Source organism: Lachnellula hyalina (genome assembly GCF_007821495.1).
Source record: "Lachnellula hyalina strain CBS 185.66 chromosome Unknown contig00039, whole genome shotgun sequence".
NCBI classification, from domain to species: domain Eukaryota; kingdom Fungi; phylum Ascomycota; class Leotiomycetes; order Helotiales; family Lachnaceae; genus Lachnellula; species Lachnellula hyalina.
The window spans coordinates 1-222,376 of NW_022157153.1; the positions used below are offsets into that span (position 1 = coordinate 1).

At 47.0% G+C, this 222,376-nt stretch overlaps 58 protein-coding genes and 1 non-coding gene across 59 annotated transcripts; 29 read left to right on the forward strand and 30 right to left on the reverse strand.

Annotated features, from left to right (window-relative positions):
• Window positions 1-350: 350 nt before the first annotated feature.
• On the reverse strand, window positions 351-2,134 carry cdk2 (Cyclin-dependent kinase; the record flags this gene model as incomplete). The annotated part of the gene is made up of 2 exons (XM_031148449.1): window positions 351-1,430; window positions 1,478-2,134. 2 exons carry the CDS (start codon window positions 2,132-2,134, stop codon window positions 351-353), a joined length of 1,737 nt encoding a protein of 578 aa, XP_031006749.1.
• A 609-nt stretch (window positions 2,135-2,743) lies between these two features.
• On the reverse strand, window positions 2,744-4,801 carry LHYA1_G003480 (uncharacterized protein; the record flags this gene model as incomplete). Its single annotated transcript, XM_031148450.1, has 7 exons — window positions 2,744-3,130; window positions 3,173-3,315; window positions 3,359-3,476; window positions 3,534-3,857; window positions 3,910-4,223; window positions 4,277-4,517; window positions 4,574-4,801. 7 exons carry the CDS (start codon window positions 4,799-4,801, stop codon window positions 2,744-2,746), a joined length of 1,755 nt encoding a protein of 584 aa, XP_031006775.1.
• A 1,330-nt stretch (window positions 4,802-6,131) lies between these two features.
• On the reverse strand, window positions 6,132-8,400 carry LHYA1_G003481 (uncharacterized protein; the record flags this gene model as incomplete). Its single annotated transcript, XM_031148451.1, has 3 exons — window positions 6,132-7,244; window positions 7,293-8,230; window positions 8,295-8,400. The coding sequence occupies 3 exons, from the start codon at window positions 8,398-8,400 to the stop codon at window positions 6,132-6,134; spliced, it is 2,157 nt and encodes a 718-aa protein (XP_031006774.1).
• An 863-nt stretch (window positions 8,401-9,263) lies between these two features.
• LHYA1_G003482 (uncharacterized protein) lies at window positions 9,264-10,918 on the reverse strand (the record flags this gene model as incomplete). The annotated part of the gene is made up of 2 exons (XM_031148452.1): window positions 9,264-10,844; window positions 10,895-10,918. The coding sequence occupies 2 exons, from the start codon at window positions 10,916-10,918 to the stop codon at window positions 9,264-9,266; spliced, it is 1,605 nt and encodes a 534-aa protein (XP_031006777.1).
• An 11,400-nt stretch (window positions 10,919-22,318) lies between these two features.
• Window positions 22,319-23,391, forward strand: sed5 (Integral membrane protein; the record flags this gene model as incomplete). Its single annotated transcript, XM_031148453.1, has 3 exons — window positions 22,319-22,568; window positions 22,621-23,317; window positions 23,367-23,391. 3 exons carry the CDS (start codon window positions 22,319-22,321, stop codon window positions 23,389-23,391), a joined length of 972 nt encoding a protein of 323 aa, XP_031006776.1.
• Window positions 23,392-24,394: 1,003 nt separating this feature from the next.
• Window positions 24,395-26,633, forward strand: abfA_1 (putative alpha-L-arabinofuranosidase A; the record flags this gene model as incomplete). The annotated part of the gene is made up of 7 exons (XM_031148454.1): window positions 24,395-24,520; window positions 24,573-24,588; window positions 24,637-25,219; window positions 25,269-25,345; window positions 25,396-25,428; window positions 25,479-26,017; window positions 26,103-26,633. 7 exons carry the CDS (start codon window positions 24,395-24,397, stop codon window positions 26,631-26,633), a joined length of 1,905 nt encoding a protein of 634 aa, XP_031006771.1.
• Window positions 26,634-30,185: 3,552 nt separating this feature from the next.
• LHYA1_G003485 (uncharacterized protein) lies at window positions 30,186-31,667 on the forward strand (the record flags this gene model as incomplete). The annotated part of the gene is made up of 1 exon (XM_031148455.1): window positions 30,186-31,667. The coding sequence occupies one exon, from the start codon at window positions 30,186-30,188 to the stop codon at window positions 31,665-31,667; it is 1,482 nt and encodes a 493-aa protein (XP_031006770.1).
• A 5,098-nt stretch (window positions 31,668-36,765) lies between these two features.
• rglC_4 (putative rhamnogalacturonate lyase C) lies at window positions 36,766-37,810 on the forward strand (the record flags this gene model as incomplete). The annotated part of the gene is made up of 2 exons (XM_031148456.1): window positions 36,766-37,304; window positions 37,375-37,810. The coding sequence occupies 2 exons, from the start codon at window positions 36,766-36,768 to the stop codon at window positions 37,808-37,810; spliced, it is 975 nt and encodes a 324-aa protein (XP_031006773.1).
• A 770-nt stretch (window positions 37,811-38,580) lies between these two features.
• On the reverse strand, window positions 38,581-38,952 carry LHYA1_G003487 (uncharacterized protein; the record flags this gene model as incomplete). The annotated part of the gene is made up of 1 exon (XM_031148457.1): window positions 38,581-38,952. The coding sequence occupies one exon, from the start codon at window positions 38,950-38,952 to the stop codon at window positions 38,581-38,583; it is 372 nt and encodes a 123-aa protein (XP_031006772.1).
• A 4,347-nt stretch (window positions 38,953-43,299) lies between these two features.
• Akr7a3 (Aflatoxin B1 aldehyde reductase member) lies at window positions 43,300-44,445 on the forward strand (the record flags this gene model as incomplete). The annotated part of the gene is made up of 3 exons (XM_031148458.1): window positions 43,300-43,363; window positions 43,415-44,142; window positions 44,212-44,445. 3 exons carry the CDS (start codon window positions 43,300-43,302, stop codon window positions 44,443-44,445), a joined length of 1,026 nt encoding a protein of 341 aa, XP_031006769.1.
• A 5,604-nt stretch (window positions 44,446-50,049) lies between these two features.
• Window positions 50,050-51,358, forward strand: FCR1_1 (Fluconazole resistance protein; the record flags this gene model as incomplete). Its single annotated transcript, XM_031148459.1, has 3 exons — window positions 50,050-50,247; window positions 50,300-50,397; window positions 50,455-51,358. 3 exons carry the CDS (start codon window positions 50,050-50,052, stop codon window positions 51,356-51,358), a joined length of 1,200 nt encoding a protein of 399 aa, XP_031006768.1.
• A 4,015-nt stretch (window positions 51,359-55,373) lies between these two features.
• Rnaseh1 (Ribonuclease H1) lies at window positions 55,374-56,418 on the forward strand (the record flags this gene model as incomplete). Its single annotated transcript, XM_031148460.1, has 2 exons — window positions 55,374-56,130; window positions 56,192-56,418. 2 exons carry the CDS (start codon window positions 55,374-55,376, stop codon window positions 56,416-56,418), a joined length of 984 nt encoding a protein of 327 aa, XP_031006746.1.
• Window positions 56,419-57,540: 1,122 nt separating this feature from the next.
• Window positions 57,541-60,287, forward strand: plr-1 (putative E3 ubiquitin-protein ligase; the record flags this gene model as incomplete). The annotated part of the gene is made up of 2 exons (XM_031148461.1): window positions 57,541-59,882; window positions 59,933-60,287. The coding sequence occupies 2 exons, from the start codon at window positions 57,541-57,543 to the stop codon at window positions 60,285-60,287; spliced, it is 2,697 nt and encodes an 898-aa protein (XP_031006747.1).
• Window positions 60,288-61,163: 876 nt separating this feature from the next.
• Window positions 61,164-62,045, forward strand: LHYA1_G003492 (uncharacterized protein; the record flags this gene model as incomplete). The annotated part of the gene is made up of 1 exon (XM_031148462.1): window positions 61,164-62,045. The coding sequence occupies one exon, from the start codon at window positions 61,164-61,166 to the stop codon at window positions 62,043-62,045; it is 882 nt and encodes a 293-aa protein (XP_031006744.1).
• A 560-nt stretch (window positions 62,046-62,605) lies between these two features.
• Window positions 62,606-64,643, forward strand: LIP4_0 (Lipase; the record flags this gene model as incomplete). Its single annotated transcript, XM_031148463.1, has 7 exons — window positions 62,606-62,616; window positions 62,701-63,035; window positions 63,094-63,249; window positions 63,308-63,715; window positions 63,802-64,202; window positions 64,259-64,316; window positions 64,369-64,643. The coding sequence occupies exons 2-7, from the start codon at window positions 62,714-62,716 to the stop codon at window positions 64,641-64,643; spliced, it is 1,620 nt and encodes a 539-aa protein (XP_031006745.1). The 5' UTR covers window positions 62,606-62,616; window positions 62,701-62,713.
• A 706-nt stretch (window positions 64,644-65,349) lies between these two features.
• VCX1_1 (Vacuolar calcium ion transporter) lies at window positions 65,350-66,928 on the forward strand (the record flags this gene model as incomplete). The annotated part of the gene is made up of 3 exons (XM_031148464.1): window positions 65,350-65,818; window positions 65,921-66,122; window positions 66,187-66,928. The coding sequence occupies 3 exons, from the start codon at window positions 65,350-65,352 to the stop codon at window positions 66,926-66,928; spliced, it is 1,413 nt and encodes a 470-aa protein (XP_031006742.1).
• A 3,917-nt stretch (window positions 66,929-70,845) lies between these two features.
• LHYA1_G003495 (uncharacterized protein) lies at window positions 70,846-72,103 on the reverse strand (the record flags this gene model as incomplete). Its single annotated transcript, XM_031148465.1, has 2 exons — window positions 70,846-71,792; window positions 71,977-72,103. The coding sequence occupies 2 exons, from the start codon at window positions 72,101-72,103 to the stop codon at window positions 70,846-70,848; spliced, it is 1,074 nt and encodes a 357-aa protein (XP_031006743.1).
• Window positions 72,104-72,380: 277 nt separating this feature from the next.
• Window positions 72,381-73,248, forward strand: LHYA1_G003496 (uncharacterized protein; the record flags this gene model as incomplete). Its single annotated transcript, XM_031148466.1, has 3 exons — window positions 72,381-72,518; window positions 72,572-72,869; window positions 72,917-73,248. 3 exons carry the CDS (start codon window positions 72,381-72,383, stop codon window positions 73,246-73,248), a joined length of 768 nt encoding a protein of 255 aa, XP_031006740.1.
• Window positions 73,249-73,555: 307 nt separating this feature from the next.
• Window positions 73,556-74,164, reverse strand: speG (Spermidine N(1)-acetyltransferase; the record flags this gene model as incomplete). Its single annotated transcript, XM_031148467.1, has 1 exon — window positions 73,556-74,164. The coding sequence occupies one exon, from the start codon at window positions 74,162-74,164 to the stop codon at window positions 73,556-73,558; it is 609 nt and encodes a 202-aa protein (XP_031006741.1).
• An 877-nt stretch (window positions 74,165-75,041) lies between these two features.
• LHYA1_G003498 (uncharacterized protein) lies at window positions 75,042-76,016 on the forward strand (the record flags this gene model as incomplete). The annotated part of the gene is made up of 1 exon (XM_031148468.1): window positions 75,042-76,016. The coding sequence occupies one exon, from the start codon at window positions 75,042-75,044 to the stop codon at window positions 76,014-76,016; it is 975 nt and encodes a 324-aa protein (XP_031006738.1).
• A 1,188-nt stretch (window positions 76,017-77,204) lies between these two features.
• YLL058W (putative cystathionine gamma-synthase) lies at window positions 77,205-78,887 on the forward strand (the record flags this gene model as incomplete). The annotated part of the gene is made up of 2 exons (XM_031148469.1): window positions 77,205-77,384; window positions 77,442-78,887. 2 exons carry the CDS (start codon window positions 77,205-77,207, stop codon window positions 78,885-78,887), a joined length of 1,626 nt encoding a protein of 541 aa, XP_031006739.1.
• Window positions 78,888-79,208: 321 nt separating this feature from the next.
• On the reverse strand, window positions 79,209-79,934 carry LHYA1_G003500 (uncharacterized protein; the record flags this gene model as incomplete). The annotated part of the gene is made up of 1 exon (XM_031148470.1): window positions 79,209-79,934. The coding sequence occupies one exon, from the start codon at window positions 79,932-79,934 to the stop codon at window positions 79,209-79,211; it is 726 nt and encodes a 241-aa protein (XP_031006735.1).
• A 1,707-nt stretch (window positions 79,935-81,641) lies between these two features.
• Window positions 81,642-82,503, reverse strand: litaf (Lipopolysaccharide-induced tumor necrosis factor-alpha factor-like protein; the record flags this gene model as incomplete). Its single annotated transcript, XM_031148471.1, has 4 exons — window positions 81,642-81,801; window positions 81,871-82,272; window positions 82,329-82,416; window positions 82,476-82,503. The coding sequence occupies 4 exons, from the start codon at window positions 82,501-82,503 to the stop codon at window positions 81,642-81,644; spliced, it is 678 nt and encodes a 225-aa protein (XP_031006736.1).
• Window positions 82,504-83,800: 1,297 nt separating this feature from the next.
• Window positions 83,801-83,874, reverse strand: LHYA1_G003502. Its single transcript has one exon. It is a non-coding gene; the product is annotated as a tRNA-Ile (tRNA).
• A 4,271-nt stretch (window positions 83,875-88,145) lies between these two features.
• Window positions 88,146-89,240, reverse strand: LHYA1_G003503 (uncharacterized protein; the record flags this gene model as incomplete). Its single annotated transcript, XM_031148472.1, has 1 exon — window positions 88,146-89,240. One exon carries the CDS (start codon window positions 89,238-89,240, stop codon window positions 88,146-88,148), a length of 1,095 nt encoding a protein of 364 aa, XP_031006737.1.
• Window positions 89,241-90,921: 1,681 nt separating this feature from the next.
• Window positions 90,922-92,711, reverse strand: Psmd12 (26S proteasome non-ATPase regulatory subunit; the record flags this gene model as incomplete). The annotated part of the gene is made up of 5 exons (XM_031148473.1): window positions 90,922-91,527; window positions 91,574-92,293; window positions 92,343-92,399; window positions 92,454-92,641; window positions 92,696-92,711. 5 exons carry the CDS (start codon window positions 92,709-92,711, stop codon window positions 90,922-90,924), a joined length of 1,587 nt encoding a protein of 528 aa, XP_031006731.1.
• An 847-nt stretch (window positions 92,712-93,558) lies between these two features.
• On the forward strand, window positions 93,559-94,527 carry LHYA1_G003505 (uncharacterized protein; the record flags this gene model as incomplete). Its single annotated transcript, XM_031148474.1, has 4 exons — window positions 93,559-93,746; window positions 93,798-94,064; window positions 94,194-94,395; window positions 94,447-94,527. 4 exons carry the CDS (start codon window positions 93,559-93,561, stop codon window positions 94,525-94,527), a joined length of 738 nt encoding a protein of 245 aa, XP_031006732.1.
• An 843-nt stretch (window positions 94,528-95,370) lies between these two features.
• LHYA1_G003506 (uncharacterized protein) lies at window positions 95,371-96,154 on the forward strand (the record flags this gene model as incomplete). Its single annotated transcript, XM_031148475.1, has 2 exons — window positions 95,371-95,456; window positions 95,503-96,154. The coding sequence occupies 2 exons, from the start codon at window positions 95,371-95,373 to the stop codon at window positions 96,152-96,154; spliced, it is 738 nt and encodes a 245-aa protein (XP_031006733.1).
• Window positions 96,155-100,411: 4,257 nt separating this feature from the next.
• LHYA1_G003507 (uncharacterized protein) lies at window positions 100,412-101,831 on the reverse strand (the record flags this gene model as incomplete). Its single annotated transcript, XM_031148476.1, has 2 exons — window positions 100,412-101,525; window positions 101,611-101,831. The coding sequence occupies 2 exons, from the start codon at window positions 101,829-101,831 to the stop codon at window positions 100,412-100,414; spliced, it is 1,335 nt and encodes a 444-aa protein (XP_031006734.1).
• Window positions 101,832-102,159: 328 nt separating this feature from the next.
• YDR306C (F-box protein) lies at window positions 102,160-103,527 on the forward strand (the record flags this gene model as incomplete). Its single annotated transcript, XM_031148477.1, has 2 exons — window positions 102,160-102,570; window positions 102,667-103,527. 2 exons carry the CDS (start codon window positions 102,160-102,162, stop codon window positions 103,525-103,527), a joined length of 1,272 nt encoding a protein of 423 aa, XP_031006729.1.
• A 4,960-nt stretch (window positions 103,528-108,487) lies between these two features.
• LHYA1_G003509 (uncharacterized protein) lies at window positions 108,488-110,683 on the forward strand (the record flags this gene model as incomplete). The annotated part of the gene is made up of 1 exon (XM_031148478.1): window positions 108,488-110,683. One exon carries the CDS (start codon window positions 108,488-108,490, stop codon window positions 110,681-110,683), a length of 2,196 nt encoding a protein of 731 aa, XP_031006730.1.
• Window positions 110,684-112,959: 2,276 nt separating this feature from the next.
• LHYA1_G003510 (uncharacterized protein) lies at window positions 112,960-114,181 on the reverse strand (the record flags this gene model as incomplete). Its single annotated transcript, XM_031148479.1, has 5 exons — window positions 112,960-113,175; window positions 113,330-113,540; window positions 113,604-113,760; window positions 113,823-113,972; window positions 114,151-114,181. 5 exons carry the CDS (start codon window positions 114,179-114,181, stop codon window positions 112,960-112,962), a joined length of 765 nt encoding a protein of 254 aa, XP_031006761.1.
• An 11,002-nt stretch (window positions 114,182-125,183) lies between these two features.
• On the forward strand, window positions 125,184-127,227 carry ytcJ (putative amidohydrolase; the record flags this gene model as incomplete). The annotated part of the gene is made up of 6 exons (XM_031148480.1): window positions 125,184-125,666; window positions 125,718-126,326; window positions 126,375-126,524; window positions 126,581-126,813; window positions 126,849-127,155; window positions 127,180-127,227. The coding sequence occupies 6 exons, from the start codon at window positions 125,184-125,186 to the stop codon at window positions 127,225-127,227; spliced, it is 1,830 nt and encodes a 609-aa protein (XP_031006760.1).
• Window positions 127,228-127,549: 322 nt separating this feature from the next.
• On the reverse strand, window positions 127,550-128,913 carry ustQ_1 (Tyrosinase; the record flags this gene model as incomplete). Its single annotated transcript, XM_031148481.1, has 5 exons — window positions 127,550-127,776; window positions 127,830-127,956; window positions 128,051-128,300; window positions 128,347-128,443; window positions 128,505-128,913. The coding sequence occupies 5 exons, from the start codon at window positions 128,911-128,913 to the stop codon at window positions 127,550-127,552; spliced, it is 1,110 nt and encodes a 369-aa protein (XP_031006759.1).
• A 578-nt stretch (window positions 128,914-129,491) lies between these two features.
• Window positions 129,492-131,029, forward strand: bik3_0 (O-methyltransferase; the record flags this gene model as incomplete). The annotated part of the gene is made up of 4 exons (XM_031148482.1): window positions 129,492-129,716; window positions 129,789-130,070; window positions 130,251-130,777; window positions 130,834-131,029. The coding sequence occupies 4 exons, from the start codon at window positions 129,492-129,494 to the stop codon at window positions 131,027-131,029; spliced, it is 1,230 nt and encodes a 409-aa protein (XP_031006758.1).
• A 1,445-nt stretch (window positions 131,030-132,474) lies between these two features.
• LHYA1_G003514 (uncharacterized protein) lies at window positions 132,475-133,517 on the reverse strand (the record flags this gene model as incomplete). Its single annotated transcript, XM_031148483.1, has 5 exons — window positions 132,475-132,683; window positions 132,787-132,871; window positions 132,920-133,044; window positions 133,095-133,211; window positions 133,262-133,517. 5 exons carry the CDS (start codon window positions 133,515-133,517, stop codon window positions 132,475-132,477), a joined length of 792 nt encoding a protein of 263 aa, XP_031006765.1.
• A 3,069-nt stretch (window positions 133,518-136,586) lies between these two features.
• On the forward strand, window positions 136,587-137,766 carry LHYA1_G003515 (uncharacterized protein; the record flags this gene model as incomplete). The annotated part of the gene is made up of 2 exons (XM_031148484.1): window positions 136,587-137,278; window positions 137,331-137,766. The coding sequence occupies 2 exons, from the start codon at window positions 136,587-136,589 to the stop codon at window positions 137,764-137,766; spliced, it is 1,128 nt and encodes a 375-aa protein (XP_031006764.1).
• A 459-nt stretch (window positions 137,767-138,225) lies between these two features.
• Window positions 138,226-139,716, forward strand: LHYA1_G003516 (uncharacterized protein; the record flags this gene model as incomplete). The annotated part of the gene is made up of 1 exon (XM_031148485.1): window positions 138,226-139,716. The coding sequence occupies one exon, from the start codon at window positions 138,226-138,228 to the stop codon at window positions 139,714-139,716; it is 1,491 nt and encodes a 496-aa protein (XP_031006763.1).
• Window positions 139,717-140,650: 934 nt separating this feature from the next.
• MET3 (Sulfate adenylyltransferase) lies at window positions 140,651-142,663 on the reverse strand (the record flags this gene model as incomplete). The annotated part of the gene is made up of 6 exons (XM_031148486.1): window positions 140,651-141,846; window positions 141,892-142,037; window positions 142,085-142,267; window positions 142,318-142,345; window positions 142,443-142,564; window positions 142,632-142,663. 6 exons carry the CDS (start codon window positions 142,661-142,663, stop codon window positions 140,651-140,653), a joined length of 1,707 nt encoding a protein of 568 aa, XP_031006762.1.
• Window positions 142,664-143,539: 876 nt separating this feature from the next.
• On the forward strand, window positions 143,540-144,297 carry LYRM4 (LYR motif-containing protein; the record flags this gene model as incomplete). The annotated part of the gene is made up of 5 exons (XM_031148487.1): window positions 143,540-143,593; window positions 143,701-143,865; window positions 144,052-144,114; window positions 144,176-144,225; window positions 144,288-144,297. 5 exons carry the CDS (start codon window positions 143,540-143,542, stop codon window positions 144,295-144,297), a joined length of 342 nt encoding a protein of 113 aa, XP_031006767.1.
• A 1,082-nt stretch (window positions 144,298-145,379) lies between these two features.
• Window positions 145,380-148,320, forward strand: LHYA1_G003519 (uncharacterized protein; the record flags this gene model as incomplete). The annotated part of the gene is made up of 3 exons (XM_031148488.1): window positions 145,380-145,891; window positions 145,966-146,314; window positions 146,359-148,320. The coding sequence occupies 3 exons, from the start codon at window positions 145,380-145,382 to the stop codon at window positions 148,318-148,320; spliced, it is 2,823 nt and encodes a 940-aa protein (XP_031006766.1).
• Window positions 148,321-148,867: 547 nt separating this feature from the next.
• SER2 (Phosphoserine phosphatase) lies at window positions 148,868-150,285 on the reverse strand (the record flags this gene model as incomplete). The annotated part of the gene is made up of 2 exons (XM_031148489.1): window positions 148,868-149,643; window positions 149,778-150,285. 2 exons carry the CDS (start codon window positions 150,283-150,285, stop codon window positions 148,868-148,870), a joined length of 1,284 nt encoding a protein of 427 aa, XP_031006725.1.
• A 2,101-nt stretch (window positions 150,286-152,386) lies between these two features.
• On the reverse strand, window positions 152,387-153,892 carry sA (Phosphoadenosine phosphosulfate reductase; the record flags this gene model as incomplete). Its single annotated transcript, XM_031148490.1, has 2 exons — window positions 152,387-153,355; window positions 153,686-153,892. The coding sequence occupies 2 exons, from the start codon at window positions 153,890-153,892 to the stop codon at window positions 152,387-152,389; spliced, it is 1,176 nt and encodes a 391-aa protein (XP_031006726.1).
• Window positions 153,893-163,150: 9,258 nt separating this feature from the next.
• Window positions 163,151-164,949, reverse strand: pfh1_0 (ATP-dependent DNA helicase; the record flags this gene model as incomplete). The annotated part of the gene is made up of 3 exons (XM_031148491.1): window positions 163,151-163,805; window positions 163,914-164,611; window positions 164,857-164,949. 3 exons carry the CDS (start codon window positions 164,947-164,949, stop codon window positions 163,151-163,153), a joined length of 1,446 nt encoding a protein of 481 aa, XP_031006778.1.
• Window positions 164,950-165,674: 725 nt separating this feature from the next.
• On the reverse strand, window positions 165,675-168,825 carry Klc (Kinesin light chain; the record flags this gene model as incomplete). The annotated part of the gene is made up of 2 exons (XM_031148492.1): window positions 165,675-167,623; window positions 167,823-168,825. 2 exons carry the CDS (start codon window positions 168,823-168,825, stop codon window positions 165,675-165,677), a joined length of 2,952 nt encoding a protein of 983 aa, XP_031006748.1.
• A 1,198-nt stretch (window positions 168,826-170,023) lies between these two features.
• Window positions 170,024-171,549, reverse strand: LHYA1_G003524 (uncharacterized protein; the record flags this gene model as incomplete). The annotated part of the gene is made up of 4 exons (XM_031148493.1): window positions 170,024-170,617; window positions 170,670-170,804; window positions 170,860-171,426; window positions 171,493-171,549. Coding segments are annotated over 4 exons (1,353 nt in total), but the record flags the coding sequence as incomplete, so codon positions are not given.
• A 1,363-nt stretch (window positions 171,550-172,912) lies between these two features.
• On the forward strand, window positions 172,913-173,857 carry LHYA1_G003525 (NAD(P)H-dependent FMN reductase; the record flags this gene model as incomplete). Its single annotated transcript, XM_031148494.1, has 2 exons — window positions 172,913-173,555; window positions 173,820-173,857. The coding sequence occupies 2 exons, from the start codon at window positions 172,913-172,915 to the stop codon at window positions 173,855-173,857; spliced, it is 681 nt and encodes a 226-aa protein (XP_031006724.1).
• Window positions 173,858-177,638: 3,781 nt separating this feature from the next.
• On the reverse strand, window positions 177,639-178,819 carry amdS_4 (Acetamidase; the record flags this gene model as incomplete). Its single annotated transcript, XM_031148495.1, has 3 exons — window positions 177,639-178,322; window positions 178,375-178,497; window positions 178,553-178,819. The coding sequence occupies 3 exons, from the start codon at window positions 178,817-178,819 to the stop codon at window positions 177,639-177,641; spliced, it is 1,074 nt and encodes a 357-aa protein (XP_031006721.1).
• Window positions 178,820-179,757: 938 nt separating this feature from the next.
• MAOA (Amine oxidase [flavin-containing]) lies at window positions 179,758-181,706 on the reverse strand (the record flags this gene model as incomplete). The annotated part of the gene is made up of 3 exons (XM_031148496.1): window positions 179,758-180,527; window positions 180,580-180,889; window positions 180,945-181,706. 3 exons carry the CDS (start codon window positions 181,704-181,706, stop codon window positions 179,758-179,760), a joined length of 1,842 nt encoding a protein of 613 aa, XP_031006722.1.
• A 3,310-nt stretch (window positions 181,707-185,016) lies between these two features.
• Window positions 185,017-186,564, forward strand: LHYA1_G003528 (putative transporter; the record flags this gene model as incomplete). Its single annotated transcript, XM_031148497.1, has 2 exons — window positions 185,017-185,516; window positions 185,565-186,564. 2 exons carry the CDS (start codon window positions 185,017-185,019, stop codon window positions 186,562-186,564), a joined length of 1,500 nt encoding a protein of 499 aa, XP_031006727.1.
• Window positions 186,565-187,413: 849 nt separating this feature from the next.
• On the reverse strand, window positions 187,414-189,242 carry LHYA1_G003529 (putative MFS-type transporter protein; the record flags this gene model as incomplete). The annotated part of the gene is made up of 5 exons (XM_031148498.1): window positions 187,414-187,662; window positions 187,709-188,105; window positions 188,152-188,559; window positions 188,607-188,964; window positions 189,011-189,242. The coding sequence occupies 5 exons, from the start codon at window positions 189,240-189,242 to the stop codon at window positions 187,414-187,416; spliced, it is 1,644 nt and encodes a 547-aa protein (XP_031006728.1).
• A 1,175-nt stretch (window positions 189,243-190,417) lies between these two features.
• Window positions 190,418-191,695, forward strand: hyuC_3 (N-carbamoyl-L-amino-acid hydrolase; the record flags this gene model as incomplete). The annotated part of the gene is made up of 2 exons (XM_031148499.1): window positions 190,418-191,462; window positions 191,511-191,695. Coding segments are annotated over 2 exons (1,230 nt in total), but the record flags the coding sequence as incomplete, so codon positions are not given.
• Window positions 191,696-196,303: 4,608 nt separating this feature from the next.
• Window positions 196,304-199,359, reverse strand: PMT1 (Dolichyl-phosphate-mannose--protein mannosyltransferase; the record flags this gene model as incomplete). The annotated part of the gene is made up of 5 exons (XM_031148500.1): window positions 196,304-196,879; window positions 196,934-198,400; window positions 198,448-198,731; window positions 198,778-199,067; window positions 199,124-199,359. The coding sequence occupies 5 exons, from the start codon at window positions 199,357-199,359 to the stop codon at window positions 196,304-196,306; spliced, it is 2,853 nt and encodes a 950-aa protein (XP_031006754.1).
• Window positions 199,360-200,682: 1,323 nt separating this feature from the next.
• On the reverse strand, window positions 200,683-201,399 carry LHYA1_G003532 (Uncharacterized protein; the record flags this gene model as incomplete). Its single annotated transcript, XM_031148501.1, has 4 exons — window positions 200,683-200,727; window positions 200,895-200,975; window positions 201,033-201,209; window positions 201,304-201,399. The coding sequence occupies 4 exons, from the start codon at window positions 201,397-201,399 to the stop codon at window positions 200,683-200,685; spliced, it is 399 nt and encodes a 132-aa protein (XP_031006757.1).
• Window positions 201,400-202,285: 886 nt separating this feature from the next.
• On the forward strand, window positions 202,286-204,335 carry ptr-2 (Palmitoyltransferase; the record flags this gene model as incomplete). The annotated part of the gene is made up of 2 exons (XM_031148502.1): window positions 202,286-203,491; window positions 203,538-204,335. The coding sequence occupies 2 exons, from the start codon at window positions 202,286-202,288 to the stop codon at window positions 204,333-204,335; spliced, it is 2,004 nt and encodes a 667-aa protein (XP_031006756.1).
• A 1,134-nt stretch (window positions 204,336-205,469) lies between these two features.
• AIM9_5 (Altered inheritance of mitochondria protein, mitochondrial) lies at window positions 205,470-207,383 on the forward strand (the record flags this gene model as incomplete). Its single annotated transcript, XM_031148503.1, has 5 exons — window positions 205,470-205,512; window positions 205,570-205,621; window positions 205,672-205,996; window positions 206,051-206,462; window positions 206,512-207,383. The coding sequence occupies 5 exons, from the start codon at window positions 205,470-205,472 to the stop codon at window positions 207,381-207,383; spliced, it is 1,704 nt and encodes a 567-aa protein (XP_031006751.1).
• Window positions 207,384-207,938: 555 nt separating this feature from the next.
• Window positions 207,939-209,381, reverse strand: CMT1_0 (Alpha-1,3-mannosyltransferase; the record flags this gene model as incomplete). The annotated part of the gene is made up of 2 exons (XM_031148504.1): window positions 207,939-209,158; window positions 209,213-209,381. The coding sequence occupies 2 exons, from the start codon at window positions 209,379-209,381 to the stop codon at window positions 207,939-207,941; spliced, it is 1,389 nt and encodes a 462-aa protein (XP_031006750.1).
• Window positions 209,382-210,853: 1,472 nt separating this feature from the next.
• Window positions 210,854-212,000, reverse strand: ayr1_1 (NADPH-dependent 1-acyldihydroxyacetone phosphate reductase; the record flags this gene model as incomplete). The annotated part of the gene is made up of 5 exons (XM_031148505.1): window positions 210,854-210,911; window positions 210,964-211,458; window positions 211,574-211,742; window positions 211,826-211,878; window positions 211,960-212,000. 5 exons carry the CDS (start codon window positions 211,998-212,000, stop codon window positions 210,854-210,856), a joined length of 816 nt encoding a protein of 271 aa, XP_031006753.1.
• Window positions 212,001-217,805: 5,805 nt separating this feature from the next.
• RRT8 (Outer spore wall protein) lies at window positions 217,806-219,233 on the reverse strand (the record flags this gene model as incomplete). The annotated part of the gene is made up of 7 exons (XM_031148506.1): window positions 217,806-217,881; window positions 217,948-217,972; window positions 218,022-218,092; window positions 218,349-218,422; window positions 218,475-218,978; window positions 219,039-219,114; window positions 219,187-219,233. 7 exons carry the CDS (start codon window positions 219,231-219,233, stop codon window positions 217,806-217,808), a joined length of 873 nt encoding a protein of 290 aa, XP_031006752.1.
• Window positions 219,234-222,376: the final 3,143 nt, after the last annotated feature.

Here is a 222,376-nt window from a genome sequence, read left to right on the forward strand (position 1 = left end):
ATATATATATATATATGCTGTCAAGCACTAGCGTCCATAAGGTCATAGTTGGATGCCAATTTTACAAAAGAGACAGCGATATATAATTTGCCAGATATTATATACTTTGAATGAAACTTGTTATAAAAGAGGATTGATGAAAAGCCACCATGCTTGTATTGGTGTGGAAAGCGTTTTATGGTAAATTCTTAGTACATTCAATTACTTTTAGCCTACAAAACTCCCTCCCATGTATCAAAAGAATGTTTTCAGTAAAAGATATACTTCAGCTAGCACAGGAAACAAAAAATCCCAAAGGCAGCCACAAATTCCTACATTCAGGCTATAGTCACGTTGATACCCAATGTTCCTCATCGCTCAGGAGCATCAACGGACGGTACATCGTATACATTTGGATGTTTCATGCCAGAAAACGCATCAATGACCAATTCATTGCTTCCCAAAAGGTAGTCAGCCTCGTGTTCGCCTCTATAGAGCATTTGCTTTATCTTCGTTACTAACAATTGAGCAGAAATGCGCCTAGAAGAATCAATTCTAAGCATAGACTGCTCAATCAGATTTAGGAACGAAAGAGACATTTCAGAACAACGTGGGTTTTGGCGCAGACGGCCAATCCATTTGAGTACCCCTTCTCGTACCTCAGCCTCTGGGGGAGCATTAGGCCGGTCTGTTGGCGTCTTCAGGGTGAAATAGATATCGTCGATTATCTTGTCCTCTGCCAGCAACATTCGAGCCGCATCGAAGTCCTTGAGCCCCCGAGAACCTTCAAGTAGCCAGGTAATAAACTCGAGAAAAATACAGCCTAAGCTCCATATGTCATATGCACGGGAAACAGGCTTGCCAAGTGCAATCTCAGGGGGTGAATATGTCGGCGATCCCGAAATTTTCTTTGGATCCTGCATTGAACGGGACTCGAACCGGTGGAACCTCCCAAGACCAAAGTCTGTTATTTGAAGCACGCCAGCATTATTAGAACCTTGGGGTCCCTCTGACCGCAGGATGTTTTCCGGCTTTAGATCTCCGTGACGGCCATACTTCTTTTCCCGATCTTCAACACTCAATCTAACATTCCGGTAACGACTAAATCTTTCCAGAGTTGTATTTCCAGTATCGTTGACTACGTCTGTGAAGCCACCCAGGTCGAAATTATGAATAGCATTTAGTGCGGCCACCAACCCACAGATTTGCGTGAGAAACCAGAAGGCCGTTTCCCTGTTCCAATAAGGTATGTCGACAGAATTCCAATACTCTCTCAGGTTCTCTTTCGCATAGGGAAAGACTAAGTGGTATGAACTCTTAAACTTATAGGTGGCCAGAAGTTTTATGAGATGTGGATCATTGCGTTGTGAGAGTTTCTCAAGGAACTCTGTTTCTTTATTGAATTGAAGCTTATCTCGGGAGATCAATCGTTTGATGGCTAGATAGGGACCCTATTCAAACTAAGCAACTGCTAGATCTTTTTGAATGAATGAAATACCTCTGGGTCAATTGTGTCAACGAGATTCTGATGAGCTCGATGAATCTGTACAGGCCAAACTTGGCTGTACCCTCCAGCTCGAAACCTTCCGGCATCTTGTTCATAGTCTTCCAAAAAAGGCATAACGACGCTCTCATGGAATTCAAAGTAGGGTGTTTCCCCTGGTGACTTTCGAAATTGGGGCGCTTGAAAACACCACTGATCCCGGTCGAAATCGTTCCTGCTCCGCTGGGGCCACTCTGACATTACAGGAATCCCACACTGCCGATGATCTCTAATTTGACAGTCTTTGTGTTTATTTTTGCAGAGTACAAATGAACTTTTGTTTCTAGGATCAGTGTATGCTCGACAAAGCGGCAGATCAGCGTCGGTGACCCCTTCGGCAACAAAACTTTCAATGGCTTCTCGAAAAGACTCCTCTCCAGATATCAAGATAGCAAAGAGTCGTTTGGACTCAGGATAGATGGATGACAAACATCGTTGTAGTGCTGCGTTATCTTCTTCCATGTGTCGATAAACATTTTTCAATGCGTCCTCGATCTTGGGTTGTATCACCAGGCTGTCCAGGTGATCGATGGGGATGAAATATCTGTTTGATCCAATTGGAGACTCTTTCTGAACTTGAAGTAGATCCTTTTTAAGGGTATAAGATGCCATTGAGTCCTTCCGAGGGTTGCGCTAGAAGTAGGTGTTCCCCCGAAAGATAGATATCTTAAGTCTAGCTAGGGCCTGACAAACCAACTAGAAGCAGGTAAGAACATAAATGTCGACGCTTTATCGTAGAGTACCTGGAGTTTTCAAGAATTGTGTATGAGCAGTTTGAAATGTCTCGAGGAGAGCGAAGTTGCTTGCAGTATATAAGGCTGGGGCCTCCTCTACTGCAAGAAATACCCTTTAATCTACTGACAGAGCCTCAAAAGACCTCCATAAGTTTGCACAATATATGCTGATGTCCTATTGGTTGAGTAATTTCAGAAGTCACAAGCTTCTGGAGAGTATGATAGGGCGTTGATAGAAAGCGGGCGAAGGCTAAGGGTGTGGACCGTGTGGCATCCATCAACAGCAAATGGTGTGCATGGTAAACCTACATGGGGCGCCTATCAGGAGACATGCTGACCACACATATCATTTGGCGAGGGAATTGTTAATTACAGTACGCCCGACGCTTCTCATTTCTAATCAGGATTACTGGTATTGCTGGGTTAGGCAGCAATAATCTATCAGCATGCAGCAAAAGGCCTCACCGATTCTGTGGCTCGCTTGTCGTTACCATTTCTGATCCAGCTGTTCCCTCGGTGAAGATATTGTGCCTATTGGTGTAGATTCCGGGTCAATATCGAAGGTGTTTCTGGTAGGCTCGTTCTCTAATATCCCGCCTCTCTGGTGGCGCTTCGAAGGAGACCGATGCCAAGAGCTCCAATTGGAAGTAATGCCGTGTTCAATTGAAGCCCGTTGGCTGTTGGCTTTACCCTCGCCGAATTGGAGTGATTTCTTACCCTCTTGCGCGTTCATTGTGTATGATAACCATAACTTCCATATTGCGAAAGTGGCAACTGTTAAAGGAATGGCGACTACCACAACCCACCACGACTGAGAAATTATCGATATTCGACCCTTGTCGTCGACTTGAATGAGTTGGGTTGAGAAGAAATTCTAGAATAATTAGCGCTACTACTAAGTCAACTTGTATGAGACCAAAGACCTACCATAACGACAGTCATTGGTAGATAAATAAGGGTGATGACCGTCAGTATCTTCACCGCTGTAGATTATCAGAGCGAGGCCATAGTGTCGGTAAACAATTTCTACGTACCAGTTGCATCTCGGGAACCCCTTTCCTGTGAAGTTTCAGTATGAACGTAGTTTGCTCAACTCAATCACCTACTGTGAGGATCCTCATCTGGATGTTCTCTTCTTTAGTTTCTTTAATTAGTCCATTAAGAGACATCTGATTAAGATGTGCAACTTGAGCATTCTCATAATCGAGCCAATCCGTGAGCTGCTCAATGTAAGCAGCCTGGTATTATATTGCTTTCTGGAATATGCGGTTACTTACCATATGTGCTGTTCCCTGAGCCTTTTTATGTAGAACTTCAACCTTCTTCAAGTTTACCTGTGTCTCATTCATCTGCTCCTCAAGTTCTTCCATGGTTCTAGAACACGTACATTCATTGCACCTTGACTCTATGCAGTGAATCTGGCACTGCTTCTGTAGTTTCGACTGTGTGTTATACAGGGATTCAAAAATGATCTTTAGATCTAAAATCTTATCTTCAGTCTGTTTGAGTCTCTGCCGATCAATGAATTTTATGGAAATGTCCGTCGAGGGTGTCCATCGTACGTCTTCGCTTCTGACTGGTGTTAATGTAACGTTTTCTGACTAGACAACTTTTAGTAGTGGCTCGCAAGCAGCAACACTGTTCATTACTTACTTGTGACATCAAGAGCCTTTCCAAACTTCGTACATACAGTCTCCAGTTCCCGTGTAATGTTGAGATAATAATGAGATGAAGATCAAAAGCATTCAGACTTCGTTTATACTCGAGGCACCGCTGTACGGCTAATCCTAACATTTTCTTAGTTTTCTTTGATGGTGAGATTAAAACAAATGTCATCCTATCCATGGAGCTATTATACTGCTGATAAACTGCAGTCTGCCGAACTGACCACGGATCGTAGTCCGGATTCTCCAGATTCGATCCTTGTCTGTGGTTCAGCTCAACATAGCGAAAGCCGTACGCACATTCTACATACACAATTTAGCATTTAAACGTTAAAACATACATAGAGTTCTAATACCAAAAGACCCCAGCTTCCCACTAGGCTTAAAAACCACCGGTTCTGATTGTCGAAACCGAAATGGAGCATGCCCAATGTCAGACTCCCGAGTCTTGAAACTGAACGGCAGCATGAAGTCCCATATCCGATCAAAGATTGAGTATTTGTCAATCAGTTGTTCAAAAAGTTCACGCGTAACATGTAATCTGGAATAGGAGTTCCTTTGACCTATACAGAAAATGTGACAGGGATCCCGAGATTTCTGGAATTGTCAGCTAGCCGATGTTAGGGGGTTAGATAAAGGGCAACATAACATACAGCAAATCGATCCACATCTAACACAGTTGACACTGACTCGGGGTCAATATCGACACTTAATTCTCCGTAATCGTCCTTGAGGCCAGCTTTATTTTCGTAGAATCTACAGACCTCCAATGCAGATCGTTTCTCAGAGGCATAGAACGTAGCTGCAAAATCTGTTTCAATATCGTTGATGACTGACGAGTTGACCCAGTCGAAATATGACGTGACATTTTCTTGGTCCATTTTGTTGCAACTGAAATGGGGACCACTTAAAACAAGAACATGACAACAAGCAGAACTATAACTAGCATCCAGTACGCTGCATATTTCAGTGTTAAATAGTAAGCACTCTCTGACTCGTTCCACGTCAGTGAACAGTTCGACGATTTGACTTATTATTCATTGATATCCTATAATATTGTATCAGATTGGGCAATAAAGAGCATGACTAGAGTTGGTGGGCTGTGAAATATTATGCAGTATGACTGATACAAATACTGCAAGGGAACCAGGCGATGCATATGCTCTTCAATAAATTTCCAATTCGCCTTCGGCACAACCACCCTGCACCCCGGCAGCATTCATGTCGTCCGATTGGGAAGCACCTGCACCGCACACCATCCGATATCCAAAAAATGCTGCAGAAGCCCAGGCTTTGCAAATGGCTTAAGGCGGTAAGATGTACCTACCTTTCTAGACCCATTTGGTTTGATGCAGACCTGCAGAGCATGAAAATCGTGGCGCTGTCTACCTGATAGATTTACACTTTACAGTACCGGTAGCATATGCAACACGTTGGCGAATGCTAGGTCTCATTTAATAGTGCGGGAATTGCAGGTTTGCTCACAGAGAACTCAACATAAACAACACTCGTCGAAGCTGGACCTTCTTCTCCTTCATCTTTTCCTCCTCGAAATCGTCGCCACTGCAATACACGAATAAAGCAGGTAATGAAGCACCGCCAGGTAATCGATGGCAGGTACATTGACCGAAAGAGGTTGCTGCATCTTTTGAGGACAACGTTTGGGGGCAGTGAAAATTATGCAGTCCGGGTGAGTGCCCCACCAAGGCTCTCAGGCCGACCACTAACAAAACGTATCAGTTGCACCTGAATTCTTGGATTTTGACCATCCCCAAGGCTCTCACCGAGGCACGTCTTTACTAGTATCTGCGGAGGGAGAGCCTTGCTGATACCATATAGGATCAGATCGAAAGCTGCTACTTCGTCGATTGAAGCCGTTAGCGCCGAGCCAGAGCATCGGATTTTACCAAATAGTCGTTGGGGTAATAGCAGACGGGGAATATCTCCAGGACCTGGAGCGGGATAATGATTGGGAATGTATACACATAAATACGCGCTAGCAGCAATAGCATTCATACATCACGCTGTCTTGTACATACCAAGGGGTATTCTCCAGAAATTTGAAAACGCCATGCGCCAAATACTCCCATTCCAAGACCTTGTGCCTAAAAGTCTGTCTTCTTCAAAAGCACAGTCCACTCCATCCTTCGCTAAGCTGAACTTTTTCCAGGCGTCTTAGTGACGTGGTTGCCTGTCTATGTACGATTTCCATCATAAGATAAAGGTCGTGGATCTCTTCAAGCCTGATAAAATTGGAGCAGGAGAGCTGCTATCATGAACAAATCTTCGTGTAGATGCCTTTCGAGGTTTCCTTTTATAGGGTTGCGCTTCCGTGAGATAGGTCGGTTCTTTCTCTCCCCTTTCCACCATTTTCATGAGTTCCATATTCAGAGGTCCACACGCGATGCGGGTTGAAGGATCAACAGCTAACATCTTGTCTTCAACGAGGTCCAAGAAATCGTGAATGAAAAGTGAACTTCGTGGCTGTCCATGAAGAACACGGATCCATTCTCTAACTCTTTCTCGGAGAATGCCGTGCGGAGTAAAGCGGCCCTGCGCATCTTGGATAATGGTATAGAAAGTATCGTCAGTGACGCCTGATGCTCCGGTCATGCCCCGGGCTTTAGGGAATGCACTGAGTTCTTCCCAGCCGAGAATCATCCAAGTTATAAATTCGAGGTACAGGCAACCCAAACTCCAGATGTCGTAAGCTCGAGAGATCTCTTTTTTCAATCCCATTTCCGGAGGCTCATATGTTTGAGATCCTCCGATCTTCTGGGGAAGTACTTTAGACCTCGTCAGTCTCCTGTGAAAATCCATGAGGCCAAAATCGGCAATGAGAAGATAGCCTCGCTCTAGAAAACATTTGCAGCGATCGATGTGGATCTCGTCTATCTCTATAGACCATAAAATATTTTCGGGCTTGATATCTCCATGGCGACCGAATGTTCGATCGGCATCTTCAACACCAGCGAAGCTACCATTCCCCGGAGGTACTTTTGCCCAGTATGCCAAACACTGGGTAGTCTGACGTGTATGAATTAGATGTAGACCTGACGCTATTGCTTTACACTGATGCAAAGACCAAAGTATCATGGATCCAGTAAAGTCCGGTATCGGTTTACTCTCCCAATATTTTCGAAGGTTCGATTTCGCAAAAGGGAAAAGCAGGTAGTATCTGTTTTTATATCGATACGTAGCTAGCAGTCTGACAAGGTGCGGATGACCGTGAGCAGTGAACGCTCTGAACATATCAACTTCCGAGAGGAATTCTTCCTCTTTAGGTGTGTGCAGTCGTTTCAAAGCCATTGAAGGTGGTGACTTCTAGGGAGAGTTAGCAATTGCAATCAACGGAAAATGTGACTTCTTCACCTCCGAATTGGTACTACAATGCAGCTTTTGGTGAGCGGGGTGTATAATGATCTCCCATACTGTACTAAAGCCTCCCTGTTTGACTTGATCGCCTTGCTCTTCGTCCTTTACAAAAGGCAGAATACAATTGTTGCCGATATCGTAGTGAGGGATTCGATCCTCTTCATTATTATCGAAGACGTGAGCTAGAACGTACCACTGCTCTCGATCGAAATTGATAATGTTAGACCGATTCCAACCAGCCATACATCTGATAGGCTCGTTTGGCCGTGATTTGCTGCACAGCTGCCACCTCCCAAGCATTTTGGTATCGTCTGTCCTGCCAAAAGGTAAATCCTCATCGTCAATTTCTTCATCGATAAATTGAGGAATAAGGTGTCCAAGTCCCAGACAAACAAGAATTGCGAATAACCTTGGAGCCTTGTTGGAGATATCTTGCGCTAAAATATGTAATTCCTGCGCAGCCATGGGTCCCAGTTGGGATCCGCCAAGCTCGTCCATTATTGAATCCACATCGAGTAGTCGTTCTAGCTCATCATTGGGGATGAAGTAGCTGTTCATGCGTGGAGGCCATTCATGGCGAGCTTTAAACAGTGCAGCATATAGTGCGGATCCAGAATTGCTACGCTGTGGTGGGTGTAAAGACTTGCTTGATTCGGCGTCTTCGCTTTTGAAGCTCCCTAGAGTAGAAGAAGAAGCAGTGCCCTGGGAGTGCTCCGTGTGTATATCCGTGGCGGCTTCCTGCAGGCCTCGACTGGAGCTTTCGTTTATTTGATCTTCGAGGAAGGTTGGGGTGCTGGGTAAGTAAAGTCTACCCTTGTAGAGATTGTCTTGGAAATGACGAAGTGAACTGGGAGGGCTTTTCGTCAAGAGGGGCTTTCGCTGTTCATCATTCCTCTCATTACGCGTCAGGCTAAGTTTCCGGCTTCCTGTTGCACCTGGAGTTGGATAAATCTAGACAGTTATCCCAGTCAGCCAGGCTCAGAGAATCGAGATACTTACGCACGAAAACGCCATCGCCCTTACGAACATCCCGAGAAGTAGGCTGATCTGCCCTCGAGTGGTTCCAGAAAAAGTCCCTCACTTGTTGCAGGCAATTGCGGGTCATCGTGGTGGCCGCGATTAAGCAATTTGGGGCGTATGCTGAAAATATATTTAAAACCAAACCGTTGTACAGCGAGATCCCAAGGGGGAAAAGGCTCTTATATTGGCAGTTTCTGCTTACTGGTGATGGGTTACCCCGGTGTTGCAGAACCACAATGTTGTTGAAGGGCAGATCTCAAGGCACCATTTCCATCTCCCTTTGAGCGCAAGGCTGAAAGAGTGACACCATATCGGGATATAACAAGAAAGCTTAGTACAGGGTTGTTAATGCTTGGTAGAACGGGATGGTTCAGTCGTTTCCCCATGTGGGGGCGGGGTGGTATTGGTGGAGGAGGTGCATGCAGATGATCATGTACTGGACTCCGCTCACCAAAAAGCTTGACAAGGAGCGGCCGTAACAAAATGTTCATTTTGTACAGCTAGAAATCAAGGCTATTGAGTATAAACATAAAGCAAACAAGCCAAGAATGAATAAAACTTATTTCCAAAACTGGCAAAGTTGCAAAAGTATCCCACACATGACATCACGGGATGTCACCTCGAACTACAAATATCTAGTGAGGTATGGTACCTGAACTCAATGTCGAACCAAAAGAGATGATAGCTTGGTTGGCTAGTCTTGCAGGGATATGGAAAACATTTTCCACGGAGGTGTGCTGCCTACATGTTGTTGCGGCGCAGTAAGCTGACAGGCATTTCTATCCCCTGTTCAGAGAAAAGATTGAAATGGGGGTGGCTTGCAGGTTGAGGGTGTAGTGAGGCTCTAGATGGTTCCTTGATTGAAATGGGTGCATTGCTCGATTATGAAATACGAAATCTCATCGCATATGTAAATAGTAAGCCAGATTTGAAATGCTCAACATATGGTCATCCAGCCAGAAAACGACCTGCGCCTGGATCAATCTCTTTCTTCGAGGCACCATCCTTTCCATCCTTCGCTGACCCGTCCCTACGCGTTTTCGCGCCCTCCTTCAGTTTCTCCCACCGCTCTCGATACCTCGTGACGACAGCTTTCAGTTTGTCGTTCTCCTTTCCTAATCTCTCAATCTCCTTTCCACCCAACGATACGTGCTCTTCCAACTCCAGAACTCTCCTCTTCAACGACTCATCTCCACCGGTTACGCTCTGGCCAGGAAGTTGATCTCTCGCAGGGCTTGGTGATCGATATAGTCGCATGCTCTCCTGTAGTGCCAGACTACTCTTCTGAGCCCCCATCTCAAATGCGTGAAGTCGTTTGCTTAGCCTATCAACGCAGTCCTTTAAGCTCTTGTTCTCCATATCAAGCTCTTCGACCTTGTTCTCCATGATTTTACTATTCATTCTCTTAATTCCCTTTCTAGGTAAGCCAGGTGAGAGCGGCATAGGTGTCTCTCTAGCATCGACGAAATCATCTTCCTCGGGATCTCCGAACATCTCGGGATTTTCGCCATGCATAGATGCTGCCATTCTTCGCCTCTCCTTTTGGTCAAAGGTTAGTATTTGGGCGTACGACACCGTATGCCCGGCTGTTGGGACCACGTAGAAAGAATCATTTGCAGAGTGACCATCACGAGCTGAAGCTCTCAAGGCTGCCCTTGAAATATACTTTGTGAGATCCGGCTCTATGGCTGCTCTTTCCTTGCTGTTCGATGTACGTCTCTTCACGGGCACAACAGGTTCCGGAATATTGCTGCTAGACTCTTCTTCAGAAACCAAAGGCAATCCCGCAAAAGCCAGAGGGGCAGATAGCTTTGAAATTATGTTCTCGAAAGTGTTGTAGAATCTTGAAAATCCTTCATCAGTGGGCGTAGAAGCTATAGCCGCTTGTTCTGCGACCGCAGACGTTCGGGAGGTTGCTGTCTGAGGCTCTGACTTCTTTGGACTGGCTTGTGTAGGTGGTAGCCAGCTTGGTTGTGGAGTCGAATATTCAGGAATGCTGTCATTAACCTTTGATCGTTTTCCATCTCTGCGAGGATGAGATTCTAGGTTACCAGGAGCTTGTTGAGCTGAAATGCTGGGTGAAAGAGGCTGTCGAGTATAATTTGCACGAATGCCTCTTGCTGAGGCAAGGTTGCTAGCTATTGAGGAGCTTAAGTCGCGAGGTGGGAGACGTCGGGGATGTTGTAGACTTGGCGGTCGTAAAGGAGAGGACGAGCGAGGCCCAATATCCGATTTCGAAGCGCGTAACTCAGCGACAGCTGCAGATGTAGATAACGGCTTCTCTGCCAACGTTTGTACCTCGGGTTCAGTAGATGTAGTCGAGGGTGGGTTCTCGGAGGGGTAACGAAGAAGCTCTGATAATCTTTGGTGGTGATGCTCTAGTAATCTCAACGTTCTCAGCGCCTCTGCGCTTCCTGTCCCAGTTGCAGCCTTAGAGAATTCCCCAGCTGCCAAAGCATGCTCATTGATTGCGACTGTTGTATCGGAGCTCTGAGTTGCGACGGAGGCAGCTCTGGCATGATCGTGAGCCTACACAAGTTTTTAGCTTTGCTAAGTTCATGTTTGGCGGTTATACAGACCAAAGTCAACGGAGAGGACTCCATGGTGAGGAATATGGTGTAGCTTTTGCGAAACAACGTTGGAATCTAAGGTAGATTGAAGCTCAGGTGGTTCATGATGGGCAGTCCATTTAAGGCTTAGTTCAAAGTCACGTGCCATACCCATTAAGTCATTGTTGTTGGACAATGCTAGTCACAGAGAGGACGATAATTGGGGTCACAGCTAGCATAGATGTGATAGGCATATAATAGTGTGTATTCAGAGAAGGACAGTCTAGCGTGATGAAGAGATTTATCCCACAGACGCTTATGTAAGCAGCTAAGTCCAACAATTGTCAACCTAAACTTTTATCTTTCTTCCGCTTTTCACTATCACAATCTGTTTACTGTAGAAGGTTCGTCAGATTATTCTTTGGAAACCCTTAATTCATGGGCAATTATTATTTCGCAAGGTCGAAGCTCGAGGAAAGCATGTTGACAGCAAACAAGGAAAACCGCTCCCGACCCAAAATTTTGCTTCTTTCATTTTAAAGTCTTTTGTTTCTTTGGTATTAGGAATGTCCCCTTGAAGATATGATAATTACCATTCACAGCTCTGGACTATCTAGAGCCTTCGAATGTCCTGGTTGTCGAGTCCGACGGCTCCAGCTTCACCTTAGCGTTTATGAACAACGAAGAAGCCACGAGTGGGTTGCTTGAGTTAGTTATATATATCTGGTAAGAGTTGAGAGTTTTGATATTATAAGACAAGACACACGTTATCATGCTCTACCATAACTTTCGTTTCCCTTCCTCATCCCTAGCGCCGCAGCACCGACATGCTGGTAAAGGTTATCCGGAACAAGGCGGGGTAGAAACTCATTTGTATGGACCAGATGTTAAGAATAGCTAAAGTAGGCTATTGTTCTAGGTGATGTCAATTTCCAATGAGTGTTGATCTCCGAGTGAATTTGCTTGTGGCAGGTTGCAAATCGTAGTCTCGGTGGAGAAACGGCAAGACCGGGCATTTGCTTTTACTCTATCCCTATTCTTCCAGGGCTGTGAGCTTTGCCTGGGCAATTTGGAGTAGAATATTTTTATTTTCCAAATTTCGTCTTCACTTGGTCATTTTCCATTGTATTGTTTATCTGGAAAGAAACTCAGGCATTTGCTACATCCTGTAAATACCCCTCTCGAAATCAAACAACACAACAAGCTTATCTTTAAAGCACGATTGAAGTGCGACATCACGAAAGCATATCCCAGGACATGATTCAAAACCCTATCGCTATAACCAAAGAACCCCAGCAGAGAAACGCTGAATTATTCAAACCAATATTCCAAAAGCTCGAGCATACCGATCAGATTTCGTATGGAAAGACTTTTTGCAGGAGTCTTTTGAAATGAACCAAAGTTAGAATCTCAAACTATCATCACTTACTTCTAGAATGCAAGAGCGTAGTTCAAGAACCCTCAAACCTCTTTCCCAGCTCTTAAACTCCAGCAACATGGCCCAACACTCGGGAATCTGAGACGGGCTGTACGTATATACGATATTTAGATGCTATCTAGGTGTGAACAGAGGTGGATTTTGAATTACATATATGAGATAATACGAAAGAAAGTACATCGTACGAGATTAGTTGAGAAGATGGAAAAATAGCAAGCAAGTGTATGTATTACTACTATATAATAAGCTATGAATGTACGAGCTAATACATTAGCAAAGCGTGAGCAAATAGGGTATATATATACTGAGCATAGAAACATAGAAAGAGAAGAAGAATAATACAACCAACCACCTAAATGAAGCCTGCTCATTCGTTCTCCTCCCCGTAATCCCTGACCAGATCTCCCAACTTCGAAACATTACGCACACATACTGTATACACATACATACAATTCTCCTAATCCCTCATCCCCTCAATCAAACATTCATTCACTCATACCAATTTAAATCATCAACCGCAACCCCCGAATACGGATTCCACTCTTGCCCCGGATAAGACGTAGCGCTCATGGTAGCACTCGGTTCCGCTCCCTCGCTCACACCGCCATCATAGAAGATCTTCTCTTCCCTAGCTACTCGATAGCGTTCCTGATCCGTATTATCCAGCTCCGCCGTATGTTCATTCTCTTTCCCTTCTGGCCTCCTACTCCTACTCCCACTCCCGTGCTCTTTCCCAATCTCGAGGTTACTAGGTCCAGCACCAGCTCCAGTCGGCGTCACAGGAGAAGGATTCGAGCGCACGGTTGGCGGGTTGACGAGCTTCGGAAGACGAGGTGAGGCATCGTAGATGTCATCGTGATCACTCACAGCCGGCGTCTCAAGCACAGTCTGGACAATCGTGCCAGCCTCACTACTCTGCGCTTCCCGACTCGTGCCCCTCTGATCGCGTCTTCCGCGCTCGAAATCTGGTGTTGGAGGACTGGGACTAGGACTCCCATCTAAGCCCCTTTGCTGGCTAATATTCGGTACAGTGAGCCCAGCGCTGTCGGGCGGCAAACTGGGACTCGACATAACGGACACGGCGCTGACAGCTGTACGTCGCGTATTAGATCTATCCAAGTCTAAGCTCAGATTTAGACTATCGTCCGCGGACAGCGTATGTGTATGTCCAGGCCTATACTGTGCGTCTAATAAGTTTCTTGGCGGCGATTTTGGTGGGGGCGGAGGTGGCATATCAACTGCTCCGGGGTTTACGGGTGAGAATGTTGAGTCCGGGATTGCGTAGCTAGCTGGGGAGCCGGGGTGCTGTATAATGGGCTGTTGCAGTCGCTTGATACTATTATGTTTTGGGGGGCTGGAGAGGGGTGTAATGATGATGGGATCATCTTTTGAGGTTGGGAGAGGCTTCTCGTCTTCGTCTGCGGAGGTATCGCCAGGAAGGGAAAGTTGGTAGGGCGGTTGCTGGCCTTCTTGGGCACGTGCTGGAGAGCGTGCGAGGTCGCGGCTGGGGCGGCGCTCGCTGGGTTGAATATCTGAATGGCTAGCTGGGGAGAAGGAGAGGTTGTGGCTCAGAATGGGGTTCATGGAGTGATCGAAGCTTTCGATGGCGAGCGTAGGTGCTGCGTGCCTAGGTTCTTGTCCGTTGTTTGGAGATTGGATGGTCTGCTGAGGAGAAGGTGTCTGATATTGATACCCATTGAAGTATTGTTGAGGCTGTCCCTGGGTTGGAGGAGATGGGTACTGGCTCGGAGCCCAGTTTTGTGGCTGCCCATATCGAGGATCTGGCTGTGGTGCCCGGTTGAAGCCTCTTGGGTCATACTCTGTGGGTACAGTCGTAGCACCCTGTCCACGAACTAAAGAATAGCCCCCAGGAATAGGAACACTGTCATATTGAGGCTCTCTACTGATCCGACGGCCGCGATCTCGATCCTGATGTGATGAGTCTTGCCGAGAGGCTGATCTTTGCTTCTGTGGCGCAATTTGAGGAATTGGCTGTTCTATGGACTGCTGACGCGGCTGCATTTCCTGTTCCCTCTCTTGCAAGTCGGTATAAGTTTGGGCACGAGGCAAAGCCTGACGTCCGCTTTGTGATTGGCTCAGTTGTGACTGACTTCCCTGAGAACGTGAATCCTCTTTGTCCCAATCCACTTGTTTTGTCTTTCGACCCATAAACTCATTAAGCAAACCAGCAGCAGAAGGTCGACGAGTCTGTTTCTTGTTCTCTTTGCGAGAGTCTGGTGAAGAGGACGCATTATTATTGTTTGCCAACACTGAAAATATATTTCGAGATTGACTCGGTGCTCTCGTAGCAGTTGCTGGGATGACACGCTTTGGTGACGGAGGCTGATAATGATCACTCGCCAATGGCTGGTAGTTGTTTGATCGAGTTGGATAGTTTGGGCTCGTCGGTGGTCGGTAGTTGCTGGGTGGATACGTTTGTGGCTGGACGTTCTTCTCTGGAGGAGACGGGGCCTTTCGAGGCTCGGACAGAGGCGCGTTCATTGGCTGTTCACCATGAGATACCTTTCTTATATTTTGAGGCTTCTGGCGGGCTTGCGTAGAAAGTGATGCTCTTGGCAAGTTTCCAGGCCGAGCAAAGAATCCAGTCAGGCCTGAGAATCGCTTCTTTTTGCCAGGCTCCGCACCCATGCCCAGTGAGGTTGCAGCTCTTTCGGGGTGCTTTGGTTCAACAGGACCATTATAAAAATACGGATGCGTTTGGCCCTTGGGAGAGAATGATTCTTGTTTTGAGGCCGTAAGATCAACGCGTGACCCTGAAGGATGAGTGACCATACTGTCCCGGGTTTCCGGGGTCTTTGGAGTCCCCAGCACACCCGTTGAGGTACGAGTAAGATGCCCCATGAAGCTTGAACGCTGCTTCCTATGTTTCTTCTCTTTCCCTTCTTCCGACGCAATACTAGGCTCGACATGCCCATTTTCAGGGGATTCAAAATTTCTTGTAGATGAAAAGCCATCCTCGCGAGATATGGAGTTTCGTCTTTCTCGAGACGTCCCACGCGATATCCTACCCCCAAGCTCTCTGAAAAAGCCAGAGTTACGTCTAGATGTCGCAGAAGTCGGTTCATCGACAGGCGGACCAACGCCTTCAATTTGATATTCGGCACCCTGCTGCCTCGGTAGAAAAGCGTCTTCGCGGGTTATTGGCTGTTGATATAAATGGGAAGGGAGGTCACTAGAACCTGCATGCACGACATCATCCCCATACATACTGAGGTCTGCTCGTAGGGGTTGCTCTGGTCGAAACAAATCTGGATATCGGCTCGCTGATGAGGGTGGTTGCTCAAAAGACTTTATCTGAGAAGAATATCCTGCTAGAGGGGGTCTCTCAATAAAACTGCCATTTGAACGTGGGAGATTTTGGCTTGAGCCTGACATGCCACGGTTCCCCTGTGGGCCCCATGTGGTTCGTGCAACTGTCGATTCGCTCCATTGTGTAGGAGGGGCTTTCGAGGATGCAGTGAGGCTTGGTCGAATTGATTCCTCAGAACTTCTAGGATTTTGGGATCCCATCGGAAGATGAGCTGCAGGCAATGCGGAGAACTGCTCATGAGATTGTTCGGGTTCACCATTCACTGTTATACTCTGATGATACTTCGACGGTTCTATCTGCAGAGGCTGTCGATATGAATCTTCTGTAGTCTCGTTGTGAAGGGGCATATTTAGTTGCGAGGCAGGTTGGGCGACTGGAATCTTATGTAAAATCCTTGGAGACTCTTCTTGAGGCCATGTCTCAGAGTCCGGTCTGGGTCTGCCCACATCACGTGCCGAAATGCCTCTGGCAGTAGTAGCTGTACCTATGGCAGCAACTTCAGACCCAAGAGCCTCAGAACCCGATTTGTCCATGCTAGATATTGATGTCTTATCCTCATCATCTGTGGCAAACCTTGGTTTCTTTTGCCGCGGACCGAAACCGACGCTAAGAGTGGAAGTCCGACGGATAAGGGGGAGGAAGGACGAGTCTCCTTGCTTTGGTGGTTCGGCTCCGGGGGCCGACTGAATAGCGGTCGGCGTCATTGCCGGGGGATATGTCTTAGTAGGATTTGTTGGTAGAGGTGGAGAGAGCTCTTCAATCGTACTTCCTCGAGGTCGGTTCAATATGCTTGGGGAAGGAACTTGTGAAGGCTCTGGTTCACTCTGAGCTAACGGATCCTCCGGCAACTGTTGTGGTAGCACATTAGTCAGTTCTTGTTCAGGAGATACCATGACCCAGTCATTGTTCTCTGCAGGCTCTAATGGTTCGGAGGTTCCCTCAGAGGCGTCGTAGAAACTGATTTCGTTACTACCGCGCTCACTCGCTGGTCCGGTGTGTTCTGGGGCAAATAGAAGCTCCTGCTGGTACGCGGGAATTGAAGGTACCGGAGGGGCTGAATGTTCTATTGAATTTGAGTGTTCACCCCAATGAAAAGCTTCCTCTTCAGCTACGGGTGTAGGATTAAGGAACCATGAAGGCTGGTCCCGACTTTCGTCCTGGGCTTTGATTTTGTCTTCATTTGTTTTCTCATGCGATGTAAAGAGCTCACTCTCTCGCGATGTATGAGGACCAACCGTATGTGGAGCTCCAGTCCGGTGTCTATCCATATTTCCAGAAGTGTCAATACGTGTAGGGAGAGAGAATTGTGGAGGCGCCGAGGTTCGTTGTGGCATGGTGTTCGCTCGTGATTCCTCCCCGAATTGCTTTGGAATATTTTGTTGCGAATCGCGACCGGAAGAGCCAGACATTCTGAGAGGAAGTCCCCAAGACATACGTTGTTCATTCTTAGGCTTGGTTTCTGGACTTGTCTGTGGGCATCAAGGCTTAGTAATTTTCTCAAATCAAAGGCGGAGCATGATGGGAAGGAGAAAACATGGACGAAGGCTGCATTTCCCCTAGTCGTACAACAGCCTGCTATGCAGGATTAACAAAAGGCATACATGGAAATAAAAACCACCCAAAATGCGCTCATTAGTCATAGAAATCAAGAAGAAACGCCCAGCCACCTCGTATTATCCGGCATTAAAGGAGATGTTATTCTACCTTGTCTCCGCCGCCAGCCGCCCGAAGTCTGCTCTTGCCTTTGGCAAGTAAACCTTTCCCTGCTTTGCCTGCCTTTCCACCAAAAATGCCCGCAGTGTGTAGAAACTCCTTTCCTTTCGCCTGAACCTGATGACTTGTTATCTTCCCGCCAACAGGGGAAAATCCTTGCTGAGAAGCGTTCGGGCCCATACTTGAGCCGGGCTTCGAGATTGGGGCGGATGGAGTATTTGGCGAAGTGGCATTCAAATACTGCTGGTAATAGGGTTGTTGTGTTGGCTGTGCTCCAGTACCGGTGACCTTTGCAAACTTAGATCTTACCGATCCACTAGGCATATTAGTCCTCGATCCACCCCAGGATCCAGTAACATCGGCATGCTCAGGTTCCTGCGCTTTGAGGGCCGTTATCCAATCGTTCAGACCAGTATCAATGGCTGCAATTCTATCTCTGGTCTGATCGAACGTTTGTATTCGTTGAGGTATTGAATTGATGGAGACAATATGAGAGAAACTCAATATTGGTTCATGGTGGGACAAGGGAGAATTAATAGGGGGGTGCTGATTAGCCGGCAACGGGGCATGGGTCTGAGAATATATTGCTGGGTGTTGTTCTTCTGGTGAGGTTTGCGAGATAGGGTATGAAGAAACCAGGAGGTCTTTCTCTTCCGCTAGAGAAAGCCGACGGCTCTTGGGCTCGAGTGAGCTACGGGCACCTGGCAACAATGCAGCATCTCTACCAGCATGATCTAAGGTAGGTTGGCTTTCAATTCCAACCGAGGGCTCAGCAGCTCCCAATGGCTCAGACATCAGTGTTGCTGGTTCAGCTGTAGCAGAGACGTTTGCGCTAGTGTCTCCAGATGGCCCAAGAGGAACGGTTTCCTTACTATTTTCCCAAGAGTATCGATGCTGCATGGCGGCTCTGTCCGGCTCAAAGCTCCTCTGGTCTACTTTTTGCGGACTCAAGGGTTGTATCGATTGATTGTCGAATTTTCTCTGTTCTAGCTCCGCAGTAGGCGCCTCACCAGGTGTTGAGGCACTTCTGATCGATATTGGTGCAATCGGAGGAATAGGCTCATGGTCCTCGTTTGAAGATGCCCAATAATTGTCATATTCTCTTGGCAAATAGGAGCTTTCCCTGCCTTGACCATATGATGCACTGTCATCGAATTGGTTGGACAGCCGATCAGCATCCGAAGGTCTCGGGCTCAAACTCCTGACAATATCATTCTCGAGTTTCTCATTTACATCATCATGAGAGTCGTCGTCTGTGCTTATGCGAGGTAAAATATGTGGTTGAGAAATTGACTGGGAATATCCCTCAGCAGCGACTTGATCAAAAGTTTTCGCAGGATGAGAAGGAAAGTAACCAGAGTTCTCGCGCGCGGAATCCAGCCGTGGTGTATCTTTTGCGGGAGGAAGTGGTGCATCTCTTGGCTCCGCTGATACTGGCCTGTTAACAACATCTGGCCGTAGTTGTGTCTCTTGCGGAGCTTTCTCGAGCGCCGGCAAAAGCCTGGAATCCAAAGTAGACGTGGAATAGACATTGCCACCTGGGGCCATTGCAGGATCCGGCGTGGGAAGATCATCGTTACCCAAATTAACCTTTGGGCTCTCGGAACGTGGAGTTCCTGATGGGCTCGCCCTGTCGTGCTTTCCACGAGCCCCGCCCCCCACAGTCGCACCGACAAGAGTAGCTTCAAGAGCTGACTGTGGTAACGAATGCTTAGTAGTGGTCGGAGTCATATCATAATCACCCTGGGTGTTGTTTCCACTGGCAGGAACCTCTCCTGAGGGGGTTGGGGTAATGCCATCGATAATCTGCTGGTCAGCTTGCGTGGGGGTGCTTGCGCTCTCCGTCGTAGCATAAGAAGTCCAACCACCTGGAAGCGATGGACGGAAAGTGGCTTCGCTTTCTAAAGTAGGACGTTGGGGGTGTAGAGGCTCATCATCAACCGTTGACGTAGGGCTTGGATCAGTAATGACTGCTTCCTGGCCGTGGGGTGGCGCATCGAGTCTTGCTACATCAGGGGTCCTTGCAGGGCTATTTCCGGGACTCGGCGTGCTAATGTCACGTCGATGTCCTGGCTTGAACCCTGAGATGGCAGGCTGCGGCTGGTGTATAGCTGGCTCGGGTGAGTAATGCTCGTTTAGGACTTCCGGAATCGAAGGAGTCGAGAAGTCTCGATTGCCATTGTCAGGAGCAGCCGAGCTTGTAACACGGCTCATGATTGGGCTTATACCAGTTGTTCCAGTACTCTCACTATCAGTCCTTCTTACTCCGCTATCACTTCTTGAAGCTGGAGTCGCTGGAACTGAAGAGTCGTCCGTCCGATCAAAGGCTTGATGCACGACCGACCTAAAGCCAACAGAAGGTTGATTACGAAGTGCGGGTTCGTCTTCTAGTGCCGATGTAGTAGGAACAGCTGTCGACGTTTGCGAAGTATTTTCGTTGCCTTTGAACACCGTAGCTACCGCTTCCTCCGACTTCGATCCGGAGAACATATCCATCCCAAACCCAGACAACCGATTCAAGTCGGGAAGCTTGGGGCTGACGGATTGCCTCCGCGCCTCTTCAACATCGAGCTTAGTAGCGTCGGATACTTCTGGTCCTTGTGACGCGTTGAACCCTTTTGCTTGTCCCTGTGGTCCTTGGTCGCTGACATTGAATCCATCAAACCCATATTCGCTTTTCCTTTCCCTAACTGGTTCAAGCATTGGCATTAGACGACGTCCGGCATCTGAGCTATCTTCCACCCCGGAGCTCGCTCTCCGTCGAGAACCGGTGCCCAGACTATCGGAACTTGACCTTTCTCTAAGCTTTCCTGTAGACTCTGAACTATCAGTGTTTCGGGTACCCAAAATCGAGTCCATACTAGGTCTGCTAGATTCCATTGACTGCCGCTCCTCTTCTGCGCGACGGTAAATATCCGCAGGTCGAATGAACGGGAGAGCTTTGGAAGGTGAGGTAGGCGACTGTGCTGCAGGGCCAGGCGATGGCGTTCTACCACCGGCCCATGGCTTAGGGTTAGAGACCTCTCGAGGCCGTTGCATAATCGTAGATACATCCGGACGGGGGACTTGGCTCAAACTGCTCTTTCTTGCAGGAAAATTCGTGCCAGCCGGGTCTAATCCCTGTGGTGCCGGTGAACCACGCGTTTCCAATGGAGGAGGAGCTGCGGAGGGAGAATAGTCTCGTCGGGCTTGGTAATCGCTTGGGGTTCGAGTGTCGGAGGTTGGGGTAGGAGAGTAGACAGAACTCGACGCAAGAGAAGGAGCCTCGCCAGTATTCTTCCTCTCGAGTCTCTGCAGCTCAGGTTGAGGGGATTCAGCGATAGGAGAAATGATCTTATTGATTGGCTTCCGGAGACCAGTCGCAAAAGACGGTTGCTGCGTTGATATGGAGAGCGGCGGAGGGCCACTGGGGTCGCGTGGGGTTTGTACACCAGTTATCTGGGAAAAGCTTCTGGCGGGACCAGATGAAGGAGCGGCTGCTATCGGAGGTGATGGCTGACGGGCAGTGGCATTTGAGAAATTCCTCTCCTCATCTGCATCGAATGAATTTGATCGTTCTCGTGGGGCGCTTGCGCTAGGTAGTGCTGGTAACCCGCCATATGCCTTCTTGCCATTGTCAACAGGTGGAGGGGAGTTGGTCAGCCCTTGGCCTTGCTGTCGAAATCCCGTAGGCTTGGAGACCGGGGGTGGCGGGAGGTCATATTCATCATCTTCGTCGCCCCAATCGTCTCCTCCATAATCTACAGGCTGTGCCTGTTGCCATTTCTTCGTCTTTTGTCGATTTACATTGGCTTTGTAGGATATTGACTGGGGGCTCCTATTGAAATCATTAGTATGTGTATTGCCTGTGCAATAGAAGATATCAATCTGGGCGCGATGATAGGAAGTATGAGATTGTGCGCGCGTACATGGCAGAGTCCTGGTCGAAGGTATTTGGAAACGGGCGCGACATTTAGGCTGTTGACTCCGAAGCCCTAACTCTCTCTCGGTCGAGCTATTGAAACCACATGGATGTTGATGGAGGTGGAAGTGGAAGGGAGGCGTCTCGAGCAGGATAGAATGGTAAAATAGAAGGCAAATGGTGCTGGTGGGATGCGGTATTGCGCGTGTTCACAAAGGATCGTCAGCTTTCATTAACGTGTTTGGATTGCTGTCGCCGTCACTACGGACTCTAAGAGAGGCAGAAAAAGCCGGTATTGTTGTTTGCGCCACGAAGGTGTGGGATGGAGGAAGGAAGAGGATTTGGTATTGGTATTGGTAAGAGGAGAGGCAAGATTTGGTATATGTACTGTAAGAGTATTTATGGCAATGGATTGATTCACTTTCTTATCATGGCCCCAAATGACTGAGTCCAGTCTTGGATTCACTCACTGTACTTTCTCTTTCTCTTTCTCTTTCTCCCCGCGGCTCAGCCACATCACATCCACATGATTATTATTCCCAATTTCCAGAGCACGAGCATCCAATCAGGATCACCTAAATTCTCCACTGCCACGTCTGAATCCGCCGCCGCCGCCAAATTTAGCTGACTGTCTGTACTGCACCTGCATTGGCCTTTCTTCCTGCCTCGTGGCCTTACGAAGTATTCTGAGATATCTACGAAGTAGGGTAGAGTAGGTATCCTTTGTTCGACACGCCAAAATCAGTCAACTCGGACCAACATCGAAACACCTGCGACTTTCCATTGAACTTCTCTTCCCCTTCCCCCCTGCCACGATACCTTGCGACACTTTAAATCCTATTAATTAGAGTTCCATCTCACACGCTCCTTCGCCTTCGCCATCGACCTCGACATCGACATCGACTGTACATAATATCACACATCCGACATCGTATATCCGAGTCTCCGAAACCCTGTTGAGCGCAAATACCTCCCCGCTATAATTGCGCCCTGAACGCGCCGAACGATTACAATAGCGTATCTACGAGCGCCTACTATTCTACTTTCTGAGTATTGCGCATCTCCCTCAAGATGGCAGTATCTTCGATTCAAGACCGAACAAACGAGTTCAGGTCGGTCCTCACCCAGTTTCAAAAGCGACAGGCATCATCCAAGGTTGGAGCGCAGAGACAATCACTCCTTACAGATTCGCAGAAGGCTGCTGCCAACGGCAGCGCGAATGGAGATGGAAAGCCAAGAAGATCCGAGTTCGCAAGGAGAGCCGCTGAGATAGGAAGGGGGATTGGAGGGACCATGAGCAAGTTAGAAAAACTGGCACAATGTAGGCCTTTGGACTTTGCTATTGTGAATTGTCTCTTATTAACAACATACAGTGGCCAAGCGGAAAACACTCTTCGATGATCGCCCGGTGGAAATCAACGAATTGACATTTATCATCAAACAAGACCTTTCATCCCTCAATCAGCAAATTTCCTCCCTACAGACCCTATCCCGCGCTCAACATCCTAAAGCCGACCAAGAAGGAGAGCACAACAAGAATGTAGTCTTCATGCTGCAAGGCAAACTCACAGATGTATCCGTGAATTTTAAAGATGTATTAGAAGTCCGAACACAGAATATACAGGCCTCGCGGTCACGAACAGAAAATTTCGTATCCTCAGTATCAGCAAACACCGCGCCGCAAATATCACAATCCGCCTCCCCATTATATAGCACACCAAACCGAGGCTCCCCTGGACCGGGTCAAGATCTATTATCGCTAAATCCGGTGGGTGATCAGCAACTTCTGATGATGGAAGAAGCACAGCCTCAAAATACGTATATCCACCAAAGAGGCGAGGCTATCGAGGCCATCGAACGAACAATCAGCGAACTCGGTGGGATTTTTGGGCAGTTAGCATCCATGGTCTCGGAGCAGAGTGAGATGATCCAGCGGATCGATGCTAATACCGAGGATGTGGTAGACAATGTACAAGGTGCTCAAAGAGAGCTGCTCAAGTACTGGTCGCGAGTATCTAGCAATCGCTGGCTGATTGCGAAGATGTTTGGTGTTCTCATGATCTTCTTTTTGTGAGTATTCGGTTTTACTATCTTGAGTACTTAGCTAATGAATCAATAGACTTTGGGTTTTAATAGCAGGTTAGATCGCATCTTAGCATGCATTATGTTGTTTGTAATATTATTGTAGAAAGTATACTTCGATTATACAAATTTTAATGCAGTAGTCCCTCCACCCTTTGTCAGTTGTGCCATTCTCGTTGTTCTGTTCCCCCGTGTTCCTTCCATCGGCTGGGTTGATCGGGCTATGATGAATCGTGCAAATGCAGTATCGCCATCAGATGAATATGCGAGTCAGATTCAGGTCCACGATCGCTTGCCCTGAATTCCCAGAATTTACTTCGTACGCGCTCCAATAGTATCGCGAACCTGTATGTACAAGCAAGGGGCGCTTCAAGGTCCGGCATTACCCCAGACTCCGCAAACTTTGTATCGAGTTCTCTCGCGGCCGGACCTCTCTCATGAATTTCTCCGTAGTGTGGAGCATCCGGAGAAAACCTCATCTCAGAAGCTCATGCTAGAAATCCTTCCTCGGGAGAAGTGTAAGTTTTTTCTACAAAGCATGTTATACAGGCAACACGAGCATTATAGTTTCTTGGTACTGTAGTAGGTAAGCATTACGAGTTAGCAAGCAGGCAGGCCCACTCACATCCTGAGAAAAGATTTCACCCGCCCCAATCCGTGGTCTAGCAAACATTGTATTTCCATTTTTTTTGCAAGGGCAACTAAGTTACATATCCACAGTTCTCCTCAATTGCCTTTTTGAAATCATCACAAGCACATTTAGTGGTCCCAACCTTCTAATACAGAGTTGTATGTCCGAGTATCATTTCAAACTTTACCTTTCTATTGCTGCGGATCAAAGGTGCCTTGTTCTTTATGGTGAAGATCTCTCGGGCTGTGGTCTATCTAGGAGGAAGAACTCTTTTCGAGCCTTGCAGTTCATCGCATCTTGTACAATGATCTGCCGTGCTACCCCTCGTAGGCTCGTACTGTTCCTTCAAGATGACTATAAGAACTGTGATATCCCCAACTTCATATTGATCAAGTTCACAAAGAAGACACTATTCTCTACTTAATCCTCTCAACATGCTCTCAACCGGCCCCCTTCTCCTCTTGGCCTCCCTCGTAACTTACGCCTACAGCGCAACTTTCAATATCTCAACCACAGGCGGCAATGCATCCAGTCCTTTGCTCTACGGTCTGATGTTCGAGGTACACACCCTACAACACGTTCCTTATTTGACACCTACTAACAAATTTCTAGGACATCAATAATTCTGGTCCTTGACCCAAATCCCTGTTTATGAAGTTTTATTGACACATACTAGGCGACGGCGGTATTCATGGCCAACTCCTTAAAAACAACGGATTCCAAGGCGACTCCCCAGGCCTAACAGGCTACGCATCCGTAGGCGGCACCAGCCTTTCCCAAGACACCACTGTCAACCTCACAACCGCCATACAATCCTCCCTAAAGGTATCCGTCCCATCTGGCACCACCGCTTCCGTCGGGTTCTCTAATTCAGGCTACGGTGGCGTACCCGTCAACGCTGGCACATACGCCAACTATTTTTACATCAAAGGAAACTATTCCGGCACCGTTACGCTAAAGCTCGTTGGCTCTACTTCTGGTACTGTGTTTGCTACTCATGATGTCACGGTTACGAGTAGTAGTGCTGCGTGGACGTATGTCGAGACTAGTTTCACGGCGAGCCAGAGCCCGGACGGGAGTAATGTGTGGCAGCTGCTTTTCGATGGGAGTAAAGTTGCGGGATCGGCGTTGTGGTTCGATCTCGTGCAGTTGTTTCCAGAAACTTACCATGGGAGGTTTAATGGGATACGTAATGATGTGGGAGAGTTTCTTGAGGCGATTGGGGGAAGTTTCTTGCGGTTTCCTGGTGGGAATAATTTGTAGGATCTTTTCTTTCTGGTCTTAGGGGAGTTTGCTAAGTGTGTGTAGGGAAGGCGGGTCACCTGGTGCTCGCTGGAAGTGGAATGAGACGATTGGACCGCTAGAAAATAGACCTGGTCGTCAAGGTATGTTCTCTATAAAGTTCTTGATAGCAACGCTGACTGACTGGAACAAGGCGATTGGAGTTATCCAAACACCGATGCTCTCGGTAAACTACCTAACCCCTTTCCCCAATATCAGCTAACCAACCATCTTCAGGTCTCATGGAATACCTTCAATGGTGCGACGATATGTCCCTAACCCCAGTCCTGGCAATTTGGTCTGGCCTCTCACTCGGCGGTGGCATAATATCCGGCACAGCTCTAGACCCCTACGTAGACGACGCGCTTAACGAGCTCGAATTCCTGCTCGGATCCACCTCAACCACCTACGGCGCTCTCCGCGCCTCCTATGGCCACGCAGCAGCATATGACATCCCCTACATTGAGATTGGCAACGAAGATAACCTCTCCTCGGGCTGCTCCACCTACGCGTCCCGCTTCACAGCTTTCTACGACGCCATCCACGCCGCCTATCCTTCTATCCAAATCATCGCTTCCACAAGCGAGGACTCGTGCTTACCAGATCCGTTACCGTCGGGTGTTTGGACCGATATCCATCATTATTTATCACCGTCTGGCTTTGTTTCAATGTTCGATGAGTTCGACAACTACCCCCGCACCACCGGGTACGGGATCTTCGTCGGCGAGTACGCAAACACCGAAACTGATTCCGGTACTCAACTATCCTGGTCAAACGTAAGTCGCCCTTTCCACCCAACCCATCCATCCTATCCCATCCCACCCCTTTTCCTCCGTCTAATGAAGGCATCCCCAAAAACAGGTCCAAGGCGCCGTCTCCGAAGCAGTCTACATGATCGGCCTAGAACGCAACTCCGACCTCGTAAAACTAGCCTCCTACGCCCCCCTCCTCGAACACTTCGGCCTAGCCGAATGGTCCCCCGACCTCGTCGGTCTCTCCTCCGCGCCCGACTCCCTCACTGGCTCTGTGTCCTACTACGTACAAAAACTCTTCTCCAACGCGCGAGGCGATACCATTAGAGCCGTAAGCGCCGACGTAGATTTCGGCCCGCTGTATTGGGTTGCTAGCTCTACCACTGGCGGGATATGGTATGTGAAGGTTGCGAATTACGGAACAGATAGTCAGAATGTGACGGTGAAGATTCCCACTGCGAGTGGGCTGAGCGGCACGGCCGCGCTGCAGTTACTGAGCGGGAGTGCGGGGACGAGTAATGGACCGGATGCTGTCAACGTTCAGCCGGCTAATAGTACGTTGACGGGGAGTGCGACGGCGGGGTGGACGTTCGATATTCCCGCGTATGGGGTTGCTGTGTTTACGGCGAGTCCTGCTTAAGTAAGTAGATACTTACTGTAAATTAGTGGGTTGACTTTGGGTGGTTGTTGGGATGAGGTTAGGTGGGGTGCGTCGTGGTGTGGTGTGGTATTGAGAATATAGGTTTAGATTACGAGTGGGCGGGTAATGAAAAGAGGGGTGGAGGATGTATTAAAGTATAAGTACATAATTCGAGATCGAACAATGAATTGCATACCTCAAATCCAAATATTCCTCTACCATCTACGTCTTTACTATCGGCTCGCTTATTGCCCCTACTCGGACGCGGTTTTAGTCAGACTAGTAAGAAATTATACTTTTCATAACTAGCCAACGATAGAATATTTAACTTTTAAATTCCATATACTATATTAAGAGTCTCAAGAGATTTATATTCTCAAATCTTTTCAGGTTTCTATTAATAAATACTTTATATATTATTAAATAAAGTTAAAACCTTTTTCTATAAATTATATTATTTTCTAAAGTCTATATAAATATTCTAGTTAACAGAATAGATATGCATCTAGGTAGAGTAGTAGAGCTTTTAGTTCTCAATAATCATTAAGTACCTAGGCTTTTACCTGCCAAGTGCTGCTATGGTTGCCATGTCTTGTCGTTGAATTAGACTTCCCGGGGCTCATAAGCTTTTGATCTTGACAGGGTATCGGGAATCCTTTCGGCCTCGGCTTGCGCACTCTATTTCCTTTCACACCCTAGGTAAAGTAGCTTATATGTTTACGGAATATACGGAGTGTAAAACCCGCACTGAGTCTCCTAATCTAATTGTAGGAAGGTAATTTTCAAGGGTATGCAAATATAGGTTGCTTGTTCGGATCGACCACGCGTGGCGATCAAGTGCGATGGCGAATCGATAGTTTGGTTCATGGACAGTTTCGCGGTAGCAAGTAGCCCAATGATAGTTAGTTTTGCCTACGTATGATATCGGGTATGTTTGGATTTAAAATGACATCAATGTGCTGAAGAGATCCATCGGCGTGCTTACCGGTGTATAGATAATATTCAGCCTTCACAAGAGCATAAATATGCAGAGTTTGGGTGATCTCTGTTTGACGTTCTTCTATTCCAATCTTCTCTCTCTTGTCTCTAGTGCTTAAGCGTGCATATGTATGGTACCACACCCCCTCTCCCAGAACTAACCTAGACTATCTCCATCACCGCACCGTTCCGCGCAAGAACTACTTACTCTCTGAAGAGGAATAGGGCACTGGGTGACATCAGCTAATAGTATCTTCCCTGATCTCGCCACTGCACAAAATATAAACATTGAATACCCCCACGCCGCAGCGAAAGACCCCGATCATCTCGCTCTTCGGCCCCGAACTACGGAGCAAGAAAGGATGCAAAATTCAGATTCGTGTACGTGAGCGGGAAAGCAAGCTGCAGATCGAGATCTCGAGGAATAGCACCAGCACCGCTGGTTCGACGACGCGAGATATATCAAGGAAGTACTATTTCCTTTCGGTTTTTTTTTTTTTTTTGCGCTACTGCTAACAATAAATGGAAAGGGGGTAATCGAAACCCAAACTGCTCGAACTCAAGTTACTTCTTTGCACGCAAGACGTTTCAAAAGCATACTTACCACGTCCCAGGACAACGGTATTTTCATGCCACAAGTCGGTGTAGCTACAGATGCCATTTGTTCAGATTTAAAGGTAAAGGAGATGGCGGCGACGATGGCTGAGGTTGCTGTCAAGGGTGGGTTTGATGAACATGATTTTGTATGAGGATTTGCAAGCGAAGGGTCGGCATTTGATAACTAGCGGCGATCAGGGTGAGACATGGACTCTGACATTCAGGGGTCAGAGGCTCGTGCGAATACGTGAAACATCAGAGCTCCAAGTAATAAGCTTAAAATTACAACAACACTTTGTTTGTACGGAGTATCGTTGCTTGCCATGATTGCTGTCGTCTGATATGGATTTTGATTTGAAAAGTATTCCGTTTAATTTCCTACTATGTTAAGCTGTGGAAGGAATAATGGTTGGTTTGATAGTACAGGGTATTGTCATGAAAACTGCAACTTTCTACAAGATATGCTTTTACAAGGCTTGTATGGAGTCCAGCTGCCAGAAACACCCCTTTTCTAGTAGAAAGTGGGGGATTGTAGCAGTTTGATCACCTCGGGTTTTCAGGCAATAGAAACCCTCTATTATCCTAGTTACATCCTGGTTTTAAGTGGAAAGTTGCAGTGTTTATGAGAACACCCTGTAGTATGCAATACAGGCATATAGCTTGCTTTGGTAGTGCTTAGTTAGGTCCAGTATTTCTACGGAGTATGGTCATCATAGGGGCTGAGGTCCGGATCATAATGGTATGATGAGGTCGATGAAAATTCAAGGGCCGCATGTCAATAGCCGGTGAGCACGTGACTAGGACTCCTGAGCAATATTTTCGGAATACGCAAGTATCAGCAAAATCGGCAGATAAGATACACCAGTTATAGCTTGATGCTAGCATAACATATATGGATACACCGTAGACATATCAAAGTGTTGAGCAGAGTACTTCGTACGGCGGGGAGGTAAGTGAAGCGAGAGTAAAGAGTGAGCTTATATGTAGCGCTGACATAAGCCACCAAGTCAGACTCAACAGGACTGGTGGACTACAGCGGGGCAAACGGAACGGGTCCTTCCGCCTTAGCGCTTGGCATTTTCAATTGAGTGAAACAAAAAAGCCCGAGTGAAATCACAAACTCCCTCATGAAGCCTCGTTTCAATAAATTTCAAAGACCCCTTTCCTCCTCACACGGGTCATGACACTAATCATGTTTCAAAAACTGTACAGGAAGTTACTGTACTGTGGCAGGATTACGCGCTGATATCCGTAAAAGACCCTGTGGTTGATAAGATTATTTGAGGGAAAGAAGGTGGAGGAGCACCTTTACATTTTATATACAGAATCTAAGACCCTGCTGCGTCTACTGTACTTTGTAAGGATGGAAAGAGCATACGCGTACAGTTTCACGCTTGGAAGCAATTCGTTACCACATTAGGCTACTCGGTCGTAAAAAGATGTTGTCGTATCTGCGTCCAACCAGCCAGTCGCTGACACTGAGCTAGGGCTTATTGATCTTCACGGCACATCTATGCTTGGTATTGCTTGCAGGCCTAAAAAGCTTGCACCGCGGTACCCTTGTCAAAGCCCGCGGCTGATGCCAACCCAACAGTTCAACGTCTGGGGTCTAGTTCCTTCTCACTATCGATTTCCTTGTTCCCGTCTTCAGACTTCAATCTTCTGTAGTACTTTAAGTCTGTACCTACTTTGTTCTTATTGTTATTATTGTCTCTGTATTGTTATTCTCTGTCTATCTTTCGAATTGCCCTGTAAACTGGCGTTTAGTGCTTATGAGTTGTCGACGCTGGCTGTCGAGATCCACTTGTTATTAATTCTCCCCAAATAGCCTATTTTGTATACTTCCTACGAGAACCACGAGCAGCGGAATCCACACCTTCCTTAGCCGGGATGTCCAACAGCGCTTCACTTAATACCGTACCACATTCACGTCTTCCCTTTTACGAAGTACAAGTTACTGGAGACCGATCCCACAAAATGGGCCACACCTATGATCCCCAGGCCCTCCTAGCTGCCGTCAAAGACGACATATCTAAACATCCTCATCACACAGTCTTTACCTCATCAGCCATGCGATTTCTACAAAAGTTAATGTTTGGGCTTCTGCCCAGCTTCATTCAACGGCGAATACGCCCGTTGGCCGCGAAACAACAAAGATTACATCCGACTTCATATTTAGATGGTTTGCGTGGAGTGGCATCATTCATAGTCTTTATGGGACATTACACCGAAGAGAACATTGGTTGGTTCGCAGAACCGTACGGATTATATGAAGACGGAGCACCATCTTCTCCGTTACAACTACCTGGAATTCGAGTTCTATACTCCGCCCGACCAATGGTACACATCTTCTTCATCATTTCTGGCTACGTTCTTGCCTACAAGCCCCTCAAGCAGATTCACACGCAACAATTTTCGGCAATGGCAGGCACACTCTCATCCTCAGTCTTCCGTCGTGCTCTTCGACTCTTCCTCCCATCCATTATTGTCTCATTTATCATGGCCCTCAACGTACATTTCGGTCTTTCGGACGACAGATACGCCTATCAATTTGTCCAGTTCTCCTCACAAATGAGAGATTGGCTGTCTATGTGCTGGGCTCTGCTCAGTGCTTCATGGGATATCAACTTTCTATCATCTCCTGAATTACTTTACAATCCAGCACTTTGGACTATACCTATCGAGTTTGCACAGTCGCTTCTTCTCTTTACAGTCCTTCTCGGTTTATCCCACTGCGTCTCACAAATTCGACTTATTCTCCTGGCAGGAATCATGGCATTCTGTTTCTACGGCGGACACCTCTACTCTGTCGAGTTTCTCGGCGGCATGTTCATTGCAGAAATAACACTCCTAAACGACGCAACATTATTCACACCAATATCCAGCCCCACGACCCTACCGAAGTATATCATTGAAGAGAAGCTGGGGAAACAGGAGAAAGCCGAGTGCAGCCCTACCATCAAAGAAAGACTATTACAAGCTTTCTGGATCGCCAACCTGCTGAGTGGCCTTTTCATTGGATCCTGGACGAACAGCCACCCCGAAGAAGTCTGGGGCATCGCCTTTTTAGACGCCCACACCCCGCAGCCCTACGAAGGCCAACGAGTCTGGTTCTGTCTCGGCGCCTTTCAGATTGTGCTAGCATGTACGCAACTGAAATTTCTGCAGCGGTTGTTCACTACGCCCGTGGCACTCTATCTAGGCACTATTTCCTACGCCTTGTATCTTACGCATAACTTGTGTTTGACAATACTCGAGCCTCGGATCGGACCTGCTATCAACATGCATATTGGGAGAGCTACGCTTTGGGAACGGCATTTGAGTTGGGCTGTGGGTTTGGCAGTTTATCTACCTATCATCATCTGCGTCGCGGATTTGTTCTGGCGGCTGGTCGATGCGCCGACAGTCAAATTTGCGAGATGGTTTGAAGGGAAATGTGTTGTGGAGAAAATGTCCTGATTACGGTGGATCTCACTTGAATTGGAGTTTACTTGGCGTTTCCCTGACGTTTCCCGGAGTTTTGGTATAGCAGGCAAGGCGTTCGCTTAGGTAGCCGGAATTATTGGAATAATCATCTACACAAATATCGAATTCAGATATTCGAATTCTAGTAGCCAATATTGGAATAAAAAGCATATTAGATTTGGACTGGGCACTTTGTAGATCGTATCTACTCCAACAGAGGCCGAACGAAGTGCTATAAAATGAATGATTAAGCCTGTTCCCAAATGAAACTCAATCTACTTGAAATACTCCATAGTGACTTAGATAGCCTCTAGCTTCTACAAGGCATATTTAGCCCCGCCCTCTCCCTAACTACGGTGAATCTTCCAACCCACTCTAAACTCCCTTAATAAAACCCTTAAAATTCTCGATTTTTAAGTGTTCTATTCAGTCATATTATTGGAGGAAATAAGTTTCCTAATAAGGCACTAAAACTCGCTTGCCTTATTAGGACACTTATTTACCCACGGAGAGCGCGCAGGGACCTTCCCCGTGTGTGCAAGGAGTGCCGGCGCATATTTCAGACCGGCAAAATACCCATGAAACGGAGACAAATCCGTAGCCCGTACATCACGCTCGCTTTCCACTAACAGGAATTTTCTCCAGCTTCTACTCTGTTTAAACCCGGAGTCTAATTTAAACCCATAGTCTAGTAATAATACCCTAGAGCTACCTAGTAACTGCGAGCTCTCCGTGGAAGAAAAAAGTGTCCTAATAAGGCAAGCGAGTTTTAATGCCTTAATTATTAGGAAACTTTTTTCCTCCACGGAGAGTGCGAGTACCTACCTACTCGGCCTAGCTCAGGGGTTTAGTACTACCGGTAACTAGATAGTTATTTTTCTGCTGATTCTACGTTCTCCAGATTTTGAATAATCGTATATTGCTCTATTTTAGGTATTAAGTTCTATAATTAATACTATGAAGCTTAATACGAGTTTAGCTTACAGAGCTCTCTAGTATTAGATTCCAGCCTGAGCTGTCACATTAAGAATTAGGGCGCTAGAGGCTTGCTCGATCAGTTGGTATATGCTTTTGAGGTTACTGCTAATTATTTGTGCTACGCAAAGCCAAAAATACTGGGCAGGCAGTCAGCCTTAAGTGGTGCGAAGTTGCACAGGAAGAATTCCTGACAACATCTGTACTTCTTCATGATTCGCTTGTCAGCACGTAGTACGGTACTTGCTATTCATCTGTCCCACCCTTCCATCTCCAATACAAGATAGTTCCTTACAGCTTCGTCACGCTCAATAGACATTGGGTATATATACTTAAACAACTATATTCACATCACATACGACCATAGACTGAGGAGCACTGGGCATCCCGTCCGCTCTGCCATACATAAGCCTCAGATCGGCAGATTAGTAGTTGGGTGGGTGACCACCAGCGAATACCTGCTGTTGTATGTTCTATTTTGCAATTTTTTGTTTAGCCACTATTCTACTTGTTGAAACAGCTCTTGCGATATAATTTTGAACAGGGAAACTTTCTGAAGTTCAGTCATAGCCAAAGCTCAAAGCAATTCTTCTTGATACTGGCCATAAGATCATTGTTGAGGCGAATCCAAGTGACCGAATCTGGGGTATCGGGTTCGACGCTGAGCACGCTGCTGGCAAAGAAAATGAATGGGGGAAGAATAAACTAGGAGAGGCATTAATGAGGATCCGAAAGAGGTTGAGTGAGTAATGATCATTGTTTTTAGGGGGCTTGGGGTTGAGTCCGGAAGAAGTGGCGTCGTCTTTATTCCTGTTTTTTGTACTTAGCCGAAGGTCTGTAATTTGTATTGCTCCATAAAAACATATATTGTATAGACTTCATATAAGCGTATGCAAATGAATACGCACATTTTGTTCACTAAGCAACGTTACAACGAGCTATGAAAAGGGAGATAAAGTTGATTTGTAATATAGACTGCAAAAAATTGGATCATGTTCTTTCCTACTTTAACATATGCCCCGTTCACTCCATGCCCTTATACACCTTTTGCCTTCACTCCAGCGATCGTTTCTAACCCCACTCATAAGTCATGAATAATCATAGCTCCTTTTTGCTCTCAGCTTTATCCTTTGGTGCCGCCTTCTTCACATTAGCAGCTGTATCCCAGAAATCTCCAAAAGAAGCACAAACCTTGTCAATATAATTCTTTCCTATAGCAATAGTCTCAGCCTGCCCCTGCTGGCGCTGCCAGAACCTCTCTTCAGGAGTCCCGTGATCTTTCAGTGTAGACATCCTCGCAGCGTCCTCAAGCGTACTTCTGCTGATCTTTTCTCCCCCAGCAATACCGCCCGATGCTGCATTATCGGCTGCTTCTTGTCCAATGGATTCTTGGAGATATTGTCTGAAAATCATTAGCAAGCTGTGTCATGGCAAAATTGAAGGGTCGCCTACTTCCTAACAGTCCACCGCTCCGCGCGCTCCTTTTGCAACCCAGGGCTATCAATTTTGCTAAGCGCTTTCCTAACACCTAGTTGGACGCCAAGGTAAATATGCTCCGAGAAGAACATAGTCAAGAGAAGACCGGCAGTATTGATGTTCCACGGTGTTCCATCGGGTCCGAGACCATCGCCACGGAATAGGTATACAAGTGCTGCGGTCGTCAGACTGCCCATCCAGGATAGGAAGCCAAGAGATTCGAGCCAAGGGCCAATGGAATCCGCTCTCCATGGAACGGGACGCTGCGTTTCGATTGCGATTTTCAAGGCGTCGCCGCGAAGCTCAATGAAGTTGTTGACCAGGAAGGATACTGCGGTCAATGGCCAAACGACTGAGAAGAGGGAAAGATATCCTGGAGAATATTAGCACGTGACAACCAAGTCTTTTTGAGAATACGTACCAAATTGTACGATCATCTCCCTGAAATCAGTTGTAACATCATAAACACTCAACTCAGCTTCATTTCTGACCCTAGTTAAGAATGCGGCTTCCTCGGGATGGTCATCTGCTGTTGGACTAGCTGTACCGCTCTTCTTCATTGCCCGATTGGTCTTAACTTCCTTGACCTTGCGGAAGAAATGGCGAGAAACATATGGAACGATGATCTCTAGGAGGAAGTTGACGATCTGCGCAGTAACGGTAAAGTAGATAACTTGCCCCTTCAATCTGTTAGGATTGATCTGAAATCCAGCTTTTGGAGCGGTCAGTTGCTTCTCATTTTCGGCGAACGGCCGCACAGTCAGACTAAAAATGTCCAGGTGAGGGACGATAATTTGGCCGAATGGTATGTAGACGAATGCGGTCAGGAAGATGGGAAGATATGATGTGATGAAGTTTAGAATAAAGATCTTGGACACCAGGGCAGCTTCATGTGCTGGGAGGGATTAGTAAGTATTAGGTATATGGATATCAAACTTACAATCGGTCGTTTCATAGTTCTCAAGGTTTGTTAATCTAGTGGCAAATCCAGTGAGAACTGACAAAAGGGCAGGCATGAAGACGGTTAGGATGACTGTTGGTAGGAAGACCTGAGAATGTTAGGAAAACTCAATCGGCTCAGACCAAGTTACTGACCAAATACGCCTTGAAAGGGCCTGGATAGACCTCTGATATGAAGACTTCGATACCGAAGCATACGGCAATCAAACTACCGAGTACAATGGCGGCGGTAAGAGCAAATGGGACTTGAAGAAGTTGCCTTGCCAATCTTTTGAACGGCGAGTATACTTTAATTTCCTCGCCCGTGACCGGGTCAGTCGCCGTACTTTCATGCTTGAATTGAGGTCGCTTGAGTTGAATTTTCGATACCCCTCGAACGCCCCATTGAACCGCCAAATCAGTCTCTTGCTTCTTCCAGTATTCAACAAAAACAACACACCAGAGCCCGTTGATAATTGCGTATATAGGGGAGAATTTGCCCAGAAGGACCCAAGAACAGAACCCAAAACCAGCCGGGAATGTCAAAAATAGGAAGTATGATTGCAAAAAAGCAAAGTAAAATGCAATCTTTTCGCCAAACCGGTCCTTGATTTCGGCCAAGTCTTCCGAGTTGAGGAAATATTTCGAGGTCAATTGCTTGATCCAAGCCTTGTTGAACTGGTGGTCGTGGAGCGCGAAAATAGATTCAACGCAAGTCCACTCTCCACTCTTGGGCGTGATACCAGCACCACCTTCATTCTTCGGCTTTGTTATTAACAGGTATACCAATCGCAGACGCTCTGCTTCCGTGATGGGTTCGTCCTTCAGGTTCTGTTGTATCTCCTTCTTGGGGGCTGCAGTTCGAACGCCATATAGCCAGTCTTGCACCCTGCTTCGATATACTTCCGCTTTGAGGTGTCGTTCGGATGCGACCTTGACGAAGATAAGGACTGCGCAATTGTCTCCATTTCGTACTTCGGTGGCTAGCCCCACGTTATTGAGGGCTTCTATGAGCTTTGTGAATTGCGTTCCTGCTGCTGTTTTGCCTGGTGGAGAATCAGTATCTGTAAAATAGGAGGGAGTGGTGGCAAGCTTACTAGTTGTTGCAAAGCGGTAATCGATCACGTAGTCGACGCTGTAGCTGATTAGGATATTCCTCGGCGTAGAAGAGACTGTCTGTCTGGCTTACTCGAAATTTGTATTCAACGCATTGCCTAGGTTCATGCTTGGCTCGTAGAGAGTCTTGAGAGAAGCCATATCTGCGTTTTGTTGTAGCAGACTGTATGAAAGAAGAAAGGCGGAGAGGTGGGAGGAGGGAAGAGGGAAAGTTGGCGCGCTGCCACAAACAAGATGGTGGCTGCTTGGTGTTGTTTTCCTTAACAGGGCAGTGGCAGTCTTCAGTACCTATGACGTTTGACGTTGGGTTGGTTACAAGGGAGCTTATCCCTGTAAGATTAGCGAAGTCCCCCGCCAAATGATCGCTCCAACCTTGTGACACTACATGAGAGCCTCGCCGTTGGTTGACACCGTGTCCATTAATGTCTTTGAACTCCCTCTGAGCTTCCATTGCTCTGCATAATAATAATCAATACCACGAGTCCAACTACGAATAGCAACGAATTCAAATGACTGGTCGCTATCGGTAGTCTTCCCAACGTAATTACTATCCACGGAAAATACTGAAGAGCAACACATCGAAGGGATGGCAGGAGGAGTCCGCGCAAGACGAAATGCACAATGGCCTTGGTCAAGGAGAAAGAACATGTTCGACCCTCCAACGCCTCTCGACATAATCCTCGTGTCCCCTCTGCGGGCATTGATCAATCTGATCTACCACATCTTACTCCTATTCCGAGGCGCGCCCTTTAAGCCACATCGAAACAAGCCCACAATTCGAGTCGTCTGCATATCAGATACACATACAAACACCCTTCCTGTACCTAATGGAGACCTTCTGATCCACGCTGGCGATTTGACGAATGCGGGGACGGTGGAGCAGATACAGGCCCAGCTGGACTGGCTAGCTTCGTTGCCCCACAGAGAGAAGATTGTCATTGCGGGGAACCACGACAGCTATTTCGATCCCAAATCGAGAAAGGCAGAAGACAAGGGAAAGAAGTTGAACTTCAGGTCTATCCATTATTTGGAGAACAAAGCCATCACATTGAAGTTTAAGGGCGGAAGGAAGCTTAATTTCTATGGAAGCCCCGATATTCCGCAATGTGGTGGATCCGATTTTGCGTAGGTTCTGCTTCCAAGACAGTCTAGCAGTTAGTAATTAATTTGTGACCTGAAGATTTCAATATCAAAGACACCTTCCACCATGGGAGAATCGAATTCCACAAAACACCGACGTACTAATCACCCATTGCCCTCCACGATACCATCTTGACCTCGACTTGGGATGCGCTGGTCTACTGGACGAAATATGGCAAGTGAAGCCCAAGCTTCATGTTTTCGGGCACATACATTCTGGACACGGTCGAGAGGCTGTATTCTGGGATGAGGGACAACTTGCTTATGAGAGGCTTCAGAGCCGGAAGAAGGGAGGCGTCGTATTGGACCTTCTTCCTAGTTATGCTTGGTTAGATGCAATAAAAGTGGTCTGGTATGGAATCAAGGGTATTTTGTGGCAGCGATTGATGGTGGGTCCCGCCGGCGCAAATGGTGCGCTGCTTGTCAACGCTGCGGTTGTGTATCAAAGCACGACGGACGTGGGCAATCCCGTTGAGATAGTCGAATTGTGAATACTGTGGCAGCCTCTGTGAGAGTTCCAGAAATACAAATTACGATCCTCGATACTACTGTTTCTGTTTCTGTTTAGGTACTCTTGCTCAAATAGGTGATGTACCTCGCCTATAAAAGGGGGAAGGGCCTCTTAGCGTAGACGCCTAACAAAAAGCCGAAACAAGTTAGGGATGTCAGATTTAATCCCAGGTCCTAGACTTAGAGTGCTATGTGTTGAAATGCTAGAGAATATATCGTACTAATCCACATGACAAACGTACCTAAGTAGACATGTCTATTTGTCTCTCCTGGCGAAAACCTTTAGAATCCATGCTTTCCACCAGTCATTCAGCTCCAAAGTATATATAGCTCTGGATAACACATAGATTAACCCTAGTTCGACGATTCCCGCAATATGAAGGGGACATAATAGTGTTAGTTCTGTGGAGGTCGCAATGCGTCAACACAACCGCGAGCACAGTACAGTGAAAGCCTCATTGAGAAAAACGTAATATACATTTTCGGTTTCTTCCCTTGGCGCCAAGCTCCTGCTTCGGATTCTGGGACGCAGGATTTTAGTGAGGTGAAAGGCGTCCTGCATCCCAACTTGCCACTACTGACGAGCGAGACAGCCAAGTTAGCATGATAGCTTTGCACCAAAATCCTTTTTGGTTGTTCGACATTTATAGACTCTTAACGCCTAAGACAAAGTCAGTCAAAATCGCTAAATACTTTCTTTTATGCGGAGATGAAATAACCAACCACCAGCCAACTCCCCATCCCATCTGACCTACAACTCCTTCTCCAACTCATCATCCAACTGCGGCTCATCCTCACACTCCACAAGCTCAACCCCTTCATCCGCCCTGATAGCCTCCAACAAACTCCCATCCACCGGTCTCCCAACATAAACCACCTTCTCCGTATACATGTCAAACACGTGGTGCACAAGCGGCTTCATATCCTTTCCTACGGCCTCAGAGTGCTGCTCGAGTGAGTGCCCTGGTGTCAAATATATAACGTAGGAGTTCGGCACTAGGGATTCGTAATCACAGTTATGGAGGGGTGCGCGGTATGTCCCTGAGGGGACTTGTGTTGCCGTGCTCATTTTAGAATTGGAGAGGATGGAAACGAGAATTAAGAGGAAGAGTTGACAGAGCATGGTGATTTTCGGATGTAGAAGAGTGTTGATGGGTTTTGAGAGACCGGAGGGGAGATGGGAGAAGGGGGGGGAGCTTTGGGTATACAACTTACCAAGGCGCTAAAGTCTCGCTACCAGACTTAAATAACTCCACCTCCACCTGCAAGTCTAACACGCCCTACCAGACAACGACTTCTTTTTATAGATAATACTTGTGGCTTTTAGCTTTAAATTTTGTTTTACACAAGGTATATTTCATCGATCCCTTGAATAATTCGACAATTCTATTCCGTTAATCCTAAAAAATAACGACTGCCCCCCTTGTTACCTAGGTACGGAATAAAGCATGAAATAAGCTCGAGGATAACCTCCGAAAAGGAAGGAATGCGGCTCAGCTTCCATCCTTCTCATCCTCGCAACATCATTTTAATCTCTTTTTCCCCACGTTTGCTTTGTCTTGGGACACGTCATCTCACTAGTATTTGTTTGAGGCATCCGCTCGCAGGAATCCATCCTATTCCTAAGCCCCGCCTTGAGAGATAAGCTTGATGGATCGATCATGGCTTGACTTGGTCAACGCAGCCTTGAAGGATCGTTACCAGGGGTATGGACAGGCAGGAACATACGACTACCCCACTAAAATCAGTGATATGTCTATCTCCACCGCTTTAAAAAAGGGTAATATTTCGGGAGGCATTCCATCGTACTTCGTACAGTACAGTACTGTATGTCAAATTGCGACGTGGAGAATGAATCAGAGGTTGCGGCATATGTATGGTCTTGACAATACAGGACATCGGCGGACTAAAAGCTATATTCCCTTCAAAGCGCTGCATAGTCTCTCTCGCTACTGTACAGCGTCTGCTTCTGGACTGTGGCAATCAGTGAAATGTCTAACAGTTTTATGACTTCAGCACCAGGGAGACTTTGAACCACGGAATATTACCAGGTTTTTGGAGCTAAAGGTACGCGCCACCAATGAGCAAGCACTCTTTCCGTTCAGCCGTCTTCCTTACCCCATAAAATTAATTCACCTTTAACTCGTCAATCAGGGGATACATGGGTGTGCCTGCGGTCACTAAAGTCTTTCGTGGCATGGTATCAAAACCTTTTGCTGCTGAAATCCCCAGCTTCCTGATTCCTGAAGGATGGAACGACGTGTGGAGCCTTGTCATTGGAAATTGGTGCGGTCATTGTTTCAAACTTATCGAGTTATTCTTACCGACATGCAGTGCCTCATGGCAAGTTCTTTGAAATAATTTAAGAGCATCTTATTTTCCCCAATTTTTCTTTGGATCTTGAACACTCAATAAGTTGAGCCTTATTTTCCAAGCCTTATTTGAAAGTTGTACGTCTAGGGAGAGACTTTAGAAAGTCGATTGCTGTCTAGCTCCTTTTCTTCAGTCACGAAACTTACCATTCCATTTCTTGTTTGTTGTTCAAAATGAAGCTTCTCGCTGCATTGCTGTTAGCCCGTGCCGTCGCCGGATTAGTGACACCGAGATCCCAAGATCCAGCACCATATATTCGTCCAGATGGTGATATAGTGGTTCGTATTCTCTGTGCTCTTCTCACCCTCAACCATCGTTCAATCCAATAACCCAACCCCTTTCCAAACCTGCAAGGAAAGCCGAGTTAATTCGTCAAATAGGAAGATGAATACATTGTGATCTTACATGAAGGCCATACAATCCAAGATCATTTCATCCGCATCGGGATGAACTTGGAAGAGAGCGCGAGCATGTTTTATCCCATTCATACTTTAGGTGGCTATCGTGCACGACTAAGTTCCCATACCATCCATGAACTCGTACGTTTCGATCCAGGCGTAAAAATCGTCGAACACGATACCTATGGCGAGCCCATTATTGAATACGAGTCCGGAGAATCATTTGAATCGACACCACCCGCCTCTGGTGCTCTTCAGCGAAGATGGGAGAAAACCGTCCACTCAGGTGCGAGCTGGTGGAGTGTAATGATATCTGCGGCAAACAAACTCAGCCTTCCCGTTCCATATCAAGGCGACTACGTAAGGATAATCCATCGCCCCCTGAGATGATGGCCAATCTGTTACTCACACAAAATTCTAGTGGAGTCTTGGTGACGCTGGAGAAGGTGTAAATATTTATATCCTTGATAGTGGCATAAGGCTCAGTCACATCAACTTTTGGAAATCTCAGGCTCTATCAGACCGCACGAGCCGAGCGTCTAATTTCCAGGGTATGACATTCTCTAAGTATGTCAACGACACAATGGTAAATCTCCGGTTCACATATAGACAGTCAGAAACTAACTTTCATAGGATGACTTGCACGGACACGGTACACATGTATGAAGACCTATTTGACATTCCGCGGCCAACACCTCTAACATATATTTTAGGTTGCAGGTATTGCCGGTGGAGAGTGGGGTGGTGCTGCACACAAGGCAAACTTGGTCAACGTGAAAGTGATTGCTCCAGATCCAGCGAAGAAGGGGCCCGGGAAGAGTGCAACCAATGGCGGTCTAGCACAGGGTTAGTCTGCAAATTTATCTGATCTGATAACATTGCTGACACGTTGGGTAGCTTTAAGTGATGTCACTCAAGAGCACATGTCAAACCGAAATTCCAAGGTAAGTGCTCTGGTACAAATTTCGAGATCTCACACTAACCTAACCCCAAGCCTAACGGATGGCGCGGTTCTGTGATAAACATGTCGCTCAAGACTCCTAAATCTGACAGGTTGAGGGATGCTTGTGTAGCTGCTTTCCAGGCCGGTATTCCGATAGCTGTATCAGCTGGAAACGCAAATATTCTGACAGACCAAGCCCCTTGCACGTAAGGAATTCTCGGGCTCATCTGCTTGTTGGCTGTTTGACTAACAAGCTAAAAAGTTACACTGGCTCTACAGTCTGCGTTGCTGCTTCTAACAAGAACTACGAAAAGGCTTGGTTTTCGAATTACGGGCCTAACGTTTTTATGATCGCGCCCGGTGAGAACATTACTGCAGCTTCAAACGAGAAAGACAACTATCTAGTAACAAAGTCAGGAACAAGCATGGCTTCTCCATTTGTAAGTATATTTTTCAGAAAAATACTCCTAGTTTGTGTCTTTGAGGAGTGTTTTAAAACTTGGACAATTCTTGATCTATTGTTGCACTGTATCGACTAATACTGACTCCGTTCATCAAATTTAGGTAGCTGGGGTGATGGCAAACTTCGTCAGCTACGAAGGAATCGACAGCGATGTACAAAAAGTCTGGAAACGCCTGCAATCGAACCAGCTCAACGGAATTATCACCGGCTTCCCCACAGGTTCCGGTAAACAGACTGTAAATGCATTCCTGAACAATGGAATTAGCAAAGCGACAAGCAAAGATCCCTACGCTGGCATTCCTCACGATGAGCTGAAGCTGAAGAAGCTTGAGGTTTCAGACGGAAGCGTAGATACAAATGTCACGGACACCAACGATACAGCGGCGAACGATAACATTATTGACACGGCGGGGTTGACCGCAACTCTAACAGGTAAGTACAGATCACGCTCCATGCTAGCAAGTAGAAGCGTACATACTCACCCGCGCCGCAGAAATCAACACAGCTGCGGCAACTACAGTACCGGACACAGCAGTGACCTCGGGAGCTGCTGGTTTCGAAGGAGATGATGAGTATGAAGATGAATTCACTACTACTTCCGCAACTCCTACGACAAGCTCAGCTCCTTCGTCTACGTCTGGGCCAGCACCATCACCTACAGCGTGCCACTGTAACGAGGATAGCTGCACTGCTGATCCTCCCGGATCGGATGCAGGCTGTTGCGCAAACGGAACATGCGGTCCAAATGTCACAAATGACTAGATTCCGTGATCTAAAATAGTGAACAGTTTCAGGAAAGACGGTGGGTATCTAGGAAGATTTGTCTCCAAATGGTGCGTTGAGGCGAAATGGGAAGGTTGAAATTATTTATATTTGTGGGTGGTATTGTTATATAAAATACAGGTGTTTGCAAGAACCTAGGTTTGGTTAGAATGGTTTTGTCGCCCTTTAGGAGTTGGCGTTTTGATCCAGGTGGGGTATTACTTACATTCATGTATCAAAAATTAGATATTCGCCGGAGAGGGGCATTATATATCCATGACAATAAGTGCTGCTATTCTATCCAGCTGCACCTGAATCAATTTTCTCAATTGCGTAAAACGGAGGCTAAATACGCAATATAAGATTCATAAATGGGGTTTAACTAATTGACCAGTCATTTGTGACCAGACCCTATTTACAATTAACGCCGCTAATGCCGTACACCACTAAGTCTATATATTTCATCTTTCTTCTTTAGATTCTCGATTTTCTCTCTACACCTGAAGTGGTTCAATAAAACTAATCCTCAATATGGCACAACCCCCTAAAACTTTAGTGGACATTGTGTTCGGAGCCATGACGGTTGGCAAACAAGGTATTTATCTTCCCTCTACCACCCCTTCTCCCAGTACTAAAGACCAGACAGGTGCCGAACAAGCTCGCGTACACAGCTTGGAAGAATGTGCATCCCTTCTCGACGTCTTTCAAAAATACGGACACTCCGAGATCGACACCGCCATTGTCTACGGCGGCGGAAGCTCAGAGCAGTATCTGGGCCAGCTACACTGGCAAGACCGTGGACTCGTAATGGACACTAAGTTCTCGCCCCGCGCTAACATAGGTCTTGGACCAGATGTCAAATCTACTCATTCTCCGGAACATCTGCGTCTTGCATTGAAGAAGTCCTTGGAGAGTCTGAAGACTGATAAGGTTGACATGTGGTACTTACATGCACCAGACCGGACCACGGCATACGAGACCACGCTCCGTGAAGTCAATGATCTTCACAAGGAAGGGTATTTTAGAAGATTCGGCATTAGTAATTACGCTTCCTGGGAAGTAGCTCAGATCTGTGAGATTTGCGAAAGGAATGGTTGGATTAAACCAGTCGTGTATCAGGGTGTGTATAACGCCCTTCATCGTGGGGTGGAGCCTGAATTGTTCCCGTGCTTGAGAAGGTACGGGGTCGCATTCTTTGCGTTTAACCCACTGGCTGGAGGCTATTTGACGTCGAGGTATACGAGGGATATGCTGGGTGCGGACGTGGAACTAGAAGAGGGGTCTAGATTCGATCCAAAGAGGAAGCAGGGTCAAAGTTACAGGAGTCGGTATTGGAATGAGGAGTATTTTGATGCTCTGGAGATCTTAAGACCGGTATGTGTATCGAAATACTTCCAGTCTGACATTCTGATTGAGTAGGTGGCAACTGACTTGCGCCTATAGGTAGCGAAGAAGCAGGGTCTCAGTGAAGCGGAGTGTGCACTTAGATGGATGGCCAACCATTCGCAACTCAAGAGGGAGTTTGGTGATGCGATTATCATTGGAGCTAGTAAAGCGGAACAGCTGGAGGAAAATCTTATAAACCTTGAAAAAGGTCCACTTCCTGAAGATGTGGTGAAAGCCTTGGATGAGGGGTGGGAGACTGTGAGGGGAATTTGTGCCCCGTATTTCCACTAAGTATTCATGAATTGAAAAATATGCGCCAGGTTCAATCTATGTCAGGAGTATAGCTTCTCATCTAGGAAAGAGAGTATACCAGGTTCCTGTATCACAACACCTAATTTATAGAACCTATTAATGTTTTCTTTTAGCCTGGAACACTTGAAATTCTAGGGTCGAGTATTTTTTTTCTGCACCTAGAAGTTCCATTCAAAATTCTCGGAGTCGAATTTTATTATCATCAAAAGATTGTTTTCGTTTCACAAGTGTCAAGTCACATTTCAGGACACCTTTAGGTCTCATCACATCTTTTCTACTCATCACACATCCACCATCTTTTCAAAAACAGCGGAGAAAGGCCAGGATAATTCTGAGATCTAAGAGAACGTCGCTTTTGCATATCACTCCTCCTCATAAGGTCGACTAAAGGTAATGTAAGAAAGAACATTTTCCATACACATGACATTATATATAATCTTTGTCATGCCTAATACACAAGCGTTATAGATCAAGGATGCTCTACCTTCTACATGAAAGAGTACAGTCTGATGAAAAGCTCAAGAGATTTGGATTTACCTGGCTGAGCATCTGATTAGCATTGCCATACTCCATGTTTGCAAAGAATCTTTGATTGGGGTTTGTCTAATCTATTGAAACTCTCTTCGCCTCTTCCAACCTTAACTAAAATGAGTTCGGGATTGAACTTCTCAGTGGGAAGCAGGATATGCAACTGGTGGGTCGAGAAGTCGAGGTAGTGAAGTTCTTGAACTGCTTGCAGATAAGTTCATGGATTGGCAAATCAACCCTTTGGCGTGAGACGGAACAACAGGTCAATGAATTGCAGGCACTGAGTTGCTTTAACAAGGTGTATTCTCTTACGGGCATGTTGCGGAATAGTGGATTGGAGATATCGCGGCAAATAAAGAAACCATATGTCAGGAAACCTTCTGTGGACATCAAACTCAACGAGATTACCTCGAAGGAGTGAGACTTGATAATTCGCCAAGCACGCGCTTATTGTTAAAGTTTAACGGAAAATTCCTTCCCCTCGAATTCAGTTTGACTCGACTTGGCGTGTGCCTCTCTAATGCCCTTTGAGTTTTGCCCAAGATTAGCGTGTCGTCCAAATATAGATCAACCAGCTCGAACCTGACAAGAACGACAAATGTACGGCACGCAAGGAAAGGCGGCACTAATACATAGTTATCATCATTTACAGACACTTATAGTAGCGTGGAAACTGCTGCAAGCATCGCCCCGTGCCAAGATTCGTGGTTCAATTCAATCAATACGTGCTACAAATTTGTTCAAAATTAGGTGACAGCAATGTGTATTTTTAGAATCGGAGATATACTGTACTAGTACAAGAAGCTTATAACCAACCCCAGTTCCATTTGAACTGTAACTTCTGGTTTTTATTTTGAGAGCTTTCTGCACTAGCGAGTTTGGGTATTTTTATTTGAGCATATAATTTCTGTTACTGCTCTCACAAGTGAAACATATATGAAACCAGGAAATCTGTACTAGCAAGTACTGTTATTCGAAAATTCAATGGTCACCTAGGGGCATCTTGAGATAGTGTCGAAGATCTGGTAGGAAGTGATCTGGTTAAGGTATCCTCTGGTTGAAAGCGGATCGAATTGGAGACTTCTCCAAGAAGCTTTGGACTCCGAGCATTCTCTTATTTTCAAACGTCCTAGACACAGCTTTCTGCAGACGAGTCTCTAATCCGGGGCCGTCGAAGGAACACGGGAAATGCCCATGAAACTCTTGAGAGACATGACGCGCGAATCAGGCACGGAAAGATCGAAGGATTTTCATATACTTTAGCATCGTACAGTAATGTGTAGAGTATTCGAAGCAGCTCAGTGATGTGAGACTGGTGTTGACCTCACTTAGTACAAATATAACGAGTAGTAAAAGAGTCTGAAGGTTTGCTACATGACGAGCTTTTGAATATTTTGGTACAAGTGATGGCCGACGAGTCCATTCAAGATCGAAGCAATAAGAGTTTTTGAAGCAATCATCTGCTGCATATTGCGAGACCAAATAGTTGGAAGTAACAGTTGGAAATAATAGTTGGTAGTGATAGTTAGAAGTGATAGTTGGAAAGAAGCAGCTTGTAGCAAGTGTAGATAATTGGCAGGAATAGGCTAACTAGTGCGTTTCCCCCAGCCTAGTACGAAGTAAGTTAGGGATTTGGAGAGCGACTAGCTCGCAATTGTAGTCGAATTACCAGTGCAGGCGCTTCTACCTAGGGTATCCTGAAACGACTCTGGCGCTTTTTGTCCTATTCTGCATATTAGGTTTCCTACATTTTCATATTAGATTTGCCAAGCTAGGCCTTGAACCTCTAAAGTCTCGTATGTTAGCTATGATGTATGCCAGAATTGTTTTGTTTTAAGGTTGGATTTCATTTTTTGTACCCGCCTATGTTGGAAGATCCTGCGCAGAGTTTCTTTGGTTGGATATGCAGTTTTCTTTGTGGACGGCGGACTGAACAGATATGGTCCGATCCTCGATTCTATGTTACCCACGAATTCGAAGGAGGGTTTTCCGGGTTGTGGATCAAGCCATCACTCGAGGCTTCGAACTCGTCAGGTCACAGGAGCTATGCCCGGCGGAGATCCCGTTGGCAGCCTTGTTAGAATAGAAAGTCGTGAAGCTTTCCACAGCCTTGTCGATGAAGTCGGTAGTTGAGTGAACTGCCGATGCGGAATGTGCACGAGAAGATCTTCACTAAGTCGAGAAGTTTTCTACTCACAAACAGAGTTCAAAACGCGAACACGGAGTATGGCATTCTCTAACATCAAATCATCCCATGGCTTTTTCAAACGGACATGTCTCCTGATACTCAAAAATTGAGATGGTTGAATATATCGAACTTTTATGCAAAACGTGCTTCCTCCCGTGTGCCGGGCGCCAGGGAGCATGCCGTCGCAGCGGGGCGGGTCCTCGGATTCGCTCGGAGACCTCAGAGCCCCGACACCGACTTTCGGTAGAAGAATTCACAATTCAGGGTGTTACGGCAGAAAATTCGTGCCGTTATATCCTTTTGGAGCCCTGTTCCAGCTGTTCCAGGACAGCTGATGCCTACAATGGGAACTGTGTGACGATGATCAAGGGCCACGAAATTATATGAGGCATTTGATAAGATATACAGACGGGAGATGCCGGGCTGTTATGATTATCGAGAAAGATGTTTTCTTTCGTCCAAGGTAATTTTTACTCAAGAGAGTACCTGGGTATCCAAGAACTCGTTCATCTCACAATGTGTAGGAGTGCAAATGTGCAGTATTCAGGAAGATTCAGCGCAAGGAAATCAAGCCAAGATTTGTTTACGCATTAACCCTGCATAAGTACGGCGGACCAGTGTTGATCATGCATCCGAAGTTACGGTACAATGCCATGGACATGGGAGAAAAAAACCGCCACGATCATGCGGTGGAGCCTGCATTGCTGTGCAAATACGGAGTAAGTAATAATACAGGCTGAGGCACAGATTACGATTCGCGTTCAGGCACATTGGTAGCCCTGTCAGGCTTGCATGCTATGCCGGTTAGGGTTGCTTCCATATGCAACCCACCCTAAGAAGCTTGGGGCACATCTTATCGTCCCGAATAGGTGATCTACAATACAGTACCGGTAGCGCCCGATGTAGTAGCTTTCTAGAAAGATCATAGAAGCGCGCGCGGGTAGGGATCACTTTCCGGGATAATGTCCCGCGAGTCGCGAGTCGTGAATCGCTCGAGAAACCGAAACAGTTCCGAGCAAGCTCTCTTCAGCAGCCTTCACAGTAATAAGTCTTGACTACTTGAGTAATGAGTAAGAGGTTTTCCCAGCGGGATGTTTGAGTTCCCAATGATAGGCATACACAACGAATCAGAGTCCCCGAAATGTCTCAGAGCCAACTACCTCTTCGACCTACCGCTGACAGTACCAGAACACGTGGGAGCTTGCGGGACAAACTTACTTCAAGAACCCTGGAGCCGTTGAAACTATACTAAAGTTTAAAGTTAAGACAGGTATTCTGTCAATGCCAAATTACATCATTGTACAGATGCGCCTTGCTGCTGGTGTCCTTTCTCTGGGACTGAAAGCTTGGAGTACGGAGAAGGTTTGACACCGTGAGTATAACCCGAATAGCCGGTCAACTTTCAGCCCAGGCAGCCGTCCCCGTAGCTACTTCTACAAAGGCCGGAGATGAATTAACTAGCTGCTGCAAGATCGTTGTTGTGGTGGACAGTGCATGGAAATCTTTGTTATGCAAGTCAGCCTCATCCTACGAGATCGAACTAATGTTTTGGATTCCTTATATTACTGTACTACCAAATGAATACCAGCAGCGCACTACTAATAATTTGATAGAAGATAAAATCTTCCGGCTAGTTTTGGTTCAATAGAATACCACGATACGGAAATGTAATACAGGTATGCGCTGTAATATCTATACATTAAGCAGAACCCGCTGCTTACTATCCGCATTTCAGCAGGTGCTATATAGCATCGATTTGTTTCTCGCTGATCGACAAACCCTCTTTCTTGCATATGAGTCTGGCATCAAAGATAGTAAGTAAAACTTTGCAAGGCCTAGGAAGAAAAGTCTGCAAATCACACCGTCGTAAGAAGGTTATAACAATTCAAGCTATTGAAAAGGTATTAGGCAAAATGCGACAACTTAACTTTTTTGATCGTTTGATATTTGAATAAGGCATAAACGATCGTATCTGAGGAGTTATTCAATGTAATTTGTTTTGCCCTTGAATCCAAGGAAAAGCATGTTCTATCTATAGTACAACCTCAAAATCCTCAAATCCATCAAGAGCCGAGCGGGATTTGTTTCCATGCAATCCTCATACGACGAAGCTTATAAGGGTTCACCATAGATAACACGCATAGACGGCACTGATTTTTATCATTACTGTACTCCGCTGCATCAAAAGCATAGGGCTAATTGACATTCTATTTTTTACTCCACACTTGTTAACCAAGCCGCTCCTAGCATGGTTTTCCTTTCTTCCTTTCGCGTAAAGCTTACACCTTTTCGATCCTAGTTCCACGCACTACCCAGCTAATCTTCTTAAATTTTTCAATTTATGAATTTTACGAAGTTTCTAGAGTTGCCGGCCCCCGTAAAGTCGGAGTAAGCTTCCAGTGCGGGTCCGAAGCTAATAAGGAACCAGCCCAGGGAGCTCCCATGGGCGATGGCCTTTTCAATACATGATAACGTCACGTCCCCCCCATGATTTCATGTGATGTAGATAGATATAAAGTTCCCTATCGTTTCACCGTTCGTCAAAACTATAATCGGTACAACGATTGCACCGGCACCTCATCAACCTACATCCTCCCAACCTAATTTCTATCTATTCGCATAAGCTTTTCGGGGATTATTCATTGTTAAAGTTTGAGAATCAAAAGTACTAAAGACGGCGCCCGATTACTTCCGTCACCATAAAGGCACTCGGACTTAAGTAATATCCCGGTTACCCCTGCCGTGACCGGCATAACATATAATCAGCGCACATCCAGTCCACGTCCAGCATTTTAATATATTATCTTTGACTCCCCTCGTGTATTTTGCGCTCCCCGCTATCTTCCAAATTTGGGCATTCAAACAACATGTCTGGTTTACCTACACCTCCCATGGAGGACCACAAATCCCAACCCATGAGAAGACAATCCTCCAAAGCGTCCAAGCAATCAAGTCGATCTTCAAAAAGAAGTAATACAGTTCATGAAAACAATCCTATGTCTATGGATGGTCGACACAAGCGAGTTTGGAAAGCATGTGAACGATGTAGGATGAAGAAGACGAAGGTATATATTGTATTACACACTTTTGTTTGGTCATTGCTGATCTAGTGTTAAGTGTGACGGGGAATCGCCTTGTAAGCGTTGCAAAGATGACGGCCTGGTATGCACAGCTGGGAGCAGGAAAAAGACTGAATTCAAACAATTACCTCGAGGGTATGTCTTGCCCGTCTCCCAACTGTGTGCTCGAGTTAGTACTAATGACTTTAACAGATACGCGGAAGTACTAGAGAACACACAGTATGCTCTCATTGCAACGGTTCAGAAGCTATACACTATGGTCCGCAATAATGAGTCGTGGGAACTGGGGGAGCCAGAATTGAATGACAGAGGGCAGCCAGTAATTCACGACATAGCTTCCAAGCTTGGCTGCATTCGACCGTCCCCCGATCTTCCATATGCATTCCCTGAAGGTGCAGAAGACTTCGCCGAACTGCAAGCTCAACTTCAAGCAGCTCGCTCGGAAATGGCGTTGGATGATACAGGGTGTCGGATGCCTTCAGAGGATTCTTCATATTCGCCAGCAGCACTGGAGCGGACAGATCGAGCGAGCAGTAGTGAGAGTGACCACTCAAATATTTCCAAGCACTACAACCAGATGATGTTGTCTCAACAAAGGCAAGCCGCAGAGCGAAATATTTCCGCCAGGGTGTCCACACCTGTTTCAAAGCCAAGTCCTCTCAATATCTCCCAAAGGCCTATACCTGAGCCAGAAGCTTCATACCGGCCGCGCACATCCATTGACACATCGCGCTCAATACCGTCCCCCATCTACACAGATTTCCAGACTGAATCACCCATGTTTCGCACCACTTCACCATTTTCACCTTGGTCAGCAGGCGACGATTCTCTTGGTCCCCCACATGCATTGGACCTCACCGCAAATTACATGAAGCAACAAACGCAGCATATGCACGGATCATCACCTTTGAACAACTCGATTGCTCTCGGGCTAGATGCGGATGTGCTCAAATCGATGCAACTAAATGACGGATTGAACTTTGCGGATGGAACGATCAGGCCCAACATGTTGGATTGTCATACTGGGTTCGATCTCTCTGACCAGATGGATGCTATGTATGCAGGTGATTATGAGAATCAAATGGGCTTGGCATAGTTCAGTACGACCAAAAGGTTTCAATCAATAAATCATGCGATGACGGCTTACAGGAAAAGGCTCTCTATTTGGGAGAACACCATGGAGTTTGGAGGTTGGGGCATTACGATTTTCTTTGGCATACAGGATTCCCATTCGCGTTGTTGAAAATGATGTCTTCATGTATATAGCGACATATCAAGGATTGGGAATCTGGATCATGGCGTTTGGTGCCTGGCGAACCGCCTAAGAGTGGCAAGGAATGAATAGGGGTAAATCTCTCACTACATTATTCTACCACTACGGTATCATTTGCATTGCTCGATACATAGCGAATTTAGAAGAATTTAAGATGTACAGTATCCACTTTCTGTCACCTGTTCAACCGTTCCCATAAGTCAAAACTTTAATCCTGCATCATCACTACTAATAGAACCCCTAGTCGGTCGGACTTTATTCTCACCCCGACTTGTACTAACAGTACAGTAACCAACTAAAGTCTAGAACATTCCCACAAATGATGCTCAATAAGCTCAATAATCGGCAGCATAATTCCTCTTCAGAGGCTGGTCATTGATTACAACGCCTAAAAAGATGATTACACACTAGTGCTCCACTTTCGGTTTGAGCTGCGTCTTGTCAAATTTGGTGTCTCAGTCTCGGTAACCTTTCACCGGTCCAGCTTTGATTTCCAATGCGTAGGTAGAATTCCAAACGTGGCGCCCATGTCAACTAAACTTCGTTCACAGCCCAGACTTGCAGCCTATGCCCTGCATCCTGTACAGAACGTGGAAGCCACAATTGGTGATTTACGGCTCCCGCAGCGACTGCGAATGCTCTACGAGGTACTGTACAAACCCCGCCATCTAATCTCGATACCGTACCGTACCTACCCATGCCTGACAGCTCGGGATACATCCACCTCGGGGTTCCGTGTTGGTTCTTATGCTCCGGACCCTTCTATGAAGCCGCCTACAGTCTCTACCCCTCTGAAGCATCAGATCAGAAGAAATTGCATATCTGACTTTCAGCTGAAAGCTGCATTCGCATTCACAGTCGCACCCCTTTCGCTAAGCGATAGACAAGGACGACCAAGGACCGCGACTCTTTGATATTCAGCCACGACGCCGAGAGATTATGGCGCATCCCTCCACTGCAGAGTCAGCCAGACACAGAAGTGTTTTAACGCAAACCCCGCGACCGCGGACTTGGCATCATCTTAGGTTCTCAGGCAGATACCATAAGCTTCCGTTCCGTGCGTAACGCACGCTGAGCACGGTAGGTAGTACCATACAATACTTACTGTACCTGGCTTACTCATTTGCCGGGGCTCGCTCGGACAAAAGAGCTACTCGGCGCGAGGACGGTCCTCGATGGCCGAATATTTATGCATGCATTGCATTACTATAATATAGGACTGAGGCACCCCATAATACGGTGACCAGGTGTTACCCGCCGTATTATACAAATCAATGTCTCCTTTAGGCAATTGTTCCTGCTAGTGCTTTTACGATAAACATCAGATTATATAAATCAGCGTTGCGCCTTGAGAGGCGTTGTTCACGGTGGTGGTCATGCATGTGCAACACGACGAGTGGTGCTGTGAAAATGAGGTGAAAGTCCACATTGATCCCTACGGGCGTAGGCTTGCAGTGACTGACTCAGCAAGTGAAGGTCTGCGAAGGCGAGAACCTGAGTTCGAGTTCTCAAATGCTGACTACGCTGGTAGAAACTTCCCGGCGGCGCTCGGTGCTCATGCCGTGCCATGCTGCTGGCGTCGCGATACTCCCTCCATACAGTACGGTAGAGACAAGCGTGGCTTTAAGCTTAAATATTTAGGTCCGGAGGTATCGAGGAGCTTTCTCTGATTGGACCCGACGTCGATCCATCTATGTCTGGAAAGATTCCCGGCTTTGGTGGTTCTACATTGTGCACTAGCTAGTGTAGTCATAGATGTGTTATACCCTCAGAAGTTCTCATAAGAAGTTTGAGAGATGTTTAAAGGATATTTAACAGAGCCTATCCACGGCGACGGGCTCTTCAGACATCCGAGTGGGTGGCAAGTTTCCACGGCAGATATTGCAGGGAACGACAGCCACCCGCGGCCCAAGGTCTAGCCTCGAGTCTCTACTCCTCTCCCTAGTTAAAAGGTTAATTCCTGTGTGGCCACTCACGCAAACGATTACCCTTTAAATCGTGCGGGGGGTGAGAGGGGGTGGGGGAAGTCCATGCTCGAAGTGGCAAAGTTATAGTAATACAGCTAGCCATGTGGCCTAAAGTACGGAGTACACCCATTCGTCCTTATATCATAAAGGTGAAACTGGAAGTCTCAAGTCGATCAACCATCTAATCCTCGTATTCATGCCCGAGTCATTCGGCTCTTTCTTTAAATAGACTGGGAATGAAAAGAAGGTAAGTGACGTTTCCAAGCCTAAGACGTTCCCCGCATCATTCTGTCTCTTTAGTATCATGTTTTCTATAGGAGCAGCCTAGTAATCATACTCGAGCCCTAACTTTGATTGCCTTGGACCTTATTTATCAAGGGTTGCAGGTCCGGGTAGCAGATGCTGACAATGGACGACAATAGACCGAGGGGAGATCTAGAGCTAAGAAGGAAGACCGACTGACTTTTCCTCTATGAAACCTCCAGCGAGAGCGCTGCTTTGCTTGCTTAAACTTTAGAATCAAAGCTAACGCTGCAAGACTAACAAAATGCCAGGAAATATCATTTGGAAATTCATGAATCATAGTATCTCTTCAGTAGGATATTATGTAGGGATAGCCTCGCTTAGGATCGACAATCTGACGAAATGAATCTGTGACTCTTGTCCACCCCGCTCTACCTAACCTCATATCCACTTAGGTAATATCTTTAATGATCTCGAGATCTATGAGGAGCGATGTAGAGCTCTTGTCTGTATTATTTACTATGGTTTGAATATTTGTTATTAGTGATTTTTCACAAGCAGGAATCAAGCTCACATGCCGGAGCAAACTTTATGTTTCTTCTTAACTTTGTAAATCCTTATTCCGAGTTGTATTCTAATGCTTAGGAAAAGGACTTTTATACTCCTAAAATACAAGACCTACTTTATATTACAATGCGTGTTATATGTTGAACTAACTATTGATATACTCATATACAGCTAAATAGAGCAAATCCCAGCTTTTCAATTGTTCATACACGTCGGAATGAATAGGAACTACTTGTGAATAACTATACACCCGTTGAAGTTTATAACAGATTTTTACTTCTACATATTAATATCAATTTCAAGACCTTTCCCGTAATAAGCCCCTTGTAGTCTTGTAGGCAAAAGTCTGTGAATCCGTTTAGTCTTACTAATTGTCCCAAGCAAGTTGTTAGTTAGCTCATCGTCTGAACTTTGATTGCTCTATTTATATCTCTTGCTTCAAAGTAAGATGTGGAACTTTCCCTGTTTCCTACTATGTCTATTTTTAAAAGTGTTGTAATTTTCAAGAGTATTTTCAAGTCTTGTCTCATAATATGGGTATGCTGGTCGTCTCTAAATGGCCTATGACTCCGCATTCTTAGGTAGTGCAAGTATAACCCAAAATACCTAGCTAGGGGAGCTGCACTACTATATCCGCACATCTAAGTCTCAATGCTAGGATACCTTTGTATATGTTTATTGAATTAAGAATATCATTCAATAAGGACTATGTAAAGGCCGAACTGATCTAGGAGAAAGAAGGGTGTTGGGGTTACAGTGGATCCGTAATATTCGCCTATAATAAACGCCGCACTCCTATCTTCATATCCCTTTGCTATACTTACTAAGTTCTTTCTTATTTCTTTCGGTTGAATTCACACCCGTCGTTTACACATTTCCAGCAGTTGGTTACTTTCGAGACATCCTATTACGTGGCGCACCACGTGACATGCCAAGAAAGTGTGGATACTAGCTGGTGCTAGTACCTTCTTGATAGCTGCTACATCCATTTCTATTCATGCTTTAATCTGCACGGTCATTGAAACTTGGATTCAGTAAGCCTACCCACTTGTAAAGACATAATGTCTCTCCCGCAATCCCCAAAGGAGGTGATCACCTACTTGCCAAACGGCAAGACGGTCTGCTTCGATCATCATCTTAGAGTATGCGGCATCTGTTGTCTCGATTTCACGGGTTGCGGATCTGACGAAGAATCTGAAGAAGAATCCGAAGAAGAAGAGGATGATGATGAAGGTTGTGTATTCGTGCTGGCGGGGAGCATGGCGAGATTCATCCCGCAATGGGACGAACAAATTCTCGGCCCAGCAAATACATCTAGAATTGAGAAGGACTACGAGAACCCCCCAAAGCCATTACCGCTTTCAAGCATCTCGACATACCACTGTCCAACTTGCCAGCTTACGTGGCTGGTTGGAAAGAGAGGAAGAATAGCAGTCAGATGTCATCCATCCCATCACACCTACTCTCACACCTACCCACTACATCACGCGTACTCTTCCGTTTATGAGGGTACAGATCGATCGCTTCTTGTCTTTACCGACGGTGCTTGCTCTGGTAACGGCGCTCCAGATGCCCGGGGTGGTTTAGGTGTTTTCTTCGGTCCCGGCTCCAAGTTCAACTTCTCAGAGCGCCTTTCGGAATCCGGAGCCCATACAAGCCAGAAAGCGGAATTAGCTGCCGTAGCTCGTGCTTTGCAGACAATTCGGTTCCAGGTCCTGCAGGCCCGTCATATTATGGTCACAAACGCGGAAGGCGGTCACGACCTTCGCGCCGTGTCGGATGTCCTGCGGCTAAGACTTATAGTTGTGACTGATTCGAGTATGTACTTTCCAACTCTAATCATTCCTAGGCTATCTGATCCTGATTTCTTGACACCCAGGTTACATTGTTGAAGGCATGTGCTCCCACTTCCCAGAATGGAAAGAGAATAAGGAAGGCGTTCTTGTCAACAAGGCTGGAAAAGCCGTGGTGAATTCTAAGGGATTCTTGCGATTGGAGGACGAAGTCCAGAGGCTGAGCATGGTCGGGGTGCAGGTCGTTTATTACCTCGTATCCAGGGAGGAGAACAAGGAGGCAGACATACTTGCAAAGGCAAGCACTGTATAAATGCCGGGAAGTAATGGGGATTTGCGACATAGAAGAATGACGAAAGAAATGTTTTAGGGGGTTTCTTTAGGCTGAACGTGAGCGTTCATTGCTTTAAGACCGCAACCGGTCACAGCCCTAGCTGTTGATATGTCAAGCGAGGCAAAAAACAGACGTTCGTCAATATGAGAAAACAAATCAAGCGGAGGTTGAAGCAAATAATCTCAAAGGTGAGATAGTTAGATGACCTTAAATCCAGAATCATGATATGAAAGACTATGAGCGAGAAAAAAACACCACAGGACTAGGCATTGTTCTAATCCTGCCGATTTTCAGCGCTGAGGATTAGCTCGCAACTAGAGGAAGTACAAAAAGTGGTGACGCGCTTGAGCAAGCAAAAACCTCCGAATTTATAGGTCTGTTGGGTAGACTACTAATTAATCAGAACAGAACTTTACACCTGATGTTTCTTTTAGTAAAGCATAAATAGGTAGGTCACTTCCCGTCTGGAATTTAACAAAAAGAGTAAATGCAACTAAGAAAGAACTCCGTATTATGACGAGGTAACGCACCCTAATATAGAAGCAGTCACATCACGTGAGTAAAACAAGCTTTTTAGCGCGAAACCAGAGCGGGTGCGGGTGGTGGGCGGCACTCAGCATGATTCACGGATAACGATACGCTCGAGACGATTATATATCTACACTTCTACACTTGAGACTTCTGGTCTGTCTGCTGCTGCTGCTCCTGGCTCTGGTCTTGGTTTTGGAAAAGAATAAAATGACCTGATAGCCCTGCAGTCACACCCCACGCAAACGCAAAATCAAGCTGGATTGGATGTGGATGCGCTGTCACAGCCACATTGAAGAATCCACCACCACCACGACCCCCTGCTGATCACTCGACATTTGTCCCGCTTCAGAACCACGCCGCAATATCCCAGCCCAGCTTCGCAACGACCTGATCTCTCAACTTCTCGACCTCTCCCTATCGAACAATCATCGCCTGCCCACCGTCGTGCACGCCTCGTAATTCCAGAAGGCGTCTATATCTCGACAGCGGATGCGAGTCCTTCTTCCTCTTCGCAGCTGCAGAGCTGGTTAGGTGCCTGGCGCGGCAATTTCAAGTCTGAACATCTACATCATGCGACCTCCAAGAGTCATCATAGGAGCCGCCTTTATCGCGACAGCGGTATTCCTAACATTCCTCTCTCTACGGTCCTCTCATCAGCCGCAGACCGTGAATTCCTCTACAGTGACGCCAAAAGCCGGTATACGGACACTATTTTCCTTCCGAGCACCATTTTCTCTCTTTCCTCCCAATGCAATCATAACCTTGACACACGAGAATTCTACAGCCTTTCTAGCGCGGCCTGCAACATTTGGACCTTCGCTGCCTACGGCTGGCCTGAAAGGGCAGGTTTGGATAGGCAGTGGGTTTGGAGACGATAGTATAAGACAGGGCCCTGTTGCAGCTGGTGCAGAAGGAGAGCTAGGATGCAGCGATGTTCCAGGTTGGGCGGAGAGCTTTAAAAAGTCTGGTGCTGCGACGCCCGATGGTGGAAAGTCGACAGCCGGCGAGTCTGTGACAGTCACCACCAAATCGAAAGCCCAGAGGCGGGGAAAGGAAGAGAATAGAGATAGCCGGACTGCAGATTCGGAAGGCTCAGTTCAAATTGGAAAGAGCCGGAACAAACCTCCAGTGAACGACGGAACAGACGACTACCTCCACCATCCTCTCCAAGGCTCGACCGTAACGAAAACGACCGATAAACAGCATATTGACTCAAACGGGCATCATGCAGACATACAATCAATACAAGAAGGGGCGGAGATCACAGGAAAGGTTGTGCTCTTGAGCCGTGGTGGCTGCGGATTCTTGGAAAAGGTCAAGTGGGCACAACGACGAGGAGCTATTGCCCTTATCGTCGGTGACGATAGGAAAGGAGGGCCTTTAATACAGATGTATGCAAGAGGTGACACCTCGAACGTTACGATTCCCTCCATCTTCACGTCCCGGACGACCGCACATCTCCTATCTTCCCTGATTGGACCTGGGAGCTTCCTCGAGGATTCGATAGACGAGAATGGAAAACCTACGTTGAAGGTACAACACACGGATCGAGTCAAGAAGCCAGGGAAGAAGACAGAATCAGGCCCAACTTTTACTGCAACGACAGACTCGGTCAAACCGACAGGCTTGACAGCTCGGGGTTCCTCCAAGAATACAAATAAGAAGCCGGCAGCAAAAACGGAAGAGAAAGTGGCAGTCAAGGCTTCCGAGAGTAGAGGATGGTTCAAGTCTTTATTTTTTGGGACTCGCAAAAGCAGTTCGGAATCAGAGAGCAGTCGCCCCCCAAGTAGTGGTCAGTTGGATTGGGTCCTTGTTGATGATTGGAAGGATGACGATTCTGCGGGGTCAAAGAAGATCTCAACCAAACCACAGAAAGTCGATGTAGAAAAGAAGCCAAGTCAGAAGACTAAACCTGGCTCTAAGTTATCTTCTGGGGACGACTTTGTCATTGGAGTGCAAGACTGGCGAGATCCAGACTTGGTCGGATCCTCGAGTTCTAAAGACGCGGAGAACGGAGTAAAAGCCCCTCCCGCCAAGGCTGGTGGGAAATTAGATGCAACCAAACCCAAGAATGAAACTCCTCAGCCAACTAAGCAGAGTGGCAAAACCCAGATCGGGGGGCCTCTTAGAGGAGGCAGCATCACTCCTGGAAGTGGTGAGTACGACACCAAGAAATCTCCCGAGGAGAAACCCAAGGAGAAAGTGGCACCTGAAGAACCTGGAAGCAAGCCTAAGGGTCTTTTGACAACCATATTTGGCGACGACGAAGAAGATGTTGAATTCTCAATGCCGGGCTCGCACAGTTCGACAAACGCCGTAGGAGATGATATATCTGATGGAGACGAGGATGGAGACGATGGCATTGAGGGGTTATGGGTTACCTTGACTCCGACGAGTGGGGCCAGTCCTTTCCTTGACACATTACTAGTCTTGGTTGTCAGTCCTCTGGTGACTTTGACTGTTGTCTACGCTCTTCTCCTTGTGAGATCTAGGATACGCCGTCGGCGCTGGCGAGCACCAAAATCTGTGGTCGAGAGGTTGCCGGTAAGGACATATCAGACCATTGCCACGCCTAGTCCCCAGACTCCTAGACAGCCTTCACCGACCAGTTCGTCAGCAACTACCCCGCTCCTTCAACCTTCGCCTCCAACAAGAGCACGACCTCGATCAAGAACTACAACAGGGATACCAGAGCCGGGGGACTTAATTCGAGTCAATTCAAACCCATTGCAGGTGCCTATAGTCGGGCCACGAACCCCAGAACACGAAAAGCCCTACGGTGGTGAATCGAGTGAGTGGAGGAAGTATATGGGGAAGCAAGTGGAGTGTGTAGTGTGTCTTGAGGAATATGTTGATGGGGTCAGTCGCGTGATGAGTCTACCTTGTGGCCATGAATTCCACGTGGATTGCATGTAAGTATAGTCCTTTAATATCTGATGGGCTTATCTAACCCGAGTTCTAGAACACCATGGTTAACGACTCGACGGCGAACATGTCCAATATGCAAAGGCGATGTCGTTCGATCTCTCGCTCGAGGCTCGCCATCGAACCCTCGATATGCACCATACCACGACGATAGTGACGATGATACCATCCAGGTCGAAGCCGCAGAAACAATCAACACTTCATCATCATCCGCTTTACCAATCGGCGCCACTCTAACAGACAACGAGGACTTGGAGCAAGGCATCGTCTCCCCAACACCAACACGGCCGCGGAGAACAGGCCGAACCGCAAGCTGGCGGAGCATATTATCCACCAGCTTCGGCTCCACATCCCGAAGTCCTCGGCCTCCACAAGAAGACCGCAACCGTTAATGTCCTTTGTTTTTAGCTTCTCGTGACTGGGTATATTTCCCCACCTTTTGTATGGTGTATGGGGTATGGAAGGATTACAGGATTGGAATGGAATATTTGGGGGGAGCACAGCGATGGCGCACACTCGTTAGGAGACATTTCTCTCCACTTTCTTTTTATGTGTCTGCCGTTGCATGCGGGATAGGAACCCTGTTTTTTCTTTGTCCTCTACCCGCTGATGTTATGTGGGATGTAGTATACTGAGGTCCCATGACTGTTTCATAGAGAAGCTAATACATGACGGTAACTTCTGGATCTAATAATCCATCTTGCCTCCGAAACCTCGATGTGGAACCCCCTCTCGTTGCTTTGTCTCTGGGAACGCAACTATCTCCTACAAACATGATTAGCACACGCAGATAATTAGGGACATTAACGTCAAACTTTCCCCTAGCGAGGTCATGATCTCAGCTAGGATGTTGGGTGGCAGCATTGGCTATGTGATTGACACGTGGTAATTTTTTTTTTTTCGAGAGATGGTAGACATGGAAGTCCTAAGGGCTGTTGTCTTGGAATAGGAGATTAGTCATCAATGTGGTCAGACCTGGACTTATTATGAGCCAGTTACGTCAGCACTATTCAGTACTTCAATAATCACTCTTCAAGATGAAAAGTTTTTTTCTTATAAGCTATGGCTAAGCTATAGCCCAATCTGATTATCGTCCGCGCCCACTCGCGTGCCTCACATCGACGACGATAAATGACCCCTCGCCAGCATACTAAACGCTAGTTCTACCCCCTTTTATCAGCGTTCGCCAGGCTCACAACTCTCAACAATCCCCCTTGAATCGACAGGGGACCAAAGTGAATGCGAATTAATAAATTATGCCACGAAATATGGATACGGAGCAAGAGGGACAGACCAGTCGAAGGGTTCAACGTGGTGTTGCGTCAGAGCGGCAAACCCAGCACGGTTCGATGGCGAACGAGGACCAGCAAAATGATGTCCTACCACTGGCGATAGACCAACCTTCCATGACACTGCAAGAAAAGACCTGGTGGGGTATGGGATTCGAAGAACTATACCGGGAGGCAAGGAGAAAAAACTTTGGGAAGAATGGAAAGGAGAGTAGAAAGTCAGGCCGCGTTCGCATTATCAGATGGCTATGCGAGAAAGATGGCATCACACCTTTCATTGCAGCCACATCCGACGCGCCTGTCACCGCTCCCACGTCTCGTCATACCACAAAAGCTGGAGCTATATCCCACCCTGAGGCTATCCTTCGCACATCCGACCCTGAACTCCAACGCTTGATCAGCGAAGCAGAACAGACATACCTGCAATGGCCCTCCGCTGATTTACTCAACCTCTCCATGCAGCGATCATACCAGCTTCTCAAAGACAGCGACAACAAGCTCCCATCAAAATCGATCAAAGCCATGGCGACCTGGAACGCCGGCTGGGACGTTCTCAAGAGCCCCAGGGAGAAGAAGTGGTGGCTGGGCGACGGGATTGATCTTGTGAACAAGGCCAAGGCGTTGGGATATGAGGGCCCTTCGAAGAAGCATGATGTTATTGTATGGCTCCGTTCTATTCCGGAAGGCGCTGAGGATAATGTCCTCGAGGAGGTTGCGGAGCCTACTTCTAATAAGCGCAAGGCGCAAGAGGAGCCCCCCGAGTTGGCCTCGAAGCGCCCGGCGAAGGGATCAAAGAGGCGTCATGGATTGCATACTGGTTTGGTGGATATTCGGAGGAAGGACCCAACGGTTACCCGATGATTGGTGTATTTGCGCGTATTGTTTATCCCCGCGAGCGCATGTCAAGCTAGTTTAGGGTTAAGATGAGATGGGAAACATGCTTAGAAATAATACTTAAAGATTGAGACTATTGATTTTGGTTTCGTGAGCGGGCGGATGTGTTTCGAATTCTTGATGCTCAAGTGTTGTTAAAGTATTGGGTAGTGCTATAGTACAATTTTCATTGATCTATGGTGGTATGTGGCAAGTTGTTCTTGTGTTGTTGATAGACCACTGATAAAATAGGCACCACGCCTTTCCTGGAATCCTCGCCTCTTAAGTCCAGCTGCATTCAAGTAGAATTGCGGTGGTAGATATAATTTTTCCCCATGCTCTATTCTGAGAGTGATACCCCACCCCACCACCTGCTAAAGGCTGATCTCACTGCGGGTGCGGGGTGCGGGGTGTTATCGTCCCCACTTTCTCTAATGTACAAGTACAGCCATAATTGTTCCGGGCCTGGTACTTGTACCTACCTAGGTAGGGAAGCATACATCTTATTTTCCGTCCATAGAGTGCCGAAGTCTTTATATTGAGACAAAATGACTTCATAGTAAGTGATATTCCCTTCAGCTACTTTGAATGTTTGCAATTCTCAACTCGCGCAATTGCAACCAGCACGTAGTGATAAAACCAGACGGGGAGGCGAGATGAAGTTCTCTCTAGCCGCTGTTCTGCGCTCCCTTGTCTTATTCATTCATCTTGTGCAAGGCGTCATTACCTTTAACTCAACTGCTCCCTCTGCCACGGTGAAGAATGGTACGTATATTGGAAAGTACGCGCCAGAATGGCAGCAAGATCAATTCCTCGGCATCCCTTTTGCCATCCCGCCATTAGGACCCCTGCGGTTTGCATGGCCAATGTCTTTGAATTCTTCGTTCGCGGGCGGGAGAAATGCTACACAGTATGGATATAGCTGCATGCAGTATGGCTCGAACTTCTCGCTTTCGGAGGATTGCCTCACTCTTAATGGTAAAGAACCCTTGGCAGGCTTTTCATCGAGAAGTGCATATACTGATCAAGTCAATAGTGATTCGCCCTTCTGGGACGGCCTCTGACGACAAGCTTCCGGTTCTTGTGTGGATCTACGGTGGTGGTTTATATGCGGGCTCAAGTGCAGACCCTCAGTATAACGTCTCGGGAATGACTCATGTTGGGCAAGAGATCGGGAAGCCCGTCATTGTCGGTATGCGTCCCCCCCCCTCTCTAATTGTAATATAAAAAGCTAATTGACTATTCTCAAGTTAGCATAAATTACAGGCTAGGGGTATGGGGCTTCCTCCAATCCCCCCAGATCCTAGCAGAAGGCAGTTCCAACGCCGGGCTCCTCGATCAGCGCCTCGCGCTACGCTGGATCAAAGAGAACATTGCAGCTTTTGGGGGCGATGCGGACCGAATCACCATCTGGGGAGAATCAGCTGGTGCGCAAAGTATTGCTCTGCAGCTGCATTCTTATGGTGGGAGGGATGATGGGCTGTTTCATGCTGCGATCATGGAGTCTGGGAGCCAGGTTGGGGCGGCGCTGGAATCCCTGGCGTATTATACGAGTCCGGTCGAAAATCTTACGAGGACGACGGGGTGTTGGACGGCGGGTAACCGGTTGGCATGCTTGAGGGGGTTGTCGCAGGATGAGCTATTCAAGGCTCAAGTTAGTCAGGTGTGGAATCCCATTGTAGGAAAGTAAATTCCTGGTTCATATGGGACTTGGCCCAGGAGAGAACTGGCTAACTTCAACCAGATGGCGATTTCCTGACAGCATATCCAAGCACTCTCTCAGTTGAGGGGAAGTTCATTCATGTACCGCTTCTCATTGGTGCCAACAGTGACGAAGGGACATCTTTTGGAGTCAGTGGCCTTGACAACGAGACTGCAATCTTCAACAATCTTCTCATCTATCGAAGCTACGCTATTTCACCCCCGACAGCAAGGAAACTACTGGAGCTTTACCCGAATGATCCAGCTAACCAGCCACCATACTACATCACCAACGCGACGATCTTCCCGAGTAAAGGGCTGCAATGGAGACGTGACGCTGCGATTTCTGGTGACATTGTGATGATTAGTGGGAGGAGGAAGGTGTGCGAGGAGTATACGAAGGGCGGAATGAACGTATTCAGTTATAGATTCGATACGCCGTTGGTAAGTGGCAGGTATCTCGAGACAGAAGTCCAGCGATACTGATTTCCTGTAATAAGTGGAACGCAGCAGTCACAGCGGGCGCTCAACACTTTACCAATGTGGTATTTAGCTTCCGTAAGCCCTGCTCTACCCCCTCTTCTCATGTCCTCCATGTCTAATATGGTAGAAGAGAACATCTCAGGTGCTCTTGGTCCCCTGCCAAAATATCAGAACTACACAAACTTGTCCCGTAATATCGGGAAAGCTTACATCTCGTTCGTCAACGATCAGAATCCGAACACTAGTCGTGGCAATAGCACTTTGCCATACTGGCCGAAGTATGACTTGGGCGCGCCGAAGAATATGGTGCTTAATAGTAATGTGACTTATGTAGAGGATGATACATTCAGGAAAGAGGGGATTGACTTTATCAATTCGATTGATAGGGAGTTGTTGGCTTGATGACGGCGCATGCCTGCCCGTGTCAGCTGTAGTGAGATTGAATTAGAAATGTGGCGATCAATAAAAGAATCAATTCAGGATCTTATATACAGCATTGATCAATCTAATACCGGACGATATTATAGAATAAGATCTTGCATAGTTCTGGACATTTATGAGAGAAGGTTGGTGCAAATTCTTGAGAGCAGGGGCGAAGCCTTGATATGCGCTAAGCCTAGTGAGAAATAAAGACGCGGTTGATTGTAAATCCAGTTCAACCTCATGATACACTCACCACACTGCCCATACAGTACTGTATTGAGGTCAACCACAAGCCCTCAATGAAAACGGTAAGCTGAAGCCAAAGTAATTAGGCCTCTTACAGGTAGGTCTTCACTACTACGCTCTTGGTAAATATTGATTCGCCAGCGCATGGCTTTTGCTTATGGCGCTGCCAAGTCGCTTGATGATGTTAAACGCTCTTGGCATGTTTGGTATCAAGATTTCCAAGATTTCTTTCGCAACTCTCTTTTTCTTTTGGGAGATCTGCTCCTCTGTGTGTCACTCTAGATTCAAGATCGATCAGCAGGAGGGAGATGGTGTGAATCTATTTGTCCTACAGTCATAATTCTAGATCTTTCAACCTATTCAACCCAACGAGTAACGAAACCAACCATCGTCGAGCAACAACGATATCCCCCTTTGACACACATCGGCCGCCGCCATCATGGCGAACCTCTTCCACCGAAACCACCAGCCTACGAGTTTCCCGTCTGCAGACCCAGCCATCGAACTGAAGAATTCCGCACATCCAGAAATACCCCCGCAAGCCCACACGACGACGACGGCTAAGAAACACGATTTCCTCCCCAGACACCAAGTAAACCACAATGGCCATAAGATCACCAAGCACATTGCACCCGAGGGCGAGAGTGGCAGGAAAGGCATACACCCACTACACTTCTTCAAAATCTGCTGGTCGTCGACGAGTGATGCTTCTCGCGCAGTCAATCTGCTCTGGCCTTTCGTACCTGCGGCTTTGGCTGTGCGGTATTCGCGCAGAGATCTTGGTGTGACCATTTTTGCGCTCTGTTATATTGCTATGGTTCCTTGTGCCAATTTGATTGGGTTTGCTGGGCAAGAGCTGGCCAGGAAAATGCCTAGAGTATTTGGTATTCTGGTTGAAACAACTTTAGGTAAGGACACTCATCAGGAAACCTTGTTTCTGGGGTTGGGATTTCTCTATTACTCCTGACTGTTCTGGGAGAAGTAATACTAACACTCGGACTTTACTCTAGGATCTATTGTTGAGATTGTTCTCTTTATGGTTCTTCTCTCAGAGGATAAGTTTTCAGTCATTCAAGCAGCAATCCTTGGCTCCATTCTGGCTACCCTTCTCCTGTGTCTTGGGATGTGTTTCTTCGTTGGTGGATTGAAGCGGGCAGAGCAAAAGTTTGATGACACTATCAGTGAAGTGGGCAGCGGTCTGCTGCTAACAGCGTAAGTTATAACTATAACCGTAGTCATCCTCAAGCCCAACCAGTAAACTAACGAAAGTCAACAGAGGACTCGGCCTTACCGTACCTACCGCATTCTTCGCAGCTCTTCAAGCAAGCGACAGCAACGAAACCACTGAAGACCTAGAAAGTAGAGCCAAGCATGTCTCGCGTATCGCCTCCATATTCCTCATTGTGGCATATGCTATCTACATCTGGTTCCAAGTACGCACACACCACAGCATCTACGACGCCATCCTGCTCTTGGACGAAGAAAACGACGACGACCGACATAAAGATCTGCGCAAACCCAAGCTGACCTTCACCGAGTGTGTCGTGGCCCTCGCCGTCTCCATTGCCCTGGTAACACTCCTCGCAATCGGTCTGGTCGAACACATCCCCAATATCGTCGAGAAAGGTGTTTCGGATGCCTTTGTGGGTCTTATCCTAGTCCCGCTCGTCGAGAAGGCAGCAGAGCATTTGACGGCTGTAGATGAAGCGTGGGACAACCAGATGAATTTCGCCCTATCACACGTCCTTGGCGCCACGATTCAAACTGCCTTATTCAACGCCCCTCTCGTGGTCATCGTCGGCTGGGGCCTGGACAAAGACATGGATTTGAATTTTGAGGTCTTCATGATCGTCGTACTCATCCTTGCCATCCTCGTCGTGGGCAATTTCTTGAGAGATCAGAAATCGAATTATTTAGAGGGCGCGATGTGTTTGATTATTTACTGCATTATTGCCGTAGCGGCTTACTACTATCCTAATCCTGCCGAGACTGTATCGGCTGGGGAGGGCGGAGAGTAATTAGAGTTTGGCTGGCGTACATAGCCAGGTGTAGGTAAAGTGCTTTGAATTGAAATATGGGGGCCGCAGTCGGTCGGTTGGAAGAGCGAGCATGGCGTTGTTTATTACGGAAGGGAACTACATTCCATCATCGTTTAAGTCGGAATCAGATGAACATTGCATATTGTTTCAGCGATCTGCGCATGGTCTTTAGTTGGTTCGGCATATCAATCATAGCGTGGTGCTTTTGGTATCTGTTGGTAACACAGGTGTTGCATCACTTCGTGATCACGTACTAGCTCGTCGTCTAGTCTATATGGTCATCTTTGGGTTGCTCCGTCTTGTATTCTAGTGGTGTTGTGGACACGAAGAGGTTATGCCTCTTCGCTTACTAAGCTACACTAAGTCACGTGGTACACGTGACATATATATCCCAACAGTATCTGAATATTAGGAAAAATATCCTACTTTCTTTCTTGTTCCCTTTTCACGAACGGCTTCTCATTTCCATATCCAAATAAACATACCACTAGCTTGCTGACTCCTTTGCTTCGCTACCTGTTGCATAATATTTCGACACCCCAACTCAGTCACCTCTTTTTTTTAAAAGTACGAGTCTAACATGTGCAAACTGTGAATATTCCTCGTATCCCAAGCCACTTTACTCGAACAGGGGTAGATTTATGTATAAGAGTAGCAACTATACAGTGTGTAATTCCGGCGAATCTTTCCCTATAACTAAAACGGCGGATACTACATGTATCTGCAAAGCATCTCGCCAAGGTTGCGAGTAGGTAGTTTTTTGTATTCTTAGTAGCTGGTTTGAGCGCTGGGTTGGTCGAGGGCGGGGTAGCATATCATTTGGGATGCTTGTTTTCATAGTGGAGGATTTGGGGTCTATGAGATGCGGGACGGAAGCTCTGGCGTTAGTAGAGGGACGGAGGACGGGTTTCCTGTTCAAGATGAATAGTGAGGACGGACGGACGGATGGTATAGGGTGGAGTGAGGGTGGGTAGTGCTGTGGCGGTACTTGTACTTACTGTTAGGATTGTTATTTCGCTTTTGGTGGTGGTGCTGGTAGGGATCTAGAGGTGTAGAGCTGGCTGGCTTCCTTCGTACAGGTGGGGTTGGTAAAAGCAATACTCGAGTTGAAGTGAAGTAGTATGTAGTTCAAAGCTGTTGATTTGGATGAGGTTTCTACACTTGCCGAGAAGTTCGTGGATTATTTCCTACAAGTTTAAATGCTCGGTGGGCAAAAGGAGAAACGTCGATGCAAGTACTGATGGTGGAACCACGTGATTTTATCTCGCTTCCTGAACGGGGCTGCGCTAGGCTTATAAAGGGGGGAACCGTTCTATGGATCAGTTCTCCAGAGATATAGATCTTCATGAAGATATCTGATACATGGTAGTTCCTGCATCTTCAAGAAACCTTCATGCAAGGAGCGCAGTTGATGCATCAATCAATCTCGCATAATACATGCGCCAAGATTATGAACATGATATATCGATTTCTGAGAACCAGGTGAGTGTAACAAAGAATTTTCATGTCTTGCATAAGATGTCAGATCGAAAAGCCACAAGTTGGGAGATGAGATAAAGCATTGATTTGTGTGTATTCATCGTATATTTTGCTATTATTAAACCAACCTATGCCATGCATTACATAGCGTATAAATACTGTTACACTCTGCTGAAGCCTTTAAAGATAATAAAAATAGTAACACCACTTGTCTCTGGTGCTGAAACACCAAGACAAAAGAAACAATAACCCCGCAGATCAAAGTCAAGGAGTGAATAAATCCTAGTCTGCCCATTCAATAAAGAGTTCCTTCGATCTTGATCTGGTCCAAATACACGGTATTGATGTGCGTTGAATTCGTCCCAACGCAAGCGGCATAAACGTAGATATCCGCGGTCTGCTGGTTAGTGCTAGTCCTGAACCTCTTGGTAACTGTAATGAAATCTTGAGTATTGACCTCCTCCGATTCGCTGCAGACGCCGCTCACGTTGTCGCAGATCAAGATCGAGCAGATGGGCACTTGAACCTGCTTGCTGTGATCGGCAGCAGGATCGATGGCTACTTGACCGGAGACAGACAATGTGTATCGGGTTCTGGGACAGACGGTGACATTTTGGTGTATTAAGGTGATTCCGCTATCGTAGAGAAATGTTTCGCTAGAATAGACTTAGCAAGTTATTTGATGTGGGGTGAAGTAACTCACAGGTAACGCTCTCCATAAGTAGAAATTCCTGTATCGCGGCTATCTCCGACGACTAGTGGTTTTACGGAATCGTCAACTCCGGGTACTTGTGCCCAAGGACTGACAACACCATCTTCAAACCCGCCGTTTCTAAGAACAGGCGGCGTGCCTACATGCATTAGTTGCAGTCATTGAAAAGGGAAAATGAGTACAAACATGTTGCAGATGCAGAACTCGAGCTCGTGGTGCTAGTCATGAAGGTGGAAGAATTTGGATAGATGCCAACGCTCGTGCTTGATGGTTTGAACACGCTGTAGCTCGGAGAGCTTGCTTCGGCAGTACTGGAGGAAAGTGCAGTCGAGCTCGTATTTGACACAATGGAGCTTGAAAAGACCCCGCTCGAGCTCGCACTGGAAGATGTTGTGGCGTTACTGAATGGAGGCACTCCGCTGCTCGGAATTGACGTAGTAGCGTTAATAATTGAGAGACTGGAGACTGGAGTGGGATAGGTGAAAATGCTACTCGTCAAGGCGAATGTAGAGGTTGTGAAATTGCTCACTCTGCTGGTCGATGGGGCTACCGAGGAGTGGTTGTATGGTCCGGTAGGCGAGCTTGGGGAGCACTCTGTACCTCTGAGAGTAACATATGACGTGAAGGTAGCTATGGTAACCGGCCTGGTAATGGTAGTAGTAACGACAGTCGTTGTCTGGGCATTGGCAGCACCGACGGAGAAAGCACCGATCAACAAGACCTTAATTAGAGAAAGTCCGCCCATTGTGGAAAGCCCGAGGCAGAAGGAACGAAACCTAGGAAGTAAAGGACGATGAGAAGTCAAGCAGAAAGAGAGATGCTTGAAGAGACGGTTGAATAGAAAGTACATCGATATCATGGGGAATAAATATATATAGAGGGAAAAGGTTAGGGGTCATGGTGGCGTGTTGGCCATGTTACTGGTGAAGGTATTCGAATAAAGGGAGACAATGTAACAGTCCGGTCCCCTTCAGACGGCAAGAAGAAATTTCTGAGCATGTCTTGATTGTGTCCCCGCTCCACATGGGTACTGGAGGTGCTCTGTAGATTCTGTTGAGGGTGGTGGCCGAAGGACATACCCCCCTTACCGAGGAGATAGGCCAAAATCATAAGATTCGCTCTACTATCTCCCGGTCTAATGATCTCCTGCGAGGGGTGATTCAAGACCAGAAGTATTGATTCAATCCCTTGCGTGTTTTGTAAAAGAAAAGAAAAAAGGCTTTACGAGGCTTTGAACTTGCAACATTTAAGAAGAAAATTCAATGCCGTCACTGGGCAAAGTAGAATGACAAGAACCAGTAGGAAGTGGAAGAGTTTTGCATATCCGAAGTTCGTCAACTGAGACAAATCGTAAGTTCGGGCCATACTCTGTGGCGTCAATTCAATCACAAAGCCCCACATTGAAACAATGCCTATTCATTCATGCATTACAGGTTCCAGACAGCTGGTAGGGCTCCATATAAGTGACTACTCGTGCACATTGATTCAGGATAATTTCCTAGTGACTTAGTTCTTAGCGAGTCGGTTTCTTTTCCGCAAGAGCCGAGTGCTTGATACAACGAGGTATTCCGGGGTAGATGAGGCTGGGCCTCATAAGAGGAGTCCACCAGTCCTGTAGATCCCATGGCCCAAGGCAAGGATTTACTAATTAGGTATTTGCTCAAGGGATACATACAGTATTGTGTCTTGAGGAAAGTGGGGGTCTTCATTGATATCGACTCAATTTGACCAAAAGCTCTACGAGATCTGGTGATGCGTCTGGCGATACGGAAATTGCCTCTAGGGACTGATAAAGTGCTCCATCTGATCCAGCGACTTTTTTTGTCAGGGTAGCCAGATAGTCCAAAGTTGTTTGTGTAACCTCTGTGATGCTCATATTTCCCAATAATTCAATGAAGATGTCGATTAAGTTGAGATGCATCAAGATGTCTTGCTTGTCCACCATGTCCACCATGGCGAAGAACAACAGACCATGATCTCCGTCCTGTAAGCCATATTGCGCTTCCATCTCACGGAACTGCGTGTGGGTTACGGTATGGAAATCAAGTGCCGCTAGTCTTGGGAGAATCCTCAGCAGCCGACCCTGTGCCAATGACTTTTGCCTTTCATCCAGCTGGTCTTCCTCTGTACCGACTGTCTTGAAGCTGCAGAGCGAGAAGATCAAGCCATAGATGTCTCGATCCTGGAAGATTCGTCTCCACAGCAATCCTTGGCCAGGTGGGGTACCTGCTAATTGTATTCCGCTCATTCTTGTATCGATCCCAGCAGAAGATCTCTTATCGCAATCCACCTCCAGCAAATCACCAAGTGCTTTAGTCGCCTTCTCGCCCACTTCAACATGTGGTGTGCTAAGCCATATCCGTACAAAGCTTTGTACCACGCCTTTCATAATGGACAATATCGCTGTATCACCAGGGGATCTAGATGCCTTTTCGAGTACGGCGATTCCAAGAATGTTGGCAGAGGGTGCGTGGGATCGCAAAGCTTGAATAAGAGCATCTTCAGATGCCAGAGTGAGAGCTTGGGTGAATTGGACGGGCCGTAGAAGTTTTATGGAGAGACTTGCAAGAATTGCAGGATCCTTGTCGTAGGTGAGCAGAATTTGAGTGACGTTCGGGAGAAGGCGGGGTATCAAAGGGGGTATGTTGCTGTCTAGAAACTGTTAGCAGTATTCTTCATTTGCATTATAACGGCAGCGACGCTATATGTTGAGTGAAGTTTTCGTTGCCACTAGAGATGGGAGGGACGGAGCCACAAGTTCTGATGACCTGCCCAGTAGAGAGGATATAGCTCTTGATTAAAATACGAGCGGAGCCTTGAGAGAGCGTGTACATACCAGTAAGTTGCAACTCTACCTCATCAAACAAATCGGCGTTGAGAGGCGTATCTGGCTCATCAATAATGTGCTTCAAATGGCTCTCAAGCTCCTCGAGACCCGTAATGGGTATCTGTGTTTCCTCCATGTTGGTGAAACTATTGTAGTTGTTGTAGCTGTCGTAGCTGTGTTGGGGCACAACAACACAAGACAAGGCTCCAGAAGTTTACTCCGCCCAAAAAGATAGCCCGGAGCCGCAGCAACCCTCACTCCGGCGCTAAATATACCGGCATCTAGGTACGAGTATGCCTGTGCCTGTACTGTACCCCGCCATAACTTTGCGCCCATCAAAAATTTACTCACAGCCTTCTAAAGCTTCGAAGATCGCAAGATACGCACGATACCACACCACCACTGCAACACAAATGTCCTTCCGTGGGGGCCGCGGAGGATTCGGTGGTAGAGGAGGGTTAAAGGGTGCCACATGGGAGCAGGATGAAGGCCTCGAAGCTGAGGCGCGCAAGATACGACAGAACAAAGGCGTCAAGATTGGCTTGTTCCCAGTGCGCATCCCGCCCCCTCCTTCACTAGACTCGTAATTCTAATGATTATGTAGGAGCATCCTACCGGCGCCAATGTCAAGAAGCCCAAACCCCTTACCGCGAGAGAGAAATGCCAGATACGGCATCTGAAGACTCTCCAAGAGCAAATCCATCGCGGACCTCTCTACAGCCAACCTACCAAACGAAATGTCGATAATCCAATCAAGATCTTTGGCGAAGATCAATTCAATGCGCAGTATGGGAGCGACAAGAAGGCGACTATGGATCCTTTCACTGAAGGTGTAGAGACGTATTCCGATAGATATGCGCCTCCGAAGAATCTGGTCCCAAAGCTTTCCGGCCGTCCTTTCAGTAAGCGTCACCGACTCCCCTCATGAGCCACCTCTAACAGCTATTAGACAACCGACTCTTTCCAGAAGAACTCTGGTCTACACTCAATGGCGAAGAAGAAAACGTCAAACGGCAGAAAACACTTACCCTAAACGGCGCAAGAAGTCGCCAGAAGCTTAAGGACCCTGCCTCGAAAAAGACCGACATTCTAGCACGAATTGATGCTATGACTGCTGGCGAGGAGGACCTGGAGGAATTGGACGAAGATGAGCAGGAAGAGGAACCTGTAGACGATGACTTCGACGACGACGAGTTGGGCGATGACTATAATGCCGAGCAGTACTTTGACAACGGGGACGACGGCGATGATGGTGACGCTGGTGGGGAAGAAGATTATTGAGTGAGGGATGTATTTGTTGGATATTTGTGTTTGACTCTTAGCACGGCGTTGGGGTCAGGATACCAAATCTATTATTATAGGGTGAAATGTATGCAATTTTCCCTAACCCCAGTGGACGGGTACGTCGATGAAAGAACTCTCGATGTCTAGGCTCCATACGTTTCTTTGGATCAAGATATCCTAGTGGATGATAATTGTGTAATACTGTAGCAATCTTTTCCGAATCGCAACCTATCTATACTTTCAATCTAGTTTGCTCCTTTGATTACTTATTAATTTGCGTCTGTCGCAAGGAGAATAGCAATCTTCAAGACTTTTCCTCTTGAACTATCTTACGCCATTCATTCTCCAGCATCGACAAAATAAGCTCATCACGCCACGCGCCATCATACCAAAAAGACTCCCTCTTCGCACCCTCGTACTCAAAACCTAAGCTTTCATATAATCGTCGCGCACCAGGATTATGGGAAGCGCAGCTGATTCCCACACGGTGCAAGCCCCCATATTTAAAAGCCCAACCGAGTATCCATTTGATAGCTTCACCCCCGTATCCCTTACGCTGGTAGTCGGCCGCAATCTTGACGCCTATATCAGCGTTGCGGTGCTGCTCCCGGCCTTGTTCAAACCCGGGATGCAAGTTGATCAATCCGATTGGTTTTGTCGCTGGTATTGAGACTTCTGCTCCCTCCTTCGCGGATGTAACCTGGAGGCATATCAAGACACTAATAAGATTTTTATCGCGGTAGTGTGCGGCAGCCTTTGCACTCGAAGCTTTGTTTACTGGCTTGAATATCATAGTCTCACTGTTTGCGCGAAGAGCAGAGTCAAGACGAAGTGAGTGGATGAAGGACGTGTCTTCCTCGTTTTCTTCAATGGCACGGTAAGTGAGCCTTGCTGAGTGGAAGGCGTCTGCCATTTTGTGTTGGATAATGTAAAATAACGGTCCCAAAATTATTCAATGTCTGAAAAGTGTGCGCTCCAAGTGCCTTAAAAGCCTTTGAGATTCTATCAAAATGCTGACACTGAGTCATATACTCTACATACTTATACGCCTTACTACACTAGTAGACGGAGATGCTTATGCCCGATTGATGCTCTAGTCAGCGAAGGGGCATAACCTCTTCGCATACGCAACACCACAACGAATGCTAAGCATCTACACTAATAGCAATGTGAAAGCTACTAATTCTCTATCAGTTATCCTTCACATTCAGGATCAAAACCCGTAAAGACGGCAAAGGAGGGACCGGGTTCCGATATTACTGTGTACTTTGCCGAAGCCGATTCGCAAACGAACTCCGAACTTTCATTGTAAGTACACTCTACGTTTGACCCTGTTAGGGATAGGGCTTATCTAGTTCGTATAGGCTTATCGACCTGTTGCGGCGCTCAACAATGAAAAGGTCTATGCTAGCTTACAGCTAGAGACCACCGAGAAAAAGCATGAGTGATTACGACTAAAAGAATGAAAGAGAGGAGGTCGAGGTCATTGGGAAAAGGGGCACAGTCACGTGTGAGGGGTATTCAGCTTAGGTAAGCCACAGCTCACTCCACCAGCTCTCACTTCACCGTCGTAAGCTTCAGGAAGTTTTTCCTACTCATATCTGCTCCTCGCCTTGCAACCCAATGTAATACATTTGCGAATGTATCTGTATACGCGGTTGGAACGACCTCCTTGAAACCTGTCACGGAGAGGCCTGTGTGTAGTTGCCCGCCAGCTCTCCGGTATCATGCCGTCCAGCTGCCTCCAGATTCCTCTTGACACGGAGAAGATGCGCAATTTTCTTTTCGAAATGCCGGTCCCATTCTCTATGCGCGCAGATGTGTTCGAAAGATACTGGCCTATGGTCGATAATATATGGTCAAGATATGATGAGATCAACGTTGTCGGCAAGGACAAAATCCCGTACAACTCCATACGATTTGCCTGTCGGTTCGCGCGGAAGCTTGAAAACGAACCCTCCCGAGGCGTTAATCCTGTCAGCAAGAGGCAGCGCCGGGAAGGAGGAACTTGTACATGTAGGGTGAAGGCGAAGTTCTTCCACGGACTTCCAGACATACCTGACCATTACCGCTTTGAACACTCAAGTCAAAAGGAGTGCGATTGGCTTCACTCGCACACGATCGATGAATCCGATGGCATCAAAATCAACTCTTTCTTGAAAGCAGCAGCTGCCGTAGAGGCGGCCAAGGGCCACATGCCGGCGGACATATACAGGAATATGCGAAGCGTCCAGCTGTTTGGTCATGATGCGCTTTTCGTAGGCGACGCTCTCGATGCTGCAGGTGGGAGATTCATGACCCGCATGCACGCCAATAATGCTAAGCAATCCGCTATGTCATCTGCTGGCGGCAAATTCTCGACTAGGCAGCATGTAACTGACGTCCGATATTCATTGAAGCAGCCGCACCCTGAGGAGAGAGTTGCACACTTGGCGGAGATTATATCTATTGATCCGAGGACAATTTGGCCTGAAAATCTTGGCAAGAAGGTAGATGATCAGGAAGAGCATGCAAAAATCATCAAGAACGATATTCGCTCACTGGTTGAATCTATTGCAATTGGTGGACGCACGACTGTCCCTCGGGATGTCTTGATTCCCCTCATGAACTCGGTAGCCGCTTACATGGACAAGTCGAGTGAAGACGTGGATGGGAAACCTCTCTTGGAAGCAATCCTTCGAGTTGAGGAACAATGCGGTATGGTTTCCCACCTGCGACAAGATTCACCTAGCGGTGCTTTCGGCAACAGTAACACTTTTGGGTGAGGACTATTCTGACTCAACTACACCATTAATCAATACAAGCTACCGCGCCTCCAAATATTCGCCAATAAAATTGCAATATGCCCTTCTTGTTGCCTCGCTGCACCAGGAGGCATATCTTGGATAATTGTAAAAGCTCATGTAGCTTTGTCAAATTATCTGGCTTGAAGATTCTAAGCTGCGTCAACGTCTGTCGATGTGTCAGATGGATGTTTCGTATCCTATCGCCGTTCTATGCGGGCAAGGTCAATTCACCTCAATTTATTTATATCAGGTCTGTATCTGGGCAATGATCAAAGGCTGTAACATTGTTGGCTTTACTTTGACGGGCTGGGTCAGGCCTGCGTTCTTGGAAAGGTAGCGCAAGCAAGGCTGCTGGCAAAGACGCCAAGACTGAAAACATAAAGCTTGCTAACATTTGGATTTTGAACGAACCGTTGCATAGCAGTATACTGTGAATGTTTGCATTATTACCCAAGCGGGTCCTCCAATCAACCGTTGTCTCTAGGCCTATTTCTCCATTAAACGTCATGTAGACAATGAGCCTTTTCATTCCTTTACTTATTTTCTTTCAAGTGATAAACGCTAGGTGCCAGCAAGACACATCTTCTTCGATTTTCAAAATTGACTTGTCAAAAGAGTTTTATTAACTCGGCTTTTTTCCAGATGTACGTACTACTCTGGTAGGTATTACTCTCACTGCCCGAATCTGCCGTCTTACTCAGCGGATCACAGCCCCGGTGTGGTAGACATCCTATAAAAATCAATTGCATCTCTCGCTTGGGTCAAGCAAGCTAAGGATGATCATTACAAGTAGGTATAGGACGTCATGTGATTCATCATGTGGCACGCCTCTATCTATCATGGTTGAGTGAAGCACTATACGCAAGGAGTCTCAATAATGCTTCCCATTTTCTAGTGAAATTTACAAACAGTTTGATATAGAATAATGTTCCAGCTACAGCTACAGCTACAGCTACAGCTACGGTCGCGCATGTCAGAAGTACTGAGAAATCCAACCTATCAGTTGTACGATACGAGTTTAGGGCTTACAAGCTAGTACTCGTAGCGGCCGCATCATCCCGTAGGATTCAATTCACCATCGGCGTTACATTTCATCCTCTTCCACAATATTAAATCAACGTCAACATCAAATCGAATTGATCGTCAGCCGGATCCTTGAGCAGCAAAATGTCTGCCAAAATTGAAACTGAGTTTGGGCGTGCCATTCCTCCGGCTCCTCGGCATGCAATCACCTTTCATCTTCCTCTGTGGAGCAATCTGCTCCGTTTCGTAGCTCGAGATCAAGAGCTCTTGGGGCAGTTGAAAAGTGTATATCCACGGATGATGATGAATAAAGACGTGAAGAATGTATGTATGTCATATCCTCCAAATTTCACTGATTCAGCTGATGTAGGAAACCACCAGCTCGCCGCAGCAATCTTGAAGCACATGGAAGCTGCAGAAAATCAAATCCTCTTCATTTTCGCTTCTTCAAGTTCTGCTGCAGAATGCGTAGAGTTTGCAATCAATCCTAAACGCGGCGAGAACGTCGTACCGCCAGAAGAGATTTCGATCCGGGTCTTTGACATTCACGTGCGACTACACACAGTCTTATTTCCTGCCGCCAGATATCCAACACTCAATAGTTTCTGGCAGAATGCTGGAACTGGTATTTCAAGCCGATTAGCGGAAGAATGCCTCGATAGGATCAACTTGCTTCATCAGGTCATCGGTGATTCTACGCCACCACCAAAAGTGGAACAGTCCCCAGCCCACGGTCAGATTCAAGAACGTATTGCCGGTCTTCTCGAACGTGCTCCTGTTGGCCCATCACGGGAGGCAAAGGTCTCCCCAGAAGATGTCTATCTGTTCAAGACCGGGATGGCAGCCATCTATGGCCTCCACCGATATCTGTTGAAGAAGCAAAACGGCGGCAGTGTATTGTTTGGATATGCGTTCCATTCGACACTTCACGTCTTCGATGATTTTGGTCCGAATTTCAGGCTCTTTGCGCTTGGCAATGAGCAACTCAATGAACTTGAAAATTATCTGACATCTGAGATCGAAGAGGGCAGGAAGGTCCAAGCCATATGGACCGAGTTTCCAGCAAATCCCTTACTCGTCACGCCGAATCTGGGTCGGTTGCGGAAGCTGGCGAACAAGTACGGATCATTGCTAATCGTTGACGATACCATTGGAAGCTTTTGCAACGTAGACGTTCTTGGGGTTGCTGATGTCGTTATAACATCCTTGACAAAATCGTTCAGCGGCTATGCCGATGTCATGGCCGCGAGTGCAGTCCTGAATCCTTCCGGATCAAGATATACTGAACTTAAATCCATGTACCAAGAATTTTACCGCAATGACCTGGCCAACCCCGACGCCGTAGCCCTTGAACACAACAGTAGAGACTATCTAGCCCGTTCCAAGATCCTCAACAGCAACACCCTCCGCCTTGTAGAATACCTCCAAACGAAAGCAGCCGACCCAACGAGCACCGTTTCCAAAGTATACTACACCACAACCTCTCCGTCTCTCCCATACTACAAGGAGCGAATGCGCCCCGCAACAGCAGATTTCACTCCAGGCTATGGTTGTCTATTCAGTTTCGAATTCGATACTTTGGATGCAATGGCAGCCTTCTATGATAACGCAAACGTACATTTTAGCCCGCATCTCGGGGCCCATTGGACGCTAGCTTTGTCGTACGTGAAGGGTATCTATGGTCAGGATTTGGCGGCCGTGAAGCCGTATGGTTTGAAGGAGACGCAAATGCGGATCGCTCCTGGGTTGGAGGATATTGAGTTGTTAATAAAAGACTTTGAGAAAGGGCTGGTGGCTGCGGATGCTACGAGAGTGAAGGAGACTTGAAAGACGTTGAATTGGTGTTAGTAGGTGTTCTTGGGATCGATCGTATCCCGGTTTATATGATCAAAATGAGGACGTTATTGAATGTACTTCATGCAAGTAGACGTCTTTCAGGACACAATCATCCTTTTGGCTGTGCTGCCTCCAATGATTCAGTATCACTCTTTCATATTGACATGACAATGAAATTTTGGTTTTCGCAAGCTGCCTTCCTTGATGAAGTTGGACTTTCAGTTTGATACTATACAAGACTTTACCATAGCGCACCTAAGCTGCTAAGTCTCAGACTCCAAAGCCTAATGTCGCTCACATCCTAACGCCTAATTATGACCCCAATTTACCCTTGTCATCATGCCCCGGCCGTGAGAAAACAGCACCAAACAAGGACAGAACACTATTACAACGCAGCAGCATACAACAATACAAAGTGAATCCCGTGACAACAATCTCATCTCTCGCAGCATCGCTCATAGCTTTCTCTCCCAAAAACTCAATATTCCCTATCTTCTTCACCGCCCATACACTTGCCGAGAACTTTGCCACGGGCAACTGGTTCTGGTCTAGGCAGATAAAATTCCAGGTCGTGAAGCCGCTGCTGCTGGTCCAGTGCATGGGGACCGGCGCATCTGTGTCGGAGAATGAGTGTGAGAGATGCGTGTATTGGGTTTTGAACCGCTTCTGCGCGGTTAGTTCGATGGGTGACCCGTGCAGTTCGCAGGAGGCGTTGATGGATATCGGGCGCAGAGTCCCCGTACCGATTGTTGAATCGTCGGCGGCGGATTTGACGACTAGAGAAGGTGCTGTTTTGAAGGGGAAATCGATTATGTAGACTGGTTTTGATGCAGGGTCGTCTTTTTCTGAAATCAGGGCTTTCCATTTCTTCCATGTGAAGTCGACTTGGAGGGTTCGACTCTGGCTTATGCTTTCTGGTTGCTGAGGGATTTCTGGGTGGTTTTCCATCTTGTTTCGATGTGGCTGTTGCGAGTAATGACCTTTCTTTTGGCAATTGTGTGCTGTGCCGGCTTTTGGGCTTATAATGCTCATAACCATGTCATGTGAAATATTTATCTATAGCACAGCCTTTCCAATCCTAGTCTTTTCGGGTTGTGATATTCAGCGCTCTGTGAGTTGGCTACATAGCCTCAAAACAAGGTGGGGTCTGCAAGAAGTTTCACGCCGATCAAGACATCGTCACTTCTATACTTAGTAGCACCGCCACAGTTTTATATGACGATTCCACAATACATTGGGTTCGGTGTGTTACTTAAACGTCGATCATTTAATCTCGGCAAAGAGTGGGTTGAGATTTGGGTTTAGGGAACACATTACTGAATTAGGGATTATGTGAGTCCACATCGAAAATTAGACATAGAAGACTTGAATCTAAATAGTTTCTGATGATCTATATGAAAATAGACTGGATCTATCATCAGTAACAAAAAGGCAGATAAACTCGCCAAGGAAGGTTCTGCATATAGATATACCTATTAAGTGCTAGTTGTGATAACTGTAGTACGTAGGCTGTTTAGGCTCTTCATTATGCTTCTTCGAGTGGGGCCTTCTTGTGGAGAGAGCAGTAAAAACCGCAGGGTAAACTTCTTGAGTGTGACTTGCATTTGATTAACTTGAGCGCTGTTAAAACTGGTTAGCGAGAGAGACGTCTTGGAAGTGAAGTTTTGCGACTCTAGATTCATAGTAAGTGATGTGGCCTGGCAGAATATCGCTGATACCAAGGGTGCCTTTCGGGTGTGCTTACACCGAAACAAGAGAAAAATGTTGACCTACCAACTACTATACATCTGCGTTGTCCAAGGCGTACCCCAAGGCTTTCAACGCAAGCTTAAAGCAGCCTGCCCATCAACCTTTTGTCGCGACCTCGTCCTTCTTTTCGAAATTTCCAAGGTGGCCTTCTCCTTTTACTATCATTTTCCCCTAAAGTAGACCTTTAGATATACTCACGTCCCCTGAACGGATGCTCGGACTATTAGGCCAAGCATGACTGTCCAAGAAACGACAAGTCTGGGAGTGTCGATACCACTTCCAGCCTTATCACCATTGAGAAAACAATTTCTGAAAGCGCCGGAAGGCTTAGAAGAAGAACCATCAAACCGGTATGCCCCAAAGATATTGAAGGCCCGTGAAGTATTTCTTCAACGAGTCGAGAAACCGCTTCTACGGGCAGCGCTTCGAGATGTAATAAGCAACAACATCGCCCGCCGTACGCTAAAGATTACCATCGTGTTTGGAGTCCTCACGATGATATATTATCTTACTAGCTTGGTGCCGGCATTTCAAACAGCTGGTGCGGCGGTGCAGACATTGGAGCTGCAGAGTAAAAGTGGTGATGGCTCGAGTCAGGGATTGGCGTTTGGTTTCTTGCAGGAGTGTGCGAATCGAAAAGTAAGCACTCTCCCTAGATATCTACCTAGCTATCTATTTCTCTAGGAAATCAAAGGTGGAATTTCCACTGGTACAGGCTCGAGCTCTCGGCAATGACCAGGCGCCCAGTTCATGGGTCTGAAAAGAATGATATTGAACTATAAGTGATATCAGAAGATTAGATTAGAAATATGAAATTGATATACGAGTTAGTCATTGCGATTGAAGATAGGTTTTAAAAGAAGCAATTATGAAGCTTGGTATTGTTCCGAGTAAAAGGTATGGACGCCATTATTTAAATACAAAGAACAAAAACCAAATGAAACCCAGACCAAATAAGAGCTAGCATAAAAGACACACAACAAGCAAATAGACCCCTTAAGCATGTTGATGCACATCGACACTCCCGCTCTTATGCCACGTAGCAAGCATAACGCCGCAATTTCCACAATGGTGATCCACGTTCTTCATGCCATCAATCAGATACGGCACGAAGCAGAAGAACCACGTAAACACGCACAACCCCGCTGCCCAAGCACTGTTCGTTTGATCAGCAAAATCTGTTCCACTCATACAGTACAACTATATGCAGAACAAGGATACTTACTGCGTATACCCTCCCGCTACATATGTGATTCTGGTCATAGCCCGTTGTCCACATGTTGGGCAATCGACGGGTGCTGGGGTGCGGCCTAGTGAAGGCAAAGGCGTCGCATTTTGGTATGTACGGCCCGGAGCCTGACCTTGGGCTTGGGGATGTTGAGGTTGCTGAGGATGCACTTGCTGAGGATGCATTTGCTGGGTCTGGGGTTGCTGGAAGCCTTTAGGATCGAAATATTGTTGTTGTGGGACCCCTGCTTGCTGCTGTTGTGGGGAGAATCCTGGTGGGGGTGGTGATTGAGGAGGGAAACCGGGCCCGGGCGTTGGTGGGGATTGCACGTAAAGTACTTGGGGTTGAGCTTGGCCAGGTTGCTGGGGGGGTTGTGGTTGGTAGTATTGTTGCTGGCCGCTGGAGGTTTGTTAGAGGGCATATGAGGGGAATGGGGGACCAAAGCAAAGACCCACGGAGGAGGGGATTGAGGGTGGGCGATGAACTGTTGGGGTTGTTGTGGCATTGGCTGCTGCATTTCTTGGGCGCTGTATTCAGGCAAGACTGTGCAATGTCAGTATTTGTGGATGTGTTGAAGTAGAGCTGAAGATGGAAGAACGCACTTTTTGTTTCTTGGTATTGGGTTGCCATTTTGAGTGGATGTACTTGAATTAAAGGGGGAAGTTTAGATGTGCTGGATACTTATCAAAGAACTTCAGAGAATCGCGAGCCTCGGTGGGGAAGGGGGGCTTTATGAGCGTTGACTTAAACGCCAGCGAAGCACGACTGTGTGGGGCGTCTCCAAGGAATGCATAGTAGAAAATGGATGTGGCGTACTAAGATCCATCAGTCATAAAAGGGCTTACCCATTATAAGGCTAAGTCTGCTTTGTGTACATTGCGCCTTTAATACTACGGCGGTATCCCTGTGGAGGCTGAAGCATGCTGCATTCGAGACCCGGTGATAAACTAATAAATAGTACACTTGTAGCGAATGAGATGCTGCGAAGGTGTGGGATGGAAATCCAGCCGCCGATGGCAGCCCTGTCTGGTACCCCCACCATTTAAATTTAGACTTCGTACTCCGTAAGGCACACTGATGCGGCTTATAAAGTGCGCCTCTTACTCCAACTCTAATCAGTTCTTGAGGCAACCTGCGTCCAAAACTATTCGGCGCAACACTATATCTTATATGTAAGAAGCATTGAAAACCCGCATACAACAATTCATCTATTCGCTTTATTATAATAGCTTCGAAATCCATAATCTTTCAGTTATGGTACCACCTTTTAGCGTCCGGTGACTGCACGGCCCCGTCTTGAAGTCCAGACCAGAAAGCAATATGAGGAATTAAGAAGCGAAAAACGGTACTGAGAGGCTTGGCAAGCCGACAACTTGCAGATGTGGCAAGAGTCTTAGCCTCTTCGGGACATCAGCTGAAAGGCTGAATATCGCGATTGGCTAAGATTGGAAAAGTGTAAAGACGGACAATGGATGGGCTGAGGATGTGATGTGAGTATGAGTAGCCTAGGCATACTTTGTGCCATAGGAAAATACTCTGTACGTGTAGCTGTCTAATTCGAATGCGCTTTTCTCCACGGCGAAACATATTCTACGATACCTCCCTCCGTTGGTAGATACCTATACAGTTTGATAGTCACTGGGCTGAGATTCCCAAAGAAAGAATGCTTGCTTGAGTAATAAAAATTATCTTAGTACAACAAAAGGTCCTAGCTGCTCATCTTATCCTAGTCATTGCACGAATGCAAAATATTGGCTTTGATGAAGATGGCGTTGAGCCATGCGACAGAAACGGAAGAAAGATAAGGCGAGGGCGAGGATACAAATTCAAGCCAGTGTGTGTAGTAAATCTCGATGTTAAGCGAATGCTATGACAAAAGAGGTAAGCTTCAAAAATTCGAGAGGGGTAAAAAAGCAAAAATTTATTTTGATCACTACGAGGGTCGAACTCGCGACCTTGGCGTTATTAGCACCACGCTCTAACCAACTGAGCTAAGCGACCGATGGGTGTTGGTAATTTGTTGAAAACTATTTCTTATATTATAATATGTACTCGTTAGATTTGTTTTAAAGAACGGGCCAGTTTTCTCCTCACCTAGCACATTATAAACTAGTGCCGCAACCCTTGCGGCGTAAGGCTTCTTCTTTCTATGCAAATGGCCGTAAAATACTATAGGAGATGAGATGTGTCGACTTTACAAAGAGGGAGAATCTGAAGGCATTTGCTATTAGAGTTGCGAAGTTCTAGATTGTGGCGTCAGGGAAGAGGGGGGTGGGGGTCGTTTGTGGTTTCACATGTACAGCTTGTACGACATCAGTAATGTTTCGACATTTCTAATTCTGGTTTCCATTCGACGGTGATTTTACTTCAGAGTTTAGTGTTAGAATTTGCTTCTGTCGCATAGCGAAGAAGTACCACCGCTCTCAGTCTTTTGGGAACCTGATTGACGCCCGCTATATTATACAGTACTTCCCCTTCCTGAGTCGCTTTCCGTTTTCACTTAAAGCCACTAATTTTATATTAGTTATCTAGAATAATACAAAAGCCTATTCCCAGCTTGTTATTTTACACACTTTTAACATATTTCCCAAAAGCAAGAATGAGGCATTCCTGACAGCAAGCATTTCAGTCATCACGGCCCGAGTTCGTCTTCTCCATCTTCGTTCGATCGCCACCCTTAACCCATACCAGAAACTCCTTCCTGCTTGGATATTCCAGCATGGCATCTTTGAAAACCATGACAAACTCATCCTTAATGTCCTGCCATTCGTCCTCGCTATCCGTCTTCTGAACTACTATGGCGGCCCCTTCTCCCCATTCCCTGTATCGGAAAGTTACCGACTCGTATGCCTTCTCGGTCCTGTTTGAAACAGTTGCAAATAGTTCGGAAAGATTCATGTCGAGCAGTGTTTTCCCAGGCATGATGTTCTTTCGATCGGGTCTCCCGTTGGGGTTCTGGAACATGAATTGCAGCATCGGCTTCTCTGGGATCTTGTTGATCAGCTCGGTATCGGCGCAAAATATGGAGTCTTCATTGCAGGTGTCTTGGCTATCAAACGCCTGTATCGTCGTTTTTATTTCCTGAAGTTGGCTAGCTGCGGTGGTAATGGTAAGACCCGATTCTCTTTTCGTCGCCAGAACCCTATCAGGATCCGTGGGTACGGTACCTGTGCAGTCTATGTTCTCTCCGACCGGGGGAAACTCCAAGTCGCTATAGAAAGGAGTTCGAAATCTCGTTTCTAGCGAGTTACGACGAGGTTCCTGGCTTGTGCGGGTGAGAGACATCGAAGCACCTCCAGGCTCGATAGGTGTCCAGCAGCCCGAGTTTGATATTTCCCTCGTTTTGTCGATTGAAATAACGCAACCGTCTCCCGTTGCAAGACTCTGCTGTTCATCATGGCATATCATATCGGTGCCTTTCGTCATCGTTAGTGATGGAACGCGCAGTTTAACTACTAACGAACGCCTAACGGAGGATTTCAGTTGCTCTTCTTCCATAGCCGAGTCAACAATGACTGTATCTTCTGAAGCAAACATCTGTGCCTGGAGTCGAGTCGAGATAGGTATTCTCGTAATGGGCGCCGGGGAAGCGAGCCTCTGAAAATACTGTTAGTTATAAATCAGCAACACTCAAGCTGAATGTGAATACGAGATCAGATGCCAGCTGGATGTTAAGAAAGACAAGTCCATACCGGAGTTTGTTGATATTCGTGAACGTCAAACTTTCTTTGCAGAGCGCCAGTGATTATCACCGGGCTTGAGAACTCATAGTCCTCAATTCTCTGTCGTTTTTCAGGAGGTGTCGATGCCCGACTGGCTGGTGACTCGGAAAAATAATCCCCAAGTCTCGATTTATCTGTATCTTCTTCAACTGGCATGTAAGAATAGTATCTCTGAGCTGGAAAAGTGTATTTTGGTTCCTCAACTATCCGTACCGCCGGGTTTTTCAGACAAGACCTAGAGGGATGATAGGTGTCTAGGTCTTTCTCAACGAGCCTCGGATTTCGAATGTAAAGAGTCGATTCATCACTATTAGCTTTGAGGGTGTATTTGGAGGCATTGGTCGACTGGAACTGCTTTTTATTATTATCCAGTCAAAAAATTGTCACATCCGACAAGACAATGGAATATTACCTCTTCCAACTGCTCCTGATGAAGATGCCTGCTGGTCTTCACTCTGTTGTTTCTCCGAAAAATATATTCCTGTTGACACATAAGCCTTGTCAAGGCGCCGACTATTCTGTACAAGGAGTCAGGCGTGTATCAAAGGAAAAGGCTGCTATACGAGGACTTTCATACTTGTTCTGATCTTGAGGATATATCGGAAACCCAGAAGAAACAGCTTCTTCAGAGTATTTGAAGAGGCCTGGGTTCGCTTCTAGAAAGGTACGAGCACACGCACGAGCTTCATAGGCGTTCTCATCGATTGGGAACTGATGATTGAGACCTTGCGTCTTTGCTATAAAATCGAAACGGTGGCGTTTCGTAGCAACACTGAGAGTTCTTTCGGATCGAGTGCCCTGGTTATCTGTATAGCCCAAATAAGCGCACATGGGGCCGATTTTCCCATTCTTGGGGTTAAACGTCATTGTAGCTAACAGAATGATCGAAGGCGAAACTCATCACAGTAAAAATGATCATGAGGAAAGAGGGGTAGAAACTTGTATTTGGATAGGATTCTCAGAGGTATATAGCCCAAGAGAGCTCTGGAAAAAGGCGGCAAGTATGCAAGCTATATAATCAAACGTAGATAATGTTGCATTTCGGATGCAAACATGCACTCCCGAGAACAAACCTTACGCGCAGATCAGGGTAAGTAATTTATCAACCGATATTAGGTCAAATGGGCCGTGTTGGTTTTTGGCGGTTGGTTAGGGCTGTTGGTGTCGGGTATGTCTGCGCATCCGGGCAGCCGCTTTCGGTGTTCAGCCGGATGGCAGTCTGCTCGGATTCAGGTTAAGCTTACTATAAAGTGTAACGGTCCCAAAGTATTGCTTTTGTGGGGAGTCGGCCAACATGTGCTAATTCCTAAGCATCCATATCTTTTTTGCTGCTCAATTGTTTTGAAAAAAGAGTGCTATTCATGAAGGAGCTTCAAGAGTCGGTGCCACAGAAGCTACCGTCAGAAACAGCATCAGTCGCAAAGACAACTTACAGTGTTCAATTCACGTAAAATAATGAGGGATATTTTTCAGGATAATAACCTCAGCGAGTGCATATGCAAGATGCCGGCAGTGAGTAGTACAACATGAGAACCAATTGCCTTACTCCGAATGAGCAGCCTATCACTATTCGATCTTGCCATTAATAATTCTGGACTGAAACGTCAATCTAAAGTCCCCTGTCAACTTTTTTCTTTTTCTCTGCCGTCTTCTGATCCAAATCGCACACCCAAAGGTAATGCGTTGGCAGGGTAGTATTTTCAGGGGGGTTGAAGACGTGTTGAGTGATTTTATGACCTGGGCAAGGCAGGGAATGCACCTCTCTTACTAGGTACTCTCTCTCTACTGGTAGACGGTAGACCTTAATCCTTAAACATAATTAATTAGGCAGTTTTTATTACCACCCTACAGCCAAGAAAATACGTTGTATTGATTACTAGAAGAATAACCCATTGCAAGGTTGAGGTATCCGTCTTTATTGAAACATAAAAGCAGATGGTAGTACTAGATCAAAGCCGCGAGCGTTTGCTTATGAATAGGGTATAATTAGGGATTTTATGGATTGCTATGGGGGTAACTATTTGAAAAGAATTATCTAGCTATAGAAGAGCTATCGGAATTAGCAAGGTGCTACCCGTTCAGGTGGTGGAATACTTGACTTTTGCTTGAAATTTGCTCTGGCTCAAATTTTTTCTCTGCTGCTCTTCGAACAAGGCTGTGCGGAAGAGTAGGAGGCACCACTAAAGAATTCAGCCAAGAATATAACATCTTGAATAATTTGCTGACATCGGCCCTTAAGCCACCACCAAATAACTATTCATTCAGAGAAGAAACAACCCAAACGTTATCTCGCAAATCAGCTGAGGAGTGGGGTTTTAAGGTTTTTGAACATGCTCTTTTGATTGGAGATTTATTGTTCAAAAATGAGAAGTGATAATATGCAATCCGGGAAAACCGAATGACTTGTTTGAAACGGGAAACAGAAACAGGAAACATGAGAAGATTCATACAACAAACCAAAGAAACTTGCGCCCTATAGCAAATTTCAGCCAAGAAAGCTTCACGACAGTCATCGCTAAAACTTCCGTCAACAAAACTCCTGCATACACATCAAGCGCCTTCATCAGGCATCCACGTCTTCCACCCGCTCATATCCTCCAACACCCTCTGCACCTCCCAAGCCCCCTTCCTATACTCTCCTACCCTGCATCCCGCCCTCCTAATACTCTTCCAGCTCACTTTCGGTACCTCCCTTCCCTCCCCTTTCCACAGCCTCCCGAACCACTCTCCCAAATTCTCCACACAAGTCTTCGTCAGCTCCGACTGCCCAAACGTCCTAAAGATATACTTAAATTCCGGATCCTTCAATTGAATTTCATGTTTGCGGTAATAAAACTTGTCTTCGAGGGCGTGCTTCTGATCATCAGGCACGATATATATTTCCTTGATGGGACGGTTGCATAGTGAATAAAGCGACGACCGTAAATAATCCCAGCGGCCATAAAGCCATAATTTACGGTCGAGCGCAAGATACTGCAAGCCAGGTAATTCTTGATAGGAGCCCGTGGTGGCGAGGAAGTCCTTGAGGCGTTCGTAGTTGAAGTCCGGACCGAGATAGATTGTGTCTCGGGAGTAGTCGATGTAAATCTTTTGCGGTGAGTAAGGCATTGTGGGATCAAGAGGGAGACTGCCGTCTGCGGGTAGGCGGGTGACGATGTCTCGCACTGTGTATTTGCGATCTGAAGATGGGTTTGCAGGGTGGTACGTCCAGGGGATATAAGTGGTTAAAGAATCGTAATCTAGCCATGTTGAAACTCCGACCTCGATGAGACGATAGTTGCGGAGGGCTTCGCGCCGGGATTCTTGATTCACGTGGAGGATTGCTGGCGGTCGGTGGGGAGCTACGCTATATTTGATGGGTGCGTATCTTCGTATGGCCGGGTTTCCCCAAGATCGTATCTCTATAACTCGATCGTTTGGAATGGCATATTGCCAGATCATAAGTCGAAGCTCAAGTGGAAGCCTAGAGAAGGGGTGGAGGGATGGCTTTCGGGGAGATGGCCCAGCTGTTTCTTTTGACAAGGTAACTTTCGTGGCCGGTGTTGAAATCCACCAGACGAGAGCGTGAGGATGAGAACGAGGAGCGTGGTATATATTTGTAGAGGCAGCAGCAGGTGGAAGAAGATGAAAAGTCTGGTTGGCCATACTGTACTTAGGTAGTAAGAAACACCAGGCGAAAAACCTCAGACTTGAAAGTTCCGGTTCGAAGATAGAGACAAAAACATCTGTCGAAATTGAAAATATAACAAAGAAGCAGGCAACTCTTTCAGAGTGCACCCACCTCTATATTCCCTCACTACGCCGCAACGCCCGTTCATGCGCACTGCACCTCAGACCCAAAGGCTCTCTCACAACTACGCCCCGGTCTAGCATCCCAACGTCGTTTTGCTGTTGTCACCATGCCGTGCCATGACACGACGTTGATTAGTGCAAGGCTGACGAAGAATCCCGGCTAGCCGAGTCACATCACCTCACCCCTCCAGAATCTTCACTTCAACAATGCCCAATAATAACACCATAGCCTCACCTTGTCGACTAGTCCAGAGCCTCATTTTGCGAAACACACGCCCCAACTGCTACAAACAACAAATTGCTCCTTTCGTCACCGTTAGCAAGATGCCGGAAAAAGAAAATGGTGTGCCGGTACCGAGGAAGTTGAAGGTATTAATGCTTCATGGTCCGTTACCCCTCCACCCCCTCCTCCTCGTGCCTCTTCACCACTTTATTACTCACATTTCGTCCAGGATACACACAGTCTGGATCCCTCTTCCACGGCAAAACCCGCTCCCTCGAGAAGATCCTCATTAAAGCCTTCCCTCCCCCTCCACCACCACCACATAACAAAAAGCTGCCTTCTTCCGCGTTCTCCGGTACCCCACCCCTCTTTCTCTATCTCCCTCTCTGAAATCCCTTTCCCTCACTCCATCCTCTCAGCTCTTAACCACCACGCAAAGAAAACAAAAACGAAAAAACTCACACCACCCCAGGAATAACACTCATCTACCCCACCGCCCCCATCCTCCTCCACCCCGCCGACATCCCCGGCTTCGACCCCTCCAGCTCCGACGAAGCGCGCGACGCATACGGGTGGTGGATCAAAAACCACAGCACAGGCGAGTACACGGGCCTAGAAAAAGGTCTCACGACGATCCGCGACGCGATCCAGAATGCCAATGGCATAGACGGCGTGATCGGGTTCTCCCAAGGCGGCGCAGCCGCGGCGCTCGTCGCCTCTCTCCTGGAGCCCAACCGCCCTACGGCCTTCGCAGCCCATTCAGCCTCCCATCCCGATGCAAACGCGCTGGCTTATCCACCGGGCTGGGCGGAGTCGCAGAAGGAGTTTGGGCCGTTGAAGTTCGCGGTGTCGTATTCGGGGTTTTATGCACCCGGGGATAGGTATGCGGCGTTTTATGAGCCAAAGATTAGCACTAAGGTGTTGAGTGTTATTGGGAGTTTGGATAGTGTGGTTGGGGAAGATATGAGTAGGGGGTTGGTTGAGAGGTGTGTTGGGGGGTGAGGAGAGTGTTGTTATGCATCCGGGGGGGCATTTTGTGCCGGTTGGGAAGGAGATGGCAGGGGTGGTGGTCGGGTTTATCAGGGGTTGTTTGGAAGGGGAGAAGAAAGAGGAGGAAAGTGCGGAGGATATGGATGTTCCGTTTTGAAGGGGCAGGAGAAGATATACATAGCGGGTAGACGGGATTTTCTTGCATAGCGAGGAGTTTGGGATAGATTCATCAGAGGCCCATAGCATTTTAGATACCTAGAGTTCTAGACTAATGTACAAGCGGTATCGTGAATAGAAAGAAATTACTAGAACACACATTATCTAATGCACCTTTGCACTTTTGGATCCCGTCGTCGGTTGGATTCTGGCCATCATTTCTTCCTTGGTAATCAAATGGTCGATTCTCTCCAAAAGCCCCAACAGACTCTTCATGTTGCCACTCCATTCATTGAGGACATCATCGGCATCTCTAGGCTTGGCGAAGTTAACGATCCGGGCTGGTCGGTCAATCTTGGCGTAGACGGTCTTTGCCGTGACCAACTCGCTGATGTACTTCTCCGTCTCGTCTTCCGTCAGGTCGAGGAGCTGGGTTAGGCGGGGCATCTGGATGCGGGTGTAGTATTTCGCAATGACACGGACATTGTGCTCAATGACACGCTTGCGGAGATCTTCCCATCGTTGGTTTGCCTTCTTGTCTGCTGATTGACCAGGAGCCGCATCAAAGACATCGGTGCTGCAGAGGTGGGGACCAAACAACTTGGAAACTTCGGGCCATCTCATGAGTTCGTGGACGGTGAAAAGCTTCAGGAGTTGGGCATCAAGGGGAACTTGGGAGTTTCGGGAATCTTTGTGAACTCGGTGGAGAAGGTCAGATTGTTCGTTGTCGTAGGGGGCGAGGATGACATAGTAGATGATTCTTTGCAGTACCTGAGAATGTTAGCAGATGTAAAATTCTTCGAGTTAGAATACTTACGGAATGAAGCTTCGCGGGATCTTCCTCCACAGCCTCGGTGTCAAGAACTTGTCTATAGTCCTTGCAAGCAGCAAGATACTTGTCGTCGTGTCTGGCCAGGGTGATTTGTTGCTCATAATATCGTAGCTTTAAGTCCGTTACATCATCCTCCACTGGCTCTGGAATATCTTCTCCCTTCTCCCGCTTCTTCTCGCGATCCTTCTTCTCCTTCTCCAGTTGCTCCGGTGATTTCTTTGGTTTTCTTGACAGGTACTTCGTACTGATCTTCCGGCTTAGAATTCCGGCTTGTGTCCAGTCATCATTCTCTATGCATAACGCAACTTGTGCCAAAATGAACTCCGTTTTCTCCCTTCGCTCCATAGAACCAAAAGTCTCCACCTGCAGCTCACATAGAATATCCGCAGCCGCCTTGAGCTCACCCTGCTCCTTCTTGATGTCCGAGAGGATCTTTGTAACACGAGCGCGCTCGACTTCGACAAAAATCTTGCCTTCGGTGACGGTTCGTAGTGTTTCAATGACAGTCAACTTTGTCTCCAGGTCCGGTGTCTCATCTAGGAATCCCATCACCACCTGCACCATCTTCGTCGTAGCTTGCTTAAGTTGGCCATGCTTCTTGGAAAGTAGCAGAACCTGCTCATTCAGCAGACTCCAGTCCCCCGACTCCTTGCTAATTGTGACTATTGCGACGAGGATTCGAGATGTTGATGCAAGATCCGATGCCTTTTGTTGATGTTAGCTGGGGATGTTTATTGAAGGGGAAGAGCCTCACCTGTCTAGTTTGCTTCTCCAACGCCGTGAGCTTTTCGATAGCTGCCTGCACATTTGTCTAGGAAGGTAAGTTAGGGCCCAGCCGATTGTGGAAGATCCATTAACGGCGTACCTTTGCAAGCTTCTCTGCTTCGGGAAGCTGTTTGTCAACCTCTTTGGAGAAGTCCTTGTCGGGCTTCATGATTTGTCCGTCGGACATGATGATCGTTGAGATCTTGAAGTATGGGTTGAGAAAAAGTCGCGGGGTAAGAGAGGAAGTAGAGACAAAATGCGGCGATGGACGTGGTATGGGTTGAAAAGCTACGGAAGCTGCTTAGGTTGACAGCTTGACGCGGCGATGTAAGAACCGCGCACTTAGCCGCTTTAGCATGATGAAGCACCACGTGATAACGCTTTGGCCTTGTAACTTCGACGCGTTTGCTTTATCATCTCTCTCTTAAAATATCACTGCTCTTGTTACTTCAGCTGATTTGAGCTTAAGTAAGGGACCAATAAATTAATAGCAGTAGCTCTGCCATTTTCTACAATTTTTGTGCTTGCGGCGACTTCTGAAAGCTGGAAGGCACGCGTTCTCTTTGGCATCTCCTTGGGAACGTGAAGTCTCCGCAAGAGCCTCCGTTACCTCCTGTTAAAGCTGGTCCTTGAATACTTGCTTGGAACGGTTCTGTCCTACTTTTATTGCTGCAATCTTTATTGATATAGGGTCTTATTGTGGACAGAAAAGCCTGCTGATGATGTAAGAGGCGAAATGGGACTTGAAAAGTCGATCATAATGAGTGCCGCCTTTTATGTCCAGCAGTGCTGGACGAACACGAGTCAGGGAGCGAGAAAATTCAGTGTGCTGTTGAGTTAGGAGGAATGGTCCTGGCGATTTGGGGCGTTGTTCTATTATAGTTTACTTACCCTCTTTGAATCTGGCGAATTTACTACAGTGGGCGGGCTATAACCTCCCATCAGATATAGGTTACCCTGAGTATACAGTGTCAAGGAAGTTGCAATGCTACATTCAATTTGGCCAGATCAGTTCTTCTTGAGTCTGCGTTAACTTATATATGCACCATTTCATAATGAATTGGTGGTGGTTGAAATTCACAACTTCGCTGTAAGAACTGCCTTCTCTCACCGTATACTTTTAGCAGATGAGCTTTCAGGGAACCTGCACAACACCGAGACTTGTTATATGATCTTCTCATTCAACTAATGCGTTTCCCGTCACAATGCGTCGTTTCGTGCAATATTTCCCGTCGCGATTCCCAGCACCAATTGCCCCTCCTCATCTCGAGCCTTCGCAAGCGGAGACTGCCATGAACTCAAGTCAAGGTGCTGACGCGTCCCAGAGCGCGTCCGCTCTCGTAATCGCCAAGAAAATCACCAGGAGGACCAGGAAGAAACGACCAAACTTCCGGTGCGTAATATATCAAGCTCTTGAAGCTCCATGCTAATCATATCATGCCAGAGATTATCACGCCATGGTCACAATCAACATCACCCACGCTGGCCAAAAAGAACCAAGAAAGTTCATCGTGCACCGGGATTTCATCTGCCACTACTCGCCATACTTCGATGCCGCATTTAATGGAGACTTCATCGAAGCTCATACACAAACTCTTGACCTTGACGAGTTCTGGCCGCGCGTCTTCGAACTGTTCATCAACTGGATTTATACGCAAACCCTCTGCGACAATCGAGGAAAGACTCTCGACATCTGTTGGATGGTGCCTTTGTGATTAGCAGCGGAGAATTTCCTCGTCCCAGAGCTGCAGAATCAGACACTTGAGTTGATGAATCAGGAACGATTCAGGCTCCAACAAAATCCAGCGCCTGATGTAATCCAATAACTCTACGACAACAGCACGGAGGAATGTGCATTGCGGCACTATGTTATCGCCACATGTGGTGCTAGCCTTCCGGAACTCGAGAAAGACACCGAGTATCCCAAGGACTTCCTTATTGACCTTTTCAATTACGCGAGAACTTCGAGAAGCATCACTTCGAGTCCGTGGGTTCCACTTGAACCCCATATCATGAAAGGGTTTCTGGTGGAGAGTGATCCGGTATGAGATTCTTCCATGGTGGCTTATATGAAGCTAACATGCGGCATGTAGGGCAGTGCGTCTGTTTTTCGTGCGGTTGGCTCTCATGGGTCGTATGAACTAGAATCTACAGGTTCAGCAGCAGTGGCCTAGATTTGGAGGATAAATTATGTTGGATTATATATTGCTTTTATAGGACTCAACTGTCGGATTCCGCCGACTTGATCATATGTTTTCCAGGGGGCGTGGACGATAAAGGCTTTTTAGCGTTGGTGTTGTCTCTGGTTTTACGGAACGTTCTAGAGGATGTGGTCTTCGCAACCTCGTCACTTGTAGATTTACAAAATTAACATAAGTTCAATTAGTTACTCATACTATTATGGTTTACGAATTAAGAAGCCTTGAAATTAGACCCTCGAATTTGCACAATCGATCTCGCTCACCTGGCTGGCTGGGGTAGGTTTGGCATGCAATGGTTGCTAGCTAGAATTATTCTGCCCTTAGCTACGACTTGTGATAAGAAAAAAGGCTTTTTTCAAACCAATATTTCGTCTGACAGGTCTATCTTCCCTGTAGAAATAGGTTTTGACTGAAAAGGTTCAAACGTAAGATCCGGGGATAAAAGCCTAAAGACGAGGGCGAGGCTGCACAGCCTTGCGAAATTACCGAGATCCCGTTCGTTCACTCGACAACGCGTCTCCCCATACATTCTCCCGCCGCAACAGTCAGCCAGCCAATTGGTATACTATAACAAAAGCTATATTCTTCTATTACTATATAACCAATTTCAAGATTGCCGACTAATATCGACGGATTTACATACCATATGCCCCTATGCGCCACTGAGAAGTGCCCCAAGCCTTTGCCAGATACACCAACCGCCTTGGACTCAAAAAGCATTGATCCGCAAATATTGAGAATATAGTCCAAGGCCAAGGCTTTTCAATTGATACCAAACCTTCGATATAGCTCTACAAGAATTCTCCGAATTGCGAAATGTTGTATCAACCATCCGCCGCAAAGGGTCCCGAAGCAATGCTTGTAGAGCAGATAAGGAAACCTACAAAAGCCCCGAACTTATCGTAAGTTCAGACCTAAAACAATGAGACCTTGTGCTAATCAGGCCAGTGACCATCATCCTCTAATTGCCGTCCACATCCGCCCGCCTCAAGGGGAGTTGAACACGTTCCAAATACCCCGAAGCTTCCTCTGCTATTACTCCGGCTATTTCGAAGCGGCCCTCAATGCCGGTTCTAGAGAAATCGAGACACAAGAAATGGTGCTAGAAGGCGTAAGCACTGAAGTGTTTAGCTTATTTGCCAACTGGCTATACACACAAGTTCTTGTCAGCGACACAAGTTGCTGGCCAAGCCACTCCACTCTTATAGATTTGTGGTTATTTGCAGATAGAATACGGGCTCCCAAGCTTCACAACCTGGCTTTTATCTATCTAGATCGGGCACGCAAGCAACTACCCGAGAAACGGAATATCCTCGAAAATGGTTCTCCCCTTCGATATGTTCTGGACACACGGAATTCCAAGAACAACACGAAAATCCCAGAGAGGAATTCGCACCAATCTCTCTTCGGTCTTGCTGGGACGAGATTGACAGACATGCATCGAAGCTCCGAGATGTCGGCTGATATCAACATGGGCGGGACCTGTATCGGGCATTCAAATAAGAGGAAGATGATGGATGATAGGGATACCACAGCCGACGAGCAATGGAGCTCACCAGGTCGACTTGTGAAGAGAATGAGGGCTCAAGCCTCCTGCTGAGAACGGCTAGATTACAGATGGATAATCCTATCTTTATTTGATTTGGCACTGAGGTGGGTCAAGTGCTTGAAACGGTGACAGCTCTCACCATGATGCAAGAGCCGGCTTGGGGTCAGCTCAACTCACCCTGCAGAGCACACTGCTCCTGGACTGGAAGGTCCCAGAAACAGAGATTGTGAAATTATAGTGTATTTGTACTGTATTAATTGTATATTTTATTACTCAATTATTGATGTTCCGTTTAAAAGATAATAATCAAGATGGTCAAAATTATAGATCGTCTATCATACTCCACCATTAAAGTCACACCACACCTGATACCATGATGATAATAGTAGTATCTGTCGCCTCTGCTAGTGCCTAGTCACCTATTCTCCTGGTTTGTTGCGATTTAAAAAATAGCTCTATTACACACGTGACTCTTAAATCTGGCGCGTGTTCGACGCGTCCAGCCGTCTCGCAACATTCTTCATTCAACCTTTCTCACTCCAAGCCCGAATCGAAAATGAAGCCTTGAACGCTATCCGCCAGTTCAATTATTACATCACGTATTATATATAACCCTATTGGGCTTCTAATCGGCAAAGTGACCCAAGACGCGTTGTAAAGGATAAAAGCATGTGAAGCTACGCCGAACCAGACTCTGACACGACATTGATTGACCCCAGAGCAAGTATGAGCATACCTCCAAACTTTCTGTAGGTAGGAATGAATTATTTCTCTATCGACCTAGCTAATGAATATCAGGGACCCACAATCTCTGGTCCCCGTGTTCGTACGGCTCTGACCTCGCGATACTGGAAAAATGTAGGTAGTTTACAACCATTTCTTGGAATACTACTCGCCATACTTCCGCGACCGATTATCCAAATCAGACCCTAGGCTAGGGAGGCTGGTTATCTAGGCACAACCCGATATCTTTGGCAGTGTCGTTCAGTGGCTTTATATGAATAATATTGTTGGCAGAGATGGGAAACGCCCAGCTTGTTGGTACCTTTTCGATTTCTGGATCCACGCGGCGCAGTTCCAAATACCGGTCCTGAAGAACTCTACGCTGCGAAAATTAGACGTTACACGTCTCGAGGAAGGAGGATTCCCATCCCACGAGGTCCAACATGTTTACCAGCACACCAAAAAGTCCAGTCTGTTACGCCGCTACATAATCGATACATGGCACAATCGGCCCCTTGGTGCATAAGACAACTACCCAAGAGAGTTACTATTCGAACTCGTCAGCACAATCAAAGTGAGGCGTCGAACGAATAGGAAGCTGTTGTCTGAAGAGCAGCTGGAGAAGTACTTTGGCAGCGAAGATTGTGAAGACAGTGTATTTGGATCTGGAGAATCTAGGGATGGTTTTATGGCAGGTTCTGGAGAGTCCGAGGATGACTTATCGGAGGAGAAGCCCACCAAGTCCACACATGGAAATTCTACTCTTTCACCAAACAACGCACGCGAAATTCCCGAGACAGATTTGAACTTAGCTAACGAGAAAGTGGAACGTGATATTGAGAGTTTGATAAAGAAAAGAAAGGCGCTTTATTCGGAAGAGCCCCCCTCGACAAATCCATTGGCCCAAGTAGTGAATGGGCCTCTTTTCAAAGCTCTAAAACCCAACCTCGGTGGCCATCGGGAGTGTCTGTTTAGTCATCTGTTTCATTCGAATAAGAAACCGAGAGTGGGACAATGACACCTTGGGGTAGATTCTATCAGGAACCTTGAATTTGTGATCTTTGTAAGAGTTTTTGCACTTGTGCCAGATACCCTTGAGCAGCAGAAAGCTTGATGTACGCTATGTTAAAGTTGAATCTGATGAGTTCCTTCGTTTCATTCCAAAACCCCCTTTAAAGTAGCAAGTAAAGGAGGATATGTATTCATGTTTCGTGCTCTATTCTGGTGGGGATTTAGATTCAATTGCGGGTATAGGTGTTGCTATATCGAACAAATCAAGCTCGGTGCAAACGACGCGGCTACAGTACAACATCTGCAAGTTTCTGACGCGTTTCTCCAACTCCACGTCTCCACGCCTCCCCCAAAACAACCACAAATAAAATCTCGAATATTCACCTACTGATTCTCTTCCACCAACCTCCCAGACGGGCCCATCAGACACCATGACGCTAAACTGATTCCTTTGAATACCAACCTCCGGACGGCCAACACCAGCGCCAACCAGAAAAAAAGGCCTCCCAAGATCAATACCTCGAGATTTCTTTCTGCATAACGTCCTCATCCACCAGTCCGAGCAATTAGAATCTATGGCGGCCTCTCACCAGACCCAAGTTGAGTACAAGAAGCTCCCGACCTTGAGGTGAGTACATGAAGACAGCTTCAGCGATAGCTTCTTCAATCTAAAAGTAACATGTCAATAGAGAACCACAAGACACGGTCACTATATACGTGCGCGAAAGAGAAAACCTGTCCTTCCAAAAGTACATCATACACAAAAACTTCATATGCTACTACTCTGGCTACTTCGACGCGGCCTTGTATTCGAATGTCAAATCAGGAGAAAGCCAGGAAATATACTTGGAGGATACAAAAGAATCGGATGCTTTGGCGTATTCGTTAAGCGGATGTATACACAGACACTTATCCTCAGCGAGGGAAACCCACGCTTCATGTTTTGGTCATATGTTGCTCTATGGACCTTGCAGAGATGCGAATCATCCCAATGCTCCAAAACCAGGCCTTGAGAGAGCTAGATTCGTTCCGAGCTGAATACTACGGTTTCCGCTAGTATTTTCCCTGGGCGTACGGATTCGCCTACGAAAACACTGCAAAAGGCAGTCCGCTGCGCCAATATCTCGTGGATACCTGGGACAACAGAAAGATCAACGATATAGATGATTACCCTCAAGAGCTACTCCTCGACATTGTAAACTCGATCGGGTCGAGAGACCTCAAACAAGGAGGTAGTCTTTCCGAGGCAGAGCTGACAAAGTATTTCGTTGATGAGGAGCCTGTGCGGAGAATGAGGACCAAGTCAGCTATGGACATCACGAACTCTCCAGTGAACAAAATCACCCCTCCCAATGTTAGTACTAGCAGCAAGAGGAGGCGCGATGAACGCACCGCGGAGGGCTCCGAGTCAAAGTCCAACACTATCAATAGTAATTCGACTATCTGAGTTGAACCACTTGACGGCAGGACTCGAATGAACAGGATTGGCGCAGAATGCGCAACAATTTTCTCAGTCAAGCTAGGGAGTGTCTTGAGATAGCGGGATCCAGCAGTTGCAAGGATAGTATCATGTTATGCTTCTTTGCCTCCACACCAAATTGCAGTGGAGGTTTGCACCGCTCTGGCTCTGTGATGGATGTATGATAAACCTGCGATCTTTAGATGTAATACAAGAGTCCTTGAGAAAATTATCCTTGTCAAAAACTTCAATTTAAATTATAATATTTTCTTTTACGTTATCAAGTCAATAACACGCCAGAGGTAAGCGGGGTATAAGGTTCAATGTTATGGATCTCAAATTATTTCATACGCTGGACCGCACTAATCAGACTCACTAGTCTGTCGGTAGGTGTAGGTAGTGCAACCGAGTAAAAGGGGGTCTTCCACATGGATTCCAAGAGGAACACTTGAAATTTTCAAGAAGGGGCCCAATAGGGGACTTTTACACTGGCAAGAAGGTCAAGCAGGCTGTTTTTCTCCTTCAGCACAGTTAGTAAAACCGTAGTACAAGGATATGAATTAAAGAATGTAGGTACTGACGAGACATTCACAGTCTACCATCTCCATATATGTGCAGAATCAATAGCCCACAGATGAGTAGAGTCAGTAGCTAATCCATCTCATTTCCACCTAATGGGATGCCGAAAACCTGTCCAAATTTCTATATCATTCCTTGATGCGAGACAAAAATTCTTGGTGGTTTGATCCGGTGCATCTAGAAACGACGCTATTGTATCGCCTAGAGTGACCAGTGTCGCATCTCGAGCGAACCAATAGGTGAGGACCATACATAAGGCTTTTACAATATTACAAACAATAATAGGTGTGCTGAACCTCAATTTGCATTCCTCGTGCCTGGTCTCGCTGTAACAAGCGCTTACATTGTACATTGCACCGCTGGCACAACCAGGGGCCCCGAAAAACCGTCGGTCAGAAAACACTTATTCTCTAGAGATCATACATATATCTTGAACACGAGCATCTGAATCACCCACTGAGGCCTTGGGTATCATTTCATATTAACACGGTCTCCTATCTGGATCTTACATGCATATCGATTAGTTCCACAAGTTCCTACATAATTTGGTCCCACGCTCCCCTGAATTCGAGAAGATCCCTCTGTCCGTAGGCTTCGCCAGCCACCGTAATAATCATATCGACGGTGGCTCTTGTGTTCCATTTTGATTTGCCAGCAGAGGCTCCTTCCGATTTCTCAGTCGAGCTTTCCTCCGCGGTCTTTAAGTTTCCCAACAATCGTGCTTTTGCAGCAGCCAATTCCTCGCTGAAATCGGAAGCCTCCTCAGGTTGAGACGTTTTTTTAAGGCTTGGAGTGTCGAGAGAAGTCTCCAGGTTGACAGTTTGAGTCGATGATATTAAGGATTGAGGTGCGGATGAATCATCCGCGCTGTAGGCATCCCCATCAATTGCATTCGGCATGACAGGAATTGACGGGTTGGTGGCTCCTTCACCACACAATGTATCCAAATCCTTGCCAACATCCAAGTCAACTTCTGCATCATCCGCACTATCCAAAACCTCACCATCATCCACATCATCGTTAGCCTGAGGATCTACGGCATTCAGCCCTTCATCCAGGTCTGCATCTTCTTTCAACCCCATCCCCACCAATACAGCTTTCTTCCCCAACTCCCTCACTATTCCGATTTCTTCACTCGTCAGTTCTCCCCGCTCCGGCAGCCTTGCCAAAAGACTCCAAGCCCATCGACTAACACCAACGTTCACCTCACTGCCTCTTTGCAACAGGGTCCCGCCCGTCAACAAACCAAGCAGCCTCAAGATTGTGCTTTTGTCCATACTCGCAATCTGTGCCGGAAGCGGATCCACTTGTCGCATTTTCCACCTCCACCATCTTGCGACAGCTGTATTTAACGGCCCAACATGTGTCGGGTGGTCAGCGTCAAGCTTCTCGACAGCTGAAGACGGTGGTGTGGAGTTCTGTAATCGGTCGCGAAGTGCTTCGAATTTCGTCATGATGGAGTCGAAGTATGCTATATTCCTATCGTTCGCAGCCTGTTCTTCGCTCACTTCTGAGTTCGAGTCCGCAGCATAGTATGCGCCATCTCCGTACGATCCGCGATAATCTCCCACACCATTCTCATAGATCGCTCGATCGTTCGTTTCTTCCTTAGGTGCAACCAGTAGGTTTGGTATGCCGATAGCTTCCTCTCTACCATCACACTGGAGTCAGCATTTCTCTGACAAGGGAATATATCTCAGCGGAGTCTCTTATTCGGAACATAGGGCGGGCTTACCTGACAGCTCGCAAATAGCTTAATGCATCCATGTCCTCGCTGTTGTCTAGCTCATTGTTGTCTCCATTGTTTCTCGAAGAATCATCCAGGCCAGGCAGTGCACTTCGCTGGCCATATGTTGGATCGACGCGGGCTTCGACAGTTGGGCGAGAGCGGGATGATTTAAAGTTATACACTTCACTTGGAGAGTCACCACTATGTTTTCGTTTCGTACCCGACATAGCTTGGGCTGTTGTAAGTATGGTGGACTTTGTATGATTTATCTTGAGGTTGAGATTCACCATAATTTGGACTAAATATAAACTTTGATGGTTCTCTCAGCCTCGTGCTTAGTCAGGCCTTTTTGACATCACCTCGGACTTTTTCCAACTTCAATTGTTAGCCTCGTCCTTAATTCCACCACAATCCACAACTCAGATTTATTTTCACAAGTCTCTTGATATAGAAGGTTTCTATTGCAAGTATGAATTCAGTACCTTGAAGAGGAATCGGCTTTCGAGCCTCCCAATATAATACAACACCAATCGCATCAACCCCACCCTCGCCACCATGGCGCTCGACGCCCAAAGCAACTGGGAAGTAGAGATGTCGCAACCTCTCAAGATACCAATACGTCTTCAAAATGAGCAAGCCAGAGATTATAGTGCTTCTACGCCCCGGTCACTTCCCACGATTCAAGCGGTCCGATACAAACCCTCCGACGAGGTCCTCCTCCCCACCGAAATACTCTCCCAGATCCTTTCCTACATTCCCATGAATGCCTCGACACAGTCTACATTCTGGGCTTGCACGCTCGTATCTCGCTCTTGGTACTCCGCCAGCATAACCTCTCTCTATTCTCATCCCCATCTGCATGGCGGGAATTTCCACACCTTCGTCCAGACGGTCTGTCCGTCCAAGAACGCCCATATCCGACAATCTGCTCTTGCGCCTTTGGTCAGAAGGCTGGATATGGGAGAGGTATGTCGCTTTCCATAAAATTGCAAGCTCTTACCAAGTTTCAAGAATATTTTTTTCGCAAAGCATGTCAAAAGATCATACTTACTCATTGCGCAGTTAGTACACAATGCCAGCAAAAGCCTCACAGCGCGACTACTGGGGCGACTGAAAGGCAACATTGAACAATTCATTGCTCCGCAAGCCAGTTTCGGAATTAACTCCTTCGCAGCCCTCAGCAAATGCTCCCAGCTCCGGCACCTAGACCTATCTCTAATCTCAGCCTCAATATCCAACAAACTGCTCTTCCAAACGCTCAAAAACCTGCAACAACTAGAAACGCTCTTCTTCCCGCGATCTTCCAGCCGTGACCTGCGCGGAGACTCAGGACGAGACGAAGTGCCGTATGAATGGCCGCCTAAGCTAAAAGCACTGCACTTGGCTGGCGGAATAGACGATCATTTCCTGGCAACGCATCTAGTGACTATTGGAAAGAGTCTGGAACATTTAAGCATACAACACTGTTCGCAAATCCACCTCGATGCTCTCCTCTGCACCCTCATCGTCCTAGGCCCCCAACTCCTGCACCTCACTATCCGCCACCCCATGTCCCAACTGCACATCGGCGCCCTCAACCCCCTCCTCGAATGCTGCCCGCACCTCATCGCCTTGCGCATATCCGCCGACTACATCACCTCCTCGCTATTCCTGCACCCAGCGCCCAAGCTACAAATCCTGGACCTGGATTGCTCGCCCACTGCGTCTCCAGATGTGGGCGTCGAGCCTGCGGCTGTGTATGAAGCTGTTGAGGAGGGCCGCATGCCGGATCTGAGGAGTGTGAGGGTTAGTGCGCGGTTGGCGTGGAACGCGACGGAGGAGCTGAGGGCTGATGTCAGGGATTTGGAGGAGGTGCTTGGGGATCGGGAGATGGAGGATCCGAAGGGGTTGAAGACGGGGGTTTGGAGTGTTGTTGGGGATTGATTGAGAGACGTACGTGTAATGGGAGTGTGGATGCAAGCAAGTATTTATGTAGGTAGGTTATCCCATGCGCAAGGCCTTGGATACTATCTATTGATTTGCTGTATTCGTCACTTTAGTGGGTGCTTATCTTCTCTTTGGCTCTCTCCTCTAGCTAAATGTGGGGAGGTTTGACGAGAAGAACATCTCCCGACTCTTGAAGCCTTCTGGAAGAAATGAAGCTGATTTTCCACTTTTTACAGCCCCAGTATGATACGGCGCTGTGCCTTGTCTGCAGGTCATGGAAAAAGGTGACCGAAGATGGAGAATTGAATGGCATACGGGCAATGCTTGCATCTAAATATCAATCACCCCGGCACCATTCTTTACTAAAACAAACCACGACGCAGCATCTGGAAGATCAGTGAAGCGTTTTCTATTTTACCGTTCTCTGAGCAACCGAAGCCAGCCTGACCTTCTTTTCGTATAAATCCAGTAATCTTGCCATGACATCTCATTCCAAATGCCTTTCCTCTGCCTGTACAGTCTTCTGTTCCTTTGCCCCATCTCTGTACTCGTCGTTATAAGCCATATCATCTTACAAAAGCAATGTCATATCTCCCTTCCGCGCCTCCCTTCATCTCCGACTTAGCCAGTATGTAGTTCCGTATGGTTTCAAGGGTTCATCGGCCCTGGTATTCAATACCCAATCAGCTGCTTCTTCGCCGCCTTCAGGATACGAATGCTATCATCCCAGACGCTGTCCGTTTCAAGTTGTCCAGGCTCAAACAGTCCATCCGACATTTTCTCTATTTAATGAATTAGTATGATGTCTTTTGGGTTTTCTAGGAGAAGAAAGCTGGAGCTCGTGGGATGTGTCAAGAGCTCATATACATAAGCGAGATGACTTACCGAGCTCGATCTCAAACATCCGCTGCTGATATGCATCGTTGATCCTAGAGTATGTAAGCGTTATCGTTGCTGGTAGCATGTGAAGCAATGGGAGCATACTCTGTGCTTAGGGCACCTACGATCAATTAGTACAATGTTTTATATTGAACGGTATAAACAACTACTTAGAGGCACTACACCACACAACCAAAGAAACGAAACGGAATGGGATCGCTTACCTTTACCAACACCAAGTACGAAACAAGGATCCTCGACCTTGGGCTCAGCTTGTGAAGACAATGTGATTGGCTTGATAGACTGGGGGTCGGAGGTAGAAGGGCGTTGTTGGCTGGCGGTGGCATCTGATTGATTCGCTGGGGGTGCGACCTTGCGGTTGGTGACGTCTCCAATGGCATTGTTAGGACCGTTGCTTGATGGCTTGACAGAGTTGGTGGAATTACCATTCGCTATTTGTCCAAGTGGTTGTCGAGCTGTAGCGTTGTCGGACTTCGCGTTGACACCGTCGAGGAGCATATATTTGGAGACTGCCGGCTTTGGGGGTAGTTTGAAATTAAAAGGATCGGCTAGGGGTGGTCTTTGGTTTCTTGTCTTTCAATTCGAGGCTTGATGGTGATAGCGTTACTACCTGTTATGCGAATTGGTAGTTGGGCCCGAGCTTCTGGCTGCCGACGTGGAGGTGATCGATAGCGTTGTGGGCTGGGCGTTCGATATCGGACTGGGGACCGCTCATATCTCCGGAGCCCTGGCATTAGGGAATCGAGTCGTCGATGCGGAGAACGCGGGGAGTATGATCGTCTTCGAAGCGGTGAACGAAATCTCTCTCTCTCTCACGTGGTTGGAAGTCTCGAGCTGGAGATCGTGAACGTCTTCTTGCTAGAGGCTGTTCGAATGGCCTTACTCTCGGATCCTCCTCTCGTTCGAAGTGCGCCTCATAGCCACGATATATGCATATGCCATTGACCCAAATCGCGCTTCCAGGAGCAACCTTGAGCGCATTGAGGATCTTCGCTTTCAATGGCGGGTCCGCATGCTTTTGAGTAAGTTAGTATTGCCTTAGAGGATGACAGAACGAGACAAAGCAAGATAATTTCAAGACATGGCTAGAGCACGTAGTTTCCATTGCTTGCGAAGTAATAGATAGAAATTAACTCACCAATCCATGCATATCACACCAATCACGAGTTCCTGGTGGAGGTTCTCCTGGAGTCTACATATCCGCGGAGTCAGCAAATTCCGAGAGAGAGAAGGTTGATGGAGCTCGGCAGTAAGTAGCACAACTCTCGGGGGAAATTTCGCACGCATTTGATTTGGCGCCTTTGGGGGCAGTCTGTGTGGACGGGAGGTCAGTTTTCGTCTTTTTCGGGATATAGGAATGAATGTCTCAGAAGCCCTGAGTAGTCATGGAGCAATGCTCTTCGTTGTATCTCAGATCTCGTAAAACGTATTTCATCGAGTGCAAAACCGCGCACAGAATGTTTACACAGAAGAATTGTATGTGCTCTATTGAGTAAGAGTGTCGTAGTGCAGTTGGAATAAGATAGATGCACAGGTAGATACCTACTTCGGATGGTGGTTGGGTGAAATTAGGTTGACTTGGATCATGGAAAGGGGCAAAGCTCACGTGCCTTCCTAGATGGGAACTGCCACCACTCCCCGCCAGACAAGACGTCAACAACCTTTCCTCAGATGGATTCCTTTCTTCTTCTTCCTTAACAACACACAACACATCATCATCATCATCATCTTCTTGCTACAGTGAACAAAGCAAATCAGCGTGGAGGTGTCTTCGGAGACATCTTCGTTGCGTCAGCCTTCTGACTTCCATCACTGTCTTTAGCTCTTCACGAATGCACCAGAGATTTGGCGGTAGCTTGTACTAACAGCGCAGTCACCAACAGAATTAAAGCTGAGGACTCTCTGCGGCTTCATCTTGCGCTCATTGAGTTACCATCAGCCCAAACTTTGAACTTCCTCACGACCGTTAAGTCGGCGTCGACGGGTCGAAACCGTAAAGGTTACCGCAAAGGTGAGGATGCACCACGTAAAAACCGCAACAGACAAACACGACGCGAGAGAACAGAACTAATCCTGATGCCTTCAGATGCCTATCGCATGCACCAATTGCTTGCGGTTTCATTTTGGGGAATGTTGGGAGGGAGAGAAGCAATGCCACCGTTCCTTGCCCTCCCCTGCTCTCTTGATCAAGTATCACTGACTTGTTACAGGCTGCGAACAATGGAACCACATTGAGAGATGCAAGTTCCCAAGTCCCATTCAATCCCTCTTCGGCGATAGTTAAAGAAGCCCAAGGAAAGTTCATAGGAGCTAAGTCTGAAAGCACTCACTTTCCACTTCAATCAAACTCACTTCGCGGACGAATCCGCCAACGAACATATGCATTACAACTACATAGTAGCAGCGCTTTGTTGGACACATATCGAAGGAGGCCATGATGTGTACTGAAATCGTTTCACTGGTTCGTACATATCCTACTTTGGCTATTCGAGTACTTATGAAACCCCAAACCTTTCCTCACCTATTATTTCCCTGATCCTTCATGCAATGTAGTGTTCAAGACAATCTTTCTTCCGCGCAACATGTCCATCCTTTAAGCTCTTTCAAGGGCTTCCAAGACAACTTCCCGGGGACCTGGTCAGTGTACGGGGCAAACTCTCTTGTGTAGTCCATATGCGTCCAATTCTCCGGACTAAACCTTTCAACCTTGTTTCTGGCAATTTTTGCCGGCCTTTTGCTGTTTTCGATCATTCCAGCAATGGGATCTTCCACATCAGGCTGAATTTGCTCGTGAGGTTCTGATTCTGTTGATTTTGTGACAAGTTTATTCTCCCTGGGTTTCATATAGCCCGAGCCACACAAGACAGATTTGATGTCGTTGACGTAGTCCTGGAGTTCAGGGTCGTCTTTCCCAGCTAAGTCCAACGCCTCCTGCACAACGTGTAACCGCGGAGTTTCTGTTACCCCGATATCATTGGTCCAGGAGATAAATTTAGATGAGGTTTGTCACAAACCAAAGTAGACCAAACCCAGGCAATTGCCAAATCCTGATTTACTGAAGCTTGATAGAGGCGAACGAAAATAAGAGGCGGAATTGACTTATGCATAGTAGCTCTGTCCTAAACCAAGCTCTAAACCAAAAGCAATCTGAGTGAAGTTCAGCCTGGACAAACTTTATTAATAGTGGATCTTGATGTTATACATATTAGATGATTTTCAATGTCACAAACAATAGAACGTGGGCAGCAAACGAAGATAGATGAACTATTAGCCATTGAACTTAGGACTACTGCATTAATTGAGGAGAATGTCAGACCCTCACCATCAGGAAAACTAGACTGGTCGGGAATGATTTCCATCTCTAGACTTGTGCAGCTATAATCAACTCACCAGATGAAGCAGACGTATAACTTGAGCGACATGCACTTACTTCAAAAGCTACTGCAGTTTACAACTAATCAAGCTTAAGGTGCAAAAGATAACTTTTAGAGCTGATTACAAGTCTTTCAAATCCTCTATCAAAAAATTGAAAACTACCTAGTACCCAACCGATAAAAATAAAGCAAAAAACATACAACAGCAGGTATTCGCTGGTGGTCACCCACCCAACTACTAATCTGCCGATCTGAGGCTTGTGTATGGCAGAGCGGACGGGATGCCCAATTCTCCTCAGTCTATGGTCGTATGTGATTGTAATTATGTTATTTGAAATATTATTCGTATAAAATTAAAGTTAAAGAGGTTTCCCGGGCGCTAAGCTAGATTCGGCGGCATTCAAGCTTCAGTTGGGAGCAATGTGAATATCCCAATTCGGTCTAGCGTAATTGGACTCCTACACCACTTACCAAGTTACCGCAGCCACTACTGCATGCAGTATCACCCTGTGATACCAACAGTTGGGCATCCAGAGCAAGTGCGCAGAAAGTGGCATGTGAACTTTAGGCAACCTTTTCCGGTGCTCCTCGTCTACTTACAAGTCTTATCTCCTTTCCACGCTTCTGTGAACTCATCACACAGGCCCCTTAGCTATCATCGAGACCAGAGCAAAAAGCCCGAAATGTCAACACCGCCTGTTCAAGTCCAATGGAGCCTTAATGACACCTCGCAATCGGTATTTTCCGTCTTGAGAGGCGTCATGGCTGCGGCGACAAGTGAAAACGTCCAAGTCCTCGCTCTGCTTTCTTGTGAGCGATTTGGTAACACCATCGCTATGAGTAACGAAACAAATTCCAAGGTCGTATACACCCTCGTTCCAACACCGGATCCAGCTCCAGTTAGATTCTTGAAAGGACTCGTAGGCTTTTCCACGGGCGATTGCGCAACGCAACTTAGCAATAGTTTGGCAGGAATCCGCTTTCTAGGATTAACGGCTGCTATTGTTACAACGGTCGGCTCCTTCAACAGCGCAAAGGCTCTCGATATCATGCTGAGAAGTTCGGCAACTGACTTGACATTATTGCCGACAGTAAGGCAGTTGAACGATCTGCTAGGGAGCCTCGAGACCAGATGTTACCGTTGTGGCTTTACTGACTCCGTCGTGGGTTGGCAAATCATACTCCAAAGGGAGATTTTGCCTTCCATTTCTTCAGAAGCAGTTCGAAAAAATCTGACGGAAAATGCCCTGTTAGTGCCTTCTCCAGAGACAATAGCTGACCTCGTTGGCGCTTTTCGTCAAGTTGCACGAATGGGATCCTCGACGGTAATTGGGGCGACGATAAAAGTCCGTGAATCCGCACCCTGGATCTTGGCCTTTGCACAGTGGTGTCTAGATGTTCCCCCATCCGTGTACATGGATGGAATAGCAGGTGCGGTCCTTGAACAACCACAGTCTCGGATTAGGTTTATTGTCTCGAATGATTTAAGCAAGCCACTCGAACTTGTCGTCCATCACCAACTTGAGGATATAACCAAACTCCTCGGACCGGCTTCTCGGCACCCAATGAGCGGAATGGTTACCGTTGATACATACTACCCGTGGCTATTCCAACAACTTGGTTTCACGGGAGATACAATGTTCAGACTGCTTCGCCAGACCCTTGAGCACGCCATTCCTCAAGTCCTGTCAGCAATGAGGTGTGGGAGGTTCACACGTCTTGGCCAAACTACGACTTCCGAACATCTGCTCGGCTCCATCGACAACTCTGTGAACACCTGCTACCTTAGTCCACTTCCAAATATGAACATTATAGCCCAAGTATATGCAAAAGCTTTAGCTTTGGATGGACCAGTACACTTCATCACCCTGCAACAGGGCATGCTTATCGCCGACCTGCCACTGGTTTCTCGTCATCTTGAGTCATTGATGGAGAAGTGTTATTGTGAAGAATGTTGCGAGTCTACACAAAGATACGCTGAACCAGTGTCAAACAAGGGCTTTTGTTACAAAAAAAGCTTCTTTCGGTCGATAGGATTTATAATCGCGGAAATATTTGTCCTATCGCTTTTCGAGTCTTCGACACCGGTACTAGTCAGACTCTCACTGGACAGACAGCAAGGCCTTCCTGCGCTGGACAACAACTTTGCTCAAGTCATCAAGTCTGGCAATTCCCAAAAATTTGACGATATGGACCTTATCGATTGGGCTAGAAGTATGGTTGGACATGTGTTTGACGACGAGGCTCCGGGCTTGCTACTGACCTCAGGGAAGGGTCAGGTGATATACCCTGTCGTACTCGACACATTCTACGTTGAAAAACAGGGGTACTTGAAGCTTTACTGTTTGCCAGGATTACTGAGATATCAAAACGAAATCTACAGCGTCGTGTCATCAGTTGATGGTGAAAATGCTGAATATCCTCACTCCAATCTACCCGCTTACCCGAAAGTTTTCCGACCATTGAATCTCTTTAAAGAGTTCATGTTGTCTTGGAAGATAAGTATTAAAGAAAATAAGGAGCTTTGCATCAAGCTAATGATGTGTTCCAGCTCTGATACCTCTTTTAGAGTTGAAACTGACCCGTTGTTAATACTACTGTATTTGAGGGATACGCTTTTGCTTGAAAGATGTCCTCACAATCTTCAAGCTCAACTTACAGATGCGGATCGATTTTCTTCGTATACTTCTCCTTGGTATCAAGACGAAGAAGCTTCGGATGCAGCCTCCCAAGTCAGCGTTGTTCCTGTAGATGGCGCCGATGATCTTCGGTGCTTTGCAATTGCTTGCCAAGGTTCATCAGTCATGCGTAGAAATTCTTGTCTACAGTGTAGTCTTAATCTATGCAGGAATGCCGATGTCCACTCTCTTATTCTCTAAATAAGGATAGGAAATAGTTGTCATTGGTTTGTACCCAGGATCTACTATCATAGCAAGGGGATCCGTTTACTTGTATTTAACGAATCAGTAGCGTAAATCCAAAGTCTTCTAAATAAAATTATAGTATTCGAAATATGAAATAGGGGATTTCTTTTTATATAGGGGCTTCGTATCACCGGCCGCTACATGTATACCTTGCCGCCGCTTCCTAAGACTGGTTAGGACCGTCACCAGTAGAGGTCCAGGTGCTCATCCACCAATAAGCAAAAATTGTACATTCCTAGCAAATTCACTTTGTTCTAGATCTTATGATTTTTGATATTTTTAAAGAATCCCCTGCTAGTCGCCAGTTATATTTCGAATCCGAACTTTGGCTTTTGGATAAAAAATAGAAATTTGAAACCAGATTCCGAATTTGGTATTGAGGAAACTGGATTTGGCATGTCGATCTGAGGCAAATGTACGCCTAGACCGAGGAGATAGCCCAATTCTCTTAATTATATAATACCCAAAACAGGAAACAGGAACCCGGAATAACAACGACTTCTAAATTCCCGGCTTTCCTAATTCTATTCCTCCACTCTATTTTATTATTTGTAACCTTTTTAGACGTCGAGCTCGGAATGAACTCTTCCAAACTACTAACCCATCAAGATTCAAGGAATTCAAAGCAAATTCACATTCGTAGAGGGCATGTTTATGTTAGCCATTTTTCTAGTTGACACTTCTGCTTTTGCTTCTCTAGGGACATTGCCGTAACTGGTTGTCTATTTTAAGGCATAGTCTTATGGTGTTGACGATATGTTACATTTACCCTATGGAATGACTACTAGTATGCTTCTTGTCATCTCTGGCGCACAAATGTAGTGTCATTGCGACATTTCTGTGTAGCAGAAAACTTCAAGTTCTCATAATACTTGGACCGGTAACTACCTATAGAATTAATATTGCCCCGATTTCCGATTCCCTAGCTCTAAATTAGAAAAAGCAATATCAGCCTTCTCGGGTCGTCAAGTCACTTAAAGGAGAGAAGCCGGTAGACAAAAAAATTGCAGAACTTGGTTAGAGTACTGTAACTGACTTTAGGGGCGCGCGCCTGTACCTAAATACCAGTTCCCGCCAGTTTTATTTTCTAAGCCTTAATAATATCCCTAATTTCCCTTTCTTACTTCCTGCTAGAAGTAGAAATGTATTTTGCTTTCTAGATTAATTAATATTCTAGCAAATACTATTTACTTTTTTAAAAATACTATTAAATGAGAGTTAAATAAGGATCGAAATACATAAAATATGCCTGAGGCTAGTAACCTTATTTCGAATCCGGTGTATATAATCCTAAGAACAACTCCGAGCCAAGGCTTATGCTAGAGTAGAACGTCGAGATAGCCCAATTCTACTCAGTCTATGGTCGTATGTGGCAAAATTATTTTTATTTAGGAATATATACCACGTTTTAATATAGATTATTTAGCGGCTTGGGAGCAAAGGATCTAGGATCCATAGACTTATATGGAGAAGCGGCGAGGTTGAAGGATTCTACCCAATCGCCAGGCCGTTGAATTCACGATACTGGAATAAGAGGGGTAGTAATATGGCAACCGGCATAGCATACTGTGTGAATGGGCGGGGCAAAATGTAGCACCACATCATGGCGAGTCACTTATCCCGCTAGTATGATGCATCTAGTCATGCCAGCTTTCTTGTATATATACTGTCCACTATCAAACTTCTAATTACAAGCTCACTGCAAGCCCCAATCCACTCATTTAATCCTCATCGCTACCAACACCCCGCCTCTGGGAGTGCCACGTATGTCAACGCTCTTCAAATGTAATTGAGCCGAGGGAGCAATATTGGCGAGAGGGTCAAATCCTACGCTGCTGTGGCTTGTTTTGCGCAGATCACGGAGAAAACGGCTAAAATCATATTCGATGTCCAGACTGCAAGAACCTTAATGACGATGAAAGAGGGACTACCTTGAAATATTGTGACACCACTTTGGTACCAGCGTTGAGGGGGGTTTGTGACTGCCCTAACCTCCCTCCTAGAAAGTCCATCATCGACTATGGCAAGAGTTATCCTAGTGCGCAGGCTATGCTAAGTAGAAAGAGGAATCCTTATTAGAGTGATTCATGAACAAGACGGATTAGAACGAGACAAAGAATGTATAGTAACGATAATGCGATACGACTTTAGATAAGAATATCTCAAGGTGTGGAAAGGTTAGGTCTTGACACTTTGTGCCCACCCCGCCCATGATTTGATGTTGTCCTATTTTAACTCCCTTCGGCAAAGGTCTCAGCTAGGACTCTGATGGACAAGACCATGATCAGCAGCCCAATTGTGACCACTATTGAGAAGAATACGCCAACCCAGCCCAGTGCCATAGCCGCTGGGCCAACATGTCCCCTCACTGTTCCGTACGATAGACTTCGGATCATACTGGCGGCGGCCGATGTTGCAATGTGTTGGAATATGGGTTGAATTCCGACCTTTACAGTCATGTGACATCATGTGATCTAGCTTAGTCAGCAGAAGAGGCATAACCTCTTCGCGTTTGCAATACTATTATGAATGCTAAGCATTAATAACCAAATATAGAATCAAGTCTATACTACGTAGTAGAGAAGTGATCACGTATCAAACCTGCGATACCAACACAATGTGTTGCCATAATGATGACACAAACGCAAACAGTGAAGCCAAGGTAATTAGTCCCAACGCAAGCTGTGATACTGGCCGCGATGGGAAGGGTTTGGCTTCTCGCTCGCTGCCCTCAGCATCCCCTTCTTCGTGCCAACCGGGGAAAGTTGCTAGGAGAAGTATTGTTATGAATACCAGAGGAACGGCAGTAAATCTAGGTTTTAGATCAGTGCCTGGAGTAGGACACACGCCATAAGATGACCCGGATCCGACTTACACCAAACCGTCAAAAACTATCTCCTCCTTGAACTTCCCAGCGATCCAAATTAAATTTAAGGGATCCCCAACACTACCTTCAAACAGACTAGCACCCACAGTTTGAGACTTCAATAGATTCGCCAGGGTAGTCGCGCTGCTAGAGCAGAGCCATATTCCTGTATTTTGCACAATCCCATATATCCAGCTCTAACTTCTAGGGAAGTATTGTTTCGCATACCGGCACCGGTAAGACCGGAAAATGTGTTTGAAATATTCGAATTGACTTGCGCAGGGTCGGCGGTCAAGGTAGTCGTATTTAGGTAGGAGACGGAGAGTAGGTACACATTAGTGAGACTGTTGGAGGAAGTGCAGCCGGCAAGCAATATGGCTATGACAAGTTAACTGGTGGTTCCTTCCCTCGTGCCACATTGTATTGCTTACACAAAACAATAATTGTTATAGCAAGAAATATCATAAGAACATGATGGTATCCAATAAATGGTATTAATCCTGCGCAAAACAGCTAGGTTAGCATCGTACCGCAAAATCGGAGGAAAGACGCTTACTCATCCAGCCTACTTGAAAGTGGGCCGCCATGATTGACGCGTCGCAGAATTGTGACTACCTTTACACTTCTAGCATAAATATTCACTGCTCATCAAGAAAGCAAGGCAACACTCATGGACAGAAAAACACTCAAGCGATTGAGAATGTTGGAAGGATTGAAGTCGAGTCTGCGGCTGAGGACACAACGCCGTCCGTCCCCCGCTCAGTGGGGCGACGCCTGTACAAACCCTGCACATTATCACAGCGCGGCTCTGGTGGCTCATTCGTTGGTTGAGCACTGTCAACATGTCCCCACAAGATCTTCAGCTTTCTAATTCTATTTACGCGATCCAGGAGATTGGATTGGACTCAAAATTAAGTAGCACAATGCTAAGAAGTACAACCTACGATACCAGAATACCGCAGGCCTCTACCGCATACATGGGAGCGTTCAACACCAAATCTGTCTTTCAAAAGCGCTGAGGCATTTACTTTGTGGCTCAGGAATTGGTACGTACTTGACTCTTTGACTTCTGACATGAAGATATCGGTAGCTAAGGATAACAATGCCAGGGGAAGTGAGCTTTGGCCACGTAATTCAAGATGCAAAGTTCGAGCGCAGAGCGTCATGAGATGTCTGGGGCTTTGCCAGACCATAGCACCCTTTCTCAATCAGGCCAAAGACCGGATGGCCAGCCATCTAATGACCGTGTCCGACAAGAGGAAAGTGGAATCGGGCCAGAGGAAGATGAATTTCGGGCTCCAGCTCCGCAAAGACGACAATCCTTCTTTGTCATCTCCAACCGTAGGCGGGATGCTGATGCTGACGCTGACGCTGGCGGCAATGCTGCCCCTCCCGAAACAATCTCTATCAAGCCTGCCCAAAGGACCAGCACGTTTGAGATTGGCAAAGGGAAGAAACGCCGCAAAAAACGCCCGAGAGAATCCTCGCTCGATGCAATACTACGGCATGCGGTCAACGGGCCTCTTGCTGGTGGGCAGGAGGCTCAAATTCCGCTTCCGGAATCGAGACCGGAATCTCCGTCTAGTATTCGTGTTGAGCCAACACCACAGATTTCTGTTGGTGCCAAGGCCAAGTCATCCCTTGAAATCATTACCGAAAAAGGCATTCCTCCTATACCCTCAGAGGCCTTGCCTTCCTCTATCGCACTTCCCGAATCAAGACCTCAATCGTTAGAAAAGACCAGAGATACGCAGCGACAGGAACCACTGAAGGAGCAACACCAACCTCGGCAACAACAAGTTACGCATGCACTACCTCCGAAGCCACCTTTGCCTTTATATGAATATGAGCATATGGTTACGAGGGCTTCTAGTTTCCTAAAGCATTTAAAAGACGGACACATCAATGCGATTTCTCGTCACGACACTCTGAATATCAGCTACCTGGATTATTGGCGGACACCCGGATCACCAGTCATTGTCAACCGCCCGGACACGCAGGACGAAAACCACGTTCTGAGAATTCTTGGCAACATTCCAGATAATGTTAGACAACGCCTAATTGTTGTGGAAAATCTCTCTCCACGCACCATCAGCTGCTTAGGAAGGCGGTTTGGAGTTAGTCCCGAGTTCTTTGAAGAGCACTTGATTAACTCCGGGTACGAGGGCCTACATTACAACGATCAGCCTGCTCATGCATGGACCACCTTCGGCTTGAAGAAGTCTTATGTTTCGATGCGATGGCACCGGCCCGTATTCCGGCTTCCCATTGTTCCATTTCGGAGAATGATTTAAGAGAGCTTTTAGATCCATCTATTAGCCGTTTGGAGTATACTTCGGATACGTCGAGACACATGAGCATTTACCAAACGGAGACTAACATATTTCGGTCCGAGTGGGAATTCTGGACGGACTCGAGGATAACGCCGCGTATGAAGAGGGTCTGCGGGTGGGAAGAAAGGGCATCTATCTGGAGTCAAAAGCTCCCGGATAGAGACTGTCGAATTGGTATGTTCAACAACTTCCCAGTTGTCATTTTTACTCACCTATGCAGTGGTCCTAGTTCTAGATCCTTTGCCAACACTAGGTCAAGGAATCGAGCGGGACGTTGTAGCAGCAAGACGTCTTCCTTCCGAAAGCAGTGGGAGCCGCAGCTTGTCGGATGATTGGGATGCCGGCAGCTATGCCAACAGGCAGCGTCTACATAATATGGCTGATGTGGAAGCACTGGATAGGTTAGCTGATCATATGCAGAAGCATGAGCTCATACGTAAGCCACAAGTTACCTGGGTACAACGCATATTTCAGCTCATTACAGGCAGGGAAGAACCCGAAGAAGACGCCTCCGAAGATGAGTTAGCGGGGAGGTACGAATATACCCGGACCACAGAATTCAAAGCAATCAGGTCACGAACAATATTCGAGCAGACTGCCCATAGAGCCCACGTGAGTGTCGATTATGACGATGCTTTTCGCTCTCCGGACGGCATGGATATTCTAAGACAACAATTATCTGACACAAGATCCACTACGGTGGACTTTTGGCAACGGCTTACCTATACGGGAAATCCAAACGACGGTATTGGATTTTCAGGCGTTGTGAGCCCACTGTTCCAAATAGTTCAGCGAGATTCAACCAATCTCCTAAAGCTATTACACAATGCCCTCGACGGAATCAACGTTGAGATTTTGGACGACATAAAGATAGAAGACAGGCTCGCTATATGGCGCCAATTGATAACCCGAGCGCAACTTGAACTACCTGAACTCAAACGATCTGTTACTCAATTCCTCTCTTTTCTTCAAATTCTAGATCCTCCAGATCCCAATCCGATAGCAGATAATCCTAAAACAGTCTTGGAGCATACCGAAGGGAATACAATCCCGATGGAACTGGAAAACCTCTGCGAACAAATTGATAATATGATGCGAAGGCTCCAAACAGCTTCATCATCATTGACCTCAAATATGGCCTTGCTTGATAGTCGGCGATCTATCGCCGAAGCCCAAGCCGTAACAAAGCTAACTGAACTTGCATTCTTCTTCATCCCACTAAGTTTTGCCGCTACATTATTTGGCATGCAGATCGAGCAGTTCGAAAACCGTGCGCCTCTCTGGATATTCGTTGTTATTGGTCTCGGATTCGTTGCAGCAGCCTACCTCGTTAGACTCGTCATCCGGAGCACGTGGCTACGTAACCTGATACAAGCCTACCAAGCGAGTATTAGAGTCTACGCTGACAGCAAACGACGACCGGTACAAAGAGGCAACGTTCCTGCCTCCGTATTCCTCGGTTGGGCAAGCTATGAAGTCAACAGTGCAGCCCGAGTAGGCATCAGTCATGCTTGGGCATGGCTCACGAAGACTATCCCAAAGATGCTAGCAGAATTTTGGGACTCGACGGAGTTTGTCATCAACATGCTACTCATCATATCTGTTCTTGCCGGTGCTCCAATTGCGGTGCTTTGGACGCGAAAAATAGACCACGGAATCAAGATAATGATTACGATTGTCGTTCTCTCGTTTGTGTCATTGGTTTATTTGTAGTCCCGTATTGGAGGCATGCGGACCCCGAGTCCCGTAGTGCACTTCCGAGGCTATTTAAGAAGAGGTTCAAGCACTTCCATCTCTCGAAGCTCGCTGTCCTTTTCGTAATTCTTTGCGCTCTCGCTATTGCCGTGGTGCCACTTGCTATAATTTGGACTAGGCCTGTTGCCCCTGGCATTCGAGCTGCAATCACGATTGTCATCGTTTTGCTGGTTGTCCTGATTATAGTCTTTCAAGCAATATACAGGCTCGTCTCGGCAGCGAGGGCCGGCGGGGGAAGTAGTTCGGGTTCGGACAGTTTCAGTCTCTCGTTAGCCGACGATTAAGACTAGAATGGCAAATATCCCCTTGATTTTCGTAGTTTCATTATGTAATGTAGCTGAGCACACCAGCCCATCAATGTCACTCAGCCACCCTTTGCTTCAGACTCGCCGACCTTTGCATGGCAAATGAAAAGAGTTGCAAGTACAAACAGAGATTAGAACGAAAATGTAAGATTATAAAATAACACAGCTATTTGGTTGCACATGCCAGCTCAAATTTCGTCCAATGCGAACCCCTAATGCCATGCATGGGTGAACTCAGCCTCATTGCTTCCTCACCTGACACCTGAACCTCACCTTCCATCACCAACATTGCTGAACTGCAAACCATACCAACCGCCACAGACAATTCATTCACATACCCAACAATGTCTCAAGACCCGAAGACCAACATATTCATCGGAAACAAGCCTGGTTCTCCCTAGTTGATCGTGCCCTAAAGAGGGGCGCACTCTTCTAAGTTCTGCGACAAATTCCTGAGCGTCTTTCCGCGCTACAAACAGCTCAGTCCCGATGAGTGGGACTTTCTTAGTTACAATGACCCCGCTACGTTTGCTGAACACCATCACGGAATCTTTGATCTGGAGGCGTCAGCCGCCGCTAATTTGTGTCATCTTCCGCCTTCACAGCAAAGATGTTGTTCACGTTGCCAGTTGATGTGCAAGCATTTCCGACCACCCGTCAAAATTGACCCAATGCATGCAAGTATGTTCCACGATATCTCTGGCTTTGAGGTCTTACTGACCATCAACCCAGTCCCTAACGCTTCTTCTCTTTCGTCCATCTTTCGCTACTGGCAATTATGGGGTACTGGTGTGCCATTGTACAAAAATGGAATTGGATGGTCGTCAGGGACGTCCAATTCCTCGGCCAATATTTCATCTTCATGCCTGTACATTTCCCATTGTACATCATCTGGGGTCTGTGTTTCTCGCTGCGGCGAATCATGCACAAAGATTCCGTCAATCTCTCTTTTCAGTATTGGCCCATACTTCTGGACGTGTTCCCAGAAGCCATCCCTAGTATATCGACACCAAGGTTCGTGCCAAATAGACTCGGGGAACTTCAAGCGACGAGCAGAACGAGTCTCGTCAGAAAATCTCTTGCAACCGATGCAGGCACGACAAAAGTATCCGCCTACAAACTCTTGTAGCTCACGGTCAAAATACGGCGCCCGAAGGAAGGCTATGTACCGATTGTTCATGGGCTTCTGAAACCAATTGCCCAAATAATTGGCGGCGACGGCTGACTCCGGTGCCCGCCGTCTCACACGCTCTGGCTCTGGGTCTGGATCAGCGAGGTTTTGGCATTCCTCTTGCATTGCATTCATTGCATTCATTCTGTCTAACTCAGCAACGGCGGCTCGTCTATCAAAAATGCGTCCAGGAGTGTTTATAGTAGCGTAAGAACCTGGGCCCATCTCCCCATACTTGCCGAGCACTGCAGCAATATGCGGGATGCGTTTGAGGATATCAGTTGTTATCTCGAACTGCGTGTCCTTTCTTGAAGTTTTCGGTATGAAATCCCGGTAGCGCCTCCAGCAAGGCCAGCATATTCGGTCGGCGGTGATGAGATACAAGAGCTCGCCAAAGTGCTTTTCACATCTGCTACATCTTGTGTCGTATAGACTTGCGGCAAGTTGTCTCAGTGAAAAAAACCGGCACTTCATATTAATGACCGCGCTCATGGCCTTGGGGAAGGAGACGACGAAATTAAATTCCTGTAACGATGATACAACGGCAGTCGCCCGCTGGTTGACGTTCCGAAGGTTGAGCACGCTCAAAACATCAAGGTGTAATATTATGTCGGATAGTATCTCAACTGGAAGCAGTGTTAGGCGGCCTAGAGGAAACAACCGGGGCGGCGGCGGCGGAATGTCCCCCACCTGGCTCAACGCATAGTGCCTAACAATTGGATTTATGGTTTCTTCTGGCGATTCTCCCCCCTTATGTACGCAATCTCCCAGGAAAAACCCGGGGCGAGGTGCGCGGATAGCAATTTCATCAAAGTTGGTGACCGTAATGGCAGCCATTTCGAAACTAGAGAGGTTGTAGCTCCGCTTACAAACATACAATAGTAGTAAGATGGAGAAGGGATTTTGCGGATATAGGCTTTTATTTATCAAATATAAGGGAGGAGCCCGCACGCACCCACCTAACTTGAAACCAACTAACGTAAGCCGAAAACTGCCACGAAACTCCAACTGTTGGGATACCTGTCACGTGCGACACGTGACCTTAGTCCTGATGACTAAGCAGCGATGAGGCCTTTCACCTCATCGCCGCAACCTTAGCTAGAACGTCTTCCACAGCTAGAAATGCAACCACAAAACGACATCTAGGCCAGCACTAGTGCACACACCTTGTGATACCAACACCAACTCCTCCAACTCGCCACGAAACCCAACCTAGCTGACATTCAAAAGCAAAAAACCCGAAACAATAATATATGACCCAGATACGCAAACCAAAAAAAAAAAAAAAAAGGATAAACATGCGAAGCAAACAGCAAGCCCACATCTACTTCTCCCCCATATCGATCAAATCGTTTTCTGCCTCCAAGGGTGCTTTATTAAAATTAGCAGGCTTTCCGATAGTAGGCATGCCCTGCTTCCACTACACGTTCGCGAAGTTAGCATTGCCTAAACAAGAAGAGATTTTGAGATTTTGAGAGGGTTCGGAAGCATTCTAGATGTCGTTAATTCTAGTGACTCGGAACTCCCAAGACACTATAATATACTCCCAAATCTACCAAAAATAGGGAATTAAATGCTCGGGGAACATGCATACCATCTGACTAGGCGCTTCGTCAAAGTTGGCCGAGTTATATCTCCAGATGGACTGGACATTTGAACCGGGCTTTGTAAGCTCGTAAGCTTCAAAATCCGTCCAGAATCTATTATCGGGAGTATCTGCAGCGTCCTTTGGCATCAAAATGCGGGCATTACCACCGCGGACAGCTGCGAGTCGCGCAGAACCGTAAGATGCAACCATATCATACCAAAGGGGTTTTCCGGCAGGTACCGGGCCTACTTGGGTGGGCAAGTCTGATGGGTTCATTACCTGACCCATCTGCTGGATATTATCGGTAGGTTGAACAGGAGCGTCCCCATCTTGGCGAAATTTTCCCGCTTTGAAACCGTCTTGGAACTTGAGCACGAGCTCAGCGCCGCCTGGTTCAGTGGCATCTGAGTCCAGCTTAGTGTAAAAGATCCACGGCGTTTCTGTTTGTGTAGCTTTGAGGATGTTAAACCAATTTGCGAAGCGATCAAATGCCTCTCGTTGTGGGGTGCCTTGTTTCAAGCCCGCTGCAACTAGTTCATCTTCTGTTCCCAGAGTTGCTACTTTCGGAGCCGGTGCCGCGGGAGGGGCAGCTTCTGGTGCAGGATTACTGCCGAAGCGTGGTGGTGGATCGGCCGAACCTGCCGGGTTACTTTCGGGTGGTGCCGAGCCTGGAGCTCCCTTTGTAGGACCCGTCACGGGCTCAGGTTCGGGACGTATAATTGGAGGAGCTCGGCGAATTAGGTCTTCCAATGCTTTTGGCGCTGCTGTCAAGTCTTTTCTGAGTGGAAAGCCACATGACAGATGTTGCGTGACGAGAATGGCTGCAACAAGCAGAGTGCTTTTACCAGAGAGAAACTTCATTTCAGAAAACAGAAAGAGAGTTCAAGGTGGAGTGATGGTTGATATGATAGTTTATGAAATGGCGAGATAAAATAGATAGGGCGTTTGAAGAGCAGAATGGAAATTCTTGTTGTGGTAATGATCTGGATATCTTCTACGAAAAGAACCATTTGAGGTTTTATATATTTTTCTTTCCAAAGACCTACTACTTTTAGGTAATTTATCTGATGGTTAAAATAGCTTTGATATCATTTCTCATGACATACATGAATCCTTCTGGTTCTATTATCGGGCTGTCCTGTAGGCTGTATCGACGGGTTGACACTTTGCCGTTCTATCTTGGAACTATTAACACACGCTAGGTGGTTGAATCCTTTCTAGTCTGACCAAGACCGTACGCATCTGACAATTCCAAGCGGTTAGATGTGGCGTTTCAGACAGTAGTTGCGGCCAGATCCTACTTTCTATCCTGTGTGACAGCGTGAATAGATGCGGAGGTATTTAGGTAGTGACAACTAACACCAAACTTCGTCAATATCCCTCGAATTCAACCCCCTGTAACCAACCAACACTTCTAAGCGACCAAAAACGTAGACCTCGTCGCCTCGTAACCCATAACCAATCCTAATTATAAGCCACCAACAACCGCCGTAAACAACATCACTAGGCTGACAGGTCGCTAAGCCGCCCAACAAAGCTTGATTCTTGCTAAGCAACTACATAAACAATATATCAAACATTCCGATCCCAAGTTAGCCAAGACAATAGCCGAGAGTAACCAACAAGATCTGCCTGCATAAACATTCAATTCTTCTTCCTGATATTCAAAATAGACCGGAAGCAATCTAGTCTTATTCTTAGGATGTTTCGGTCATCCTTCCCCTGGCCAGATGATTTGTTTGTTTCAATCAGCTGTGTGCTATGGATATCAGATACCGCTGCTTTGCCTCTTCCAACATCTCAAAATAAATGTTCATGCTTCAGTATTATTTTTGTTGCAAAGTGTTATTCTAAGCTTCAGCATATGACTTGTAGTATGGAAAGGAATATACTAAGAGTTGGACTCCGTGGCATTAATCTATCGCTATATTAGTAAACATCTCCCACTTCAAAGCTCATATTATTCTCTCTATAACACAACACTCTTATATTCTAACTTCCTTTTACCTATAACTCTTTTTTGGACTTTCCATTTTCTTTCTATGACTTTTACTTATACAGATCTTCTCCGCCCTCTTTTCATCTTTATTAAAATTCACTATCCTTTCCGAAATTGACTTCACTTCCTCTTTCTCACGACGTTCAACTTCTCGAGATGGCCGCCAACGCTATTGTTCTCGTCGTAACCGCTGCCCTCTCGTTTCAGACTGTGAAGACAGCAATATTTCCCCCTCCGCCAGCGGACGAAACCACCAGCATCAAAATTGGCGCTGGATCTAACAGCGACAACGATGGAAACATCCCGGGAATCCATCTCTTTGACTTCCAAGGAAAGACAATCGGGATTAAAAAATCTAGTGGTAATATTATCGACAAGGGCAAAGACTTCCAGATTGATGTCGGCCATCTGGAGCTCCAGGACAATTCGGCTGCTCAGGTACGTCAGACTTTGCTGTTGTTTTCAGAATGATTTAGGAGCCGAGCTCTTTGGGAGACTATTTAAGAGCTCGTCTCTTGGGGCTATCAAATTATTTCTTGAATGCACATACTGATCCGTCAACTAGGCAGAGTACATCTCTATTGTAACGGGAGGCAATGATGCGCTCTATATCTCTTACGTCACAGTGACTCTCCCTACCTCAGGAGTTCAATATGCATGGAATGGGGATTTTGGCTTCCAATGTGGCGCGCTTTGGGGGTATGGCAACACGACCTTTAGCGCGGATCCTAGCGGCGGTGTCTACCAGCCTCGATGTAACTGGATTGACGGGAACGACAGTAACGGGCTTCATACTCAAGCTATCGGCATGCACCTGCCCTCAGTCCTGGCAAACCAGGCCCGGGTGGACCAGTACAACAATGATAACGATCTAATGTGTAAAGCTGACCCTCGGTTCAAATTGTACGACAAATTGGACGTAGAAGATCCCATCCCGTACTTCAAGAGTGAACCCTTTGATTTAGGCACGCTGGTAGATTTTAACCGCGACAAGACTCTCGACAAAAACAACTGGGCTACCACGCCCGTCGATAGATCGGCGCTGAAAGGTATCGGGAGTGAACGCCGTGATACAGCTTGCAGCTATGACCAAGGTCAAACATCTTCGCAGAACTCCAAATCAACTTCAGGTCATGCCATCCTTACCAATACCACCATCTGTAGTTCTGGTTCTTCTGGAAACATAGGTGAGCAAAATCCTGCTGGCGCTTCCAGTAACAATGGCAACATCAAACCCGCCGGCAACAACAATCAAACTGTTGGTAACAGCACATTCAGTGGCACTCGTACAGCACCGCCACAGAACGAAAAGCACAGGGGACAACTCATCAAGAGCGGGGCGCATTACCATAGTGCCAAAGAGCTTTGCGACAGCGCTACATCCTACGGGCCCGACTTCGTGTCCATTATCGAGGGCCTCTACTGCGACATGGAGCAAAAGAAAACTTGACCGCTCTGCCAAACTGCCACACAGAATACTTGTTTTGATAACACTGCCAACAAGATGCGCCTTGGTGCGAGGAACAACAGACGTGATAGTAAGGGCGTTGTGTTGCCTAGGAAGGTATATAACAGTGTTGAGCAGTGGTGAGTCATGGACCGGGGTTTAGGCTGTTATTATTAGAGTGGAATTGGGGGCGGAGCGATTCGTTGCTACTGGAGTTCTGCTGGAGTTTATGATATTATTTGTTTCTTGCTTTCTGGCTATGGTGTACGGTGCACCTTTTCAGACTGGCGATTAAGTCAGTCATTCTGACAGCGGGCAATAAGTATAAAAGCCACAGAATTACCTTTAAAATAGTACGCGCTTGTTTTTTTCTTGTAAAAGCGCGCATATAAACATTGCCTCGATCTCTGATTCCCGATTCCTAGCTCCGAGCTTGAAGAAAAGGCAATAATCTTTCGGGTCGTTAAGTTATGTGTAACTGAAAAAAAAAAAAAAAAACCGGTAGATATAAAGACTGTAGAACGCGGTTAAAAAGGCATTTCGTTTATTAGAAATTAAGCTTACGGTTATCCGTATTCTTGCCTATAATTCAGAATATCGACTTTAGTATAGTACTCTGCTAACGAGTCACAAGATGCCTGATTCGGAACTTAAGTTCGCTATTTTACGTAATCCGGTGCATATGAATCCCAAGAACGGTTCGGAACTGAGGCTTATGCTAGGCTAGATTAAGGGCTAAATGTACTGAAGCTTGGGGATTTAATACAAGGGTTTGGAGGTACGATGGAAAAATGAGTGAAGACAAAAAATAGAAGCCAACGCTCACTTCATTGTTGTGCTGTTGACCTCAGAAATATCATTACCACGTGACGAAGGGGCTAATTTGTAGTGGGGCGAGTACAGTAATCACAAAAAGTTCATGTCCCAACTGCCTATCTTTCCTTTCCGCTAGTGCAATATCTATCTGCAATTGGAATTTCTCACACAGGAGATGGCTTGGTCTAGGAGCCTTGCTGTCGGTGGAGTATTTGGTGCTGCGCTAATTGCTCTTATTGCCGGCTTCGTTCTCACCGATATCAGGAGCTCCAAATCCACCCTTTATTGTGTCACCAGCCCAACATCATATAACATCATAACCCTCAATACCTCGCATCCTACAGCAAAATGCTTCCGTGTTGAAAACGGGCTATTCACCGAAGTTCTGACTGACTTTCCAGCCCCCTTTGCCAACGAGATTACGTACCTGGACGGACATATCCTTCCTGGGATTATCGAGTCACATGGTCATATTCTGCAGTATGGCGAGATGCTGGAATCAGTGTCCTTGTATGAAGCTGAAAGTGTGGAGGAAGTGAGAGCAAGGATCAAGGAGTTCTTGAGAAAGCATGCTGGTGAGGGTTATGGCACACGTGACAAATGGGTGAGAGGCATTGGGTGGGACCAGAAATACTTTGGGGGTGTGATGCCAACTGCTGTAGAAATATGATCTCGTTCTATTCGTAAACTTTTGCTAACAAATGTGCAGAAAGAACTTGCAGCAGATCCAGAACTTACAGATCTCTACATCATGCTTGACCGAGTCGACGTGCATTGCGTACTCACATCCCAGAACGTCCTTGACCTCCTTCCCAATCCGCTGCCACAAGCACCTCCTGGAGGATTTATTGTCACCGATCCGGCCCCTGGTGTTTTCTGCGACAATGCCATGGATGCCATAATCTTCCCAGTCGCGCCCAAACCAGACGTAGCACAAAAGACGAGATGGTTCAAAACAGCCATGGCCGAGCTAAACAAAGTCGGGATAGTGGGAGCCGGAGATGCGGGTATGCGACCAGAAGATATTGCAATCTTAGAGAACATCGCGGAAAGTGGTGAGCTGACAATGAGAGTCAACGTCATGCTTGAATGTGCGGAGAGGAACACCTTTTGCCCAGAGGAAACAAAGATCCTAAAATTACTCGACGAGCCAAAGAGCTTAGGTGGAAATATGTTGATGCTTGGAGGAGTGAAGCTGTTCGCAGACGGAGCGCTTGGTTCCTGGGGTGCGGCGTTGCTTCAACCCTATTCGGATAAGCCTGACACGAGTGGCACGATGCTGATCAACGAGACGGATTTGACAGATGTGGTGAAGCATGTGAGTTATTCAGCACAGTAGTTCTGGAACTCTACCTAACAGATCAAGTGGTATGGTGCCGGATTTCAAGTAAATATACATGCTATTGGCGACCGCGCAAATCGAGCTGCGGTGGATGCTTTTGAAAAGGTTCTCGGGTCGAATTGCAACGGTTGCAATCAAGAAAGGAGGCTTCGAATTGAGCATGCCCAGATCATTGTATTTGATTTCCCGTCTCTGTTTCTCTGTAGGTGTTGGGGCTAATTTCGAATCAGAACCCTAAGGACCAAATGCGTATGGCAAAGTTGGGTATCATCCCCAGCATCCAACCAACTCACGCAACTTCCGACATGGCCTACGCTCTCGCACGTCTCGGAGAAGAGCGGCTAGCAAAGTCTGCTTATCGCATGCGCTCTCTCTTTCCGCCTCCTTCCTATCCCTATCCGTACCCAGGGCCAGTCCTTGGTTCGGACTTTCCTGTCGAGCCCCCTTCTCCGTTCGCTGGAATGTACGCCGCTGTGACTAGGCTCTCTCCTTCCACAGGCGTTCTCCAGCTGGAGAAGGAGGATGGTTTCCCGATGAGAAGTTATCTGTAGAACAAGCATTGCGAGGCTTCACGACCAACGGTGCATATGGGTGGCTAAAGGAGGATGTTACTGGGGCGATTGAAGTAGGGAAGTGGGCGGACTGGGTGGTTGTTGATAGAGATATATTTGTGGACGAGAGTGGCAAGAGTCTGAGGGACGTTGAGGTTCGCAGCACCTGGGTAGCGGGCAAGAATGTCTTCTCGTCGAAGCAGACCAGCGACCGCGACCAACCTGGATTTCTTGACCGTCTTGAGAAGTTCACGGTATGTGTTGTTGAGAGAATACAGGGCTCGAGAGCGGCATGTGGTTGGCCGATTATTGGAGCTCGTGAGTGAGAGAAGCTCTCCTCATCGTAAAAGTTTATCAGAAAGCCGTAATAAAGATCAAAACAATGCACCTCGGTACATATAATTCGGTTTTCTGAACACGTGCCTTGCACTCCTGATATCTAGAGCGCATCTCCGAGCTCCGATACCCAATTCTCACATCTAATCAGCCTGATTACACGGGACTGGAATGCACCCGCCTGAGACACATAGACAGCCAACAGAAACTTGGTAATGTCAATCAGTGAGTGCATAATTCTTCATCGCTCAATCACCTCCCCGTCCGGTCCAGATTCACAGGTTCTCACTTGAATAGGACTACACTCAATGCTCAATATGCATACTCATAACATAAAATCCCCGACTGCGTGTCTATGATCTCTTCGACCGCAATCTTTGGTGCCAGTGTCCCCATTTCTAGCTGATCCTGCAACGAAGCCGCCTCCTTACTATGCATAGAGCTCGCCCCGTTATACTCACGTCGCCGCCCCGGCTTCGCATGTTGCCATTTCCACCATAGCCGATCCAACTGCGCATGGTGCAGGAAAAACACAGGATCTGGGATACACTATTAAACAAGTGCTGCGCACTTTTAGAATTTGAGGACTTACCATTCGGCGCTGTATCTGAGAAAAAGTCTCCCAGGACTCCGTGTGGCATCGCTAGGTGCGGCCCGTTCTCCATGCCGAGATTGAAAGCATTGTATTGCGGCAGTGCCATTATAATTGCAATTGCATCCTGATGAGGAAATGATGTTAGTTTTCTGAATCAAAAGGTATTTTAAAATACCGAGAACATGGAAAAGAGATTGGAGCTATCATCAACTACTTACCTCGGATATACGAGCGCTGTAGTACTTCTCCATGTCATCAGGTGCCTGGAAGCCACGGGAGAGGCAATGCGGCTTTGCCTCGTCAGCATAGTATTGTACCTGGAGGTTTGCAAAAGGTCCGTCGGTCACGCAGCTGGCAGTATTAACCGTTCGGACCCCGGTGGCATTGCCGTCGCCGCCAAAACCAGTGATCGGGTCCCAGATTGGGGCGGCGGGTAGGTCATGGACGTTAAGTTGCCAGTCGAAAAAGCTGCGAAGGGTTAGCGATGCAGAATTACGGTGGGAATGAAACGTACACAAGGGAGCCCGAATAGTGACAAACATCACGGAGCTTTGCTTCGTAGACGTGGAGAAAGTAGCGGTGCCAGGCGAGAAAGGGTGCGGCGTAATGAGCTGGAGAAAAGAGGATGTATTAGTCAACTGTAAGCACGCTCTTTTTCGAGATATAGCTCACCACTCATCCCTTCATTGTTATGTGTCCACGGGAAGTCTTCAAACACCGTCTGGTTGCGGCCTATGACGGACGGCGTCTTGGTGAGGCACACGACGGCATCGAGGTACGCCAATTTCTCGTCCGTACTCAGTGTACGCCATTCACGACGCACTGAGGGATTTTGGCAGCTTTGGGATGAGGATGCGGATTTATGTACAGTCGACGGTCGCACGTATATTATTGTTCCAGCAGTAACTACAACGGCACCAACAACTGCGATGCAGCAAAGGGCGACTACAAACCATAAACGCCGGTACACAGGTATATAGTCGGAGACTTTGCTTTTCTCTTCTTCGGCGTATGCATCTTGCTCCTCTTCTGAGAGGAGTGGACGTGTTTGCGCAACATTTTCGAAGCTCGCCGTCGCCATTGTTTGGGGGCCACCAGGTGATCGAATATATTTCTGATTGGAAGGTACAAAGGATGCGCAAATACAGTATCACGCCCTACGAACCTTTGATGCTAACATGCCAAGCAAGATGACCAACAACTACAAGCAGTAATGGTATCGATGCAACAAATACTACCCTACGGAGAGACTCCACATTTATTTGCAGGGTACCATACCAGGGTTTGCATCGCTATCGCCATCCTTGCAGGGAACTACCCTTTCCCCTGCAGATTGATACAAGCATTAAGGTTTGCTCTTTCTATTGGTACAAGCCCTTGCTATGCTCCCTGTATAACCCGCCGTTTGCGGGGTGGATCTATATTTCTCAGAACGGAAACAAAACGGACGGTAGATCAATAATCCTGTGCCGCAACAGTACTTTATTACTCCTCTTTTCCGCATCAAAAGAGGGTTGGTTATAGCTGCCCCCAAACTTGACCTCTATTTGTTTCAGTGAAAAGGAGCGGAGCAACAGAAGTTCACTATCGTGCTCCCTTGTATTATTGTTACGATCTCCCAGTCACTTTATTCTCCGCAAAGTCCGATTTGCAAACGCCATGTCATCTAGAATCGCAGAGCTCGGAGCTCTGATATCTTCCAACACGCAGAAGATTGACGAGTATCTAGTCGCTAATTCGCTACCATCACCATCGTTCGAGGAAGATGGCCCTGTGAAGCTCAACCTGTCCGGCGAACTCGAAAGTGCTCGAAGTTCTTTACTCAATGCTACAGCGGAGCTCCAGGCTTTGCTGCAAACTCCAGATGACCTTCTTCGGCCTATCGTATGCATCCCTACCGTCCTGTTTATCTGACGTATTCTTCGCTAAGCACATTTATACTTACGTACAATCCAGTTAAATGGCACCAGCCTTGAAGCGATTTCTCGCTATGATATGGCTCGTAAGATCCCTGTCGGTGGCTCTATCTCTTTCCAGGAGCTAGCCGACCAGTGTGGCCTCTACGAACCTGACGTACGCCGCATCGTACGCTTTGCCATTGCGCACCATTTTGTTTTCCGCGAACCTCGCAAGGGCTTTGTAGCTCACAGTGCAGCCTCTCGGCGCCTGGTTGATACCCAAGGCGCGCGAGACGGGCTTGGTGTTATGTTCGATGATTGCTACCAGAGTTTTGGGCGGGTATGTTGGCTTCCTCTCCATTTTTGACTTTTAAGATGCTATACTAACTCTTGGCAGACTATCGAAGCTATAGAAAGGTACAAGTCACAAGATATAGATAAAACAGTAAGCCGCATATAACTTCCCATGGGTCCTACTAGACTTTGTCCAGATTCTCACCAGTGATTTGTTGCTTCATAGGGCTGGGCACTCGCCCACGATGGTCAGTCACTCTTCGAGACGTTTGGCAAGCAGCCGGCCAAAGCCAAACGTTTTGCTGGCTCCATGGCAGCCTTCAACGCATCACCACTTATGGCACATAAGCACATGGCCACCAATTTCCCGTGGGAAACCCTGGGCAATGGTACCGTCGTCGATCTAGGTGGCTCGCACGGTGAGCTATGCGCCGCCCTCGCACTTGCCGCCCCCAACCTGCATCTCATCGTTCAAGAACTCCCCCGGACGGTGCAAAGCGTTGACCGTGCCACGCTCCCTGCCGAGGTTGCCCCACGCATCGAGTTCATGGAGCACGATTTTTTTACTCCGCAACCCGTCGTTGCAGCCGTTTATACCTTTAGGCAGATCTTCCACAACTGGGCTGATGTGAACGTCGTTAAGATCCTTCGCAGTCTAGTCCCGTCGTTACGATCAGGGGCACGGGTACTCGTGCATGACTTGATCTTGCCTGAGCCTGGAAAGTTGCCACTAATGCAAGAGCGGCAGATTCGGTATGTTGGGAAATGTAATGGTAAAAGGCTGACTACATGCTAATTGATGACTACAGGGCGATGGATATGCTTATGCTTTCGATTTGCAATGCGAGAGAGCGCGACGAAGACGATTGGAGGCAGGTGTTCGCCGAGGCGGATTCGCGTTTCAAAGTCCTGCGTGTTTTCACCCCCAAAGGAGCTGCCCTCGGGATTGTCGATGTGATGTGGGAGGGTGAGGGTGAGGGTCAGGAGAGCATTTCCGCCAAGTAACATGCAATTGAGTGCATCGGACCGAGAACAGAATAAAGCAGCTCTATAGAATGTTTCTGGCTCGTGCAGTACTCTATTTTTATTCTCGGAACACCCTTGTAAAACACATTTCGGGTATCTTCTTAATCAATTCTACCTATGATTTGCAGTCCCCACTCGCTGGTGCCATACGCTCTGCTGGATGACAAAAGAGAGGACCTAATAGAGTCCTAAGAAGGTAATATGAGGCCATCATTGACCTTGTATACGCCGTATACCACCGTAATCGTGTGCTTTGCAGGGGTTGATATGCACAGCTACTACTGTATAAGAACAGGGGTTCACGGAAGTTACCGAAGTACTCCGTATCTTATCTCTCGGTCCAAAAACTTAACTTCTTTGAAATCTGAAGACTTTGAGTTGTTTCTATTGGTCGGCTCGCGGAGGTGTTTTTCAATTGCCGACGAGTTCTCTAACGTTACTGCAGTAAAGAGGGGCGATGGGGGGGGAACGGACGAACTTTTTACAAGTGTAAAAAGTGGACTTTAAATGGATTTCTACTTTTAGTCTGCGAGTAAACTTAAATTTACGTGACCCCTAGGGTATACTGTATAACCAAATTTACCCAGTAGCCAATAAACAACGAACGATTTGCGTATAGGAGTTTGCTCCAAAGTGCTTCTTGCTTCGGCTGCAACTGTGCCACATGCAATCACAGTATATGCAGGGATACTTAGTTTAGTAGATTAGTTAAGCTTCTCATCGAGACAGGGATACTTCGTAGCCACGCAGTCATTTCCGTCGGCTCGGGAGGTAAATAAGGTGGCGGGGTACTTGCTCGGTAAGCTATGCCGACAGGGGTTTAGACGCTGCTATGTATGTCTGTACTAGTTACAGAAAACAATAGCACTGATATCTCATCTTCTAAAGAGCTGCCATATTGAGTGCCGCCACTCGAGACTTGTGCAGTAGGCAGTACACGTATAGTGTACAATAATTCGGCCGAACCAAGATTTGGGCTCAAGATCCATCCGTGCACAGCGAACCAGATTCATGGGCTCGTGTACAACAACGACGTGGAAGCATCACTGTACTATCCCTGTCTCGGTGAGAAAGAACCTTAAACGCTTCTGCCACTTGATGGCACGGCTTATCATATCCCTTGTAATCAGCTCGAATCAAGGAACCGATGATTACTACCGGTTACCACTCCAAGGGGTACAATCCTTCGAGTTTGCAGTTTGCAGTGATGCAGAATGCTTTGCATGTCAATATAAGCTTGGTGGCTGGCTGTACAGTAAAGTATGCTTAAAATTTGTTTGTGGAAGTGGTAGACGCCTATCATTATACTATACTCAGCCCCAATGACACTGTACAAATACAGCCCACACTCCGACTCCCACTAATATTGATGAACACATTGTGCCTTACAGCGACATATTTAGCAACGCTCCCCTGCTACATGATCACAGACCTTGAGGTCGTGGTTTCAGCGGCGGATTGAACCCCACAGCTCGCTCGCGCGTCCAGTTATCCAGTGCATCCCAGTCCACACAACTCCGCTGAGCATCGGTCTTGGCATGAGCTTTGGTAACATTAGGCTGCCACTCGAATGACCAGAGCCCGGTGCTTCCCGTGCACATGGTACTAACACGGAGCGCTTCGAGGCAATGCTCTGCATGGCGGAGGCTTGGAGTTAGCTATAGGAATCCTACGGTAGATGTCCAAACTGGGCCGATGGCATGGATGAGTAGATATAAAGTAGGATTGTGACGTACCAACGTGTCTTTGCTCGTTAACTCGCTGCTTTTCCGTCATGTCGGGGTAAAAGTGGTCCGCGTAAAGAAAGAAACGAACGCGACGCTATATTTTCGGTCAGGAAATCACGGTATGGATGATGTTTCTTCTTACTAGGCAGTGGAGATCGTGGTAGACCCCCAACGAGGCGAGATATCCGCCGTCTAAAAGTTCGATGGAGTTATCTGGGTCTTCGCCTGCCAAGGCCATCTCTTCGTAAGAAGCTCGCATCATGACCGCTATGGTTCTGTGAGCTTGGCATGAAACTGAGAGATCTGTAGGAGCTTACGTTCGAGCAGTCTCTCCCACGATTTGGTCTGCTCCACAGTTGGAGTGCCCCAGTATGTCTCTGGGCCCTGAGGGTGGATTCTCTGCTGTGAATAGCTGATGACACTTTGGGCTGGGGCTATTGTCGAGTCAGAAAAGAGGTCGATTATCTTCAGCTTCTTAACTTACAATAAGTGCTTGTTTGAAGTTGATGTGCATCAGGTTTCATATAATAGGAAAGAGCAAAACCAATTGTAAATCCGAGAAACAGTGTAACAAGTGATATAACCACGTGAGTCCATAATACGCGTCTTGCAGGAAGCTTTTTCGATAGCTTCAGATTATCCTTCTGGTATATAGATTCGATTTCCTCATCTTCTTCATCTCCAAGCAGAGGGTGTTTCTCGACGGTAGTTGATAAACGCGGTTCAGAATGAGGAAGCATTTTGGACAACGGATTGTTGGTCGAAAATGAAAGAATAATGCACATACGAGCAGAGGAGTTGAACTCCGATGGCGTTGGAGGATATATCCTGGCACACCACCAAAAAGTCGACTGACATCCCAGAACCAAAAGCAGCAATAGAATATCAAGAATATTTGGGGCGGTGTGACTTGGCACATAGATAGAGATCATCCATGCCCTCCACGAGTATCACCGATTGTGGATAAGCTATACAAGGAACATCATTTAACCGTTACTAACTGTATACCTGCATGATCAGCGGTCCACTTACGATATCGGAGTAATATCCGATATAGTCCATGGCTTCCACTCTATCCTTGCGTCAGTTGAAAGAATCAAGATATACCTGTTATGACTTGAAACTGATAAGTGTAAAGAAAGATATATAGCCTCGTTGTTCCCCATTCTGGTTTTAAAAACTACAGGTCAAATCAACAAGCAATCCTCCGCCTTCAACATTCAACTTTCCAGTCAACCCCAACCCACAACGAAACTTCGGTCACTTCAACAATCATGCAGTTCTCGCATCTCTTCACCTTGACTGTCATCGCTGCCTTGAGTGGTTGGGCCATTACTGCACCAGTTCCCGAAACTGCAAACCGTAAGCTATCCTCTGTTTTTACTTCCACAGACCTCTTCTAATTGTATACAAGCCGCCAGCGAAGCTTGCGCTGAGGCCGAAGCTGTCCCTAGCGTCAATGGGACCGTGACCACGAGATGCTATTGAGATTCAAGCCGTGGGCCAAGGTGGGAATAGATGGGGGTTTACGGTTTCAACATGTCGAGGTAGAATCAGCATTGAGGATGGATAGATACAGATCTTGTTAAATGAAATTGCTATTCCTGACCCAAAATACCTTGTCCGGCCCTGATTCCGTCCTGAAGATCAACGTGTTTAAGAGCATAATGAGTGTAATCTGTCAAGTGTCATACTAATGACCACTTCATTCTAACACAATCTTGCAAATAATTTAAATTTGCATTTATTTGAAAACATGGTTAGAGCAAGACAAATTTGAGAATATACTTGGTCAGGTTTTTGTTCCAAAACATCAATAACCTTCATCCTCACTATAATACCAAGGCATTGATAGCCAGCTCAGCTACAGCCTAGAATAAGGAAATTGAGGTGCGTAGGACTAGAGAATAGTCCAGTACCTAAAACACGTTGCAAACAGAGCGTAGGTTTAGAACATGTACCCCTCTCGAATACACTTGTAAACGCTGTCGCCACGGCATATATTTCTTTCCCGGCTACCCCTTCATCTCATGTCCCTCCTCCACGAGTCCCACTGTTTGTTTTTAAATAGAAGACGGTGAGGTTGGTTTGTATCGTGGATCACTGGATTAGCGACAGGTGGGGTGGACGCGTCCACGTGGTGACGTTCCAGTCGGAGGGACAGCCCGTTTCGAGCAGCCTTACCCGTTATCGCAACTAGAATCCAGATACGCCGCAGCGCCAATGCCCCATGAGACCACCGTCGCCGCACGAGTACTTATAAATTTAGAATTGGCTTTCCACCTCGAGTTGTTGGAAAAGGAAGGTCAAAATGGCAATCGGAAGGTGGAATGTACAAGGTACAAGGTACAAGGTACGTACAGAGTGAAACTACTTCGAATTAGATCGCGCTGAACAGATGGGCAGGCAGGTGCATCGCATTGGATATCCGATCAACAGGGCGGAGGAATACTGTAATACGAAGTACCATAGCCAATTATACCCTTGTATTCGGTGGCAGGATTGGGTATTGTCCAGATACTAAGTAAATTAACTACAGTAATCGTGTCCGTTTTTCCCGATGATGCGATCTGGTTTCATGCTTTAGATATATATACACCCTGTAGTATAGTATAGTATAGTACTATCTTAAATACCTTAGAAGGAAATTCTTTACGCTTATTGCGCTTAAGCACGTGCTAAGGGAAACATCTAATTCGTCCAGCTAGCTAAAGTGGAGTGAGTTTAAATAGGATTTGGTACCCGAGCTCGCCGAGCAGTAGGAGTGGATCTTCCTATAACTCTATATATGCTATAGTAAAGCACCTAATCGCCTGATGCAAACAGCCTTAAGAGCCTATTAAAAAAATACTCTAAGGTGAGATAGTAAGGTACACTCCATCTTTAGTTTGCTCGCCGCCAAGCCAGTATTGTTCATAATTCAAAATTGGATTGGTTAATGAACGACAATAGCTTTGCCCCGCATACTCCGCCCCCAATGCGGTGAGTTCAATTGGGGTTATATCCGAAGTAATCGCTTCCGAGCGCTTTGCTTTGCCGCCGTCGTGCATAGATTATGGAATGATACACTCATGGCTCGCAAGTAGTGTACTCCGTATTTTACTTAGTATAGACAAGATTTACCAGGTCGCTTATAGATATAGTATAGAAAGTGCAATTTTCTCTCTGGGAATCCAGGTTTTGAAAAAATGCGAGTTCTTTTTGATAATAGAAGTAAAATTGAGCGTATTTTCTGGAGAAATGTTGCTATTTTCTATGTTAAGTGAGTTACAAAGGAGATACGGTAGTAAATCTACTTATGACACCGGCGTTTTTAAGTTTAGTAGACCAGAAATCCATAAATAAATCCATATTTTACACTAGTAAGACGTTCATCCGACATGACCCCCCCCCTTTATCTTAGCGTTGTCCCACATATGTATTTAGCCGAGCGAGCTTCAGGGGTATAAAAAAACCAAGGTACCTGATTGATAAGCAGCAGATATGCACCTAAAATGATCAAGGATGTATGCTATCACTCTATAGTGTCATGTAGCCCCTCTTCAGCTTTTAGGATTTGGGGGGCAGGCAAGCAAGGGTTGGATTACAGGTTCGATATTTCTATTTACGGCGTGTTGTCATGATCAAGTAAACAAGATAGCTAATTATAGAAACCAGGGTCAGTTGAGGAGTGAGGGGCTGTCTGTCAGCTTTTAATATATGTATGCCCACTTATACATCATCATGTCTAGCACGTATTTCCTTCCAGTTCTCTCAACCCTTTTCTAGATCTTCAAAGTTCCTTGGGTTGACCCAGGCCTTCACTCAAGATGCCAGTCGACAGTCCATCATCCGTAATCGCTGTGGGAGCGGTAATGCCCTCCCTATCCATCGTCGCCGTCGCACTACGCTTCTACAGCCGCCGCGTAATCCACAACCCCTTTCAAATAGACGACTGGATACTCATTCCCGCGCTCCTCCTCACAATCGGCATGGGAGCCAGTTTGATCGCGGGCGTGAAGTTGAATGCGCTGGGATACCCGACTCCGTTTACGGGTGATCCGAATGATCCTCTCGCGGCGCTGACGCAGAAGAATTCTGGAATCCGCATTACGTCGCAGGTCGAGTGGGCGCTGCAGCTGATGCAGGTGGTGCAGCTAGGTTGCATCAAACTGAGCTTCACGTTCTTCTACCGCCGTATCTTCGTTACTAGGACGACGACATCTTTTAATCTTTTAACGTGGGCGACTATTGGAGTAATTACAGCGTGGACGTTGGCTTTCTTCTTTGCGTTGCTTTTAGCGTGCAAGGGATATTCGGGCGAGTGGTCGGCGTGGTGGGGGTCTGTGATTGATCTGTCGACTAAATGTGTTAAGACTGAGAAGCTGGAGACGGGGCTCGTGGTATCGGATTTCTTGACTGATTTGTTTATCCTCCTGCTTCCTATTCCGAAAATCTGGGCCCTTCAGATGCCTATACGCCGCAAGCTTGCCGTGACGGCCATCTTCGCTCTCGGAATCGTGTAAGTTCTCCATACCTTCAAGCTAGCATTTGATTTCTAACCGAATCCCCAGAGCCGTCGCAGCATCTATCGTTCGAATGAAGTATTTCATTGACGTAATCTCCAAGGGTTTCGACCCAAACGACGACGAAGATCTAGCGATTACCAGAAACCTCTACTGGTCCATGGTAGAGTCCGGGCTGGGCATGATAGCCGTGTGCCTCCCGACACTGCGCAGTCTCTTCAGCACCAATTCTTCCGGCTGGTTGACCAGCATGCGCAGCAGTCTGCGAAGCATGCTTGCCAGCCGCTCGCAGGCTTCAAAACTGTCGTCCCAGGGAAATTCGAAGAAATTCTCACAGGGTTCGAGTGAGGAGTATATTCATATTGTTGATGATGGACTGGATACGGGGAGTAAGAAGCATGAGAGGTATGTGATGGAGGAACGGATTCCAAAGGTTAAGGAGAAGAATTCTGGGAGGGTGGATTATAGTGAACGGGGGGGGTGAGCATGTATGATTTGCTGGATTGGGATGGTTTTGTAATTCTTTGTTACGAGTAGTTAGTAAATATCTGTTAAGTTCTTAAGTATTTACGATAAGAGATGGATGTAAGCTTACAGTACGAGAAACGAGACCTATGATTTTCTATGCTTCGAAAATTCAGATAATACAGCTGTTTATCTGCTACTGCAATGGTCTTAGCTGCTGTAACAGCCGTTGTAAATGTATAAAAGAGCATGGTTTTCAACCAAGTGAAGTGATAAATGAATACCTGACTAAAGCCATAAATCTAGCGTCTCCTCTCCACCTTCTCCGCCAAACTACAAGGTATAGGTGCTATAGTACACCTAATTAGCTAACCCATAAAAGTAAGTGATCACCGCCATATAAATATACAAATACCCCACCAACCCCTCCCTCCCTCCACCACCACACAAGCTCTTTACCACAACTAGCAGTCAAAAAATGGCTAGCAGCCGCCCACTACTAGTCAACGACGACGACGATGAAAACAGTATCCTCGACCTAGAAGATGGAGGCGAGAAATCAATCAAACCAACCCACTCACCATTCCGAAACTTTCTTTCCTCTTCAAAAGGCTTTCTCTTTTCACTATTTTTCGCGCTCCTGCCATCATTCATCCAACCCCTTCTACGCCGCCACACAATCTCAAAACCAGAACCAAGCGTAGCAAAGCCGGAGCGTAATAATGCCCTCGAATACCTAACGGGCGTGAGGGGGGTAGCGTCTGTTATTGTGTTTATATACCATTGGACTCATGGGCTGTTCCATGATAGTATGGATCATGCGTACGGCGACACCAACACGAACAGTGATGGATCGCCGTCCTCAAACTCAGAGTTACATAACCATATCCTGCAACTCCCACCATTGCGGCTCTTATACGCCGCCGAGGCAATGGTAGCGCTGTTCTTCATCGTCTCCGGCTATGTGCTCTCGTACCGGCCTATCCAGGACATGAACGTTAAGCCAGCAACCAATAAAAGTACTACCACCCTCTCATCCCTCGCCTTCCGCCGTTTCCCCCGGCTCTTCCTCCCCGCACTCGCCTTAGTCCTGCTCGCTTTCCTCGCGCAACTAACCGGCGCTCTCAAAACCCCCACCACAACCCTTCTCACCTTCCTCCACAGCTTCCTCATAACCGGTATCTGGACTTGGACTACCTTCCCCGATAACACATGGTCACTATCCCCGCACCTCTGGACCGTCCCCACGGAATTCCGCTGCAGTATGGTGCTGTTCGCCCTGCTACTTACAGTGAGCCAACGCACGTTGCTTGTACGATTCGGGATAGAAGTTGGGGTAGTGGGCTGGTGTATGGGGGCTGGAAGGTGGGACGTAGCGCTTTTCGTGGCGGGTGCTGTGATGGCTGAACTGAGGGTACGACGGGAGGTGCGTTTGCAAGCCCGGGAAATGGAAAGGACGGGGGAGGAGGAGAATAGAAATTGGCAGTGTACCATGTGGAAATCCATACGCACCACAGCCCTCCTCTCCACCCTCATCACTGGCCTCCTCCTCGCCTGCTACCCACCTATCCCTCCTTCCCTAGACACCCCAATCTTCGGCCCGCTCTCACATCTCACCAGCTCCCGCTCAGAATCCCGGCGCACCATCTACGCCATTTCCGCGCTCCTGATCCTCTCCTCACTGGACAACCTCCCAGGACTCCAGAAAATCTTCAATACGCGCATAGTGCAGTATATGGGACGGATTTCGTATGCGCTGTACTTGGTGCACGGATTGCTGATTAGGGTTGTGGGACAGAGGGTTTTGGATGGGGTGTGGAAGGCTGCAGCAGGAGGGGGATGGGGTGCTGGAGATGGAGTGAAATTTGGGATTGCGAGTGCGGTGGTTGTGCCGGTTGTGGTGTGGGGGGCTGATTTGTTTGAGAGGGGGGTTGAGAGGAGGTGCGTGGTGTGGGCTAGGCGTTTATAACGGTGTTTAGGAACCCAAATACAAACAATCCCTTTCATCTATATCTAAATAAACATTCTTCGATCTTTTAGAGTCCAATTTTTTTTTTTTCAAAGCTAAATATAACAGGACATATAAATAGCAATCAGATGGAACTTTGAGGTCCTCTTATACTATACTGCAGGATTATTATTCAAGTCCTGTCCTGTGGAACTACTAAACCCTTATATAAGAGTCATAGCTAGGAGCTATTATGGCGCATTGCCTATAATCAGAGTTGACAAGGCTTGAATTCAAAGGCAAAAGTGCTATAAGCACACACTATTCCAGCAACATGCTTGCCTTCCAATTCGAGCTTCGCTAAACAAAACCCGTTCTTCGGAAAGTTGTATACTATACGTGATGACGTTTTATATTCTAAAGACTTGTTTATTTATAAGAAAAACAAATAGACGACCAAAGCAAAGGAAAATAACAGCGCTTATAATCTTGAATTAATCGAGACAGTGATGTTCTGTATACGGAAGATGAAAAAGACGATGATAGAAATAGTGTATATGATGTTAGAGAGGTTTAGAATAGAAGTAGAGATATACGGTAGATGAGCAATTGACGCTGAACGCTGTCACGACATCCTAGATAATCAGCTTAAAGGATTCAATAAGATACCTCCCTACGTTTACATACTATACGACTAGTGGTGTACGCTTTTATCGAAATACACGTACGGTAAAGGGGAGGGGAAATAAGGAACTACCTTGCATAGCCGCGAAGTGTGATTTATCAAGGAGAAGTACATGGCCATGTGGCTTGAGATAGAAAGCAGAATTTCATGCAAGTTTCATTTATCTATTCCATAATATGTATAAATTCTCATTCTAGACTTTTCTATCTCCCCATCCCATAAGAAACCAACCAAAAGCATGGAAAAACGCCAATGCATGAACCAACCCGCCTACAACCTGTCCAGCAAGCCCTCACTCTCCAAAAGCAGCACAATTTGATGCACCGCACTCCTCACGCTCGTCTTCTCAATATCCACCGTCAGGTTCGCCTTGGCAGGCGCCTCATACGGATCATCCACACCTGTAAAGCCCTTAATATCGCCATTTCTCGCCTTAGCATAGATTCCTTTCTTATCGGTCTTCTCGGCATGCTCGAGGCTAGTAGCGACGTGGATAAGGTAGAAAGATCCGAATTTCTCAACGAGTTCGCGAGCATGCGTGCGTGCGTCTTCAAAGGGCGCGATTGGGGCTGCGATGACGGCTGCACCGGCGCGCGTTAATTCGGATGCGACGAATGCGATGCGGCCAATGTTCTTGGTGCGGTCCTCGCGGCTGAAGCCGAGCTCGGAGGAGAGTTCAGCTCGGACGGTTTCACCGAGCAAGAGTGAGACGGAACGACCTCCTTGTTGGTTCAGCGTTACGTGGAGAGCGCGCGCGATGGCGTCCTTGCCGCTGTTTTGGTAGCCGGTCAGGAAGACAGTGAAACCTTGTGCGGAGCGGGGTGGGTGGGATTCGCGGAGGACTTTGACGACTTCGGGGTAAGAGAACCATTCTGGGATTTCACGACCTGTTCGTAGACGGCTGCGGAGCTCGGTACCGGATATATCAAGGGTGCGGACACCGGCTGGGACTTCATCTATGGGGCGGTATTCGTCGCTGTCTGGGAGGAAGGTCATCATCTGGAAAGGAACAACTTCGATTCCGAGCTCGTCCTTGTATTTCTCGACCGCGTATTGGGCGTCGTATGGGCCGTAGAATTCTACACCTTTGCTGTTCTTTCCTGGGCCTGCGTGATCTCGACCAACGATGAAGTGGGTTGCGCCATAATTCTTGCGGATGATGGCATGCCAGATGGCTTCACGTGGACCACCCATTCGCATGGCGAGTGGAAGGAGGCCAAGAACTGCCATACCATTAGGGTATCTTGGTAGCAGGGCTTGGTAAACGCGGACACGGGTGAAGTGATCAATATCTCCGGGCTTTGTGAGACCGACGACGGGGTGGATGAGGACATTTGCTTGACGGGCACGAGCAGCGCGGACGGTCAACTCTCGATGTGCTCTGTGCATTGGGTTTCGGGTTTGGAAAGCCACGACTTTTGACCAGCCGAGTTTGTCGAAGTGCAGGCGGAGTTCTGCGGGGGTATCTTCTCAAGTTAGTGGGGGTTGCGCAAACGGATTGGAACTCGTACATCTCAGCGCCACGTAGTCATAATGCTCTAGACGGTTGATGGCGTCTACCTTTCCTCCAATATAATAATCTTGAGCGGTTTCGTACAGGTATTTTACGGCCGGGTGCTCCTCATCGCCTCCAAATACATCCTTGGCTTCCTTTTGTCTGCGGACTATTAGAACAGCTCAATCTTAATGTCTGGATCTGCCTACTTGTCTGGTTTGTACGTATCGTCAACGGTGATGATGGCAAGGTTTCGATCGTCTCTGAAATCACGAAGTGTAATTCTCGATCCAGGCTTGACGCCCAATGCCTTGAGCTGTTCCAGAGATACATCGAGGGTAATTGGCATGGAGAAGAGGTTGCCATCGGCTAACCGATTATCTGCAACAACACTGAAGGATGTAAGTCAAAGGTGAAGTTTGTATGCAAAAGATTTTCATACCCATTGTAATCCTTCTCATTCATAAAACCTGTCAGACGAGAAATTAGTATCTGTTTGCTTTTTTCAGAGTGGCAATGTCGTGATGGTGGGGTAATTATTGCCCCACCAAAGGGCTGCCGACGTACCTTCTAGAGGAGAAAAGCCTCCACTGAGGATCAATTCCAGATCACAAAGCTGTCTCTCAGTGAGGACGATGGCAGGAAGGGATTCTGCTTCGGCAGTGAGCTTCTCGTGTCGTGGCAAGTCTCTGGCAATGAGATCTCTGATGTGTTTTGTCAGCCTATGACGCAGTATGCCGGATGAAGGGTACAAACTTGAGTTCTCCGCCGTGAGGAGGGTTGGCCATGATTGCGGATGTAGTAAGGAGTGTTGTAGACGGGATGAGATGGGAAGACGGGAATTGAGAGAAGTTGTAGGAGGAAGAAGAAGAAGAAGAAGAAAGGGAAGAATCAGAAACCGGAGTAGAGTGAAAGTAAGCGCGGCAGAAGGCTAAACGTGGTGGTGATGAAAGAAAAATATTCTGGGCGTGAACGGCTGAACAGCCTCGTCAATCACGCCATCGCCGTGGTGGGGTGGGGGCATGGGATGGGATCCGCCACTGTGCCTTGCATACCTAAGGTACTCGTAAGGAAGGGTGCAGAGCCTTGTTCTGCTTTGTCACTAGGTAGCTTATGTAAGCTTTTCATATGGGAACAAAAAGACTCACTTGAGGTTTGTACAGTATATGTATACGGAAACCCACCAATTGAGACTGCATCGAGAAACAAGAGACTGCTGTGGGAGTAACATTATATCTTGACGAGCAAAGTGCGAATCCGTCCGAAGGAACTCCGAAAAAAAACAAAAGAATCAATTCCTTATAGCGCCAAGACTACCCCACGTTATGGATCTAAATGGGGATTATGATGCAATCCTGAGAATCCTCGTAGCAATTGCTACTGTATACTACTCCATATGACAGGCCATCGGACGAGAAGAAGGAGTAGTTAATCATAAATAGAATTGGCCTCCCACTCAATGTTACAGTACTGTATGTATACTTCCACGTGACCTCCCTTCCATCTTATCTCCTTCGGCCGTCGGTGAAAGAAGTCAAAATGCCGACGCTAGCCGTGTTTGCTTAACAACTTGACAACATTTTGGAAAGCTTCACTTGGACTTGAACCAGAACCGCAGCTTGAGACTCTTTGCAAGCAAGCCACAACACCAGAGCAAGACCAACATGTCAGTCTCATCGGCATTGAAGGGTGATGCGGGTCAACAGGCTAGATCACTGGTAAAATCCCCCTTCTCTTCTTCCCTCCTCTTCTTTGCTTGCCTTGCCACTTGGAGTTGGCTTTTGGCGAAGAGTGGTCAACATCTGCTAACATCTGTCTCTATCAGTACCGCCAGTTATTACGGCAAGGCGAACAATTCGCCGCCTATAATTTTCGAGAATATGCCAAGCGCCGCACGCGCGATGCGTTTCGAGAGCACAAGGGCGTGCAGGATGAGAGGCAGCGGCAGGAGTTGATGCAGAAGGGGTTGAAGGACTTACAGAGCATGAAGGTATGCGAATACAGTACTATAATATATCCACTTCGGATTAGAACTAGAGGAAATGAAGGGGGTGTTTTGCGGTAGTTGAGCTGCTGAGGTGCTGTCTGGAGAGGGTTGTTGATGACTAGTTGGTCTTATGTTGTGTTGGGAAATATATACATTCGGGGACATATACTGATATCGCGACCTGAACAGAGACAAACTGTCGTCAGTCAGTTCTTCCAGCTCGATCGCTTAGTAGTCGAAGGCGGGAAATCAGTAAGCCAGCCATGCTTTCAAATCACAACATCTATTCTATTCCCTCCACTAACTCCAACAGGGCAAACAAGGTGGACGAAGGAACGATATAGTTAGACAGAAGGATACCGGGTAAGTTCCTATTTTCTCTCACTCTCACACTCACTCTTTACGTTGCTAATAAATCATTGTAGATGGGACTGATTAAGGAATAAACACGAAAGAGAGTTCAAGCGGATAGATGGATACCTTGGAGGGATTCACGAGCGGATGTGATAGTGAGATGAAAACCCCTCATATTTGTTGTATGAAGAATTGTATAAAGGAGTTCAGGGGCCTTGCAAGGTCGAAGCAGGCCGTCATCGCCTCTCGCATAAATAATATCATATCCGGTTTTGAATGCAGCATTGCATGTGTAGTCGTATTTCTTCTCTTAACGAACTCGTTATTCTGATAAAGGACCATTTCCAGTCTTCCAGACCTTCTATTTCCCTTCTATACTTTATCCAAGTCCCTAAAGTTCGTTCTCTCAAAGCCCATCTCTCTACATACACATCCACGACTATTTGAAAATCTTGTAATTATACCAGCGCTATGATTAATTACATTGATTATACGAGAGGTATGCTACGCTACAAGGCGGTCTATTGCTGCGGCTTGTGGGCAGGCATAGCCGCTAGCCATGGTCCAGCACAAGACATCGCATCGCCCCATGCTCAGCTTAGCTAATATGGATGTTAATAGACGTGATGTTGCTAGGCCGCCTATACTATACTAGGGACGGTTTGCGGACTTCAGTTTCCGTGTTTCAATCAATCAATCAAAAAGAATATCTGATTGATCACCCACAAGTAAACCCCGTAGACGTAGAGGATCGTCGTTTTTGAGTATTTTTCCTTAACCCTTCTGAAGATACTTTTCCCCTCACTCATATCAGGCTCCAGCTCGATAGATATCCAGACCACTAGACTTTTACATCTGCTACACTTGGCGCTAGTAAGTTATTGATGGTTTCGGCGCTTATGTTCCCCAGATTTGGCAGCACGTGATGGAACTAAGCTCTCCGCCTTGGCCCTCGCGTCAGCCGCATGTTTCTCGTCTGAAGTCGCGACTTCCTTTCTCGTCGTCGTCTGCCATCACCACTGCCCCTCCAGACCGCAAATCTATTTTCTGCCGAGCGGTATCGCTTCAATAGAGACAGCCTCACTTCACAGGTAAGTTCAGAACTCCAACTTCATCCAAAGTCAAACCCAATTGCCTCGTCAACAAGCGCTGATATATATGTAATGGCAAGATTCACCGTCAACTCCCCCAGTGCGCATCTCACTCCATACCCAAGCAGTCACATTGCGCCTCGAATCAATCCTTTCTTGGCATCTGCGGCTCCGTATACCCCCGCTACGACCCCTCAAACACCCGTCAATTATATATACAAAGACGATCTTGATTGCGACGGAGATACAGATACCGAGTTTGGCTTTGGTGGTTCTTCGAGTACAGCTATTTTCACGCTCGCAAAATCTTCCGCTCCAAAGGTAGAGTCTTTACCTACCACCGTACCGCCATCCCGACGCCAGTCCATCCCAGACGTCGATATCTCCAAGGCAGATTCGAATTGGGATTCATCACCCGTCGAGATCGAACCACATCTTCAGTCTGTATCAAAGAGCCTCAATTCATGCCCCGAACAGTATCTTCATAAGGAGGAAGATCCATCACCTCTATTTTCTAGTCCACTAAAAGCTTATCCACGCACCAAGCGCAAACTTGGAGCTGTTCAAAGAAGACCCCACCAACTGTAGGACGACCACCAACAAGAACTACAAAGCTCAAGGTCTCATATACAGCAAACAAATCCGTTGAATATTCCAGACTTCCATTTCACGAGAAATCTTCAACAGGGGACAGAAACGGAAAAGGCCCCTCCAGACCTAGGAAGTCTGTTGTATCAGCCGGCAAATCCAAAAATCTTGTTACAGACTCTGTTCTTGTTGTCATATTACTAGTCGTCAATCTACCAATCCCGGGAGAGAGGCTAAGAGCTTTAGAAGTCACTGGTCATATCAAGAGCTTTTACATTCTAGCTTTTCCTGGAGATAATTCCCCAAGGTATATCAACGAGTCTGAACTTGGTCAGACCTTCTCATTTTTTGGAAAGACTCGGCTACTTCGCTCTATCCGCCCAGGAAGGTTCCCCTTTACTGAAAAGATGGCTCCTAGCGTAAGTGTCACCCCAGTATAACCGTATCCACCTAACATTCCTAGTACCGGAATCAAAGCCGGCGTCAGACTAGGCCTGTTGAACACGACATTTTTGAAGGGCTTCCCGTAAGACAATGGAGGAAAGAGTACATCACCATTGCACCTCCAGCCTCCACTGAGACTTCTGCTGCTCAGAATGATATATGGGCTATTGAGCTTCCTCACGGAATGCCCAAGGACTCACATCTACTACCTCAGCACTCCCAGGACCTTTTGCGTGCTGCTCGATCTGGTAAACTCTATGGAAAGCGAACTGCCCCAGCTGAAGAAGAGGAGATTGACCCCGAAATAACCCTTGGGGAGAAACCAGAAAAGAAGGAAGATGACACCAAAGTTCAAGGATACACGGTGAAGACTTGGAAGCAATTACCTCGACATATGGAGGCGCCGGACATCGACTATCTTGCTAAGCGCAGAAAGAATATCAAAACGGTCACAACTAAACCGACAGCAGCACCAACTCTAACGAAAGCTACGGTGAAACGTATAGATGCCACGGGAGCAGAGTACTTGCAAGATGTTGTTGTGCCAAATGGGCAGGAGATTGATGGAGAAGTTGTCGCTCAAACCACAATACCTGATCCAAATGCCAAACCGCTTGACCCATATGCTGCGCCAACGCCGTCGAGGAAGAAGGCGCCGATAAATAGAAAGAGGCCCAAGGGGCCAGGTAGAGGTAGAAAGAAGAAGCCAGCGCCTACGAGTGTGCCAGCTGTGGAAGGGATCCCAAATTCAGAGGGTGTAGTGTCCGGTCCAGAGGTGAGGTCATTCTCCGATGGATGTGAATCAACTAACATTTTAAAGGGCGTTAAAACCCAGCCAGATAATGGTGCACCTACAGCGAATAATGAAGATGTCGACATGGGAGACGGTTCGAATATTGCTTCGGATGATGAGTCAGAAGGAGAGGAGGGTGATGATGATGAAGGTTCGGAACTCGCTCAGGGTTCTCCTGCAAAACGCCAACGGACATCCTCACCTGCCCAATCAAGTCTTCCAACCATGAAAGAGATACCAGATCTGGTCCCTTCACTCGCCTCTCCGGTCCCTCCATTTGCCCAACTTGAAAAGGAGAAGCCGGATGGAAGTCCATTGAAACACATAGCAATTACAACATCAACCCTTACATCACCTATCTCCTCACCCACAGCTACAGCAGCACCGCCTTTCCTGGATCCAGCCTTGGCCCCTGTTCCAATAGAGGGCGCCGAGATTCCACCAGTCGAACCAACAACTCTTGACACTATAATGCAAGAAGCGGTCTCTGAAACGGCGCCTACGGAACTTCCACCCCCTCCAAAAGAAGCAACTATTGTTGAGGAGGTTGCAGCCGTTGAGACACGACAAGAAGAGGAGGAAGAGGAAGATATGTTATTGGACATTGTTGATAATGCTAACAATGCTCTTATGGGTGGCAAGGTGCCGAATGCTATGGCACAACTCGAAGTCCCTGCTAGTGAACCAGTCGCTACAACGGATCCTGAGGCTCCTGTTAGTGTGCCAGTCGCTGCTGCAGGCCCTGAAGTATCGATTCCGGCTGTCGATGTTGAACCCGCTCAAGAACAACTAGAATTAGAGTCAATGGTTGCTGCCGAAGCAGCAGAGCCAGAACATGAGCAGATCGAACCGACCAAAGTGGAGGATCCACTTGTTGAATCGCCAAAGCAATCAGGACAAACTACCCCAGCAGCGATCAAGACCCAGAAAGCTACCAGTGAAGCACCCCCCTCGCCAGTGAAGGTACAGCCTGAGGTTGTCCCTGCCTCTGAGCCAGAAAAAGCACCAGAGACCGTTGAAGACGAGGACGACTTCCCAGATCTGTTAGGTGGGTTGGAAAAGAGCCTGGGTAACCCTGCGCTTACGCGGACGTCCATTCCCGTTGAAGAACCTGTAGTAGCTGAAGCTGTAAAGGAAAGTGGGGGTGGTGATGCGGATGCGGATGAGGATGAAAAGAAGGATGAATGAATGGGGGATTATGATTGCTTGATTGATGAATGAAGTATCCAATACAATGTTTTGATTTGCAAAAGAAGGGAATGAATGGAATGCACGATGTTATGAATAAGCACCGTAAGATAGCACCGACGCAGAAGCTGTACTGTACTTACTGTATTATATTTTTATTTACTGGCATAATATGATACGATTATTCGCTTCACTTATATACACGTGGTACCTAATTGATTTCTATCTTTCATCCATTCTTGTATCTCGATTCCAAGTTCTACTACTATGTAGGCTAGGTAGGCCGTGTATGCATGCATGTATCTTATGTAAATAGTTGATAAAAACAGAACAGACTACGCTATGCCCTGCCGTCATGTCAACACCGCGCTCATCAATCAATCAAGCAACTAACGTCTAGCCCAGCCTAACCCGACCCAGCTACCAAGACTGAAATATATCTACTCTATTCATCTCCCATCAATCATTCATTCAGGTTTATAAAAAAATATTCAAAAGGTAAAAAGCCACTCCTATTCCCGTCGACAAGGAATTTAACTTGACGAAGTCAAGCAATCAGAACCTGTACCTCCTCGGCAGTAAACCCGAAAATGAATAACAGCTCTAATAAACTACTCCCGTTCAACCGTGCCTGCGCCTCCATCTGCACAACCGGCTTCGCGTTCCACGCCACGCCTAGTCCGGCCGCGCCCATCATGAGCAGATCATTCGCGCCATCGCCGACAGCGACCACCTGATCGATATGCACGTTTTCCTTCTTCGCGATCTCGAGCAGTAACTCGCGCTTCCGTTCCGCGTTAACTATGGAGCCGGATACTTCGCCCGTGAAGGTGTTGGTTGCTGGGTCGGAGACGAGGGAGTTGGCGTATGCGTAGTCGATGCCGAGGGAGTCGGCGAGGTATTGCGTGAGTGGGATGAAACCACCTGAGAGGACGGCTGTTTTACAACCGATGCGTTTCAGAGCGCGGATTAGTTCGCGGGCGCCTTTGGTGGGTGTGATGACTGATTGTAATTTCGAGAATATGTCGGCGTCGACTCCGCGTAACAGTTTTACGCGTTCGCGGAACGAGGAGGAGAAGTCCAACTCGCCGTTCATAGCACGCGAGGTTATGGTGGAGACGGCGTCTTGGACGTTGATGGAGGCGGCGAGGAGGTCGATTACTTCTTGTTCGATTAGTGTGGAGTCCATGTCGAAGACTACCAGTTGTGGGTAGCGGCGTAGCACTGTATCGACTTGCAGAACAACATCCACGTTCCATTCCCGCTCAAAGCGATATAGCAGTTCGTGTTTCCGTAAGTCGGCTAGGGTAAGGTATGTAGCGTCTGGCGGCGGGGAAAACGTGAGCTCCACGATACAAGGATGCTCGGGATTATCCAGACATCGGTGCGAAGACGTCAGCGTCTGGGACCCCGGGGGGAGGGCAACGATGCGATGAGGTGCAGAAAGGACGTTAGACATAACGGCGAGATATACGAGCCGTACAGATGATCCAACGGCTCTGGATCAGGTGGCGGCGGCTCGAGCGGGAAATTGCTCAGTGAGCGCGTAGGCGCCATGTTTGGCGGGATGGTACCGGGGGTATTTATTCTCGAGGGCGAGGGCGAGCGGTCAATTGGCGGGGCCGGGAAGATGCGCGGGGAGTCGTTCTTGTACAGGATCGTGGCGATTACACGATCAGAGGTTGTACCTGGCGGGGCTTGGCAGTTTGTGTGTGTGAGGGTGTGATTCAGGCCGCTGTCGACGATTTTAGGCGGCGAGTGAGGGGAGGGAACACCATTGTAGGGTTTGAGAGGGGGTGAGGGCGTGATGGATGTATTCTGCGTACGTTCCACGATGCTGTCGATTCCTTCATGGCCGTCGGGTTGAGGGGGGCGGTACTGGGAGAGTTCTTGCACGTAGGAGCTGCTGCGCATACCGGCTCCAAGACTTGGACGGTTGGCTCGCGTATTGGGGGTTTCGGCCATTATTGAAGGTGGTTGCAACGGAGTCGCAGAGGAGGGGGTGGTGGTGTTGTGTGGAAGGAGGATGTGAAGTTGAGGTTATTGATGGAGGGGTAAATCTCGGTGTGCCATCGCTGCCGATCAGGGCCAGGGGTTCTGCATAAATAGTGGTGGGGTTACAAGGTTAACATAACTTTATGCAGGTCTCCCCTTTTAACAACGCTCTTGAATCTTGAATACTCCTACGTTTCTTCTTAATAATCATCTTTGTGGCGGATATCACTTGCTTTGATTTGTTTGAAGCACTGACAGTATAGCGTTGTAATCTGTACACGCCTTTCTTGGAATCGGATCTTTGATCCTTGTTTTTAGCTTTAAAGAATAGCAAACTCATCTTTGTTTACTTCTTTGTTATCAAATTATGGAATCTCGCTGCAAGATGTAAGAAATGCTTAGTGCCTATCTATATTACTTTCATCTTTGAAATATCAGATCACGTCGAGGATTAACAATATCCTTACTCTTTTGATATTAGTTTATTAATCTCCGTTCAGATTTCAAAGGGTTTGTCTCTCTCTAAGCCACGATGAAATCTACTAACATGTGAATTTCTTTTGGACGGTTTTGTTTCTATCCTAGCAGATGGTAGGACGTACAAGAACATACTCCACCATCCATTCCAAGCCTCGCATTGAAACACAAGAACTGAAACTAGGATAACGAAGTCCAAGTATAATTCTAAAAGGTGGACTATCCACCACGGCATGGCAATCCGGAAGACTAGAATTTCTTAAAAGGGGATACAGAACTGATGATCAAAGAAAATTATAGATCTCGCAGTAGCGCACCAAGTTAAAGCCTCTATAGGTTGTTTAATCTCTTTCCTGGACTTGTTCTCTACATGTACGGAAAAAAGTCGCTGAATACACAAGCGAGTTGTAGTCCCTTGCCCCGTATTCCAAAACTTATTCCATACACGCAGAGCTTCTTCTCAATAAATCCCTCCGTCCATCCAACTTCCAACTGCTGTTAAAAACCAACCTCTACCACAGATCTCTAAATCAAAGCATCCATACCAAAGCACTAGTGCTCGAACTCGGAAGAAAATATTGATGTCGGTCTACTCGAAACCCGTTAGCTGAGGAAGAAGAAGAGTTCCTTACACTCGCGAGTCGCGCCTAAGGGACTATATCTCGGTGTAGAGGTATAATCTGCAGAAGTAATTACGGATATAAAGAGAGGAAGACGTCTATAAGGAGTAAACCACTTTAACCCTACCCCCCTTCCCCGGTAGTGATTCATAGGCTTATAACAACTATACGTTTGTGTTAAAGAGATATGATATTTACTTTACTCTACTGCTTTCACATTTTTTACTAGTAGTGCGTAGATTGGATTACATTATATTGCTGCGTGCTTGTCAGACGGGGATGTGGAAAGGGATATAAGGAAAGGCTATCTAGCGTGCGGATTTGTGAGGTTGTTCTGGGGGGAGGTCGGACTGAGTGGTGTGTTTGTGTTTGTGTGTGAGTTGTACGTACATGTAGAGAGAGGGATATAGGTAGGCAAGGGAATTACTGCTTTTTGGTACTTGCTTGTTTTAGGCGTTTTTGTTTCAAAGGCGCTTGATGGTTTGTTTGTACACGTACTGTAATACTTGTATGAATAATGTCACAGCTTGGATGAGGGATGGATTGTACAGCGACCATTGCGTGCGTGCGTGCGGGGTTCTTCTACCCCACTCATAATCAGCACCCACAACCACACCACCACCATAATACCTCACGATCTAGAGCACGAGCACGAGCACGACGATGTATTAATGTGAAAGAGTGTTGTAATCTTTGTTTCATTTTTATTTCTGTGTGCAATGCAATGCAACTTTTGATATCAATCAATCCTTTTTGTATGTGTCGTGTGCCGCTCGCTCCATCAAATGCAATGTGTGGAAAAAAGAATGCTTCCGATAACGCCTGTCATACCGCGGGTACCTTGGGTAGATGTCCTTGTACCCTCCAACTAACGCCAAACACCAATACGCTCGTCCATTTATCAATCAACTATGCAGCTTTCAAAAAAGGGTGTAGGAGAAAAGGTAAGGGGGGAAGAAGGCAGGAGAGAGGTGTCACGCCGCAACACTAACCTCCCCAACCCTTTCCTTCTCCTCCCCAATCTCAATCTTTCCCAGTCTCGCATCCAACTCATCCCTCTGCGCCTTCTGCTCCACCTCCCACAGATACTGCGCGTACTTGCTCCGCTTATTATGAATCCCGCACTCCGTCTTCGCCTGTCCCTTCCAGCGCCCCGCCCGCTCATCCTCGCCCTCGCGCACCGGCTCCGTGCTATGCCAATCGCCCACGCTCTTGTACCCCCGGTCCAGCAGCACGTTGTACGGAACGTCGTTCTCGCGGATATACTCTTGCACCTGCGCGAAGCTCCAGCTAGCCAGCGGGTTAATCTTGATCAGGCCCGCCTCGTCGATCTCGATAATGTCCAGCGATTCCCGCTTCGCGCCTTGAGACCGCCGACGCCCGGTGAGCACGGCTGCAACAGATAGGTCGGAGTATGCGCGCTGCGCAGGCTCGACTTTGGCTACCCAGTCGTACAGATCGGCGTCTGTTTTCCAGAGTTCTGATCCGTGCTTGGCTTCGAACTCGGAGGCTGTGGATACGCCTTCGGGTTTGTAGACGTGCAGGTTTACGTTGGGGTAGCGTTGCTTGGTCTTCTCGACGAGTTCGAGCGTCTCGGTGAAGTGGTACAGTGTGTCGAGGAATATGGCATCGATGCTAGGTGCGGACGGGGTCTCGGTTTGTAGTTTCGAGAGCATGTCTAGGGTGACGAGGCCGGAGACTCCAAAGGCGGTGGTCTGGTAGAGCGAGGGGAAGGTGAGCTTGCACCAGCGGAGGATCTCGAGGGGGGTGAGGGTGTTGAGGGTTGAGTTGAGGAATTTTAGATGTGCTTTTGTGAGGATGATAGAGGGGGAGGGGTCGGCTGAGGAAGAGCCAGATGCATAGCCAGACTCGTTGTTGGAGCTGGAGGATGATTCGCGGTGGTGACCCATTGTGGTGGTGTTGAGAAGCTTCTGTGCTTGAAGCTGAAGAGGATATTGACGGACAGGTAATGTTTAGGTGGTAGAGAATTTGTTTGTTTCCCAAGGTTGAATGCAGTGTTTGAAGTGAAGACTTTCTCGGTGAGTATGACAAGAACAACAATTTGCAATGATCAGTCTACGGGATAAGACTTATAAAGCAAACTCAATATGACGTTCATTCAATAGCAGAAGAGCAAGATGGAGCAGCAAGCGTGTATATAAAGGAGAACCCCCATCCCCATCCTCACTGTGGAGACAAAGCACGACACGCATTACCAATGAGGACTCCAAAGAGGATTCCTCAGCCAAAGTTGAGTGATTGCACCTTCTCACGTTACCTGCTCTGACATCTCCGTAGGCGGTGATGGAGGGAAATTTGGAAGAAAGATGTGATGGCGTGCTCACCGCTAATCCAGATGCGGTAAGGCGGTCAGGGACTCGCTTGGCCTGATTGGTGCATCTAGACAGCACACGAGCGTTTGCAGCTTTTATAGAGATACAGTTCAAGATCCCTTGCAGCGTAAACATCGCTTTAGTCATTATGCTGGTTTATATTACATGGAGATTACAGGAATATTCAGGCAGAATGATGGGATAATCAATTGATAGGATAATTACGAGAGAATGCATTCATTCTATGATACAGCACAGCTGAATTAATTATGCGAACAAAGCCCGAGCTCGAGGGCATGGGATGGGATGGGATGGTGTCATATCTCGTGACTGCGAGCCGCGATCCAGGAGTTTGGCACGAGCGATGGCGTGCGAATCCATCCCATCATGTCGGGATTTGCGGGGCCGAGTCAAGTCAATGACGATGAGATGTTCTTCAGCCTTGCGACGAGGCTCCAGTACGTGTGGCAAACTAGTAAGAATCTAGTTAGTCACTAGAGAGAGTACCAGTAACGCATCCATTTATCACATGTTCCGTCACCTATCAATGGTCCGCATAAAACATTTGCATACCTACCTTTAGGTAAACATTATTATTATTATCATCATCACTTTCCTTTTCTAGCACTCATACTCCGTAGATGAAAATTCCTCGGAAAGAAAAACTTCACGGGATTGCGTTACTGAGGCAGCAGCTGACCTTATGATAAGCGAGCCCCTTTTCACACGGTTCACTGCCTAATTAATGACCCTCGATATCATTCTCGCTTTATATATATATATATATATACCTACATACTTTGCATATAAGCAGCAGCTGTTCAAATGTTAGGATTAATGCGTGAAGAAAATCTCATACTGCCTTGCCTCCCGTTCTCAGCAAGTCAGTCTGTTTGTTTACTGATCCATCCGTCTTTGTGCCCTGTGAGGTAGGCGCAGCGAATAACTACAACTACGCCGTGGACTTCCAGAAATCAAAGCAACAGGGCAAGGCGATTATGGCTCATGGCTCATGTGATGTAACTCTCGGGCGGTGGTGTTGAGGCTTAGTAGTAGGGCTGCATGGACCTCGTGATGGTTGTCCAGCTGCTGACGCTTACGAGCGGTTGCATTACACATACTCGCTTGTCCTTAGTCTGACACTCATACTTGTCATATGGCGATAGAGTTCCACGCATATAACCCTATTATCCGTCCCTAGCATAGCGGGACTAGTGAAATTAATTCATGTTTAAAGTGAGGGAGTTCGTAGTTGGAGGATGGATTTTACTACTCACTTACAGCTGTATTCTTTAGGTGGCACGGAGGTTAGGAATATGAATTGCGGAGTTGCCTGTCAGATTTGAGGAAGACGTGTAAGACGGGGCTTTGCTTTAATTTGTCAACCGAATGGCGCAGCAAAGCTTTTGTGTAACATCAGCTAGCCCTACCGTCCGTCCAGTTAATGCATAGAACTCACTTGCGGATTCTGGAAAGGTAAGTAAGACTTGGTTGATCGAACGATTTGTAAACTTCCGGTTTTGATTTGCGGTAGCGGTTGGTGGCGGCTTATTCAGAGTGAAGTCTTGTCGCCAATAAGCTTGAAGGCGGGATATATACCGAAGTCTTGGGACTGTGTTGACTGGTATCACACGTCAGATATACGGATTCTTGTTACACCGTTTGTCGATTTCTCGTACGTATCGTATCTTGGCGAGTGCTGAGTATTCTCAGGCGGATTTCTGTGAGGCAGCAGCTTATGCCTGAAAGAGGGAGGCAAGGAAGGGGGTATAATAAGTAAAGTGCTGCTGCTGAAATGTAAGAAGAAGTTTTCCAGACATATCTGCATATTAGTTTGAAATAACGAAATTATATACTCTGAATACTTGATACCGACAACTACTATAATAACCTCACTTGCAAGCTCCAAGACAATCAACTAGTCATGGATCACGTAGCTATTTCTCCTACTGTCCAGCCTTCTGATATTAAGAATGGTGGGGTGACCGTCCAGATCCACGAAGTTGAGGCCAAGCGTAGCCAGGAACCTTTGACTACAAGCGGTACTGCTGCTCCTGTTACTTGCCCGGCTTTTGAAATTCCATCTGATTTCCAAATCCATGATGTTGATGGTAATCTGGGCGCCCTGCTAAGACGCCTAGCAACCGTCTCAAGTCACCTCCATCCCCACCACTTGGAATTCTCGTGAGTAATGATCTCTCTCTCTCCCCTCAATCCAACATTCCCGTAAGTCTCTCCAACCACAATACTGACTCGATATTGCAGAGTAACTTTAAAGGGACCTTTGCTGGAAGTGGCTTCAACTTAATCTTTCGTCCCAACAGTGGACCACCAACAACAACGACATTCCCCAACCCCATCTCCGGCCCACCCGCACCAGCCGTCCCCAACGAGAACGTCCTTGAGCTGAACCTCACAACAGAAACCCTAGCCTTCTCCACCCCCATCGGCACAGTTCCGAACCGTGGCCTGCAGAAACAAAACGACATCTTCCTCAATGGCGTCCCTTATATCCAATCCATCAGCGACGTAACCAACACCACGACCGGCAAAGCCGACGGCGTCCCAGCCCCAATCCACTTCGAGCCAGGCCTCTGGATGCACATCCCCTCAACGGCCGAAGACCCAACCCTCAACACGTCCCTCGCACGCATGGCGTCCATCCCCCACGGCACAACCATCAACGCGCAAGCCCTATCCCCCAGCTCCTCCGTCCCTGGCCCCCCCACCATCCCAGCCGTCGACATCACACCATTTCCGATCGGCGGAGGGGCGTCTATTCACTTCGTCGCCCAAGACGCAGCGAACACCGGCACGCCGCGTCTCCCGCAAGACCTCACGCCCTTCATCGCAGCAGGCACCATCACCCAAGCCATCCTCACAGACCCCAACACCGTCCTCCGCACCGCGCTCGCCGCTCAGAAAATCACCAAAACAGTCGCATTCACCGTCTCCACTTCCCCCACAGCCCCCGAACTCGGCGGCGGGACAGCAAACATCGCGTTCCTGCAAGGCGGCGCTACGTCTCCCCAAGTAGGTCCCAATGCCAGCGCCGTGCAGATGAGCGCTACGTTCTGGATCGAGACGGTGGAGCATGAACTTGTCGTGCCGGTGTTTACAAAGGGGGATAAGGCGTTGAAGCTCTCGCCTGAGGGATCAGGATCAAAGTTGGTTTTTGAGGTCAAACCGCCGGTGGATGTGACGGCCCCGAAGACGATCGTGGTGCATTCGACGCAGATCCAGTATAGTCAGCTTGTGTTTTTGAATTTTGCCGGGTTGACTTGGCCGCATGTTTCCGTGGCTACGTTGGCGCCTGAGGGGGTTTTGAGTGTGCCGGATTCGGTTTGGAGTTGAGGAGGTAGGTAGGTAGGTAGGTAGGTAGGTAATTGGCGCGAGGTGGAGTAGAATAGAGAGGGGACAACGTGTGGGTTTTCATTTTGGGAGATTGGGTGGAATAAATGTTATTCGTTTGAGGCTCACAATCATTTAAGTAGTTCTATGGAGCAGTTTATAGGAATATGAGTTTTCAAGTTATCGTTGTGCTATTACTAGCCTATTAGCTGATTGTACATCTGCATACGTGACATAGTGGTGCGGTATTAGTTATTGACCAACATTATATACCTACATACCTACCTCCCTACTCTTAAGTCTAGAGAGTAGACTAACTCCAAAGTTCAGTCATCTATAAACAAACTATAACATAACAAGAAACTCTTGCATAATCTCCGATTCAGCAGTCATGCTTTTCCGCCTCCAGTACAGTAACAAATTCACTTCCCAATTCTCATACAATGTCCCATCCATATTCACTTACAAAGATATGGATCGATCCACCAGAGAGATACAGAGATTTTCCTCTCCCGAAGCACAGACTCCAAGTGATTTCTTATCTTTCTTTTCTCTTTCCCTTTTCTCCTTCTCCTTCTCCTTCTCCTTCTGCATCGGAAACAAGAAGGAAGCGATTCCCAGATTCAGCAAAGCAACAGCCATAGATATATCAGGAAATCGGATTGCGCAGATACAATGGCTTGCCCATCAACTCATTCCGGCTCCGTGGCACGACGCCTGCGTTATCGCGAATAATGTGTCGGATTTGATTCTCAGTGTACGTTTATGAACCCTCTCTATTCCGAGCAGTCAGCATCTCTACACCAGACATATAAAGACCATCAATGACTATAACAAGATACCTCTACCTTACTCCCTCCTCTCCAAAATCTTGATCATGAGAATCAATACTTCACATCTTCATCTTCATCTCACGCCACCTCACTCCAAGCACTACACACTAACATCCATCCCCACCCACCCAGCGCTTTCTAGGCTGTTCAACCCACCGCCCAGCTTCCAGCTCCCCACACGCAGGTAACTGCTTTGTTTACTACAACACCACCACCAGCGACCCCTCTAACACTACAGACGCCGCATCCTGTTTCTCCTCCGCCCTCCAAGCCCTCTCTCCCTCCGTTCTCCTCAATAATGTCGACATGGCTTGTCTCCCCGGTCTGCTACCAACATCAACATCAACAACAAGCTCTCGTACCTCAGCGGCAACGCTCAGTGGTGAAGCATTTATCACGCTCTCCGACACTGCGTTTCCAAACGGGGCGGCGAAAGCTACTGCGACTGCGAAGGCTAAGAAAAGCAGGGCGGCGAAATCGGGAGGAGTGGGTGTTGCTAGGATGTTGGTCTTTGGACTGCTTGTCTGCGGTATGATGGGATAGATAGCTCGCTGATTATGGGATTTTGGGACGAGACCTTTTGAGAGTGGAGAGTTGGAGTAACAAATGAAGATTGGTCAATAAAAGTAGATTGGAATGGGATAGAATAGCACAGAGATAAGACTTGCTAGATAATAGAATTGCCGTTTATGGGTTCGTTGGGATGTACTGGACGATGGGCTCTTTCTTGTTTTAGATATTAGACTACCAGGCGTGGATCTGGGTTTTGTTTTGTAGCTAGCTGCGGCGTGCTGGCTGGTAATAAGACACTCTGTTCGTATCAAATAGTGCACCTTGCTGGCCTAGGAATCTGTATCATATGATGGTTCTCATGGTGTTAGTGGTTTGGTTTCCAAGGATCTAAGTCTAGTAGCCCTACAAAGAGGTTAAGGTATGCCTCCACCGTTACATTGCTTAGTCATTGGCTCTAGGGTCATATGACTATACAGATACATACATATCCCGACACCCCTCTTCCGTTTCTAGGAAGACAAGTTTATCAAGCTGTGGAATCGATATAAAGGCCACTATTGATTATATACCTACCTAGGAAGAAGTATTCAATTATCCTAGGTCATCTTCCGGCTATGCTCTGTTTCTAAACAAGTTGTTTAAAACACCTATACTGCATTGAATACCATGGGGGGAAGTGAGGGGTTCACATGATGTGAATAGCTGGTTATGGTGTGTTATATAAGTAAAGGCCACAAGTTGAAAGCTATCAAGATCCAAGATCGACAGATATTCAACTCCACGAACTTAGATAAATCCAGTTTCGATCCTACACCACGCAAGCTAAGGTAGAACCATCAATCGAAATGCCAACACCAACTTGCCCAACTACTCTGATTCTGAGCTCGCCACCTTGGGTGAACGCTGTAAGCACACCATCTCCTATACTTCATATCCAGCACCTCCACCCCTAGCCATCACACCCCCCAGTGCATCCCCACTCCTCTACTCCAACCCCGGCCCCTACATCCAAAGCCCCTAAAACCCTAACTCCATAGTGCGTTATATCAACCGCCCTCCCCCCACCCCTCGTCACCGCATTCCAAACCTGCTGCACCGCCGCCGGCGCCCCCCTGCTCTCCAACCCAGAATACAACTGCTACCAATACTGCAACAACACCGACAACCGTGTCAGCAGCTGTTTCGAGGCCCTGAAGCTGGGGGATGTAGATGAGAGATGCTTCGGGGGGCATTGGGACGGCGACGCTATCGGGGATGGGGATGGGATTGGGATCAACGGCTACGAGTACGCCTACGAGCAGCAGCGCTAAAGAGGCGAAAGCTGTGGCGCGGGGGGATAGGAAGGTTAGTGTAAGGGTTTTGGTGGGGATTGCGGTGCTGGTTTTTGGTGTGCTGTTGGTTTAGGGATGGGAATGAGGTGGTGGTTGGGAAGTAACTAGGTGGTGGGCGAGAAGGAAAGAAGCTTTGTTGGTTGGCTATTATGCTATGCAATGCTATGCAATACAAGGGAGTCTGTGGCATTAATTAAGTGTTTTGGACTCTTAAATCACATAGGCTAGATAAAAACAGTAAACTAGAGTCTGTTTGAGTTTTCATAGATTAATCGATTACCGTGTTCCATCCATATCTCATGTTGGATCTTTGCTGCCCCTGATTAGCTACGCGATTGATTCTTCTTCTAGGCTTCACTTGTATACAGCATATACTTGAAACCTAAAGTTATACACGAGGACCTTTATTATACTTCTTAATCCTCATAATGAGGCGTCCGACTTATGTAGACTACCTGCTTATAAATGAAAGAACAGTAAAATCAGATACCCGCTTTCAACTTGCAAACATCTATATCACTCAGCACAAGAAAAGTTCTACTTCAAAAGGATTGCATTTGATTGTATCTATCTACCAACCACAGCTAGCTAGCGTTTACCAGGTCCCCAAGTTGCCGGAAACCGAGTGCTAGGTCCCGGTACCCTACGCGGTTCTAGCATTTGGCCCGTCCACGCCCGTTCACTGTGATAGCGGCTCGCATTTGTTGTAACGCGGTTTACGAGCCTGGCGTCTTGGATGTGGGGGTTTTTTATTGGGGGTGGAAGTTTGCGGGTGTTGGGATCCATGGTTGTTAGTGTTATGCTGATAGTGCGTTGAGCTGAGTTGTGAAGAGCGCTAGCGTGGTTGATGTAGGAACTGGTACTGTATTATGTTGGGAAACGTAGGCGCGCGTTTTGCTTTTGAGTTAGATTTGAGGAATCATGAATGAAACGGGGAAGAGAAGGATCCTACTTATAGGCTGGGATTTCTGGCTATGAATGGTGATGGCTCGTATGATTGATTAACATGCCGTACCACTTGATCATTGTATAACACTTATCATTCACTAACCCTCTTTTTGAAATGTTCTACGCTATATGTGATATTCTGTTTTGATATAATAAAATTTGCATTCGTGAGTTTAGAAATGTTATACCTTTTATACTGGTGATCGAGATCCCTATAACCTGGTACTTCGTGTGGGACTGGTAACAGAAGGCGAGATAGGTAGGCTCTAGCACCCTTTCCTAAAAACGCCATTTCCCTACTAGTACTATATATTCACATTTCAGTCGTTCTCAGACTTACTAATGACTAGGCGACATTTGAGTCCATTCCATCCTTCCAAGAAAGTGACCCCAACACCCGTCCAAAACCTTTCTATCCCACAACACAGATCCATAACACACTCTTCCAAGCCATCCCACCATCTCAACACCTCACGAACCCCAACCCACAAACCACCAAGCAAAATGGGATCCTACTGCGCACCCACCCCCCTCCTCGCCTGCCCATCCTGGCAATCCAACGGCTGCGCCCTCCGCCAGCACATAACCAACCAATACCCCGACATCCTTGCCGACTGGACCACATGCTGCAGCGCCTCGCACGTGCCCACCAATGCCTTCTTTTCCTGCGACTGCTACATTTTCTGCAACACGACAGAGGTGCAGGCCGTGACGAACTGCTTAGGTCCTGCGCTGCAGGCGTTGAATCCGCCTGTGGATATTAATGCGATTGATTTCCATTGTACACCGACCGCTATTTATGTTTCTGGTGGAAGTGGCAATTCTAGTTCGACTGGTATGGCTACGGCTACGGCTACGACTACTAGTATGGGAGGGGGAGAGGTAACGGAGACGGCTACTGAGATGGTGACTGAGACTACGACGGATACTGCAACTCTGAGGTCAAACCAGGTGGTTGGGACGGCTGCGATGGCAACTTCGACGACTAAGGCAAAGGCGTCTGTCGGAAAATCGGTTTCGATGGGTGCTACGTTTATGGTTGGATGTCTTCTCTTCGGACTCCTCGCATAGCATGGTCCCAGGGGGGAAAGGATCGCCGGGTGAAAGACTTTAGGATATGAATTTAGATGGCCGCACGTAGTATGTTACTGAGGCATTGGTTGCGTTAATGTGGGTAGCAATATCTGAGGTTTGATCATAGAGGTATACATTATATGGATGGAGGTGGAGCAGTAATTTAGGTTTCCGATAAATTGCAGTCAACTTACGCATAAATTGTCATTTGTACCTTATGCTTGAACCAAATGACTCTTGTGCCACTGATAGATAATTCTACTAATCTGGTAAATTAAAAAAGTGAAAGCTTTAGGGAGCGAAGTTGACAACGGTCATTATGAAGACCCAACGAGTATGAGCTCGATCCTATACGCCGCAAAAGCACACTCTCAAGAAATACGGCATAGCTAAGAGTCTAAGACCATCCATCTTGCAAAGGACATTATCCCACCGTACCCAGAAAACACGCTATTTACGAGACACATATATACACTCTCGAAAAGCTCCTTAAGCCTCCCTCCATTGAGAGTGATGTACATCAATAAGTACTTCGATTCCTTGTTTCCCCAGGGAGTTTTTTAAGAAGGTAGGACAAGAGAGACACATGCAAATATCCAGTTCCTACAATTACAAAAACACTCCAGATTGAAAAAGGGGAGAAATCAACCAAGAAGAAGAGAACAAAAGAAAGGAGTATATGTCGTGAGGAATTTCCGTATCGGGTAAGTGCCACTGTATCCGCAAGCGAAAGGACAGCTGCTTACGTCAGCATCTCTTTTGATCATGCATTAGATGAAGCACTTTATTTTCGTATTCCATTTTTTCTTTAGCTCAGTACATATCGATATACATGAATTTATCCTTAAATACTAGTTTCGGCCCCCACAGTGTTCCACGGCCATCTCCTTAAGATGGGCGCGAGAGGCAGCTCATTGACCCAACTCCTTCCAACAACAAATGGCATGCTATCATCCCATCTTTTAATACCATGGGCATGCAGCAGACCTGCTAACGTAAGAGCCTTTTTAAGAAGCCTCCCATGGACATGAAAAGCGACATGACGTTAATTTATAATGTGCTAGGTAGCGTGGGAAATTAATGAAAAGTGGGTGAGAGTAAGGTGAGCTGTTTTTCATGTTTATTTATTAGGCCTTTTGACTAAGAGAGGGGGTATATCCAACAAAGAGAGCCAAGAATGCTGCTGTAAAGCATCCGTAATCTATACACGAGTCCCAAGAATCTATCCACAGCCAAAGCAATGTCGCAAGTCTTGAATGCCACGTTGGGGGTATCAAAATCTGGTACCTAGCCGGCCAAATATATCTCTGGACTCCACTCCAAAATGTCAAATCACAAAATACAAACACCAGACTTCAAGATTTCTTCCCTCCCCTCCCCTTCAACTTTGGCCCCTGAAATTTCTCCCACTTCGTCTTGGTATAAAACTCCAGCACATCCTTATCCATAGGAAGCAGCGTGCGCTGAAACCCCGTCACCCTCAGCCCATCCGCATTCGTGGCCCTCGAAAGCGCCACATAAAGCTGGCCCGGCTCGAAGATATCGCGCGAGGAAACCTCGACGTATTCCAGAGTCATCCCTTGGCTTTTGTGGATAGACAGTGCCCATGCGAGAGTAAGGGGAATCTGCGTCCTGCATACAACGTATTGCTCGTGGATTTGCGCACCGCCGCGTAGGGATGCAGAGGCAATTGCGGGAATGAGATGGATGGTGCCGTCGGCGAAGCGGACGAGGGGCCGCATGTCGTTGTTCGTTTGTTTGTATGCGATCATGCAGTCTTTTCTGAATGACGGGTGCTCTCCGGATGGGTCGATTCTTTCGAGTTCATGTGCGTGCTCTGCAGGTTGGAATCCGATGATTACGCCTGAGCCGTTCACGAGAGTAGGCGACAGGTTGTATAGTAGCACGACGCGGGCTCCGACTTTTAGAGTTAGATCATCCAAGAACCTGTGATCTCGAAGGGAGTCGGCGTATTCCTTGCATTTGTACGATGCTCCTATGTCGTGGAAGCTGCAAGAGTCAGTATTGCTTGATCGATGAAAATGTGGGGTTGGGGGGAATTAGAAATCCCAAGACATTGCAAAAAGCTGGGTATAAAATGCCTGTAGAATTGTTTACCCATCCTTATCCTTGGCGAGTTTGATATAGTCATCCTTTGCTCGCCATACTTTGGGCGAGCATCGAAGTAATGCCAACTGCTGCTCGTTGAATTTCTTTACCTCGAAGAGTTTCGACATCAGGCGGATAGCAAAGGCATTCCGAGGGAGCTCCTTTGGGCGTTCTAGATGGTGCCATTCCTCATCTGTGAGTTCAGTGCCGCTACGAATTTTGTTCAAGACGTCCTGGAAGTGGAAATCCTTTTGCCGATGGATCTTTTCCAACTTGACATGGCGTAGCTTCAGTTCTTTCCACACGTTTGCCTTGAAAGCCCATTTAGAGCTCCAGGTGAGGCCCACGGCTCCTTCCGGCAACTTGCATCCCTTGGTTGTGCAGTTTGGCTCCTTGCTATTGGCGGGTATATCTGCTCTGCATTGCAAGCAGTGAGCAAAAGATTCAACCGGCGGAACTGCAGCGGGAGTTAGCTGGTATTTTGGGAGTGTTTGAGGGGCAAAGAAAAATAGTTCAGGAGTCGTGAGACAAATTTGGTCCACAGACATGCGAGGATAAAAGATATACGGGATATTTGGTAGCTTACGCTGATGAAAGTCGCCCAGAAATATGACTTGCTTGCCACCAAAAGGAAGCGTATTTTCCATGACGCTTTGAAAAAGTAGATTGAGACGCTCTAGGAACTGGTTCTCAACCATTGAGATTTCCTACAAGGCTCTCATCAGCATGGCGCTTTCAAAAGAAGGAATAGTGGCTCTTGAGCCCCGTCCCAACTTCTCGCTTAGAAAAGTATACCAACTTCGATGACTAAAACGTCTAGATCTTCAATGCGTTTGATCGTGCCTTTCCTGCGCTTTGAGTAGATCTACTATACCCTCCCGAAAAGAATCGGGATTCCACTGTTCATTGTTAACGTTGATATCATCCCAAGGAAAGTCCGAGGTCTGCTTACGCCAGCGAACGAGTAGGTAGTCTTCCCACTCAACGGCAAAGCCGCAATTCCCGTCGGCGCAATGACTTGCACGTTGTTGCCCTTCTTTTTCATCTTGGCGTTCCCGATTACTGCATTGAAGTGGGAAAATATTGTTTGAGATGGAGAGTAGTGGTTTATTCTATCGTATTAGAGCTGCAGTTGAGGGTTGTAGGCTGCTAATATTCCGGCCCTTCTTGCCAAGTAAACTTTTTATGAACGGTCAAGGAGACGCGTCTGTGCACGGACCATTTCAGGATTAATGTGAGAATGTGTTCCTTAATTACATTTCATTTTTCAAAGCACAACACCACAGAACGAGACTGGACAAATAATAGGATTATGCTCAGGTAAACCTCGAACGGCCCGGGAAGTTGTATCACATTGAGCACACTCCAAATCATAGGAACGTCACTTGCCTTCGTATAGTAAAATTCCGGCTCGGAAACCGGTAGGTAGGAAGTTGCATCTAAATAGATACTGGAGTCTTAGATCATATGTCTCGGTACTGACAATGATTCGATTCAGTTTCTGGTTTACATATTCGATGTGACCCCTATTGGTAATAGCAGAGCAAAGTCTAGGTTACTGTTTCCTCATGCCTTCTGTACCAAGTGCACTTGATTGCTCATGACCAGAATACATGGCACGCATATCGGATCTAGCTACTTTATCAACATGTGATCTACCTGAGCATAAATGAAGCAGGCTTGTACCCATAGTTGCTTACTTGAGACGAAGCTACAATTTGAAAAAGTAGATTGAGACGCTCTAGGAACTAGTATAAGCTTAGCAAAGTTCTAGGACTCTACTTGGTTTCGTTTTATTCGGGTACTTCTACCCGGGCCTAATTCATCGTGTTTTGCTATTCGCTTTTGGCGAGTCGTTATATCAAGTTGGTCTTGTCGGCCGTCGGACTTGAGATCCGTTTGTTGATATATAATATTGGCCTCTGCGTATTTGCCCTGGTGGACAGGCGATAATACGAGGTTATTCATGCTTCCAAAAGTATCGGGGTGCCCCTTCCCAATTACTGCCACATGGAGCTGTAGCGCCTGTCGATATATCGCTTCGGCCTCTGCATAGTTACCCTGGTAGATAAGTGATAATGCGCGGTTATCCATGCTTCCAAAAGTGTCAGGGTGCTCCTTCCCAAGTACTACCTCTTGGAGCTGCAGCGTCTGTTGATGTATCTCTTCGGCCTCTGCATGTTTGCCCTGGTGGTCAAGTGATAATGCGAGGCCCATTGTGCTTCCAAGCGTATCAGGGTGCTCTTTCCCAAGTACTGCCTGTTGGAGCTGTAGCGTCTCTCGATGTATCGCTTCGGCCTCTGCATATTTGCCCTGGTGGTCAAGTGATAATGCGAGGTCCATTGTGCTTCCAAGCGTTTCCGGGTGCTCCTTCCCAAGTACTGCCTCATTAAGCTGCAGTGTCTGTCGGTGTATCGCCTCAGCCTCTGCGTATCTGCCTCTGATATCCGAACACCTTTTTAATCTATACAACAAGCTCCTTAGTGCCTTCTCTGCCACCTTTGTGCTATCGAGCCCCATATTAAAGGTAGTAACAATATAATATGCATGAGGAAAATATACCAACCATATAGTTCTGTTCTGATGCTCGGGCGATGGGAAAATATTCTCAATCCGATTCAGGGTCTTGTGGTTCCAAGTGATCCATTCGTTCTTGAGCTTCAACCAATTTTGCATTGCCATATGAACTAGTCGATGTACATCATATGATACTCCATCAATGCGTTCTTTAATGAACCCAAAAGCTTTCAAGGTACTAAGTGCTTCTATCTTTTCGAACTTAGAAGCTGGAGGCAATAAGTCCTGAGGAATATGTTGCTCTTTGATACAAGAAACGAAGGCCATATAATCCGCGGCTAAAGGATCTCGGACTTTAATTTGCTCGAAGGAGATAAGCCACGTAGTAGCAATTGGGTTCTTCACATCCGGATATCTCCTTATGTCCTCGAAGTCCTTGCTTAACAACTTAATGATATTATCATTGCTCTCTTCGTAGATGCCAAGATATTGAGCGATAGTACTGACTTTAGCGTTCATGTATGCGGCTGCTTGCATTATTGCAAGTGGAAGATTGACAAGCGATTTTAGCAATTTGGTCGTATTATCTTTGTCCTCGATCAGTTGCTTGTTTTGAAGACTTCTTTGAAGGAGCTCCCTTGAATCTGTGCCGTCCATCTCATCTACATCAATGACGTTTGAGCCTGCGTATCTAGTAGCAGCCTCACGATCCCGAGTCGTGAATAGAATTCCGCCAAGTGTACTGAAAGGAAGATAATCAGACAACATTCCAGCTGCGCTGTTCCCAGTATCAGAGTAGAATATTTCGAAGTCATCCGCGTTGTCCATAATCAAAAGCCACTTTCCGGTGCTTTCCTGGGACAATCTAGTCTTGACTAATCTTTTGGCGTCAGCTTTATCATCCTCTAGTCCAGGAATAAGTTGCTGCCCAATATCACGATATGCGTTGTCGAAACTTGTGATATTACTAGCTCGGACCCAAAATACGGAAAGCATTGGAAGAATCTTCTGGAGTTGGAAAGCGCATTCTAAAGCAATCTGAGTCTTCCCAACACCACCAAGGCCTACTAGAGCTGCACGTTGACAGTCTTCCTGGGTGTCCTCAGTATATAGGATCTTGATCAGCCGATCTAACTGAGATTGGCGGCCAACAAAATCTTTGTTGCGACCAAAAGGGAGTACCCGGAATGGTTTTAAAGGTACTAATCTAGTATTAGTTATTATTCATAGAAATTATAATATCAAATTTGTAACAGCCTGAGTATCTCATATTTTCACAAAGAAACAGTACAGCACCCATATCAATCCTAAAGAACCTAGCCTTGAAGATGAAACATGCCACGTATAGGTTGATCTTCAGTCTAAGTTCGACTGCATATGACTAGGACTAGGTAAACTAACCCATTTGTGACTCGGGGGCTTTCTCCGCGCCTGAACTTGCCTGGTGTCGATTTGACTGTCTCTTTCGATTCTTCATCGGTGTGATCCTGTAAAGAATTCCTTTCGCATATGCAGCAGCGACTGCTGCTGCGTATGGCTGCCACTCCTTGTTTTTCTGCGCATCTCCATAGTCGCACACCCCTCGTATCACCCCAACAGGGATTGTGTTTATAGTTCCTGCTGCTTCCATCTCAAGGCCGATGAGATTGAACTTGTCTCTCAATTTATCCCTCTCCAGAGCATTCTTCATCAATCTATCGCCAGACCCAATAGAACCGTACCAAACTCTTGTTCGCTCGGATGTAGGTCGTAACGTCCGCAGTATAGGCTCGGGATGTGTTATATTGTCAGTCTGACATAATTGATCCTTGTCTTGACCCGGGTCAGCAAAAGTCCCGCTGCTATGCCTTTGATCTTTCATGGTTTCGTAGTATGTAAGAAATACATTGCCGTTCATTGGAGAGTAAGTTTTGATATTGCCAATCGCGGATCTCACAACTGTTTCTGTCTTGGCCTGGAACCCATGCCGTAAGAGTTCAAACCCTGTCGCCGTTTCTTTACCCAAACCATAGCCCACAAGTCCTGCGTTGTCGCCTTCACCAATGCCAACGAGGACGTCTCCAAGGCGAATATCACGCGGAGGAATGAGAGAAAGGTCAGGGAGACCAGCAGCAACTCCAACCAAGAGCCCAAACCAAAGATTGGGAAAGCTCTTCTTCACTTGACTCGCAAGAGCTGCCGCAGAGCCAATTCCGTAATCGTGACCGGCCGGAAAGGTTGCAATAATCACATTATGGCCGTTGATCTCTCCTGCCGTATATATATAGTCATCCCCCCGGCTTGTATCAAAATTTCCTTGATGCCTTCGATCCAACATATACCAGGCAGCCTGTGCTTCAATTTCGTGAGGGGCTATCCATGCGATAGTATAATCTTCGAAATCGAGGCTAGAATCAGACTCCATCCTGGTGAAGTAGGCTTTGTAGTCCGATAGCCTGCGACCTGTCGAGGGTCGGAATAGAAGCTGCAAAGCCAGAAAGTAGTATTAGAGGTTGATGTTTCAGGGTCTCGAGCTGCCGGAATTAGGGGTTTCTTTACAAAAGCTTGCCAGACTAGCACAATTGCGTCAAAATATTCGTATTGGGGTGCGGTTCTGCCAAGTCTCAAGATAAGGGGCCCTGCGGCTGTACTCTCGAGCCTTGCAGATGATATCGTGGAAGGTCAAATAATAATAAGAAGTATCAAATAGATTATAAAGCAAAGATCGCAGATACTTGATGGCTCACTCTCGAGGGGTTTTGAGAAACATAGAAATCATAGGTGCGCTGTCATACTTAGGACACGAATTTGAATTCAGCCGCAGCCGCCGGGTTTCAGTCCCCAACTGATTTGGAGTTGAGTACAAGCTTCTTAGCCCGATTCAGCCTTGCAATACGCCCCACTGACACCCAAGGCTTTCATGAGGTGCATATGATAAACCTATCGTTCCACGATGGCTGCGCTGGCCTTGCATAGGGGGCTAGAGTGAGGGGCCGAATTAGGGACTCCAGGCGCTGGAGGCTTAGGCTTGCTCCAGGCAGCGGTCAACCACCCCACCACATCCCCGCTTCTGCCAATGGGATCCAGATTCTCTTGTCTGCCATCTCCCTGTCTTTCATGCATGCCTCTTTTACAGTATAGTATAGTACTGCAACAATGCATTATCTCCTCAACTACAGTCTTATCGAACTCGATCGGAGCTTTGCTCAGCTACGTCAGGATAGTGCCTTGGCTAATCCTATGCGTTCAGTCGTGCATACGTGGCGTAACTATAACATTAATGAGTATCTGGGTGCATGAGTTAGCATAATATGGTGTCGCTAGGTGAACGAGATTGACGAATGGTTCGCAACTGAAAATGATTTTAATTGGGATTGGATATCTTATATAGCACCAGGATAAGAGAGTACTAAATGAAGCAGGCTTGTCCCCATAGTTGCTTACTTGAGACGAAGCTACAACTATTGGGACTGAAGATCTCAAGCTCTTTCCCATTCCAAAAGCTAAAAACGCTTCTCTCTTTCCGAGTACGCTACCTTCTGGCATCCAGAAAATTCCCCAGAATGGTTATATGCAGATGTTTGCAGCTAGTCATTAGATCCAAACGCTTCAATTTGCCTTACCCCAAAGTCAAGTGGTTTCGCGGCAATCACAGACTCGCCCTTCACATACTCAAAAGCAGACACCGCACGTCGACGCCAACCTTCCACGACCTCCGGCTCATCAAACTCTACGCCCAGTTCAAAGTTCTCACCCGTAAGAACATTAGATGCCACCTTTGTGTTATATAGAGAGCGCAGGATCCGATCGATGGTGACAAGTGCTGTGTTCGCCACGCAATCTACGATGCCAACGAGGAGATCTGGGTAATTGATATACCCTTGCGGTTCAAGAGAAGATGAAGAAGAGAAAAGGAATAGGGGCTCAGCTTCAAGTGTCAGCCAGCTCTTTATACCCTTGAGCATCCTTCTTGCTTTCTCAATCAGCAAATCAGTTCCCTCTTTCCCTGACTCATGGTACATCTCATCCCCGCCGGCTTTGGAATGATAGGAAACTAAGCTCGGCATCTCCGACATGGTGGTTATGAGGCGAGTGCGCAAGCTCAGTGAAGAAGCTTGCGTCGTATGATATGGCCAGACTGGACCCTGCTGTAGCAACATCTGCCATTCCGGGGAACTCAAAAAACAATGCTCTTTCAGCTTCAAGGATTGCCCGAACTATTTCCATTCTCAGTAACCACCAGAGCAATGTTTGGCAAAGGAGACGTACGACATGCGGTAGCTGGCACTCAAGCATCGCAAGCTCGAACTCACTTGAATACCGCTGCACACCCCTCGAGGAAAGCAGCACCGCTGTTCCACGCGCCAGACTTCCCCAATCGCCTCTACCCGTACTAACAACCAGCTAGTTCCGGTCAACCAGAGCCCCTTATCCGGCCATGGAAAGATACTGTACGCACCTCACACATCTGCAGCAAAATCGACGCGCAAAGTGTCTCCGCCTCCATCCGCAGAGAAGCATCACTCAGACACCCGCGCAAAGACGATAAAGCCTTGACATAGCTCTGGTAAATCTCCCGGTCCGCAGTATAGGAGATGGAGGGTCTGCGGCAATAGATAGCGCAGATACAAGATACCGCATCATCGAGCGCAACGTTATGCCCCAATCGAGCGGGCACGAAATCAAAACACGAGCCGGAAATCCGAAGAGAGACCAAGGATCCGTTTACTTTGCTGTCCAGGCAATATATGAAAGCTGGTCCGAGGGGGTTGATCTCGTGATATCTAGGGATTGAAGATTTGATTTGCTCTCGCTTCCAGGACATGACTCCTTTCAGGTTTGTATCTTGATCTTCATCTTCATCAAAGTTTGAGGAAATGCTATCGTAGATGTATTTCCGTCTCGCATACTGGGAGGCTAGTCGTGGGGCTTCATCTACGAATCTCCAGGGCAGGTTGGTTTTGTACCCAGGACAGGTCCAGCCTGAACGGATACATTCTGAGCATGACGGTCGCTTCTCGTCACACTATAGATCGAGGCGCACGTACTTTCAGCATATGCTTTGGATATCTGGAAATGGGTGGAAACATACTTTTTTCTTTCGTATCCGGCAATTGTCACAGCGATTGCTCTTCCGCACGCCGACCATATCGGATGTTCAAAGCATCACACAGTACTCCGTACATAGGTGGTAGAGAAAGTTTGATGTAAGATTCAGCAGCCCCACGTTTCGACAGGAGGTTATTCTGGCCATGTGAGATGGAGTGGCTGAGGATTGTGGCGCAGGCCGATATCCCAAAATCTGGCTTGACTTTGGACCACGCTCCATCCCATCTGCTCAACCACCAAATCAAAACTTCGCGTCCTACAATACCTCGTCTATGAAATGGAGATCCTATATGAATCAATGGGGACAGGTTTTCTGTCCCATTTCATGGACCCAGGTTCGACAGAATCTGAAGAGATCTCGCAACCGTTTGGCGGTAAATCTTTCATCCCATGGAAATGATCCAACACACCGTACCAACTTCATGACTTCTTTGCCCGGAAAGGCATATTGCTTGACTACTTCGGAAGCCCGACTTCTTTGACCTGGCCCATATCCGCATATATTCTCATGGACATCGGAAGATCCTCATTCTGTTGGGGGTGTTCTGTCTCGAATTCATTCGGAACTCGAACTCTCCTACGAGCTCGAAGATTGTGTAGTTCATGAAGGACGTGTGCTAGCATTACTGTGAAGCTCCAGTTCCAGTCTCATTATAGCAGTTCGAGTATCGGGCCCGACCAGTGTATGAACAAAGATTGGTTTCTAGTTTTATGGGTGACGACAGCTTTGTAACGATAGCTCGGGACCGGTATTCGACGATTACCCCAAAGCTAAGATATCCGGAAGGGGGGTTCATTGTAAGTTGGAGTGTGGAAAACAAGAGGAGAAAATTTTCGTGGATTGAAGACTTCGTAAGGTTTTCATCTTCGCGGGTTTGAGATGCAAATCAAGAAAGGTTGGGCCGAAGTACTATTTCAGTTACACTTCTTGATACACGGCTCCGGTTCGCACGGTCCGCACGGTCCGCGGGATCGATATTGGCATGGTACTTGCAGTACTAACGACTTGTAGCTCAATATATATGATGTTTCCGAATGTGCGCGCGTTCTTTCAAGAAATAGCCTCGTACGAAGGTACACTCGTATTTCAAACGACTTAGATCTACGGGGGCCTAGACTTTTGGCTCTAATGCACGCTTCTGATTGGCTGTTGCGCAACATCTTCTCACTTGAGTCGCTAAATCCGCTAAATCCTCAAGGGGATGGAATGAACAAGGTGGTGAACTTAAAGGATCCGCGTTACGAAGATTTAACCATATAATAAACAAAATAAGTTTAGAATTCACCTAAAGTCATACATTTTTTAACCACGTCTCACTCGGATTCTCGTCACTCTTATCACAGGTTCTTATACTCACCCCAGCATCAACGCTTCCTCACATATCCAACAACTCAAACTCACCATGCCATCAACCAAGATTCCCTCAATAGCAGTAATCATCTGCTCAACCCGCCAACCCCGCGTCTGCCCCCAAATCGCCTCCTTCGTAGCCTCCGCTCTTCAAACCCTCCTACCCCTCACCTCAAACACCGCCACCCTCTCAACCATCGACCTCTCCACCTGGAACCTCCCCATGTTCAACGAGTCATCAATACCCGCGCACACCAAAGACGCCTCCGCGTACACTCAACCACACACCCGCGCTTGGTCTGCGGAAATCAGCAAACATCAAGCTTTCATCTTCGTGCTCCCGCAGTACAACTGGGGTTATCCCGCGGTCCTGAAAAATGCGCTCGATTATCTGTTTCACGAGTGGAGCGGCAAGCCGGCTATGGTTGTTAGTTATGGAGGGCATGGGGGTGGGAAGGCCGCGGAGCAGTTGAAGCAGGTGCTTCAGGCGCTGAAGATGAAGGTGTTGGAAAATATGCCGGCGTTGACATTTCCGGGGCATGATGCGGTTGTTGCTGCGATGAGGGGGGAGGAATTTGGGCTTAATGAGGGTATTTGGGATGGGGAGAGGGAGGGGATTCGGAGGGTGGGGGAGGAATTGTTGGGGATGCTTGTGGAGGTGGAGGCGGGGAGAGTGGCAAAAGAGGGCGATAATGGTCAATAATTCGAGAGGCATATGTCAAACAGATTTTGCCGTTTGATTACGTGCAGTCTCAATTCCGAAAGGGGTCTAGGAGGCAGAGTTTTTGAAGCTGCAAAGGTTTCTGATTAATTACAGAAGAAAGGTAGACGGGATATAGGTATAGATTAGTTCATAGGAATTATGAATGGCGTATTGCTGCTCATTCATACGGTTGACCTTCATGGTAGCACGTTAAGACCGGTACATTGTGAGTGTACAGAAACATTTCCAATTGTAGGCACCCTCGTTACGAAATCCAGTCCAACCGATGTCTGAAAGGAGTAAAAGCAATACAATCGGTTTACTCGTTATGTTTTTGGAAATTTAAAGCGTTTTGTTTTGACTTACGTGAATCTATTTCGAGAGTGACAAGTTACTTACAGAGTGACCTAATTAGGCAGTCTCGCTTGTTGAATAGGGGAAGTATTAACAAGACCACAAATGTCAACTGGAGATTATACCACTTCCTGGAAAGTATATTTTCAGCTTCTGTAGATCTTCTCTTTGGCGCTAGTATTTATGACAACAACACCGCCCAAACACGTGATCCAGTTTGTGAAAATACGCTAACCCACTCTTTGCCAACCTCATCTTCATCTAATCTGACACTCTTCTTCCCCACACTCGGCCATCGCGATCTCAATATCCCCTCCCGAAATGGCAGCATGTGACATATGCCATCGAAGAAAAGTGAGATGTGATTCGCAAGGGTCAGAACAGTGTTCAAGGTGTCGTGAAGGGAAGCTTCGGTGCACGTTAGCAACCCCTATTCGCTGTTACTGTAGCTCTGTGGCTGATATGTCGAAGATTCGATTTGGCGAGTGCACATAGAACCTCAAATCAGAGGAGAAAAACACCGGTGACAGGTCGTTCAGAAAACCTCCAGTCGATTCATAGGGTACTAGCTGTCAGCAGTGTCAACCAGACAGGAGGCGCAAGCTCAAGCCCCTCGTCCCTACCACCGCTCGCACCATCTGGCAGTGGGACATCCCAGACCTTCGTCCCGTCAATGGATGATATTGTGGAAGAAGAGCTTTCTCGGACGGCTCTCACGCAATTTTATCAGCGCGGAATTACTGGAGCTGCCACCTGGTTTCCTTACAATGAGGGCCACGATATCCGGATTGCGTATATTGGCACCTCTACCTCAAACCTTGCTCACCTAGTACACGGAGAGCTTGATGCACATGACAACCATGATTCTTCACTACATTATCCTTTTCCGTCCATTCGACTTCCAATCCCATGGAAACCTGACAAGGAACAACCCATCGTCAAATGGTATTCGAAATTGGCGGATAATGCTGGTGCCCTACCAATGAAGGAAGTCAGAGACGATTTAGTTTATTCTTTCTTCGAAAAGATTCATCCTGGATTCCCAATCGTAGATGAGGTGCAGTTTAAGACACGCTACGCGGATCCTGAGAACCCCCCTCCACTTTTACTTTTGCAGTCCATCCTCCTTGCTGGGGCTCATGTTGTAAGAATTATATGATTCCATAACTCCTTTGATCTCTGATAGTGTACCCATAAGCAGCAAATGTTACTGCCTTTACTGGAATCCACGAGAAATGTGTTTGAAATATGAGTGCTGACTTTCAAATCATGTAGTCTCAGCATCCCAAGGTCGCAGAGTCCCGGTCCCTGGTCAAAATGGCTCTGTTCCGGCGAGCCAAGGCTCTTTTTGATATACATTTCGAAAATGATCGTATGCACCTGGTCCAGAGCGCGCTTCTTTTCACACTGCATTTTGAGGTTCGTAATAATTTGATTTGTGCAGAGATGCTGAGTGATCTGCAAGCAAAGTCTTACATTTTCTGTAGGGTCCTGATGATGTATCTTCAAATGCTTATTACTGGGCAGGAGTTGCCACTCGGATTGCCTTTGGTCTTGGAATGCACAGAGACCTCGGTCCTTCTTCGTCAACTCGAATGCCACTGGGTGACACTCGTATTTGGCGGCGTATTTGGTGGACATTGGTTCAAATGGATGTCCTCGCAAGTTTAACTCATGGCCGCCCAACGATGATAGATCCTGACGATACGGATCAAACGCCGCTCGCTCCGGAAGACTTTATTGAATATTGCGGGCATAAAAACCAACATATCAACATCGACTATTGCATTCAGAACTCGGCATTATGCAATATCGTTATTTCCATTTTGAAGTTGTCTTCTCCAGGATCTCTACGCCGGTGTCATCTTAATCCAGAATCCCTGGAAACTCAGAAATCTACTCTCGATGCCAGACTAATCGGCTGGTACTTACGATTGCCACCAGCTCTGGTCGATGCCAATAGTAATACGTCGGACTTCTGGGCATTGCAGATCCAACTGCACTATAACCTCGCTCTCCTACATTTGCATCGACTCACCATAGAAACAAACAACACAAGCCAAAGTAGTAATTTGCAACAAGAGCAACAGAAGTCTTTAGGTATTCGCCATACAGCTTCCCTGTCAATTGCCAAGATTTTTGACAATATCATCGCAATGAAAGCGGTTGATAGATGCTCATTCACATGCTTGACGGCGCTATTCTCTTCTGCTATGCAGATGAGTTTCGAAGCACGATCGGCTGCTGCAAAAGGAGAATTTGTACTGGCACTCCAGTCACAGACCAGACTAGAGAACTTACTTCCTGCCATGAAAGACATCGCCACTTACTTGCCGAGCGCTGAAGCCATTGTCAGGGTCTTCAGGAAAGTGTCCCGGGAGGTCAAGGAACAAATCAAGTCGTATTTTACGGCGTTCGAATCGATACCAGAAGACGAGAGCGCAGCCACGAATGGAGTGGATATCGCCTCAAGCAATCATAACATCTCCGATTCACCGGTGTGGGATCCCAACTTCAACGGTTCTTTTGCTGCTGGATGGAGAAACATTTTTGGTCTCCCTGATCTTAATGCATTCGAGAACTTTGAGTCATTGGGGCTTATGGATAGTTGGCTCACGATTCCTGCTACTACTGAGAACAACACCTTTTTTGGCTGAAATTTACGATTCACGGCCTTCGGCAAAATTCATATCACTAGATATTGAGCATGCTATCACGTCCGAAGGGTTGCCGTGCCTCAATACTGTTCCATTGTAATGTAGATGCCCGCGCTTGATGGCATGGTTGCCAGTCGTGACGGGTTCGTTTACACTGCCAGAAACGTATCATGGGAGAGAGTTAAAGCGACATTGCTTACAGCGCAAAACACGCGATATATACCAGAGCCCGGGTCTACCTTACACTGAGGGATAGACTTAATGGGGCCATGAAAGAAGTCCCGACACTCCCTAAGGTAAGACTGTTATGATCACCAATAAAGTGTGGCACTTCTATGCATTTACCACATTGTCCAAGATTTCCGTTAAAGCAATCAGTTCTTCATCTTTGTATGGGAATCCAACAACCTGCAAGCCAACAGGTTGCGACGAAAAGAGCCCGGGGTCATCTATATCATGATTCTCAGTACCCGGACCAAGAGTAAGAAGGAAAAGAACTTACACATGTCATAAGTCGATTTATCAAAGGGATTGTCTAGGGGCTTATACTCCGTGTCTATGGGGTCTTTCTCGGCTGAGATCTTAAGGTCTTTGATGGGAAGGGTAATGGAGGGATAGTCGAGGATGTTGAAAAGGCTTGTGTAGCCCCACCAACAAGTGAAATCGTGCCTAGGTAAGTTATACATCGCCATTCCCCCTGCCCGTGATTTCAAGAGTTAACTTACGGATAGCCTGCAGAAGGATGTACCGGGCAGATCATAGCATCTAGAGTCATTGTTGAAGGAGATTTTCCTGTTTTCGTTTCAACGGCACTTGTCCAAAACTTCGCCATCTGCGCCTTGTACGCCGCTTGCTTAGTATTGCAGGCAAACAATTGGGATACCGAAAGCTCTTTGATGTCAAAAATCTCCAAATGACGTTTAAGTGAAGGTATCATTTCTTCCCCTCCTTTTGCAAGGGTCGCCTTCTGCTCTGCAGCACCCGTTTGGAAGTATAATTTCCACGTTGTCAGGGCTACTTCCCAGCAGTCCAAAGGGAGTCTTACAGGGATAACTACACCTCAGTTAGGCTCTGTGTCCCTCTGATAGTAGGGAAAGTGTACCTTCATGGCCTGCGCCTTTCAACTTTGCAGCTGTCTCTCTCATTGCCCGCAGGATGGGTGGGTGTGGCATGCACACTCCATCAAACTCGAGGATCCCAATAGTGAGCTTACTAGGTTTCTGGACCTCCCGCCATGGAATGGGTATAAAACTTCCATCATATTCAGCAAGCGGGTGGCCGTTGAGAACTTTTGTAAACATCTTCAAATCGGCCATGCTGTGGCACGCCGGACCACACGATACTTTAATCGAGAGCTGTCCAGGAGCAGTAGTTTGCATACCTCCTTTGGGTATCCTTTCAGAGCTCGGCCGAATGGAATATAAGCCGTTAAAGGCTGCAGGTGCTCTGATAGAGCCCCCGATGTCTGACATGGGCCCGATAGGGCTGCCTTTTAGAGCTATCAAGGCTCCATCCCCTCCTGATGAGCCTCCTGATCCCAGCTTGTTATTTCGTGGGTTGAGGGTTCTTCCCCATAAGGTACTCCATGTTTCAAGTGCCATTCCCGTCTGGGGCATGGTGGTCTTGACGTAAAATACAGCTCCAGCATTGCGGAGAGCTTTCACCAAAGTGGAGTCCTTGTCAGCGATCACCTCTGCCCATGATACATATCCAAGAGTCACGGGGTGTCCCGTCACGTTGTACATATCCTGGGATATAGTCAGCTGCTGGACACGAGAGGTTGTAAATGAGATCGATTACTTTGATCGATACTGGTAGTCCATGGAGAGGGCCGACAACCCTTCCCGTGCTCTTTAAATGAGCATCCAAGGCTTTCGCCGCGTCCAAAGCTTCATCAGGAAAGAGAGCAGTCAGGCAGTTTGTCTATCTACTGATAAGCATATTTTCACCAGAATAGCTGCATAACAAAATTACATACAAGCTGGTGGGCAATTGCAGCACGTGCCAAGAAAGCCTCCGTGACCTCAACACTTGACAAAGAACCAAGAGCCAGCCGCCCCAAGAGTTCCGTGGCTGTTTGTTCAGTGATGGCGATTTGTTGTGGTGTTAAAGTGCCACATGTCTTTGGAATGTCCATCACGTTGCTTTCTGTCTGGAATTGTGCGGATAGCTTCCATTTTGCGGGGATGCTGTCGAGTACCGCTTGTTGAGCTTTGCGTGTGATTTCTTGCACTGAGGATGACATGATTAGATGTGTATTGGTGATACTAGGATTGAGGTCGCCAGAATTGTCCTACACTTGGACAACCGGGGTGCTATTTACAGTTTCCCAAAACACCACAGCGTGAGACGAGGATAATATACGGAATGAAATGTGGAGTTATTACTATTAGAGAAGGTGATAGATAGAGGTATGCAAGTCCTTGTTTATCAGCCCGTTCTCACAATCTTCGGGGCCGACCGATTAGGAGGATGGCTGATGTTGACGATCCAAAGTGCTGGATGGTCGTAAGTGGGATGTGGGGCCTACTCCAGCAACGAGTGGTGAATGTGGGGGCGAAGGGGGGGGAATGATGTATTGTTAGGCTCCGTGATAAAGTATGAACGATAATTTAATGTCTTTACGGGTGCCTACTTGATGTGAAAGCGTCTCAACCGATAGCCACGGTGTTTGCAGGGTAAAAGGGGCTCGCTTAATCAACTATCACATCCACTTCTCCTATATTTTGGTTAAAGCCAACTCAAATTATATGTAACAGTTTCATGGCATTGTTCTTCAATCTATATTAATAGAAGTTATTGTAAAGCTCCTTTGCTGTGATTTTTCAGGCATGGAGGCTTCGAAAAAAACTGCTCGATTCCGGTACCGATCATGCAGCAGGGGTAGCGAGCTTCAAGTGTAAGGTTGTAACTGACGGTGGTTGGGATTAGTAGCAGATTAAAGTTACACCGGCCATGACAGCAAATTCTTTCAATATCTTGTTCTTTCTCTCCCTCCTCGCCCTTCCTTTACTGCTTACTTTTTCTTCCGTCGGGATTAAAATGATCCTTTATATAAGAAACAGAATTCGGTAAGACTTCACTGATTAACACACAAGAGTTTAATAACGTTATCTTTCGAAACAATTTAACAGAAGTTATCATATAACTCCTGTTTTCAAGAGCTTGATGTTGTCTAGGCATTCATAGCTTTGCCATTAAATTGGCACCCTTGCTTGAAAGAGCCTGGATTACTTCTGCAGCCCCTCTTTCCCCTGAACGAATTGCACCTTCCATGTATCCTTTCCATTCAAAAGATGTCTCAGTCCCAACAAAATGAATGGCATCAAAAGGTTCCCTCAAAGCCTTCCCAACGTCGGACATGATGTTCGGCGGTGTTACAGGACATGGACAGCCTTGGCTCCATGGATCTTTGACCCATTCTTGCTCGAATATTTCTGTTGGGGCCCTGATATCTGTCTCATTTCCAGAGCCGAACAACGCTACAAGTTGCGACAGGATCGCTTCTTTTCGACCTTCAGCACTCAGTTTCGACCACTCTCGTCCTGGCTGTCCAACCAGGAAACAAGTCAGTGAGAATTGGCCTTCCTGGTCATCACTGGTGTCTCGAGTGACAGATGCAGGGCCGATGAAGGATTGGGTCATTCCACAGTACCCGTCCTTCTTCCACCAAGGCTTATCCCAGATCAGAATCATCTTCGCATAATAGCCTAGTTTGCTGTTTGAGCTGTACTTAAGCTTGTCTAGTGGAAGTGGGGGTTGGAACGTGATCTGTTTATAAGTTGGTGTTGGGATGGAGACAACCACCTTCTTGGCGTGATATCGAGTACCATCTTCTGTGGTTACTATCGCTACTCCGGAGCGGCTTTGGAAAATGCGGCTGACTGGTGCCTCGAGAATTACTGACCCGGGAACCATCGTTTCTGCAATTTTCTTGGAGAAGGATTGTGTTCCTTGACTAAAGTCAATCCAAGGGCCAGAGGAAACACTTTCAAAAGCACATACCTGTTCGCAACCTCAGATGTTGCCCGCCGTTCTTCTGATCAGATCTCATTTGAAGCAAACCTCCGCCACTCTTACAATAATCAAGGAAGTACAAAGCGCTGAGCTCCGAAGGTTCGCATCCAAGCATTGCTCTCGACCAGATTCCGACTGTTGCCAGGGCCTTCACGCCAGCCCCTTGCTGTTTCACAAACTCCTCGAGAGTCACATCATCATTGCCTGCTGCCCATGGATTCTGAATGTCAATAGTGTGACAGAGCTCTTCAAAGCCGTCTCTAATTCTCACAATGTCGGCAACATCTTTCTCTCCCCACTGTGTTATGTAAGTGATCAGTAGCAAACAACCAGGGGGGGTTACTTCAACTTACTGCTGGAACTTCTCCATATTGGAAGAGAATTGATCCTTTTTCTGGTACATGTGCTGCGCAGTTGCCGTTGGTATTTTGCTCGATCAGCTCCAGGTTGAACTTCTTTGTCAGAGCGAACATCTTCGACTGATTAGAATTGTTGATCCAAGCTGCTCCCACGTCTACTGTGCTTCCACCTTTCGTTGGTCGACTCCATGTTTTACCACCAACCCGATCACGAGCTTCTAACACAACGCAAGAGTACCCCACTTTCTGAATATCATACGCTGTTTGTAAGCCACTCAATCCCCCACCAACTACTACGACATCTACACTCAGGGAACCCATTGCAGCTGGTTGCACGATGGGTGAGATTGCCGCTAGATCTCGGACTGCCGCGACTGCTTCAATCTCGAAGTGGTACTCTGGTACAGCTAGGGCGGGAACTGGGACAAGGGTTGACGGAGGTCGGTGTCCGTTCATGAATTTGAGAAGGACTTGCGCGTGATACCGATTCTCAGGGGAATAGTTGACGATGTAGTAGGTGACTTTCACAATATCGGCGGCCGTCGCGCCTGCTACGAGGAGAGCATCACCGAGATTTTGGAAGGCTAGCTCGACTTCTTGCTCGTAACTTTCTGGTACAACTCCATCTTTATCTCTCCCAACTTGGCCAGCAGTATAAATAAACTTCACTGGACCTTGTACAGTTGCAACAGGTGAGTAATACGGCTTGCAATCTTTCAAAGCTGATGAATCGATGGTGGTGACGTGAGGAGCCATTTTCATAATTGAAAGTTTCGGTGGAATATATCAAACCCGACAAGGTCTTAGGTGTACCTCTGATTATTTATCGTAGTCCAAGGGACAGCTGGGTCTAGCAGGATTCTCTACACTAATCTGAACCACTCTCAGTGTGTTTCTGCACGTTCGGATCAATGGATGAGGACTTCCAACTTGTCTTACTAACTTTGAAAATGTCGTTTGATTAATGTCGAGTCTCGTAGGGAGTGATATGCACCGCAGCCGCAGGTCTGAATAGTTACAAAAAGCTGCTCACGATAAGCTTCCTAGTTGTATCATATATGTACAGGGTATTTGGCGGTAAGGAGGTGTTAGACCCGAGTCAAGAGTGGGATACGCCAATCAAAACATCCCCTCGCTTCGGCGCCGAGGTTGGTCGATTTCCATCCGATCTTGTCATCCTCGCAGGAGGATCATGCAGGAACTGGGGTTTGAGATATCAAAAGATACCAGTCAGTATCTTGAAGTCAGGTTTCGGGTTATCTTCAGCCCGGAACCTTGAGAATCCGGGATGGACTTTATTTCCGGATGTATTTCCATGTCTCCAAATATACTGATATTTCCCTTCAAAACCTTCTTCTTCCTCCAAGTCTCTTTAAATCTTGTCATTGTACGAAAAAACGCCGATATGTCTTCTGAAAGCTCTGTCGAGCTTCATCTCGTTAAAATGCCGTTCCTGAGACGCAATAAGTAAGCTTTCTTTTCAACACCCAAGGCGACTTGCTTAGAGTCATGCAGTCCATTTATCCAAGTGTTGCTCAGCGGAGCCTGTCTTTTCTGTAATCCAGGTCTATACTTGGCAATTACAGGCTTGGGGGCTGGAGGTGGCAAAGTGTCATCTACCGCCATGGCCGACATCAGCAATGGAGTGCTCTACGGGATGTTTGCTTTCTCTGCCCTGTTTGGTGGCACATTAATCAACACGATTGGGCCGCGTATAACTATGATGTTTGGCTGTACCGGCTATCCAATTTACATAGGTGGGCTGTGGTACTTCGACGTATATGGCAAGCTTTGGTTTCCTATTCTTGGGGGTGCATACCTTGGGATAACAGCTGGATGTCTTTGGAGTGTTGCTGGTTTGTCAACATCTACATTTGTGAACACTACTTACTAAATACCTTGTCTAGGATTCATGGGGAATGCATACGCCGAGGAATCCCAAAAAGGAACTTGGCGTGCCATTCAGTGGACATGTAATGCGTCCGGTGCGACGATTGGGGGATTAGTAGCTCTCGGTATCAACCTTCACACCACCAGCGAAAGCGTTCCACACTCTGTATACATCATCTTCATCGTTCTACAAATCTGTTCAATAGGGTTTGCGGCCCTGATGTTGCCGATCAAATCCCTGCTCCGTTCCGACGGAACTCCCTTGGCGGAAGTCAAGCCCACAAATCTTACACAGTCTCTCATAGGCATGGGAAATCTCCTCAAAGATTGGCGTATCATTCTGATGCTACCCACCTTCTATGCCGGTGAAGTCTTCCTAGTGTTGCAAAGCAGCATCAATGCATATGCTTACGATCTTCGCACTCGCTCCCTTAACAACGTTCTGACCAACATCACACAAATCCCTTTCACACTCCTCATCGGCTACCTTCTAGACTGTGAGAAACTTGGCACTCGCCGTCAGCGCGGAATGATCGTAATCCCAATCGTTGCCGTATTCGTAACGGGAACATACATCGCTCAAACAATCTGGCTCGCATCCTGGAAATTCGATCGCAGCATCGCCGGACCCGCGATAGATTGGACACATTCCGCGTATCCTGGCGCCGTAATCATCTATCTCTGCTACGGAGCACAGTACGGCATGTTTCAAAATACCATACTTTGGCTTCTAGGTACGATGACCAACCAACCTTCCCGACAAGGACATATGGCTGGCCTTTTCGTGGGTGTGCTGAGTGCGGGCACAGCAAGTGCGTTTGGGATTGATAGTACCAAGACGCCTTATGAACGGGAGAATGGTGCATATTTTGCGCTGGCAACTATTAGTTGGCCTATCATGTTTTATATTGCTTGGAAGCATACACTGGATAGCAACTATTTCCGCGAAGAGGGCGTGGGGATTCCGGTACACGTTCAACTGGAGCATGATAAGTTGGCTAGGGCCATTGATGGTGAGCCGGTGGCTGAGAAGGGGGCGGAGGGGCGTAGCCAACCGGTTACTGAGGGAGACGGAGTCGGAATAGATGACAAGGTTTGAGTTGCGTCTGTTGCCGCATAATATTGGCCGCAATATATTGGCCGTGCTGGTAGCTATCAATCTGGGTGATATTAGCCGCATCGTTGGTTATAGCTGTTGCTACGAACTAAATAAAGCATTCAATAGTGGGCTTAAACAGCACTCTAAGGGGCGGGGCCTCCTATCAAGGCTAAGCGAGCCGAGGGATCAGTGCTGTTTAGAATTCGTTTATTTAATCCACGAGTTTACTTGATCTATAGGGAAATTATATCTTATAAGTTAATGCTTATTTTTATGAATTCGGACTTTTTCATATATGTAGGCTTAATCTAAATGCTATTATTAGACTATATAAAGTAGCACCTTTTATTCTAAGATACCCTCTATTCTGAGCTCCTTCTTATTCTTAGCTACTTTGCCAAGCTCTAATTTATCTATTTCAGACCTTATTAACTTTGAACTTCTATATAATTGCTTATAATAGTAGACTTTTTGGATGAATTGGAATCTACTTAAAAGCCTCAGAAATCCCTAGTTCGAAATTTATAGGAGTATTATAAGAGAACCATAAAGCTATTAAAGTATGTTATAGGATGTTGTTCGTAGCAGTGTGTTTAGCGGGGTGGCCAAGAATATGAGATGGCCAAGAATGGGGGGTGCTAACTTATCACTACTGAGCCTTATGCAATATAAGCTCCACTTCGTAACAAAAATGGGATGATATGGATCATGCCAATTCAGGTTACCGTTGCTTAAAGGCCTTTTATGAGAGCTAGCCATGCCTCCAGATGGGATTTAAAGGTTAATCAGTAGCTTATCTGCCCTTCGCCTGACGAGGAATTTGTTCTGTTCGGGTAGTGTGTTTAAGCCGGAGCTCTTTTAAACTGGGTTTGGAAGATTCCGAAGTTATTGTAGTAGTAGTATCTTATCTTGGTGCCCGTCCATAAACTACATGCTGCCCGACTTCTGATCCATTTTAAAATAGCAAGATAGGGCTGACTGTCAAAGTTCCGGATTATAAGCAGCTATTTTGTTTATGGTTTTTCATTTTTGAAGATCACCACTTCTCGACTTCTTTAAAACTTTCATATTCCAAAAATGGCGACCCCAAAAGAAGATGGAGCGGCGATCGGCATCAAAGATAAAGTTGGGTATGTCTCGGACCCTGAAAGTCAACCCAAGCACGAACCAATAGTTGAACTTATCGATCCGGTCAAAGAGCGTGCCTTGGTTTGGAAATTTGATTTACGGATACTGCCATTTCTATCAATCATCTATTTATGCAACGCTCTCGACAAGTCTAACTTGAGTAATGCCAAAACTGCCGGATTAGAGAAGAGTCTGGGTATGGTTGGCGAACAGTATAGTCAAATCCTGACTTTCTTCATCATCCCATACGTCCTCACCTCGCCTTTCCTGAGTTTGGCTGGGCGTAAGTTTGGTGTCAATAGAGTGCTACCTCTGGTGGTCCTTGCTTTTGGTACTTGCACCTTGACCACTGTTGGAGCGTATAACTTTAGCGGTTTGTTTGCCATTCGATGGTTCCTGGGTATGGCTGAGAGTGCTGTGTTCCCGTTGGTTATTTACTACCAGACTCTGTAAGTCTTCATGCACCATCCTGTCTTGTCAACCCTAATAAATAACAGATTCTACCGTCGACGTGAACTTGGTCGTCGCCTCTCAATTTTCTATGCTGCCCATAGTTTTGCTTCTGCATTTTCGGGTCTCCTCGCGTACGGAGTTTTCCATATTGAAGGAGGACCACTTACCCCTTGGCGGTATCTCTTCTTGATTGAAGGCACATTCACAGTCCTACTAGGGTTCTTTGTTCTATGGTACCTGCCCCGTTCGGCCGAACACTGTAGCTTCTTGAATGAGGAAGAAAAAGAATTGGCACGTCTCCGCCTGATTACCGACAGTTCCTCCTCTGCAGGAGTGACCGACATCGAGATCCGCGAGTCGTTAAAGGTTTTCGCACACCCCACTACTTGGGTTATTATGCTTATCGAACTATGCGTTGGAGTGCCACTTAACAGTGTGAATTTGTTCTTACCCCAAATTGTCGGACGTTTGGGTTATGGCAAAGTCAAAACCAATCTGTATACTGTTGCACCAGCAATTTCAGGAGGTGTGATGCTTCTTATCCTCGGTTTTGCATCGGATTATACCAAACTGCGTTTCCCATTCGTCGCTGCTGGATTTGCATTCACATTTATCGGCATGATGATCTTTGTTGCGATCGATTTTAAGTCTTCACTCAATACTGCTTACTTCGCAACCTTCATGATGAACTGGGGTACTTTTGCACCTTCGGTTCTTCTCGATGTCTGGTACAACAACAACACTCCACATGATGGCCGTCGGCTGCTTCTGACATCCTGCGGTATTGCTTTCGCGAACTTGAGTGGAATTATACCATTGAATATTTTTAGGAACAAGGATGCGCCGAAGTATATTCCTGCACTGACTACATCGGCTGCATTTGGTGCTACGGGTTTTGTACTTACATGTGGATTGGGTGTTTACATGATGTGGGACAACAATAGGAGGGATAAGAGACAAGGTATCAAGTTGAAGCCTGGAGATGTGCCGACGGAGAGATTGCAGGATGGACCGGGATGTGAGGAATTCAGGTGGATGTATTGAGCAATGGTACCCTAGAACGTGGTGACTTAGAGGAGGGGTGGAGGGATATGTTACATCTAATACTATAAAGCGATTCACATAGACTTACCAAGGTTGTGCATTGCCGTTGCTATATTGGAATATACTGGCTCAGCCGACGTTCTCCGGCAGAGCAGAATCATCACAAAATTGGCGAAGGCCGGATTAGATCATAAGACCATAGCCAGACATTTCTTAGTGTGGATGGTCGGGATTTGTTTCAATCGCTGCCTGGTACAAGATATGGAAAAATTCGCGGCAAAAGGCTCGCGCCCAAATCTTGTATACAATTTACATATGGTATAACACTCTAAATTAACAAAAAGATGAAACCATAAATTCAAGGATGAGAATAAGGCCTTAGAGGAACGACTTGCTGAAGGTTAAAGTAATAAAAAGGCACATTTTCTCTAATAGCTGAAAAATAAGAAACGAGACATGATGTCCGCTTCGAGATAACTCGCGGCTTAGCTTCTTACACACCTTCAATAGATTCGCAGAATTCAGCTAACGTGCTATACTAGTATTCAGGCCATCTCTTCTATCGCCCAAGCAGAACGGGTTTCCCGTCCTCAGGAAAGGAGGGATACAAGAGCTGAGCTCCTCTCATTATTAGTAGGTTTATGAAAGCAAATGCGATCGGAAACTATAAGCGTATTAATGTATAAGCGTCCTAGAACTAAGAACTCGTTTTAATTACATTCTCAACTCCCAAAGAGCTCTGTGCAAAGATATAGAGCTTATTAGCGCATGAAAATTTCGATTTTAAGCCGACGCGACCTGCCCCATCTTCTAACTGGGTTCGTAGATATTCCTCAGTCTCGGTTATCTCTAAGCATGCGTTGTTGCTGCTGTTGCAACATAGTCCCAATACTTCTTAGCCGAAGCCTTCCTCATGCTCTTACCATAATAAATCATAGGCAAAAACGTTGCAGTGCAACCTAAAGCGATCATTGCAGCAGTAATGAAGCAATTCTGTACACCCATAGCATCAATCCATGGGTTGATGGCATAGGAAATAGCAAAGCCAGTTGTATTTCGAATGACGACAACAGACATCATTGTCTCGCCAGAGATTTCCTAACTCTATTAGTAATTTACTTGAAATTGTCCAAGAAACACCTACCTTGAAACAGTCCACAGCATAACTCAACGTAATAGAACCACCAGCAATCACACTAAATGCGAGCATACCCAACCCAAAGACCAGTCCAACCCAACTCAAATCATTTGCAGCACCGACGCCCCATAGGATCAAACCAGCTGCACAAAGCAATCCAGAGAGACTAAGAGCCCAAAGTCTGTGTTCTGGCTCTCGAATACCATTATTACGACGAGCGAGCCGGATAGCGAATTTGTCAGTAACCCAACCACTCCAAAGGCCTGCAAGTGCAGCTCCAATAAGCGGAGCGGTATAAGCGGTTCCGACGAGACCAGAGGAAAAGAAGTAGGGCGAGGCGCTAAGGAGAGAAGAAGTTGTCGCATTGAGGACATTGTACCATGATAGACAAGTCCCATATAGACTAAACATGTTAGCATAAAGAAGATGTGAAAAAGGGGAATTCTTACAGACCGGCCCAGGTGACGGACGGGAAGTGATACATCATCAGCAGCGGGCGGTACATCATCTTGAGGGTCTGCTTAATCGAAGGTCGTCCAGGCACTGATCTGAACAGAGCAAGTTTCTGCCAATATAATTTCTGCGACGATGTAGTCCCCAAATATATGGTGGTAGGTTCTTCAACAATTTTAGGCTCATTGTCAACCTCTTTGTTCTGCGAAAAGATGTCATCGGTCTGCGGCGCTACAGAATTCCCTGCGCTGTCCCCGTCGTCAACACCTTCGACTGTGTTGCGGAAGTAGATGGTCTCTTCTAAGAAGAAGTACATGATTATACATGACGCAGCTTGTACTAAGGCACCAAAATACATGACCCATTGCCAATTTGATGCAAGATCAATCCAGCCTGCACATAAGCTAGACTGTATTAGCACAGATGGAGATGCAATAGTAGTGGGGCTTACGGTGCGACGAAATTACATCCGAATAACAAGAAGACGTATATTCCCATGTATGTGCCTCTCTCATGTGCAAAGAAGAGATCCGGCACTGATATCTCTGGGAGTGACTCAATGGGCCCGCCTACGAATCCAAATATGATTCTGTGCGCATACCATTCACCTGCGCTTGTAGAGTACGCAGACCATATTATAGGAAAGACGCAGAGAAACGCCGAAAGAACATAGACACCCCGACGGCCGTATGTTAGAGCGATAGGTTGCCAGATTAGATTTCCCCAGCCAAGGAAAAGGAACTGTAGACCAGTGCCAAGATTGAGCTGGGCATTTGTAATGCCAGTCGCTTCGGTGATTTGGGTCAAGACTTTTACACATTAGTAGAATCACATAAAGATATTTAGAAAACTAACCCGAGTATTGCACAGCTGATGAAATTCCAAGTCCGATCGTATAACAATATACCATACCAATCGCTAAACCTTTACGTTGCTTGGACCAGTTGAGCGGATCTTCTGGGTCTGAACTGGGCTTTGGCACCAAAACAATATCATGATCGCCATCGAGATGCCGTCCTTGTATATCATGGTCTACGTCCACTAGATGAACTGTGCCAGGTACGATATCATCGTATGAGCTTAACATGATGTATCACCAACTCTGCTTTCAGAACTTGGGACTTCGAATACAATGAAGCAAGTTTAACTTAATAAGTATATGAGTGATGAAAAATCACTGGATGAAGTTGCATCAGTCCACCTTTAAACAAAAACATTTCATCTTTCACTGCGATAAGCTCGCATGGTTTTAGCCATCGCTATCATGTTTCATAGGTGAGTGTAAGTGCTAGTACTTCCCTGCTAGTCTGCAAAGTACTATTGTAGTGTAGTAGGTGTGAAAAACAATGCGGCTGTGGAGGTAAAGGCAATGATAACGAAACCAGAACTACGGGCCTTTGTGGGGCGGCCAATCACCACACGGGAGCCAAGTTGTCGAGATCCATGAAATAATATACTAAAATGACTAACTTGAATAATTGTAGGTCTTAGCGTCCCTAGTCCATATGAAGTAGGATCAACTATAGTTAATTTCCCATTATCGAGGATATGCGGTAGAATACCGTATCGGAGAAGTGCGTGTGGTTTCAACAACTGCTAGCTGTTGCCGTTTTCCGGCGTTAATTATTAAGCTTTCATAGCAGGAGCCTATCATTTGAGCAGAGCGGATTCCCCCACGTTTGCCATTCCCATCAATCTTTATTTCCGGTCGAATGCTAAAGCTACTAGGATGAATCCAAGCTAATGCATGTACACCTGCAAGCTTGTAAAGACAACAAAATATTTTTATACAGCTTGTTCAAGCAGTCAACGATTGGCTGATTTGAGTGGGCAAAGTGATACGAGAGCTTATCTATGATAATATAATAGTTTCAGAACCAGATAAAAAATCCCATGGGCCGACTGATCACTTTTCCGTTCTGGGGAGAAGCAGCTCGAATACTAGAACTCGTACTTAGAATGTTCATGACTCACCAAGTCCTACTTTCTAGATTGCCAAATACTTACGGCTCAGAATGTCTCTGCTTTATGCCTCCCTTTCTTCATGTAGAATTGCTGGTCGACTAGCTAATACTTCCACACTCTTTATACGACACGCCTCAACCTCTTTCGATGGCCTCAAGGTATCACAAACTCGCCTTTGGTATGGTTTCTGAATATTCCTCTCCCACCGAAGTTTCATTTTATTTACTATTCTATGTACTCTGGGATTATTTCACAAAGTTAGAACATACTGAATCAAGGATCTAACATCATGCTAGGGACACTATCCAGTCAACCTGTGAGATAGCAGGCGCGAAAGATGGCGGGCTTCAACGTCTCTCATGCGATGACAATGATAAGATCGCGCGTGACTGGTTCGCAACTCAAGTACAGGAGTTAGGCTGTAAATACGAAATTGACGCAATGGGTTCGCAGTGGGCTACTATGGAGGGTCAGAATAACAATCTACCACCAATTGGTATTGGCTCTCACTTGGACAGTGTCCCAACTGGAGGCAAATTCGACGGACCACTTGGTGTATTTACTGGACTCGAAGTGTTGAAGGTCCTGAAAGCGAGCAGCAAGAAGACATATGCTCCCATCAGCGTCATCAATTGGACGAATGAGGAAGGTGCGCGGTTTACACCAGGATGTATGAGTTCTGCCGTTTGGGCGCAAAAGTTGGATATTGACTATGCGCATAAATGCTTTGATACAATGGATGAGAGCATTACAATCATTGACGAACTGAAGAGGATAGGATATGATGGAAGTAAGGAAGTCTCTTTCAAGACAAATCCATTAAGTGCACATTTCGAAATCCATATCGAGCAAGGGAGTCGGCTCGAAAAGTCCGGCAAAGACGTAGGTGTTGTTGACAGGGTACAAGGCATGCGATGGTTTGATGTCTCCCTCCGAGGTGTAACACGACACACCGATACCACCTACATGGACATCCGCAAAGATGCGCTTGTGGGCGCTGCTAAGATCATTCTCGAGGTTGAACGAATTGGCAAAGCCTCCAAGACTGGGATGGCGACTGTCTCTCTGTTCAAGTCCTCGCCGCAGAATTTCTGCAACATTCCTGATTCAGTCGACTTCTCGTTTAGTATGCAGCATACAGATAAGTCAACTTTGGAGGAAATGACAAACGCCATTAAGAAATTTGTACATGATACTGCGCAGAAGAGTGGGCTGGAGGTGACCAAATATCAGAATGTGTGGAGCTTTGATCCGGCAGAATTTGATAGCGAGGCTGTTGCGTGTGTAGAGAGCGCAGCGAAGGATATGGGGTATGCTTATGAAAGGTTGTGTAGTCATACTGGTAGGTACGCCAGAAATACGTCTTATGAGTAGTGCTAATTGGTTCTAGGTCATGATTCCATCTATACGAACATGGTCGTTCCCACCGCTATGGTTTTTACTCCTTGTAGGAACGGAATCAGCCACAGTCCATTGGAATATGCCTCTCCTGAAAATTGTAGTATTGGTGCACAGACAATTCTAGGAGCAGTGTTGAAATATGATGGCCTCTTAAGAAAGAGGCATAGTACATAATACGAACGGTATAATAAAACACAGAGCACATCAATATTTTAGCCTTTTAAAAATAGAAAGCAGTCAACTTTTTATCAATGAAATTGCTAAAGTCTTATAAAATAGAGAGCACTGGAGTATACTTAAGTAACCCCGCATATAATTAACAGAGATCTGTTCGAATATCAGAAAGATCCTAGGTAACGATCCGTCAGCCCTCAATTACTAAATCATAGGGCAATTCTCGCCAATTTTGTCAACTTCACCAATGAGCAGTGCTCGACTTTTGGACCGATCATTCTTATATTTTTACCCGTTAATGTTCTGGCGCCTAGTAAGGCTCGTAGGTTAAGGCAATAAACACTTAAGTGTATTATGATATCTGGATAGTCAAATATAAGCCATATTACTCTAACACTACTACTGGCGTTCTCTAATATGAACCAGTTGAATCTGGTAAACTCCGTGAACGGATATAATAAAAACCATTCCAAAGATTTGCCGCAAAACAATAGTGGGTTATGCGGATGAGTATTTTCCGCGTATGATGTAAGTAAATTCAAACCATGTCGGCAAATGCCGATAACATCTCGAAACACACCAACAGGAGCCTCTACGGTACAGTCGACATTAATCAAATGTGGGACTGTTCAGCAGCGTTTCTTTTATCTACTTCTCCCACCTTGCTTCTACGACGCCGCCAATTGCACGTCGAATCATATGCGGAAAACACTCATCCGCATCATGCCTTAGGCAGGATTATAACTTTAGATCTCATGCGGAAAATACTCATCCGCACTACCCACTATTGTTGCAGATCTTGAGGACACCGCCAAAGAATGGCGCGATTTAGCACTTGCGTGTTAAAACATATGCGGTAAACACTCATCCGCACCATGCCTCAGGCGGTCATGATTTGTATCTAATTTTTTTGCTGCAACCCTAAGGAAACTCTATCATTTCACAAGTCCATGTGAGGTGCCTTAGCTAGAGCGGGGCGAGTTGACCTGCTATCGACTTTTGGGACGTTTTTCATGACTATAGGCTACTGCTGAATCAGGCTTCAGATGATGTCGCAAAATCAGCAGGTTTTAATACAGACTTCCTATATTATATGTGCAACGTGATGAATACCACACTCATTCAAGTGAAAAATGATTAGTTATTCTCCAAACTCGTTAGTATTACCGAAAAGCCAATCCAAGTTGAGGTCGTCCTGCATCTCATACAGCCCATTCAGAGAATTTAACGTCCTGTCTAAGTCCCATCCTGCGCAGATGTTTTCGTGGACTAAAGGTGCGCAATCACTGTCTAATGCGGTCAAACCAACCTGCTGGGGGCCTTGATGTTGCGTTGGCACGGATCCTTCATCTGTTCTTTCGGGCCAACTTATTGGATAGCTCAAACGCAGAGGTAGAGCCCATGTTACACGCCATCTTCCTGCCAATTCCTGCAGTCGACGCAGGGTTTTGTCAACCTTGAAGCTATACACCTTTTGCATGTCTTCTAATGCGTTGATACAAGCTGCTAGACCGCTCACGGCGCGACGCGTTGCAGGCATTTGTTTTCCAGCAGTGGCCATGAGAAGATGAATAACAGAAGCACTGAAGATGTAGCTTATAATGTACATAGGCGCAGTAGCAAAAGTAGATTTGTTGCGCAAGCGTCGTATAAAACTTGATATGGTGTTCGCGGCTGTTGTGACCGATCTCAAGGCTAACCTCATAGAATCGCTGTTGAGAGCTTCGTTGAGGAATGGCCGATGTGCTAAGAGAAGTGCAGCATTATATGCCACATGGAGATATACGACGCTAGCCTGAATATCGCCATGCTGAACGGTGAGACGTGCATCAAGACTACTGTAAAAAGTAGTCAGTACTTCGTGCGCAGAAAGCTGCAGTTCGGCCTTTGCAGCACCGGAAAGCCCAGTCCAGCTAAAGGCGTGGCTGATATACCCAAGTCAGTTCCACGCTCTCTATATACCAGCAGTGAAGGTGGTTCTGCTCACGCTTGATCTAAACAAGAGTCCCATAAGTGCCACATTCGACCATGAGCATCGAATGCAAGCTCATCGATGCCAGTTCTCTCCGGTGGTAGGCTTGTCGTAAAAGGGGGGACACGGATTCGCTGCCAGGGTATTGCACAGTTCATTCCTAAAAACCCGGTATTGAGCCTTGAGCATTTTTTAGCAACTGTGTCTCATATTTATTGGTTTTGTGCTCCAGTACTCCTTGGTTAGAACCGGCAGGCCTTCAAGTAAAAGATACGGCGCATCGGAATATACAAGTGTCAGGAATCGTACATACCGCTCCAGTGAAAAATAAGTCCAAAATGTTCGTATTCGTGAATCTCGACGCGCTTGCTGATTCGGCGAGGAAAATTGTGTTGGTTCAATCAAACCTGTCCAATGCAACCCCTGCATTAAGACAGTACCTGAATTCAGGCCTTCCTCTCTTGTCAGAAAGGACCATATGAATGTAGAGATAGTGGATTGACTCACAGTGAACCTGCCACCCAAAGCCATCATTTCCATAGTAATGAGCTAACCAGCACAGAAGTGCCAATGCCTTTACAACATTCTCCGCCTGATGATCACGACAAGACTGAAAACAAATAGACTCCGCCAGCGCGTTGTATTTTGAACCGAGCTCCTTAGCATTAGGAGCACTAGAAAAACATGCACCAACAGCAAATACCGTGAATGCAAGGAACTGTACATCTAATGCTTTCTTAGAGATATCCGAAAAATACTCTAAAACCTCTTCGGCAGTATTTAGCGGAAATATTTGATGAAATGGGTTCACATAGGTCAGAAAGCTTTGTATAAGATTTCGATGTATATCTGCCTCATTGGCGGCTTCGGTTTTAATTGAAGAGCGTATAGTCTGGTCCTGCGCACTTGTCATCGGCGCAAGATTACTGCGTGAAATCTGGGGGGCATTATTCTCATACTGGGAAGCAAGACCTCGTATAGTAAACGAAGGTTCACCCAATTCGCCAACCTGTAAATTGATCATTGACATGCTTAACTCTCCGATAGCGTCTAATGCTGGATGTTCCGTGGTCCTTGCAGAAATATTTGGGTCCTCGGGATAGTCATCGCCAGTATCTGACAGATTTCTACTTGCAGACGTTTTGACAATCCCCAAGTCGGTATGTGGTGACCACAGTCCTGTCTGACTCTCTCTGGTTGCATCCAGCCGAGATTTGAGAGAGGAGATCTCCTCCTCCAAGCCGTGGACAAATGCCTCGTCCCAATATCTTCGTCTGAGATTGAATGGATTAGCTAGTAATCAGGCTTTCATTCTATAAGCATAGGTTATAGGTAGGAGCTACTTTTTAGGCTCTCTAATCTCGTATACACAAGAACGTCCAACACGTGAGCAGAGAGTGCACACTGGGACTAAACCATCACACTATGTGCATATCAGTATTACCTTCAAGACTTATGAAACATACTCGTAACCCACCTTTCGCTTGTGGCGACGACATCCATCGCAAGCTGCTCGGGTTCTCTTAAGATCTGCGGACGAGGACGGTGGACCCCGGTCGGCCATTGTCCTACGGCTGTGAAGACAGAGAGCTCAAATTGAGGCTTTCGTTGCGTAATTAGGAGCCAAGTGCTATCTCAAAACAAATGATTAGCGACGTATCCCATGATATTTGTAACTCGCACCGCACCCATAGAGCAACCGGCGTAGGCGGTTTTTGAGTGCGTACCATAGGTGAGTGGTGCGCAGGTTGTTTCCCTGGAGAATGTATACAAGATTGTAATCTCTATCTATGGGGCGGTGTGTGGAATGGATATCAGTCTACTAAGCTAAGCCTATTTGGGTGAATGGAATCTTGACTAACGACCCCAGGGAGCGCTTCAACATTACAGACTAAAAGGTTTTAGATCCTTCAATTTGTACCATTCGTACTTGAGCAGCCGTCTCCTGGCGGTGTTTGCACGGCAGATCAAAAACTCAGAGCATATACGTCTTCTATTCCCCTTAAGGGCGTGAGATTTTTATAACAATGTAAGGGACGTGTGGAAACAGAGTGAGCGAGGACTATGATTGGTTCAATTTGATTTACATGACAACTAGAAGCTTAGAGAGGAAGAAGTGAACCTCATGGAGACCCATATAAACCCGCCATTAGGCCTTACATTGTCGCTCGTGACCGGCCTTCCTTTGATATAGCACACACCTGCCACTTAACTCCTATAATGTTTTACGGCCGTCTCTGTAAAAAGAAGAAGCCTTGTGCCGCAAGAGTTGTGGGGAATATGAAAAGCGGCATTAATTTATAACATGCCAGGTAGTGCAGAACATTAAAAGTTGATGATTTAGTGGCGCTTCTCTCTATCTAGCATAAAGTGCACAGGGCTTTTAATAAAGACGGCCGTTAAACACTATAGGAGCCAATTGCATACCTACCACCAAAGTCAGAAGAGCAACTTCACCTCACGAGTAACAGACACGACCCGGCGGGCATCGGAGTTATAGATGTATTATTCGCTGTATGCACCCTAGTATACATCGCCAACCTCCAAACCCACTTTCCTTCCTCCCACCCAAGCCCAAACATACAAAAGAGGATTTTTTTCTTACGATACTATTCAATACACAAGCATCCACACATCTATGCAGCACCCGTAGCCTCATTCCCCTCACTCGCCGGCTTGGCCGCGCCAGTCTCGGACTTCGCTACACTCTCCTCCTTGCTCTCATCCGCCTTCACCTCCCTCTGCGCATTCGGCCCATCCTGGCTATCTGGTTCCGGTTTGCCCGCTGTCGAAGAATCTGGTCCATCGACATCCGGGTGCGGCGGCGCTACACCGGCAGCTTCAGCTTGTTCAGGGCTGATTTCGTTACCAGCTGCGTCGACCATGCGTGTGCGTGTCTCGTAGCGGGTTTTGAAGCTCACTTTGCCCTCGAGCGACTTGACTTGTTCTTCATCGAGTAGGTTACCATCTTGGTCTCTGTACTCTACTTTTTCTTCACGGGAGAGCACGCTTTGTCCTGGTGGTGGTGGTTGTTCAGGGGGTGGGGATACCATGGCTGGGGCTTCAGAGATGTCTTGTGGTTGTTCGACGAGGGGCTGTCGAAAGCCGTCGCCGAACTGGGGGATTTGGGCTGCCTCAGTAGGGACCAGAGGATTTTCGGTCTTGTGGACGTTGTCGTTTACATTGATGGATTGGGAGGAGTATTGGGAGTACTGTGGGGGTCAGCTGTGTCCTCGTATAGGAAGGCCGCGGGAGGGGGGACGTACATCTGTGAGGAAGGTGTTGCAGTCGAAGTCCCATGAGTCGAAGAGCTTCACTGCGTTGCAGGCAGACTGCGTCCATGGGTTGCCATATGCTAGAGGAGAGTAGAGACCAAATGCAACAACACTCAACGACAAGAAGATGAGAGCTCCGAGACGTCCAATAATTGGGTTTTCGCGAAGACCAACACCTGGAATACGAGCCACAATGTAGTCGTATATCTGGCAAAGGGTGATGATGGCAAAGTAAAGAGCTGGGAAGTAGTGATGGAGGAAGAGTTGACGTTGCATCAGGTAAAATGGGAAGTAATGGAACGCCCATCCGAGAACCATAGTACCGACTTCGTAATCGAAGCGCTTGAAGATCGAGTTGTCGTAGTCCTTGAATCCTCTCTGCCATCTCAGAACTGCGAGACCCTTGAAGACAACGAAGATTGCAACTGCTAGGGTAGAGCTCCACCAAATGATAGGGTTACCAAGGAGGTAAATCTGGCGGTTGTCCTTGCCCCAGAAGTTGATACCACGCTGAAGAATAGGCCAGGATGGTGGGCGAGAGTCCCAAGCGTGAGATTCGACGAGTCCAGCATTCGTTTGCCACATGACCTTCTGCAATTCCCAGAATTTACCAAAGAAACCCGGGTCTCTGTAATTAACCTTCTCGGCGTCTTCACCAAGTTGAGGGTGTTCGTTTTGTTCGATGTACCAAACGCTATTTGGAAGGGTACCTTGCTTTGCGCACGTAACTTCTTGCTGTTCTGAAGCCCAGTCAGGTAGTTTGACCTTGTGTGAGAACAAAACACAACCAGTCATCACATGCACAAGCCTGAACTTGGTCTGGATAGTTCGAAGGCGGTTTTTGGCCTCCTCTCCGTCGGACATCTTCTTGATGATCTCAACTCTGAAGAAGTCATTAGCATCACCCTCGAAGCCTTCATACCCATATGCAGATACTTCATTTTGCCATTCGGCCTCGGTAACAGGTGGGCGGACATCGTGAGAATGGAGGCGGCGGTGGGTTTGGAAGTGGTACAGCTTGAGAGTGTCACCATCTTTGATGAAGGTTGGAGGGTTCTGAGTATCCCATGCATCAGAACCGTTGATGGGCTGTCCAGTGATATCAAGCGGCTGAGTCTGGTTCTCGAGGAGCCAAACGTTGTTCTCATCCTTGTGGGGGTAGAGAGTGATCTGCTGCTGCTTGCTACCGGTTGGGTACATGAGGTTGTGCGAGTGCAGGTATCCTCCTTGGGTTGCGTGATGTCTGATACTGACTCGGCTACCGAATCCAACATCGACAGGAACATCCTGCATAGACTTGGAGTTGAGAGTAGCCTGGAACTCGGAGCTCATGAATCCATCTCCATCACCGGGGTTAACCAAGCAGAGGAAATGGATCCCGAACATTGCCATGTAGAATGTTACTGGGATCACAATGAGGCAGAATATCCTTGCCACGAGATGCTTGGCAAATTTACGCTACGCCGATCAGCAAGATCCCTGGACAGGTGGGGTTGAGGACTTACAGGAGTAACTGTTTTATAGTCTCCAAGTAGAACCCACAACTGGAGAACAGTCAAGCTTCCAACCCAGGCGATTGTGAAAAGTCCAACCCATTTAACGCTGGCAGTTGCACCCAATCCAAGACCAGTCATTGCAAGCCAAAACCACCAGGTTGGCTCGAAAGCCTTGGAGGGGCCTTGTTCATGTTGGTTCGTGAAAGAGGTGAATGCCAATGCTGTGAAAGCGGTCATGATCATGAGGGGGGAGTCGAGGAGGATCAAGCGTGCCTGGGTAAGGAGACCATTTTCTAACTTGGTCAGCAATTGCCTGGGCAGGGAAAATGGGATACTTACCAAAGACAATCAGACACGATCCCAGAGCTGCAGTGACAGTTCTGCATCCAGCAGCCTTCAAAGTCAAGAACATGGTAGGAACCAAAAGAATACCGCAGATAGCTGGGAGCAATCTCATGGCCACATATGGGACACCAGGCTCCAAGTAGTCCTTTCCTATATCTTTAAAATCAAATTCTCCATCAAATCCAGCTAACCATCCAGCTAATGTGAGGAGTAGTTTTGCGAGGGGAGGGTGGACGTCCATGAAGAATTTGCCTTTGATGTATTTCGATGCGAATCCTCCGAAGCTGTTGAAGCGCCTATTAGCAATTGTTCGCAGATCTTGGGGATCAGGAGAGCTTACTGGACTTCATCGAACACTACACTGCTTGGCTGGTATATTCTGAATAGCCTCACAATAGCAGCCAACACCGTGACCACCAGCATGACCTGATAGTCGGAGCCAGGTAAAAGGAAGATATCATGGTCCTTCACACCTTCCGAGGTGTAATCGTCCGACTTCTTCACAATTTTCTGTGCCGACGGGCTTCGTGGAATCTTTCCCACGGCCGAATTGGCAGATTTCGAAGGTTTCGCCATATTTGCGATGTGTTTGTTGAGATGTCGAGGAGAGGCTGACGAGGTCTTGAGCTTTCACAGCCCACGCGTACTCCTGGATTCACACCAGGCCCTGCAGCGTTCTAATTGTCGCAATCCGTAAATGAATGTGGAGAAAGAATCGCAGACAGAATTAAAAGTGTTATTGCATCGAAATCCACAGATTATTGGACAGGTTGAGGTTGGAGGTTGGGCGTGTCGTGGTGGTAGAAAGAGGAGGGCAACTTTTTGGGGTGATATCGTATCCCTTTAATCGTGGCATCAAGCCAGATCTTTTCCGCCGAGTCCCCCCTGACATGCATGCAGCTGAAGCTCCAGAGCTAGTCACGGCTGGAGGAGTCGGTCTACTTTTAGAATCACGAACAATTAATTTGGGGTCCATTCTATATTTAATGAACTGGCATTATACTACATTTATCAATCTACCTTTGCAAGAGTATTCCAGAAGAATGTACATCTTTCCATAAGGCTATTCTTCTGTGTTATATGTTTTTATAGGACCCAAATCGGCACTCTTAATTTAGAACCACGAAGTACAAATAGGGGAAAGCGTCTGCACACATCCCTGTTCGCTGAACAAGGCTGAAACATATCAGTTTGCTTTGATACATGAATACAGATTAATATTGTCGTATATCTAAAGTTGTTCACGTCGTGTCCACCAGCGAGGAACACCAAGGGTTATTCCCCCTCAGTTGAAATCCACTCGCAAATATTCTCGCGTGCCTTTTAAAACGCACCGGCTCGTACCACCAAAGTCTCGTGAACAAGAAGTTCAACCAAACCAAAAAACGAAAGCTCTACACACACATCTCATTACATTTGGATCAGCCCAAGGCATGGGAACAACTCACCCGGAGTCTTTGTAGTAATTCACAATTGCTCCCATCAGTACGCTATCTCCATCTTAACACCTGGTCGCGAATGGGCTGCTATTCCGCGGCTATCTCCATAGCTTTGCAGGAGATTCTTAGCCTGCATCTACCAGCTCTAGGGACCCTTTCGTTGCAGTCAGAGAAACTTGTTTGAGTGTTTAGGGAGTCAATCCCATGTTGCCGGTGCGCGAAATTTGTATTAAACATACATCACTCGAAGACGCCACTACCCAAGCACTTAAAAATGTCTCTTCTGAATTTGAAGTTACCCTAATTGATGCAGTAGGTTTCATCGCTTTCACGTTGGGATATATAATTCCTTTAACATCATCATTCGGTAACACGCAAGAACAAATTCCAGTCTATGTATCTACATCGGGACCTCTCCAAACACCCACCCCCCATCTACCTCTTCCCAATCTCTACCAAGCTAGTATCCATCTTTACCCCACTTGTTGTACTTCTCGTGCAGCTCCTAAACAGTCACAAGTTAGCATTTATTGCGTCTGCCAATGCATTTCCAATTGTCAGGTCTGCCCCTCAAAAGAATCTGCCCAATCCGCCCTTCCCATGCATTTCCACCACCCCAGGTCTGATGTTCTCCCATTCCCCAAAAAATATAACAGGACAGGGTCTTCATACCTTTGGCAAGTTGACATTGGGCACGATCACGCTGTGCAAGGCGCTTGGAGCGTCCTTGGGAGGGTTCTTCGGGTCGCCACCCTACGAAAATCATTAGCATAGGACACAATAACTTCTCCAGGACCAACAAAAACCAACCGGGTGATACTGGTATTTGAATTCTTCTCTAGCCTCGTCCCCTTTTGTGCTCTCCGTCTGCCATGGCATGCTACCCTTCGCAATATTGACCTTAGCCTCGGAAGTCGACGATGTAGGCTTGCGACCAAAGTAGAAACCCGCGAGGCCGAAAGCGCCAGACATGACTCCAAACAAGACCTATATACGCATCAACCATGCAGCGATTAGCTTATGACCCAGTCTCATTTCAATTGAAGCTGAAGGAGCAGGAGGGAATGGGAATGGCACATACAAACAGCTCGGGATCTCTGCGGGCTCCCTTGACAGAGACGTGGCCTGTGGCGGCCTTTGCGCCCTGCTGTGCGGCTTTTCCTATAGCTCCAGACATTGTGTTGTGATGTATTCGAGGGTGGTGGAATTGGATGTGGTGAGGTTCAATGGAAGTGGTTCGATTCGGCCATGGATGGAAGTTAGGTTGGATTGCTCGGCAGGATTTAAAGATCACGTGATCTGACCCGCCAAGTTGAGTTTCTGCCGAGCCAACGGCTCTGCAGTGGTGGGGGTCTGATCGTTTACACAACGCTATGCTATGATGGACTGGCTTTTGTACATCATAAATCATATGTTGCAGGTAATTGTATTAATATTGTAAGCCTCTGTGTAATACTTCTTCTATTTTCCTCCAATCAAAATCTCCTAAAATGGTTCTCAGTGCCTGGTACCTGCAGATTTTACACACACTTGTCAGAATATCAGAAACATTGCCCCCTTATTATTATGCAGGCCAATTATACACGTTATGCATTAATCTCCCCAAGTGGTCCTAATGCAGTAATCGAGGGACGGCCATGCCATGTCAGGACTGGCTGGATCGTAGTCGAACGCTCGGACTATTTCGTGCCCCCTTTGCAAAACTCCAGCTTCTTGCTTTTTGTGCCAGCGATGGTCCAAGCCAAACCTTACCTTCCCTTCCCTCACACCCACCCACTCACCCTCCTTGTAAAGCAAAAACAATTCAGATCTGGCATCATACTCTCCTTATTGTGACCACAGGTTCAACTCCTCTTCGCTGCACCACCACCATATTCACATTCATCCGTCCTTCTCTAGCCGCCCCTCACTTATGGAAATTTAATATCCCCCTTTGGCGCGCTAATCAACCACCATACGACGCTGGCACTCCAACACCACTTGATATGATTACTTGAGAGATGCGGGTTAAAGGAACGCACAGATAATACAAGGAAGAGGACGTTTATTCCTCCAGCGCTGCGATGGCGTCTCGAAATAATTCTGCCATGTCGCATTCCTCGGATACCGACAACTTCCCACATCAACATCTCGAGGCAGGCGATACTGAGAGTGTATTGTCATCGCGCATGACCGATATAGCCTCAGAAGATGGAGGAGATCGTGTCGCAGATTCTGCAGTCCGCCCAACCCCACAAGGCTACCGACGAGGCAGTGCCCAGGCTGGAGATGTGGGGTCGAGGCCGAGTACTGCTGTTACAGCAGTCTCGTCACAACAAAGGGCATGGTCCCAAGCACCTCCATCTCGAAGAGGACCTCCTCCCCTTGCACAACGGGGCAGCATATCTGGTTCGACTACATCTGGGGGTCGACCTACGAGCGCTACCAGTAGAACCCATGTTCCGTCACTCTCGTCCCACGCCTTTTTCCGTCCGATGAGCTCACAACGACTACAAGCGCAGAGAGGATCTCGACCATCATTGTTACAAAAAGCACCGACCAATGACGGCTCTGCCGAGGGCAACAATGGCGTAAGGAGGCAGAACAGTGTCACCTCGGATATGACAAGGCAGGAGGCACCCGAGGAACGTCCACCTTCGATAGGGACTGAAGTGTCGGAGATGACTGAGAGAGTGACAGCTAATACTAGCCCTACTCATGGATACACATCTACAAGTAGTCCTACTCAAGAACACAACACAACTGCAAGCCTTTCAGAGAGCGCGCGACCTTTACAAAGACCTGCAGGCAATACCAAGAAGCTTACTTTGAACGTGGATGGCAAACACAAAAGTGGCGGACTCCCTACACCTGCGAAATCTCCACGATCCTTTCGTTCTAGCTTCTTACTACCTACTCGAGGGGATGATACGAATAGCCCCAATCGTAGCTCAAAAGGGAGAGAAAAGCTATCTTCAGTAGCGTCATCACCAGGCTTGACTCCAACACATGTCTCGAAGCCGACTCCAAAGACGCCAAATCTTGGAAACAATTACCAATACTTTACCGGCAATACCCAATTCTTTTGGGGGGGACGATTACAAAATACTCGAGATAGACCTATCAGTATCGTCACCGGTTTCCTCGTGGTCCTGCCAGGAATCCTTTTCTTCATCTTTTCAGCGCCTTGGTTATGGCACAACATCTCACCCGCGATACCCATTGTATTTGCCTATGTGTATTATATCTGCTTATCTTCTTTCCTTCATGCATCACTTTCAGATCCAGGGGTAAGTCCCCGGTATCCACATGAACAACAAAAACTAACTTCTCCAGATTTTCCCCCGCAATCTCCATCCAATGCCACCCCCAGACGAGAATGAAGACCCCCTGGCTCTCGGCCCACCTCAAAGCGACTGGACCCTAATAAAATTCTACAAGAGCTCAGAATCAATGGAAGTGCCAACAAAATACTGCAAAACCTGCAATATCTGGCGCCCCCCACGCGCCCACCACTGTCGCGCATGCGACTCCTGCATCGAAACCCAAGATCACCACTGTGTATGGATCAACAACTGCGTAGGCCGCCGCAACTACCGCTATTTCTTCACCTTCCTTACTTCCGTTACCATTTTCGGTTGCTTAGTGCTCGGTTTTAGCCTTGCTCAAATCCTCTCTTACAAAAACTCCCAACATATCAGCTTCACCGATTCCATCTCACATTTCAGAGTCCCCTTCGCAATGTTGATCTACGCTGCTCTCACCACCCCATACCCGGCTTCGCTCTGGATCTATCACATATTTTTGATGGGACGTGGGGAGACGACGCGTGAATATCTAAATTCTCATAAATTCCTCAAGAAAGACCGCTACCGTGTTTTTACGCAAGGCAACGTTTTGAAGAACTGGCTTGTGGTACTTTGTCGGCCACGGCCGCCTAGTTATCTAGACTTCAAAAAGAGATACGAAGAGGGCGATCCGAGGTTTGGGGAGAAGAGGGGGAAGAAGACGGCGCCGGTCAAGGAGGAGTTTCAGGGAAAGGGGGTTGGGCCGGATGCTGCGATGGAGATGGGCGATGTGACGGGTGAGAGGGGATTTCAAGGACCGAGTGCCGTGAGGGCGGGTGTTAGATAGTGCGTGCGTGCTTTTTATACCATACATAATTTTCTCTTTTTGTGTTGAGCGTTTTAGCGGATGGATGGATGGACTGGGGTTGCCGGGGAGGAGGTGGGGTGGGGGCGGGAGATACCTTGTTTGGATAATCGGGGAAGATGGGGGGTAATGTGAAGTGATGTTAGTTTTATGACGTTAGCAGGATCAGGACTGGCTTTCTTGTACCATATCGTAGCATAATTATGTTGGACTAGAACTAGAGCGTAGGTATTATAGTATAATCGGTGGAGGAGTGGAAATTCTTTCTTATCCGAGAGTATGTGAAAGTGGTCTACGGATAAAGGTCTCGATTGTAATAGCATAATAAAGCTTTGCCACCAACCTTTGATCCGTAGATGATCTAGTACTGACATGGTGGTGGTTGTTCAGGCGATCAAATAAAATTTGACTTCCAAACCTACAGCATACCCAAAATCCTTCGTAGCAAACAATGCACTGTAATCGGCGAAGCCACTTGCTCACTGATGTAATTTCACAGGTCGACCCCTTTTCTTTGGCTTTTTGCACGCTTTCCCGTCGATCCTCTAAGACAGCGAAGTATTGGGGGTAATGTTTCGCGAACGATCACGGCTTGATTGACTGTCACCTTCCTCTGGAGACGCAGCATTATAACATGTATGCTTAGAGACATAGTGGCTTTCCAACCCCTGTGAAAGTCCAGATTCCCCTGGCTTACATTGCTGCGAGACCTGAAAATCTAAATCAGGCAGCATCTTATCGATAACTCTAAAGATCCTCTTAAGGTGAGTCGGTATCCATATGTCGTAGATATTCTTTTTAAACTTGTATGATGCCTATTTCTCCTTGCTATCCTTGCTAGTGAAGTCGAACTTTTCAACCAGGTAGCGGTAAAAGGTGGTTTTGTTTCCGTTGATCACAGGATAGTGACCATAGATTCTCACCGTCCGGTTATCGTGCGAGATTGAGTCTTCTTCATCCTTCATATTGGGATGCAATCAATGCTGTTCCCACATCATGAGAAAACCCTCCTCTTACATTTTCCACCCCCTTAGATTGATTTCCACTCGTAAAGCTGTTTGGGGTAACGGCCCCTTGCACCGTCAGCAACAAGGCTCTCGCCGGATGATGAAAGCCATGGCAATGCCCTTCTTTCGAAAGCAAAAGGATGACGGTTCGGGTAAGCTGGGGATTTCCAGTTCGAGTCCAAGAACGTGTTGCTCATTTCATACCACAGAGGAAGAAATTCCAGAAGAAGAGCTTTATCGATACACTCGATACCGGTGGCTGTACGACCCCCGACTTGTCTCGTATCATCAAATGAATTAACAACATCCAGGTGCAACGAAACTGAAAACCTTGCGATGCGTTATCGCAAATTCAAAGTATCGGCCCTTGTAGATGCCGCCGTCAACGCTGTTGGCGACGATGCTACATCTTGTAAGGTTATATTTTCATCGATCCCGAAGCTGCGGTCGTTTAGAATCGAACCTAATATTGCTACGATCTCAGGTGTGAAGCTACTGAAATGCACCGAAGGTCAATACAACAAGGCATTTCTTATGACTATGGATAATGGAGCAGAGGTTCTGGCAAAGATTCCTAATCCGAACGCTGGTCCGGCTTTCTATACGACTGCCTCTGAGGTTGCTACACGACATTTTGTATGTGATTCATCACGCTGGCGTTGGTGATGAAGTTCTGATGGTCTGTTTTAGCTACGTACAGTCTTGAAGTTACCCGTCCCACGCATATACGCATATTCTGCAGATCCCCTCAATCCAGTCGGTTCCGAGTACATTATTGAGGAGAAAGCAGGAGGCAAACCACTAGGGAGTCTTTGGTATCAGTGGCAACCAGAATCTCGACTCGATCTTGTGACTCAGCTCGTTGAATTTGAGACAAAGCTAGCGTCGATTTCATTTCAGAGACACGGTTGCATCTACTATAAGAAGGATCTGGAAAAGAAAGGTCTTCCGCCCTATGAACTAGAAGCTAGGTCTTTATCATCTGATGGTCCGACGACGCGGCTCAACTTTGTGCTAACAGAGGGGTTTGCATTTGGGCCTTTGACTGAAGCAAGATTATGGGAACGCGAAAGAGCGACGATGAATTTAGATCGAGGTCCTTGTAAGTTATCTACGTCCCTTTGAGATAAGTAGTCTGCTGACATCACAAGGGAACACTCCTTCATCCTACATGGCAGCTATGGGAATCAACGAGATACAATGGGCGACGGCATACGCAAAACCCCAAATCAACGATTACCCATCTAATGAAACGCCCGACTCTCCCGAGGACTACATTTCACTATTGGAACGGTACCTTCAACTCGCCCCCCACCTGTCGCCTGGTCCTTTCCGAACATCGCTCTCGCACCCAGACCTTCACCTCGATAACATATTCGTTGATCCAGACACAAAGAAAATAACTTGCATTATTGACTGGCAATCGGCTTCGGTATCTGAGCCTTTCTTCCAGCCTAGTATTCCGCGTATGCTTATCCCAGTCGGCTCTTGCTCCCCTGGTGAACGATTGGAGGCTGCGTTAGAAAAACCTAATGCAAGAGAAGACTCCAGTGGGACTCTGGATCTGCTCAGCCATTATCAAAAGCTTAGCAGGCTTACGAATGAACAACGGTGGGCCGCGATCAATCTACACAATCGTTCGCTCCTGACCGAACCTGTATCTTTGATCTGTGGCGCGTGGAGCAGGAATGATATATTTTCTTTTCGTCACGCCTTGATACACGTCGTTGCTCGATGGAACGAAGTCGCGACGGCCTCGACGCCCTGTCCTATCCAATTTACGGAGCGCGAACTAAAGCTTCACAGCGATCAATTAGAGCTTGCAGAAGGTCTTGGAGAAGTCCTGCACCAACTTCAGAACGATAACCTGATCCCACTAGGCGGCATGGTTCTTCGAGGAAACTACGAGCAGGCTATGCATATCAACAATAACGTTAGGAAGATGTTTATCGATATGGCTGAGTCAGAGTCGCAGAGAATTCTCTACTCACAAATTTGGCCCTATCAAGACCGAGATTCGTGAAGATATGATTTGAGTTGTCACGATGTGTTTCAGGTCGAGCAAACAAAAAGGGTAGCATAGTCTGCGACAAATTCATAAGTCAAATTGTCAACACCAGCTATTTAAAGTGCACTCTGCCAGTCGGCTGCTTTAGCCTCTATTCCTCTCAACTGGAGATGCCTAAAATATATGCTATTAATATTAAGATATTAAAAGTCTTTATTGCGATACTTGAATTGCATCGCGAACCGCATCACGACCTTTCTAGTCTTGTGACCTAACGTAGCTTAGTCAGCCAAGAGGCATAACCTCTTCGCGTCTACACCACCATGAATGCTAAGCAACATCAACCAGTATCAAGTCTACTTCGTAGTATAGAGAAGTGATCACGGATATCAAACCTGTGATACCAACAGTTCTTAATAGAATATTTATCTTATATCTTAATATAATAGATTTCGAATCATCGGTGAGGTGTTTGGGTATCCTATATGCAAAGCGAGGAAGAAGGCTTCCACTTTATCCTACAAGTGAAACAAAAAGTCTATCAAAAAACGCCCCCGCTCAAAACAAATCCTATGCATCCGTCCTTGCTTCTAGGTATTCATCCCACGGCCTCCACTCTTGCGTGTCATAAGTATGCATACACTTCACCTTCTTTGGTGGTTTCGCCTTCCACTCGATCCTATCATTCCCTTCTCCCATAAGTAAAAGCCCCGCCACATCTCCCTTCCCCTTCTTCACTTCCCGCGCCCTATCATCCGAGTACGCAAGGTTCACAGAAGGAACCACCGCGATCTTCCCATACCCCAAATGCCACATTTCCTTGCTAAAAATCTGTGGCTCGCCTTGAAAACACTCTCCCTCCTTCGAATCCCGAAACCTGATCTTTCGTTCAAGCAAGGGCTTTGCATTGAAAACAGCACCGCCGTTCCAGCACGCAAATACTTGAAATGGCTGGAGGTTATCGAAGCGATCTTGCGTGGGCTGATCATTCCAGAAAAGATTCCACGCATCATCCCAACTTCCATCAGGAGGTATCTCGAAAAAGCTGTCACCGTTCATGCCGCGCGCAACCCAAACATCGTAGAACGTGGGGTCGCGCCACAGATTCACCCAGTCCATCCCACACGTCATATCTGCTTTTTGGTACACGCGCTGGTGTATCAACTCAAGGATATCTTCCATACACAACGATACGTCGTTGAGAAATACCACGGTGGTGTCGTTCGTGCTGTACTGGTCGGAATGCTTGATCATAGGCTCTAGAGCCTCGTTGCGGAGATCGGCTAGCCTTGCTATTCGGGCTCCGGGGCTGGCTAGTGGATCCTTGTCGTCTGATTTGAGGGTGTAATCTATTCCTGCATTTTTCAGAACGCTGCTCAGCGCTTCCAGAACTTCAAGGGTTCCGTCATCAGATCGCCCTTCCACGATTGATAAGGCACATTGTGCAGGTCCGAGGAACCGTATGGCCTCGACGATCGATCCTAGGAGCCGGGGAAGAATGTGAATACTGTCATGCAGATTTACAGCGAAAAAGTACCGTCGTTGCTTTCCCAAGGATGTGGAGTTGGACGGGGTGCGAAGATATTCATATCGACCCTGAGTAGGAACAGGACATTCTAATCTGGGAAAACTCGTGTCGTCCGGTGTCATGATAGCTTTTACATAAGTTGGAGCGGCTTGAATGAGGGTGATGTTGCCACCTTCTTTCACCGGCGGATCGACCTCAATCAGCGTGACATTGACATCCTTTATCGCTGGAGTCTCTGCACTCAAACTAGGATCACTTTCTGCTGTAATATTGGGTTAGCATTTGTAACAAAAGTAGAACTACAGATTTTACCTACTTGCAACACCATTCCAGGCCGCAAGGTCATCACTGGGCACCGGTCTGCCAAAAGGAGAGGTCGTCAGAAGCCCCAGGTGAAGGGAGATAAGAACAATCGCTAGGACCAAAAAAGCAAGCTGAGCGACTCTATAGAGACTGAAGATGCGAAAACGACGAAAACTAAACATTTTGTACCAGAAGATTATAAACAATCGAAATCATACCTCTCCATGTAGTATTTGTGAGATGGAAAGCTAGCGTTGGTGAGATAAAAAGAAGAGTGAAATTCAACCCGTGTGGAGATGTAATTTCTAGGCTAATTTCTCTTGTCAGCAGCCAAGCGTGGAGATACGTACCACTACCGACAAGGCTGACCAATGAGCAGGGGTTATTTTGGTGGGCAGCGGGATCTCCAAGAGCATGGAAGCGAGTTTTATATTTTACCCCTGATGCAATCCTACGCATGCAGCCACGCACGCCACATAAAACAGCAATTAATAGCGACCGATTCCAATAATAGATGAATAGGGGCTAGTAGATATCTTGAAACGCATATCACGTGCTAAGTACCTCTGATTAGTTCGCGGGGAAAATATCCCCTGGAAAGGATCTACTCGCTTTTTTTTAAGTCTGAAACTGGGTCCTTCTAGCGTGGAAAGGACAGATCCTCCACTTATAACTGGCTCTTTACCCTAGCATAGATCTGCATTGCAGCAAGAAAGACGAAAGTTAAAGCTCTCAAATTGATGCTCGTGTTCAAAGAGATTGGCTCCATCCAAGCCTCTGAATGGTCACAACAGCAGGTAATGTGGAGCAAAAATGGACCCAGTTTCAGACTTCAAAAAAAAGAGTGAGTAAACTTCTGACAAGTAGGATGACGTAGTGTTCTAAAACGTACGCTAGAGCTAGGTATATCGAGATGTATTTATATTTATATTTTCACTTCCCCTCGACTCTTCTTTGGAGGGCAATGAAAGCCAATCGCCAAGGCGAACATTATTCGAAGCTTTTGCAGCTTATATCAATCAAACCTACGAAGGTAGAACTCGATACGACAGTGCAACATAGTTACACAATGAGAATCCAATGGCGACCGCGGCAGCCTTAAACCTGCGAGTTTAATACTTGAGAATGAGAGCTTCCCCAATGGCTCTGTCATGGACGATTGTATCGGCTTCAGAAATTAAGGTTCTTGGCTCGAAAACGGCGAAGATATTGGGTGGTTGATGTTGGGATTCAGGTTCACATCCTACTTGGCCATCATACATCGGAATGTCTATTCTAGTTCCGGCGTTGAGGCTCTTTTGTACCTCAAACTTGTTTGAAACTGTTTCCTGTCAAAATGTATATTTGTCACAGTTTGGTACAGTATTAATACTAGGGTCTTATTGACTAAGAAAACTACAAGGAGAAAAGCTAGAAGTATAGAGGTGGGAAGTTGGGGATAACCTCAAGAGCACGAACCATGTCCCTAAGCGAGTCGATCCGTAACGTGACAATATTCTGATGATCAGCATAACCAGAACTTTCCTTCTCACCTCGCAGTAGACAAAAAAGAGCGGGACTTATTATTATAGTATCGACTTTTGATGTCCCACGTAATATGACATATTATACACAAATGCTGCTTTCCTGACCATCACAAGCCTCCTAACATCCCTCAAACAGCCTTCTTCGCGCCCATAACCAACCGCTTCAACCTAACCAGCCCAAACATCCTCGGCATGACCAAATCAAAAACCCACCCCCCCAATCCAGCCCTGCACAAACCTAATCAACCTCGCTCTATTCCCCTCCCAAAACCACTTCTTCGGACACTCCCTCAACGCTTCCCTAACCACCCTCTCAGCATAAACCCCCGCATCCATCGCCCCCTCCTGACTATGCGTCAGCCGCCTCTGAAACTCCTTCTCAACATCCATATACAGACTCCCTTCCGGCAGCTCCCTGTGCGTCCTCGCAATACGACTTCTCACCCCACCAGTTACCACAACCATGACGCGCACTCCATACGGCTCCAGCTCCACGCGCAGCGTGTTTGACCACGAGTGCAGCGCCGCCTTGGACGCGCCGTACACGGACCCGAATGCATACGGCACGATGGCGGCTACGGAGCCGATGTTAAGGATTAGGGACGGGGAGGAGGATATTAGCAGGGGCGTGAATGTTTGGGTTAGCGCGATGATGGAGAAGAAGTTTGTTTCGAAGGTGTGGCGCGCTTCGTCGAGGGGGACGTCGAGGGCGGGGAGGGTGAGGTTGCGGCCGCTGGGAAAGTTAGCTCTTATTCTCCCATCTGAGTTCAGATACCGGACTCGAGTAATGCATGACGGTTCTGTGGCTTGCTTTTCCTGTGCACCGTGAGGACGTTGGGAGGGCATACGCGTTATTAACCAGAATATCCAAACCCCCGCCCGTCAACGCCTCCACGTCCACCTTCGCAGCCTCTATACTGGCGCTATCCGTCACGTCCAGCGCAAGCGTCGACATGCCCATCTCCGAAAGATCTGTGATCTGACCGAGGTTTCGGGCCGTGGCTATGACATGGAGACCTGAGCCGGATTAGTACAGTACAGTATAGTATACGTGAGTAAGGGTTTGTTGAGAGGGCGTGAATGAGAGATTTATTTATTACCTTTCGAGTGGAATTCCCTCGCCATTGCATTTCCGATTCCTCCGGGTGCACAGCTGTGTATACATATGTCAGTATGAAATTCTCAATGGATGGTGTACAAGTTTTGACCGGATGAGAGGAGATGAGATATATACCCCGTGATCAACACGCTCTTTCTTCCATTAGCCGCGGACATGGTGGACCAGGTCTTCCTTTCCTCTTGACTTTATTAGACGATTGAAGAATTGGGTTTCTGTATTGAGTGTACCAATCACAATTGAGATAGTGGAGAGGGGAGCTCGTCTGCTCAGAGATGAGACGTCGACGTCGTTGTCTCAGCCTCGCGATTTTCTACTCCGTACCGAGCCGAGGCACGGGGCACGTCAGCTTTCTATCTGTATCCGTCTGATAAGCAGCCCCTAAAGTGGATACGAAATACCCGAGTAGACTGAGGATTAAAATTTCCATTTCCCTGGTTCCGATTAAGTTTGCGGATGTGAACAACTACTACTTGAACCTGAGCTAAGCTAAGGGTGAGCATATATAAGCCAAGGACCTACCCCCCAGCCGGACGTCCTTTTCTTTAGATCCCTCCATACCAGGAACAGGCAATACAATAAAGGACAAATGGACTCCTACCCCCATTTGCTCGTTTTCAAACTCAAATTCATCGCTCACGCTGCTGGATTTGGAATCAAAGTCGTTATCGGAGCCGGGCTAGAGACGGCGGATTGGGATATAATGCTTAGGTGAGGTGAGATCTTGTAATATCGAAATGATATAACTTACTATACACTGCAAGCCCTTGCGTATCTTTATTTCGCTCTACATTTTCCCCTTCACCTAATAACTCGTGTATTCAAATCCACCGAAACTTCCACTTTCAGCAAGTATCGGTGCAGCACTGGGAGGTTTGTCCCAGGCTCCCAGCACCGGATTCGGGATCGCGGGCCGGAGGTATGGCGCAACAGCCTATTAGAGGTAGGATAATAAGCTCTGTACCTAGGTAGGAATTAATGATGAATAGAAGCTTATCCCTCCTTTTAACGAACGCAATCGCCGTGACTTTGAGTGTGCTCGCGAGCGAGGATAAGGAAGAATATGACGATGTCTGTATTATATGATATGTAGGAGGATACGGAGATCGTCATATCCCCTGAATCTCGACCCTTGACTTTACTTTAACTAGGTACGCATGGGTATCCCCCATACCTTTCGTTTCCCCTACTCACACACACACAAAAATGCACAAATAAAAAATCAAGTTCTATTGATCTCCTAATCGAATAAAACTCAATTTATCCTATCCAATCCATTAACCTAACCCCCCTCCCCCTACACTCCTTTCACCTCTAAACATATTCAAATACCTCCACTCCATTTCATCTCCAACCAAGCAACTATGACAAAAGAAACAAAAATCCCATTCTCAAGCAAACGGGGGAAGAAAAAAGGGGGGGAGTCAAGACTCAAGAAGCGAAAATTGTATGCTATGTAATGAATGTGCGATATCGAGGTTACTGGCCATGGTGTTTCCACCCATAATCACCGCCTTGGGGCGTATGCTGATGACCAGGGAAGCCCATTATGAGGCTACCCGGGGTAGGCTGTGGCTGTGGCTGTTGCACCGTTTTTGGAAGAGGCCGATGTGATGAGTGTTGAAGTGACTGTGGATGTTAGTTACCGTGGATGTGATTAGAAGAACAGGACGGGAAGTAGAACAGGAAAACTTACTCGGGTAAGTAGGTGGTGGTGGGGGAGTGTAATAACTCTCAGCTGAAGTCGTCGTCGTCGAAGCTCCACCTTCACCCTCGGTACAAGTATCGGTTGGCTCTGAGCTTGAGCTTACAGCGCCGCTGTAGATCGATGAAGCAGAAGTTGAGAAAGTACTGGTCTCGGTGATCGATGAAGAAGAGCTTGTGAGGGTACTGCTCCCGGTAGCCCCCGCCGCCGCCGTCGAGTTCGATGCTGGGTATGGCACACTCGATGTAGCCGTGGTAGCGTACGACGAGAGCGGTGTGCTTGTGCTCGTATAAACAGTAGTCGACGACTCATACGTGAAGCTGCTTTGCGTCGATGATGTCGAGTTGGCAGTACCAGTAGACCCGTCTACCGTGGAGCTCGAAGCCGATGGGTATGTGTACGCAGCATATGACGAGGCCCCCACACCGCTATCTGCTGTAGACGACGTAGGACTCCCTGTCCCCGTGGCCCCAACACTGCTCGTGGAATTCGACGCTGTTGGGTAAGGTGCGCTTGAGTATCCGACGGATGAGGATACGGTGCCCGACACCGTGCTTGAGTGATAATGATAGGGCTTGGTTGTGCTGCCTGTCAAGCTGCCAGTTCCTGTAGCCCCAGCAGCGCTTGTGGAATTCGACGCCGTTGGGTATGGGTAAGGCGCGCTTGAGTATTCCGTGGATGAGGATATGCCGCCCGAGACCGACACAGTGCTTGAGTGGTGATGATGAGGCTTAGTCTTGCTGCTTGTCGAGTTGTAGGCTGGGTCACCAGCGCTTGAACTGGAAATGGACGTTGCTGTTCCACCAGCAGATGAATAGACAGATGTGACGCTCCCTGGGACTGTCGGGCCAAGCGAGGACGTCGAGTTCGCGGGTATTGGATATGGTGCCGTGCTCTTGACTGTCGACGAGATTACACTCCAAGACACAGAAGATGAGGCAGGCAGAGGTACAGTGCCAACTGAAGTCGGGTAGCCACCGGGGCCTGTTGAGAGAGCCGCTGATTCCGATGTCGAATTGGAAGTTGGGTACGCGTACGGAGCCGAAGAGGATTCGGAAGATGAAGTGATGACCCCAGAGACAACACCCGTACCAGTGGACAATATGACACTGGAGCAGGTCCCAGTGAAACTATACTTAGTTCGAGTCTTTGATTTCGTATGGTTCCTCGAAGCGTAACCAGTAATTGATGAGCTTACGCTTCCAGTAGGCAAGATTGTGACCGTTGCGTTTGAAACCGTATAAGGAGCGGAAATTGTCCCTGCACTGCTTTCAGATGCACCAGTGCTCAGTGGAAATGAGCTTGAGCTCGTGCCTGAAGTAGGGAAGCTCGCCGTCGTTGAGTTGGGGAAACCGTAGGGAGCTGATGAAGAAGTCACGGCCCCAGATGAAACTCCTGTACCAGTTACTCCGCCCACTGTGCCAGAAGAGCTGGGAATCTCGCTAGATGTGGAATTGTCATACGGCGCGGAGCTGGTCAAAGATGATGGATACAAAGAGCTTGAGAATGAGCCGGGCACCGTCACCGTGGTAGTCTGATAAACAGTTATTCGGGTTGTCGTTGTGATGTCTGGAGCGCTTGCAGAATTCGAGTTGCTTACCAAAGATTCTGAACTGCTGTATGCTGTCACAGAGACTGAAGTTGTCACATGCACAGTGGTGGTGGCACTACCACTGCTGGGATCCGGGTAGCCGTTTATACTAGACGAACTGGCAATGGATGCAGTAGATGTATGAATACAAGAGCAAGCCGACGAGATCTTCCAAGGGTCATCATGACAATTCGAGACAAAGTTCGGCAGGGCGGTTGTATTGGGGTAGCTGCCAGCTGTATACGATGCGCAAAATTCTGATCCGAGAGATGAGACACCGATGATCTGACGAAGACAATTGTTGTGATGGCAGTCATGTGGCTTAGTCGTGGGTGTAGGGGGAATATATATTGATGTTGCTGATGGAACATAAATATCCGAGGTTGAGGGTATCGAGGCGGTGGAAGACCCAGCAGTGATTGACCCGGAAGACGAAGCAGGGTCAGTACCAGACACGATATACGAATATGAAGCCGACGACAGGGCAGTAGAGGCTACGCTCGGGATGTAGCTTTCAGAAGTAGCAACAGAAGAAGCTAAACGGTGTCAGTTAGCTGCCAAACAGTAGGGATTAAGTTCACTTACGGATATACGCCGAATCAGAACTGGATGTGGTTTCACCCGAGGCTTCGGAGGTCTCAGATGTAGAGGACGACAAAGTAGAGCTAGACGTGCTCTTGATTGTCGGGGACGGACCGTAACCGCCATAGTTATATCCTCCATTTCCGAGAGTTGAAGTATATACCCCATAGGTTGGAGGTGCATAATCGTTATCCTTTCGAGCTTTGAGCCATGGAGCAGCTTGGGTAGCTGGAATTAAGGCTAGCAGAATTGAAGTGGACGCAATGCCAATGTTCAGAGTTGTGATTCTCATGTTTAACTGATAGCACAAGTTAATATACGCATGTATGATAGGAACACTTGAAATAGGAGAGCTTTTCGGTGCTTTAAAAATGGAGTGATAGAATGGAACAAGTAGAAAAACTTACGGAAAGTCTTCAAATGGATTTGGATTTCTTAATTAGTGCCACAAGAAAGTGAAATGCTGTCAAAGCAGGTAAGATGTGACGAAAGGCAACTGATCTGTTAGTCGTTCATGAAAAACGTCACGACGACCAGCACGAGAAGACAAATGAGTGTCGATGAAGAAGGTTAAGGAGAAGAGAGTCAAAAGAGAGCGGATGGAGAGGAATATGAAATATATGAACGTTCCAAGAAGAAGTGCTATTGAATAGCACCGGAATCACCTGGCCCACTCCCTTCCCGTTCCCAGATACCAGAGCATCATATCAGAAGCCTTTTTTTTCATTTGCTTCATCAAAGGGGGTGAGAATTTAGCCAACCAAGATTGAAATAACCGGTAGTTGGATTCCATCATAAACTTAGTACACACTTTTTCATGGGTTTCCTAGTACTTGCGCAATATGCTTATGGCAGGTACCCGTTTTGTGACTACTGCACAGTTGAGATGGCAGCGAGCTTTCCATGGAACAAAAACCAATTACTGCAGAAACCTGTACAATCATAATCCAAGTACATGCTCAAGTAATGGGAACATCGCAGAAGCGACGCTGTACAGTAGAATTTCTCCAGCTCTCGATAGTGTTCGAGTAGCACTTGCCGAGGAACCATGCATACTTACCAATCTGACGAGACAGGGGTAGCGTGCGGCTTTCCGTTGCATATGGGATTGATATGCTTGTTCCTGCATTTTGGGTCGATGCCAGTTCGATTTAATTGTGATCGCTCGATTAAAAGTTAACAGTTCAGTTGATTGAGTTCAAGCCATGTTTCGTCTAAACAGCACGTTGCTTAGCGCAGAAACTGCATGCAAGCTAGGTATTTGTGTATGCGACAGCACATGCCTAAGGTCAGCAATAATTTCAAGCCAGGAGAAGTGTTCATCTGATCTGACCTACTAGACTTAGGAGAGGAGAGGAGAGGAACCCCGCCTCGTGAAACTCACGAGCCGCTAACCTGCATATACACACTGTGACAGCCGCGAGAAGTCCTACCGGACCGCAGTCATGCTGCAAACGCACCGTTGGCTGCGGCTACCGACTTAATATCTCGAGGAAATACTCCGTTTGATTGGTAGATGCCAAAGTGGCATTTGCAGCGGTTGTCTGGATCTCCGCTTTCACTGCAGCTGGAGACGCACCTGATGCTGTGCTGTCTTCTTTGGGTTCATTAGAGTTTCTTAGACTTGATGGATTCACGACTTTGCAAAGGCAATGCTGTGAGCTGTGCGCGTCCAAATCACACGATCTTAATGCAACGTTTGCATTATCTAGATCGTGATGCAAGATGATGATACCCAAGAACCGAAAATGGCACCGCCTACTTGATATCGCCGAGTACGGTTGTGGTCATCATGAGTTTGCCATGCAATAGGTTGGATAAAAACAGTGATATTTCCTGTCATAAACGTTCGTTGATTCCCATTTCCCGTTCCCGTCCTCAGACGCCACGCTGCGAAGCTCATTCAACAAACGAATTACGAATTGTAAAAGGAAAAGTGGACTCGAACCGACAAGTTGAAGATGTGGCGGCTGGAAGAACTCGAAAAAGTAACACTCGTGCCTTGGAAGCAAGTCTGTATGTAACGACGCGATCGGATGATGGTAGTACAATCGAGTCTACATCTCGGGTGGCTACAGTCTATACTTAAGCGGCCTTCTTAGATTCATCCCGAGTTTTTGGGCTCTGCATCTCGGTCATTGAAGTATTATTGCTTTCAATACTGTCCAGCCAATTAGAAGGGGGTTTCCATGGAAAAAGAGGGGGAAAAGCAATAAATGTGACTTACTCGGCTGCCCACAGGGCTGCACCAACTGTGAGTTGTCAGTAATGGGGATCAATTGTGGTGAAAAAGACTCATACCAGTGTTGGTGAAGGCGAAGAGAATTGATGCAATGGGGATCAACTCAAGGAGAGTGGCAATTGTTCCGAATCTATTTGGTGTCAGGTGGTTATAATGTAGCGCATTGTGGAGACGCATTAATGGCGGGGGGGGGGGTTCAGGGCGACGGAACCAGTATACAAGCACCGGTATAGAACATTCTCTTTCTCCGACAGCCACATCCACGCTGCATGGTGGCGCATCTTGGCGCATCTTGGCCGTCCGAGCACTTGTTCAGATATAGTGTTCGACACGTGGTGGATATTGAAGTCGCCTTGAATGAGACACGGAATGAGAGTTAAACTTACGCGGTGTAAGGAGCCGTGTTCTCCTTGAGCCACTGCTCTCTCTGCGAGTTGGACCAGTTCTTCAGTTGAAAGTACTTTGGCAAGGTCAGCAACCGCGACTTTACAGCAAGGAAATTTGTGGCTTACGCGGGTGTGCACAGCATTTCCTCTAGCCTTTCCCTGCAACAGGACAAATATGACAGTGCCCACAACCGGGATGAAATTCAAGGGCAGATACATGACGTATCGGATTAAGGCTGTAGGCGTGAACTTCTCAAACGGACTCTTAATTAACTTTCCCAGCTTCGCAATCGGATCATTGAAATTGCCGGCCTTCAACTGACGGCCCTCGGACAAGACTCCAGTCTGCTTCTTCGCAACCAACACACCGTCAAATGTATCCACCAATGCGTCTTGGATGAGGAAGTTCTTCGAGAGGAGGGTTATGATAGTAGAGGATTCGGACAGCGTGAGCAGGATGGTGGTGATGGCTGCGAGGGGTCCATTGACGACGGACAGCACAGCTGCTTGGGGTAGGTAAGTGAAAACGAACATGAAGGATATGACACCCAAGGAGAGGGTCATGGTAGGAGCGAGTTTCGAGAGGAGGGGCTTCCATAACGAGCGGTGGGAAAGGAAGTAAAAGATTCCCTGAAGGGAGTCAGTCAAGTGCCTCTGAGAGCGTCAACTGGATGGAGGATGATGGTGTACTTTGATGGGATAAAGGTATGCTCCGGATCTAGCAGCAGATTGTGCCAGTGCCTTTGCCTTGTTGAAGTCCTCGACGCTGTAGATTTGGATTTTAGATTAGTACACAAATGTATTGCCGTAACAGACAGAGGGGTCGTAAAGCACTCACGCAACCTCCTTGGCCTTGGTCTTCGCGCTGTCGATAGAGCTTGACATATTGGATGATGAGGGGAGAATGATTTGATATCAAGAGGGGTTGGAAGAGATTATTCGGGGAGAAAGTTCTTTGGTGTTTTGGTTTCTGGGATTATGGAGGGTTTTGTACTTGTGGGGGTTTTTTGAAAGTGATCATATCATCATCCGCCTCCCTTCCCGCTCCAAGCAAGCAAGACATTGTGCATACCAAAGTATTTCTTGTCAGGAATGAGCTAGTGGAGCTCTTAAGCCGGTGATGTCATGGCCGCTAGGCTAGGCTAGGTACACTGGACGGGTAGCTTTAGCGATAGATCCTCGTGATTCAGGGGTGGCAGGGTCACGAGACCATGCAATTTGAACCTTACCTTCGCCTCTTTAACCTCCATTCCATCCTCAGCTTCAGAAGTAATCTTCCATGGCATAGCCTAAGGTAGTCATCTATGGCCAGTCACGATGTGTTGTTATATATTTGCGTGTCATGTGGAAAGAATCTCATCATCATTAGTGTTGCTCGCAAGCGCAGATGCACGTTGGATTTATGAGATGCGAAAGCAGGCGCGGCTGAGTATGTTGATTCCAAAGGGCACATCAAGCGACGTCGAGATCCTCCTAATCAATGGTTGGTCACACCTTCAACTTCACCTTCGTCGTCTTGTCATTTTGTTTCTTGCTTTCCAATTGAGCTTTACAGCCTGTATGTATATGGAGTCAAGTCTCTGGTGACATTATCCGACAAACAAGGCAGGCAAATGCACGTGATAGGCATCACTCCAATGTCTGATGGTGTATCACCATTAGTCCGGCTTCCATAACATTTGGTGGTAGGACCAATTAACATTGTGCTGCGTATCATGTGTTTTCGTGTTCTTTTCGCGCAAGGGGCCTTTCCATCGCTCCTTGGAAGCTTGGAAGCTTCTATATGTGTAAACAGATTCCACTTCACTCTGCTGCATCATCGGTGCAAACAAGCATCTTCTATTCATTATTCACATTCACATTCCCAAGCCACCTAGCATAGCATAGAATAGCAAATCTTAGATACGCAATATCAGTCTCGAGCTCCCACGACGATGGCCTCTGCTTTGGACCAGATAAAACCAGCTGTCAATGGATACGTGTGTACTGCTGTGGGAGGGAACATCCCAATACTGGATCGATGGATGGATATAATGAGCCAAGTCATGCAACCAGCAGGATTGAATGAACGACACGATCGAGCTAGTAGGAATAAGTGGGGAACTGGAAAGGAGAGGGGTGCGATGGCAAGCGAAGGAAGGGGAAAGAAAGTCGTCATTCAATTTCCTGGATTGAATAACACATTCACCTGCTCCTATTGTTGTCATCATTCTTTTTGCTGTCGTCATTATTCTTGTTGTCATCATTGTCATTGCTGTCAATCCCATTCAGACGGTCATGCCTCCTCGCTCTTCCCATCCAAAGGGGATCCCGGCATCGGTGAATGTTCCTCCCTCCGAACTTCTTCTGAACCTCTCATCTCCTCCCGACCTCCCTCCCGACCATCTTCCAACATCCACAACAGTCTTGTAACACCACTCTGTCTACCTTCCACCATCGAACAGCGAGTACAGTATATCCCGAGGAGACGTGTCCTGGTATTCGACTCGAAGCATTGGTTGAAGTCTGATAGAGCCTTGCATCTACTCGAGCACCACAATGGCTGACGAGTTGCCGACCATGAAGAACCTGTTCCCAGAGTGGTATGCGTTTCAAGCTGTCGAGTGGAATGTCAATGAGCTCAAGGATAAACGATGCAGCTTGATCAAGAAAAAGGTATATCTCCATCCCAACAGCCATCTGCTCTTGCTAACTTCGTTCCCTACAGCTCAACAGGCTGGAGATTGAAGAGCAATTGGGCCATAGTGCCGATACCATCCTAGCTCAGATCGAGCAGCTCGCATGTGATAAAGAGATCCGCCTCAGAGCGCTACAAAACAAGATGACCGACGCCCTCGCCCATCTTGACAAGTTGAAAGTCAAGGCCAAGGCCCGTCTCCTGCAACTAGGCGCGCTACAGCGTCCAAGTCGGGAAATGGATTGGGAACGTGACACTGATTCGGGAGAGGGCTACGTTGTTGAAACCGGATTTGAACAACGTAAGTAGCTCGCGAATCGTGTTACTCTCAAACTGACAGGTTCGAAGAGATAGGTGAAGCTGAGGATGCTCTGTCAAAGGTCCAAGCAGAGATCGGAATGCAATTCACTCGAGAGGTGATTATGACGAGCAAAGTCCATCATGCTGTCACGGCTTTGGCGATTGACAGCAATTTTGACCCCGAGACGACTGTCAAATGGCTTGAAACTACCAACAAGAATGGTCTGGAGATACAATATGGCCACCGGCTGTACACAAACACCCGTGCTGCCAGAGAATACATGACTCACCTGCTTAAGCAAGCTATCCGGAAGCAGGAAGAGGAAGAGGAGGAGCGAGCGGCAGTCTTGGCGGGCCTGGAACTGAAGCAACAATACGAGTTGGCCAAATTGCAAGAAATGCACAAGAACGAGCTTCAGAGAGCCTTGGCTAGAAGTCTCTGGGGTACCTCGGGTCTTTTGTTACACAACAATCCAAAGCCCGAAACGTCATCCACCAGCCCGGTTTCTAATGCCAGCAACTGGACCCCGTCATTCAAATCCATTGAAACCATTTGTGATCATTGTGAGCGACCTGGACACGAGACGGAAGATTGTTGGGAACTTCATCCGGACGGCAGACGCCAGGCATACAAGAATTTGAAGACTCGTGTATGCAACATATGCAAGCGAGCCCATGATAAGAATTGCTTCGAGAGTTTCCCAGAGAAGCGTGCCGCATATTGGAAGTGGAGTGGACGAGGATTGTCGAAATGATGATGTATCCACTGGAGGTGAATGTTGGGCGCAGGGCGACAATTAAGTTATAGCAATTGACATGCATCTGTCTTCTGATTCCTGCCTTTTCGTTCCTTGATCCTCACTCCTCACTCCTAGCTCCTTGTATCTCCCATCATCTTCCAAACACTCTCCCACCTATCCCATCACCCCTTCAACCGAACCCCAACTTCCAAACAACTAACCCTCCTAACCCTACTCCCCTCTTCCCCCCCTCCCTCAACCAGCACAACATCATCCACAGCCCCCACACTCCCCGTCCTTACCCTCACCAC